This window comes from Myotis yumanensis, unplaced genomic scaffold (assembly GCF_028538775.1).
Source record: "Myotis yumanensis isolate MYYU_CA2020_CCGP unplaced genomic scaffold, mMyoYum1.0.hap1 SCAF_1, whole genome shotgun sequence".
Classification (NCBI taxonomy): domain Eukaryota; kingdom Metazoa; phylum Chordata; class Mammalia; order Chiroptera; family Vespertilionidae; genus Myotis; species Myotis yumanensis.
The window spans coordinates 37,107,289-37,383,380 of NW_027223752.1; the positions used below are offsets into that span (position 1 = coordinate 37,107,289).

The 276,092-nt window shown below is 49.5% G+C and overlaps 2 protein-coding genes across 6 annotated transcripts; one reads left to right on the forward strand and one right to left on the reverse strand.

Moving 5' to 3' along the window:
* The first annotated feature begins 25,296 nt into the window (after positions 1-25,296).
* Positions 25,297-148,247, forward strand: SPTB (spectrin beta, erythrocytic). 2 transcript variants are annotated; one of them, XM_070418413.1, is made up of 36 exons: positions 25,297-25,503; positions 83,464-83,662; positions 100,087-100,238; positions 101,462-101,635; positions 102,853-102,947; positions 103,330-103,410; positions 103,794-103,909; positions 104,309-104,421; positions 105,220-105,407; positions 107,066-107,183; positions 107,818-107,976; positions 108,826-109,128; positions 110,039-110,189; positions 110,892-111,762; positions 112,818-112,955; positions 115,332-116,088; positions 116,536-116,738; positions 116,848-116,938; positions 118,018-118,164; positions 119,368-119,631; positions 120,003-120,209; positions 120,665-120,754; positions 123,936-124,214; positions 124,789-124,919; positions 125,828-126,032; positions 126,527-126,901; positions 128,244-128,488; positions 130,194-130,332; positions 130,746-130,830; positions 131,528-131,724; positions 132,010-132,059; positions 132,706-132,784; positions 142,274-142,533; positions 144,631-144,804; positions 145,061-145,103; positions 145,237-148,247. In XM_070418413.1, exons 2-36 carry the CDS (start codon positions 83,515-83,517, stop codon positions 145,402-145,404), a joined length of 6,996 nt encoding a protein of 2,331 aa, XP_070274514.1. In that variant the 5' UTR covers positions 25,297-25,503; positions 83,464-83,514; the 3' UTR covers positions 145,405-148,247. The 2 variants fall into 2 exon arrangements, with proteins under 2 accessions (XP_070274514.1, XP_070274523.1); XM_070418422.1 differs by lacking the exons at positions 132,010-132,059; positions 132,706-132,784; positions 142,274-142,533; ... (1 more) ...; positions 145,061-145,103; positions 145,237-148,247 and having other exon boundaries at positions 128,228-128,488; positions 131,528-131,617.
* A 2,363-nt stretch (positions 148,248-150,610) lies between these two features.
* Positions 150,611-189,938, reverse strand: PLEKHG3 (pleckstrin homology and RhoGEF domain containing G3). 4 transcript variants are annotated; one of them, XM_070418443.1, is made up of 19 exons: positions 189,754-189,938; positions 166,207-166,593; positions 165,087-165,184; positions 163,444-163,513; positions 163,094-163,140; positions 162,836-162,986; positions 162,616-162,747; positions 162,211-162,393; positions 161,918-162,010; positions 161,646-161,732; positions 161,364-161,397; positions 160,925-161,023; positions 158,819-158,908; positions 158,336-158,374; positions 157,880-157,911; positions 156,943-157,326; positions 156,346-156,459; positions 153,057-154,476; positions 150,611-151,895 (listed from the first exon to the last, which is right to left on the reverse strand). In XM_070418443.1, exons 2-19 carry the CDS (start codon positions 166,552-166,554, stop codon positions 151,192-151,194), a joined length of 4,125 nt encoding a protein of 1,374 aa, XP_070274544.1. In that variant the 5' UTR covers positions 166,555-166,593; positions 189,754-189,938; the 3' UTR covers positions 150,611-151,191. The 4 variants fall into 4 exon arrangements, with proteins under 4 accessions (XP_070274544.1, XP_070274535.1, XP_070274553.1 ...); XM_070418434.1 differs by lacking the exons at positions 158,819-158,908; positions 189,754-189,938 and adding an exon at positions 178,414-178,474; XM_070418452.1 differs by lacking the exons at positions 156,943-157,326; positions 158,819-158,908; positions 189,754-189,938 and adding an exon at positions 178,414-178,472.
* Between the last annotated feature and the right edge of the window lie 86,154 nt (positions 189,939-276,092).

Genomic DNA, 276,092 nt, shown 5'->3' on the forward strand with positions numbered 1-276,092 from the left:
GGGGGATTGCAAAAGAGGGATTTGGGTCTTGAAGAATGTATAGGGTTTCAAAAAGCAGAGAGTTTCATATAGGAATCTCAGGTGGACCATACCAACGAGTTTGGATTTTATCATGTAGGTGATAGGGAGCCACTGGAAGTTTGAGCAGGAGAGAGATATCAGAGTTGTGGTTTAGGGAGATTATCTTAGCAGCATTTTATTGGGACTGATGGAAACTGGAAGTAATTGGATATGCAAAAGGCAAACACAAACATGAACCACAAGGGGGAGATGTATAGCTTCCTGCCTCATCCCTAATAGAGAATGTTCATGATTTTTTTAAAAAATTAAAAATCACCCTGCAAAGATGGCAATGTTTAAGTTCTTTGGTATGAACTGATTTTAGGTTCTGAGGCATGAAAATCAGTCTACAGATTTACTAACGTGTTTACCTTTCAGAGCGATATGGTATCTTGTTATTAAAATGAGCAAGTGAATAAAAAGGTCATCTTATTCAGAGGCACAAAATTTCAAGAGCTAATGGCTATCCACCCAATGAAGTTCCCTATTCAAATATAACCATGCTCAGGGAAGAGAGTCAGCAAATGAGACTGGCAAGAGGAGGTCGACAGGACCAGAAATTAAAGTGAGATTATGGTAATAGGCATATGAAAGTCTGTGAGGTTGACAGGTGGAAGACAGGAAAACAGACTACAACGCAGAAGGAAATTAGCACTAGAAAGGAATGATCAAGTAGTGGTGTAAAATAAGTTTGAAAAAGTTTACCCCAAAAATCTATTTTCTCTTCTAGGTAATTATGTTAAAGCAAAATTTATAGGAAATATTTAAGGATTACCTTCTAATAAAATGTTCTCTTTAATAAACATGTGATGTCAATAATACTCACGAATTGCAGTTACTGCATGAAATTACCTCTTGGTAAATGAATCCATTTAGGTAGCTCTGAATGTTAAAATTATTCAATTACATATGCTAAACTTTCCCCCGGGACAAGATTAAAATTTCCCCTAAGAGTTCAGTTTGAATCTCCCAACACCCTCTTTCTAGCACTTCTTTCCTTTTGCCTTTTATGATGCCTGAAGCCAAGAGGCTGGAAGGATGAGGTACTGAGTATACCTATCCTCTTCACCTTCCATGTAAAGGGGTGCCCCACAGCTTTTATGGTACCACTGTCAGACCAGTTTCAGAGATGGAAGGAAGCTCATCCCTCAGCAGGAGTTCAACTGGTGAAGGTATGTGTCATTCTTTCCATTGTCTCAAGGGAGGTGTGAAATAGGAGCGGTTGTCTTTATCCAGTATCATCTGCCGGGCATGAATGAATTAGCAGCCATTCCAGGCCAACACTGTGAACACAGGGGAGCCTGGCCGAAAGAGTCAAAACCAGCCTTTTTTCTTTTTAGTTTAGTGGCCAAGTTGGACTTTTTTTCTTCCTTTTGTGGTTCTCATAGCTATTCAGGTTATAAGCTCCAGCTTTCAAGCACATGGCATTTAAAAGCAAGGGAGCCCTCGACAGTTTGGCTCAGTGGATAGAGCATCTGCCTGCGGACTGAAGGGCCCCACAAGGAATATTTGGGGAATAGCCTGGTAATTTAAAGCTAAGATTTTAGATTCTGGTCTTAAGTTTTATCTTAATAATAGTAGGACCTTAAGCAAGTTGCTTATTGGCTGGACTTCAATGTTCTCATCTGTAAAATAGTGACAGTAATTAACATATCCACTTCACATGGTTGTTTTATAAAATGATACACAAGATTCAAGCATGTTAAGAAAAATAACTTCCACCATAGCACGAGGGCTGAAGTAGAAGGGAGGATCATGAATGAGGAAAGGGGGATTGGTAATGCTTTTTTAAAAAAAATATATTTTATTGATTTTTTACAGAGAGGAAGGGAGAGGGATAGAAAGCCAGAAACATCAATGAGAGAGAAACATTGATCAGCTGCCTCCTGCACTCCCCCCACTGGGGATGTGCCCGCAACCAAGGTACATGCCCTCGACCGGAATCGAACCTGGGACCGTTGAGTCCGAAGGCTGACGCTCTATCCACTGAGTCAAACTGGTTCTGGTGGGATTGGTAATGAATGACTAACAGCCTGCTCAGTGCGTGAATGTGTCTAGCTGCATTGGGTAATATGAGACTGTGTACTTTAAATTTGTACAAGGCGGTTTGTGTGCACTAGAAAAGACTGAGTGTGCATGTTGTGTTGGAGAGGACACTGGGAAGGAGTTGTGTTAGGGAGGGAAACCACAGCTGATAGAGAGAAAGCGACAAGCCAGGCTCCTCCGGGAAGCAGACTTGGAAAGTTACCCAAAGATCCAAAGAGGCAGGGCACCCTAATCACAGATTTCCAACCCCACTTCTGGTTCCTTGTACTTCTTGCTCTTCACAAAATCTTCTTTGGGAGCTACTGTGAAAGTACATACCAAGGTTTGAGAGAGCTGAGGCATGTTATTAAGCATCTACAGAAGACAGTGCCTGGAATGCAAGTTATACTAAATCTTATTATGCTACTGCTTTAAAAGCTCCTTGATTCCCCACTGCATTCAAAACTGTAAAATTTGGCCCCAGTCTACTACTCTCTCCTCATGTCCTGCTGCTCCCCACCTCTCCTGCTCTCCTATCCTTGTCCTCACACATTACCTATTTGTAGTCTCACCAAACTTCTCATGGCCTTAACCACAACAAAGTCTTTCAAGTATTTCTTTCTAGCTTCTTGTGTGCTTTCCCTCTGCCCAGAATGGTCCTTTCTCTCCCTGTTGAAGTCCTATTTAGTCTCCCAGACATAATTCAACCTTCACCTCTTCCATGAAGGCCGGATATTAGTTTCCTATTCTAAATTCCTATAACCACACTTTATTCACTCCCCTGTTATGGAATGCATCACTTGACTGGGACTCCTTGGGAATGATGCATGTTTCCCAGCTTTTAGCATTTTATGCCTGACACATAATGGGCTCTCAGTAATGTTTATTGATTGATTTAAAAAGCTGAACACACAGTTTCACCCAGGCCACCACCTTATCCCAAATTCCATGGCCAAAAGCAGCCATCATTCTGCCCATCTCATTTAGACTTCATTCTATTAACTCCAGGTCATTGCTTTCAAAGCTTTTAACATTTGAAAAAGGAAACAAACATTTTTTTTAGGAGAAGGAGTTTGGGTTTAAAAAATTGTTTTAAGCCCAATATCCTCCAATTACTCACCAAGAATATATTGCTAAGTCATGTCTTCATGCTGTGCCCACCAGCATGATTCTGCCGAGGGCCTGGATGACTCAACAGGAGAACAATGTACCCTAATATTATTCCATTTAACACCTCATTGCTCTCTAGGAAATGATCTGTAAACTTAGAGTTCAGTTTGTCACCTCATTCCTGGAAGTTTAGCAACATCTTCCTAATTTTAATTGGCTCTATACATGATTTTGTCTTTTTCTTTTATAGATAACGAGAGGCCCAGTGCACAAACTTTGTGCACTGGGGTTGGGGGTGTCCCTCAGCCCAGCCTGCATCCTCTCCAATCTGGAACTGCTGGCTCCCAACCGCTCGCCTGCCTGCCTGCCTGCCTGATTGCCCCTAACTGCTTCTGCCTGCCAGCCTGATCATCCCCTAACCACTCCCCTGCCAGCCTGATCAATGTCTAACTGCTCCCCTGATGGCCCGGTCACCCCTAACTGCCCTCCCCTGCCAGCCTGGTCGGCCCCAACTGCCCTTCCCTCCAGGCCTGGTCCCCCCCCAACTGCCCTCCCCTGCAGGCCTGGTTTCCCCCAACTGCCCTCTCCTGCAGGCCCGATCCTCCCCAACTGCCCTTCCCTGCCGGCCCGGTCACCTCCAACTGCCCTAACTGCCCTCCCCTGCTGGCCATCTTGTGGTGGCCATCTTTGACCACATGGGGGTGGCCATCTTGTGTGAGGGTGTGATGGTCAATTTGCATATTACCTCTTTATTATATAGGATTACATTTATAATGGTTTATTGATTTCAGTTGAAGGAGGGTATGCCACTCTTCTACCAGTGTGGTTTCTTAGTCTTCTCTCACCAATTCAGTTAATACTTGAGATGCCTACATCAGAGAGCCTTTCATTACAAAATTTAAAATAGTGCTCAGAGTGTTAATATGCCTGGAAGAAGTAATATGATAATGTTAAAGCTCAGGAATTCAACCTGATTCAATTCATGCAATGTTTGGAATACCTACTTTATGCCTGCCTTCAAGTAGCTTATGGAGGGGGTGCTGGGGAGGGAGAAAAAACAAACCAGTGATCACAATATAGTGTAATAACTGCTCTTAGGGATGCTAGTGGGGCCCAGAGAAAGGGCAGGCATCTCAGCCTGGGAGAGGTTGGGCAGAGGAAGCACACGGTGTCAGTAAAGATTTTTCAAAAGAGTCGATATTTCAGCCCTAGGTGGTTTGGCTCAGTGGATAGAGCGTCGGTCTGCAGACTCAAGGGTCCTGGGTTTGATTCCGGTCAAGGGCATATGCCCAGGTTGCGGGTTTGATCCCCAGTAGGGGGCGTGCAGAAGGCAGCCAATCAATGATTCCCTTTCATCATTGATGTTTCTATCTCTCTCTTCCTCTCCCTTCCTCTCTGAAATCAATAAAAATATAATTTTTAAAAAGAGTTGATATTTCAGCAGACTTTGGGACATTAGAGGATGTTGGACAGGGTATTCCCTAGACAGGGGGAACAGCATGTGCAAAAGTACAGAGGCATGGGAAAGCAACAAGTTTGGAAGGCTGGAGCATAGAGTAGGTGGCTTAGATCTAAGTAGCATTCAATCTTTTCATGTGAAGGATAATGTTTCGACCCTAAGTCAAGAGTGACTTCATAATTATGCCTAACACAACCCTGATGGATGTTATCATGTAATGAATTTTAAAATTGCTCAGGCTTCTTCCTAATATATATCAGCATCACATTTTCTGCCAAGTGGTTTTGTGGAGACATACTGATGTGCGTTCACATCCCAGCTCCATCACTTAGCTGTGACATATTGGGCAAGGTACTCCTCTGTGCCTTTTTCCTCATTTGCAAAATGGGAGTACACCTACCTCATCAAGTTGCTGTGAGAATTACACAGGATCTGATATATGTATTAAGTATTTCATAAATGTTAGCTGTGTTGATGAACAGGAGTCCAGAGAATCTAATAAAGATATAAAGAGTGGTTGATAATCAAGGGATGGTTATTAACTGTAGCCCCAGAGAATCCCAGAGGTGGGAGAACTCTCAAGAAGTTTTCTAATATACTCCTCTGCATCTAAGAAGATCAATGCTTAAATCTACAGTATTAACAGACTGACATACCTCAATGTGGGGTTGGGGGGATGAGAAGAGATAAACTAAATAACTTATATACTTATATGCATAGCCCATGGACATGGGCAATAGGGCAGTGAAGACCTGAGGGGTGGGATAGAGGCTGGGAGGAGGGGTGCTGATGGCGAGGGATGGGAGATATCTGTAATACTATCAAAAAAATATATTTAAAAAATCTATAGTATTGGCCCTGCCCTCAACCAAGGGCCCTAAATGTATCTGAGGAAAGATGGGGTGAGGGAGAGAATGAAATAAAATAAAGCAGAAGGAAAGGAATGAAAAATAAGAAGAACAGGCAACAGAATGATCAAAGGGGATAGGAAATACATTACAGCCCTAACTGGTTTTGCTCAGTGGATAGAACATTGGCCTGTGGACCAAAGGATCCCGGGTTCGACTCCAGTCGGGGGCATGTACCTTTTTTGCAGGCTTCTCCCAGGCCTGGGCCCTGGTCAGGTGCATGCAGGAGGCAACCAATCGATGGGTTTCTCTCACAACGATGTTTCTCTCTGTCTTTCCCTCTCTCTTCCACTCTACCTAAAAGATCAATGGAGAAATATCCTTGGGTGAGGATTTAAGAAAAAGGAAATATACTATAGCAGCACATTTGCTATTATTAATTGTTTATTCTGGGCTTAAAACTTCCAAAGCAGACTATGACCTTATTTGAGATAAAGAACCAAATGAAAGGTTTGGAAACTCCAAGAGGTCAAATATTCAATATTTCCAGAGAGGTCTAGGTATAGAAAATCCTACATAGCCCTGGCCAGTTTTCTCAGTGGTTAGAGCGTTGGCCCGCAGACCAAAGGATCGAGGGTTTGATTCCCGGTCAAGGGCACAAACCTCAGTTTCAGGTTTGATCTCTGGCCCAGGTTGGGGAGAGGGCAGAAGGCAACTAATTGATGTGTCTCTCTCACATCAATGTTTCTCTCTCTCTCTCCCTCTTTCCTCCTCCCTCCCTTTCATTCTTTCTAAAATATGTCAGTGGAAAGAATATCCTCAGTGAAGATAAAAAAAAATCCTGCCCTAGCTGGTTTGACTCAGTGGATAGAGCATTGGCCTGCAGACTAAAGGGTCCAGGTTCGATTCCAGTCAAGGACACATGCCCAGGGTTGTGGGCTCAATCCCCAGTAGGGGGTGTGCAGGAGGCAGCCGATCAATGATTCTCTCCGTTGATATTTCCATCTCCTCTCCCTCTCCCTCTCTAAAATCAATAAAAAGTTATATTTTTTAAAAATCCTGAGTAGAAGGAAGAAGGACATCTCTGGGAATGTTTGGGAGCTCTTCATCAAATTCTGGAGAATATGAGAATCTCTGGAGGGGCTCAGAGATTGCTGCTTGTTAGAAGCCAAAAGCGTAGGCCAAAGCTTTACAGGTGAAATCTCTGTGAGAACCCACTTTTAGGAGTAATCAAAGGCAAACTTCCTGATACGATTCCGCGTGAAAAATAGATGAGTGCTGCCTACTGCGAGTCGCCTGCTTGGCAGGAGGGGTTTTTCGTAAGGTCTCAACCATCAGAGTTTGAACAAAATGGTTTGCCTCCCAGGATCTTTTCCACTTCCACTCACACCCCATTGGATTTTGACTTGATGCTCTTTGGTAACATTGCTCTGTTCAGTATTTACTCGGAGATGATTCTGTCCTAATTCTCTCTTTCCCGCGTGTCTTTCATTCTTCAGTTCCTGTTCTGGTTTGCTTTTGGAGCCTGAGCCGCCATGAGTGCGTGCTGTCTTTTTCTGTTGTTAGGTCTGCTTCCTTCTCGTCCTTTGATACTGGTAGGTTAGCAGAGACAATGCTGAACTGGGGCCAGGTGTTAATTAAGCAAAATGAGTCAGGCAGATCAAAACTTCCGAATATTTGGTTTCAGGTCAGTCAGCCACAGCAGCGTTTTCTTAGATGCAGTTTTATTCTGATGTGTTACGTAAGCCTCTGGTTGGGGCTGTCAGCTTTCCTCTGTGAGGCGTCATGACAGAGCAATGGAAAGGGAATGCTGTCTGGATAGAGTGTGGCTGTTACTAGGGAGCAAGGCAGAACCATGTCCCAGAGTCCACAATCCAGCCCTCACCTAAAACTTGAGGACATTTTTTGATGTCCATATCTAGGGACACAGAAAATTTGTCTTCCTGCCAGAATGATAATTAGGTTAATTTACTGCTTTTGAACATTTATTCCGAGCCCAAGTTTCATTCCTAAATAACAGTAAAGATACCATCATGATAAACAAAACTTTTTAGTGTATATTATATGTAAGATGCTAGCAGGCATAAGGCAAACAAAGAGGTAGTACATATGACTTGTACTCAGAGGGCTTGTTGTGTTGAGGTTAAAAGGAATGTACATTTAAATGAATACATAAATTGCCCTAGCTGGTTTGACTCAGTGGATAGAGCATCAGCCTACAGACTGAGAGTCCTGGGTTCAACTCTGGTCAAGGGCACATGCCAGGGTTGTGGGCTCCATCCCCAGTGTGTGTTGGGGCGGGTATGCAGGAAGCAGCCAATCAATGATTCTCTCTCATCACTGATGTTTCCCTCTCTCTCTCCCTCTCTCTCTTCCTCTCTGAAAACATATTTAAAAATATATATACATACATTTAGCCCTGGCCGGTATGGCTCAGTTAGTTGGGCATTGTCCTGTGCACTGAAAGGTTGCCAGTTCGATTCCCAGTCAGGGCACATGGCCAGGTTTGGGCTTGATCCCTGGTGGGGGGCGTGCAGGAGGCAGTCAATGGATGATGCACTCATGTTGATGTTTCTCTCTCTTCCTCTCCTTACCTCTATCTCTAAAAATCAATTTTAAATCTTTTAAAAAGTAAAAATAAATACATACATCTAAACAAACAGACAAACAAAAACCTAGAACTGCCAGATAAAACATACTGATGCCAAATGAGTAATATATAAGTAGCTGATCCTAAGCCCCAATTTGTCCTGCGTAGTCCCAGTTTATGCCTGCTGTTCCAGAGTGACTGTGCCCCTTTAATTCTCAAACATCACAGTGTGGATGATCAATTATATGGTCATTTTATTTACAGGTCAGGGGTCTAGGAATTAAGGGGCGGGAGTGAGTATCAATAGCTAGGGCAGTCGGTGGGGCTGTAGAACTTGTGTTGGGCCTGGAAGGGAGTTAGGGCAGAGGCAAGAGGAGCGCATTCTACAGGAGAATATCAAGAACAAAGGTACCCAAACGGATGTGAAAATAAAGGCAGCCATGCTACAGCGTCAGGGGACACTGTTCACATTATGTTCTCTGAATGGTGCCCTCTGGATTGTACAATTGTTGGCTCTAAGGATATGACATATTTGGGGAGCAATTGGAAGACCACTTTAGCTGGAGAAGATACTTTGTGCAGAGGGTTTGTGTGAGATAAGACTAGAAGCATGCAAAGAACAGGTAATGGAGGATATTAATTGCCAGATTAAGAAATTTAAATTTTATCCTGTCGTTGGATAATTTAACTGAAGAGTTTTGAGCAGGGAATCATACCTACAACAAAATGGTTTTGGAAGACTAATATCCCCAACTAAAGTGTTCAATGTAGTGAAAGGAGAAGAAAGAAAAACTAGTGTTGGAAATGCCTGAGAGAGAGACGATGAGAGTCTACAGTAGTGGCAGGAGAAAGGGATAGGAGGAGATAGACTCGAGAGGGTTTTCAAAAGCAGGATTGATGGAGTAGAGTAACTGGTTAACTATGTAAGGGGAGGGAACAATCAAGAATGACTCAAGATTTAGAACCCAAGTGTTGAGAAAATGATGGTATCGTTGGTAAATGTGGGGGAGTTAAGAGAAGTTAGTTTTTTGGGGGGAATCAATGAGCTCCCCTTCAGACATAATGAGTATGAGACATCCATGTGGAAATGTCCACCTGGAGCTGAGCAAATATTAACCTGGAGCTGAGACAGGCGGTGATGGCTAGAGGTGTAGATTTAGGAATTCTGTAGAGTGTTGAAATTGAATGAAAAAGTTTTCTTCTTCAAGATCATAAATAGTAGACAGTCTAAGATTACCCCTTGGGTTGCAATTATATTTTGTAGAGTAGGAAGGAATGCAGTGTGCAAAGAAAGCAGGAGAGAGATCCCAGAGGTGGAGGGAAACAGGATGGTGTGTCGTCCAGAGGCCCAAAGGAAAAGAAAGTTTCAAGCTTGAGAGGATCTGCAGAACCAAATGTTGGAAAGAGGCAAGGAGGACTAAGACTGAGAACATTCATAGCGTTTGGTGGTGAGGACCCCATGGGTCTTTGGAGGGGGTGCTGTCATACTGTAGTTGTAGAGGTGGACCCCATTGTTTTATGGGTTAAAGGAAGAATGATGGTGATTCAAGAAATATGTGAAGGAAGGCTGACCTTGTGGTAAATTTGGTAGTAAAGGGAGAAAAAAATATAGTGAAAGTTCAAGAAATAGCCAGGATTAAGGAAGGACTTTTAAAATGATATGATATGGAATTTATGTTCTGCGTTGGATTATAGATAGCATTTTATTTGCTTAGAATGACTTCTGATTTTTGAAATTGCTCACAATGCCTTTCTTCCTCTGAATTCGAAGCAAGAAGCTTACTAGAGCAAGGGAGGCAGAAAATGCAGATAGGAAAAGAACTGATAAAGAATTCAACAGTTAGCCATCCACAGGTGATTAAAGTGGACTTAATCTTCTCCATATAGCTGGGCCCCTTTCTATTCAGACAGAAGCCATATGTGTCTATAGCAGGAGCAGACATTTAGGTTAGGAGAGGACATCTCTAAAATGCTAAGGAATTTTTTGAAGGGTTCTCTAAATCCCTCAATCAACCGCCCAGTTTAAAAACCCCTCAGTGGCTCACACATTTCCCAGCCTGGCATCCACCCTGCTTTTCACTTCCTCAGCCCCCATCCTGGTTCAGGCCCCCGTTACTTCCCACACCTTGCCTACTGTAATAGCCTGTCTTCTGTCTTTCCCCACTCCAGCTCTCCTACACACTGCTGCCGGGGTAATTTTCCTAAAGCACAGTTCTGATCCTATCTGTGCCTTGCTTAAAAGCCTTCAACAAATTCCCATTGTCACCTGAATTAGGGTCAGGCTCCTCACCCCGGCTTTTAAAGCCAGTCATAATACGGCTTATAGTCACACTGATCTATAGGCATGAAAAAGAGCCGGTCACTTGGTCTTTCTCTCTCAAGTGGTCAGTGTGAAATTCCCCCATGAAAACAGCAAGGGATTCACCCAGAAAGAAAGTAGAAGATGGTGTGGAGGTCATGTTTCACGTCCTGTAAAATGTGATCTTGCGGTCTGAACCCTCCCCCAAGATATTTTGCTTATAAATTTTATGTGGCATTTAGTAAATTCTACCTTCTACCAGAGTACTGTGTGTGCTTTTCCTATCTCTGCCTTGTAGAGTAAATGCAGCTTGAAGACAAGACCATAGGATCCTCATCTTTGATCCCCTCCATGGTCTAGCCCTATACCTTGCACTGGGGACATTCAATACTTTTTTTTTTCTTTAAATTACCTGATTATATTAAAAAGAAGTTATGGACCCTTAGGTAACTCTGCTGTTGCCCATCACCTCTCAACATGTCACTTCCACTTCTTAGGAAGATGCAAATGTTTTTCTTTTTCAGTGTAACAACTGCATGTCCTTTATGTGGCTGTATGGCATTATATGTTGGATTATAAGTAGGTAGAGGACAAGGACTTTTTATGGTGTAACCTAGTGTGTATGGAATGTTCAGTTTAAACATTTGTGTATAAGCTCTTAATAAATATTTTATTATAATAATTTTTTTAGAGATAGAGATAGAAACATCAATATGTGAGCAAGACACCCATTGGCTGCTCCTTGCATGCCCCCTATTGGGATCAAGCCCACAACCCGGGCATGTGCCCTGACCGGGAATCGAACCAGCAACTCTTTTGTGCACAGGATGACCAATGCCCAACTAACTGAGCTACACTGGCCAGGGCTATAATAATTTTAATAAATCCATTTGCAGAAAGTTATTTCACAAATCAAGGATTCTTAAAGTAAAATGAACCTATATGTAGAATTATGTATGAAAAACGTCAAATTTTCTCAGTAGAGAAGGTCCATAGCTTTAATCAGATACTCAGAGGGCTCTGTGACTCAGAAAAGAGTAAGAGCTATTCTTACGAATCAATACATCTGTGGAAACATTTTTACTTTGTCTCCACTTCTTGCAAAAGAATTTTTAAAATTATCCTTTTAAAAGTAGTTATTCCATAGACATAGAACCAGCACAGTGAGAATCATTTAGACTAACTCCTGATGCCGCTTTCAGACCTCTGCTCTGTCCCCACTAAAGCTAAGTCTTGCCTTCGGCAGGATGGAAGAACTGAATAATGCAATCTCATGCGCAGTGTGGAAGAACCTCACCATCTGTCATGTACATCTTCCTCTGCCATCCTTTATTTTTATTTTTTTAATTGATTTTAGAGAAAGAGGAAAGGAGGAGGGGGAGGGGAGAGAGAGAATGAGAAACATCGATTTGTTGTTCCGCTTATTTATGCATTCATGCATTCATTGGTTGCTTCTTGAATTGCCTTGACCAGGGATCGAACCCAAAACCTTGGCATATTGGGACAATGCTCTAACCAACTGAACTACTCAGCCAAGGCCCATCCTTTTAGTATTAGGAGGTCCCTGCTATTTCATAGGGGATTTTTACCCTGATGCTCACTATCAAAATTCCCAACTGACCCCTTCTGTCTTATGCCTACACTCTGGCTGAGTCCACTTTTTTGGTTAAGAGTTTCTTTTAAGAGGAAAAAAAAAAATCTCTTCTAACAGGGTCAGTCTCAGACACTAGATCCATTAGCTTTTTCTAGTGAACTTTAGAAAAGTAAAGTAAATTTGGGGCTTATAATTAAAAACCTACATATTGGTTAATTTTTTGCAAAAGCTGCCTCCCTCTTGCTGATCATTGAAGATTTTTCTGCATCTTTCTCTTTCTTCTCTTATTTCCCTTGGGATTCCCTTCCCCCCAGAGACTTAATTTAGGTAATGCTCTCATTAGTGCAACTTCTACTCCGGCAGATTTCCTGGGCTTTCACATCAGTGCTTTCCCTTATGATGAGCTCCATTAACAAGTCTCTGAACATTCAAGGGAAAGGAAGCAGTCTCTAATGCAATGGGCTCTACCTCATTTGACCCTGTCTTCTGGCCCAACTTTCCTGGCTCTCCTGGAACTTCTTCAGCAGATAATTCCATCAACATAGAATTAAGGCTGATTGTGGCGTCAAAGCTGATGGCTCAACAACATATTCACTTCCAAGTAGGTACTATCTATATCATCACTATGAATTAAAAAATATATATACCCAAGGAAGATACTATTCCTTAGAATGTTTTTAAATGCCATCCGCCCTCCCCCTGGTAGTGATGTAGATTTGTCCTGTTGCATTCATTTTTTTCTTCCAATATCTAAGGCTTCTCCAGATATTATTAGGAGTATGGATGTATAGTCTGGGCTATGAATCAAAAACTACATGAACCACAACAGATTATTGGATCAGACACTCTAAGCCAGGGGTGGGGGAACACCTGGTCCTACCAAGGCCTTCGGGGCGAGTTAATTAAGTGTTTGACCAAATATAGCAGACTAATTTTTAACTTGATAATTTTGTATGACCCGCAAATAATGTTATAAATATCCAAATGGCCTTTGGCAGAAAAAAAAGGTTCCCCACCCCTGCTCTAAGCAATGGTTCTCAGCCTTTACTGTACATTGGTAGCAACTGGGGAGCTTTAACAAAAATTGACACTTCGGTCTCATTCCCAGAGACTCTGATTTAATTGGTTGGGGGTGTGGCACAGGTAGTGGGAGTTTTTAAAAGCTACGAGAGCAGTAGGCAATGATTGAGGACCAGCCCTCTTAAAGTAATCAACAGGACTTAATGCAACCTGCTTCAATGCAGCCCAACAGGGCGATCTTCATGCTGCCATAATACTGTCATAAGACAGTAGAGGGCAGAGTTGACTTAAATTTATATAGAGATAACTGTCTTAGGAAATAGCAAGTAGTTAATGTAATCTTAACGTTGTACTTTGTGGTCGTCTTTTGCCACAAAATTTTCATTTACTTTGTATTTACTGGAATTTACTGGGAAGCCCCTTAGTGATGCCTGGACAATAGGGTCATTTCATAATTCGTACACTTTTGAGAGCACAAGGGAACACTATCAATGATTCTGCCAGGATGAAAGGTGTATACCAGGGGATTGTCTAAAGTAAACTGGGACATAAGGTCACCCTGTGGTCACCACATCTTCTGTGGGGTCCAGGAGGAGAGCCAGGCTCTGTAACATGGCTTTGCTAATTAAAGCAACCAGTGGCTACTATGTACATGTGCTGATTACTAAAGTCTTCAGTATATTTTTATGTAAGTCCACCTATCACTGTTCAGCATTATTGGATAATAGAAGAGAAACTAAAGATGTGCTTTTAAGTATACAACCTAGTTGGGAAGAAAAGACCAATACAATGAAGCTACTCTGGTCAGGTAGCTCAGACAGTTAGAGCATCATCCTGATACGCCAAGGTTGCAGGTTGGATCACCAGTCAGGACACATACAAGAAGCAACCAGTGCATGTGTAAATAAGTGGGACGACAAATTGATGTTTCTCTCTGTGTCTCTAAAAATTAATCAATAAAATATTTTTTAAAAAATCCTTTCAGGAAGCAGAATATGATCAAATAAGTAATAAGTACATTCATAAAATAATACTACCTTCATTATATACAGGCTGCCCTTGACTTAAAGTGATTCCACCATGGTCCTTTCAAACTGCCAGCACTTCCAGCAGCCAAAGATCAGTTGACTCCCTGCGCTGCTCCAGATCTGAAACAGAAATTCTCTTCGTTGTGGGCATAGCTCCTCTCGCAGTGGCCCTCTCTAGCTCCTGGACTGTCAACCTATATACTAGCCATTGACCCCCGACTTAATGCAAGGAATTTAATTTTAGCATCAAAGGCCTGATATAATGGGTGACAAGCAATTGCCCTTGAACAAAGCAAGGGTTCGGAGTGACAAGCCCCTCCACAGTGGAAAACCCATGTATAACTTTTGACTCCCCAAAACTTAACTGTAGCCGTCCCTCGGTATCTGGTATCCATAGGGGGACTGGTTCCAGGGTCCTCCTGCTGGGGGTTGTAGCCACGCCCCACACTGTTTGAATGATAACTATAGTATTGAACTGTATTTAATTTATGATCTTCCACAAGATTTTGTTTTCCTATCAATTTTCAACTTGAGTCAAAACTATCATTCACCATTTTGTATTTAGGAAGCGTATTCTTCCTCCTTTGCTAACTTATCATGCGTGAATCTCTCTCTATTTGATCTAATGGATCTTCTAATAATTAGTTCTGGTGGGTTTTCTTCTTTCAAATTTGTTTTGACTGATAAGTATAATTATCAAGATTGACTAGGCAATCCTAGGAAACTCTAAAATAATTAAAGCACAGAAATAAGGAACCATGTGATGGGGTTAATCTTGTCATAAGATGGTTAGCCTTGGATTGGATCCAATGGCCAGTCTGACAGATGTTCCCATGGTGCAGGGGATGGACTGGTGAGACAGTGAGCACCGGTCAGGCTGGTCCATCTCCCATCACTGGTGGTGACTGAGGAAAACAGATCAGCTCTGCCCAGTTTGTGTAACAAGAAAGTTCTTTACCTTCTTGGTACATATTTACTTCCTATCTGAGTTATTAATGAAAATATTCAGAACTTGTTTTGCTTTAGTTCACTGCTGTTTTGTTCTTGCCCTGGCCTTCTTCTCTATCCAAACTGGCTCATAGGAAAGGATCTAATATTTGTTATGTACATTTTACTATATTTTCCCCAAATTAAAAATAACTTTCTTGTTTATTATGAAAATATACCATGCCTATAAAATACTCAAACATTGTAGAAAAATAGACAAGAAGTAAGAAATACTTTTAATCCTATCATCTAGAAATAACAAGATTTTTAGGAGTATATTCCCTGATATAAAATACTGTATTTCTTTGTCAAATAGAAATTATTTGAAGCCTACTTTAAAAAATTCCACAGTATATCATGACATCTTTTTCCAGCAATAAATATAAAACGCCATTATCACTTAACTAGCTACATAGAATTTATATGTGTGTGTGTGTACACATTATAGTTAGTTTAAGCAATTCCATTTTGATGGACAGTGAAGTGATTTCCAATTTCCATTTTAATGAACATTATAATGTACTAGAGGCCCAGTGCACAGTTTCATGCACTGGTGAGGTCCCTCGGCCTGGCCTGCAGGGATCGGGCTGGAACCAGCTCTCTGACATCTCCTGAGGGATCCTGGATTGCGAGAGAGCAGTTCTCAGGTGATGCACCCTGGAATCGGGCTCCCTCCTCTCTGGTTCCGTATGCGTCACCTGAGAACTGCAGCTGCCAAGTCACCACAGCTCTGCAGCTCCTGTGTTGAGCATCTGCCCGCCCCCCCTCCCCGCAGCGGTCAGTGTGCATCATTGCTACTCGTCAGAGTGTCTTCCCCTGGTGGTCATTGCATGTCATAGCTACAAGCCAGTTGGCCAGTCAGCCGGTCACTTCGGCTTTTATATATATAGATAGATATCTACTTGTCCTTACTATAAATGTAAAATATAGATAGGTAGAGCTAAAAGAATCCTTAGAGCAGTGGTTCTCAACCTTCCTAATGCTGCGACCCTTTAATATAGTTCCTCATGTTGTGGTGACCCCCAACCATAAAATTATTTTCATTGCTACTTCATAACTGTAATTTTGCTACTGTTATGAATCGTAATGTAAATATCTGATATGCAGGATGTATTTTCATTGTTACAAATTGAACGTAATTAAAGCATAGTGATTAATCACAAAAACAATATGTAATTATATATGTGTTTTCTGATGGTCTTAGGCGACCCCTGTGAAAGGGTCGTTCGATCCCCAAAGGGGTCGCGACCCACAGGTTGAGAACCGCTACCTTAGAGACTGGCTAGTTCAATGCCATCATTTTGTAGAAGGAAAACTGAGGCACAGAGAGGTTTAAGGGGGGTTAGGATCCAGTTATTTTGACTGCATGTTGACTGATCTTTCCAATCCACCTTGCTACCCTCTTTTTAAAAAATGGCTTGATTATTAAAATGACACTAAGTGGCACTGACTTTTTGTTAACTCTAATAGTCAGAGGCCTTACCTTAAGAGCTCTTAGGCCATGCCCAGGTAGCACAGTTGGTTAGAGCGTTGTCCCGATACCCTAAAGTTGTGGATTTGGTCCCTGGTCAGGGCAAATACAAGAATCAACCAGTGAATACAAAAATAAGTGGGAAACAAATCATTATTTCTCTCTCTCTAAAAATCAATCAATAAATTTAAAAAAATTTTAAAGCTAACTCTTCCTAGGGTCATTTGGATTTTAATGCTTTCAGTTTCTACTGTGGCAGGTCCAGAGCTGGATGCTTAATTAAGTGTATTTTGAAGCTTAAGATGATGGGTAATAGAACAATTAGCATAGAGTTGTTACTTCTCCATGCTCAATATAATTTGGGGCTAAATTCTTAATTATTGACTTAAAACCGGGGTGGGGAAACTTTTTTCTGCCAAGGGCCATTTGAATATTTATAACATCATCAGGGGCCATACAAAATTATCAAGTTAAAAAGTAGCCTGCTATATTTGATCAAACATTTAATTAACTCACCCCTCATGCGTTGACATACTGGCCAGATTAAATGATTTTTCGGGCCTTATACTAGTACAGTCTGCAGGCTGTACATTCCCCACCTCTGACTTAAAATATTAGGCTATAATATAAATTATCTACATTAAATATCATGTGAATCTTTTAGTTAATTTAAAAACCATGGGACTCTGCTTCCTAGATAAAGAACTCTTTAATAAGCAAAGGATTTGGAATTTTATGTGATTTTTGGAAAATTACTTAAACTCTGAGTTTCTTGGTTTCTTTATCTAGCAATAAGGATAATGATAGCAATTTACTTCATGAAATTGAATAGAAATAATTATATTGCATTTGGCAAAAAGAAATGGATAAATAATCGTTTAAAAATAGAATTAGCCATACACAAAGAAAACCAAGAAAAAGTTATGTGTTTTATAAGAACCAGTTATTCTACAAAATAAATCATGTTTGAGTTGAACCATAGTTTCCTGTAGACTTTAAAGCACTGAAGAGATATTCAAACAGAAGTTGAGCAGCTGCAGAAATACCCCGTAGAATAGAAAATGAGATGAATTTATGGAGGTAGTGGAATTTTTTATTGCAGTATCTTTCCAAACTTTATTGAAATTTACCCAAAGAGCTTGGTTGACATTATTTTAAAAAAAATTGTGCCAGGCCAGCATAGTTCAGTGGTTGAGCATCAACCTATCAACCAGGAGGTCATAATTCAATTCCCGATCAGGGTACAAGTCCTGGGTTGCAGGCTCGATCCTCAGTGGGGGCCGAGCAGGAGCTAGCCAATCACATAATTCTCTCTCATCATTGATGTTTCTAACTCTTTCTCCCTCTCCCTTCCTCTCTGAAATCAATAAAGATATATATTTTTTTAAATTTGTGGTCCTAGCTGGTTTGGCTCAGTGGAAAGAGCATTGGCCCACCGGTTGAAGGGTTCTGGGTTCCAGTCAAGGGCACGTAACTCAGTTGCAGGCTCAATCCCTGGCCCTGGTTCGGGCATGTGAAGGAGGTAACCAACTGATGTGTCTCTATCACATCACTTTTTCTCTCTCTGTCTCTCCCCCTCTCTTTCCACTCTCTCTAAAAATCAATGGATAAATATCCTTGACAACAACAACAGGATTGAAAACAACAACAAAATATTTGTGAATTTGGAAACTGCTTATGAATAAATAAAGACAACAAGACTATTTATGCTGGCAATAATGATCATTCTAAAAAACAAAATTGTTTAATTGGTTGAATTGTTAGAACTCTAGCTGTCATTCCTTATTAATAAACTTGATTCTGAAACTTTATTTTCTCCTCTTAATTTGACTTCCTGGCTTGATAAGTACTCAAAAAGCAAGGGACCAAAGTCTTCAGGTTTAGGTACTCTCGATTATTCACATACAGATTCTCCACTTTGTGGAATACTCAAGATAGAGTGTAATGTCAAACCGCATCAACTTGCTGCTTATACTGCTTTTTTATTCACTTTCTATGTTCTTAATCCTGTGTGTCAAGACTTTGGCATATTGGAGTATGGGGATTGCAGCAGGGTCACTGCCCGAGGACGAGGTCTGAAATGGCACTGAGAGGGTGACAAACGTCCACATAGCTGAGCCATCACTATTGTATTTGCTATACCGCATTATAAATGGGAGGCACGAGGCTCCTGCTCCCATAGGTGAACTTGGTGGTAGGTGTGAATATAAAATCTAATTACTCCATTCCTCACCCACAGACAGTAAGTTAGGTATGAATGTGCCACGGTGGCTAAGGAATTGGTGAAATTCAGGCACAAATATGTCTGAGGGAATGTGAATGTCAATTATGTCTCAGAGAATGTGAATTCATTTAAATAACTTAAACAAAAATAGGAAAGTGAATTTCATGGAAAAAATCACAAATATATATTTTTTAAGCTAATAGAAATGACTTTGGATTACTTACTTCTTTGTTATTGTTGTTTTAGATATGTTTTTATTGATTTCAGAGAGAGGAAGGGAGAGGCAGAGAGAGATGGAAACATTGATGAGAGAGAAACATCCATCAGCTGCCTCCTGCACGCTTCCTATTAGGGACCTAGCCCACAACCCTGGGCATGTTCCCTGACTGGGAATTGAACCGTGACCTCCTTGTTCATGGGATGATACTCAATCAATTGGGCCACATTGGCCGGACCTTCTTTGTTGATCTCCAAGATTGCAACCCTCTTTTAGCTTCCATTATTTGTTCATTAATTCATTTATCCACTCATTCACTTATCAGGCCTTTCTGCCTTTATTAAAGTACATCTTCTGTGTTAGGACTGTGCTAAGTGCTGGGAAACTTAAATCTATATCGTGAAAGCAATGGGAAGCCACTGGCTGACTTAAGGCAGAGAGTGCCATGATCAAATTTCCTTTCAATTAACTGTACTTTGGCTACTATGTGGAAAAGGAATGGAAGGAGGATGGCAGAGCAGTCAGGAGGCTAACAGAAGCAATGCACGTGAGAAAAGATGAGGCCTAGGTGTGGGCTGAATTGTACACCCCCCAAACAAATTCATATGTTGAAATCCTAACCCCCCCACCCTTGCTTCAGAAAGTGACAATATATAGGGCCTTTAAGGTAATTAAAGTAAAACGAGGTCACGTAGATGGGCCTAACCCACTAGGACTGGTGTCTTTACAAGAAGAGAGGAAATTGGGACACAGACACACAGAGGAAAGACACACAGGGAGAAGACAGCCATCTACAAGTCAAGGAGGGAGGCCTCAGAAGCAACAATCCTGCCGACACCTTGACCTCAGACTTCTAGCCTCCAGAAATGTGTGAAAATAAGTTTCCATTGTTTAAGCCACCCAGTCTGTGGTATTTGTCATCATGGTCCTCACAAATGAAAACAGCCTGAACAAGGCAACTGCAGGAGTTCAGCACCTTCAGGCACAGTTCCTCAGCACACCCACCAGCCTGCTACTACACCTGCACAAGCTCGCATCCCTCAGGTAACGGAAACTCTAGGCCTGCAAAGGGAGGAAGAGCTCAGGAAGAGCTATCTAAGGAAAGATGCTCATCCATTCCCAAACCTGGCCAGTGCTCCCTGGAGTGGTGGATGACAGGTGTAAGCCTCGTTCCGCCTCTTTCCATTACTGATGGAGGGAAGTTTAGAAATTGGTGTCACCTGCTCCTTCAGAGGGTGTCAGTTTGGTACCTGCACACTTGGGCAGGCTTTCAGTTCATTCCAGTGACCATTCTGTTTGAGGCATCTGAAGGGAAGGTTTGGTCCTTCATCCTTGGCTCCTCTATATTGTAAATGGTGGGCTATTCTGATTGGTGGTTCTTCTTCTCCTTCTCCTTGTCCTTGTCTTTCTACTTCTCCTCTTCCACCTCTTCTTCCTCCTCCTTCTCCTTCTCCTCCTTCATTTTTACTGTTGAAAGTATTACATATGTCCCTCTTTTTCCCCCACTGACCTCTTCTAGCCTGTCCCCACCCTCCACCCCAGGCCTTCACCACCCTATTGTCTGTGTCCATGGGTTATACATATATGGGTACAACTTCATTGGTTAATCTCTTCCCACCCACCCACCCTCCCCTGCCTTCCCTCTGAGGTTCCATGCTTCTGTGTCTCTGGATCTATTTTTGTTCATCAGTTTATTTTGTTCATTAGGTTCCACATATGAGTGAGATCATGTGATACTTATCTTTCTCTGACTGGTCCTGCTGCTTCTTTGTCTTCATATAGAGGACGTAGTTCCTTAAATATTTCCAGAAAGGGAATGGACATTTCAGCTTAGTTTCATGAAAAGCATCTCTTGATGTTTGAAAGGGTAAAGAAGAGGGAACTAATGTGTTTTAAGCTCTAGGCACTATTTTTCTGCACATTACCCTAAGTTCTTGATTTCTCCATTGTTGTTAGCAGGGGGTTGAATGAGTCAAAAATCAGGTAAGTTCAGGTTCATTTTGTTTTGCATTTCTGTTTTAAGGAGCTTTCTGATATATATGTTCATTTCTAAAGTGAAAGTTGTTTTTAAATTTATTTCAAACAAATTTGGTTCTGTGATTCAGTAAAAATAGCTTTTTAGAATTAATTCAAGTCACAAAAAGTTAATCTAGTTTATTATAGTTTTGGTTTATAATTTAATTTTATTTGAGTCCTTAGATTTTACAAATAAAATAATAAACCTTAAGCTTTATATAAAATTGTCAACTGTATATTAAAATCTTCATCTTGCTCTAAACCCAGGATTTTATAATCTAAAAATTTATATTTTTCTTCAACTCTGAGTAATTTTATTCTAGTTTCTCCTTATTATCCCCTTCTACTCTCCCTCCTTTCCCTTTGTAACTTTTATAAGATAGATATTGGACCTTGTGGATCTTGCCTCCATGGCTTTCAATCATGAAAACATTCTCATGAACTTTCCATCTCCTGGCCTTTTGCTCTCTGTTTGGGGAGAATGTCTGCTTCTTCTAATCTGCTCTTCAACTTGGTCTGTTCTGCTTATCAGCTAATGAAATTCCAATTTTAGAAAATTGCTTTTTAGTTTCTATGATCTCTCACTGATTATTTGTTGTAGATTGAATATCCTTTCAAGTCTTGCTGAATAACATTCAAATTCCTTTTATCTTCTGTTTCCTTTATTAACTTAGTTTCCTCTGATATTACTTCTGTTAGTTGAGTTTGGTGTTTCTTTTTCATGGTACTGGTTCCCCTCCCCCGACAAAATCTTTGCTGATTTTAATTGTTCACTCATCTCTTATTTGAGAATGCTTTTGCCTGGCCATTCTGTTTAATTATAGCCTCTCTTCAGGGGCTGAAAGGAAGGGCATGGCATGCTTTGCAGGAAGAGTGAGGGTTCCCTCTCATTTTTAGGGGTTAGGAGACACATGGGCTCTGCCCTTCTGGTCCTAGGATCCCCACTAACTTATTCCCAGAGGCAAAGTTCTGGTACTTAATGCCCACAGGGGAGAGGAGGCTTCAGTGAATCATTCCAGGGCCCTTTTCTCCTCTTGATCATTGGACTCTTTTTTTTTTTCTTTTTAAAAAAAATGTATTTTATTGATTTTTACAGAGAGGAAGGGAGAGGGATAGAGAGTTAGAAACATCAATCAGCTGCCTCCTGCACACTCCCCATTGGGGATGTGCCCGCAACCAAGGTACATGCCCTTGACCAGAATCGAACCTGGGACCCTTGAGTCCACAGGCTAACGCTCTATCCACTGAGCCAAACAGGTCAGGGCAATCATTGGACTCTTTCTTGGAACTTGCCTAAAACTTTTCCTTCTGAACCTGTTCTGGTTCCCCTGATTTTGTTTCTCTTTGGATCAGATCCTGCCTCTCCTATTTTGGGGGATTTTTCTAGAAATTCTTGGAAAATTGATCACCCTTTTTCTCAATTCTGAGCTTTTTAAAGAGAGGGAGAGAGAAGCATAGATGTGAAGGGGGACTATCCATCCATCGGCTGCCTCCTGCACGCCCCCTATTGGGGATCAAGCCCCAACCCCGGGCAACAAGCAACAGGCAACCTTTTGGGTGCATGGGATGACACACAACCAACTGAGAAGAGAAGGTAAAACCATGTGTTCAATCCACCATCTTATCCAATCTGTACCTATTATTTTCCTTATTATCTCTATGATCAAATAATATAAGCTCAATGTGAAAAATTCAGAGAATATAGAAATAGATAAAAAGTGAATGTTCCTTCTTGTATCAATTCCTCTAGTGACTTGACTTACATCTTGTTGGCCTCACCTATTGATTTTAGCTGGAGCTGGGTAGACTTCCTGGCTGACAGCATCTATTTTCAGAACACGCCTTCTTTCTGGCTCAGAGCTCTTCCAAAGCTGCAAATTGCCTGTTAGCAATCCGGGGTGGTGGTCAGAGGAGGCAGCCCTTTGACAATCTCCCACACTCCAGAAGGTATTCTATACTCTTCTCAGGAAGTTTCTGCAGAATCAATTCCTGTTGCCCACAACAATGACCTCAGTTATCAACTCTTACATCAGCTTTTCCTTCCTTTCTAGTTGACTGTTCCCAATTTCTAATTCCCACTTCCTGGGATCTAACATCCCCCTCCCCAACCCCCATTTGACAATGCCCTTTTCCTCTGTACAGGCACACCTCGGAGATATTGTATGTTCGGTTCCAGACCACCATAAAAAGCAAGTATCAAAATAAAGAGAGTTGTAATCATTTTGCTGGTGGAGGGTACTGCCTTCAGTTTGTAAAACACACAATATCTGTGAAGCACAATAAAACAAGGTATGCATGGACACCTAAACTCTCAGTTCAGATTTATCATTTCACTGTAACTCTATTAGCTGTAAAGCATTTGGGGATGCTGTCAGGGTAACAGGCTCTGTAGTAAATGAGGTTGTATTGAATTATTTAGCTTTTAGCTGAAGTGGAGATAACGAAAGCAGCTGAGCTGGTTTGTAAAATCCTGGAGTAATCTGTCCACTGAATTGTTACTTTTATCATACTGTTTTTTTCTCATAGTTAAAAATTATAAATTTGAGGCTATGAAGAAATCTTTTCAGTTCAGTGCCACAAATCTATAGCTACGGAATGATCTGTTTCACAAGGTATATGATTATGTAGCTGCGGAGTTGCAAACCTAGGGAATCATGAATTTATTTAATGTTGTTTCACACAAGGCTTCTAAACACATAAACATTTTTTCGAAAGAAAAAATTTCAAAAGTAGATCAAGGATTTCTACTTGAGATATACGATCATCTGAGCTTTTGAAGTTGGCTGTTTTTCTTGAGTTTTTCTTGGTTCTTTGTTTTTTAAATGAAAAAGACCTTTCTGTTTCTAACTCAGTAATCAACAAATGTGTTTTTAAATGTTATCAGAAATGGGGGAATCACTGCTAATCTAATGGGTGACCACAAGTACTCTTTTATCTTCCCTACATTACTAGCGTCTCTTGGGAAATCGAGCTTAATAAAGACCCAGACAACAGGGAGTGCGGTGCAGAGTTCTGTGGCTTTGCAATAACTGTGGAGTTTACTCCACTTAGCACGTCTGTGTCTAAATGCCCACTCTCAAGAAGTGTGGCTGCAGCCGGAAGTGAAATATCTTTGCTCATGCTCAATATATCATCTAAGCATGTACATCTGGCAATTAAACACCCTTTTCCTGGTGAATCCTGGAAAACAGCATAATTATACTCCCAAGCAAACAACTCGGGAGTAAGACTGTTCGGCTGTCAAGAATACCAGGCAGGATCAGTCAAAGTTAAAACTCTTCTCTGCATCTATGCCCTTTAACCTCCACTGCCATCTCCATCATACCTGGGCTGAGGACCCGTGAGAAGCCTCCCAGGCGCAGGGGGTGGAGAAGGAGGACCACCAACCCTTATTGGTCAATGACTTGGTATCGCCAGAAAGTCACGAAGATGGACTGCCTTACAAGCTGCCCACGTTCTTCCGTGAGTTTCTCCAGAGGTGACTCGGCCGTGCCTTGTCTTTCCTCTGGCACCATTGGTTCTAGTGTTTCCTTGGCCTGCTGCATCCCACACCACCCAGGCGTACAGTGAGGAAGACCTGGAGTCTCGCCTGGAGCCTGGGGGCCGGCCAGGAGGTGCGGGTGGGTCTGTGTGGCAGCTTGCCTGTTGATTTCAGTCCCTGCAATGTACAAGCGCCATGGGACTGCGGGCAGCGCCCCGCCAGCTTTGCCGGGTCCGCCCCGACCTCACCAGGTTGGCAGACAGGAACAGGCTGGGAGTGGGGGCTTCTGGCCCAGCGCCCACCCCTGTCCTCCCAGCGTCTGCTCTGAACACCGGGGAAGAAGCCCGCCGCGTAGCGAGCAAACACGCCAGCCCCCAGAACGACCTGTTCCTCCCAAACCCGCCGCAACGGGGGCGCACTGCCCCGGCGCCCGCCTCGCCCACCCTACGGCCTAAGCGTGTCTTTTGGCAAATAACACCTGACTGTATACCGTGGGGACGCAGGGCGGGAAAGGCTGGAGAGCTCATCTTCGGGGCCGGGCTAGCCACCCCGGGCTCCCGGCGCACGAATTAGGCCGGAGCTGCAGAGTCAAACCCTTTTCCCCACCGCCGGGGGCTCGGGTGGCGCGCGGTTTGGGGAGGTGAGCGACTAAGGGGCGCTGCGGCGGCTCGGACGACTGGCGTCTTGGGCCCGGGCGACCCGCCGGGAGGCAGAGGCCCGCCCCGGGAGCCGGGCGGAGGCAGGGCAGGTGCCCCGGGGCGCGGCGGCTGATTGGCAGGTGCGGGAGTGGGTGGGGAACTGGGGGCTGGGCCTGGCGCTGCGGGAGGCTGCGGCCCCGCCTCGCCGCCCCCGCCGCGGGACTATCTGGTCCCGGCAGCAGCGATGTCCCCCGGCAGGAATGTCCCTCCTCAGATAATGTTATTTATATCTCTGGGCGGGTCCACGGCTCGGCAGCACCAGGCGCCCGGCGGCCGCTGTGCCAGGAGCCCCGCGCTGCCCTCCTCCCCCTGCGCCGCCGCCGCCGCCGCTGCCGCCCCCGGGCTCGGTCTGGCCGCAGCTACAGCCCCGACGCAGGTGAGTCCCGGGAGGGCCCGGCAGCTCGAGGGGGTTGGGTGCGGATGCGCGAGGCTGGGGCGCGCGGCGCGAGCGCAGAGGAGGCGCTGGGCCCAGGGGGCGCTTGACGCGCGGGGCTCTGGAGACCGGGCGGGGGCCCAGCCCTGGGTGCCGGGCTTGGGGGCGGCACGGGGCCCGAGAGGCCCTGACGGCTGCGGCAGCGAACTCCCCGGGGCGCGGGAATCCGCGTGGGCTTCGGGAGGCGCTTGGCGAGCTGGGCGCTTGCTTTGGAGAAGCAGATCCTGGAGCGTCGCCCGGGGGCACTGGGAGGGCGGTGAGGGGGGTGCACGTTCTGGTCCCTGGCTGCCTCCCCCAGGACTCCGGCTTGGGGGCAAAGAGAGTTCTGTCCCTAGCCTGTCCGACCTTCCCGCTGCCCTCTCTGCCTCCGCAGTCGGATTTCTCAGCCCTGGGGCTGCTCGGATTCTCTTCTGGGGAACTTGGCTTTGCGCTCCCCGGGCAGCCCAGCTACCAGGCAGGGAGGACAGGACTGGGCGGCGGAGGGGGGCGGCTCCCAGGCGCGGGGAACGGCGCGGAGAGAGTGGCCAGGTTACCCTTCCTCCCACAGAGAGTTGGGCTCCTGCGAGCTGCTATGGTCCAGTCTACTCTCGCCGCCTCCCCAGTCCCTCTTTCTCCAACAACTTGGCCCTGAGAAATAGCAGAAAGTGGGGGAAATAACAGGAGTTTTAAAACACTCCCGACTCCCACCAACTCGCCCAGACTTCCAAGGGTAGGGAAGTAGCCGTGGGCTTGAGTACCGTTTCCGTGACAACAAGCGCCAGGTGGGGCCTTGATTTACAGCCTATTAATATCCAAACCACTGTTTTCAGTGAGCAGTTAGCGGGCCAGGAGTTAATAAGAAGAAGCTTAACTCGCTGAAGGAAAATGGAAGAGAAGCCACTGTTTTGTTGTTGTTGTTTATGTTAGATGCATCAGGTGTGTGTGTGTGTGTGTGTGTGTGTGTGTAATCTGGTGACAGTATTTTGTACGGAGAACTCCTGTGACAAGAGGCTAGGGCGGCTGTCATCTCCCGGTAAGAGGCAGCCGTGCAAAATCCACAGCCTTGAGATAGGCATGATCTATACTTAAGTTTCTGAGGAAAGTGATTCAGGTGGCTCCTGAATGAATGGCGTCTGCAAATCAAAATTGTAGGCACCTCTAAATGATCCCCTCACCCGCCCTTAGCTTCACAGATGGTTCCGAATTTTACTCAAAAATTCCCTCTTTGACCACCTCCCACCCCCATGCCCTGGGGCAGGTCATTTCCTATTCCAGGTCTTGACTTTTACTCTTTTGCTAGGAGCCCTGAGTTCCAGAATATCTTAAACTCTTTTTCTGTAAGTGCAAAAAATTAAGTGTACTGAACACCCAGCACGCAACATGGCTAGGGTTGTCCTTGCCCGGAGGCTGTGGGCCTGTTAGGGAAAGGAATAGCAGGCTCACATGGAAGAAGAGCCCACCAGCCCTGAAGCCAGGTGGCTCCTCAGAGGTGGGTCGTGTACACAGAACTTGGTCAAACTCGAGTAAAGCACAGCTGAAAGCCGTAAACCCTACATCAGGAAAAGGGAGCCTTTAGACCCCTTAGCTGTTGCTCTTAGCTTTATCAGGGGCTCAGTCACAATGATTGGGGAGGAGCCAGTTCTCTTAATCCCCAGTTCTCGGAGGACTCGGGAGTCTGCTAGTGGAACTGAAAGCACCTGAGAACTCCCAGGCATCCAGGGCGGGCTTTGTGGCACAGGCATATCAGGTTTTCCTGAGTGGCTTGCCCAGCCGAGAGCTGAGATACCGCCTTTTGCTCTGGTTGTTGCTTCTTCCAAGTGTTCTGGTGGTGTCCTCCAGCACAACACCTGCTAGATGATTGGCCTTGGGGTAAAGATATGGCAGGAGGCAGACTCCCACCTGGGATCATATCTGACAAACTAAAAAAGGACTGTTTTAGGCAAACCAGGTGTGAATGAAAGCTTTGAATTAAAGTCAACATCTGACGGTTCTGCCACAGTTATGGAAGCAAACTGTTTTTGGTCAATAAAAAGAATAACAGCTTCCCCCACCCCTACCCCCCATCTTTTATGTACCAATGCTTAGCCTGGTTCCTGGACACTGGGTTAGCTTTGCTGAGTGAGTGAGAGAATGAATAAATGGTAAATGAATGCTTAGAGTTTTCTTTCTATTATCCCATTTCATTGTCACAGTAACTCTGCAAGGTAGTTCATAGTACAGTATCAGCATTTTACAAGTGAGGAAACAGGTTGAAGGAGATTAAATAATTTGCTTCACATCACACAGCTGAGGAGGGGTGGGGCCAGGATTCAAACTCAGCTGTTTGGTTCCACCCTCTTTTTAAAGTTAGACATTCGGCAGAGGACACAGAAGTACAAGTTGGAGAGATTTGGTAGTAGGATCGGTTGTTAGCTTCACAAGCATTCACTCTCGAGACCTCGGCTAATAATTCCGCTGATATCAGAAGCTTTTTTAGAATATTACCTGAAGATGGTATTGGACACTTATTTGCTCAGAGGTGTTTCACCTTGCCCGTTACATTCAGGTCATTGTTTCAAGGACAGAACTGTAATTTTGGCAGTAGTCAAAGCATGGATTTTTTTGAAAACAGATTTTCCTTTCAGCCCTGGAAGTGGCCAGGAGGGCTTGATGATGCATGAGGACAGTGTGATAGGACAGAGGATGATTATAAAAAATTCATGAGACAAACGCTATTGGAGTGGGAAGGGACTTGGAGGTCACTGAGTCCAGCCTTCTACTCGTGTAGTCACTTGCTTAAAGGCGAGAGGTTTACCTGGTTATTTATGTGCAGTTATGGTACATGCCTTCTATACTTTCCATTCTTCCCATTTCTTCTCTGTCTCTCTTTCTCTCTCTCAAGGCCAAAATTGAGTTTATTTCCTGAAGTTCTGCCTTGTCAACCCACTGGAAGTGTTGTTGTTTTTCCTTTGGGGGAGATTGTGAGAGAATACATTGTAAAATTCAGTGCTTTCATCTTAGTGAAATTTTTAAAAACTGTGTTGGAGCCCTAGCTGGTTTGGCTCAGTGGATGGAGGTCTGCAGACTGAAGGGTCCCAGGTTTCATTCCGGTGCAGGGCACATGCCTGGATTGTGGGCTTAGTCCCCAGTAGGGGGCATGCAGGAGGCAGCAGATTAATGATTCTCTCATCATTGATGTTTCTATCTCTCTTTCCCTCTCCCTTCCTCTCTGAAATCAATAAAAATATTTTTTTTAAATAATAAAAATAAGAACCGTGTTGGAGATAGGTGGGCATTAAATTCTAAACTGTCCCACAATCTCCCCATTGCCTATTAGGTTCACAGAGGTCTGTATTTTTACACAAGATGTATGCACATTACTATCTTGAGATGGTACAAATCTCAAGACCAATAATTATGTAGCATTTCTGGGGCTGCGGGGGAAAGAAAGGACTTTAGGGAATTATTGGGACTATCAAATACCTGTTTAATCTAAACTCAGTCAATTAAATCAAACTCAAACACAAAATTTTACCCTCTATCCAATATCCGAGAAGGTAGGAAATATGAGCAGTGGGAGGTTTAAAGTGATTAAAAGTATATCTCTTCATTATCCATAATCTTTTTTATCATCTCAGACCTGCAGAGGTTAATATTTATACATTGACTTGCGAAGATCAAGAGTGAAAAAGACTGTGCTGTGTGGGTTGATGAGAAATTTGATTTTATAATGAGGACTGGCAGGGAAGTTCATGGATGTGGCTTTCGAAACCATATGGATATTACCAGCTACATATTGCTGTAAAAAAGAAGTATTTTGTCTTAAAAATAGATTGCATTGACTCAGTTTTTTACGGACAGCTCTCTGGTTACTCCTAGATCAGAAATCTGGGGAAGAAGAGTAAAGGCAGTGGTCTGTGTGCCAAAAATCACTGGGTAACATTGGCTGAGTTTATCAAATGAAAAGAAGAAAGGAAGCCCTGCAAGAGTGGGCTCTAAATGTAGCAAATGCTTTGCTCTGACAACCCCAAAAGGCAACGGTCACATGGTTTTGGAGATGGAAATGGTGATGGAGAGAAGGTGTAGGAGGCAGTCAGGAGAATTCAGTCAGATCTGGTTCCACTCATTGAATTGTCAACTCCCCTTGGTAAATATTTAGAAAATGTCATAGCATGTTTCCTTTTGTAGCTGTGCTTATTTCTTAATTCACATCCAAAAGAGCCAATTCTTCCATTTTCAGCCAGCCTTAGCTGAATATCAAACCACCAGGGGATCCCAGCCTTACAGCTCACAGTGTTAGAGGCAGTCGTAGACAGAAAATGCTTCCTCAGTGGATTGTCTGGCTAGCTTATGACATTTCCAGACCACCTTTGCTTTTTCTCTTCTTCCGGTGGCCGGAAATCTTATGAAGCTGTCTTTTTCCTACCTCATGAGGCCTTTTCAGGCTTTGCCATAATGTTTAATTTCCATACCATACCTGTGCAGACCTGGCCAGGGATATAATTACAAGGGCAATTAGAACCCAGACAGATATCGTGTTAGCAGTGGGGGCAAAAGTGGGCCTTCCTTTCTTCTTTTCATTTGAATGCTATAAATTTAGCCAGTGAAAAGGCACAGGGCTAGAGAAAGTAGACTTTCCATTGAACTTGGCTCAGATCATCCAGGATATTTATGAAAAGAATCACAGGGCACCTTGACAGCTAAGGAACAATAATTGCTTTGAATTATAGTCAGTTTAGAAGTTTCCACAATCATAAAAAGGAGCAGAAACTTGGATAACCCTGAAAGGAAATATGTTGAAAATAATTTCCATTTGTACCAGACTTAAATATGGGTGTGTCTCGTTTGAGAATTCATAATACTTCAAATAAAACAAAGGATATTTGAAAGACATAGCTTATGAGGACTGGAAAGCCGTCCCTAGCCTCATTCTGTCCTTCTGCTCAGTTCCTAACTGTGTCCAGAAGCCCCCTAGGAGTGGTCAGTTAATTTTGCCTTCCATCATATTTTCTCAGGGTGAAAGAGTAAGAAGAGGCCTTTTATAATACTGACTCTGAGTTATAAGTCACCAGACCAGCGGGTCTCCATCTGATCCCTTTCTGTGTCCTCAGCACAGAACAGCTTACTACACACAGTAGGTGCCCAACGTTTGCTCTTTTTGAATGTTTCTCAAAAGACTCTCTCAGGCCTTTCCAGTTCTATTAGGGTTTTCTAATGGAAGAAGGGAGGATGGGCGGGGATGAGGTCTGAGGCATTTAGCCCCGAACAGACATGCATTAGAGCATGATTAGATTAGGGAGTGAGGAGTAGGCCCATGTGTCTATGAAGGGTTTAGCCTAGGAAGGGGCTGGAGATATGACTGGAAAGATCATTTGGGTTCAGTCTGTGAAGAACATTGAAGGTTCAAGTTTAAATCAATGAAGGCTGAGCAGAGGCAAGACCTTGTTAGACCCTTGTTTAAACAAACTTCACCAGTGGCAGTGGAGGACATGTGAACTAGAAATTGGCTAGTACAAGGTGATGTATAGTCCACTCAGTTTTCATGATGCCTTTGTATATGCATATCTTATTTTACTTTATAATGCCCACATGAAAAAGCAAGAAAGATCTCATCATTCCTACTTTATAGTCTAGGAAACAGGATTGGAAATGTATAATGATTATCCCAAGGTCCCTCTGGTAGATGAGGGCAGAACCTGACTTTGACCCAGTTTCCTAATTCCAGGGCTGGGGCTTTGTCCAGATCTCCTCAATAGAGTAACTGAATATTCTAGGCTTTCTGGTTGGGACAGTGCTTGCTTGCTTGCTTCAGCAGAACTTTCAGTCTGAGTTCATTGGTTCTGGAAAGAGGGAGGAGAACATGTTACAGTATTTACTCTTTAGCCTCAAAACTTTAAGAATGGCTCTCCAGAATGTACACAGATGATGTCTCAAAGCAGTGAATTAATGGCAAGCATGCACATGAATTCCCAGAGTACCATAGACAAATGATTGGTGTATACCTATCAATGATGTTTCAGCTTTTCATGACCTTATCCCAAATTTACTGGGCATTGTTATGCTCATGTCTCATTATGGGCTTTAAAAATCTCTTTTTGTCTCGTGATCTTGATTACCTTGATTTGTACTTACTTTAGTCTTCAACAACTATTTATTAAACTCATTTATTTGCCAGACATAGCCTGGGCCCAGTGTACACGACAAAAAAGCAAGTCTGACATCATGGAGCTCATGTTCTAGTTGGGGAGACAGATACTAAACAACAACAAATACATGCATATGTAACATAATTTCAGGTGATATAAAGAAAAATAAAGCAGTGTGAAGTGAAGGAGAGGTAGTTCTACTATTTTAGGTAATAGGATTGATGGGAAGAGCCTCTCTGATGAATTTTCACACAAGCAGAGACCCACATGAAGCAAGGGGCATGGGGGAGAGGGATGTTTGGAGAAGAGATTCAGGTTGAGTTCCTAGGCCCTGAGGTTGGGCCACTGCTCAGTCCCAGGAGTGGTCAGGAAGCCAGTGTGACTCAAGTGAGGGGAGAAGTGGGGAGTGCAGGAGTTGATGTTGGAGAGGAAATAGGGTCTGGATCATGCAGCCTTGCAGCCTTGCAAGGACTTTGGGTTTTAGCCATGCAATAGGAAGCCACTGGAAGTTGTGGGCAAGGGAGTGACTTGTTCAGATTTGTATTTTATGAGCATCTTTCTGACTGTCCTGTGGAAGATTGACCGTAGGGGACAAGGGTAGAAGCAGGGAGTGGAATGAAAGCTACTTTAGTGGTCCAGGTTAGAGACGATGGATCAGGCTGCTGGTGGTGGGGTGGTGAGATGCAGCTGGCTTCTGGATAGATTTTTTAAGGTAGAGTTGATGGGATAAGGATATAGAGCATGAGAGAAAAAGTATAAATCAAAGATCACCCAATTGGTTTTGGTCTGCGCGACTAAAAGAATGAAAAAGCCATTTAACTGAGCCAGGAATATGTCTTGTCAAAGGTACTGTGGGATATTATTTCTGATTTTTTTTTCATTGAGGGGTCAATTTGGAATAGACTCAGGTAGATTTTTCATTTAAATACACCCGAAAGGAGGCATTTCATTGTGGGTGACTCATAACATCTGTTTGTTTTGAAGTAAAGTCTTAGATGTGCAGTTAGTTCTCTGTGCTCTGTACTGTTACTTTTAGGTCATTCTCACAACATCTCACTACGTGACAGAGATTAAGATATATTGCAAATAAGGTTGGACTATATTTCACTTATAATTAGAAATGTTTTGAATTTGCTGGTTAGAGCCCAAACACTATTTAACACTTTCAGTTGTCATATTTTTAAAAACTTTTTAAATTATAAAATGAATTCATGCACATGGTTAAGCGTATCCATGTACAAGGATATAAAATGAAAAGTAAGTCTTCCTTCCCCCACCTCCACCCTACTCCTAAGAAGTTACCAATGTCCACAGTTTCCTGCATGTCCTTCAAGAAAAATTCAACGCAGATGTCAGCATATGGCCTGACACATTTCAAAGTCATAGTTTCAACCTCGCCAAAGCACATGTTTGTTTTCATTTTTGAGACTTAGTAGCCCTCAGCTATAAACTTAGGTGGCCTTTTTATCCATGAAGGGTTTTCTTCTCCAAAGCCATCCTGTACTGGAACACTGTGTATATTATATAACATCCCTTCTCAACCTCTGTTGGTTTCCCTCTGGGTAGAGATGGAAATCCAAAGTCATAAAGTTGACTTTTAAGAGCCATCATAATCTGGCTCCTATCTCGTTTTCTACCCTGTCTCTTCCTCCTTTCCATCATAAACCCTCTACTTGAACCAGGTTTGTCTGCTTCCACTTACTGAGTCCTGAACATTTCTTTCAGATTTGGAGTGGTTTCTGTCAGTCTTCCTGGAACACTCCAGCCCCAGTAACCTCTCCCTTCTCCAAATGTGTTAAAGGGCTAATTACATGTTCTACTTAATTGAACATTATCATAGACTTCTTTTATGATTATTTAACTTGTGTTCATCTATTATTTGCTCAACCAGATGGCTCTCAAAGGCACAAACTGATTTATGAATATTAGTTGTGAGTCTTACATAAAGCTCTGCCTAATGCTTTTACAAATAGAAGTTCAAGTAGTAATTTTTGGAATGTGTACTTTGACAGTCATCCCCTAATGGGGTGGTGCTGGTACATGGGGATTATCTTCATTAAAAATTGTCAGATGATGGTTGCCAACAAAGCCACCTTCTTAGTGGGTTATGTAGGTGTCCATTTCCAGAGAATGGTACCTGGACGCTGCTCTTTTGGATTAAGAACTTTCTAATGTGCCTGGTCTCATGCTCACATCCACTCTTCATATGGCATTGCATTTAATGTCAGAAACAAGGTATTTTCATTTGCCCCTAAATGACCAAGAACAGTTATTTAATGGGCATGGCAACCATGAAGTTTAAAAATTTTTATTGTTTTAAATTATGATAAACATATAACAAAAATTTGCCATATTCATTATTTTTAAGTGTTCAGTGGCATAAATTCATGAACATTGTTGTATAGCCATCATCATCATCCATCTCTGGAACCTCTTCCAAAACTCAAATTCTGTACCCATTAGACACTATCTCTCCCCACCCCCCAGCACCTGGCAATCACCACTTTACTTTCTGTCTCTATGAATTTGATTACTGGTTGTCGTCTTTTGTCACTGGCTTATTTCACTTAGCATAATATTCTCAAGGTTCATTCGTATTGTAGCATTTCCTTCCTTTTTAAGGCTGAATAATATTCCATTTTATGTATTTTTTTACATGTTGTTTATCCATTCATCCATTGGCAGACACTTGGGTTGCTTCCACACCGTGGCTATTATAAATAATGCTGCTATAAAGATGGGTGTACCAATATCTCTTTAATACCCTGCTTTCACTTCTTTGGAGTATATACTCCAGTATATTGCTGGATCGTATGGTAATTCTATTTTTAATTTTTTGAGAACCCAATCCATGCAGTTTTAATATTCCTCCCTGGTGTTTGACATCTCCAAAAAGAAGGGCAAAATCTATTAACATCCTCACCTTGGGGACCAAACTGAACTTCAGAATTGTTGAGAACACTACCATCTGGGGATAGTTTGTCATCAAAGTTCTTATGTTAGTTTGCCTATTTTGAAATTTTAGACTTTTAGAGGACAGGCAGGAGATGTTTAATTTGCTTTGTAGAGCATGTAGCCCACACTCAGGTGGGGAAAGGTGTAAATATTATGTGATGATATATTTCAGCCAAACTATCTCCTTGAGCTGAATGACAAGAGCCTGGGTTGCTTCCAGCTTCTTTTTTCTTGCTGTTTGCCCTTGGGCAAAGAATTTCCTCCTTCTCTGACACTTTTTCAGAGGGTGTGTGTGTGTGTGTGTGTGTGTGTGTGTGTGTGATGGTACGGTACCTTAATGTAAGTGTTGCCTCATGTTTGTAGCCTTGCCTGACAGCCCCTCTCCCTCGCCAGGACTGGGGGAGCTCTGAATGCTTCCCCCTATGTATGTTTGCAGCACTTTTCTCATTTTTTTAAAAGGGAAGTTTTTGGTTTTTTTAAATTCTTGCCCAAGGATATGTTTTTATTGATTTTAGAGAGGAAGGTGGAGAGAGAGAAACATCTATTGGTTGCCTGCCTCCTGTACATGCCCCAACTGGGAATCAAACCCGCAACCTAGATCTATGTGCCCTGACCGGGAATCAAACCGGCAACCTTTTGGTGTATGGGATGATGCTCCAATAAACTGAGCCACCCGGGTAGGGTACCCTTCTCATTACTTTGTTCAGCATAGATCCTATTGTTTTCTAATTGTCAACTTGCCTTCTACAGCGTTAGACCATGCTTCTTGTGATAGGGAACTGGGTCTCTCTCTCTGTCTCTGTTTCTCTCTCTCTCATGCCCTGCATCTAGAGCCATGGTTGGTTCATAGAAGGGAGTGGCTTAAAAGTAGTTATTGACTAAAAAAATAAATAGAATATATGTAATTTAGTTTATATATCTTGGAGATGAAGCATTATAATAAGTTGTTACTATAATAAGTCAACATTTATTGTGGGCTAGGCACTATGTTGAGAGCTTTTATATGTCTTTATTATTTCTATTATTATGCTAATTTGACAGATGAAAAAAGCAGGGATTAGAGAAGTTTATTTACTCAAGATTACACAGCTAGAAGATCAAAGCTGGACTTGAACCCTGGTGTATTTATTCTAGAGTGCTTGCTTAGAATCACCGCACCCACCATATTTGGGTGGAGGTCAACAATTATGGCTCTTAATTCTAAGAGGTTTTTTTTTCTTTGATCTTGCATCTTTAATGATCTGAAATTGTAAGGGCAATTAGTTGTATACTTGTTTATGTTGTTTTTTCTTTGCAATGATTTAACCTAATAGACTCAAATCCCCTCATTAGTTGTTAATAAATAATTAATGTTCTGAACTTGACTTCCGACATAGTTCTTTGACATCTGAGGATGAAGGTGCTAATTAGCACTGCACAGTATACTCACTGTCCTAAGGCAGCTCTCCGTGCTGCTGTACATACTGCTTCAGAAGGGGCTGGAATTGCCAAATGCGATGGCCTCCCTCCAGACCCAACTCCTACCTTCTCTGAAATATTTGACTTCGTTAACCGTTCTCTTACTTTGAAACTATGCCCTCCTTTGGCTTCTGGGACCTGCGCTCTCCTTTTTCTCTCCTAGCTTTCTTACCATTGCTTCTTTTTTGTGTGTTTCTTTTTTGTTAATCCTCACTGGAGGATATTTTTTCTATTGATTTATAGAGAGAGTGGAAGGGAGCGGAAGAGACAGAGAGAAACATCAATGTGAGAGAGACATTATCGATTGGTTACCTCCTGCACATGGACGGATGCTCTATTCACTGAGCCACACTGGCTAGGACACCATTGCTTCCTTTCTTTTTTTTTTTCTTTTTTTTTAAATTAAATCTTTATTGTTCAGATTATTACATTTGTTCCTCTTTTTTCCCCCCATAACTCTCCTCCTTCCAGCTCCCACCCCACCCTCCGCCCTCACTCCCCACCCACTCTGTTCATCCATAGGTGCACGATTTTTGTCCAGTCTCTTCCCGCATCTCCCACACCCCTTTTCCCCCCAAGAATAGTCAGTCCATTCCCTTTCTATGTCCCTGATTCTATTATAATCACCAGTTCATTCTGTTCATCAGATTATTTATTCACTTGATTCTTAGATTCATTTGTTGATAGATGCATATTTGTTGTTCATAGTTTGTATCTTTACCTTTTTCTTCTTCTTCCTCTTCTTAAAGGATACCTTTCAGTATTTCATATAATACTGGTTTGGTGGTGATGAACTCCTTTAGCTTTTCCTTATCTGTGAAGCTCTTTATCTGACCTTCAATTCTGAATGATAGCTCTTCTAGATAAAGTAATCTTGGTTGTAGGTTCTTGCTATTCATCACTTTGAATATTTCTTGCCACTCCCTTCTGGCCTGCAAAGTTTCTGTTGAGAAATCAGCTGACAGTCGTATGGGTATTCCCTTGTAAGTAACTGAGTTTCTTTCTCTTGCTGCTTTTAAGATTCTCTCTTTGTCTTTTGCTCTTGGCATTTTAATGATGATGTGTCTTGGTGTGTTCCTCTTTGGATTCCTTTTGTTTGGGGTTCTCTGTGCTTCCTGGACTTGGAAGTCCATTTCTTTCACCAGGTGGGGGAAGTTTTCTGCCATTATTTCTTCAAATATGTTTTCAATATCTTGCTCTCTCTCATCTTCTGGTACCCCTATAATTCTGATGTTGGTACGTTTGAAGCTGTCCCAGAGGCTCCTTACACTATCTTCGTATTTTTGGGTTCTTTTTTCATTTTGCTTTTCCGGTTGGGTGTTTCTCACTTCTTCGCATTTCAAATCTTTGACTTGATTCTTGCGCTCCTCTGGTTTGCTGTTGGGAGTCTGTATAATATTCTTTATTTCAGTCAGTGTATGCTTACTTTCTAGATGGTCCTTTATCACACCGTCGAGGGTCTCATTAGATTTCCTGTACATCTCATCAAGTTTATCGACAGACTCTAGAAGCCTCTTGAGAGACCTCAAAAGTGTGGTTCTGAACTCAATATCCTCCCTTGATAGTTTTGTCCTGTTTCTTTGTCTCCGCATTTTTTACGCTTTCTTGGTACACCCCCTAGTGGTCTTTGTGCGCAGTCTTGTTGTAGTTAAGCCTTGATTGTCATAGTTAATACTAGAGGGATTTGACCTCCAGGCCGACTGGCTGTGATAATCAGCTGTGTTTGCAGTGGAAGAACTTGTGTCCTCTAGGGAGGTGCTAATCTAGCCTTTGCCTGAGGCTATCTGGCAAATGCCTCTGTGCAGGGCTTGGGCGGGGCGGATCCCACGGGATCAACAGGGCGGAGGAGGGAGCAGTTATGGCTGCTCTCAGTCCGTCCCCAGGGGCCCTGTCTCTCTGTCCCAGCAACAGCTGCAAACCTCGGAGGGACCGTAGCCAGACAGTCCCACTTCTCCCGTTTGAGTCTGGGTCCCTAGAGACTCTCCCGGATCTGGAGCTCAGAGTCTGAGGCTCCCTCCGGATTGAAACAGACAACCGCGCCCTCAGCCACCAGCCCGCGCCGCGCGCACTCCGCAACTTAGTATTTTACTTCAGCCCTGCGCCTCCTCTGATTCTCAGTTCCTCCTAGTTGTAGAACTTCCACTCAGCCAGCCCTCCTGTGGTTCTGGATGATGTCCGTTCCGTCTTTTAGTTGTATTTTTGAAGTGGTTGTTCGAGGCAGCAAACTCCAGCGTTAACCTATGCCACCATCTTGGTTTCTCCCCCTGTTTTTTTTCTTCATTTGTTGGGGTTGCCAATGCATCTAAATTCTTATGTTCAGCTCCAATCTCCCCCTCAGTTCCAGGTCTGCTTTATAGCTGTCTGTCAGCTGCTTTCATTTGGTTGTAGCAAGAGGTCTCAAACTCACCATGTAGCAATAGTAAGGACCTCCTGGCTCCTTCCTTTACCCCTAAACCTGCTCCTCTGCTTGTTTTCAAGCTTGGTTCATCTTGTCCCCATCCTCCCAAGTAAGAACCTCAGCAACCTTTTTGGTTTTCCTTCTTTTCACACTTCCACACCCAGTTGGCTGCCAACTCTTGTTCATTTTTTTCTCTAAACTTTTCGCATTAGTTCCTTCCTTTCAATGTCCACTTTTCCTCTTCTTATGTTTGAATAATTGGCCTTCAGTCTCTACCTTCCTAACCTATCACACACCCTGACCTCAGAAGTATTTTTGGAAACATGAGCCTGACTGAGTCATTCAACTGCTTTAAAACCCTTAATGGTTCCCCATTTCCCCAAAATAAAGTTTAAACAGGCAGACAGTGACCTTCACAGTTGGTTTCAACCTCCCTCCCCAGTTTCATCCCCTCTCCACCTGCCCTGTGACTATTGGAGGCCTGTTTGGGGTACATTTCCATGCCTGCATGACGTTGCCTGTACTCCTTTCTAGGCCCGGAATATCTTGCTCCCTTTCCTCGTCCATGAACTCATACGTGTGTCCCAAAGGCCCTGCTCAAACAGAAGCCCCTGGTGCTTTCCCTCTTCTCTGTCCCAGGGAGGTGCCCGCTCTCTCCTCTGAGTTCTTAAGCTGGCACTTGCCCATTGTCCCCTTGTTGGTCGTGTTCAGGTCTGACTCTCGAGCAGTGATGGCGAACCTTCTGAGCTCGGCGTGTCAACGTTTTGAAAAACCCTAACTTAACTCTGGTGCCGTGTCACATATAGAAATGTTTTGATATTTGCAACCATAGCAAAACAAAGACTTATATTTTTGATATTTATTTTATATATGTAAATGCCACTTAACAAAGAAAAATCAACCAAAAAAATGAGTTCGCGTGTCACCTCTGACACGCGTGTCATAGGTTCGCCATCACTGCTCTAGAGTATGAGTTCCTTGAAGAAAGGACATGGGTGTCTAACTCAGTGTTTGGCTAATGTGCGGTGCTCAGGAAATGCCAGCTGAACTGGGCGACAGGGGAAGTTTCCAGCATATTCAGCGCTGAGAACAGTCCCCCCAGTTTTGACGATAGGAGATTATGAAGAAGGGTTGAGGAAGGCTCTCACTGTTGACGGGGCGTGGCCAGGAGTGAAGAGGAATGCTTTCCACCCGAGTGGCGGTTATCTCCCCATCTCGATATTCCCCCATTGCTTTCCATTTATCGAAGGGAAAAGTAACAGCTGATTTTAACTACTTCATCAGAGTATGTCTATCGCTGGAAACATTTGGTTATTCATCCAGAATACAGTCCCTCCCACCTCATTTTTCAGTGACTGTCTGAGGCTGACCCTCAGAATGCAGCTGTGAAAGGCTCTTGGCGTGCGTGTTTCAGACCATAGATCTGTATTATAATGGTAAAGAATTAAGAAGGGACACCAAAAATCCCTCTATAGAGGTGTCTTTCTTTCTTGATTTTTTTTTTTTTTTGAGCCCTTTTAGTCTGTGCTTACGGCATATCAAAGTAGACAGTACCTTGGGAACCATTACAGCGCTTATTAGTTGGTTTGTCCTGCCCTCATTTTTGCCTCACCCGGACAAAAAGTTTCTCACCAGTGGCTGGACTCACCAGAATATTGCTTGCTCAGGCCTTTGGGCATGTTTTGTTTCTTTCAACAAAACTCTCTGTCAGGGATACACTCCCACTGCAATCTAACTGCTCTCTCCTGCTGCTGTGTTCTGCGCGTGGTGATTGATGGGAGCTGGTATTTCGCTCCGAAGGCGCGGAGTGGAGCTGCTAGGCCTTTGTAAACATGTGGAAGGGTCTGCGATGAACTATGGACGGAAGGCACTCAGAAGGTCTTGGCAAGATGTGCTCGGGATAAAGAGGGCAGAGAACAGTGTTAGGCCTTGTGCAGAGGGACTCAGCCAGGACAACTGAAGGCCCCAGTGAGTCCTCAGGGGTACAACAAGGCCAGTGGTAAGCAGACAACAGACAGCAAACTTGATACAGGGCTGGCGGTGAGAGTGGAGTCTGGGAGCAGCTTCTGGAATAGTGGTTCTCAACCTTCTGGCCCTTTAAATACAGTTCCTCATGTTGGGACCCAACCATAAAATTATTTTCGTTGCTACTTCATAACTGTAATGTTGCTACTGTTATGAATCGTCATGTAAATATCTGATATGCAGGATGGTCTTAGGCGACCCCTGTGAAAGGGTCGTTCGACCGCCAAAGGGGTCGCGACCCACAGGTTGAGAACTGCTGTTCTGGAAGGTCTAGGATGCAACAGATGCCAGTGATGGTTTTGCCACATCGAGGATGCCTAGGGACCATAGCAGAGAGTGCAGCACTGGCTCGCTCGTGGTCTGGCTGCACACTCTCTGAGTTAACAGTCCTTTTTATTTTCAGGGTTGGTTTACTTTGCAGTATTTAGCTGTGCTCTGATCTGGGATTTTCTTTTTTTTTTTTTTTTAATATCTTTTTATTGGTTTCAGAGAGGGAGGGAGAAATAGAAACATAAATGACAAGAGAGAATCATTCATCAACTGCCTCCTGCATGCCCCCTACTGGGGATCGAGCCCAAAACTGGGGCATGTGCCCCTGACTGGACTTGAACCTGGGACCCTTCAGTCCACAGGCCGACGCACTATCCACTGAGCCAAACTGGCTAGGGCTGGGATTTTTTTATTTAAAAGCTAGGCTATTCTTAGGGTCAGTGGTCAGGCTCTGCCTCTCTCTACAAGGTGGGTATGTGCATCCTATACATGCTTCTGCCACTGTTGGGAAATCTTAATGTCCAGACACTCAACTTAAAGTCTGAAGCAGGAGGGTCCCTCAGTGTGGGAAGCTAGCAGAGGGTTGGAGTTGTTTACAGGCATAGAGAGTGAGATGCTATGGTAGAACCAAAGCAAACTGTTCATGGGTAGGCAGTCAGGACCCTCTGCAAGGAGGAGACTCACACCTATGAGGACAAATGAGGTTGTCTGCACTCAAAGCTGTGTGAAGCCACTTTGCCCAGGAGACTGGAAAAATACCCTACTGGCCAGTCGCTGGGTGAGCTGGGTGAGTGTGTAGTGGAGCGGGTAACTTGGTACCGTGCCCTCAATGTAGCAACTCCATCGGCAGCCTCGGTTTAGCTCCTCTCCCTGCTTCTGACCCAGAAAAGGCTCAGAAAACGACTGCAGTGAAATGCATCTTCAAGGTGAAGCTTTCAGTCCAGGTGGGGAGAGGAATTCGGAGTCGATCCCAAGGGTTCAGTGCTCACTTCCTCAATGCACTGGGAGTGAGCTTTGTTTATGCTCTGGCCCGGAGGAAGTCACTTTACATCTCGCCCTGTTTCCAGCAACGAGTGCCTTCTGCTTGTTTTGCATAAGCCTTGTACCTCCTCTGCAGAAGAGGCACGGAATGAACTGGGAGCCATAAAACTCCTGGCATCATAATTCTTTGCAAACGGCAGTCTGGTGAGCAGGGTGTATCTGGTGAGCAAGTGATCATTACAGTCCCTGCTTGGTTTCTCTGCCAGTAAGATGGTGGGAGTGCTTTCTCCTTGAAATGTGAAGGTCAAAATGAAATAGCGTATATATTTTCCTGTTAAAAACCTGATGCTTAAAGCATCAAAACAGAGAGAAAAAGAGAGAGAGAGAGAGAGAAAGAGAGAGAGAGAGAGAGAGAGGTGTTCTATGGATAAAATGTACTCAGAGCACCTTGCAGACATCATCTAATAACCTAGAAATCTTGGAAGGGTGTCTGGTTCAACGCCCCCAATTTACAGTAAGAGAGACCCACGGGGGGAGGTGATTTGCCTGAGGTTACAGTTAGTTGCTGGACTCTAAGTAGAACCCAGGCCTCTGGATCTATGACCCTGTCCTTTCTCCCTCCTTCTCCCACTCCTCTTCCTTCTCCTACAACTTTTAAAAACAGGTTTTAAAAAATTATAACATGAACACATACCCATGGCAAAAATAATTCAAGCCATACAGAAGAATGTAAATGATACTCCTAGACCTAGATCATTATCGTTGGTAACCACCATTAACAATTCCCATGTGTCCCTCTAGAGATTTTCTGAGTACATGTAAACATATACATATAGATATAGGTATGTAAGTATTTGTTGGTATATGTGTGTGTGTGTGTGTGTATGTATATATCATACATATGTTTGTGCATGTATGTTGTGGCTATTTATTTCTGACACTGTACTACAACTTGCCCTTTTCGCTTGATGATGAAACACTTCGACATCTTTCTATATCAGGACAAAGAGCTTGACCTCTTTCATTCTTAACAGCTGCGTGGGACATATAAGCAGCACCAAGGAGTTTGAGTCCTGAAATCACGACGCCAGTGTAAGAATTCCTGCTTTAATGAGCATCTAGGGAGGGGAATGACTTCTGACAAGGTCACATGGCTTGAGAAATCTGAGCCTCTCCTTCTGTTTCCTGCCGCTCCTTCCGGCCTGTCATATGCCAGATGCCAAGCTTGGGACTTGAAGTGCCTAAACTCATTTACCTCTCACAGCAGTCCATTGAGTTAGATATAATTCCCATTTCACTGAGGAGGAGGTTGAGGCTTGTCAAGCGAACTTTGCTTAAAGTCACAGTCAATGAAATGCCAGACTCCAGGTTTGAACCCAGACCTGCTTGACCCTGAAGCCTATGCTCTTTCTCACCATCTGAAACCTAGGACATCGGAGGAATAGTTATGGTGGGTCTGAAGCGAAGCATTTTTCAGAGCTTTCAAGTTTTCTTGGTTTAGGCCTGGCTAAGGGGTCCACTGTACACACAGCAATGGTATGGAGGACCGATTAACAGTGAGCAGAGACAGACTGATGTGGGGAGGAGGGGCAAGAGGTGGCTGCCCTTCAGGCTGCAGTCTTTTTTTTTTTTTGGTGGTGGTGTCTTGTTTTGTTTTTTTAAATATATTTTTATTGATTTCAGAGTGGAGGGGAGAGGGAGAGAGAGAGAGAGAGAGAAACATCAATGATGAGAGAGAATCATTGATCGGTTGCCTCCTGCATGCCCCACACTGGGGATTGAGCCTGCAACCCGGGCATGTGTCCAGTTTGGGAATCAAACCTGGAGCATTCATAGGTCAGTGCTCACCCACTGAGCCATGCCGACCAGGCCAGGACGCATTATTGTCTGTTCTGTGCTGGCTGTGTGGGAAACGCACAGGCGATTGACTAAGATACCGCTCTTAAGAGGCTTTGTGGTTTTGTAATGGGGACAGCCACACGTGAGTCTGAGTGTAGCACAAGGCAGTCAAGGCAAGTGCATTTGTGGAAACTGCTCCACGGTCTCCAGGAAGCGAAGACTGGTTTGGGCTGGGCATCCTGGGAAGGTAGCTTTCCCTGAGGAATGGCCTTTTAAACTGACCCTTGAGACAGGTACAAGTTCCACTGGCTGATTAGGGAAAGGGCATCCCATGGGCACATGGGGGCCTGTGGGACATGATGAGTCCGGTGTGGCTGCAGCAGAGGAAGAGCAGGAGCATGTATTGATGAGGGGCCCAAGAAGCAGTTGGCGCTAGACTGTGGCAGGCCCGAATGCCGCATAAAAAGGGTGTAGTTTAATTGCAGGTCCTAGGGGCATTATCAACATTTTTGAACAGGAGAGTGATATGCTATCAGCTGTGTTTTAGGACATCCTGCAGGAATATGATGAAGGGCTGAACGGGGTTTAAACCAGGCAGTGGGGATGGAAGGGAGGAGGTGAATCTAATAGATTCTGAGAAGTCAAATTATCTGGACTTTCTGTGTGAGGTCGTTGGCCTGTGAGGGCCCTGTTACATAAAGGACCAAATGTATTAAAATTTACCAGTATCCTACTTTAAATATAATGTTTTTCTGTCAAAGGTATTTGAAGGGATTTTGGAGATATATATATATATATATATATATATATATATATATATATGGTTAATCCTCACCCGAGGATATTTTTTCCTTCGCTTTTCAGAGAGAGTGGAAGGGTGACGTAGGAGGGGGCGGTGAGGGGTGGAAGATATATATATATATATATATATATAGAGAGAGAGAGAGAGAGAGAGAGAGAGAAACATCAATGTGAGAGAGACACATAGATTGGTTGCCTCCCAAACTCTTTCTCTGCTGCAACCCAGGTACATGCCCTTGACCAGGAATCAAACTAGAGACCCTTCAGTGCGTGGGCTGATGCTTTAACCACTTAGCCACACTGACCAGAGCTTGGAATTATTTTAAAACTAGAGGCCCAGTGCATGAATTTGTGCATGGGTGGGGTCCAGCTGGCCAGGGGGAGGGGCCTCGGGCAGTTGGCGGGCTGTCCCCACCCCCTGGTCGAACTCCTGGTCAAACTCCTGGTTGAACTCCTGGTTGAGGGGACAATTTGCACATTAGTCTTTTATTGTATAGGATTTGATTCTACAGTCTTAATTTTATACTTTGGTGCCAATAAATTTTGTTCACATCTTTAAATATTTGTGCAGGTCCTTAAAATTCACTTGTAGGTGCACTGTGCCCAGTGGCACAGAGGGGAAGGGGATAGAACTGTTGAATATGACTTAGAGATTTATAGCTCGGGTATCTGGGAGGTTGGTGTTGCTAATTCACTGAGATTTAAGTCTTAAAAGAAGGAGCAGTTTTGAGAGTGGGGGGAGGTGTAAAGAAAGAGCTCGGCATTGACCATGTTCAGTAGGAAGTTTCTGTGGAGTTGCTGTAGCAAATCTGGGGCATCATTGACGGTCCTCAGTCAGCACAGAAAGGGGAGAGGATCCCATGAGGGAAGAGAACAGACTTTCACTTTGAGTAATGCCTACACTTAAGGGGTGGGTGGAGGAAGAGGACCTAGAGAATGAGAGTGCAATGTAACATCTTACATGATGGATGGATGGTGGATGAAGAACCAGGAATCCAAGGCCATGGAAATCAGCTTCGAGAAAAGGGTGCTTAATAGTATCTAATGCTGGAGAGGGAAGAGAGTAATGGCTGGGAGGAGGCCATTTGCTTTGTAAGAGGCTCAAGTGACCCCCAAGAAAGCAGTTTTAGTGCAGTGTCAAAACTCAGTGATCAGGAATTAGAGTGGCTCTGTGGTAAGGAGAAGGCAGTGAATACAGACTGCTTTTCTGAGATCTAGATGGGAAAAGGATGGTTTGAGACAGGTCAAGGCAAGTTTTGTGTGGTGGAGAATGTGAGTTATGGGCTGAAAGGGTGGGGAACTCTTGGAAAGGAAGTTGGGACGAGAAGGTAAGAAGAGATGAGAAAGGATTGTGGCTGGGGGAAGTCTCTGGGAGGCTGGAAAGTGACAGGTACTCGGGTAACCAATCAACACCGTCACACCTGTGCCCTGACATAGATGAACAGTGTAAGTCTCTACTGCATACAGGCCTCTACTGCATACAGGCCCCATGATGGGTGTCACACAGTGGCATCCCACATGTCTCCGAGGCTTGAAGCGATTCTGCGTTCCTGAAGGACAGGGACTTTATTATGTTGACTCTTTGAGTAGCACCTGGCGTAGAGAATGATGGTCAGTGTGTATTTGTCAACACACTGATGGACTCACCGCTCCTGTCCCACAACATCCTGAAGCAGGCTCCATCCTTCCTCTTTCCTTCTTTACTGATCTGTTGTGGGACATGTGATGCATGTGGCACACACAAGTAAGTTGGAAAGCCTCGCTATAAAGTAAACCTTCTTGCGCTCACACTCCTGCACCTACCTGCCTGCCCCTCCCCTTTCTCAGTGCCCTGCCATCTCTGCGCCTGTTCCTCTCGAAAACGTGGACGAGGAAGTTTGTCTTGGGACTCCTCCTCTGCCTCTCAGTGCCGAATTCTGGGGCACCTGGGCTTTCTGTAGCAGCGGGGAAAGAATATATGATGATCCTTTAGGGGAAACAAAGGGGCTCATTCAATGAGTTGGTGAAAGATGAGTCTCCTTGTTGATGGAGATAAGACAGGATCTTGTTTCCTGAAAGCTCTCTGGGTGTGAATGCACTTTCTTTGCTTGGTTCGTGTCACTGGGGGATTTCCTTCATACCCAATGAACAAGCAGGTCCTTTGCTAGGAAGTCTAGCTCCTGCCATCCCCAACTCTATTTTAGGGAAGGACAGAAGCCCAAGGGTCAGGCCACATTTGCTATAATTCTCTTGACTCTAGGAGTATGACGTATTTTATTCAGTGGGATGTATCTGGCTTATGTTTTTAACAATTTTACCTTTTGTCATTGAGATGAGGTGCGAGACAACTTTTTACTCACAGTCTTTTTAGGGACACTTAATATTTTTTCTTTTTCTTTTCCTTTTTATTTACAAATGTAGTACAAAGCTTTACTAACATAAAATATTGCTGAAATAAAGACCACAGGAAATTAAAATTCTCATCCTCCTCCTTTCAATCCCCAAGATCAGTGATTTTCAACCTTTTTCATATCATGGCACACATAAACTAATTACTGTAAGTTCTGCAGCACACCACAAAGGATACACTTTGTGCCAAACTGACAAAAAAAAAATAGGTGTAATTTTGACTCATTCACAGTAGACCAGTGATGGCGAACCTATGACACGCGTGTCAGAGGTGACACGCGAACTCATTTTTTTGGTTGATTTTTCTTTGTTAAATGGTATTTAAATACATAAAATAAATATCAAAAATATAAATCTTTGTTTTACTATGGTTGCAAATATCAAAAAATTTCTATGTGTGACATGGCACCAGAGTTAAGTTAGGGTTTTTCAAAATGCTGACACGCCGAGCTCAAAAGGTTCGCCATCACTGCACTAGACAGTTAACGTGTTGGCTGTTGTCATTTTTTAAAATTGATTTTTAGAGAGAGAGGAAGGGAGCGGGAGAGAGAGTGAAACATTGATGTGAGAATGGAACATCAATTCTCTGCCTCCTGCATGATCCCTACCAGGAATCAAACCAGCAACCTTTTGGTGCATGGGAGGACACCCAACCAGCTGAGCCACACTGGCCAGGGCAACTCTTATCATTTTTTAAATTTGACAATCTAAGGAAAAAGAGGTCAGTGCCCCTCACTAAATAGTCAGATACTGCATGTTTTAAAAATTCTTGTGGCACACCATTTGAAAATCGCTGCCCTAGCTATTCATTCACTATAATTCGATGCATTTTCTTCCAAATTATTATTTTTTTTACTATATATTTTTTTATTTCAGAGAAGAAGGGAGAGGGAGAGAGACATAGAAACATCAGTGATGAGAGAGAATCATCGACCAGGGATCAAGCCCGCAACCTGGGTATGTGCCCTGACCAGGAATCAAACTGTGACCTCCTGGTTCATAGGTCAATGCTCAACCACTGAGCTATGCCAGCTGGGCTTCTTCTAAATTATTAAAAACACATATAGTACTAATAAAATATATGGTTGCTATTTACTTTTACATAATACTTATATTATGAATGTGATTTAACAGTTTACATTGTTCTACTCATCGATACACAAGGTCATCTTTCCACACATACCTACCTGTAGATTGTCTTCATTCAAAATTCTTCCATTGTTTGGAAGAAACCATACTTTATTTAACTAATTTTTTTTTTTTTTTTTAAAGGCATGGGTGTGCTCCTGGGAGGGAGACCACACCAATTCTTTTTTTTTTTTTTTAATATATTTTTATTGATTTTTTACAGAGAGGAAGGGGGAGAAATAGAGAGTTAGAAACATCGATGAGAGAGAAACATCGATCAGCTGCCTCCTGCACACCTCCAACTGGGGATGTGCCCGCAACCCAGGTACATGCCCTTGACCGGAATCGAACCTGGGACCTTTCAGTCTGCAGGCCGACGCTCTATCCACTGAGCCAAACCAGTTTCGGCTATTTAACTAATTTTTAAGTGAAGCTAAAGTAGGTCGTTTTTATTTTTGTGTGTTTTTGTTTTCTTTTTCTCTAACCAGTAATATGGAGTTAGTGTTAAGCTACCAGGGGCGGTGGTCTGTTCAAGCTCAGGGGGCTAGTAAAACAAGGTCATGTTCAATGGGGGAGTGGAAGTCTGATCTCCACCACTCTTCCCATTCTCTCCTAACAGCAAGAATAGGGAGAGACCTCTCCTGCCTCCCAGAGGGGCCCCCTGTCCTTTCTCCCAGGTAGGGCCTGGCACTGACCTTTTATTATGAAGTACACTCAGACTGAATTATATTGCCATTTTGTTTTGCTTTTTACCTTCCCTTGCTTCCTCTCTCCCCCCTCCTTCCTTCCTCTTGCTAACGTGGTGTCCAGTTGCAGCTTCCGCTCTAATTCCCCTCTCTTCTAGTCACCCCTGAGTGTCCAGGCTCCATCGGCCTTCCCCTCCCCCAGGAGGGCCTCCCACTGCTCCTGACTTTGATCTCGTTTTATCCCCTGCTCAAGTTTCCAGTTTCTCTAGATGGTGCCCTCGTTAGTATCTGCAGGCTTCTGCTGCAGCCTCATCTGCAAACAGATTAGAACTATTGCTTCCCAAGTCACTTGCCCTCCCCTTGCAAGGACTTAAATTCACATCAAGCCTGACACAGCTGCTCCTTCGCCCGGCTTCACCTGGTACGGATCCTCACCCTCTGTTCACTGTCCTGTGATAGTAAATTTCCATTCCTTGCGAGGCCACTTCGTTTCTAGTGGAAACTCCTGCCCTGTGCTGTGGCAGAGAGCGCCATGCTTTGGCTACCGTCTGACCTGGCTTCGAATTCATAGTCCAACACTTACTACCTGTGTGACCTCAGCAGGTAACTTAATCTTTTCGATCTTCGTTCTCTTCTTCAGTAAAATGGGGAATAAGGATACCTACCTTGCAGATAGGACTATGCTATGGACTGGATAAAAATGTGTCAGATGACACATGGTAGGTGACCAAAAATGATAGCTACTTCCTGTCATTATTGCTTGGTTTTTTGTTAGCAAATTTGTTCATTTTTAGCCAGTCTCATTAGGTCTTATAAGGGGGTCAGAGAATCAATGCATTTAAGGTTCTGTTAGAAATGGATCCTGTATTAATGTAAAATTTTGAACATAAATATTTTTGCCAACTAATGGTTCTCCTGTTCCTGGCAGCGGTAAATAAAATAATTAATAAAACAAAAATTTAGGACAAGAATTTCAATGTCTCCGTGAAGTCCCCTGTGCTAGAAATAATTTGTATTTTCCAAAAAAAATAGCTGTTCCCATTTATCCCAGATGGTTCTCCGAGTCTGGCTTCTTTTGCTCTCTGAGGTCCAGCAGCTGAGTTGAGGGATGCTCTTTGTGGTTTGAGTATTGACACAAATATGCACCAAAGGGTTTCTCAGCAAAGACTTTCCCAGTTCGTCTGAGGATTTCTCCCAGGTTATGGTGGTGATGATGCTGCCTTTTGGGGTTTCATACTCTGCATCTTGGAGTTACTTATTTCTGGTGCTAATTCCTCCTGGTGATGCACGGGACCACATGGACAAATGATAAGGAAATTATCACACGAACTCAAATTCTTCCAAAGGAAAACTAAGAACTTTGTTCCTTGCACACAGAGGTGGTGAACTTGTCCAGGGTCCCAGAGCATATCAGCAACCACTACAGCCTGCTCTCTTCTGGTGCCAGCGATCGTGCGGCCTCCCAGCAGTGGCTTTGCCACCCTCGGGGGCAGTTGTCCCTCCGCTGATACCCACCAGGGGATGCATTCTTGAGGACTCCTGCCCTTTAGGCAGAGCCCCTTTCTTTTGTGATGGTTTGAACTAAACCCTGGAAACCTTTCATTGCCCAGGATGAAAGGATTAGAAAACCCAAGACATTCTCTGGGCAGCATTTGCTCCTGCTCATCCTCTTGGGGGCAGGTGGGCTAGTAGGGTCTCTTCCTTTTCAAGTGACAGCAGGCTTTGTGAGTAAGAGAAATGACTTGCCTAGAGTCCCTCAAAGTCATTACCTCAACTGAATTTCCTTTTCAAAACCCAGCAGCTCTTGCTCCCTCGCTGAACTTGGCAGAACCTCTTGCGGGTGTCATGCTGAGCTCCCTTAGCAGGCGGCTCAGAGGCAGGTCAGCTGGGCTGAGAAAGCTGGATAGTCTGATGCTGAGGGGACGGACTTGGCTGGGCGCCCCTCCTTCCCACCGGGTCCTCCCTCTTAGGTGGCAGCCCTGGCTGGTCCCGGTGAGGAGGTTCAGGAAGGGCTCTTGGCAGGACCTTGTAAGGTGAACATCAGGAAGCCCTTCTCTTGGGGATGAGCCGCCTTCTAAGACAACAACATCCTGGGAGACAGTTTTCTGGGCTTTACTATATTTGCCTCCTTACGCCCATGGGAGCTCCAGACCCCAGCCTTAGCACATTGCTTCCCTTTTCTTCCCTCCCCTAAACCAGGCACGGAGGCTCCGAGGCCAGCTGGGCTGTGTGTGTCCTTGCCATCTGCCAGGCCTCACTCTCAGGCCAGAGCCTGGGCCTCAGCCAGTGCTTCCGCAGCTCTGCCCAGCACCCCAGCCTCAGCGTCACCGCCCAGGTGCCCTACCAGGGTCCTGTTCCACTCCTGCATGGCCGCGTTGCTGAAAGGAGGCAGGAGAGTGGCCACACAGTCCCCTCCAAGGAGGCCGTCAAGGCCAGAGTGGTGGTGAGAGAGCTATCCCTCCCTTCCCTGTGGCTCTCAGACACTCACCACAGTCCTCTGGTTTCTCTCTCTGGTGTGTGTGTGTGTGTGTGTGTGTGTGTGTGTGTGTGTGTTTGTTTTGTGGTCCCAGTGGCTGCAGGAAAAATTGTGTGGAAAATTCACGTTTGGAGACCACTTATTAAGAAGAGCTCACGTTTCTCTTCAGCCAATTACATAGTGTTAGAATACAAGGGATGTGTGTGTCGAGCTCAGCACGGCCAGGGGTGGACCTGAGGGGGTGGGGGCGGTGAAGGATTAAAGAAGACAGACAAGAGAATAAAGCTGGGGCTAGGTGAGACACTGCTCTCGGATGGAGACAGTGCCACAGCCTGTAAGCTGAGTCTTTATTTTATAGTCAGATCCCAGGAGGCAAAGCAAGGGCGTGGTCAAGATGTTTATAATGTTCTCGCGGGTTTCCAATCTACTCAATTACATGCACCTGAACTCTATCAGGCTTTGTTTTGGCAGCACTTTCTGCACCTCCCGCAGCCTACATCACTTAGCCACCTGGGGCCACTGGTTCAGACCATAAGGTCAAGCTTACAACCATAGCCTTTGGCTATAATTGTGCTGGGAGGGCTTTGCCTTCCAAGCTGGGACTTACATGTGGCTTTGTCACGAGAGGACCGTGCCCTCTCATTAGTCTGAGGCTTGAACCTGTTCAAATGCTGTAGCCGCTCTCCACAGATGTCAAATAGAAATATTTTATCTAATACAATCCATCTCTTTGTCTCCCCAGACCATAAAGAATAACTTTTCAGAGTGTTATTTTCGTATTTCTTAAGGCAGAGTGTTTAATATGCATTTCCAGGGTCTCTATGTGGGTGACCCCTATTGCGCCAGGGTCTCTATAAGGGTGACCCCCTGTTGAACTATCCAGACTTTTCTTATTCTAGGCACTTGTTCTCTCTCTCTCTTTCTCTGTCCCCCACTTCTTTCCTTCTCTCTTCCCCCCTCGTCCTCCCCCCCACCCAAGCTGTTGCTGCTTTTTGTTTTGTTCATCACTCCTCCAAGCGTCTGCTGGTTGGGAAGCGCTTGGCTGGCTACTGAAGCATCAGGGCTGCTCTTCTTTTCCACGGAGCTAACTGGTTCCAGGCGTCCCTGCTGTCATTTGACCACAGAGTTGTGAGCGACGCCTGCTCTCTGGCGAGTTGCCGTAAAGTAAGGGCAAGGGCCCCAAGGATGATCTCATTCAGGCGCCACTTCCTGAAAGGGGTGGTCAGGGAGCCAGGCCCATCAGAGGGGCATCAGCCGCCCTCTGCCAGCCTCTCCCGTGCACAGAGAGCTCATTTGTAGGGAAGTTTCTGGCTGAGGTAGTGCCATTATTTTGTTCACCAGGAAATAATACCAAGTTTCTCAGTTTTCCCACTAATGAAGGGCCAGGCCTTGGCCTGGAGCAGGGATTGAGTCTCCCAGCATCCTGGAGGATGGGCTGGGGGGTAATCTGAGGAGGCTTCCTCTCACCCATGTGGCTTTCTGGGCCTGGCCCAGCTGGTAGAAATTCTACTATACCAGCGGAGCCATAACTGACGTAGACTCCTGGACTTCTCTGGGGAAGGGGGAAAGAGCCGTATTCAGTCCAGGGCAGTGGTTGGCAAACTCAGTCAACAGAGCCAAATATCAACAGTACAACGATTGAAATTTCTTTTGAGAGCCAAATTTTTTAAACTTAAACTATATAGGTAGGTACATTGTTATTAACTTAATTAGGGTACTCCTAAGGCTTAGGAAGAGCCACACTCAAGGGGCCAAAGAGCTGCAGTTTGCCGACCACGGGTCCAGGGTCTCTGACATTTCTGGGGGAAGTAGGTTATTGCCAGGGAAGTGTGCCAGGTTCATGAAGAATAGGACAGGTAGAACAGAGTGGGGCCAGCTTAGTCCCGTGTTTAATATGTCTTCTAGCTCCAATGTCTCAAAGGCCACATTTCATCATCCGGTCCTCTGACTCTCACCCTGTTGAACGAGGGGAGGAACACATTAAACTCTGGCCATCACCCATCCCTCAGAACAGAGTTTGACCGGAGGACAGGAAAAGGGGAGCGAGAGCAGAAAGAACTGTGCCATCGTTGAGGAAGTCAGCCATCGAGAAGAAGGAAGGCGGGGGTCCCCATAAAACAGCTTCGTTTCCTTCCATGTCCACACAGGTAACATAAAGAATGAGAAGACAGGATGAAGGGCTCCTGGTCCACCTGTTTGGTGTCTCCCGACAATGGGGATCTTTACTGGGGAGGGGGCCTGAGTGCTTCAGCTCAGGCTGCTGGGCTCTGAAGGCAGCGTGGCTTGTGAGTGGGCCCTGCGAAGAGACCTGAAACCTGATCACGTTTGCTGACGTGTCTGCATTGGTGTGATGGGGGAAATGTACTGTGAGGAAAAGTGGGCTTTTAAAAAAATAAATCTAAGGTTGAATCCATTCGTTCTAAAATCCTGCTGGAAAGTCCCAAGGTGGGATCCCAAAGAGCCTTCCACAGGTGTGAGTGGATGTGGGCTGGGCAGGCCCTTATCCTGCCACCATGTGCGGTCAGACGTGGTGTCTGATGTTTGATGGGCATTCAGACAGTAAATCCTTCTCCCCCTACTTCTTTGCCAGTGAGAAAGTGGGGATAGGCAGCCTTTTTCTGTAAATAGCAAAAATTGGCCGTAAATATTCTTGACATTGTGGATCACATACAATCGCTGTCACATATTCTTGTTTGTTTGTTTTACAATCCTTACAAATGTTGAATCTACTCCTAGCTCTTGTGCTGTATAAAAACAGGCTGGGAGTTGTCTTTGATTTCTCCTGGTCTAGAGTAATAACCCAACTGTAGCTTCAGGCCCTGCCATGAGCAGCAGGAATGCTCCCAAGACCCCAGGCTATGCTAAACTTTGTCTTTGAGTGCAAGAGCCCTGTGGCCTGAGATGGATTAATAGCCCCTCTTCCAGGCCTCCTGATTGCAATAGTAACAACAGTGAATTTCAGGTAACGAAGACAGCAAATGTCCTACTTTACTCCGAGGGTGACTTTAACGCGGATTGGCCCTAATCTTAGTGACTAAGATGGGAATCCCTGACATTGGAGCTGGAGAATGACCGGCGCAAGATTCCATCCTGTAGGTGAAAATGCAAAGTTCTGCTCTTAAAGAGAAGATGCACAAATATTGCTTTGTCTGGATTGAGTTTGGTTCATATGTCTAAGTTTTAATAAAATGGGGCCAACATTTCCAAATCTATTGTTGCCATTGCCCCTGTCTTTTTTCAAGAGACTAAGTTACTTTAAATATTGCTGTGACACCCATTTATCACTTACAGAGTCGATTTTTAGAGGTATTGAAAACAGAGAGTAACGGGGTAATCCACTCTTCGCCTAATTCTTCACTCAATGGATGGAGTAACTTTGAGTTGTGTTGTTTCTTTTTTTGTGTCAATTTTCAAGTTCATGGCCAGTTTATTTTGAAGCCATTAGGAAATTGTGTGTTTATAATTTTTTAGATTTAGAAACATAAAGTGTTTGGAGCAGCATCCTATAATCGAACATGTTATTATTTTTGCAGCAAAACTTATATTTAAACGAAGGAGGACTATAAATTTAGCCTAACCTCAGTTCAGGGCAGACTTCGCCACCAAATGAATTACAAATATCTTTATGCTTTCAGAACTTTTTGAATCTCAGAATTATTGTAGATAAGGATTTATGATCCATAGATTGTCTTTTAAACTAGATTGGAAGCAATGTAGGGATTTATCCTTCACAGTGCCAGCATGGTGCATGTACATAGTAGGTGCTCATTAAAAGTTCATTGATTTTTTAAAATCAACATGATGACATGTCATGAGTATTATGAGGCTATTTTACGACTAGCCCCTCCTTATTTATTTTTTAATTTTTCTAATTTCCAAAATGTATTTTCAAAAGTGTTGAATTACCCTGTCAGCTATAATTAAACCCAAAGCTGCCTTGATGCCTCATAGGTTGGAAAGTAGTAAATAAAGTAAAGGCAGTTAGATTCTGTGCGTGTTGGTGGGCGAGTGGCTAATTTGTGAGAGGGACTGGCTAATTTTTTGACGTGTCTTGCAGTTATAATTCATAACTGTAATACACATGATTGACTTGTTAACAATAGTGATGTATCAGAGTAGGTTTATTGTGCCGTAGTCTTAACTACCTATTTAAACCATGAACTACAAATGACTAAGTGATGTACTAACAATATTGAAAATGTTGCCATCAGCAGGAGAGGAGCAAGGAGGTCATCGCTCAACATCTGGCCAGCTCGTTGAACAGGACTGAGTCTCTTTGAGATCGCCTAGAGCGGTGGTTCTCAACCTTCTGGCCCTTTAAATACCGTTCCTCCTGTCGGGACCCAACCATAAAATTATTTTCGTTGCTACTTCATAACTGTAATGTTGCTACTGTTATGAATCGTAATGTAAATATCTGATATGCAGGATGGTCTTAGGTGACCCCCGTGAAAGGGTCGTTCGACCGCCGAAAGGGTCGCGACCCACAGGTTGAGAACCGCTGGCCTAGAGAAATGAGGGAAATTGGGAGAGGTGTTAATCAGAGCAAAGAAAATTCTTGTGACTTTAAAATGGGATCCACAATAAAAGGCTGAAGGTATTTGGATTGTGATATTAAAGAGCAAGAGGGAGTGTGACTTCTTTAAGTGTGTGCCCATAATCAGATTTCTATCTTTGAATCGAAGGCAAAATAGAAGGAACCATTGTTTAGCTGTGTGTGGGTCTTTTTTAAAGTAGATTTGAGTGCAGTAAAAGAATAAAGGCAAAACATAAAACTTATAAATGTGCTGTAATGAGTTACCAGAAGAGATTATCAAAGAAGGTCATGGACACCTCTATTCTCAGAAGATATTTAGGGGTGGTCTTAAATATCAAGATCAGTGTAAATAAGAGAACACAGATGAGAGGACTGAAAGCACTTCCACAGTAAAGGATGGTGTGATCACCTGGCCGTGACTGTGGAGGAAGTGGAGATGTGCCTCCCTCTGCTCCTGTTTCAGGAGCTGGTCTGTGCTGGCTGGCGTGACAGCAGAGGGTGGGATGGCCTGTAATGAGCTTCATGTGGCTTATTTAGAATCTGGCCAGAAAAAGAAGGGAATATAACAGGTCAGCATTTTCCCCCAGCTGGCTCCTCGTCTCAGGGAAGTAAATGCTCTGTCACAAACTCTCTTGAGCCCTCTGCCTGCTGTTTTGACTTAAGGGTTTGGTGGTTTCTCCCAGACCCGGATTTCCACTTCTGAGTTAATGTTCTGATCCAAAGCCAGTGTGGCTTGATGGAGCTGTAGCCAACCTGGCAAGGTATCTGAAGGAGAGATGAATGGGCTTTTGCCTGTGCTCATCCACCCACCCCCAGTGCCCACTGAACACAGGTTGGGAGTCTTCCCTCGATGCCCACGTTAGGGTCCTCTTAGCGAGACTCTGTACTGTACTTGGGAGAGGGCTGTCTGCACATATGATCTCCTTCATATGGATGGAACACACACACCTTCTCAGGTGGCCAGGATCTTGGGCTTTGGTGTTTTTTAGGAGAGAAGACCAGCGGCCAAGTCAGGCTCTCTTTGCAGGCCTGTTGGATCACTGTTTCCCAGTGAAATTCTGTTTTCATTTTCTGGAGCCTTGAGGACTGGATGCCTGTCCAAACACTGGCTGTGGTTGAGACTGCAAAGCTTGTGAAAGAGTTAGGAAATCACACCCCGAGGTGATTCTACACATTGACAAGTGGCTTTTAGGGTGATTAAGAAACATGAGGATGGAGGCGCTACGGGTGGTTGATGGGTTCCCGATATCTTAGTGGGCTGGCTGCAGACCACCCTGGACTTTGACATCCATGCTTTGGGCCAGTGCTTCTCTCTCCAAACACACCGTTTCTCTGCTCAGGCCACGGCCAGAGCTCTTGGTGCTCCTTTTCACCTTATCAGCAAAACCCTAGAGCAGATTGGAATCTGACTGTTGAGTTGACTTCTTTCTTGCTGTAAGCATCCAAGAATGTGGAGGATCAGAGAGATAAAGGCCATTTCTGACATATGTTTAGACCAAATTTAAACAAGCCGTGCCTGTATATGGTTCATATGTGCCTGAGTACACTCAGGTATATCATCTCCCTGTCACTGTCTTATTGTAACGAGATCGTGAGTTCCTTGAAGGCAAGAGATACTGCCTTTCTTTCCCCATGGTATTCGGCCATGCGCCCTGCAGGTGGACAATAAATATTAATTGAATGAATCAGCTGCCACAACACAGGTGCACACAATTATCTGCCTTGTGCTTTCATCCAGCTACAAGTACAACCTGTGCATTCAGCTGCCCTTGCAAGGTCCCCACCCCCTCTGTCCCTGCACAGGCTTTCTGCAGCTGTTCATTGTCTAGACCAGTGGTTCTCAACCTTGGCTGCACATTAGAATCACCTGGGAATCTTTTTAAAATCCTGATTTCTGGGCCTCATCCTCCGGAAATTCTGTTTCTTTGTTATGGGGTGGGGCCACAACATTAGTAACAAAGAAACAGAATTTCCGGAGGATGAGGCCCGGAAATCAGGATTTTAAAAAGATTCCCAGGTGATTCTAATGTGCAGCCAAGGTTGAGAACCACTGGTCTAGACCAGGGGTGGGCAAACTTTTTGACTCGAGGGCCACAATGGGTTCTTAAACTGGACCGGAGGGCCGGAACAAAAGCACGGATGGAGTGTTTGTGTGAACTAATATAAATTCAAACTAAACATCATTACATAAAAGGGTACAGTCTTTTTTCTTTTTAGTTTTATTCATTTCAAACGGGCCGGATCCGGCCAACGGGCCGTAGTTTGCCCACAGCTGGTCTAGACAGACCCCCTTGAGCCAAGCGTGGTCTGCAAAGTGTGATGCCCGCTAGCCCTTGTACACATAGCCTTTGTGATACAGCTTTAAGGGGCTTTACAGCTCCCTCTCCCCCATCCCTAATGTTTCCTGACCCTTCCATGGGTTTAGGGAGAAGGAGGTCCACTCCCCACTCCACTCCTAGGGCAGGGTTTTTATTACCAGGTAGGCTTTGTTCTGTTGTTGAGATCCGGCTTCTCTGTGTAGGGAGAAGGGAATTCCAGCCATCCTGGTGCATTATAATCAGGTTACTCACCACAAGTCAGGAGTAACAGTTCTCTGCTTTCATTCCGATCACAGCAGGCGATACAGGAGCGTGGCAGCTAGTGTTTCCCTCGGTGCTTTAGGCTGTGGCTGCAACAGTGCTTTACAGCGTGGTTTCAATCTTTTAAGCACCATGAAGCCATTACCATTTTTTCTCGGCTCCTTGATCTACTTTATGCATGGAATTCAGAGTATATATTTTTTTTAAAAATCAATATTGGTCCAAAATGCCTGACCACAAAATATACTTAACAAACAAACACAGACACATTAAAAACCCAAGTGGTAAACTTTAAGAAGAGTCAAAATAATTTGACTCAAAGATAAAGAGAGTAGATGAGCTTCTTGCAGAGGTCATTTCACGATGTTGGCTGCACACTCGGGGAAGCGCTGATCCCTTAAAAAATGATGAGTTCATACTGTCAAGGACGGTTGTATTTTGGCAAGTCTGTAAACCAGGTAATCCTGCTGTCACCTAATACTAGTGCCACACAGGGGACTACAGGACAACCTTTCCATCTTCATCTCTAGAATCTGAAGTTTGGTAAAAACTTAAATTTGAGAGCACAGTGCTCAGAAAATACCTGTGGAAGGGATGCCTTTTCATTCACAGGGCAGCGAGTTGTGTTCTCCTCCCTTTCTAGTTGGCAGGGAGGAGAGGGGAGTGGCAGGTATGTTAGTCGAAGGGCCAAGACTACAGCTTGTAAATAGGTTGGCTGTTCCCAAAGGCACTCACGCCTCCTGCCCTGCCCTCGGTGCCCGCTCTGTGTGGTGAGCTGTATGTATGTGTTCGTAATTGGTGTACCAATAGGCATGCGCAGACTTATCGACATTTGGCGGGCTAAAGTGCTGCTTCTGTTCGAAGGCAGACGCTTGTTCAGTGGCTATTTTCTGATAAGGATGTCCACATGCAGTGGGTGTAGCAAACTGTGGAGGGCACAAAGAGAGATAAGAGCGGAGAGCGGGCCGGTTCTGCCAGGCCCAGATAATGGGTGGGGGCTTAGGAGGAGTCTGTTTCATACACACGGTCTGGGCTGGTTTGGTTACAGGTTACTTTGGATCTTTCATTTCCCAGGCTTTTGCTTGTGTTCTAGATCTATCTATCTGTCTTTCTCTTTAACAAGGGAGTATCTTATGTAGAGTATTATATGGGTCTTTTGTCTGGTTGGGTTAGTGCCCTGCAATGCTCAGGCCCATTGGGGACAGCAACTTCCCCTCCATCTGAAGGAATATGCTGTGATCACAAGGGAACAGCAGCCCACTTTCTAATCACCAAAGAGAGGTCTTCCATCAGGCGGGGCCCCTGGGATGTGGTTTAGATGGATCTTGGAAATGTTTGGCTATTTTGGGTAGAAATGGGAGAGAAGAATCGTAAATCTGACTTTTACAAATAGTAGAAGTTTGTGGGGAGCCCTAGCATCTTCGAGTTTCTTTTCAGTTGAAGCCCTGCTGAATTTTAATGTGAATTACTGGACTGTTCGTACATGGAAATTTATCATCAGCGGCAATTCATCCAAAAGTCCTGCTGTCAGGCCGGTGCCAGGCTGGCACATGTCACACTCCACCCCAGCCTCTCTTAACTTCTGTAAGCCTGTGTCTTCCTTCATAAAATGGAGAAAGTAGGAAGCATTCCTAGGACTGTATTGATAACGAAAGGAGCTATGCACGCCCCTTACATAGAGCCTCCCAGGGTCTCGGGTCTTGCTAGCCATGGTTGTTCTATAGTTGTTTTCTGGGATGGTCCACAAATGTCTGCCGTTGGAGATACTAATTCCTGTTGAGTGTTGGGACCTGACCCTTTCACCGAGGAGTAGCCAGCAGTCTGGCTGCCGGGAGAGCGGGGAGGAGGTGTGGACCGCAATCGTGTGGACAGTTCACAACGGAGGGCCTTTATTCACTCATAATCAAGGGCAGCTGTAAGAGGAAGGCTGGCTTTTCTGGCCCATCAGTTCATCCTGGGACTCCTGCTCAGCATCTCTTGGCGAGCGTAGCGGCCACATATTCCCCTGAGGATTCCCCCGCTCAGCGTGGCTGTGCCGTTCTGAGGGCGAGCACGCTCTGCTTTTGTTGGATTTCAACTGCAGCCGTTTTGGGGGGGATTTTCTTTTTTGTCGTTATTGGGATTTTCTAAAGGCCTGGCCTATGTCACTATTATAATTGAAAACAATCAAAGTATATTAGGTGGAAAGGAAACACACCAGATTAATAATGGTCATTGTTCCGGGAGGGAGGCTGCTGGTGGTGGAGGTGGCGGAGGTGGAAGAATAGTTCCGGTCAGGGACACGAGCGAGGGGATGCTAAGGGAAGATGAACGTCGGTGTTCTCCGAGCTCGCTGGCGGGCCCTGGCGGGAGAGCTGCTGAGGTGAGCCAGGCAGTGCTCCCTGCTCTGCAGCCCGCAGAGCCCGCTCCTCAGGTTGCTTAACAGCTGGGGGCCTTTATCCCGAGAAGGCAGCCAGTGGAGGAAGCCTGGCGCCCGTACTAACTCTCAATGGACTGTCCCTGCCGTCCCTTTTCTTCCATCATGAGAAGCTAGGGATTGTGATGGGCTGTGGCCAAGTAGAAGTGAGAAAGCAAGGAAGTCACTGCTTTGTTTGTTGTGGAGAATTGTGGCAAACGCTCAGACACTGATTTGTTTTCTCGCCCCAGTGGGGTAAAACCTCCTTTCTCCCTCCTTTGGAGGGAAGGAAGAGGGAGTCGCGTGACAAATCTCGGGCAGCAACAGCGCAACCGCTCTGCATCCTCCCCCCGAGCATCTCTCCTGGAGATGCACTTGGCGCCAGGGGAGATGTTGCTTCCTCAGGTCTGCTCCAGGCAGCGTGGGAGCCTTGAGAAGTGCAGACGTATAGGCTGCTTGTTCCAATAAAACGCCTGTCATTCAACGTATAGAGGACCCACACAGATACGCAACAGGGGCAAGATGCCCGGCATCCGTGTGGATGCCGTGGAAACACTGGATAACATTTCTGACGAGTAAAAAGCCCCTCAGCTTCTACTTTTAAGTGCCACAAGCAGAGGGGGGGAATAGTTGCTGTTTAATTACTGAAGAAACTAAGGCACAGAGAGGCTAACGGTTCACTCTGAGTTGTGGAGGCAGCAGCTGACTGTGCGGTGTGAGTGACCCACACATTCAGGGCCCTACTCCGTGCCAGGCACTCTGCTGAGGACTCTAAATATATAATCTCATTTGATCCAAACAGCAGTGCTGTGAGGTGATGACTATTATTAACTCTGCTTTATAGATGAAGAAATGGAGGCTTGAAGAGATGAAGTAAATGGCCCAAGGCCACACAGCTAAGTGAATGGCTAAGTCTGAACACATTCCAGGGCAGTTTAACACTTGATGCCCCTAACCACTGGGCCGTACTGCCTGGTTCACTTCCCCAGATCAAAGCCACCTCAGTCTGTTTCTGGCACTAAACCCCCTGCGTGCTTCCCTCCTGTTCTTTCTGGAGGTTGGCTCGAGCCCTTGCTGAATGGAGGGGTGTTGCCCCCACGAACCCGGGAACGTTGAGGCGTGACAAGCTTTTTGCTTACAGGCGATTTTAGCAATGCCCACTCACTTCTCCATACCTTTCAGATGACCTACCCTGGCTGATGTGTCCACCACCCCGGCCACGCACGCACACCTCCCTGGGAACGACAGGCCCTTGGCAGCTCCTGCTGCCCCTTGTCCTCGCCAAGCTATTTGGAGTCAGGTCGCGTCAAGAGAGGAATGTGGTGGCAGTCACTTAGCCAGCGGCTCAGCCTGATCGCGGGGTGAGGCGCTGACGTGCTGTCCAGGGGGAGCTTCTGGGTAGCCCATTTACAGTGCTCAGAACTGGGGGTACCCTGGCCCGGGTGCTTTCAGATGATAACATTTGCCGCGCTCTCGGACAGATAGGAGGAGAGTGTTATCGAACGGCAGCACCTTGGGAAAGCTTCGGCACGAAACCCTCTTCCAGTTCCACAGGTTGGGGTTTCCCTTCTCCTGTAAATAGACCGGTGTGTGCCGTGTTAAAGAGGAACCTTAAAAATAGAGTGGGGCTTGAGGAGGGGAGCTGGGGGTTGACAGAAACATTTCCCTTCTGGCTCTGCCCCTTGTGCGTAGTGGGAAAGCGACTCCTCCTGGCTTTCCTGTCTTCTCTATCTATGTCTGTGACGATTTGTGGGGAAAAGGAGCTTGGAGAACTCACAGGAAACCTGGGTCTGCTGCGCGCTGGAGACCCGGTGTGCTTGTGTTCTGCAATCTCGGGGCTGGATTAACTGCGAGCCAAAAGGGCCTCTTTGGCCTCGCAGCATAGATCATCTTTCTTTCCTGTTGCCTTTCTTGATGTTCTTGTTGCCTGGATGTGGCGGAATCTGTCTCAGATGATTTACAAGCTGTTTATAAGCATCCTGTTCCTTTGATCTCCGCGTTCCTTCCTGCAGAGGGCTTGGGTCAGGCAGGCGGGACTGTGATCACAGTGGTCAAGGGCAGGGCCTCGCAGGCAGACCGCCTGGGTTTGAATCCTGGCTCTGTCAGTGACTGGCTGACGGACTGTGGGCCTCGGTTTCCCCACCAATAAAATGGGGATAATGAGAGCGGCTGCCTCACGGGGTTGTTCTGAGGATTCCATGCGATGGTGTTTGTAAAGGCTGTTTCCTGGCGCAAGGTAAGCTCTCAATAAATGTGTGATGACAACCTCTTAATAGCTGGAGAAATTCCCTCTCTCTGATCCAGGTGAGAAACCTGGGACGCAGAAAGGAGAAAGCGGTTTCTCCAGTGGTGCCGATGAGGAACATTTAAATTACCTGCCTGACTGTGAGCGCCTGAGGAAAGGACCATCTCATTCTGAGCACATTCATAGTATCCACTCGGGAAATATTTGGTTGATTAAATCGGTGTTCATAACGGCATCATCTTATTTAAGTTAGCAGTGAACAAAAAGTATGGCGTTTGCCTGGCCAGCGTAGCTCAGTGATTGAGCGTCAACCTATGAACCAGGAGGTCATGGTTCGATTCCAGGTCAGGGCACATGTCTGGGATGCAGGCTCCATCCCCAGTGGAGGGTGTGCAGGAGGCAGCCAGTCAGTGATTCTCTCTCATCACTGATGTTTCTATCTCTCTCTCTCTCTCCCTTCTCTGAAATCAATAAAAAATATTTTTTTTTTTTAAAAAGAGGGAGAAAAAAAGGATGGAGATTGCAGCAAAATGTAGAGGTCCTATCATCTCCTAGGTAATACGTTTCTTCCCCACAGAAGGTGATCTTTAGCCTGGTGGTTAGCACGGAGTTCCGTGTGTGTCAGATGAACTCCCATGTGCCTGAAGGAGTGAAGAGGAAAGGGCTCTGTGGGGCCAGCTCAGCCAAGTGAGGTGTGTGAACAGGTGTTTTCCTGCAGGTCACAAGGAGGCTTCTTGAAATAGCCTTGGAGTTCTTTTGGGGAGCTGATCCCCTCCAAGAGTGAGTACAGCTTTCTTAATTTGCCCTCCAAGGTCAAGGGTACAATTTTAAACAATTTCAGGGTTATATACATTTGAAGCAGTCAATATTATCCTTGTAACTTTCATGTCTTTTGCTTTTTAGAGTATTTATAAAAGATACCTTGAGACCTTTACACTGTGAATTTAAACAAATGCTATAAAAAAAATGCCCACTCTGCTGGCTCTCATTTCCATCTGCAGGAAATATTTAAAAATTTCAAATTCATGGCCAGACCGGCAAGAAGTAGCCCATTCTCTTGGAAAGATCCTGAGGTAGAAATGGGCTGTTAGCAGTCTCTCTCTCTCTATGTTATATAAGGAGAACTTTCCTTCTGGGTGGGTGTACCATGGAGCAGAGGATGAACTGCCCTTTCAGAAGACCTGAGTTCAACTTTGGCTTTGCTGCCCAAATGTTGAGCAAGGAACTTGATCTCTTAAGTTCTTAGTCGAATTGAAGCTGAGATCAATAGTACCTCCCTCACCTGTCTCACAGGGTTATTAGATTTTTTTAAAAGTGCATGAGAAAACTTGCTGATAAAACATTGTTTATATGGACAATGAAATCATAACTCACATGCCATCTCTTCCATGAAGATTTCTCTGGTTTCTCCAGCTTTCAGTATTCTCTCTGCCTCTGAAATCCCATGGCATTTTCTTTATGCCTCTTCTTCGACACTTACACAATTGTATCTTATTGTATCATACTTATATCCATGGCTTAGGCAACCTGAGTGCAGAATCCCTGCTTATATCATCCTTATATATACGGCATTAAAGTACCTTTGTTGAGAAAACTCTCTCATTATTTTAAAATAAGTTGTAGTGCCCAGCTAGTGTGGGTCAGAGGTTGAGTGTTGACCTATGAATCAGGAGGTCAGGGCTCAATTCTTGGTCAGAGCATGTGCCCGGGTTGTGGGCTTGATCCCCAGTGTGTGTATGTGTGTGTGGGGGGGGAGGGGGCGGGACAGGGGTGCAGGAGGCAGCCCATCAATGATTCTCTCTTATCATTAATGTTTCTCTCCCTCTTCCTTCCTCTCTGATATCAATAAAAATATATTAAAAAATAAAATAAGCCAAAACCGGTTTGGCTCAGTGGATAGAGCGTCGGCCTGCGGACTGAGAGGTCCCAGGTTCAATTCCGGTCAAGGGCATGTACCTGGGTTGCGGGCACATCCCCAGTAGGAGATGTGCAGGAGGCGGCTGGTCGATGTTTCTCTCTCATCGATGTTTCTAACTCTCTATCTCTCTATCCCTTCCTCTCTGTAAAAAAATCAATAAAATATATTTAAAAATAAAAATAAAAATAAAATAAAATAAAAAAGTCGTAGTAATTATTCTACGTCATTATTATCAGAGCAGTTAATAACAATAAGTCTGTCTCATAGTAGGTGCTCAAGAAATACATGCTTTTAGTCTTTTTATTTGTTTTTAGTTTTGATATTTTATTTCAGATCTATTGAGGTAAAATTTACTCACCGGTCAATATTTCTATAGGTTTTGACAAATGCATACAGAGAGAGAATCACCACCACCACAATCACCCCCCAAAAATTTCCTCATACACCTTTGTTGTCAGCCCCTTCCCGCAACTCTAGCACCTACAACCATTGATTTATTTTCTGTTCTTATATTTTTGCCTTTTCCAGGATGTCACATAAATTGAAGCATATGGTATATAGCCTTTTGAGTTTAGCTTCTTTAGCTTAGCATAATGCATTTTGTGATTCATTCATGTTGTATGTATATAAATTCTTTTTTATCACTGAGTATTTCCCTGTGTGGCTATACCACAGTTAGTTTATCTGTTCATCAGTAAATGAGCACTTAGGTTGTTTCCAATTTTTGGTCATACGAATAAAGCTGCTATAAACATTTGCATTGAGGTTTTTGTGTTACCCTAAGTTTTTATTTCTCTAGGGAAAAAAAAATCTAGGAGTAGGATTATTGGGTCATATGGTAAGTTTGTGTTTAATTTTATAAGAAACTGTGTTCCAAAGTGGTTGTACAATTTTTGCATTTCAACCAGCAATGCTTGAGAGTTCTAGTTGTTCTGTAACCTGATCAGCACTTGTTGTTGTTAGTTTTTTTAAGCCATTCTAATAGGTGTGTAGTTGTATCTTATTATGGTTTTAATTTGCATTTCTCTAATGACAAATGAAATTGAGCATCTTTTCATGTGCTTATTTGCCATCCATATATTTTTAAATTGAATTTTGACATATAACATGTTAGTTTCAGGCATAAAACATAATGATTCAGTATTTTACATATTGCAAAATGATCACCACCATAAGTCTACTTAACATTGGTCACCATACATAATTACAGACTGTTTTCTTGTGATAAGAACTTTTAAGGTTTACTCTCTCTTGCCCTGGCTGGTGTAACTCACTTGGTTGGAGCATCATCCCATACACTGAAAGATTGTGGATTCAATCCCCAGTTGGGGTGTGTATGGGATGCAATTGATTGATGTTTCTCTCTCTCTTCCTCTCCCTTCCTCTCTCTCTAAAATCAATCCTATATAATAAAAACTTAATATACAAATTGACAGAATGCTAGAACGACTGGTCGCTATGATGCGTACTGACCACCAGGGGGCAGACGCTCAATTCAGGAGCTGTCCCCTGGTGGTCAGTGCACTCCCACAGGGGGAGTGCTGCTCAGCCACAAGCTGGGCTCATGGCTGACGAGCACAGCAGCGGTGCCAGGAGCCTCTCCCACCTCCACTGGAGGCGGGCTGTAAGGAGTGAGGGGTCCCAGACTGCAAGAGCCCTGGACTGCGAGAGGGATGTCCGCCTAGGGGTCCCAGACTGCAAGAGGGCGCAGGCCAGGCTGAGGGAACACCCCCCCCCCCCCACCCAGGTGCACAAATTTCATGCACCAGGCCTCTAATAATCCTATCTAATAGAGAGGGAATATGCTAATTGACCCTCACACCATCGCAAAGATGGCGGCGCCCACAGCCAATAAGGAGGGAATATGCTAATTGCTGCCCCACCCTCAAAGATGGTGGCGCCCACAGCCACAAGATGGCAGTGCCCAGTCCCCTCAGCCCTGCTGGGGCAGCAGGCATGCAGCTGCCTCCAGAGTCCCCCAGTCCCCTCAGACCCCCAGTCGCCAGGGCCGGCCCGAGGCGCAGGCAAGCCTTGGCTGTCAGCTGCCCAGGGCTGGCCCAAGGTGCAGACAAGCCTCAGATGGTGGCTGCCCAGCTGCCCAGGGCCAGCCCGAGGTGCAGGCAAGCCTCAGATGATGGCTGCCCAGCGGCCCAGGGCCGCTCAAGGCTCAGGTAACCAGGGCCAGCCAAGGCTTGTGCTGCCGGCAGTGGCAGCAGCAGAGGTGTGAAGGGGAGTCACCTTCCCCTGATCACCGGGTTGCCTCCCACCCCTGAGGGCTCCTAGGCTGTGAGTGGGGGCAGGCCGGGCTGAGGGACTCCCCACTCCAGTTCATGAATTTTCATGCACCGGGCCTCTAGTAATAATAAACCAACCACATATCCTCAGGTGAGGATTAAAAAGATTTTCTCTCTTAGCAACTTTCAAATATGCAGTACAGCATTAACTATAGTCACCATGCTGTACATTACATCCCCATGACTTATTTATTTTATAACTGGAAGTTTGTACCTTTTGTCTCCCTTCACCCAGTTTGCCCCTCCTCCTCCTGCCTCTGTCAACTACCAATCTGTCCTCTATATCTATGAGCTTGTTTTTTGTTTTGTTTTAGATTTCACATATAAATGAGGTAATACCTTATTTGTCTTTCTCTGACTTATTTCACTTATCCTAATGCCCTCAAGGTCCACCCATATTGGTGCATATGTAAAGATTTTGTTCTTTTTATAGTTGAACTAGAGGCCGGATGCATAAAATTTGTGCAAGAGTAGGCCTTTGCAGCCGCGGCAGCTGCCTGGATCCCTCGATCCCGTGGCTGCAGCCCTGGCTTCGTCTGGAAGGTCATCTAATTAGCATATTATGCTTTTATTATTATAGATAATATTCCATTATATATCTATATATCTCACATTTTCATTATCCTTTCATTTATTGTTGCACACTTAAGTAGTTTCCATATCTTGGATTTTGTAAATAAGGCTGCAATGAGCATGAGGGTGTATATATGTTTCCAAGTTAGTGTTTTCTTTGGATAAATACCCAAAAATGGAATTGCTGGATCATATGGTAATTCTTTTTTAAATTTTTTGAGGAGCCTCCATATTGTTTTCCAGAGTGGCTGCACCAATTTACATCCCCACCATCATTGCACAAGGGTTCCTTTTTCTCGACATCCAACACTTACTGGTATATCTTGTCTTTTTTGTAATAGCCATTCTAAGGGGTGTGAAGTGATATATCATTGTGGTTTTGATTTGGGTTTCCCAGATGATTAGTGATGCTGAGTACCCTTTCATGTACCTGTTTTCATGTACCTGTATATTTTCTTTGGAAAAATGTGAATTTAGATCTTCTGTCCATTTTTTAGTCATATTATTTGTTATTGAGGGGTTTTTTTGCTACTGAGTTTTATTAGTTTTTTATATGTTTTAGATACTGACCCCTTATCAGATATGTGATTTACAAATATTTTCTCCTTTTCAGTAGGCTGCCTTTTCATTTTCTTGATGGTTTTCTTTGCTATGCAGAAACTTTATAGTTTGATGTATGTATTTTTTGCCTTTGTTGCCTTTGCTTTTGATGCCTTTGCTTTTGATGTCAAATCCACAAAATTATCACTAAGACTGATGTTAAGGAGTCTACCGTTTATGTTTTCTTCTAGGAGTTTTATGGTTTCAGGTCTTATATTTATGTCTTTAACCTATTTTGAGTTAATTTTTGTGTGTGGTGTAAGATCGTGGTGTAGTTTCATTCTTTTGCATATAGCTGTCTAATACCATTCATTGATTAGACTGTCCTTTTCCCATTGTATATTCTTGGCTCCTTTGTTGTAAATTAGTTGGCCATATATGCTTGGATTTATTCCTGGGATCGCTATTCTGTTCCACTGATCCATATGTCTGTTTTTATGCTAACAGCAGACTGTTTTGCTTACTATATCTTTGAATATAGTTTGAAATCAGGGAGTGTGATGCCTCTGGCTTTGTTCTTCTTTCTCAAGATTACTTTGGCTGTGCAGGGTCTTTTGTGGTTCCATATAAATTGTAGGATTGTTTGTTCTATTTCTGTGAAAAATGCCATTGGAATTTTGGTAGAAAGTACATTGAATCTGTAGATTGCATTGGATAGTATGGACAGTTTAACAATATTAATTCTTTTATTCCATGAGCATGGAATATCTTTCTATTTATTTGTGTTATCTTCAATTTTTTTCATTAATAGTTTTTGTCTTATAGTTTTCAGTGTATAGGTCTTTCAACCTCGTTGGTTAAATTTATTCCTAGATAATTTTTTTCTTTTTGTTGAAATGGTAAATGGGATTGTTTTCTTAATTTCTCTTCTGATAGTTTGTTATCTATAATAATAAAAGCATAATATGCTAATTAGACTGGACATCCTTCCGGACAACCTTCCGGACGAAGCCAGGGCTGTGAGGGTCCCCAGTGCCTGCCAGGGGAATCCTGGGTCTCAGGTGCCTGCTGGTGACTGGAGGCAAGCCCAGGTCCCGGGTGCCAGAGGGAAGCTGGTGTTGGCAGCTGGGGGAAGGAAGGCCTAATCTTGCACGAATTTCATGCATTGGGCCTCTAGCTAGTATATATAAATGCAAAAGATTTATGTATCTTGATTTTGTATCTTATAACTCATACAGCTTTTTAAAATGAAATATTTGTATAAATCTTTTGCTCATTTTAATTTGAGGTCTTGTTATCTGGTCAGTGAGTTTTTTGTTTGTTTGTTTTTACATATATTTTATTGATTTTTTACAGAGAGGAAGGGAGAGGGATAGAGAGTTAGAAACATCAATGAGAGAGAAACATTGATCAGCTGCCTCCTGCACACTCCCCACTGGGGATGTGCCCGCAACCCAGGTACATGCCCTTGACCGGAATTGAACCTGGGGACCTTTCAGTCCGCACGCCAGCACTCTATCCACTAAGCCAAACCGGTCAGGGCTGATCAGTGAGTTTTGAGAGTACTTTATATAGTCAGGATCCAAGTTCTTTATCAGATACATGTTTTGCAAATATTTTCTTCCAGTTTGTCTATTTTTATTCTCTCAACAATGTCTTTTGAAGAGCAGACATCTTTACTTTAGGTGGCCAAATTTATCAAATTTTTCTTTTATGCTACCTGATCTTTTATGGATCACATTTTTGGTGTACTATCTAAAATATTTTGCTTAACATCACTAAGATTTTTCTCCTGTTTTATTTTTTCTAGAAGCTTTATAATTGCAGGTTTTACATTTATTTTGAGTTAATTTCTGTATATAGTGTGAAATATGGGTCAAGGTTTATTTTCTTTTTTATATTATATCCAGTTGTTCAGCACCATTTGTTGAAAAGGCTATTCTTCATTAAATTGGTTTTGCACCTTGGTTGAAAGTCATTTGTTTATATTAGTCTATTTGTGTGTGTGTACAGTCTATTTCTGGACTTTATTCTATTCCTTTTATCTATATATCTGTCCTTTTCCCATACTATACTATCTTGATGACTGTAGCTTTATGGTAAGTCTTGATATCAGGTAATGTAAGCCTTCCAGTTTTGTTCTTTTTTTTTTTTTTCCAAAATAGTTTTACTATTCTATTTGCTTTGACATACAAATTTTAGAATCAGCTTGTGGATTTATATTTTTAAATCTTGTGGGGATTTTTATTGGCATTGCACTGAATTTGTAGATTGGTTTGGGGAAAATTGACATCTTTTTTTTTGTTGTTGTTAATCCTCACCTGAGGATATTTTCCCATTGAATTTTAGAGAGAATGGAAGAGAGAGGGAAAGACAGAGAGAAACATTGATGTGAGAGAAACACATCAATTGGTTGCCTCCTTCATGAGCCCTGACCAGGACCAGGGTCAGGGAAGAGCCTGCAACCAAGGTATGTGCCCTTGACCGGAATCAAACCTGGGACCCTTTGGTCTGCAAGCCGATGCTCTATCCACTGAGCCAAACCAGCTAGGGCAACATCTTAATAATATTTAATTTTCCAATCCATGGGCATGATATAGCTCTCTATTTAGATTTTTCATTTCTTTCATCAAAGTTTTGTAGTTTCCAGCCTATAGATTTTACATATATTTTATTATATTTATACATAAGTATTTCATGGGTTTTTGGGATGCTATTATTCAATAAAATGTTGTTGAATTAATGAATAAATAGTGGCAACCTACTTGTGAATGCATGTCTTGATTCTGTACTCAAATTTTACAAGATGCTAGCAAATTTTACAAGGGCCCTAGAGGTTGGCAAACTCATCAAAGCCCTTGGGGATGGCCAGGTCAGCAGTGAGGCTAAGAGGTCTAAGTATAACTCTAGAAGGCAGGAAATACGGGTTTCATTCTGACATCCTTGTCACCACGTTCTTTAACCTTGGATAGCTCCTTCTCCCTGCCCAGGGTCAGCCTCCTAGCACAAGTTGTATATTGAATTAAGTCTATACTTTTCAGGGACTTTAGGTACAACTGGCTTTCCCTGGAGGTGCAATAGACAGTTGCCTTCCTTGCATGATTTGAATGTGCTGAGTAGCCTGGTTGACTAACCATTTCTCACCCATTGGCCTGGTTTGGCTCCTAAACTGCCTCTTTTATATCCTTCTTTTGAGTAAGGTATTCTATTTTCATAAAGCCCTTATTAATATGTTTCCTGGAAGGGATACTCTGGCCCCTTGGAAAGGTAAATACTCACATTTGTTCTACCCAATTATTATTATGTACTAATTGAGCACCTACCATATGCAAGGACCTCCAAGGTGAAAATGGCATGCATTCCTTTAAGGGGCTTACAGTGAGAAGGAATTAGGTTATCAAAGTCAAATTTATTTAAAGAAGGGATTGGCCCGGCTGATGTGGCTCAGTAGTTGAGCATCGACCCATGAACCAAGAAGTTGCTGGTACGATTCCCGGTCAGGCACAAGCCTGGGTTGCAGCTCGATCCTTACTGGGAGACATACAGGAGGCAGCCAGTAGATGTTTCTCTCTCTCTATCCCTCCCCCTTCCTCTCTCTCTTTAAAATCAATAAAAACATATTTTTTAAAAAATAAAAAAGGGCCCTAGCCAGTTTGGCTCAGTGGATAGAGCATTGGCCTGCAGACTGAAGGGTCCCAGGTTCGATTCCGGTCAAGGGCACATGCCTGGTTTGCAGGCTCAATCCACAGTAGGGGGCATGCAGGAGGCAGCTGATCAATGATTCTCTCATCATTGATGTTTCTATCTCTCTCCCTCTCTCTTTCTCTCTGAAATCAATAAAAAATATTTTTTTAAAAAAAAATAATAATAATAAAAAAGGGATTGCAGAGTAGATCTGAAGGAGTGTCTCTTGGATCATTCAACTCAGCGGAGGAGCCTGGCATCAAGGGAGGTTGGGAGAGCATAGAGGCTTAATGCAGGAGTGAAAGGGAAAGTTTCAGAAGGGGCACCAGGGCAATGCCAATAGACTCCACCCACTGTACACTTTTCTTTTTACTATGGGAGTGTGCTTATTAAACAGACCCTCAAGCCTAATACTAAGAGATACTGTCTATTATTTGAAGACTAGTAGCCCATTGTGCGATATTGCACGCAGTAGGCCGCCCGCCGCTTCTGCAGGAGCCGGCGGGAACCGCAGCGCACCGCTGGGAGCCGCACTGCTTCCACGGGGGCTGTGTGGCTTCCAAGGGAGGCGGAAGCGAGCTGCCGGTGCCCACGGGAACCAGGAGGGACCCGCGCTGATTCCGCGGGAGGGGGGCCTGCCGTCTCCGGCTCCGGTGGGCCAGCCCGAGCTGGGGTGTGGTGGCTCGCCGGACCCCCTGTCTCTGTCTCCGTCTCCGCTCCGGGCCTCACCTGCGTGCGCAACCTCCTCCTGTCTGGTCGTGACCCGTTATGGTGTCCCAGTCTAATTTGCATGTTTCCTCCTTATATTTATAGATAACAGTACCTTAGGACTATATGTTTTTATACAGATTATACATCACTTTCACATAACTTTATTTAATCTCCACCACAGCTTTATGTGGTAAGTGGTGGGTATTTAATTAGGATACCCTAACTACTCTAATAAAGAATTTTAAAAAATTTTATTTCTTGCTCACATCATATATGAGTAAATGGGTATAAATTGAGACTTTGCTCCCCACAGTTATCCAGAAAGTCAGGTTTGTTCCATCTTGGCCCCATAATGTAGATTCTAGGAATTTAGGAAAAAGGGTAAGAGAATTATGGGGAATAGTTTTATGGCTAAGACCTTAGGTGATGCACATTAATCTGCTCATTTAGTCACACAGCCATACCTAAACTACAAGGGTGACTGGAAGATGCCTCCAGGCTGTGTGCAGAAAGGGTAGAATTCAGACATTGGTGGGCCCAAACAGTCTCTGCTACAGAAGTATAGGGTGTTTCCCTCATTTTCATCTGGGGAAACTGAGGTACAGAGGGGTTAAGTGACTTATAGTGGAACAAAAAGCTACTAAGTACAGGAGTTAGGATTTCAACCCAGCTCTTCTGTTTTGATAGAACAGGAATAATAATAGCAGCAAATAACAATAATAATAATATCTAGCAGTTTGTGAATGTGAGTGTTTATTAATGGGACAATATACATAAAGGTCTTAGTAAATTCCAGACTCTGCTACACAGTCCTATAGGAGCCAGGTATTTTTCCGGGGACTGTGGCCAGCAGAGTGACTGCCTGCACCAGCACCCGGTGCTTCCCCATCAGCAGAGCCCAGGGAAAGGGGCTGAAGGGACTCTGGTGGCCCAGAGGAGCTCTCTCTGCAGGCCTGGGGAGCTGTGCATGGCAGAAACGAGCTCTTCCAGGCCTTTGTATGTGTCCAGGATGGTCCCTCTGCATCAGGCATGTGCTCTGCCCAGGCATGGGGAATCCTCTAGCTGGCACCTGCTCCCTCAGGAGTCCTTGTGGGCCAGAGCAACTTTGAAAAGATTAACACTAATCTAATTATTTTAAAAGCTCTAGCATGAATGACTAAATTGGCACCCATAATTTATATATTATGTATAGGTTCGACTTTTAAAATAGCTCTTTTCGGTTGTGTGGCAGAGATATATGTGTGGAAACCACTCTATGACTGACATTTCCATGACACAAGAATTATAAGATGTAAAAAGATCCTCCGCTGAGTGGGGTAGGGCTTCCCTGTCTAGAAGAGGGCTGAGTGAGAAGCTGCTGCTTTCTTCGATGTTTTGGGTGAGGAAATTGAGGCATGGGCTGAATCAGAGCTGCTCTGAGTGGCTTCAAGATTTGCAGACATTTATAGGAGCTTGGGCCCTGTGGCCTCTGCCCATCCCTGCTGCCAGTCTAGCCAAAGGAAAGAGGTGGCAGGAACATGTGGTTGAAGCTTCAGGGGCAGCAATTGGCAATGTCAAGGCATCGATGCCCAGCCTTGATCCACAGCACTGCTGCTGTATGCCACGCCTTTAGCCCCCTGGCCACCCTGACCTCCAAACTGGCCTTCACATAGGGTGTTCTCTGCAGGAGCCACTGTTAGCCTCTTAAGGGCTGTGCATTTCTCAGTTCTTCTCCATTTGTTCAACATTTTTTAGTCTCATTTCACATACACAGTATTATGCTGGGTAATTAGGACAAAAAGAATGAATTAGGATGTCCCTGGCTTCACATATCTTACAGTCAATTGGAAAAGATAGAGAAATAGATTATTATCCTACAAGGTGGTTAAACGCTTTGATGAAAATGAGCACTGAGTGTGATGGGAACCTAAAAGAAGCACCCCCACTGCCCCAGGGGATGGTGGTGGAGATGGGGGAAGGGTTTGAAGGAGTGCAGACTAAGATGAGTTCTAAAGGACAAGAAATTATTCTGAAAAGGAGAGAGGGTTTTCTGGGTTTAAGAGACAGCATGTGCGAAGAGCATGACCGGAGAGAGCCAGGGAACTGAATAGAGTTCTTTATGGCGGGAGGAAGGGGTGGGTTGAAAAGTGTTCAGGTAGGCGGTAGATCATGAAGAGCTTTGACTGATTTATTAGGGTTTTAAACTTTCTTCTGCGATAGAGAAGAGCTATTAAAGTATGGAAGTGACAGTATCATATTTGTATTCTAAGATGATCTTTCTGGAGCATGGGTATGGATACAAAGAAATCAGCAGGAAATCACTAGACTTAAAATGATGGTGGCTAGAAGTGAGGGAGCAGTGGAGACGGAGACTAGAGATTTGAGAGACATGGAGGGGGATGAGTTGTGAGATACTGTGAGAGAAGGAGAGGGGTAGGCATGACCTCAGGTTTGGGTTTAGGCCATTGGGATATTGGTGGACAGTGATCATGGCAGGAAGGAGTGGGACAGGGATGGTGATAGATTCAGTTGGGGGTCATATTGAATATGAGGGGCCTGTGGCTCTGCCAGGTGGATGTTCAGAGGCAGTCAGATATGATGGATGGTAGTTGAGGAGACAGATTTGGAAGCCATTATCATGAGGTGGTATTCAGGTCATGGGAGTGAAGTAGAGAGCCTAAGGACGGTGTGTAGACAGGAAGAAGTAGAGAGGGTCCAGGATAGGACTCTGGAGAAACTTACCATTCAAGGGACAGTAGAGGAAAAGTAGCCCACAGGGCAGGCCAAGGAGGAAGAGAGAGTTGAAAGAACAAGGAGCATGTCCTGGAAGACAAAGGAAGTGATTTCAGGAAATGTTGGAATGGCCAACAGAGCTTAATGCTGCTGAGAAGTCAAGCTAGGACCTGAAAACCATCTGTTGTTTTCAGTAACAAGGACAGGAAGTGTCAGTAGTAGCCTTTGGAGAGAATCATTTTATGAGGAAATGGGGGAAGTCAGGTTTCAATAAATTGAGGAGTTTGGTATGGAATGAGGAAGCTCTTATGAATGTACATAAATTTTTACTTAGCAGCAGAGGTAAGCCATCATACCTCTCAGTTCATTGACATTTTCTAGTCAAGGCCCCTCTCCTGGTTGGTTGGTTGGTTGATTTCCTTTTATTTCCATTTACCTTTCTAGTCCTCTCTCTCCTATCTAGAGGCAACCATTTTCATGTTTTTAAGAGTTATTTTTGTTTGTATATGTTTTATAATATATGTTGTTTTGTATGCATGTATTTTTAAATTATGTCAGTGGTGTGTTATGGATCTCGTTCTGTTTCTTATTCTATGTTTTTAAGGTCCTCCAATGCTGCCTAGTGTCCTCCATGTGTACATTCACCACATTTTACTCCCCATCCCCCAGTGATGGACACCCAGGTTACTAGTATACCCACCTTCCTCCACCACAATCAGTGCTGCAGTGAACATCCTTGCATATGTCTCCTTTTAGACCCAAGTGAGAATTTCTTTGGCCTGTGTGCCTGGAAACAGAGTTGTAGGTATGTAACCTGCCTGAGAACTGGCAGGCTGCCCTCCAGAATGGCTAGGCCAGTCCACACTCGCATCTGCATGTCATCATCTACACCTTGGCATCATCCAGCTGGATGATGTTTGCCTGGGTGTCTCCTTGTTTAATTCTGAGTTTCTTGGGTACCAACCTGACTATCTCTTCCTTTTTTGTAAATCACCTGTTTTTATCTTGGTAATTTTGTCAAGAAGTTTGACTCTGAATGGGAGGAGAGGGAGGATGACAAGGAGGAGTTTTACGTAAGAAAGGAAAGACGTGAGCATATGAAGACGAAGATGAAAGGGAGAAGAGCTCAAGACTCACCTTCCTGCCAGGATTGGAAGGATGGGCAGAGGGGAGGCCTCTCTCAGCACAGCAATGAGACTGGGGGAGGTTGGGACTGAGGAGGGGAGTGAGTGCACAGATCACCATCACAAGCTTTCCCTGGGCCCATCTTGATTGACTGCCCCCTTCACTAGGCCACAGAGGCAATGAAGGATCCGTGAGGTTGGATAGGAGAGGAGAGGCAACCTCACTCAGATTCTAGGAAAATGTTCAATAGTGTGTTTCTAAATGTTTGCAAATTGTATTTATTTTTAAATGCAAGGAAAGAGGAGAGGTACCTACATTTCAGAATATGGGATGTGACACAAAGTTGTAGAAGCACATGACACAACAGTGGGGATGGGGGACACTTGGACCCTCCTGGTTGGAGCAGAGTTAGCATAAGAGAGAACATGAGCTCAGCGCCGAATGGTGCAGGGCCTTGGACTGTGCGACACTGTTGCTGAAAGCTCATGGAGCAGAAGTGTGTCACTCTGAGAAGGGCTGTGCAGGATGGATCAAAGAGACTGAGCATGTACAGAGATGGGCCATTACACAAGTCCAGGTGGGGAACCGTAAGAACCTGGAGTGAAGTGGAAGCTTTAGAACATAAAGGAATGATGAGTGGAAGACACTTTATAGAGCCATGGTGGCTGGCCTTAGTGATGAGTAAATATTAAATAAGTGCTTACTACACATAAGTGAGAAAACTGGGCAGTGCATGGATCAAGATGTGTGGTGGGACAGAGGGGTTTAAAGAGAATCCAGAATTTGAGCTCAGGTCTCTAGGAGGAGGAGAATATTTGAGCACCTATATGTCCCAAGCCCAGTGCTTGGCACTGGCATACAAAAATGAATAAGACACACATGGCTGCTGCCTACAAGGAACCTATAGTCTAGGCAGGAGGAGGCCCAGCATTCCACCTGTGGGTGACTTTCCAGCAAGTGGACATCACCAGCAGTGCCTAGAAGACCAAGCTGTATTCACATTTACCTGTTTGTCTCACAAGTGTTTCTTGATAGTTATTTTTGATTCAAGATCCAAACAGGATACACAAAGCATTCAGCTATTACATTTTCTAAATCTCTTTTGATCTACAGCAGTCCCTACTATTTGCTGCTTCTGTGTGTGTGTGTGTGTGTGTGTGTGTGTGTGTTTTAATGCCACTGACTTGTCAAAGAAATGGAGTCAGTTGTCTGCAGAATGTCCCACATTCTGGATTTGTTTGCTTCCTTATGTTGTCATTTAAGTTGTCTCTTGATCTCCTATAATTCCTATAAATGGGAAGTTAGCTCTAAAGACTTGATCAGATTGAGGTTCACCTTTTTTGGCAAGAATGTCATTGATCTCAGCGTCCTTTGTATTGCATCATATTAGGAGACGCACAGTATCTAGCTGTTCTACTCTTAGTGATACTAAGATTCATCAATGAATTCAAGTGTTGGGAACTTGGTTCTATTGTTTAGTTCCCATCAACCTCTTATCTAATAGTTGTTGTTTTTCATGATCTTTTCTGAATCAGTTACTTCATGAAAAATATCTCAGTGATTATTTTTATCTATTCTTGATCACTTCCAATGTTAAGATGTCACTGGCCCCCTGTGCAGTTTTCATCAGAGAAGAGAGAGGTCACAGTGGGCATTCTGGAAAAGTCTTCATGGAAGATGAGAAATTGGACATCAATTTTCACTTCAACTACCATAGACTGTTACTTACTTGGAGAGTGGAGTCAGTGTCTATCTTTGAAAGAAGTGAGTTGGGAGAGAGAAGAAAAGTTACGGGGTTGTAGTAGCTTTCTGTGAATGGAGATATTGAGCCCAGTAGAGGTTGGTCTTTGAAAACTATGTACGTATGTTAAGAATATCACCTCTCCGGTCTCCTCTGATCATTCCCAGCGGACATTTGCCTCTGTGTAGAACGTGAGGCACTGATAGGTGCTGTTAAGATAGGGGGCTAATGGGACAATCCCTGTATCAGAGCTGAGCTGCACCTGTTCCCCAGCCAAATCTCTGTAAGAACTGTTGGGGCCATGATCCCACCCTTCACCCCCATCCCAGCAGCTGCAGCATAACCAGAGCCAGTTCTTAGTAAGAGATTTTTCCATGAGGAGGGGACAAGTTGTGACATGTGTGCCTGAAGTCCCTGCCTGGTGACAGAAACTGGAGCAGAAGGGCCAGGGTAAGGCCTTACCAAATGGCAGTGGGCTAGGATGACCAGACCTTGCAAATTCATGGGGATCCTTCATGGTGGCAACCGTGGATAGGAATCTTGAGACTTTAAGAAACCCAAACCACATCCTGCCACTGGTGACCTGGGAGCCAGGCAGGTCGGGATGGGAACTACGGAGTAGAAAAGCAGAGTGTGCTCTGGGCAGGAAGGGAAGCAGCTTAGTCCAGGCACTGGAGGTAATGTCCATCTGCTGGAAAGGTCACCCACAGGGGGTGTGCTTACCTGGCTGCTCTGTCACCCATGGTCTTGAAACCCCCTTATTCTCCTGTCCTGGGAGCCGTGTGCTCAGTCTTAGCCATATTGAGACTGAGCTGTAATCTCTAGGTAGAGATGTCTGGTAGCCTGGGGGAGGTGCCAGACTAGAGCTTGGGGTAGGGAGGAGGGTAAGGCTGGAGGTAGGTTTAGAGTACTCTGAAAATCTACTGGGCATCTCACTGGCTCTCTTGCTGGTTTTATTTATTTATTCAATATTCATTGTTTCATTCTCTCATGCCGTTTTAGTGAGTGCTTATATATTTGACTATTTGAGGTGTCTGTGAATGTGCATTATAAAGGCATTGGCAGAAAAGTTACTGGAGAAACTTCAGGGTTTAATCTCCTGACCTGGGTTGTCATAGTACCAAAATATATTTAAAAAGCAGGTTTGGGGGCAGTACAAAATAGACAGCAGGTAAGGGGTCAAACCTCACAGCTAGAGAGAAAACACAGGTAGAATGGGTCTAAATTCTCTATTTAAGAAAGATGGTGTCCAAGCTATTGCAACAGCCTCCACCTGTGACCCTGATAAGGCAGAACGGCATCACCCTGTATCCCTCCCCCCCCCCCCCGCCCCGCCCCCGCCCCGTTTCCCACGCCTCAAGTAGACTGGGCTTTGTTGCTTCACACATTTGTGTGGCCCAGAGAAGAGGAGATGGGACAGGGAGGAGAAACACATCCATCCCCTTGTGCTCAGCACTGTGGGGAGGGCCGAGGTGAGTTCTAGCTAGGGCTGCGGCAGCACCCTGCCGGCCGAGAGCAGCTGCCACTGCAGCCGCTTCTTGGGTTCCAGCCGCCCGGGGATTAACTGGGCATAGCACAGGAGGTTGAGATTCTGAGGCCTAACACCTGATCTCAGAAGCGGATGGGTTCCTGGGCACACGTGGGAAGGGTGGAGCTGTGGGTTTCGTCAGTGATGTTGTGAAATCTACTGACCAAGCAGGCGCTCCTGCCAGTGAGTGCCCCGTGCAGTCAGATGAGCTTTTCAGTACTGAGCTGTGGGCAGGTCTTCTAGGGACCTGTCCTGCCCACGATATAACCAGGGCTCAGGCTGGCAGAGCTCACCGGGTGAGGGACTCAGCATTTAGAGACAGGCTTGCCCAGCTGCTAGACAGGCAGGTAGATGGGCGGGAAAGGTGGGCTTTCGTGGACACAGGCCAGATGCTGACCCGATGCTGACAGGTTATGAGGACTTCTTGGAAGCTTGGGGGTGAAGTGGGAAGTTATTGAACAAGGAACTACTCCTTAGGCCTTTTGTTCCTGGGTTTCATGGCAGGGGAGTGAGGCACAGCGGGGGGTCTACTGTTGGCCATGTGCTTGCTGCCCTTCATACTCAGACGGCCACTCTAGATGCCCAGATGACTGACAGCCTTCCAGACGTGACCAGCTCAGCTCGTCTCCATGTTCCCCTCAGATATCAATTTAGATGTCATTTCCCGTTTGGTTAGTTATCCCCACTGTGAGCCCCCAACATATGCTATTCTTTCCCATCCTGATGGCTCCTTTATTGCTAGGCCTTCAAAGGAACATTTTGATAGTAATGGAAATAGACATGAGTGACACTGGGTTAAATTTGGTTTCAGGCATTGAGGTTTTGTGTGTGTGTGTGTGTGTGTGTGTGTGTGTGTGTGTGTGTGTATGTGTGTTTTGTTTGTTTTTTTGTATGGTTTTGGTTTGGTTTTCTAGAATAACCATCTGTAGTTTTGTTATTTTCTTATTTTCTGCTGCTCACACGTAAATTCTCCAAGATTCTCCCATTGCCACTATGGCGCCCCCCCCCCCCCCACCTTCTTGGCTCTGATGGAATGCCATCTGGGCAGGCCGCTGGGGTGGGTACGGCGGGTGGGGGGTGGGGGGTGGGGTGCAGGAAGAAGAGGGCCTCCCTTTAGTTTCTGAATCTTCTTTCCTTGGTGTTTGTCTTCAGGGACCTGACCCTGCTAGAAAATGCGAAAGCAAAGAAAGAAAACTCTAGGCTTGTATATTTAGACACACGTGTGTTTTTTCACGTTCCGGGCAGAGCGTTGCCTGGCTGCTGCCTTCCCTGAGCCGCAGTCGCAGGAGGCATGGCGATTTTAAGCAGGATGAATTGCTGTCTAGTGGCTGCTCTTCTGCACTGGGGCCATCAATCTTGTCTCGAATGCTGGGCCGCTGGGCTGCCTGCTCAGGCTCATCTTTCTGGGGCAGACTTATTTACGGAGCCACGGCGAAGGTAATCTCACTCCCCCAGCCCCGTGGCCTGGGCCTCTCACGGCCACTCTTAAAAATAGCCCAAGACAAGGAGAGCCAGGGTCCGGTTACCTCCTGCACGCAGGATCCGATCTCACCTTGCCTCTTGCATCTGGCAGCTCAGCCTTCTCGGTACTGGGTCTCTGGGCCTGTCAGTCCCTCTCCCACTCAAAGCCAGCTGTAGTGCCCCTGCCGGAAAGTGGGGAAAGGCATGTGGAGTTGGCCCAGCCAGTTGGGTGGGAAATGCCAGCCATGGAAGTAGCGTGTGCATCTGAAAAAGGTGGTAGGTTTTCCGAAAGGACAGGGCTGTTCTTGGGTACAGGCCTGGCATCGTAGGGCATGTGTGTTTGGGGTAATGACTGGCTTTTCCACCTTCCACCTTCCCTTCCCTGAGTAGCAAACACCTTTGTCAAGTCCTGGACACTGGGGCCTGCCCTCTGTCCCCATGTACCATGTTCTTTTCCTACTTGTTTCCTTAGGACCCGCCTGGCCGAGGGGGTGAACTGGCTGCAGCTTGGCCTGTGGTCCCAGCCACAGCAGTCATTCCCTAGATGACCTTGGGGCGGCCTCATTGCAGTAGGCGTGGTTTTCTCCCTTGTGCAATTAGAGTGGATAATTCTGGCTCATGTCTCACCTCAAAGGGATGTGGTGGGATTGATTAATCAGAGTGGGGAAAAGGGTATGAAGTGATTCTGTCAGAAAAACAAGGGTTCTAGCCCTGCAGTTATGATTGGATTGGTGAGCTTGCTTCACTTCTTCTTCAAATGCGTGCCTGCTTGGGTGGGTGAGTGTATATGTTGGAGTGTGTGTCTGTGTTTGTAATATGAGTGCATGTGTGTGTATTTGTGTGGTGCATATATTCGTGGAGGGAGTGGTTTACCTGACAGCTCACTAGTTGTAGACACGTGTCATCTGTCCGCCTTGCAGCCTCCCCACCCGCCTCCCTTTGCTCTCTTGGACTCGAAGGCTCTGGGCTCCCTGTCCTCTCTTACAGACTTGACCTTGGAGTCCTTTAAGGTCCCTGGGGAGATGACCGAATGGCAAGTACAGGGGAGGAAATTAAGGCGAAAGGAAAGCTAGTCGTTTTCCAAAGGCCTCAGACATTCAGGACCTAGCCTAGTGCCTCTAGCTTCCTGTCCCACTTTCTCCCTGACCCGGCCCTCACCCTCTAGTCTAGTTATATGGCACGGCTTCTAATTTTGCCATGTTCTTCCTCACTTTCAGAACTATGCTCCTGCTCCTTCTTCCCTTCGTGGAGACTCGTCCCTTTCCATATACCCCTTCACGGGGTGCCTCCAAGCTTCCTTAGGAATCGGCTTAAACTTCCCCTCCCCTGACACCCAGTGCTTCCATGAGTCCCCCACCTTTCCCGTTCTTCCCAATCAGTGGCTGGCACCCATCACACTCATTGTAATTGCTTATTTAGTCGTCTGTCTTGCTGCCTGAATATAAGGTCCATGAGGACAGGGCCCTTTCTGTCTTGCTCATAATTGTCTAGTATAGTGCCTGCCACCTCATATTTGGTACATATTTGAATTCATGAATGAATGAATGAATACCCAGGGCTCTGATGACCATGCTGATTGCATAGATGAACACACACAGCTCCATTGTCCATGGGATCCCCTCACCACCACCACCCCACCATCATGCTGATGGCTTTGATGGAACAGCACGCTCATCTGGGGTCCTTGTTCTGTCCTGGGATTCAACAGGAGACCTTGTCTGAGCACCTGGTTGCACTTCAGAGAAGGCAAAACCAGAGCTCAGCTTTCCGAATATTTGCAGCTGGGAAAGAACTCTTGGGCAGCCTCTGGGAGGAGTAAACCTCCCCCAGCACAGCTGCCAGGGCTGCTGACACCAATGGCATCCTGAAGCTCACATTCATCCCTCTTCCCACTGGTTCGTGTTTGAGTCAGCTTCAGGCAACTTCCAGTTTCTCCCCTCTTCTCCTCTCCCCCCACCCCAGGTTGGGTCCTGGCCCCAGTCCCAGCCTGTCCCGCTAGCCTCAGGCTCCCAGGAGAGCTGCCCTCTCAGGCTCCGCAGCAGTGGCGGTGGGTTTGGAGGAAGCGGGCTTGCTGCGACTGATGTCTCCACCTGCTGGCCATCCTGACCCTTGCTGCATCAGCTCTCTGTCCCCGCCGCCGCTGCCGCTGTTACTGTTGCTGCTGCTGCTGCTGCTGCAATATTTTATATCCAAGGAGCCAGAGACCCGGGTAGGAAGCATGGCCAGGCAGATGGCACTGTGTGCTGCTCCCACAAGGATCTACTCCTGTTGGATGCTCCAAATAAGTTTCCCCTGAGAAAAAGTCCAAGGGGGTGAGAGCTAACCCCTGCCTGTGTTGTTGTCCCCCCCAGGGACTCTTCCATGAAGACTGAGGCAGGTGTAGCTGCTGAGAGCCTGCTGACATGACATCAGCCACGGAGTTTGAAAACGTGGCCAACCAGCCACCGTACAGCCGGATCAATGCCCGCTGGGATGCCCCGGACGATGAGCTGGATAATGACAACAGCTCAGCCAGGCTCTTCGAGAGGTCCCGGATCAAGGCCTTGGCAGGTACCGTTTGGGGCTGTGGGGGGTAGGGGAGGTTCACTCGCCTCCTTGTCTGTGGTGAATCCTCTGTGTGCATTGACGTGAGCCCTGGCAGGGTGGTGATGGAGACGTGGTTGCGTGGCTCAGAGAGGCTGGGCCTCCTGGGGAGAGAGCGCAGGCTCAGGCAGCCTCTGTTCCACGTGTCCTGCACTTCCTCCCAGGCGGGAGAGGGTGCCAGCGGGGCCCTGCCCTCTGCCTGTGTCTTGCATGTCCTGTGGCCACAGTCAGAAGTAACAGAAAGTCTGGGCAAAGAAGTGTCCGAGGGAATGGACAGCCGGGCAGAGGTGTGTGGGGCCTCCGTACGCACCTCAGACTCCTGCCTGGGCCTGGATGGAGGAACTACCTCATCCTCTCTGTGGTCCCGAAGGGAAAGAGCGATTTGATAGAAAATTGAGAACAGATAACATCCTCCCACACTGCCTTGGAAAGGAGGATTTTCTGGACTAAACCTCTTATCCTGAAACTGGAATTAAATTAGATTTTTACTTAGCAGGTTCAGAATAGATTTCCTCCCCTTGCTGGCTGAGTTCTGATTCTTAAGATTCCTTCCCCTCCCCCGCCCCACCCCCTCAGCCCCCAATAACCCCTGTGCACACTGCCTCCCTGGAGCCTGGCCCAGGGGAGCTATATTCTGACCCTCGGTCCTTGGCCAGTGAAGAGAGCTTGAGTTATATGGGGTAGTGTAGGGGTGGACTGTTTCACCTGCTCTACCAGTGATGGGCCCAAATCTGACTTGTTCCCTCCCTCATTGCTGGTTGCCATCTTCTGCCTTGTAAGACGGATAAGACTTTCCCACAGGCACTTTCTGGATGGAATCTCCCACTGCCCCTACTGCTCATGGCTTTATCTGACTTTCATGCTAGTACTCTTCCAACTTCCCTCCCTCTGCTCCCACAGCCCTTGGGGCATAAGCTGACCTTGAGGCATAAGCAGGGCCCTAGGCCCCTCTGAGACCATAATGACCTTTCCCCTCAGGAGTGTCTGGGTGTCCCCATAAAAGGAATGGGGTGGTGTCTCATTCTCTTGTCCTGGTGGGGAATCCATTCAGGTCTCAGCTATCCCCCTTTGTGTCCTTGTTCTTGGCAGGAAACTCCCTTTCTTTTTCCTTCACTGCCTCTTCACCACCCCTCCCTCACAGAATCCTTCCTTGGTTTTCCTTGCGGACATATAAGAGCACCAGCCCCTTGCTTTTGCTTATGTAATTTTAACCTCTTTATATAACCCAACTCAGAACCCTTGCCTTTGCCGGTCTGGTTGTGCCTTCTTTATATCTTGTGCTGGCTGATCTGGCTGCAGGGACCCTGGTGGTGTGGCTGGGGGGAGAGGGGTACCATATTCCATAAGGTTGACATAGGACCTTTGAGGAGTGGGACTGTCTTTTGTGCAGGGATCATTTTATCCATTTCACATACACCCTGTTTTTTAAGAAACTAAGGCAAATTCCATTTTAACAACTATCTATTGAACTCCTACTACATGCAGAGCTAAGCCCCTGGCCAGACATGAGAGTGGAGGGGGAAGCACAGAGATGAATTCTACATAGTATCTGTCTCTAAGGAGTTTCTGATCTATTAGGGAAAATGAATGATGATCATAATTAATTAGCACGAGTAGAATTAGAGAAGAACCGTAGGAAAGACACCTAATTAAATAGCAATGAAAGAGCAAAGGAAGAGCTGCAGAAAGAATCAAGGACTTGTTTGTGGAGGAGGTGGCTTGGGCTGGGACTGAAGGGTGCACATGACTCTGACAGGCGGATAGGCTATGAGTTTGTCCACTTGGCCTATAGGTATAACCAGGTCTGATGAGCAGCCCGGGAAACTAGTGGAAGTGGGTTGATCAGGAAAGAGTCTCCGCCAGCCTGGCCTGTTCCTCACCTATCTCCCATGGAACCTGAATGTCCTACCCGGGAGAGAGGAACCACGGTGTGCAGAGTTGCATGGACCTTAACAATTCAGCTGGCTGGCGTGGCTCAGTCAACCTATGAACCAGGTTATGGTTCGATTCCTGGTCAGGGCACATGCCCGGGTTGTGGGCTCGACCCCCAGTAGGGTGCGTGCCGGAGGCAGCCAATCAATGATTCTTTCTCATCATTGATATTTCTCTCTCTCTCTCTCCCTCTCCCTTCCTCTCTGAAATCAATAAAAATATATTTTTTTTTAAAAAGAGAAAAGAAGCCGAAACCGGTTTGGCTCAGTGGATAGAGCGTCGGCCTGCGGACTGAAAGGTCCCAGGTTCGATTCCGGTCAAGGGCATGTACCTGGGTTGCGGGCACATCCCCAGTAGGAGATGTGCAGGAGGCAGCTGATCGATGTTTCTCTCTCATCGATGTTTCTGACTCTCTATCTCTCTCCCTTCCTCTCTGTAAAAAATCAATAAAATATATTTTTAAAAAAAATCCTGAATGGACCCCAAACTTCCATGATTACTTGTTAGCCAGCTGTTCTCTTCTTTTCTCTTTTTTTAAAAATATATTTTATTGATTTTTTACAGAGAGGAAGGGAGAGAGATAGAGAGTCAGAAACATCGATGAGAGAGAAACATCAATCAGCTGCCTCCTGCACATCTCCCACTGGGGATGTGCCCGCAACCCAGGTACATGCCCTTGATCGGAATCGAACCTGGGACCTTTCAGTCCGCAGGCCGACGCTCTATCCACTGAGCCAAACTGGTTTCGGCCATTCAGGATTTTTTAAAACAAACAAAAACCTAAGAGTCCACTCTGAGTGAATTTGGGAGAAGCTAAAGCTTTGAGAAGGTCCAAAGTAGAATGGCCAATGGACCCATTCAGGTGGGTAGGCAGAGCAAGGAAAAGAAATGTCGGTCTCCCCAATTTTAACTTGTTGACATCTTTCTCTTCAGTACTGTCTTTGGAGCTGCCTGGGCAGAATAGGCAGGGGTCAGTCTTTCCAAAGAGGCTCAGGCAGCAGAAGCTACCTGTGGTTCCCATCATTTCAGCATGCTGCTCGGCCACCTCCATGCCTAAGAGTCATACGGCAAGGAAGGCGCTTGGTTCTGTGTTTCTTATAAGATGGTGGTGATCTGCTTTGTGGGTATATGTGGCAAGGTTGGCCTGGCCTTTTCTTTCTGAAATTGAAGGTCCTGGGTAAATGTCACAAGTCCCAGATCCAAGTCCTGGTTCCACCTCTAATGCTACTGCTACGGAGGATGGCTGGATCCATTTCCTGTTTCATAAGGTCAGGACAGCAGTACTTTGCCAAGGCTGTGAATATCAAATAAGAGGAAGTTTATGAAAGCTTCTTATTAATAATAAAATACTAGGCAAATGAATGTTTGTATTTATAGGAAATCTTAGTATCTTTCTGTCCTTTCTCTTCTACCAACTTCAGACATTCAAGATCATTAATTCATTCATTGGCCCAGTGACCTTGGCCTGCTCCAGGGTCAGTTTCTTCCCTCTTAACCCTCTTTTTTCTTAGAAGGCCTGGGTTGGAGAACAGAACCAGGGACTGGGGAAATGAGGCTGAAGCTTGTGTTTGGAGCGCTCGGCTTCGTCCCCAGAGACCCAGTGCCCATGAGGATGAAGCCCCGTGCTGTGAGAGCTTTCTCCGCAAGGCCAGCCAGCCAGGATCCCAGCTGTGTGTCTCTTCCATCGGCCCAAGGAACCAAAGGATGAGCTTGTTAAGTGCTCTTCCTGGTATAGCACCTCCTGTGAGTCCGTTTCTACTTAGTGACCTGTAGCTAGAAGACTTGCATTTGGTTAACCGGACCATCTTTTCTGCCTCTCAGTTAACTTCCTCTCAGCCCCAAAGGAAGCAGCCCCTATTCTGCCTCCCTGATCATCCCCAGCTCTCCCTCCCTGGGCCAGAATTAATGAGCCATCTGGTTACTCGGCGTGGAAACCACCACATTGACCTCTCCAGAATGAATTACTCTGGATTTGAAACTGCGGATCAGCCTGGCTAAAGTGAAAGTGAGATGGGATCAGGGAAAGTGGGATGGAACAGGCTGCAGAAGGGTCCTAGGAGAAGATGGATTTGACCTTGGCAATGCCAAGGGGAGGCCTGGGAGCCCAGCAGGAATATTTGCCCAGTAGGTTAGCTCTCAATGTCAGCTTCTAAAGCTGGCAGCACTTTTTGAGGTTCTGTGGTGAGTGGCCATGAGGTTTCTTCCTGAACAGGGAGCTGTCCTCTGCTTTGATGGTTGTGGCACCTTCCCAGACAGGCCACTCTTTGGATCTGCTTTGAAAGGTTAAGAGGAAGGGAGCAGCTGAACAGGCCAAATTCCTTTCCCTCCAAAAGGTTCCAGCCTTAGTGCTACAGTAGAAAAGCTCTCAGTGCCTCCGAGAGTCATCTCATTGTCACACCCCCTGCCTGTCCTTCCCCTTTTCATACTGGCAGCCATTCGGTAAACATTTGTGGCACCTGGAGGAGGGAAGGAGCACTGCAGGCTGCAAGGGAATTTCCCAGCCAGAATGCCCGCCCTCTGTGCGCTCTCTCCTCATCCCAGGGGAGGCCTCCGCCTGCCTGCACACCTCCTCACACCTGGTTGTGTACCCCAGTGGCTCAGGGCAGATGTGGCCCAGCTAGGAGCAATGCCACAGAAAGGCCCCCGAAAAGAGAAACCCTGTGCACCAGCCTCCCTCTCCTCCCTCCCTCCTGCGCCCCCTGCCTCACACTTGCACACAGCTTGGCACCCCAGCTCCATGGTGCACAGAGGCCTCTGGAAGGTTGCAGCCCAGGGCCGCCTGAGAAGGCCTGTAAGAAGGCGGGCCAGATACGCCCTTCCTCCTCTTCAGCCTGTTGAACAATTACTGAGGGACAAACGACACAGAGCTCCCCTTTTCCAGCAAAGTGCACCAGCTTGTGTGGCCCACTCAAAATTGGAATCCAAGTGATGCTTCAAACTAGAGATGTGCTTCCTTGCTGCATCCTCGCTTTGTGGCCTTTTTACTAGGAATGAGATGAGGCCGAGTGGCGAGGTTGATCGAGGGCAATTCAGAGAACGCAGAAGGACAGCAGGTGCACTGCAAGCTGCGTCCCGTGCTCTGAGTCACGGAGTTGCTGCCACTTTGAACCTTGAACACCTTCCAGACCCATTGTGCCCAGACCCCAAGGTCAAGTTCTGTGATTGACAGGTGTTCCCTCAGAGCCTTAGGACCATGGTTCTCAGACCCTGCTGCTCCCTGCCCACCCACTGTGGCTCCCCAGGAACTTTCTGGAGAGCGTTGTTGGGTTCATTCCTGACTTTGGTGGCAAAAGGTGATGCTTAGCCTCTCCCTGAACTCCTTTCCCCACTTGTACCAGGATGACATGAGCCCAGGTTGCCTGAGGATGGTTTCATGTCCAGAGGGTGAATGACTTATTTTAGAGGGCAGGGTTTGCCCACACTGTAGTGACATGTGGTGGGGACCAGCAGCTTCTTGGCAGCCTATGAAGTCGATAAATTTGGATGCAGCTGCTGGCGACCAAGGCATCCAGTGTTTCTGGTCCTTATGTCTCTCTTACGCTACGTGTGAGAACAGAGAGAGTGTCATTAGTGAGAGGTCTTTAAAGTGTTTTCTTGTCAGATTTCAAAACGTGAAATGGAGTTTCATTTAGAGACTATATTTTGAGAAAATATACTATTCGCAGAAATATCTAAAATTATTAACCATCATTTCAGTGTACTACTGTCAGAAGGAAGAAAATTGGCTCAGCACCTTCCTCTTGGAGGTCAGCCATTGTGAGTTCCCCTAGATAGGCCACCGTGCAGATAAACCTCCAGGTATCTGTGCAGACAACCCTGCAAGCGAGGCCTGTGCGCCACCTGCACTGTGTGGTCCTGCCCAGCACATGACACCTCTCCCGTGGCCCCTCTCCCCTCTTGATAAGAGCTGTCAGAACAAAGGCTCCCTTTCTCTGGATGACTATCATCATGGAGACGCTTGATCAAATATTAATACACCGAGGTTAATAATAAGACTCTCTTCCCTCCCCATGCGGTGCAGTGAGTGAGCCATGCTAATAGCCTCCTCCATCTTTGGGACATTCCTGTGGGCTGTCGGCTCTGTTCCCAAGGGCAGGCTCTGGCCCCAGGCCTTGGCTGTGCTCACGGCTCCTGGGAGCAGCCAGCACCCACTCCCTTCACCCCCTGCTATGGGCCCCGTGCATGCTGCTTGGCCAAAGAGGTGGTGTTTTCAGAGCATCTGTAGCAATTGCTCATTTTCCCTTTTCATCGTGTCACTGAGAGAGAATGACAGGGAGGCTTGGTAGCAGCCAAATCTCTGGAGCATTTTGCCTCCAAACCCTTGGGCCTTCAGACTCTGGAAACTAGATCAACCAAGGAATCTCATTGTACAGTCTAATGAGAAGGAAGTAGATAAAATAATCACATGTGTTTATAGACCTACAGACATGTGCATAATGACAAGTCATGATAATGCAATGAACGTTTACTGAGAACTGAGTTTATAGCATAACCTTTAGCTGATAAGTCATCCAAGGATGAGTAGGGGCTTGTTTGAACCTGAGGGGAATAGTGGGTGGAGATGGGAAGGGCAGGCAGGAGCCACACTGCAGGGGCCCTTATAGGCTATGGCTGTCTTCAGGGACCGGGCAGGAAGTAGCAGGAAACTCAAAAGGAGTGGCTGGCCCGACTGGCATGGCTCAGTGTTTGAGCGTCAACCATGGTTCAATTCCTAGCTGGGCCACAACCTTTGCGGCAGGGGTTTAGGATCTGAAGGAGGGGCCGATGCACAAATGAAAATACTATACAAGTATAAATACTATGAATTTAGAAGGCATGGAGGGCCAGGTGGAAACCTCTCTCCTGGAGAGGCACACTGAAACATGGCCTTATCCGCTTTTCATCCAATTTTAGATACACATCTTGCCCTCAGTAAAGCATAGCAAACAGGTAGCAGACAGACCATCTCTACGGTCAATAAAGATCAGTAAGGTTCAGTAAACATTTACTTTGAGGCTATTAGGTCAGGAAATTGCTTCGAGTCACCACTATCTCAACAGAACAATGGTGCTTGGTGTTAGCCCTGCTAACGCCCAAGGTCCATCAGCCTTCCGTGTTCCTTGGTGCACTCTCATGGGCAATGGGTGGCTTCCCGCACGGTCGGGGCACATGCCCGGGTTGTGGGCTTGATCCCCCTTGTGGGGTGTGCAGGAGAATCAGTGATTCTCTCTCATCATTGATGTTTCTATCTCTCTCCCTCTCTGAAATCAATTATATATATACAAGAGACCCAATGCACGAAAATTCGTGCAACAGTCCCTTCCTTCCCCCAACTGCCAGCACTGGCTTCCCTTTGGCACCCAGGACCCGGGCTTCCCTCTGGCCCCAGTTTTGTCCAGAATGATGTCCGGAAGGATGTCTGGTCTAATTAGCATATTACCCGTTTATTAGTTTAGATATATATATAGATAGATATATAGATAGATATATTCAAAAAGGAGTGGCTGAGGAATTTAAAGTGGGGATCATTTGCAAAGGAATGGCAGGGTTGCAGGATCACAGGGCGGGAGCCATTAGCAGGGAGAGCTCTGGGCTCTCAGGACTGGAGCCCTGGCCTTCAGGGGAGCTTGGAGGGATGGAGCTGCTCGAAGCCCATCAACCTGCTTTCACAGGGATTGACATGGTTACGTTAGGGCAGTGGTTCTCAACCTTGGCTGCACATTAGAATCACCTGGGAATCTTTTTAAAATCCTGATTTCTGGGCCTCATCCTCCGGAAATTCTCTTTCTTTGTTACTAATGTTGTGGCCCCACCCCATAACAAAGAAACAATTTCCAGAGGATGAGGCCCAGAAATCAGGATTTTTAAAAAGATTCCCAGGTGACTCTAATGTGCAGCTAAGGTTGAGAACCACTGTATTGGGGGTTTTAAAGGTCACTCTGACCTCAGTGGGAGAACAGGGTGCGGGGAGGAGGCACAGTGGTACAGGAAGAAGGTGGCAGTGTGAGCCAGCTTGGTGGCCGTGTGGAAGAGAAAATGGTCCGTCCCAGCAAAGTGCTTCTTCTGTCCTCCTGCTGCTGTCATGGGCTTCCCCTCACTCAGTGACCTTGGCTCCTCGGTGCCTCTGTTTCCTCACTGGAAAGTGAGAGGCTGGAACCAGATGATGCTCAGGCCTTTCCAACTCTGGCGGCCTGTGGAGAAGTCACCTGCGGAGCAGCACTGACCTGCTGACCGCATGCCTCTTCACCCTGAACTGTGGAGCTCTGCTTCCTGGCCTGGGAAAGTGAATCGATCCTTTCTAGCAAATCAGTGGGTTCTCCAGAAATTCTCTCTATTCACTAAAGGCTGGGCTGAGGCTGAGGCTGAGTCCTGGGCATCTCGGACTCTGTGCCCCGCAGTCCCAGCGAGTGCGGTGTTCCCATGCAGCTGCCACCTGCGCACCCAATAGCAGTGCTCGGTGTTTGCTCAGCTGCTCCGTGTTCTCGGTGCCTGTTACCCAGATGATCTGGCTGACCCTCAGGCACTCTGAAGGAGGCCGCAGGAACTGTTACTGTGCCCCTTCATCGATGAGGGAGGTCACACAGCGGGAAGTGGCAGGACAGGACGAAAATCACAGGATTTTAAAATCATCACAGTGCTGCTTGGGCTGCAGCACCCGGGCCTCTTCAATGACCTTCAGACCTGCATTCTCCCCTCCTTGGTGCCTTACCTGAGATCCAGCTTCCCATTTTTCCTCCCACCACCAGCTTTTTGAGCCTCTTTGATCAAAACCCTAAACTCATTTTTAATTCTGTCTTACAGTCTCTGAATTCTGTCACCTGCTGGGCCAGTTGACCCGTGTTCTGTGTTATTGTTCAAATCAGCTCCTGTCATTTCATTTCCACAGTTCATTTGTCAGTGGGCCATGTCACCTCACAAGAGACTTCTGCAGCCACCTGAGAGCTGGTTTCCCTGGCTCTGGCCTCTCCCCTGTCCGATCCCATTTACACAGGGCAGTTAGAATCGTCCTCCAATAACTTTTTAAAAAATATGTTTTTACTGATTTTATAAAAAGAGGAAAGGAGAGGAATAGAAAGATGGAAACATCGATGCGAGAGAAACATCAATGAAAGAGAAACATTGATCAGCTGCCTCCTACACACCCACAACTGGGGATTGAGCCCGCAACCTGGGCATGTGCCCTGACTGGAAACTGAACCATTAACTCCTGGTTCATTGGTCGATGCTCAACCACTGAGCCATGCTGGCTGGGCTCCACCCAATATATCTTGAAGATTGTTTTATATTAATAGATAAATAGCCTCCTCATTCTTTTTTATAGCTATATAGTATTCCATTGTATGGACATATAATTTGTTTGTTTTTATAAGGGGGGAGAGAGAGAAACATTGATGTGAGAAAGAAACATCGATCAGTTGCCTCCCGAATGTGCCCTGACCAAGAATCGAACCTGAAACCTTTCAGTGTATAGAATGATGCTCCAACCAACTGAGCCACAATGGCCAGGGGTGGACATAGAGTTTTAAGTTAACCAGCCCCCTTTGGTGGACATTTAGGTTGTTTTCAATCTTGTTCTATTTCAAAAAATGCAATGAATATCCTTGTTACGTATGTAAGTTCCTAGAAGTGGAATTACTGGGTTCAAAACTATGTGCATGTGTAATCCTGATCAGTCTTGCCAAATTGCCTTTTCTGCCCTCTCCAGCAACATATGAATACTTTCCACCCACACCCCTCCTTGCCAAACTGGTATTTTTTCAGACCTTTTGATCTTTGCCCATCTGATAAGTGAAACATGGTATCTTGGTATACTTTCACTTTACTTTTTGACTTTTAGTATGAAAAAATTCAAACATACAAAAAAATAGAGCCCTAGCCAGTTTAGCTCAGTGGATAGAGTGTCGGCCTGTGGACAAAAGGGTCCCAGGTTCGATTCAGGTCAAGGGCACATGCCTGGTTGCAGGCTCCTCCCCAGCCCAGGCCCTGGTCGGAGCTCATACAAGAGACAACCAATCAATGTGTTTCTCTCTGTCTTTCCCTCTCTCTTCCACTCTCCCTAAAAATCAATGGGAAAATATCCTCAGGTGAGGATTATTAACAACAACAAAAAGAGATAAAAGTAGAATGAATTATCACCTAGATTTAACAACTGATAATATTTTTCCATATTTGCTATTCATTTGGGGGATTGAAGTATTTTTAAAGTAAATTGAAGATCATCATGACATTTTACCACTAATACTCTAGTGTGTATCTCTGAAAAACAAGAACATTTTTCAACTAACCAGAACACCATTATTATACCTAATAAAATTAACAATAATTCCCCAAGATAATCTAATACCCACTTAATATTCAAATTTTCCCAGTTATCTCAAAATATCTTTTATGATTCATTTGTTCAAACTAGTTAAGGACCATGTATTAGACATGTGTGTGTGTGTGTATGTATGTGTATATATATATATATACTTTTAATTTGCACATCTATTATAAGTAGTTTGGATAACTTTCTACACAATTAAGAGACTTTTGTGGTTTTTCTCTATTAATTCTTTGTTCACATCCCTATGTACATTTTGCTATTGGATTATTGGTCTTTTCCCTTATTAATTTGTAGGTGCTGTTTACATAGTAGGTCATTAGCCCTTTGTGACATCTTTCCTCCTTTGTTTGATTTTGCTATGGTATGTTATCCCACACAAAAGTGTTTTTAACATAGTTGAATTGTAGGTCTTTTACTTTTTGGCTTTTGGATTTTGTGTCATATTCCCTAAACAAAGGTTATTTAAAAAAAACAAAAACATTAAGTTTGGTAGTTTTATGGTTTCATTTTATACATTTAAATTTTTTACCCAAATGAAATGTATCCTGAAGTATGAGGTATAAATTTAATTTTTCTGCCCAAACCGGTTTGGCTCAGTGGATAGAGCTTCGGCCTACGGACTGAAGGGTCCCAGGTTCAATTCCGGTCAAGGGCATGCACCTTGGTTGCGGGCACATCCCTAGTAGGGAGTGTGCAGGAGACAGCTGATCGATGTTTCTCTCTCATTGATGTTTCTGACTCTCTATCCCTCTCGCCTCCTCTCTGTAAAAAATCAATAAGATATATATTTTTTTTTTAATTTAATTTTTCTTGGATGGCTGTCTCGTTTTGCCAACACTCTTTGCCCGGTGACCTATCTTTCTCCTTATTTGAAATGCCACCTTTATCAGATAGGAACTGCATATGTGTACTTGGGAGTATTTCTATGTGTCTATATCTATTCATACACTAGCACTACAGTTTTATTATTATAACTTCATACTGTGATTTAATATTTGATAGCAAAGACACCTGAGAAAATTGTTCACCCTTTATTACCTTTCTTTTTTTAAAAAATTTTTGTAGCTATTTTTAGTTGCTTTTCCCAATGAATTTTCTTACAGTTTCTCTAGTTGGCCTAAATTTAAATTACATAATTTAAATAGATTTAAAATAATATTAAGCATATATGTTAAGTTAGGGTAAACTGATATTTTGGTGATATTGGGTTTTCCTATTTGAGAACTGGGCATGCTTTCAAACCTTTTGTGTGCCTCAGAATCCTTTTTTTTTAATTTATTTATTGTTGACAATATTATAGCTATTCCCCATTTTCTTCCGCTTTGTACCCCCTCCACCCAGGCCCCGGCCTTCCCCACTCTATGGTCTGTGTCCATGAGCTATGCATATATGCATATATGTTCTTTGGTTAATTTCGTCCCATCCCCTCTACCCCCTTCCCTCTGAGATCTGTCATTCTGTACACTTCTTTTTAAATTTAAGCCGAAACACTTTGTTTACTATCATTGGGAAGCCCTACAAATTAATATTTCAGGAAATAATCCTGCCGCGTCTTCAGTGGTTCCTTTGGCCTCTAGAATGAAATCTAAACTACTTAGCCTTTTATTCAAGGCTTTCCACATCTAGTTTTCGACATGCTTTCTTCTTGCCTGTAGCTACTCAGTAGTCCCCTCGAGTGAGCGCTGTCCTTTCCTGCCTCTGCGCGGGCACATCCCGCCTCCCTGCTCCCCTCCTCCTCCGCCTGTCCAAAGTGGTTTTCTTCCTGAGCTCCTCCCCACCCCTTGATGACTCCAATTAGAAATGACCTCTCTCCTCTTTGACCCAGCCATTTATTGTCTGTGCCATTTATCTGGTAACTAATCCAATATTACCTGGTGGCAGCTTCTGTGTTATTAAAATGAACTGCCCTTTATCTCTTGTGTGGTTGCAAAATTAACTTTTGTGGATTTGTGTCTTATTTCCTCAGCTAGCCTGTGAGGCCCTTGGAGAGAGTGAGCCTGCCTCATGCTCCCCGCAGCATTTAGGATGGGCCTGCATGTAGTAATAGTAATTAATAGTAATAGTAATAGTAATTAATAGTAATAGTAATAGTAGTGATGCTGACGATGATAGTTAACATGACAGCAAGCTTTCTGTGGGCCAGGTACTGTTCTAAGCACTTTCCATATATGAACTCACATATTAGTGGATAAGTATTTGAGCTTTGGTCTCAGACTAAACCTTTTTATTTTTTAATATATTTTTATTGATTTCAGAGAGGAAGGGAGAGGGAGAGAGAGAGATAAGAAACATCAGTGATGAGAGAGAATCATTGATTGGCTGTCTCCTGCACTCCCCCTACTGGGGAGCAAGCCCACAATCTGGGCATGTGCCCTGACTGGGAATCGAACTGTGATCTCCTGGTTCATAGGTCGATGCTCAACCACTGAGCCACACCAGCCATGCAGACCTTTTTTTTTTTTTTTTAATTAAATGTTTTATTGATTTTTAGAGAGAGAAGAAGGGAGAGGGAAAGAGAGAGGAAAACATCCTGCACACCCCTGCCAGAGATCGAGCCTGCAACCTGGACGTGTGCCCTGACTGGGAATTGAACTGGCAACCTTTCGGTGCATGGGATGATGCCCAACCAATTGAACCACCCTGGCCAGGGCTCAAACTAAACCTTTGAAGGGGGGTATAAAGGAAAGACCACCCAGTCACAATGCCCAGACAGTAATTCTAGCTCCTTGGTCAGAGTTTTCTGGGGAAGGCCTGACATGTAGGCAGGAATGAGGATGGCCACAGCCTGGGAAAGAAAGGGAGAGACACAAATGGGAATGGAGAGGCCCTGGACTGGATGGCAGCAGAGGCACGAGTGGCTCCGAGTCAGGCCATGCTGGCGGACTTGTCTCCTTTCCTGTGCTGGCAGGGCCTGGCTGAGGCCTCCTTTCCACAGCAGGTCCCTGCAGAGCAGCCCACGCCCCCTGGGGACGGCAGGCCCAATGCACGGCTGCCTCCTGGGCCTTTCCGAACCACCCGGGTTCCCAGCCCAGCTGGCTCCCAGCCACCACCTCTCCTGCACTTAGAAGGCTCCTGCTGGGCCTGGACCACGCTGGGAGAATGTGCTGAGTGTGCCGATGTGGAGCAGCCGAAGCCAACGAGCTAATGGAAATGAATCCCCACCCCTGGGCCGTTTCTCTCCTGTGGCCAACATGGCTTCTCGGAATCGCTCCCATGTCTCCACACCGCTGTTTCAGGTGCTGGGGATTCCGGGCAGCTTCATCCCAGCCTTCAAGGAAACGGAGGCCTGGACGCCGGGTGCCTGCCTGAGCTCTAAACCTGCACCTCCCATATTTGGGGGGCCAGGAGGCATCGTTCGTGTGAAGACTGGGGGCATTGCACTGATTTATGGGCCAACCCAGCAGCCTAGAATTAAAGCCCATGCACCCAGCTAGGCATACTTTGTTGCACTTTGCTAGGCACAGGTGAATGGGTCTCAGGAACCATGTAGTGAAATTTTGGATTCTTAAAGTCAGAGAAAGTGAGAGAAGAAAGGACTTCAGTGTTTTTATTTCTTATTGATTTTTAGAGAGAGAGGAAGTGAGAGAGAGAAACATTGATGTGAGAGTGGAACATCGATCGGCTGCCTCCTGCGCACCCGCTTCCCAGGATTGAGCCCACAACCCAGGCATGTGCTCTGACTGGGAATCGAACCAGCAACCTTTTTGGTACCCAGGAGGAAGCCCAACCACTGAGCAACACCGGCCAGGGCTAGGACTTTAGTGTTTTTAGACACTCATCTCTAAAGGGGCTAAAAATTTCAGCCCCTTGGTCAAAAACTCCACAACTGATTGGAAGGGCTGGCCTCTTAAAGGACAGATCTGGGTTGTCCGGCCAGTGTGGCTCAGTGGTTGAGCACCAACCTATGCACCAGGAGGTCGCTGGTTCCATTCCCCATCAAGTCACATGCCCGGGTTGCAGGCTCGATCCCCAGCAGGGGACATGCAGGAGGTAGCTGATCGATGTTGATGTTTCCTTCTCATCGATGTTTCTATCTCTCTCTCCTTTTCCTCTCTCTTTAAAATCAATAAAAACCCATTTTTAAAATAAAGAACAGATACGGGTTTGGGGGAACAGCTCCCGTGGGACTGCGGCAGACTCTGTTGGATCCGGACATGTCCCAGAATAAATGCAACTGCTTTCCGTTAATTACGTCATCAAAACTTTAGTTGTATTTTACTGAAGCAGTCCTTGAAATCAGGATAGTGGTTTAATTTGCTGCCAACAAAAGAGTAAGGGGTCTTTTCCCTCTGAAACTTTGCCCAATGTCCTAGAATGAATGAACGCCACTTCAATGTTTTATTTACATAAGATTTGTGTATTTAGCTGTAGTATTTTCTTTTCTTGGAAGTCTTATTTAGATGGCTGCCGTTGAATTCTCTATATACGATTCCAGCGCTCGTCATATTTATAATAGAATATGTCTGACTCAAGAATAGGAGCCGCCCTTCCTGTCCTTGAATTCCCCACCTCCACCCAGAGCCTGGCACCTGATGGGTATACAGTAAGCATCTGCTGGGTGAATGAATAAAGGGCCTGAGCTCCTAACACTAACATAGCCGCACAGGGGGAAGGAATTTGATGCCGTGAGCCTCGGGAACCGCCAGGATTATACCCTCGAGGCGGTGCTGACTGGACTTCTCTTTTTGTTGTTAAATAGATATTTAATAATTTAAGAAGCCAGCCCTCCCACAGTAGGGGCTCAGGTGAGCAGACGACAGTGAGCCTGCTCCTGAGGCGCTGACATTCCCTCCTGGCTGTGACTGACCCTGGGGATCCTCCAGGGCCCCGGGCCCAGCCACACTGCCAGGTCAGCCCCCGCCTGGAGTCTCCGGCCAAAGTGCCCAGAAGCCGGTTACCGCAAACAGTTCACTAAAGCAAACAGGTGGAGGTTCACTCCTCTTCCTCTCTTCTCTCCCTTTGTTTCTATTTTTCTACCACTCTTCTCTCTCTCTCAGCCTCCCCCAGTCTTTCTCCTAGCCCAGCCTTTGCCCTCCTCCAGCATCTTGGTCAAGCTTCCAGCCCTAACTGGACAGCTCGCCAGGCTTTGCAGAGGTGCTGAGAGGCATCCGCCTGCACTGCTACGGTGTGGGCCAGAAGCCTGGTTTGGCTGATGCTGACTCAGGATTGGGAGTGTCATGTCAGCTCCTGGGTCTGAAGGTGGAGAACCCCTGCCTGCCATTCTGGGTGTGAGAGAGAGAGTCATGGGGAGCCCCCCGGCCACGCCTCTATTATCCCCAACCCCACTTGGATCATAGATTGCACATGGTCTCCCTGTCTCCTTGTTCACCATTCTTTCCTCCCTCCCCGGAGCTCCTCGAAGACAGGCAGTTTGTCTTCCCTTCACGTGTGATCAGGCTGGCACAGGCCTGCAGCAGCAGGAGCTGAATCCGTGTCCGTACATTCGGCCACAATACAGCCATGGGGTAGCCACTGTGTTGGGCGTCAAGCCTTGGGGAGATAGAGATGAGCAAGACAGACTTCCCTGGGCTCAAGGAGCCTGCAAGACAGACTTTGAATTAGTACAATTTAAAGCAAAATTAGTACAATTTGTGAAGCAAAACATAAATAAGAAATGCAAATGCGAGGGTCAAGGCACACAAGGGGAGGCCTGACCTAGGTGAAGGGTCAGAAGAAACTTTAAGGAGAAAAATCTTATACCGCCAGGGTGATTCCTAAAGGATGAATAGGATTTAGGGGAAAGAGGGGGGTGAGGGAGAGGTCAAGAGACGATTCCAGCAGAGGGAATATTTGCTGAATTGTTGGATTGGTGAAGCTGGCATTGAAGTCTGAGCTCACTGGCACGGTGGCACAGAACATTCTGACTGGCACAGGAAAACAGATGGATGAAGGACGGGTGTCTTGATACTGTGAGTGGAATAGGGTAGTGGGAGTTATCTCTTCATTGGCCCCGTCACAGCACGTGGGCCTGTGTTACCAAAAGGCTATGCTCTGATCACAAATGCTTCCAGGAAGGGTATGGAATAGATACATCAGCCTCCTTTGCCAGAGATGGGGGACTCCGGGCTTCAGAGAAAACCCTTTGACTCCATGCCATTGCCCCTTGACCTTGCCCACCTCGGGAACCTAACCTAGGACTCTTCTCCCCACACAGATGAGCGAGAAGTTGTTCAGAAGAAGACCTTCACGAAATGGGTGAACTCGCACCTAGCCCGAAAGTCCTGTCGCATCACCGACCTCTACAAGGACCTGCGGGATGGACAGATGCTCATCAAGCTGCTGGAGGTGCTCTCTGGAGAGATGCTGGTAATGCTCCTTGCTGTGCCAGGGGCCTGTGGCTGGGGCCATCCCCCTTCAGGAAAGATATGGTCTGGGGGCCTCTCCAGTTCTCCTGGCCTTTCAGGCTTCTCCCTATTCTTTTGGGAGGCTTTCATACTTAATGAGGTGCAGTGTCCCCGTGGCTGGCTAGGTTCTCTGACCTGTTCTCAGAATTTCTGGCCTCCTCTGGCCTCTGCCAGCCTTCAGGCTTTTCCAGGAAGCCGTGTGGAGCTCTTGACTTTCTCCACTTGGGATCTGGGCATCTGTGGCTGGTCTGCAATGGCCACCCTCAACCTCCGTGCACAGGGGGAGATGCATGGACTGATGGCTTCCCATTACCCAGCTGGAGAATTGTGCATCCTTCCTGGAACCAAGGGAAAGTGTGGAAGATGCTGTCTTGTGTGTTCCATTGCTCTTATGCATGGAAGTCTATTACGGGCCCTCTCGGTTGTAACCCACCAGCAATAATGTTGCCCCCGAGGGAGAACCAGATTTAGGTCCATGTTTTCCTCAGTTACTTTCATTGTGACCTTGGGCCTATCACGCAAGACCTTCTTTGCTTCGTTTCCCCCGAGTGTAAAACTAGGGACATAACACCTGTGCCTAATGAAGTGTCTACCATCCTCAGGTGAAAAGGTAGCATATTCTTCTGCTGCCTTTTCAACTCCAGGCTAAGTTCCGCCTCTTACCCTGCATTAAAAGCCCACTAGTGAGAATTACCCCTGGGAACCCTTCAGATGATGAGGTTACCCATCAATGGTGGTCCCCTTGAATTTTGGCTGGGGCCATTGGGGGTTGAGGAGGGAGGAGGTTGTGTGGTGGGATAGGCCCATTATCAGTCACCAAACTGAAAGCCACTCTTATCACCAACTGGCAGTAAACAGTCCTCATCTCTGTGCTTGGCACATACTAAGTGCTCAACTACCGGTTACTTACTGGGTTTGAATACCATTTATCACCCACCCAGAAGGCTTGGTTTAGTCCCAGGCTCAGTACTGATGCAGCCTGATTGCAGGGTGCTTGAGGGAGGGAACCTCTGAACTTTGCCGAAAGAATGGGGTTGGAAAGTGTCAGGGCGTGAGTGTGGGAGTTGGAGTTGAGCCAGGAGGGTGGAGGGTGGCTGCTGAAGATAGGAGCTGGTCCAGGCTGCGGCCACCTCTGCGGTCACTGTGAGGTCCCTCCATGCCCACGGGGCCACTGCTGTCCCCCAGCCAAAGCCCACGAAGGGGAAGATGCGCATCCACTGCCTGGAGAACGTGGACAAGGCGCTGCAGTTCCTCAAGGAGCAGCGTGTGCACCTGGAGAACATGGGCTCCCACGACATCGTGGACGGCAACCACCGCCTGGTCCTGGGCCTCATCTGGACCATCATCCTTCGCTTCCAGGTGGGTTCCCAGAGGGCAGAGGAAGTGGAGGGAGCCTCTCCGAGCCAGGCAGATCTGGGAATCTTATAAAATGGTGAATAAAGAGGGAGTGTGTGTGTGTGTGTACACTCTGAAGAGGCTAGAAACCTGTCCTGTGGGAAAGTGCCGGTGGGAAGGAGTGTCCCTTCTCTGCATCACTGTTGAAGCTCCGGGCAGGCTGTCAGTCAGCAGCCTGGCCCTGTAAGGGAGGAGGGAGAATTAGTGGCTGGGCTGAGGTCTGTCTACAGTGGTTCTCAACCTTCCTAATGCCGCGACCCTTTAATACAGTTCCTCGTGTTGTGGTGACCCCCAATTTCATTGTTACAAATTGAACATAATTAAAGCATAGTGATTAATCACAAAGACAATATGTAATTATATATGTGTTTTCCGATGGTCTTAGGCGACCCCTGTGAAAGGGTCGTTCGACCCCCAAAGGGGTCGCGACCCACAGGTTGAGAACCGCTGGTCTAGAAGATCTGCTTTTTGTCCCCTTCCCCCTATATGTGTAACTTTATGGGTTTTGACATAGTTTGATTCAGAAACTGCAAAAACAGTGCAGAAGATCTGCTTTTATGTGTTTCAATCAGAAACTTCTCTCTTCCCACCCTGAACTTCAAGGTTTGTTATTTATAAGGAAATGTAGAAAGCTCGAGGGAAGGAAGCAGGACCGTCCACCTGCTGGTTTGGGGACAGAAAGAGCCTAGTCAGAGGAGGGAAGGGAGGGAAGAGGAAGGTACAGCACACGGCTCTCGGACTGAAGAGCCCGGCCAAGTGCTCTCCGGTGTCCCATCTCACCACGCAGCGGGGGAGGGGGGTGCGATTAAACAGTAACAACGACAGGACTGGGCAGAACGAAAAGGCAAGAGAAGCTCCTGATCCAAATCCAATAACTTCAGCGTTAGTGCTGCTCCCGGCCTTGCAGGGCATGTTCCTCCTGGGGAGGAACCCGGTGTCGTGTTTATTCTCAGCATCCCATCAGAGTTATCAAGTTAGAGCCATCTCGTCACTGCCCCTGTGTTGTTGACGCTGACTGAGGCAGGGAGACAGGCCACTGGGAGCCAGGCCTCAGGCTCTGGTGTTGCTGCCAGATGGATGGCTAGGGAGGAGGAAAGAGGAAAGGAGCCCCCCATGGAGAGCAGGGAGGCATGAGCCAGTTGCAAATCTAATTCCTCTCCCTCTGGTTCCTTCATCCCCAGATTCAGGACATTGTTGTTCCGGAAGGTCCGGAAGGTCGTGAGACGCGCTCGGCCAAGGATGCGTTGCTGTTATGGTGTCAGATGAAGACGGCAGGGTATGCCCTGGGAGCCAGCTGCCGCCACATTCCCCACCCACCCACTCCCCTGAGCACTGCCGTCCCCAAGGGATATGACACCATCACCCAGAACTATAGCAGCTTCGGAGTAGTGGATGCACAGGCTATCCTGACCTGATTCTTTGGGGCCGGGAACACAGGGTTCCTTTCCACAGCTGTATGGGCCAGACTGGGGGGGTCTGTTGGGTGTATGAGTCTTTGGGGCCCACATTATGGGAGAGCCTCTGTGAGGCTTCACGGCTGCCCTCATGTTGAAGCGGCTTGAGGAGAGACAGGTCCATTCCTCTCCTGTGCATTGGCCCCTAAGTCCATACATTTGTCTGGGACCCGAAAAGAATCTTAATGTTTCTTTTGGATGCAGCTACCCCCACGTCAATGTCACCAACTTCACCTCCAGCTGGAAGGATGGCCTGGCCTTTAATGCCCTGATACACAAGCACCGGTAAGAGGGCAGAGGGGCTGTGGGGAGGGGCAGTTCCCCTGCAGGTGTTGGGACACATTGCACTCAGCATGTCGGTTGCTGTTCAAGCTTCACGGGAACGTCACCCCTGCTGGTCCTCCTCTCACCCTCCGCAGCCCTGCCTCCCTTAACTTCCCTCTGCTGCCTTCCCATGTGCCGGTGCTCACAGCTGCCCCCTGCCTCACTCCCAAATCCTCCTCCCACTTTTCCTGCCCGTCCCCCTCCCTCCATCTGCCAGGGTCTTTGCATCACCTCCCAGCATCACCTCCCTCCACCTGCCAGCATCTTTGCACCCTGCCAGGGCTGCCCTGTTGGTGGGGATGCCGTGGCCACCACTCCCTCTGACGGTCTGGCTTCGTCCTCAGGCCTGACCTGATCGACTTTGATAAACTGAAAGACTCCAACGCCCGACACAACCTGGAGCACGCATTTGATGTGGCCGAACGTCAGCTGGGCATTATACCGCTCCTCGACCCTGAAGGTGAGCAGCTCCCACTCCAGTCGTAACTGTACGGGTGGGAGACGGTGCTTCTTATGCCGGAGGGAGTGCCAGGCTGACAGGGCACCTGGAGGGGTCTAGGCCAGGTGCTGAGCAAGCCATGGGCACAGCAAGGGGAGGGCAGCCAGTCCAGGACTCTGTTGGGGGCCTGCCCTTCAGCTCCAATTGGTTCCTGGCACCTCATCTGGCCTTTGGGTCCTTCTTTCTTTCATAACTTATGGTCCATCCTCTCGCTAAAATCTCCGGACCATTACTCTTCCTGCTGCTTGCCACTCGGTGCCTGTAGTTGAACTTCATGCTGGAGAAACACGGAGATAAACGCTCTCAGCCTGACCTTTCCGGCTTCCGGGTCAGCCCTGAGAGCACCCTTTCCCCTTGCAGATGTCTTCACAGAAAACCCTGATGAGAAATCCATTATCACCTACGTGGTGGCATTTTACCACTACTTCTCCAAGATGAAGGTGCTGGCGGTGGAGGGCAAGCGCATCGGCAAGGTACCGAGTGTCTCGTGACCAGTGTCACCGCATTTGCCATCCAGGCCTTGACTGGGATGCTGCCTTCCCATCCCAAGAGCTTTGTTCCTGGGCTCCAGCTGCAGTAGGAGAGGGGAGTGGGAGGCAGGTCACCCCCACCAACTTCCTCTGAAGCCAAAGTAATGGCTCCCATGCTGAATTCCAACGCAGGTTGGCAGTCTGACCTGAAAGGTGTCCTAGCCTGCAACTCTGAACCCATCTTCCACCTGCAGACCCACATCTCATGAATATTCCCACAGGAACAAAACGGGCTTTTATTTGTTGGTTTCTCGTAGGTTCAGGCCTCTTAGGCTCCATGGTATACCAGGAAGCCACCCCACGGTGCAGACCCTCATGCCAGATTCCTCTCCCCTGCTGGGTCCTCAGCTGCTTGAGGGTGGACACCATTTTTCATTCATCTGTGTGTGCCTGGTGTTTAGCAAAGACAGTGCCTGGAAGCCCTCCATTCCTAATATGCATTGAAAACGAACAAGATTTTGGCCCCTCTAGTGGCTGGTGTCCTAGCACAGGGAGCTGACCACTCTTTTATAGGGTTAGGGGAAGAGGTGGGAACTCCTGAACCCCAGCAGGGCCAGCTGCCTGCTGAGGTTGCCAGTGCACGTCCAGGCCACTCCTCTGCCTCAGCCACAGCCCTGGGCCCGGAGAATAGCCCAACATGGGATGCTCCAGGGCGGAGAGAAGGAGGACCACCTCGCCTGTGGTCCTCACTGAAGCACCATTGCTCTTCTGATGAGGAGGAGTAATAAGGCGATTCCCTAGGTGATCGACCATGCCATTGAGACAGAGAAGATGATTGAAAAGTACAGCGGACTGGCCTCGGACCTGCTCACCTGGATCGAGCAGACCATCACAGTCCTGAACAGCCGCAAATTTGCCAACTCCCTGACCGGCGTCCAGCAGCAGCTACAGGCCTTCAGCACCTACCGCACTGTGGAGAAGCCGCCCAAGTAAGGCCCTGGCACTTGGGAGGGAGGGTGGGCATCAGGGGCTGAGAACCAGCTGCCTAAAGGCAGAGCCAGGCTCTGGGCCTTGAGATGTGTCCATGGGAGGCGTATTCTAGAGAGCTGCATCTCTGTCGCCTCCTTCATCCCCTCCTGGCCTCCCTGCTCCCAAGCCATCAGCCTGTAGGAAATTGGCATTGAGGAGTGACCCCTGACTCGTAGCCAAAGAAAGTAGTTTCCCAGATCCCCACGGGGAGCAGCAGTGAAATCTCAGGCTTCCCGGTCTCTTCAAAGAGCCTGCGCTGGAGAGTGCCTTTCTCGTCTGTGCACTGAGCTTCGTGTTTATTTTGAGGTGATGACCTCTGCATTCCGAGCCTCAGAGCCCTCTTTGTGGGGCCTTGTTGATCACCAAGTACATTCTTCCTGTTCTCTCCCCTCTGTCACTGCCCATCAGCAGAGCTCTGAGCCCGCCTCTCGGGACTTCCGTTTCTCCCCTGCATGTTCAGGGCCTGGGTGGGTGCACGTATGCACAGATACACACAATCATACAGGCTCACGTGCATACGTGCACACACATGAAAGCAGGCACGCACAGACACAAGGCATTCCTGCTCCCCTTCCGTTAGCTTGCCCAGCTCTCTGGAAACAGATTCTAGCTCCTCAGGGGTACCCTCTGCCGGTTCCTCCTCCTCTCATCTTCCACGCTCTTCATTCATGACTCTCAAACAGGGAAAGGTGAGACACGGAGTCTAGAATGTACTATAAACAAGTATCTGATTTCTGGTTTGACACTAAGCCACTCTGAAAGTCCTGAACTCAATACAAATAACATCCCCTGTGGGTCTACCCGGCTCTGCACACAGGGGTGATATCTCTGGGCTTTGTAGATGGCGCTCAGGGCCACGGCCCTCCAGAAGTGCCTGTGAGCAGTCAGACCTATGAGGCTGGCCTCAGCGAGGGGACCCTGCGTACAGCTGATCCTCCACTGCCAGGTGGAGGGTGTAGAAGTGGGTAGGTGCTTGCATACATGCAGACATAGGAAAGTACCCAGTTACCTGGAGCCTGGACCTTAGTTCCAGACCTCATCCTGCTGCCAGGTCTCATCTCCGACACCTAAAATCCTCCCAGAACCCAGCCTGTCCTCCCCGCTCGGGAGCAGCTGGCCTCTGGGACTTGTCAGGAGAGCCAGCTCAGTAGGACTCAGGTGAACGCTGCTTTCAATGCAATATGTTCTTCTGTGGATGCCGCTGCCTCTGAGGACCTACTGACTCAGTAAAAACTGACTAAAGAGCTAGTCAGAAGCCTTCCTCATTTATGAATAGGGGGGAGTTTCTTTGTATCGATTGGTGAAACTCCATAGCTATAGGAACTCCCAGGCTACGCCAGGTAGCCATTCCCCCGGGGGAGCAAATACTAAGCAAACGCTGTGGTAGCTCTTGTGTTTTCTCCGGTTTGTGTTGTAACCGTTAGATCTCAATTGGTGAATATGATAGATGTTTTAACAAATAAGTGCACCTATAGATCCTTTCCACTTTTTGTGTTTTTTTTTTTAAGGAAATATGCTTTGCTAGCCCAGCTCCAGTTTACCAGGGTTCCATGCTAACTTCACACAGGTTGGTTGTGGGATCTCCACATGCATCTCTCTACCTCTGTTTTCTCGGCAGGTTTCAGGAGAAGGGGAATCTGGAAGTCTTACTTTTTACCATCCAGTCCCGGATGAGAGCCAACAATCAGAAAGTGTACACGCCCCACGACGGGAAGCTAGTGTCTGACATCAACCGGGTACAGTAGTGATTCCCATTACATGTTACTAGTGAGTGACTGAGTTCTCGGGGAGGGGTCACTGGGGCTAAGCCAAGCCACTTTCCATGGTGTTAATAACTACATATGCTGGCTCTTTGGGTGATGTGAACCTAATTCTAAGAGGTCAGCTCCACCCATGGTCCATCCATCAATTCAACCCCTGATCAGATGCTCAGAAGCCATTTTTTGGAGTCAGTTATTATAATCTCATCTCTGTTGAACATTGGATTTCTTTAAATATGGAATATTAACTACTTTTAACAGAAGGGAAACACCTTCTAATATCTCCAAGGTTTAGATGCTTAATACCCCCTGGAAATTCTAATAGAACGGAGGTAGCCATTTGCTAGTAGCCATCTACAGCGCAGCCACAGAGACAAATAACATTATACTGGGTCAAGTCCAAGGCAGGTTTAGGGGAAGGGGGATCTGAGAGCTCATACCCAGGGCTCCCTGATCTTCAATGGGCCCAGACATTCCTGAGTTCAGTACAGAGAACGTCCCCTGGGAGCCTATATTCCTGAAACCACTCAGTGTTGGGCAAAAGAGATGGAACCCCCAAATCCAGGTGTTCCTCTTGTGCCCCAAGAATCTTGCTCTGTCCCTCCTGCAGGCCTGGGAGAGCCTGGAGGAAGCCGAGTACCGGCGGGAGCTGGCCCTGAGAAACGAGCTCATCCGGCAGGAAAAGCTGGAGCAGCTGGCCCGGCGCTTTGACCGAAAGGCCGCCATGAGAGAGACGTGGCTCAATGAAAACCAGCGCCTCGTGGCCCAGGTAACGGAGGACTCACTTCCAGAGCCCCCCACAGTCAGCGGGGCTGGAGCCCAAGCTGGCGCCTCCGTGGTCATGGGTAAACCTCTCCGTGGCCACAGATAAGCCTCTCCGAGGCCTGGCAGCCCTGCTCCCCAGGACTGGGTGGATCAAGATTCACCTCTGAGGAAGGAGTCTGCAGGACTTAAAGTCTCATTTTTAGGGAAAGAGCCTCACACTCCAAAATGGCCCCTGAACCTGTCATCAACTAAAGCCAGGGCTCGAGTGGACGTTAGGCAGCGGTCCTCTGGGGGTGGGATAAAAACAGCGCATCTTGTGTGTGGCGGACGTCCCTTTGGGCTCTGGCTTCTAGGGCCGGGCCCTATTTCACTGGCTAAAAAATGACCCCAGGCTGACTGTCCGTGACAGTCTCTGTCCCTGCTCACTCGGAGCTTGGAAACAAATTAAATTCCACCCAGAAAGGGGAAAGCAGGTGTCCCGAGAGAACTGGAGAGTGTGCGCACCCCGAAACTAGCTGTTCACAGCTGCATGGTTCTGAGTCGGAGCCCCTTCCTGCCAGAATGGGGCAGGTGGTGAGAGCGGCGGGCCGAGAAGGGCTGTTCGTAATGTACGCTACGCACAGCACACCCACAGGTATGGCGCAGGGAGTGAAATCTCGAGTTTCTTGTAAAGGTTCTTGTGAGACAGTTAGTCACTGGGACTTGGCTCTGATAAGGTGGCTGGGAAAGATGGCAGAACCCAGCCTTGGGACTGCTCTTTCCCACCCAGCACTTGTTCCACAGGGACCGGTGGTTTTCTCTGCATTTGGGGAGGAGCCCGACTGAGCGGCCTGTGTTTCTCTCTGTGGGGCAGGATAACTTTGGGTATGACCTGGCAGCCGTGGAGGCTGCCAAGAAGAAGCACGAGGCCATCGAGACTGACACGGCTGCCTACGAGGAGCGGGTGCGGGCTCTGGAAGACCTGGCCCAGGAGCTGGAGAAGGAGAACTACCACGACCAGAAGCGCATCACGGCCCGTAAGGACAACATCCTGCGCCTGTGGAGCTACCTGCAGGAGCTGCTGGCGTCCCGGCGCCAGAGACTTGAGACGACCCTGGCGCTGCAGAAGCTCTTCCAGGACATGCTGCACAGCATCGACTGGATGGACGAGATCAAGGTGGGCCCGGCGCTGCCCATCCCCCACCTCCAGCACCCCCCTTGGGCCTCAGTGCCCGCCCTGCAGTTAGCACATGCTTCCCTAGACACCTCGCAACCAATCACATCCCAGAATCAGAATGGAGAAACAGATGCAACACAGTGTCTGGCTGCATCTGCCTGTCCACTGCTTGGCCCACTCTGCTCCAGAAAGTCAGCCCAGGTCCACTCCGTCCCCATGATCGAGAAATCTTGGGTTCATAATAGCACAGGCACCAACCTGCAGGGTCTAGAGAGACAGGGGTTGATGAGGAGCCTGGAGCATCCAGACCTGCCCGCAGAGGGGCGACCAGGAAGTCTGAATCTCCCCTCCCTCCACCACAGTGCCCATAACCCACACACACCTCAGAGTGGCCATAGAACTTTCTAAAATACACATGCCTCACCCTCGCTGGTTTCACTCAGTGGATACAGCATCGGCCTGTGGACTGAGGGTCCCGGGTTCGATTCCAGTCAAGGGCACATGCCCGGGTTGTGAGCTCGAACCCCAGTAGGGAGCATGCAGTAGGCAGCTGATCCATGATTCTCTCTCATCATCGATGTTTCTCTCTCTCTCCCTCTCCCTTCCTCTCTGAAAACAATAAAAATACATTTTAAAAAAATAAATAAAAATACACATGTTCAGGCCTCAAACCTGGGCAAATGCATGAGATCTAGTGAGGGGTTCATGGAAGGCGGTCCAGGAATGACTCCGATGGGCACCCCCAGTAGGAACCCCTGCCCTGGAGCCCCTTCCATGCCAAGCAGCAGCTGTTTCCCAACTGCACAGACCCCCCCCAGCCCATGGGCCCCCGCCCCTCGGGAGGGGTCTCTGCTCCTGGCGTGTAGATCTCTGCACTCTCCTCATTCCCTCCGCCCGTCCTCTCTGCCAGGCTCACCTCTTATCCGCTGAGTTCGGGAAGCACTTGTTGGAAGTTGAGGACTTGCTACAGAAGCACAAGCTGATGGAGGCTGACATCGCCATCCAAGGAGACAAAGTGAAGGCCATCAACACGGCCACCCTGCAGTTCACCGAGGGGAAAGGTAAGAATCTGGACGTCTCCCTCGAAGCCAGGGCCCCCCACCCTGGCTCAGCTCTCTGGCGCCCCAGCTTGGATAAATCTCGTTAGCTTTAGAATTCCACCTCCTTCGTTAGCTAACGGTGCAAGAAAGAAGCCTGAGGGATAGCAAAACTCTCCAGACCGGGCAACCGCTTCGGTAATCCGTGATTAGAAGGTGTTTGTCAGCCCCAGTGAGACATCATCCGTCCTTCATCCTCTCTGCTGGTTCACGTTACAGCAGAGACCATTTAGGTTTATAGCTTCCGGTCTTAAATAGGAGACCCTGTTGTGTCCTTGAAGAATCATCTTGAAATTTGTATCTAAGCTTTTTTTCTTTCTTTTAATTTTTATAAGAGTGTATTTAAGCCCAAACTGACCTGATGGGGAGCAAAATCTCAAATGCTTTTCTCTGTGTCTAAGCTTTTTAAAAAATAATTTCACGTAGTACATTTCTACTGAGAGTTGACCCAACTTTTAACCTCCCTTATCCCTGAAAGTTTACTGGGAACTAATTATTAAGAACATGCCCTGCCCTCTGAACAACCGAGACCCCCTGCATCCAACCCCAAAGCTCAGTGAAACGGCAGGTTCCAGATCGTGGGGTTCTAGCCTGGCAACTGATCTGGAGCTCGCCCATGAATGAAGCCCTCACCCCTCTCATCTGTCCTCCTCCCTTGCCTCCCAGGGTACCAGCCTTGTGATCCCCAGGTGATCCAGGACCGCGTCAGCCACCTGGAGCAGTGCTTCGAGGAGCTGAGCAACATGGCAGCCGGGCGGAAGGCCCAGCTGGAGCAGTCCAAGCGGCTCTGGAAGTTCTTCTGGGAGATGGACGAGGCCGAGAGCTGGATCAAGGAGAAGGAGCAGATCTACTCCTCCCTGGACTACGGCAAGGACCTGACCAGTGTGCTCATCCTGCAGCGCAAGCACAAGGCCTTCGAGGACGAGCTCCGAGGGCTGGACGCCCACCTGGACCAGATCTTCCAGGAGGCGGAAGGCATGGTCGCGCGCAAGCAGTTCGGGCACCCGCAGATCGAGGCCCGCATCAAGGAGGTGTCCGCCCAGTGGGACCAGCTGAAGGAGCTGGCCGCCTTCCGCAAGAAGAACCTGCAGGATGCCGAGAACTTCTTCCAGTTCCAGGGCGACGCGGACGACCTGAAGGCCTGGCTGCAGGATGCTCACAAGCTGCTCTCCGGAGAAGACGTGGGGCAGGATGAAGGGGCCACGCGGGCCCTGGGGAAGAAGCACAAGGACTTCCTGGAGGAGCTGGAGGAGAGCCGGGCCGTGATGGAGCATCTGGAACGGCAGGCCCAGGGCTTCCCCCAAGAGTTTCGGGATTCCCCGGACGTGACCAATCGGCTGCAGGCCCTCCGGGACCTCTACCAGCAAGTGGTGGCTCAGGCGGACCTGCGCCGGCAGAAGCTGCAGGAGGCCCTGGACCTGTACACGGTGTTTGGGGAGACGGATGCCTGTGAGCTGTGGATGGGCGAGAAGGAGAAGTGGCTGGCCCAGATGGAGATCCCAGACACGCTGGAGGACCTGGAGGTCGTGCAGCACAGGTCAGGGCCGGGCCTCTCTTCCTGCCTTTCCGCCTCCTCACCCCGGGGCATGAACTCCCCCTCTGCCGGGAGGGGGCGGGGGGAGACAGCCTCTAATCAGCCAACGTCTGTCTGTGAGGCCAGGGTTCCGATCGATCGGTCTCTGTGGCTTTGGGTACTTCACCCCTGCGGCCTTCCTCAAAATAAACAAAGGGGCTCATTCTAGTCCAGTTATTCAAGTACTGTTTAGCTATAGCAGCCTGTGTTCAAATGAATTATGTACTGAACCCCTGACATGCAACGCAGAGGAAAGTAGAGCTGACTGGTTAAGGGGGGTGAGAGGCTGGGGCCCACCAGCTCTGGCTCTCTGTGGTTGTTCCTCGGCCACAGAACCCAGAGAAGTCACAGAGACCAGCTGGCAAACCACTGGTCTGCACGGCCACTGCCACTCCCGGTGTTCCGATTCCGTGGCACGCCAGCCTGGAGGTCTGCCCGTGTGCATCCACACATCCTAGTACAGAATCCAGGGAGTGGAGGAGGGGGAGGTGCCTCCCTGGAATACGCTGAGGCTGGAGGGACCTGGGCTCTTGCCCCGGAGGGTCAGCTTTCATACTACACGACTCCCCTCCCCCCAGCAGCTGTCCCTTCTCCTACTCAGGGCCAGGGCATCTGGCTGGTGAGTACCTTTCAGGTCAAGGTGTCAAGGCAGTGGAATTGGGGTCCAAGAGCAGCGACTGGGGCAGTTGAGGGGGGTGGTCTCTGGGGGTATTAACCGCCCATCACTTTGTTTTTGCCCTATGCCTCTCTGCTGAGCTGGTAGCCGGTGTAGCAAGGAACCAGCTCTCTCCTAGGTTGGTCCAAGAAATGCTAACCCACGAAACTGGACCCATGAACCCCCAAATAGGGTGTGTCAGCATGTCTTTCTCCTCTCTCCCCTGCCCCACCCCTTACCTGCTCAAATGTATTTAGGAGGTGGAAGGAAAAAACAAGAGCTACACGTGTGGAGACTGGGTGGCCACCGGCAATGCAGTGCCTGCTGCTGCCTCACCAGTCCTCGCTGTCTCTGTCCATATCAGGTTTGACATCCTGGACCAGGAGATGAAGACGTTGATGACGCAGATTGATGGCGTGAACCTCGCTGCCAACAGCCTGGTAGAGAGTGGTCACCCACGCAGTGGGGAAGTGAAGCAGTACCAGGACCACCTGAACACCAGGTGAGGTGTGGGTGGAGCTGGGGGCATCACCCTGCACCTGACACACCCCTGGGGGTGTGGCCCAAAGGGCAGGTCGCCTGCTCTGCATTGCCAGGCTTGTGCCCTGGGTTTAGCAGCAGGGAGGGGCTGTTTGGTGATCGGCCCAGGGAGGGAGAGAGACGTGTCCACGCGGCTGCACATACTGTGCCTGAGGGTCGGGGTGGTGATCCTGTGTGAGGGGGGACATTCTGAGTGGCCGTGGCTAGAATCAGGCCATGTGTACTCATGCCACATCCCCCGGACATTTCGTAGGCAGGGAAAATGCTTTCTGAGAGCTCTTACGTACTGCCCATAAAGGAAAGCCGCTGCCTGTACCGAAGTGCCGTCTTCATCTTGCGGCTGGCTTGAACGAATTAGCAGGAAGCCTTGAGCACACTTCACGCTCAGAACAAAACACGGGCCCTGAGGAGCCCTTGGAGAGGGGTGCTTTCCATGCAGGTGCAATGGCCCAGGAGTCCTCGAGGATCTCCAAGGCAGCGCACAGGCCCGTGTCCTGCTGGTCACCCCGGGCCCTGCACACACAGTGCCGCGTGGTCCCCGCCTTCCCATGGCCCCTGTCCCTTTCCCACACTTGTTTCTGAGCTTTGTTCTGCCCGAGGCAATTGGGGAGGTGCAGTTAGGGAAGGAAAGGATCAGCACAGTGGGGATACCTGGGGGCCCAAAGGGAGGCAGGGGAGACAGGGGAGGGGGGACTTAGGAGCCACTACAACAGGCCGACTGCCTCAGCATCCGAAGAGGCAGACTGTAGCTCAGGAGATGTCTCTGTAATCTGAGGTTTATGTAGAGGAAGAGGATGACTCTTTGCTCTTCTTTTTTGTTGTTGTTGTTGTTATTATTGTTGTTGTTGTTAATCTTCACCTGGGGATATTTTTCCATTGATTTTTAGAGAAAGTGGAAGGGAAGGGGAGAGACAGAGAGAGAGAAACATCAACGTGAGAGAGAGAAACATCAACGTGAGAGAGACACTTCGATTGGTTGCCTCCTATATGCACCCCCAACCAGGGCCAGAGATTGAGCTGGAACCTGTGATCAAAAGTGAAGTGGCTGGCCCAGCCAGTGTGGCTCAGTAGTTGAGCATCAACCTGTGAACCAGGAGGTCAAGGTTCGATTGCCATTCAGGGCACATGCCTGGATTGCGGGCTCGATCCCCAGTAGCCGGTATGCAGGAAGCAGCTGATCAATGATTCTCTCTCTCCTTCTTCCTTCTTCTCTGGAATCAGGAAAAATATATTTTTTATTTTTATTTATTTATTTATTTTTAAATATATTTTATTGATTTTTTACAGAGAGGAAGGGAGAGAGATAGAGAGAGTTAGAAACATCGATGAGAGAGAAACATCGATCAGCTGCCTCCTGCACATCTCCCACTGGGGATGTGCCTGCAACCCAGGTACATGCCCTTGACCGGAATCGAACCTGGGACCTTTCAGTCCGCAGGCTGACGCTCTATCCACTGAGCCAAACCGGTTTCGGCAGGAAAAATATATTTTTTTTAAAAAGGCTTATTAGGAGCTGCAGACCCACCCCAGCCCCAGGCCATCTGCCAGATCTTTGCACATTTCCCAGTTTCACTCCAGCACTGCACCTGAAGATTAAGATTATGTTATTCATTTTCATTATAATCCCAGTTTATCCCCTCCTTCCTCCTCCTTCTTCTTCACCCCTTTGCTTTTAGAGCCAAGGGGGCCTTCAGGCCCTGGGCACTTTGAACAGGGTCAGGCCTCTTCATGGTTCCTCTAGAGCAGTGGTCGGCAAACTCAGTCAACAGAGCCAAATATCAACAGTACAATGATTGAAATTTCTTTTGAGAGCCAAATTTTTTAAATTAAACTATATAGGTAGGTGCATTGTTATTAACTTAATTAGGGTACTCCTTAGGCTTAGGAAGAGCCACACTCAAGGGGCCAAAAAGCCGCATGTGGCTCGCGAGCTGCAGTTTGCCAACCATGGCTCTAGGGCAGCTGGGACCCTACTCCCCGAAGCACTCTTCAGGTTGATAATGTGGGCTTCCTAGTCATTTTCAGTATTTCAGTGCATCTGGGAAATTGTATGTTAGCCTGAAATCCAGCTGCACACAGAGCCCAGCTAAGTGCCATGTTCCTCCACTTATGGCTGGAATCACGTCACTGCTTTGCCTCCTGCCGATGGACAGACCTGATTGGCGTTGTGTTGTCTTGGGTAAAATTGGATAAATGCACCTCATGCACTGCAGTTTGGTGGGTAGATGACTTTCTCAGTGTGCAAGGTCTCTGGGGAGAGACTCTGGTGGGAAATCTGGGACGGGATGTCCCGTGGGAAGAGTCACCGAAGAGGGTGTCTTCGTGTCCCCCTCGGCAGGTGGCAGGCCTTCCAGACCATGGTGTCCGACCGGCGGGAGGCAGTGGGCTCGGCCCTCCGGGTGCACAACTACTGCGTGGACTGTGAGGAGACCAGCAAGTGGATCCTGGACAAGACGAAGGTAGTGGAGTCCACCAAGGACCTGGGCCGGGACCTGACGGGCGTCATCGCCATCCAGCGGAAGTTGTCGGGGCTGGAGCGCGACGTGGCTGCCATCCAGACCCGTGTGGGTGCCCTGGAGCGCGAGTCGCAGTGGCTGATGGAGTCACACCCTGAACTGAAGGAGGACATTGGCCGACGGCAGGCCTACGTGGAAGAGCTGTGGCAGGGCTTGCAGCAAGCCCTGCAGGGCCAGGAGGCCTCGCTGGGTGAAGCCAGCCAGCTGCAGGCCTTCCTGCAGGATCTGGACGACTTTCAGGGCTGGCTGTCCATGGCCCAGAAGGCCGTGGCCTCGGAGGACACGCCCGAGTCCCTCCCCGAGGCCGAGCAGCTCCTGCAGCAGCATGCGGCCATCAAAGACGAGATCGATGGGCACCAAGACAGCTTCGAGCGCGTCAAGGCGTCTGGGGAGAAGGTGCTCCAGGGCCAGACGGACCCGGAGTACCTGCTCCTGGGCCAGCGGCTGGAGGGCCTGGGGACCGGCTGGGACGCCCTGCGCCGGATGTGGGAGAGCCGCGGCCACTTCCTCGCCCAGTGCCTTGGCTTCCAGGAGTTCCAGAAAGATGCCAAGCAGGCTGAAGCCATCCTCAGCAACCAGGTAGGGAAAGGTATTCAGGAGCAGGGCGTGGTCTCTCAGGGCAACAGCACTGGTGAGTCTCCAAATGTGCTACAGGTGCTCAGCGACCAAATTATGCTTTTCTGGGCCTCTCTTTAGCCACTAATTAGGGAGACAATCCTCTTTGTTGCATATGTGCCCCTTTCAGCCCTTGTCCCAAACTATGCCTATTCTTGGGTCAGTGGCTAGGGAAATGCATTTCCCCCTGGGCGGTTACCCTTCCAAATGGCTTTAGGCACAGTGGGTACCCCAGGGTGAGGATAGGGGCGGGGAGCAAGGCCTAGGGAACCTCTCCCTTGCACAGCTCCAGGGGGCATCATTCACGCTTTATATAACCCGCATGGCTGCACATGGCGCCCCAGCCTGGCAGGTTCCCTCACCACCTCCTCAGGTTGTCTTCATGCCACGTCTGGAAACTTGCTTCAACAGGAATACACGCTGGCTCACTTGGAAACCCCAGACTCCCTAGAAGCTGCAGAGGCTGGGATCCGGAAGTTCGAGGATTTCCTGGTGTCTATGGAGAATAACCAGGATAAGGTCTTGAGTCCTGTGGACTCTGGAAACAAGCTGGTGGCCGAGGGGAACCTCTACGCAGACAAGATCAAGGAGAAGGTGCAGTCGATTGAGGACAGGTACTCTCCGCCCCCAGGGTGATGGGCTGAATCGGGTGGGGCTGGCGGTGTTCCAGGAGGACCCCAGACTCAGCCCTGTTGTGACTGCAGCTTCTGGCTTCCCTTCCAGGCACAGGAAGAACAACGAGAAGGCTCAGGAGGCCTCCATTCTTCTGAAAGACAACCTGGAGCTCCAGAACTTCCTCCAGAACTGCCAGGAGGTGAGGCCCAGCGAGGCCGGCTGCTTTGCAGGAGAGCCCTTTCTGGGAGCAAAGAGCCCAGAGGTCCACAGGGATCTTCTCTCACACAGAGTCAGGTTCCTCGGGGGGAACTCGGTACTTGACAGTGTAGGTCATCCTCGGGAATCTGGTTCCACAATACTTTCATTTCTCAAAGTATCTGCGAAGATGTGTGTGTTTTTTAATCCTCACCCAAGGATATGTTTTTTTAAATAGATTTTCAGAGAGAGAGGAAGGGGGAGAGAAACATCGATGTAAGAACATCGTTCGGTTGCCTCCTGCACACACCCCAACCCACAACCTAGGTATGTGCCCTGACCAGGAATCGAAATCTTTTGGTGTATGGGATGATGCTTCAATCCACTGAGCCACCCGGCCAGGGCTGTAAAGATGGTGTGTGTGTGTGTGTGTGTGTGTGTGTGTGTGTTTATGTGTTTTTATTTATTTTTAGAGAAGGAGGAAGGGAGAGAGAGAGAGAAAGAAACATCAATGATGAAATAGAATCATTGATCGGCTGCCTCCTGCACACCCCCTACTGGGGATTGAGCTCACAACCTGGGCATAAGCCCTGATCAGAATCGAACTCATGACCTCTTGGTTCATGAGTCCACACTCAACCACTGAACCACACCAGCCGGGCTTCCCTCATTGTTAATCTGCACTTGGCTTCTTCCTCTGATAACGTGTCCTCTATGTTTGTTAATGATTCTCACCGTACTGCTAAAGGGTGGGTTTATCCATCCAGTAAATACTCCTGCAACAGGCCAGGCCCTGTCCTAGGTCCTGGATATATGGAGAGAAGCATACATATCCCTGGTGTCAGCCTGCACACACTGGGGTAGAAGACCCTCCAGAGTCCATATTTTATCCCCGAGACAATGTGGGTCAAGTTGTCTGTGCTGGGAGTTAGGGATCCAGAGATGGAGAGTGGTACTCTGCTATGTCCGCACTTCACTGCGCGGCCTTCTTCTGCAGCCAGAGGGGGGCAGCAGGTCCTGCCCTGAGCCCCTGGCTAAAGAGGTACACTCGGGGATGATTGGACCCTCTTTTTCTGCCCACAGCTCACTCTCTGGATCAATGACAAGCTGCTGACATCTCAGGATGTCTCCTATGATGAAGCACGAAACCTTCACAACAAATGGCTGAAGCACCAGGCGTTCATGGCAGAGCTGGCCTCCCACGAGGGGTGGCTGGAGAGCCTCGATGCGGTAAGTAACGCGAGTGCTCGGACGTGCCTACGGAATGGGCTTTACCCAGGCGTAGGCACCGTCCTGAAGCTTGCTGGACACCAGAGGACCTGGGAGTGAAAAAACTTCTCTGAATAGTACTTAACCTTCAGATACACCCAGTCTTGTTAAAGCTGGTCAGGATGGGTGCCTCCTCTGGGTCGCCTGCGTCTGGGGACAGTCCAGGACACTGAAGACACCGGCATCAGAGCTGCAGCATCCAGCACCAAAATAACGGTTATCTCTGTTTGTCTCCTGTGCTCCTCCCCAGGGCCCAGCACAGGGGACTGTGTGACATGAGCAGGGCAGTCCTCTGACCCTCACCGTTTGGACAGGCAGAACCATGGGGAGTGGTCATTCGCACCCCTTGTAGATGGGGAAGCAAGGGGCCCTCTGTAATGAGTTTTCCCAGGGGCCTAAGGGGGAAGTGTGGCTGGAGTTAGATCTTGGAAGCAGGCACCTTTGCTCTTTCCTGCGGTGGCGACCAGGGGGAAGCAGGCCTAGGGGCCACACCAGGCCGTGTCCACAGTAGTTAAGGTGCAGGCTCCAAGCCAGACTGTCTGACTCAATCTCCTTGCACCTCCATTTCTTCCTCTGTAAAATGAGGGTAATAACAGCTCCCTGCCTGAGGGAGTTGTGAGCATTAAAGCACTTAGAATAGTCCTTGGCGATTGTTAAACACTTAATAAATATTGACTGTTATGAGTGGTCTGTATTCCTAGGCCCAAGTCGTATCATACTGTGCCCACCCAGAAAAGATACATTTATGCAGGTGAAAACCTGGTGAGACAAAGTCAATAACTAAAAGATCCCACCGAAGGTTAGTGCACAGCCTCAGGGGAGACAGTCACAAGAGGGTAGAACTCACAGGCTGCTTGTACCTGGATGGATCCTGAATCTTTTTATTTCTTTAATTAAAACAAAAATTTTTAGTACATACCAGCTGACCCTTGTCTGCAGCTCTCCCTACTGCAATCTCCTGAGTCATTTGCCCAAAACACGGCTCCCCCTGTCCCGCCTTCAACTGCAAATAACGCAGGGGGTGCAGTGTTTCATTTGGGCCTCACCAAGTTCTAGCCAGATCCCTTGCTTCACTGGTGCCCCCCCCTCCCCCCTTACCTTTGTAACCATCTGGAGCAGGGCTGCTCCAAGGCTGGAGGGTAAGCTCACCTCCCTCCCACACAGGAAGGAAAGCAGCTGATGGAGGAGAAGCCCCAGTTTGCAGCCCTGGTGTCCCAGAGGCTAGAGGCTTTGCACCGACTCTGGGATGAGCTTCAGGCCACCACGAAGGAGAAGGCCCAGCAGCTCTCCGCCGCCAGGAGCTCCGACCTGCGCTCGAAGACCCAGGCCGACCTCAACAAGTGGATCAGCGCCATGGAGGACCAGCTGCGGTCAGACGACCCAGGCAAGGACCTGACCAGTGTCAACCGGATGTTGGCTAAGCTGAAGGCACGTGTGCGGGTTGTAGACTGGGAGTGTTGGAAGAGAAGGGATCTTGGGGAGCAAATCCGAAACCTGAAAGCCAGTCCCTCTTAGCCGGGCTTGCCTTTATCATGCAAAATGCCTCCTGGTCATCACCCGTCTGCTACCCCTTTGCAGTGGGTAAGACAAGGACCCAAAACGGGTTAGTAAAAGCAGGCCTGAGAAGTCAAGTACAGGTGTCCGAGGAGGGGAAGAAGAGTGGGCGTCCAGGGAGACTTGCTGGGAGAGGCTGAGCTCAGACTGGGCCCCTAAGGATGGGTGGGATATGCATGATGGAGAAGAGGGAGTGGCTGCCCAGGTGCCAGGGCTGGTGCCAACGCTGTCCCCTTGTGTCCCAGCGCGTGGAGGACCAAGTGAATGTGCGGAAGGAGGAGCTGGGAGAGCTGTTTGCCCAGATGCCCTCACTGGACGAGGAAGAGGGGGGTGCTGACATGAGCATCGAGAAGCGGTTCCTGGACCTCCTGGAGCCCCTGGGGAAGAGGAAGAAGCAGCTGGAATCATCCAGAGCCAAGCTGCAGATCAGCCGCGACTTAGAGGACGAGACGGTGCGTGGGCCGCAACCTCCAACCCCCAACCCCCAGCCGCTGAGGCAGCCGCTGCCGCCAGGTCAGCTGGCTGCTGCCCAGGGCAGTTCTCAGAGGCAGCCGTCCGGTCATCTCACCGCCTTCTCTCAGGATTGCTGTGGTGATTGCATTAGATGTAAAAGGAAAGCCAGTGCTTTTGAATGGTAGCTCACCCATGGACTTGGGGGCCAAACAAACTTGGGTTCCCGACCCAGCTACATTACCTTCCCTCCGTGTGACCAGGATAAAGTTATTTGGAACCTCAATTCAAAACGTCAGAATGTCCCCGTCTGTAAAATGGGGGCAAAAGTGGTTCCTGATACGGGGTTGGGAAGAACCGGGGAGACATGCAGCAGAGCCCTTTCTGATCGCGGCGAGTGCTCGGGAAAGGGTGGCGGGATTGTCATCAGCCATCCCTCTGCCTTTGGTCTCCGCAGCTCTGGGTGGAAGAGAGGTTGCCTCTGGCCCAGTCGTCTGACTACGGCATTAATCTGCAAACTGTGCAGCTGTTCATGAAGAAGAACCAGGTGAGTACCACCTTACCTTGTCAGTCCCACCCGGCCTGCCCCATCCTGCCCTGCAGAAGGCCAGCTACAGCAGATTATTATTCTTGTTAGTAGCTGTGAGGTCCCCAGACCCCTAAAAAGAACAACTTTGGTGATGGCAGAGAGAATTCTGGGAGGACCACAGGCAGGTGGGGGAGTATTTAGATGCTTCAAGATTTGGGGCCATTCAGACCCATAAGGGCACGGTGAATGCAGGGCCCAGATGCTCTGGCCTGGGGGTTAATGTGCTTTACAGCTTCTGTAGCCCATGGCCTCCCTGAGAGGAGGCCCATGGCTCCTGGTTGCTCTCCCTCTTCCAGGGCTGAGCTCGGCCTGTTGGGTGTCCTCGGGGTAAGAAGGCTCCACTTCTCTGGACACAAGAGGACTTAAGGAGCTCAAATCCCATTAGGAAGCCTCTAAATGGAGGCTCTTTCGTACTGTAGTCAGACTCCTGGAAGTGAGAGGTGCCTCACTTCCTCTTGTATCAGAGTCGTCATGTACTTCCAAGGCCAGCTGCCCTGGCTCTGGTGCCTCTGTCTGGCGAGGGTGGCGTAATTGTCATCAGCCCTCCCCCTGCCTTTGGGTGGAGGAGAGGTTGCCTCTGGCCCAGTCGTCTGACTACAGAGAGTCCTTCCTCCTGCCTGGTCTGCTCTTTGAGTGGAGAAGTGGGGGCAGCAAGGCCCTAAGCAAGGAGAGCCTGGGGACTCGGTGTCCCAGAGGGCCAGTCGGCACTGCAGCTCCTTGGGAAAGAGGCTCACAGCAGACAGTACTTCTTTCCCCAGAGTAACAGCCGCCGGCATCGACTCGCAGAGCCCAGCAGCTGTGCCCAGGCCTGACTGATTCTCAGAGGAGGTCCTTAACAGCTCCCTCAGGCCCTTTGCTTCTAGGTGACATGCTCTGACCACCAAGGCTCCAGTGGCCGCACGAGGGGACCTGGGCCGGAAGGCGGCAGGGTGGGGGCCAACCTCCTCTTACAGGAAGGAGGCTGGTAGAGGACAGGATCCTTGGGGCCTCAGTCTCCTCAACTGTAAAATGAGCTGGTGTTAGTCCTCCTCACACTGAAGACTTTTGACCCTGTCCAGTAAGTGTTGTTGCCAGAAGATGGTCATCTCGCCTGGCTGAAGGTTACTATTTTAGGAAAAGGGCAAGTATAAATAGAGTTCTCTGAGCCAGAGGGCGAGCATGGCCGCCCAGTGCAGTCTGTTTTAGGCTAAGCCTGGCGAAGGCTCCAATCCCATGTCATCGTCCCCTCTATTGCAGCGGTTCTCAAACCTCAGTGTGCACCAGACTCGCCCGGAGGGTTGGTTTGCACACAGCTGACCAGGCTCCAGGCCAGCTCTACTCAATCACACTGGGAGTAGAGCCTGGTAATTTCCATCTCTGTCAAGATTCTGGGTTCTGCTGCTGCTCTGGGACCCCACTTTGAGAACCGCTGCTCCCGTGGCTATCCGCTACAACTGAACAAATCCCACAAGGTGCCACATGAATGGCTTCCAACTCTGGCTGCACATTGGAGTCGCCTGGAGAATTTTTAAACCTGCGAAGGCAAAGGTCCCACCTCAGAGCAATGAATTAGGCTCTCTGGGGTTGGGGCCCTGGCTATGTCTGTTTTCCCAGATTATTCAATGTGCAACCAGGATCAACAACCACCGTTCCGTCTGATCGGGCTCCTACCTGCCTCTCATCTCTCATCACTTCCTCCCTCCTTCACGGTGTTCTAGCTTTCCCGGCCTCTCTCTGGCCTTCGGACAGCCCCGGCCCGCCTCCACCCCCGGGGCTTAGCACGCGCTCCCCCTCTTGCCAGCAGCATTCATCCCCCGGGTCTCTATGTGGGGGCCTCCCACTCACCACTCATGTCTCACTCAGCTGTCACCTCAGAAAGGCCCTGCCAGACTCCCCCAGCTCCAGTACCAACCACCACACCTCATGTATTTTCCTCATAGCACCATTATCTGCATTTACTCATTCATTTACCTGCTTACCATCTATTCCTCTATAGGGTGTAAGCTTAATGAGGACAGGGGTTTTGTGTCCACATTGTCCCTAAAACAGGGTCTGGTACATAGGAAATAACTTAATAAATATGTCTTCAATGAATGAAGTCAGGGAAGAAAACATCGCAAGTCAGCACACTGCACAGGAGCCTAGAAAACAATTGCGAGAGAGAGAGAGAGAGAGAGAGAGAGAGACAGACTGGCTGAGAGACCTGCTGGGGTCCCTTGCCGAGGTCATAGGATCTCGGGGCAAGTAGAGGCAAACGGAGCTTACCCCATGGGTAGTTTGAATACAATTGCACAGACCACGGGAGAATGTAAAAAATGCATTTCAGAGAGTTAGGTGACATGTGGATGTTGCTGGTTCTATGTAGTTGACATGCTGACAGTCACTGTACTGCCCGCACGTCCTACTTTTGCCCCCGCCCTCTACATGGTTTTAAAGGCCATGGGCAGTTGTAGAAAGCGAGGAGATGAGGTGGAAGGGGCTGAGAGGCACCCAGGCTCAGGCCTCTAGGACCAGAACGTGAGTGGCACCTGGGTCATGGCCCCCTGAAGAAAAAGGTGACCCAATGCCCAGAGTAGGGGGAAAATGCCATTCTGGTGATGAAAGATTCAGACATGAAATTAATACAGAGCTCATAAGAGATTTGAGAAATAGAAATGGGGAAAAAACAAAAGAAAACCCTGAACTCTTAAAAGGAACACCTGTCAACTGTAGTTTTATAGGCGTGAAAGCTCTTAGAATAAGATATCAAAAGGCCATTTAAAAATGGTGTTTCTTTCCTCTGTCCCGTACAACTAAGAAACCAAGCTCCGCTAAAACAGAGGGAGAAGAGGGGGCGGTCAAGAGCACTCGTGGGGTCAGGGAGAGCCATGTTCAAATCCCAGCTCTGCCATTTGCTGCGCACAAGTCACTCCTCTGCTCTGGGCCAGTTTCTGCGCGCTTATCTCCAAAGACTGAGGGTGAAGGGAGAATGATGTGAAGTGCCTCGCACTGAGCCTGGCTTGTGGGCACGGGCAGCTTTATGGCACCACCCATCTGCTCTGGCTTCCCCGAGCGGGAGGGGGTGAGAGGTGCCAGTGTCACCTGGGCAGCCTGCTGCAGGCTGGCCCTCACCTGCACGGTGGGAGGGCCCCTGCGCTGAGCCCTTCCCCTCTGACCACAGACGCTGCAGAACGAGATCCTGGGCCACGCGCCCCGGGTGGAGGATGTGCTGCAGCGAGGCCAGCGGCTGGTGGAGGAGGCCGAGATTGACTGCGGGGACATTGAGGAGCGCCTGGGCCACCTGCAGAGCTCGTGGGACACGCTGCGGGAGGCGGCGGCCGGGCGGCTGCAGCGCCTGCGGGATGCCAGCGAGGCCCAGCAGTACTACCTGGACGCGGGCGAGGCTGAGGCCTGGATCAGCGAGCAGGAGCTCTATGTCATCTCAGATGAGACCCCGAAGGTGGGCTCAGGCTAGGGGTGCCAGGCTGGGTGTAAGGCCGAGAGGAAGAGAGAAGGGGAGCGGGACTGGGGGGCTAGGCGGGGGAGAGGGCAGTCAGTGGGGAACTTGTAAATCAAGTATGTGAGGCGTGAAGGCAGGGGAAGGCTGTATGAGGAGCCCTCATACAGGATGCCCGGCCTCTACAGAGCACATATGGCAGCCGGGCACCCCGTCTGCCAACTTAGATTTGCTCCAACCCAAGGGTCCTTCACCTTTTGGGTACCATGGGTTCTGTGCTGGTGAACAGCTGTAGGAGGGGTGAGAGGTGAGGTGGGGGGGCTCTAAACGCTGGAGGGAAGAGGAAGTTCTCACGGAACAGAAAGGTGGAGCTGGGCCTGGAAGGGTAGCAATCAGACTGGGGAGCCGGGAGGCAGGTGGGGGGTGGGCATTGCCGGAACATGAATAGCAGGAAAGGAGGACGCAGTTCCCCGTGGGTGTCCCGTGAGCCTGGCTCTCCCCCACCTGGGGCACCTGCAGGAGCTGGGCTGTGACCCGGGCCGCCCGCTCCCTGTGCTCATGCTGTCCCGCCTCCTAGGACGAAGAGGGCGCCATCGTGATGCTGAAGCGGCACTTGCGGCAGCAGCGCGCGGTGGAGGAGTACGGGCGGAACATCAAGCAGCTGGCCGGCCGGGCCCAGGGCCTGCTCGCTGCGGGCCACCCCGAGGGGTGCGTGCAGCAACTGGGGTGTCAGGCCCGGGCTCCCACCCACCAGGATCCCTTCAGATCCAGTGGGAAAACGGGAACCGTTTTCCTGAAAAGTGCGGGTTTGAGAAAACTGCTTTCTGGACCTCCGATTGGCCCAGTTCCATTCCATGCCTTGGTTTTGTGTGGGTAACTTCAAACCGGGCTGACTGAGGTCTGGTTTGCAAAGAGATCAGAAAACAGGACAGCAAAGCCACCCGCTGGGGGAACTGAGAGCGCCAGCCTTGTGACGAGTTAGACTATGCCAGGAGGCACTGAAGACTAGCCTTGCTCTTGTCTTTATGGTCCACAAGGCACTTCAGGATGTCAGTCTCTCAGCAAGACTGTCATAGCGGGGTGAAGGTAGAAGACCTGTCCCCACCTCGGGGTTCTACATAAATGGGAGCCCATAGGGCCTCACACAGCTGCCCCCGTCATGGCCCTGTCCTCAGCTGCCTTAGGGCATCCACAGCTGTGGGTCCTCAGCAGCCCCCTCAGCATCTCCCAGGGAGCCTGAGGATGGGGCCACTGGTACTGCACGCCGCTCTCCTGCTGCGACTGCAGCCGCTCAGGCGGCCTCACCCACCAGCCTCCCTGGAGGAATAATGGCAACGGCCCCATTTGCACTGGTCTCTCTGGACTTCCCTGAGGGCAGGGCAGTGGGGGAAGCATCCACCTCGAGGGGGACACCGTTCTGTCATCCCCGGGAGCATCACGGCTGAGGGATGGTTCCTTCCCTCCCCAGCTCCTCCCAGAAGTCGCTGCCATTGCTCCTCAGCCGCGTTTCCCCGAGTGTCCCTGTCGCCGGGCTGGGGGAGTAGGTCATGCCCCCTGAAATGGCTGCTCTGGGCTTTCTGTCGCTGTCTCTGAGCACTTTCTGTTTTGAATTCCAGGGAGCAGATCATCAGGCTTCAGGGGCAAGTGGACAAGCAGTACGCGGGGCTGAAGGACATGGCCGAGGCGCGCAAGCGGAAGCTGGAGAACATGTACCACCTGTTCCAGCTGAAGAGGGAGGCCGACGACTTGGAGCAGTGGATCGCCGAGAAGGAGCTGGTGGCCTCGTCCCCAGAAATGGGGCAAGACTTTGACCACGTGACTGTGAGTGCTCACGGGACCGCTTTCTTCGTCTTCCTCTAATTCAGGAGCCCTCGTTCCAGACACACCCGCACACCCGCCCGTTGCAAAGTGCTGCCCGGGCGTGCAGGCCCAGCAGTGGGCTCTGGGCGCTCGGGGGCAGGTGTGAGAGCGGCACCAGGTGGCCCAAGTCCCCACCTGGGAAAGTCTGCCACAGTGTGAGGACACCACCCATCCCTGAGCCCTGACAACCACATTTCTTTTTAAAAAATATATTTTTTAAATATATTTTTATTGATTTCAGAGAGGAAGGGAGAAGGGGGGAGAGAAACATCACTGATGAGAGAGAATCACTGATCAGCTGCTTCCTGCATACTCTCTACTGGGGATTGAGCCTGCAACCTGGGCATGTGCCCTGACCAGGAATTGAACCCTGACCTCCTGGTTCAGAGGTTGATACTCGACCACTGAGCCACACCGGCTGGGCAATAACCACATTTCTCTCTACCCCTGCCCAGCTGCTCCGGGACAAATTCCGGGACTTTGCCCGGGAGACTGGGGCCATCGGACAGGAGCGTGTGGACAACGTGAATGCCATTATCGAGCGGCTCATCGACGCGGGCCACGGAGAGGCGGCCACCATCGCCGAGTGGAAGGACGGGCTGAACGAGATGTGGGCGGACCTGCTGGAGCTCATCGACACGCGCATGCAGCTGCTGGCCGCCTCCTACGACCTGCACCGCTACTTCTACACGGGCACCGAGATCCTGGGCCTCATCGACGAGAAGCACCGCGAGCTGCCCGAGGACGTGGGGCTGGACGCAAGCACCGCCGAGTCCTTCCACCGGGTGCACACGGCCTTCGAGCGGGAGCTCCACCTCCTGGGCGTGCAGGTGCCTCTGTCCCTTACTGTCTCCCGCAGGTTCCAGGACCTACCTTCCCGTCTTCCCCATGGCCAGTTCCTGGGGCCCCGGGGTCAGTTCCTCTCCTGCTTCCACAGGGGACTTCCCCTCCTGAGAGAGCAGCCGCTCAGGGCAGGGAGGCAGGAGCCGTGGCTTTCAGATGTTCAGCTTCTAGTCTTCAAACTGAATCTTTACAAAAAACCCAGTGCACAAAATACCTTAGAATACGATTTCTCTGGTTGTGCAGAGTATTAAGCATCATTAGCAGACACATACCTAACGCTCTCCTAGCACCAGGCGCTGTTCTACGTTATACGTGGGTTGGCTGGGTCCCCAGAGCCACCCTCTGAGGATGGTATGCTGCTCCCTGCATTCTATAGATGAGGACCAGGCTTAGCAAGGGCAGGCGCGGTGCCGGAACATGCGATTGGCGGTGGAGCCAGGATGCAGACCCTGCAGTCTGACTACAGACTGCCCTCGGCCCCGGGCTGTTTGGCCTTTCCACATGGGACCTGGAGGAGCCCCCAAATCTGTCTAGACCCCCCTCCTCCCATCATTGGGGTACCCCCCGAGGCACTGCCAAGGTCTGTGGGTTCTATAGAGTTCAGTGCAATAGAACGTGCAGGGCGAGGGCCCGGCTGTTGGGGACTTGCTGGGCCTCCCGTGGCAGGAGAGATGAGCTGCCGTGCAGTCCTGCACCGACCCAGCAGGCTCAGGCCCCTGGTTCACCCAGAGCGGGCGTCCTAGGCGTTTGTCCTCCAGCTGGAGGGGCGCCGGAGCCCCTGAGGCAGGTAGAGTCCCGCTGACTTCTGAGGGTGAGGCTGCACTGCCTGGCCGGCCTCGCACAGGGGCCTGGTGAGGCAGCGTGCAGGTTGTGAACAGGGACGTGGGAGCTCACCCCCACCCCCAGCTGCCCTGTCTGCTCCTGTGAGTGACTCAGGCCCATCACTTAGCCCCGCCCCTCCCCCCCCCCCGTACCTCAGTTTCCTCATCTCCAGAACAGGGATGACAGGCCTGTTCCCTAGTCCTCTTTCATGGGGCTGTTGTAAAAATGAAGGGAGCAATAAAGTGTTTAGAAGCTCCTGGCACATAGTTATTCTTATGATCATATCTCTGAGGAGATCAAAGGGCATAGAGTCCCTCTCGCTCCCCTTGGATGAGGAGCACCCGTGGGGAGTGGGAGGGGCATTGCCTCAGCAGAGGTGCCAAAGCAAGAGCTGCTCCTGCACGCAGTGGGTGCTGCCTCCCAGCGGAGCCTGGGGTGGGGGGAGGCAGGGAGGAGGCAGGGGATGCATCTTTCTGGGGAACAATGTCCAGGTTTGCCCGATCTCAGGTACAGCAGTTCCAGGACGTGGCCACCCGCCTGCAGCTGGCGTACGCTGGGGAAAAGGCGGACGCCATCCAGGACAAGGAGCGCGAGGTGTCTGCTGCGTGGCAGGCGCTGCTCGATGCCTGTGCCGGGCGCCGCACCCAGCTGGTGGACACGGCGGACAAGTTCCGCTTCTTCAGCATGGCCCGCGACCTGCTCTCCTGGATGGAGAGCATCATCCGGCAGATCGAGACGCAGGAGAGGCCCAGGTGAGGGGGCGTCCTCAAGGCAGCCCGCTCCGGGCTTTGTTGTCTCAGAGGCTGGCAGCCGGGGAGCTGCGCTGAGGCTCTGCCCTGGAGACACAGTCCTGCCCTGGGAGGGACATGCTGCCCTGGAGACACAGTGATGCCCTGGGAGGGACAGAGATGCCCTGGGAGGGACATGCTGCCCTGGGAGGGACAGTGATGCCCTGGGAGGGACAGTGATGCCCTGGGAGACACAGTGATGCCCTGGGAGGGACAGAGATGCCCTGGGAGGGACAGTGATGCCCTGGGAGGGACATGCTGCCCTGGGAGGGACAGTGATGCCCTGGGAGGGACAGTGATGCCCTGGGAGGGACAGTCCTGCCCTGGGAGGGACAGTGATGCCCTGGGAGGGACAGTGATGCCCTGGGAGGGACAGTCCTGCCCTGGGAGGGACAGTGATGCCCTGGGAGGGACAGTGATGCCCTGGGAGGGACAGTCCTGCCCTGAGAGGGACAGTCCTGCCCTGAGAGGGACAGTCCTGCCCTGTGGGTGCATAGGAGCCCCAGGCACCCCTAGGGCTGCATCCAGGCTGAAACTGAGGGGCTCGGCTTCTTCTGAAGGACCAGCCATTTCTGAGGAAAGGGAGCCCTGAGTGTGGCATGAAAGGCATCTGTTAGTGAGGTTCTACGCGAAGCAGTGAGAATACGGGGTTCACTGTTTGTTCTTCCCAGCTCTGGGTTGTGGGGGCCATTCCCCTAAAGCTCAGGAAGGAGCTCGTTGCTGTGGGAGGCGGGACAGGCGCTGGGGCAGCGAGAGCTCAGCGGGGCCGGGCTCTGGGTCACGGCACAGTCATTTCTGGCCCAGGTCTGCCCCTCTGGTGCTGGTCCTGATGGTCAAGCTTTAATATTTAACATCTTTATTGAGATACAACTCACATACCATGCAATTCCATATTTAAATTCAGTGGTTTTTCATATATTCAGTGTACGCCCATTGCAATATAAGTTTATTTATTTATTTGTAAATTTTTTTATTGATTTCAGAGAGAGGAAGGAGGAGGGAGAAAGAGATAGAAACAACAATGATGAGAGAGAATCATTGATCGGCTGCCTCCTGCACACCCCCTAATGGGGATCGAGCCCACAACCCCGGGCATGTGCCCTTGACCAGAATCGAACCTGAGACCCTTCAAGTCCGCAGGCCGATGCTCTATCCACTGAGCCAAACCAGCCAGGGCATAAGTTTAGATTTTCATCATCCCAAAAGGAAACCATGTGCCCCCAGCCGTCATCACTCCCCATCCCCCCTCTTTGAGCCCCTGGCAGCCCCTAACCTGTTTTCTGTCTCTAGACTTTTTTGATGAATGGAATTATATAATATGTGGTCTTTCCTGCCTGGCTGCTGTCACCGAGCACACTGTTCAGGATGCCTTCGTGGTAGCCTGCATCAGAGCTTCCTACCTTGTTATTGTCAAATAGCACTCCCAGGCTTCCTCCAGGGGCCCTGCAGCCCTGCCCCGGCCCTGGCCACTGGCCAGTGGAGACACCAGGGCATCAGTCAGCACCAGTGTTCCTGTGGGGGGAGGAGGGGTGGGCTCAGACCCCAGGCAGGTGAGGGTGGCCCCTCTGAGCAGGACTTGGCATCAGGCTGACCAGAGTCACCACCATTTCCTCCTTCCTCGACTCTCTTCCCTGACCCTGTCCTCCTCCTCCTCCCCCCTGCCCTCCAGGGACGTCTCCTCAGTGGAACTGCTCATGAAGTATCACCAGGGCATCAGGGCGGAGATCGAAACCCGGAGCAAGAACTTCAACGCCTGCCTGGAGCTTGGCGAGTCCCTGCTGCAGCGGGAGCACCAGGCCTCCGAGGAGGTGAGGGGGACAGGGGGACAGCCAGCCTTCTCCGTCCTTGCCCCCACTCTCGCTGGACCAGACAGCTTCCTGGGGGGGGGCTCATCTTCCTTTCCTCCCTGGAGCATTGGTGAGGAGAGCCCACCACACCCACTCAGGGGCTGGCTGCTTGGTAGAGAGAGCAGGTTAATAACCCACCTGTCGCCGACATGTGTGCAGGCTTTGCAGTTGGCAACACCCACTTCCTAGGTGAGGTGCCTCAGAGAGGTTAAGTAACTTGCCCAGGGCTGCACAGCTAGCAAGTGGCTGGGCCAAGACTCGAAGCCAGGTCTGTGTGACCAAGCCCGGCGGTCTCTGCAGGATGTCTCTGTGCACCGACTCACACAGGGGGCAGGGTTACCAGAGCCTGAGCTGTTCTCTCTCCCTCCCCGCAGATCAGGGAGAAACTGCAGCAGGTGATGTCCAGGAGGAAAGAGATGAATGAGAAGTGGGAGGCCCGCTGGGAGCGGCTCAGCATGTGTGAGTGCTGCCCGGGAGCCAGGGGACCTGGAGGGGAGGGGCCAGGCCTGCTGGGCGGGGCAGGAGGGTGATGTCACCACTGCTGAGAGCAGCCCCCCCACACAACACACCCATCCTCAAAGCTCCATTACCCAGGCCTCTGGGAGCCTCTCAGAGGGCCCCGCTGCTGGAGCCAGCAGCTGGGATCCTTAGAGAGTTTAAGTAACTGGCCCGAGTGCATCCCAGATGTTTGATCTGAGGCGTGTTGGGCACAGAAGGAACTGTGGATACTAGGAAGGTGGAGAAATCCCGCCACTCAGGCGGGCGCCATGAGCCAGGAAGCCCTGGACGGGTCCCCTGGCTCTTCATGCACGATTCTGAGGGACAGCCGAGGGCTGGGGAGAGGCTGTTCAGGGCAGAACACAGCTCCTCAAAGGGAGATGTCTAGACTGCATTTTGTTTTCAAAGTGGAGTTTGTTCTCACTGATGGGTTTTTAAAGCATCACTACTGATGGAAACGAGGTAGGGGCCTGGCGTGGGGAAGGAGTGGTCTCGGCAGAAGGTCATCCCTGCACAGGGTGTCCGTAGTCACGGGCACGCGTGCGGGCCTCATGGCTGACTGCCAACTCCGTGCGGGTCCCCGAGGTCCCCGGGAGCAGCCACTGGTGCTGACGGCCCCCTGGGCCCCGTGGGGCCTGTGTCTCGCTCTCCGTGGCAGTGCTGGAAGTGTGCCAGTTCTCTCGGGACGCCTCCGTGGCTGAGGCGTGGCTGATCGCCCAGGAGCCCTACCTGGCCAGCCGGGACTTCGGGCACACGGTGGACAGTGTGGAGAAGCTCATCAAGAGGCACGAGGCATTCGAGAAGTCCACGGCCAGCTGGGCAGAGCGCTTCGCGGCCCTGGAGAAGCCCACCACGGTGAGCCGGGCTGGGTGTGGGCAGCCACGCCTGGAGGGTACCTCAGGTCAAGAGCTCTTAGCTGTTGTTGGACACTAAGGACAGGGTGAAAGGCTGGCAAGGCAGGGAGTGGGAAGGAAGCAGGGGTGGTAGAGAGGACTGACTTTTGAACCCAAAGACAAGAGGGGGTAACCCAGAAGGAACATATGCCAGGGTGTGGTGGGTACAGGGAGCCCATTAGAGAAAGGGGTCTGAGAGTAGTCTCTCCTTGGCTGCTCTGACCCCCTTGGCCTTTTCCTCCCCCAGCTTGAGCTAAAAGAACGCCAGATCCCAGAGCCCCCCGTGGAGGAGACTGGGTAAGTATGGGGAGGGCTGGGCGGTGGGCTTCGCTGGAGCACTCTGAGAGGGGGAGGAGGAGGGAGAGTATTTTTTTCATCAGAAACAGCCCCCTGATCTTTTTAAATATATTTTCATTCATTTCAGAGAGGAAGGGAGAGGGGGAGAGAGAGAGAGAGATAGAAACATCAATGATGAGAATCATTGAACAGCTGCCTCTTGCACGCCCTACACTGGGGATCGAGCCCACAATCCAGGCATGTACCCTGACCTTGAATTGAACCGTGACCTCCTGGTTCATAATTCGATGCTCAACCACTGAGCTTCATCAGCTGGGCCCCCCTGACGTTTAAAAAACACACCTGTGACCTCTCACACCTGGGCCACTAGTTAGAGAAATCGGGAGTGTCTGGAGCTTGTGGGCAGAGAGGAGCTGTGGCTAACCCCAAGTCATGGGTGGCCGGAGACCTGCTGCAGGCAGAGCCGGTGGGAGCAGGGAGTTAAGGCAGATGAAGCAGCAACTTGCTAAGCACCTGCCAGGCTGCCAGGAGGCCTGGATGGGGAGGTACTTGGCATGAGCTCCGGGAGGAGGGCCGGAGAGCCAGGCCTGGGGTAGGCGCTGGCCTCAGAGGTGCTTGTTTCTGAAGAGGGGCTGTGTCTTCGTAGGCCTCAAGAGGAGGAAGGCGAGACAGCAGGGGAGGGTCCCCGAGGTCCCCATCGAGCAGCCACGGAGAGAACGTCCCCGGTCAGTTTCCTGTCCCACTTGTCTAGTTCCTGGGAGTCGTTGCTGCCAGAACCTGCTCACCCCTACTAGGCTCGGCCGGGGCCGGGGCCGGGGCGGAAGTCGAGGGCAGGCACGGCCACCGCACCCCCAGACTCCTCCTTCAGACCAGTCTGCATTTCCACTTAGGTTTTCTCAATTCCTAGACTGACTCCCCTCCTCCCCTCGACCCAGAAGAAACTGACATGTGAGCCCACTGACATGACTCCATTAGTTTGGTTTTACCTAGTCTAATAAATGTTCTTGTATAAATACATCACCATCTACATCAGGGGAAGGAGTGTATACAGGGATGACTCATTTCCATACACCGTCCTTTTTCCCTCTCACTCCATCCTTAACACAGTGTCTCACCACACACATCCACACACATCCACAAATAGACAGCCCAGGGGTGCCCGCTACAGCCACGCATTTCAGGGCGCCCGCCCCTCTAGCAATCCCCTCCGTCCCCAGGGACAGCCCCCTCCCCCATTGCACCTTCCTGGTCTGAGGCCTGTTGGTCAATGAGTTTGGATGTGGAGCTGGTTCTGGGGCAGGAACAGACTTGAAGGAGCCCTGTGAGCATGGGGAGAGCCCCAGGGCTTCTGGGTCACAGGGCCAGTCCCCCCACTTGTGGAAAAGGAGCGTGTGTGGCTGAGGGGAGGAGTGGGAGGGGACTAAGACCCACCAGCTGCCAGTCGCCTGGGCATATGGCTCAGGACCTTGCCTGGAAGAGGTCCCTTAGCTAAAAGGACCCAGGGGGTCGGTGCAGGAGACCTGTGAGTCTGTAACCCAGGTTTGGGGAAAACGCCCTGGGGAGCGGCTGAAAAGAAAGCAAAAATCTCAGCATGTGCCTTGCATGGCTTCTCTCTGCATGAACCCTGCCTCTACAGGTGCCCCGGTGAGCTTGCCTGAACCTTTGGGGGTTTAGGGAAATTGGTATTCTAGGTGAAAATTTCTGGCACACCAACCACCCCAGAAAAAAATGCACACACAGTGATTATTTCCTGTGCAGAATCCCTGTCAGGTCCAGACTTCAGCCCTTCAGCACACACTTCTGTCACCCACACCACACACACACACACACACAGCTCCCTCTCCTGGTCGAGGCCTCTCTTCCTGAGCTGCACCAGCCCTTTGTGTCCAGCAGAGGACACTGCTGGGCTCCCGCTGCCCGGTCTCTCCCAGAAGTTCCCTCTCAAGCTCCCATCGCGGCCTATGGGGGTCTCCGGTGGACTGCGCCCCAGCCCCTTTCTCCCAGTGACAGCCCCCACCGGAAGGAGCGCAAATGCTGGGGGCTGGCACGGACTGTGGACACAGGGGCTGGGGCTGCCCCCGCCTCCACCTCCTGCACCACCCGCGCTTCGGCTGTGCATCCCCTGTGTCTGTGTGCAGTGGTGTCCCAGGTCTGCGGGCTCCTTGTGACCTCCTGAATGACTCCACCCGTTGTCTGTGTCACGTACGTCTGTGCAAATGTAATTACATGTGTGTCAGCCGCCTCCATCCAGCATCGGGAGGTCATTGGGTTCGGGGGAATAAAACCTGCTTGGACCTGAGTCTCTCTGGAAGGAAGAGTGGGCCCACCCTTGAGACCTTCTCAGAGAGCCCGCCCTCCAGCCGGGAAAACGGGCCTGTGCCCGGCACCAGGAAGAAACCATTGGCGACTCCGTAAAAGCCAGGCCCGAGGCCTCCTGGGAACACTTCCTGCTGCCGTCCTGTCTCAGCCTGCGTTGAGTTTTCATGAGGATCCACGAAACTCCGAGGGAGGTGTGCTCCCCCATTGGTCTCGGATACGAGAAGAAAGCCTAACGGGTCTCACGCAGGCTGGGAGCCCTTTGCAGACACGAAGGCCTTTCCCAGGAAGGCCGGCTGTCTGCTGGGCCTTCTCTCGGTGGGCCTGGGCGCGGTGGCTGGCTGCTGTCCCGTGTGTGTGGTCTGGTGTCGGTGCCCTATAGAATAGACCCACGCGTGTCGCTTCCTGTGAGACCCATCACTGGTGCATGCGGCTTCCTGCTTGGGGGAACAGACGGGAGCGGACCAGGCACCTGAGCCCGTCTAGACTGCTGCACCCCACAGGCGGCCACCCTGCCGGCCCCACCCGGCCCTCCCCTCCCCTCCCCTTCCTGTGTGCACACACACGCACGTACACGCAGGCACCGAGTGCCATTCCCTGCATCACCTCCCTCGCCCCTCACCTTTCCCCATTAGAGCATATTCTGGTAAAAACGGATTCATTCATAAGGTAAGTAGATAAGTAAGTGTGTGTGAGGCCAAGCAGAAGAAGCAGGTATGACAACAGGCCAACTCCCGGGTGGAGGTCAGGACGCTGGGCTCTCGCCCCGAGTTCTTCGGGAACCTCCCGGCATGATTTAGACAAGCCGCCTCGTCTTCCCGGGGCTCCTCGCCCTTATAAAGCCCTCCGCAGGATTACAGAGAGTCCAGAGCGTTCCTGAGTGTCATCAGTGTGCTGAATAAAGGGAGGGCGGGAGAGTGGTTTTCCCCACTCGCCTGCCTCCTCCGGAGCTAGGGAACCTGGTTCGTGTTTGTCAGGTGCCGCTGGGTGTGAGGCTGGAGATGGGAAGGACAAGGCAGAGGGCTGGGGTGTTTGCCTCTGTCCCTGTTTGGGGAAGAGGCAGAACTGGATCTCAGTTCCTGACACGGCCAGTACCTCTGCCTCCCTCCTGGGTGCTAGAGGGGGCCCCTTCCTCTCTGTGCCTGGGGTGCACTCACCCCAATACCCTCCCCTTACATGTTTCCCTTGCACCTGCGTGTGGCCCTGGGAAGGGCTGGGGTCCTGCTAAGGTCCTCATCTCCTGGGGTCTGGGGCCTCGGAATCTCCTATGACATCCGGGTGAGATGCTGACGTTGTGATGTTGCGTTGGTTTCACGGGACAGAAGCGATATTGCAGAGAATCTGAGTTACTCCAGGCCCCGGCCCCAGCCAGCAGCCCTGGATGTCTCCTGGCTGCGCCCTGGGCTTGTTCCTGGCCTGGTGGGAAGGGGGCTGCTCTGGGATCTCCCAGCCGGGCTGCTGCGACAGGTCACATGCCTGAAAGGTGCTCCTAGGGGCTGTGACAAGAAACAGTGTGTCCTCGAGTTCATGGTTTGGGACAGTCAGTCCTGTCTGCCTCAGGCCCGGACAGATGTGGTCTGTGGTTCAGGACTCGAGGGCGCCAGGCCCGCAGGAGAGCAGCTGCCCGGGTGCGAGTCATTACCAGGCCCCATAGGAGGTAGTCACAGAAAACCCCCTCCCCCAAGCACTCACACGGCACTCTCACCGGGACCCCAGGCTGCCTGCAGCTGGCTTCCCGAGGACTGGGATGAGCATGGGCATTGAGACTAGGACCCTGGCTCTCCTTCCGTGATCGCTGTGGCTTCAGGAGAGTAGCCAGCACGAGAATGCGAGCGCCGGTGCCCGGGGCTGGATGGGCACTGGGTTGCAGCCCTCCCCACACTTCTGGGAGACAGGACACCTTTCAGCCAGTGCCTGGCTGGCTCCAGCGGCTGCCACCCCCTTGGCAACCTGTGCAACTCCCCCAGGCAGCCTGGCGCTTTCATCAGCAGCCAGAGCCCACGCTCTGACGTCCTTGGATGGGAGGGATGTGGGTGTGGAGGCAGCAGCTGTTTCTTCTTGCCTGAGCAAGCTTCCCCATCCCTCCTCCCCTCCCCCTGCGAGGCCCAACTGAGCTGCTGCTTCACATTTTGCAGTGAATGCAAATCTTGTGTTTGCTCATAATGAGCAGACCGGCCTGGAAAGAACCCCGTTTCCCCTAAACTTGGGCGTGTCCTTGCCTCCCCAGGATGCCTGAGTCAGCGAGGCAGGGGTGTGTCTGCCTGCTCTCTGGCCCCGGGCCCTGCTACTCCAGGCTCCCCAGAGAAGCTCGCTCTGGGCTCTTGCTGGACAGCTGCTCACTGCTGGGTGTGCCCAGCTTTTTGCTGTGGTCAGATGGGATCTTTCTGGCCACACTGTTCCAAAGGCCCCTCCCGAGTTCTTTCTTCCAAGCTGTGTCTCAGAGCATCCCAGATACTGGTGGTCTCTGGGCGGCCTCAGCTCTGAGTCAGGTTGGAAGCTGCCCGCTCGACAGTGGGTGGTGGAGCTGGATGGGCGAGTCATCTGTTTAGTCTTTTTTTTTTTTCTGGACCTCAGTTGTAGTTCTCACTCATTGTTTAGTCTTTCTAATGCTGACCCAGCAAGCCCTGCTCTCCAGGGCAGGGCCCGAAGAGCCCACACCCCGGTGGGAATGATGAAGACAGCTCCCCAGGAAGCCTCGTTCTCCTCTGGCCCAAATGCCGCCAGTGGACCAGGTCTTCCCCACCCCACCCCCCATCCGTCCAAGGGGACCCTGCACACTCCCCTCTCCATCGCCCTCACTTTATCTGGGGCCTTCTGCTCTCGTTCTCTCCTGTTGTCTTCCCTGGTCCCCCAGTTGGCATCTTAGACAGCTGGCCCCAAAAGCACATGTTGATCCGCTTTGCTCCCGGCCCACGCCCACCCCCCCACTTCTCATGGGAGCCCCTCACCATTCCCACCACCAACCAGGGGACCCTCACCGCCTGGCCCAGCCTCCGCTCCTCACCCTCTTCCCCTATTCAACAACTTCTTTCTCTTTAGACTTTTGTCTCTGATCACTCTAAGTGGCCATCTCTTCATCTCTGACTGCTCTCAACTCAACAGACCATCCCTTTTTCTTTCCTTGTGAACAACTGTCTTGTGGACAGCCTTCCCAGCCTGCCTGCCAACAGCCCCTCACCCAGAGGAGAGCCTCAATGTCAGGTGCCGGTGGAGGGTAAAACTCAGGTGTAAGTGGCCAGCCCCCTCCCTCCCCACACACACCTGCAGTTCCCCAGGGCTATGTGGTTGCCTACCACATCAGTAATAAGTCCTGTCTGGCTCCAAGCCCCACTTCTGGCCCCTTCCAGTGTGGTTCTGATGTGATCCGCTGCCTCAGCTGGCCAGCCACGTGTCTTACAGAACCGAGCTGCCCATGTGGGCTGTGACCCATCAGACAGGTACTTCACTCTAGCAATAGTACACCGCCCCCCCCCCCGCGCCCCCCCCCCCCCCCCCCCCCCCGGCAGCAGGTCTGCATCTCAACCTTCTGCTCACTAGATGTGAGGCTGTGGACAAGTTATTCATTCCCCACCCCGGGTCTGGTTCCCTCCTCTGAAATCGGTGTGGTGAGGATACCTGCCTTGCAGAGAGGGTGTGAGGATGGGAAGAGAGAGTACAGGTAGAACATCTGGCATCTGGTAGGTGATTAGTTAAGTCTTCATTTTTTTCCTCCATCCCTCACTGTAGCCTTTCATCTCTCTTTTTTAAAAATATATTTTATTGATTTTTTACAGAGAGGAAGGGATAGGGATAGAGAGTTAGAAACATCGATGAGAGAGAAACATCAATCAGCTGCCTCTTGCACACCTCCCACTGGGTATATGCCCACAACCAAGGTACATGCCCTTGACTGGAATCGAACCTGGGACCCTTGAGTCTGCAGGCCGATGCTCTATCCGCTGAGCCAAACCAGTTAGGGCAGCCTTTCATCTCTTAAAAGAAACTCCCTCCCTATGAATTCTAACATCCATTGCCTAAGCCCTCCCGAACCTTCCTGGAGTGCCCCTCCCTCGAGGCCCACTACACACACACTCTGAGCCCAGTCCTTGCGGTGACATAGCAGGACCATCGGACGGCTAAGGTGGAGCATTCGCTTTCTGTGCCGCACCCTTATGCCCTGGCCCTTGCTTATCAGCATCTCCTCTCGAGAGAAGCTCCTCACTTGTGTTTCTTTGCTTGTTAGTGTACCTGGGTTCACTGAGCATCTTCTAGAACCTCCAAAATTTCCTGTGTTCACAAACCAGGTTATTTTCCTCCTGGGAGCTAGAGTAGTCTGTGTGCTGTCCTCCCGCCACCTGCTGGCTGAGCCTGGAAGGACACCTTCAACTCTTGAGAAGAAATGTGCCCATAACCTCCCTTTCTTGAACCTCCTTTGTGGAGGAGACTCTCAACCCTCTGCCTGCACCCCCGCCAAGCCAGCTTCCTAGCAAGGCAGGACCCTAAAAAGTTGAGCTTACAAGATTCTGAGGTGGCCATCCCCCCTCACCCACCTCCATCAGTGGCCGGGGCCTCCCCCTGTTTACGATCCTATAAAAGGTTCCTGTCTGTGCCTTTCTATCCCCTCATGTCCCCCAACCAGCAGCCAATAGCAGATGTCCCCAGTCCTACCCTGGCATCATGACCCCAGCAGCCAGTGTGCATGCCCGCCTCTCACACATCTCCCCCACCCCTACCCACCAGTCACCAGAGAACCGGGCTCCATGCTGCAGGCAGCACCTCCCTTATTCCCTTATTCCAGCCCTCACCCCCAGGCCACTCTCCCTCATGCTCTCACTCCCAGGTATGGCCTAAGACTCACCAGCCACCCAGCCTGACCCCCAGAAACTCCAAGCAGCTGGCCCTTCCCCCTCCGTGTCCCCAGCTCCTCTGGGTGCCGTCTCTAGGCTGGTACCGCTTAGCAGTGTAGGTCTAATCCATGCACCCTCCCAATGGCCTGAGGGCTAGCACAGCAGGCCTTCTGCCTATAGAATGGAGGACAGACGGGAACCAGACCACCTCACCAAAGCAGGGCCTTCTGGCAGAACCTGCCTGTCTCTATAGCCAAGGAGCCCCCAGCTCTGGGCCCCGCTCCTCAGCCAGCACCCCCTTTTGGTGCTCTGCTGTCCTCAGACGCCTCTGCCTATTGGGCAAGGCAGGATCTCCATGGCCTGGTTCCAGAGGCCGCAGAACTGTCACCTCCTCCCCTCTCTCCCGACTTCCTCTTATAAGATGGCACAAAGCATAGTCACCCCTGGAACCTGGGACAGGAAGGCCCGTCTGCCCAAACCATGCCACCATCTTTCTCAGCGGTGTCCCCTCCCCCAGCCCAGGGGAAGAGAAGCCATCAGCCCTGGGCCTTCTCCTCAGGCCTTGGCGGTGGGGACAGAGAGGACAGGGTGCACTTTAAATCTCTCCATGGGGACAGTCCAGAGCACTTAAGAAATCGTTGGAAACGCCCCTTTTCCAAAGCCAACCCATGACCCAGCCAGTTAACTTTTGATCACAGTGGCCTTGGCCTCTGGATCCCCCTGCAGGGAATGGGCCAGGCGCCCACTGGGAGGAAGCAGAGAGAGGTGGTTACAGTGGGAAGCAGTCCTGGGGAAATGCGTCTTTATTTTCAGAGGACAGTTCCCAAAAGGAAGGAGAATGGAAGTGAAAGTGTGGGAAGAAAATGTGGGCCCACGGGCCTCCAGTAAGACCAGTCCCAGGAGGGGAAGGCTGGGCGAGGGTCAGGCATGGCTGTGAGGGTCTGCGGGCTCCCCACCCAGCGTCTGCCATGCCATCTTCCCGAGACCCCAGGGCAGGTGCGGGGAGGAGCAGCGCGGCCAGGTGGAGAGGGAAGGGATGAAAAGGCTTCACCCTGCAATACTGTCCATCTCCCAAACCTTGCACCAGCTCAGAGGGTTGGCCTGATGGGGTTCCCAGAAGGACCCCAAACCCAGGCTCCAGCCCTACTCCTGCTACTCTTGCCTTTCCTCTGTGCTAGAGGACATCCAGGCTTTGGGCCTCCAGATCCTTGTGGGCAATGCTGGCTCATTGTGCTCTTGAAGATGCAAATTGTGCAAATGCATGAAAATGAGGGTGGCCTGGCCACAACTCTCAGGGGGTTCTAAGACAGCAAAGGATGAGAGCCCTATAGATGTGATAAAAACTCAGGTCCATCCAGTTCTGGAATGCACGTTTTTAATTGCCTCTAATACCTGTAAGCTGTGTGACCTTGGATAAGTCACTTAACCACTCTGAGCAAAGATTTTCTCATAAATTGAAGGTATTTGACTAGGGTAGTGGTTTTCGATCTTTTCCAGTCATGTTATCCTTTCTTTAAGTAAGATCTTAGTGGAACCCCAACTTATACCTGTTTATTGAACAGCCCTCGCTTTATGGAATAGAAACATGACCAGCTTTATCTTTCTTCCAAGCACTGCCTTCGAACATCGCCATTGAGCCTCCCTTTCTATTCCTTGGTGACATCTCAGACAGACCTTGGGCACTTTTCATCTACCAAACCTATTTCAGTTTAAAGCTTCAATCCGGTGCCTAATCCGGTGCCCACATCCTCCCATCCTCCATCTCTCTCTTTCGCATTTGACCGTGTCTTTTGTAGGAGCCACAGTGAGGAGCAGGGGTCTGCTCTTCTGGGCCTTGCCTCATCTTCAGTGGTTGGAGTAAGGAGTAGAAAAGGGACCCATCTCATCACTGCCTCCTGGGGCATCTCCTGGGCTGTCGATGCCCTTGGTCCTTCGGGTGTCCAGACGCAGCTGCGTGGGGGCCTTCAAGGCCTTCCCACCTGGCGCTGCAGGTCTCCGCAGTCAGGCCTTTGAGACAAGGTTCTGGCCGGATGGCTTTGAGCTGGGCTGCCTTCCTTGGTGCTCATTGGACATGTAGGAGAGCCACCCATCTGGCGTGCCCGCTTTCCCCTCCTATAGCAGGCCCAAGGCAGAGCAGCAAGGCTTCTGCATAAGGAGGTGCCCAACTGGGGAACGGGAGGGCTACTTCCCCTCTCATGGGCACCTGACACAGCGCGTGGCTCCACTGGAGGCCCTTCACTCAGCGTGGGCAGCCGGGAGCACCCGCCCTCCACAGGGAGGTGCAGGGAGGCAAAGCCAGTCCTCCCCCAGGGCAGGGCCTCCTTACAGGCGACAGTCGGCCCTCCGACATTAGCATGCAGGAAAGGCTTGTGAAGGAAGCCGGATGCGCTGACCCCGCTCCAGGCTAAAGCAGCAGCGTAAAGGCAGGGTCCGGGCCTCTTGCATTCGAGTTCTCAAGGTGAGTTTTACGTCAAAGGCATCCAGGCTTGGGAACCGCTGCCCCATCAAATGGCAGGAGCAGGGCCAACTAGGCCGGGTTCTCCCTTTTTAAGGGCGTGGGGGACACATAGGGCCTGGCACCCTCACTTTGAGGTTTTAGACACAAGTGGAAGGTAACAGAAGAGTTCCCATTCAACATCTTACGCACGTGTTTTTCAACCCTGCCTAACAGCAGCCCTTCCTAGGAAACCTTGCCAGAGCCCACGTAGAACTCGGCTGGAGTTAGAGCACGTGACAGGGCAGGGTAGGGCCTGGGGCAGGTGGTGAGCCGGGCTTGGCCAGCAGGGTCGCAACCCCCCGGATGAGATAACCATGCGGGCCCCTTCGGCTCACTCTAAGAACCTCCTGTTGATGTCAGATTGGGGGTGGGAATGGAGCCAGAGATGTGGGCAGAGACTAGGGAAGCAGGCCAGCTGGTACCGACAGCAGGTGCAGAGCCAGGGAGGGCCGGGAGGGGCACAGCAGAAGGGAACCGGGCTCTGCTGGGGGCCTGCTGGCTTCCCAGTTCTGCTGAGCAGCCGTCCCCGGGCAGAACCCCAGCAAGGTGTGCTCCCCCCATGTGCCCCTGAGCAGGGGGAAGAAGAGAGACAGTGGCCCCAGGACCTGCAGCCGCCACCCCCACCGGGGCCGCAGAAGGAAGGGCAGGAGGAGAAATCCGGCGGGGATGAGAGGCCCGCCACAGAGCCTCTCAAGGTCCTGGACACACCTCTGAGCGAGGGCGACGAGCCTATCACGCTGCCGGCCCAGCAGGACCACGGGCACAGCGTGCAGATGGAGGGCTACCTGGGCCGCAAGCACGACCTGGAGGGGCCCAACAAGAAGGCATCCAACAGGTGGGTGGAGAGGAGGCTGCGGTGGGAGGGGAGCCTGGGCAACATAGTCCTGTGCTGGGGGAGAGGGTGCCCTCTACCTCCTGTCTTGAGTGCTCCTGGGTGCCCCTCTGACACCTGGCATGATGGGGAAAGCCTCTCTTCAGCTCTGGTCCCAAGTTCAAATCCTGTGACCTTGTGCAAGTTACTCAGCCTAAGGTAATTTCCCCCTTTGTAAGATGACGATAGCATGCCTCTTTGATGCGGAGACCAGGCCTGGAGCAGCGTAGAGACCACCAGTGCCGTTACTCTGATCCCAGGGCGGGGTAGGTCAGTCTTGGCACTGACAACAAATCCTTGACCAAGTCCCACTTGTTACCAATCGGGGCTTGTTTCCCCGGCTATAATACAGGAGAGAGTGGGGTCGGCGTAGATGCAGCGACTCCATGACCTTGAGGAATTCCTTCAAAAGCTGTGTCCTTTCCTGACCTGGAGGCAGTCATGCCCTTGGGTTTGTTCTACCCAGAGATGCCTCTTTAAGGACTCTGGGCCTCCATCTTCAGGCCGCTGTCCAGGGTCCCAGGGACTCGGTGGCAAGGAGGTCGAAGCCAGCCATGTCCCAGAACCAGCTGGCAGCACAGAGCCTGTCCTGGGGACGCCAAAGCTAATGCAAATTCCAGAAATGAATTTGGGGACTCCACTGCGCTGAAGAGGTGTACTGCCTATGTGGAGAGTCCACCAGGAACGAGGAAAGTGGCATTTATTGAGCACCTACTGTGTACCAGGCATGATGTTAGGACTGATGGAATCTTCCTGACCGCCCTGTGATATTGAGGTTTCCATCTTCCAGATGGGGAAACAGAAGCTCAGATTAAACCATTTGTTCCAGGCAGGATTTTATTCCCAGACCCAGACCCTTCTTAGCAGCTGCCTTACTTGGGCTACAACTCAAAGGTGGTGGTGAGGGGCTGGAGGAGAGCCCCAAGCTGGGCGTCAGGAAGCTGGGCTCGGTGAACTGGCTCTGCAGCCAGCCTTGTGCAGGTCCCGTTCTCTCTCCGACCTCCCTGCCCTTCCTCCCTGCGTGCCCTACTAGTGTTCCACCTTCCTGCCCTCCAGGGGGAGGGAGGGAGAAGCAAGAATGAGGAGGAGGGGAAGGAGGAGGGGGAAGAAGGAAGAGGAGCTTAAGGTTTCTCAGAGTTCATCTCTGAAATGGCAACATGTTCCCCCTTTCTCATGGGGGAGCTCGGGTTAGCCCACGGCAGCTACAAGCTCACTGCTGTCACCCAGCACACCAGCTTAGACGAGCCTTGATTTGCACAAATACGTTTCTTGTACAAGTGCTAGTACAGTTTGCTGGGCATATATCAACAAAACAAAAAGTAACAGCAAACAAAACAAAAAAAATAACAGCAACCACCAAACAAAACCCCGCTCTGAGCACGTCACGGCTCTGTACTGAGAACCCAGTGTGCTCGTGGACGGGGAGGTGCTGTGCAAAGTGTACACTGTTGGTCTCAGACTCAACGATTCTACTAAAAACGTATCTCAAGGTAAGATCAACGTTATCGGCAAAGGTTTATGCACAAGAATGTTTACCCCCTGGTCCACCAATAAAGGGATTATTTATATACATGTGACGGGATATCATACAGCTATTCAAAATTACTTTCCAGAGATATTTAAGGATTTGAGGATGTCCTCATGATATAACGTTAAGCATAAATGCAGGACATAAAACTGGATATATAGTGTAATCCAATTTTAGCTATGGGGGGGGGGGGCAAAAGTAGGTTTAGAGTTATAATACAAATAAATAATACAATTAGTAAATAATGCAAGAATATACTCTGTTGCATATACTCACAACTGTAAACTTACTTTTGTCCACCCGGGTATGTGAGTAGAAAAACATGTGAATAGAAAAAAAGACTAGAAATACATGAAATGTTAACAATAGGTAACTCTTGGCAATGAAATTACATGGAGATGACTTTTACTTCCAAGAAAATGTATTACTACTTATCAGGGCAAAAATGGTGTCGTCAAAACCAGGGGCAGCTCTAGGACCTGTCGAGCCGTGGACCAGGACGGGGGGTGACCTGGCTGTCTGCATCATTGCAGGTCCTGGAACCACCTGTACTGTGTGCTCAGGAACAGCGAGCTGACCTTCTATAAGGACGCCAAGAACCTGGCCCTGGGGGTGCCCTACCACGGGGAGGAGCCCCTGGCCCTGAGGCATGCCATCTGCGAGATTGCTGCCAACTACAAGAAGAAGAAGCACGTCTTCAAACTGAGGTGAGGCCCCTCCTGCCCACCGCCCTCCCCTGGTGGTGTGACTGGCACGAGTGGCTGGACAGGGGCCTCTACATGGGGCCAGCTCCATGCCCGAGTTGCCCCACAGGGATTTTTCAAATCAAAAAGGCTGAGGGCCCGGATTCTTACCTCTCTCGGGTGCTGTACGCCTGAGAGGGGCTGTGGCATCAGAGCCAGCCCTCTGCCCGGGCAGGGGCTCCAGAGGTGGCCCAGGACAGGAAACCCTTTGTCCTCCTAGGTTGAGCAATGGCAGCGAGTGGCTCTTCCATGGCAAGGATGAGGTAAGTGCAGGGCAGCCCAGCCCAGCCCCTGGGACACAGGGGCAGATGGAGAAGGCTCCCTCAGAAGGGGCAGTCCTAGGGCCTCCCTCCCGTCCTTTGGGGAGGTGTGAGGCCTGACCCTCCCGCCCTACAGGAGGAGATGCTGTCCTGGCTGCAGGGCGTGAGCACCGCCATCAACGAGTCCCAGAGTATCCGCGTCAAGGCCCAGAGCCTGCCCCTGCCCTCCATCACCGGCCCTGACACCAGCCTGGGCAAGAAAGACAAGGAAAAGAGATTCAGCTTCTTCCCCAAAAAGAAGTAGCCTCTTGTGGCGCCCCACAGGTGGGGCCGGGCTGCGGGTGCCGCAGTGCCTCCCTCGACGGCCCAGGACAGGCTGGGGCGTCCTCGGCCTTGACCTTGGCCCCGGCCCTCCTCCCGCCCGGCTGCTCGCTGCCTGCTGCCCGCCTGCTCCGAGTGGCAGGGCGGGGCTCCCAGGCCCACGCTGCACTGCAATAGCTGCCTTCACCCGCCCGACGCCTGCTCCCCCACCATCTGCAGAGCGGCTCCAGGGACACAGGCTCCCGGCGCCGGGCCTCGGGGCCTGGGGGTAGGATAGGGTTTCCCAGGCACACGCCCTCCTCCCACCTTTGTTGAGGATGCACCAGCCCCCAAGCCCCGTACAAGCTAGAACAGGAGGCTGGTGGGTCCTCAGATGCTGCCCACTCCCAAAGCAGATCTTGCATGGGCTCACCCCCCACTTGGTCCAAACCAGAGAAAGGGAAGAGGACACTGGGAATACCTGACCCACCCCGGGCACGAGGAAGGAGCCTCCAGGGAGGCCCGCAGGGAAAAGGGCTGCTGGGGCCTGAGGGACATGATGGCCCTGCTCCCCACTGGGCTTCCTCAGAACTGGGACTCTCACCTCAGGGGCCACCACATCCCTTCCCCCCTCCAAGGTCTGTGGGTCCCAAGGGCAAGGGGCCTCCCGCTGCCTCCAGCACTCTTTGCCGCCACCACGGGTGGCAGAAGGGCCAGGAAGCTCTGCAGCGGTCCTTCTAGAGTCCAGAATCTAGACCTTCCGTTGAAGCTTAGGGCTAGCGCTCAGACCTGAGGGAGGTAGACACGTCCTGACACTGCCTAAGGCGCTGCCTCTCCACGCTGGGACCCCTCCCAGTAGCAGCTGAACCAGCAATATCAACTCAGACCCAGGCCCCCTTCGAGACAGTACAGTCCCCAGATACCAGATGGACAGCCCAGCACCTGGAGTCAAGCAGCCCAAAGCCAAATGCCCAATGTGTACCGTCTACAGCTGGTCCCACCCGAGGTTACCGGCTGACAGACAGCCAAGTTCGTGTATGACCTACCGCCCTGGGATGGCAAACCTGGCCTCACCTGGGGGTTACCACCCTCACCACACAACCCATGGACAGCTGGACAAATGCTGGGGCCAGAGCCATGGAGGTGGGGCACCCCTTGCTCAGCTTCTCTGAAGGTCCTGGCCTTGGGTCTTGGGGGAGTCACATGGGTGGTTACCAAATGTCACCCCATCCCCAAGCACAGCTACAGGGGCCCTGTAACCTAGATGCACAGGGACGGCCTTCCCAGGCTGCCGAGGTTGACTTCCAGAGGGAAGGGGGCTGGGTCCACAGGGATGTCCCTGCCGCTCTGCTCTTCGAAAGCAATGCAGCTCCAGCCCAGTGTCTTAACTGGGGCTCAGTCCCGCAGAGGGTGGAGCTGGTGGCAGTGCCCACTTCCCCTGGGGAGACCATCAGAGGCCCTACGGCCGCCGCTGCTGTTTCCATCACCCTCCCCACAAGAAGGAGCCTTAGATTCCTCCGGCGGTGGGTGAGGCCTGGTAGAAACCCCGGGAATGGGCATCCGGCCTTCCCAGGAACACTTAGCCCGAGTCTTCCGGGACAGCTCTGCACACCTCGGGGATCAAGGCCACTACGTCAAGGTGAAGTTGACCTCAGTGGACAAGAACCGTGGGAGGGAGGTTCTCCGATGGAGCCTGACATCCCTGGATCAGGTGGTCCCACCCTGCAGCCAGGGCCTTCATTTGGCCTCTGTACACTTAACCCTGCAGCCCTCTTTGTACCTACAGGGAGCGTAGTATGAACCACTCACTAGCATCTTTCTACACCTGGGGAAACCGAGGCAGGAGGCAGTGAGGTACCTACACTCACCTGGCAAGAAAGAAGGCCTCTGGTACATCTGAGGGCGTGTCCTGCTCCGGGCAGGGCGAGTTCCTTGCTGAAGAGCAGGTGGTGGCAAGTCTCCCTCCACTGCTTCCCAGGCCAGTCCTGAGGAAGCCCAGGGACAAGGGCCCCCCTTTCCCCCACGCGTGCCAAAGGAGCACCTGAGCGAGGAATCTCAGCCCCAAGAAGGAAAAGGCCCCAAAGGAAGCACGAGGACCCAACCAGCCAGGTCCCCGAAGGTCAAGGGTAGCCAGCTGCATGCGACCCGCCGCCTAGAGCCAGCTCCCACACCCCTCCACACCACACAGGCCCCAAGACCCTCCACCAACTGGGAGTGCAGGCACCCAGCTGTGGGAGACTGTGCCACATGGGGGCGAAGCCCCTGGTGCCCTGGCAAGGCAATTGTGGTGTTTTGTGTGTTTTTTTTGTCCTCCTTCCATTTTCTACTCTGCAGACTTTTAACAGAATCCCCAAACTAGGTCGACACAGCTCCAGTCCACACCAGCACACCAGGCTTCCTCCCAGGGCAGTTGAGGAAGCTCCCTCTGGGCATGGCCGGGTGGTCCTCCTGCCCCTTCACCCCCTGGTCTCCACGGACTCTGGCTGAGGGGGGATGGATGATTCTTAGGCTTCCCTCCCCCACTAGCACCCGTCGGAGCTCCCGTCCACAGCACTTCCTTCCTGCCTATTGGAGGGCAACAAGGGTCCCGGAGGCTGGTCCTGGATCCCCTCCTCCCTTCAGTGGGAGGGGCAGAGAGCCCAAGGGCCACGCGGCTTGGTCCCTTGGACACGCAAGCTCAGGGAGGACATAGCGGAGGAGGCAGCTACAGAGGACTTTGTAACCCTGTTGGGCACAGACCATGCAACCTGGGGCCAACTGGGCCTAGTCCTCTACCTGCTCAAACGTGCTTCCACCAAACAGAGGAAACCCATTTACTAGTTTTTCTAATAAATCAATAATGCTCCACATTTCTCTCCATGTCGTATTTGACAAGCCTTGCCTCCCCTTGCCCTGGGCCAAGGAAGGCTGGTTGAGCAAGCAAGTTAGGAGAGAGCCGTTTCCAAGCCAGACTCTCTGGCTTGTCGCTGAGTCTTACGGGCCAACTCTGCCAGCACCCACGTCCTGCCTCACCCGAGACCCTGATTCAAGCTCAGTTGGCCATGCATCCAACCATCTGAGGGCCTGCTGCAGGCCTTTCCCCAGAGCTCAGGACAGAGGTCCTGGCTGGACATCAGAATCGCCAGAATCGCCACGCCTCATCTGCCCTGGGTGGGGGTGGAATGTAGGTGTGCCGTGCCAGCACAGCCAAGGGTTCGGTGAGCCTGAGGGGGAGCAGCAAAGGATTTAGAACAGACAAGCCTTAACCGGTTTGGCTCAGTGGATAGAGCGACGGCCTGCGGACTAAAGGGTCCCAGGTTCGATTCCGGTCAAGGGCATGTACCTTGGTTGCGGGCACATCCCCAGTAGGGGGTGTGCAGGAGGCAGCTGATCGATGTTTCTCTCTCATCGATGTTTCTAACCCTCTATCCCTCTCCCTTCCTCTGTAAAAAATCAATAAAATATATATTTTAAAAAAAGAAAAAAGACAAGAGAATAAGCTGGGTCTAGGTGGATCTCCTGTGCCTGGCTGAGGCCACAGAGATCCAGATGGCAAGCTGAGCCTTTATTTTATAGCCAGAGGTAAGCAAGGTAGTGGTCACCATAGTTACAGTGTCCTTGTGAGTTTCACTTGTTTTGGCAACACTTGCTGCACCTCCCCCAGCCCATTAGCTACCCAGATAGGATCTAGGGAGAGTCATAAGGTCAAGCCTAATTATGCTGAGAGAGCTGTGCCCTCTAAGCTGGGACTTGTTTGTGGCTTTGCCAACAGGTCAGTCGGAGGCTTAACCCTATAGCCGCTCCCTACATGCAGGCATAGCCATTTTTTCAAAAGGCTCCACTGATAATTCTAATGGGCAGCCGGTGAGAACCACTGAGCTGGCCCAAGGTTCCCAGACGCATCCAGATGCTTGTGTGAGAATCTCCCGGGGAAAGTACTCACTACAACTTCCCAGGCCCCACCCGCTGAAGAGTCTGAGGCAGGGAGTTTGAGAAGCAGCGAATCATCCTTCTCCTTCAATTTACAGATGAGGGAAAAGCAAGAGTTGAGGTGGCCCGGCTAAGTGAACGGCAGGGCTAGGACCAATACCTGGGTGCCCTGGCTCTCATTCCGTTAGGTTTGTGGCTACACAATGTCACGACCCAAGGCTTGCCTGGTAGAAGCCGGCCCTCTCCTCAGTGGCAGGAAGTGGCCGCAGAACACGGGCATCTCTGGCCTGTCGGCTCTGCCAGCCTCAGCTTTCTCTGACCTCAGCAGATTCTGCGCATCCACCTGAGATTGAGTTTGTCCCCCGAAGGCAGACGACTCGTGAGGCCCTGAACAAGACCTGTGGGGACCCTCAGGACATTCTACCACCTAGGCCCCGCAACCCCCTACAGTGGGGCCTTGACTTACGAGTTTAATTCGTTCCGTGATGGAGCTCGTAACTCAAATTACTCGTATGTCAAATCTTAAAGTGAACAAGTGAGACACATGACGCTGGGCTGATGTTGTGGCGTTCACTGTGACGTTCGCTGCGCCAACTAGCGGTGGGGTATCTGAAGCTGCTCGTAACCCGAATTTCAGTTCGCAACTCAAAGCAAAAAATCGTATCTCGAAAAACTCATTAGTCGGGACACTCGTAAGTCAAGGCCCCACTGTACTCCCAGGCCCCAGGCAGAAGGAACAGGGCAGAACAAGGCAGGTCCACCATGGACCAAGGGCAGAAAACCCAACTAGAAAGAGGGAGGCATTCGTAGCCTTTCTGAATCAGAGACACTTTGAGGAGAGATGAAGACTGAGGATGCATCCCATAAAAATGCACCTGCACTCCTCACCCATGTTCCAAGACACCTGGAGACATGTCTAGGCTCCAGGTTCAGAATCCCCGCCTCCTAGGATGTCTCCTGGGAAGGAGGGGGAGAGAGAGTAAAGGGCACCAGACACTGGAAACTCCTGCCTACTAGAAAAATGTTCCGTTCACCACCCTCCCCCTCGCCCCAGCCCTTACTTCCTTTAGTCCAGCTTTGGTCCTTGAGATAAAGAGCTCAAGGCTGGCATGATGCCCCTGCCCCCAAGACAGGTTGCCAAGCTGGGGCTGGACAGAGGAGTCTGTGGGAGCAGACTCCGCCAGATCAACTCTCCCACCCCAGCAGGCCCAGTAAGTCACCCCCACACCCCACCTCCCCTAAGACACCCCGCCAGACCAACTCTCCCACCCCAGCCAGGCCCAGGAAAGAGGCCACACAGGTCGGTTGGTCAGCAGTGGTTATTGCACCATTGGCAGATAATGAAATGTGTATACATTAGCGACATCCACGGGGTCAGCAAGACAACCCACAAAAGTACCTGAACTGATTCCGTTACATTCTTCGTGGGAGGGGAACCAACAACGGAGAAAACACGCACTCACACAAACACACCACAGAATGGAAAGCAATAAATTATGGACCTCGTTCCGCCCTGGATGCCAAGGAAAGGCACAGCCCAAGAGCAGAGCCTCTCTAGCCACCTGTGCCCGTCTCCTCTGTCTGGCCGTGGCCAGCCCATGCTGGGGGCCTGAGCAGGGCGTGCTCTCCCGGGGAAGAGGGGAGCTTAAATATTTGGCTTCTTATCAGAGAAGAACTATATACAAGGGAAGTGGCCACACGGGCCTGAGGGAAGAGGGGCTCGGAGAAGGTCACTGTGAGCCCGGGCAGTGCAGGGCGGTCACCGCAGGGGAAGGCGCTGGCTGAGTGCGCTGCACGGTCTTCCCGGCAGGCCTTTCGGGAGGCCTGGGGCGAGTCTCCTGGAAGGAGCCATCCCCCAGCTCCTCCCTCCCCAACTCAAGAGTCAACCTATGGAGTTCAAGGCCTGGAATCTCTCCCTCAGGTTTCTCACTCGGCCTTGCTGGCCCGGGTCCGCTGGGTCCCCGGGATCCTCTTCCTTCGGCCAGTTCTCTGCAGACGCCTGCAGATCCTGGCCCGGCCCCCCCACGGCTGCTGGTGAGACTGGTCCCGCAGCGGGGCCAGGCCGGGGCCCCTTCTCCAGGACGATCACCCGCCGGTTGTTCTCCAGGGCGACGTCCGCGGTGACGTGCAGGGCCTCCTCTCCGTCCGGCCAGCTGCTGGGCAGCCCCCCGGGAGGCTGGGGCTGGGCGGCTGCGGGGCCGCCCCGGCCCGTCCTGGCCCTCAGGCTGCGGCAGCGGCCCAGCCTGCCCGCCGGCGGGGGCTCCACCATGTTGGGCACGGAGCAGCTCCGGCTGACGGGGAGGCCTCGGGGCCGGCTGCCCTGGGCCTGGGCCGCCTCGTCCTGGGAGGCGTACTTGGAGCAGAGCTCGCGGACGTCGGGCCAGTTGAAAGTCTCAGTATCCAAGGGGCTGAGGGGGCTGCGGCTGGAGGGCCGGGCCCCCGGGGAAGTGGTCCTCGAGGTGGCAGCCGGGGGGCTGAAGGAGGAGCACCGCGGCGACATCTCCCCGGCAGAGCCAGGCCGGGACAGGCTGTGCTCCTGGACCAGCAGCTGCTCCTGGTCGAGGGACAACACCGGCCTCCTCCTGCCTGTGAGGAGAGAGAGGTGCCTGAACGCCGGGCGGAGGGGGCGGGAAGGGCGGCCCCTGAACTGCCCTCGGCACACTCTGGGCAAGGCTGGTTGTTGGGGTTTGGGTGTGATGATGGAAGAGAAATCTCACTTACCATGTGCGGCCCCTTTATCAAAGGGAAATAGGAAGAATAAAGAAAAGGCAGCGGACAAGGATCAAGAGTCAAAGGAAGAAAGATGAGAGCTCCTGCTCTCCTGGAAAAAGGGGGCGCTGAGAGGGGCACGGCCATATTTCCTCCAGAGGCCCTGCTCCATGGGAAGGCTAGGGAGGGCAGAGGGAGGGCTGGGGAGGGCAGAGGAAGGGCTGGGGAGGGCAGAGGGAGGGCTGGGGGGGCAGAGGAAGGGCTGGGGGGGGCAGAGGAAGGGCTGGGGAGGGCTGAGGAAGGGCTGGGGGGGGCAGAGGAAGGGCTGGGGGAAGGTAGAGGAAGGGCTGGGGGATTGCAGAGGAAGGGTCTGGGGAGGGCAGAGGAAGGGCTGGGGGGGGCGGCAGTGAAAGGATGGGGAGCAGAGGAAGGACTGGGGGCAATGGAAAGGCTGGGGGAGGGCAGAGGGAAGGCTGGGGGAGGGCAGAGGGAGGGCTGGGGAGGCAGTGGAAGGGCTGGGGGGCAGAGGAAGGGCTGGGGGAGAGCAGAGGGAGGGCTGGGGGGCTGAGGAAGGGCTAGAGGGCAGAGGAAGGGCTGGGGGAGAGCAGAGGGAGGGCTGGGGGAGGGCTGGGGAGGCAGAGGAAGGGCTGGGGGGCTGAGGAAGGGCTAGAGGGCAGAGAAAGGGCTGGGGGAGAGCAGAGGGAGGGCTGGGGAGGCAGTGGGAGGGCTGGGGGGCAGAGGAAGGGCTAGAGGGCAGAGGAAGGGCTGGGGGAGAGCAGAGGGAGGGCTGGGGAGGCAGTGGGAGGGCTGGGGGGCAGAGGAAGGGCTAGAGGGCAGAGGGAGGGCTCCACCAGGGTAGCACGCAGGCCTCGGGGCGTTAGACCAGGTGCCAGGGCTCCCCCGGCCCTCAGTGTGAGGTCCAGCCCTCTCTTTGGTAGAGGTCCTTTAGGGGTCACTTTCTCCCAAAAGCCAAGTGGCTCCTAAAAGGTTCTTCTGCCCCAAACTTGTAGAAGGGGCCCACCTCCAACCCCCTCATACCTTTGCCACCCGAGGGCCCTCCAGCCTCCTCCTGCAGGTGGGGAATGGTGCGTGCTGCATCTTCCCACGGCAGCGGTGGCCTGGCTGTCCCCATTTTGCTCTTAATGCGGAGGCTGTACTGGCGGGCCAGCTGGTAGACCTTGTTCTTGACCTTTTCGCTCATGTGGCCGTCCATCATGTGGGAGAGCTGCACTATGCAGGGGTGCAGCGGGGCCACCAGCTCTCCCTGGGAGCCACTGCTCAGCTCCTTCACCAGCTCCTTCAGCTCTCGGGCCAGGTGGGCCGGGCTGGGCCGCCCGGTGGGGGAGGCGCTCTCCGGGGAGGCAGTGACCGACTCTTCGGTGATGGCTCCCAGCTCGTGCTCCTCCAGGATGAAGAGCGGCTCATGCAGGTCAAAGCCATTGGCCTGGCCCGGCCCCTTCCGAGGACTCCCCCCAGAAGACTCCATCCCCTCCCAGATCTTCAGGATTTCCGAAGACGGGCGGAACTCAGCGTCTGTGATAGGAGCTGGGTCCCCAGCACCTGAACCCGCCTGGCCTGGTCCCGGGAGGTCAAACAGGGCCCAGGAAGCCGGCCTGGAGCCCGCCTGTCTCTTGTGCCCCAATGGGGCCACCGGCTCCGGGTCCTGCTTGGGAAGGTTGTTGAACCTGGAGACCGAGTTTCTCACCAGGCCCTTGGGGATGTAGGAGAGGCTCTCCCGGCGCCGGACGCTGAAGCCTGCATCATGGTGCTCTGCGTTCTCGTAGTAGCTCTTGATTTTGTCCAGCAGCAGCCGGTCCCGGGTGGAGAGCATGGGTTCCTTCTTCTTGCAGGAGGACCTGTCGGTCTCCGCCGAGCAGCCTGGGCCTGGGGGCTCCGTCCCGTTGACAGAAGGGCCACTCTCTGTGGCCACCCCTACACTGAGGTCCACTTCGGGGGGGAGCTGAGCACTGAGGGCGTCCGTGGTGCTGCCACAGCGGGCCAGGCCCTTCTCGCTGCCCTCCAGGCTGAGCACACTGCTACTCCGGCTGGTCAGCCTCGGGGTTGTGAAGCCAGTAGACTTGCCGTCCTCCAGGGCCAGGCTGCTCCGCCGGGAGAAGCTGCTGACGAACCGCTCGGCAATGACACTGGCCTGGTCCAGCACAGAGGGCGGCAGGAGGCTCTCGGGCTCCTGGGCAACCCCTGTTTCCTCCTCCTCCTCCTCCTCCTCTTCCTCTACCTCCTCCTCCTCTTCCTCCTCGCTGCTCAAGGCCTTCATGTCCTCGGTGCTCTCGGCCACCTCGAAGTCCACCACGTCGCTCGGGTGGCCCAGCCCCAGCGGCTCCTGATGGGCACCCAGGACTTCCGGAGACTCTGTGTCCGAGGGCATCTCCTCGGTGCTGGGACCCTCCTCAGCAGCAAACACCTCCAGCTCTGCCCCAGGCTCGGGGTCCGGCTCAACCTGGGACAGCACAGAGAGCTCACATGAGACGGGGATGAGGGACAGTGCGACTGCTCAACGCCTAGTGACAGGGGCTGCGGGTTTAGGACCGAAGGGGCAACAGGTCCTGAGGGAGAGGCACGTGGGGCTGTTCCTTGGTGACCCTGCAGCTGGGTGCTGGGCCCATGTCCTCAAAGCCAAGGAAAAGTCTAGGAGCGCAGGCGGGGAGAGCGGTGAGCCTGTGCAGCCTGTCTGGGAGCTACAGGGACTGAAGGAGCACACACACAGGGCCAGCACGCCCTGCCCAGTGAAGCAGCTCCCTGAACCCTGGAGCTCCCCACACGGGAGTGGTCCTGGGTGCAAACCCCAGGCCTGAGCAACAAGAGGCCACTCCTACTTCCCTGAGGGGCCAGGGCCTCCCGTGCGGCTCAGGGTCCAGCGGGCAACAGGACCACCTGCTGGAATCCTGCCAGAGGGCGAGACGGGAATGTGGCTCCTGTGGATGACTCTGCATATGCCCGGCAGATGGGCAAGGAAGGAAGCAAATTTGATAAACCTATAGGTCATCTGAACCACAAAACTGGCCAGAACAGGCAGCTTTCCAGAGAGGTCTGTAGGGAGAAGTTAAGAGCAAACACTCTACAGCCTGAGGAACTGATCCAGTCCAGAATCTGCAGAGCAGAACCCGAGACCTAGGCCTGCATTGTCCAGCGAGAACAGCCACCAGCCCCACGTGCCTTCAAGCACCTGAGACGGGGCCAATCCAAACTGAAAACAGCTGTAAAGGTTAAACACACCCCAGACTGCCAACACCTCATACAAAAAAAACAAAGCGTCTCGATGACTTTTTATATTGATTACATATTGAAATGATAGTAGTTGGGACGTGCTGGATTAAATGATTTTTTTAAATTGATTTTAGAGGGGGGAGGGGGGAGACACAACTGAGCTACCCAGCCAGGGCAGTTAAATGACTTTTTAATGTGATTACCAGACCGTTTTAAATTACACGCGGCCCTGGCCGGTGTGGCTCCGTTGGTTGAGCATTGTCCTGTGCACCAAAAAGTTGCCAGTTCAATTCCCAGCCTGGGCACATGCCCGGGTTGCAGGTTCAGTCCCTGGTCAGGGTCTGTGCGGGAGGCAGCCAATTGATGTTTCTCTCTCTCTCTCTCGCCCCTAAAATCAATAAAAACATATTTAAAAAAAATAAAATGGTGTGTGGCTAGCATCGTATTATCATTGGATAGTACCACTCTAGGCTCTCATCCCATGTCATCCAGGTGAGGCCCACCCCGGGGTCTAGGCCTCATGAACAAATCTTTATAACTTAGGGGAAGCAAAGGACTCCGTTCTAGACAAGCCCCAGACGGCATGGGGTGGTGGGAGAAAGAGCGTGGGCTTCTGAGTCACAGACCCCCGTCTGGTCTCAGCATGGCCCCTCGGTGCCAGGCACATGACCCAACCTTTCTTAGCTGTCGCGGGGAATAGACAGAGGAAATAAACATCAGACATGTAGGAAGCACCGAGTGGACGTCAATATGCTACCCTGTCGCCCATGTGGGCACAGGTAGGATTTAAATGTCTGGACCCCTGGCAGGGGCAGGGCCTTATGCCCTACACAAGGAGGCCTGGCCAAGGGGATCTAAAATTTGGTCACTTCTGCTGACTGTGCCCCTCTGGGCAAGGGATCACATCTGCCCAAAGGCACAGGCACCTTTTCTGATTCATGGAAAGGGGCAGTCTGCTCACCAAGCCAGGCACCCACAGACTAGGCAGGTTTCCTGAAGGGGCTGGAGTCCTGTCCCATGGGCCCTATGGGAGAGCCCATGCCTGGAAGCCCCGCCTGCAGACACCTCTGCATTACCCCGCTCCCGCCTGCCGGCCCCTCACCTCAGGCAGGGAAGAAATGGACTCGAAGCTCATTCGCTTCTCGGCACAGGTGGGAGACCGGCCGCTGGGCCGCCTGCAGCTCTTGGGGCCTTCAGACTCCCTGCGCCCCTTCCCCTGCAGCAAGAGGGCAGTCGTCAGGCCCCGGGACAATTGGGAGCCGGTCCCTTCTGCATCCCAACTCGGGCAGCACCTCCTGAGCCTAGGGGGCTGGGCTTTGCTGAGAGCCAGCCCTGGACCGGAGCCACTCCACAGTCAACGTGAACTGGTCCCCGCCAGGCATGCGGCCTCAGAGAAGCCCCACCCTCCTGACCCTTCCAGCCCTGCTGTGTGCTGCCTTCCCCCCTCCCCCCTCCCCACCTCTCACCCCGTTAGTCATGCGCATTGGGTGGTATGCTAGTCCACGCCCAGGATTGGAACAGTGCATGCCAGGGGCTCACCAGGGTGTGACAGTGAGTGAGGGGTTAAGAAGTGCTGAGGGCAGAAGTAAAGGAAGGACAGAGGGGTGGAGAGGGCAGGGCAGGGGACTCCAGGATGGGCATGGGCTTGCACATGCCAGGGAACATGCAAGGAGGAGGGGAGATCAAAGAGACACCTCACCATAGCACCCCGGGAGAAAAGTAAAGCGTTGGCCCGATAGTGCCAGCAGTGGAGGGCGGCCAGCAGGGAGCTGGCAAAGTCGGCTACCTGCTCCGCCACTGCCAGGCTCTCCTCCTCCTCCTCCTCCTCCTCCTCTTCCTCTGAGCCTGGGGGCTCTGGCCCAGACCCCTTCTTGCTGCCTTCATGCCCTGCCAGGTCCTCCAGAGTGACCTGAAATGCCTGCTCCTCCTCCTCGTCCTCCTCCACCACCTCCTCCTCCTCCTCCTCCTCCTCCTCCTCCTCCTGTTCCTCCCGGGCAGCCCCTTCAGGCTCCGGCTGCAGGCCCCGAGTACGAGTACGGGAGGGCTGCCCGCAGTCCAGGAGAGCGCCAGCGCTGCCCGCATGCTGTTCAGAGCAAAGACTCCTCGTGACCAGCCCTGGGCAACACCCCTCCTCCTACCAGTGGCTGGGGGTGAGGAGACTTTATACATAAATCCACATCTAGATACCAACCCCTGGTCTCCACTGGAGCCCAGAGAGGACCAGAGCGGGAGCGGGGGTAGGGGTGGGGGGTGAACAGATGGGGTGGGGAAGAGGAGGGGGCAGGTTTCTCATGGTAGGAAGCTGGGACCTGGGAAAGCCAGGAATGGGGCCTGGTTAGGAACTCAAAGCCCCAGAGAGGCCTGCCTGGCCCGGAGAGAAGAAAGAATGAGAGAGGATCCAGGCTGGGCAGGCCACCACCAGGGTGTCTTTCCAGGAAAGGGTACAGAAGGGTCCCTGGGGCACAGGCCATGGCTCATTCATCTCTGTGGCCCTCATGACAGAGCCTGGTACGTAGGAGGTACTTGGTAAGTATTTGTCAAGTGAACGGAGACGATGAGAGCTGAAGGGGCCAGGGGCTGACCTGGGCGGTCCCACCCCTCTCCACCCAGCCAGGCCCCTCTGCCCACAGCCTTACCTTCATTCCTGCTGCTCTGGCCGCTCTGGTTGCTGCCACCACCACAGAGTCCCAGCACATGGCGAGGGGAGGGAGAGGGGATGGGTGGACAGGAGAAAGAGCCTCTTTATAGGGCCAGAGGCTGAGCAGACCTCTCTGGGGCTCCTATTCCCCAAACCCTCACCTTCCAAAGGAATGACTGACAGAACAAGGGCGGGGGTGGGGTGGTGCACAGCAGTGCAGGTCTGTGAGAGTCACTTGCTCCTGCTGTTACCCGAGGACAGTGAAAGGAATGAGGGGGCGGGGGGCTCAACCCCCCTCCATAGAGGGCAACTGGCAAAAGGCCCACTTCCAGGGAGGAACAGAGACAGCGTCCCCTCTAAACTGTCCTCAACACCCCCACCCAGACGGTTACCGACGCCCCTTCCTGCCCCTGCCCTACAGCTCACCTGAATGGCTGCTCAGCCTCACACTCACCTTTCTCGCTGAGCTGCCGGAGCAGGTGTTTGGTGGGCTCTGCAGAGGAAAGCGAATGGGCAGTCAGCGCAGCCTGGAAACAGCTGTGCCTGGCCCTGCTCCCAAGCCACAGCGCCACCAGCCCATCACCAGCTCAAAGTCCACTCAGGCTTGCCCCCAACCCCCAGCCCTAGGGCCTAAAGGAGGCGGCCCTCACACCTGTCCCTCGGGGAGGCAGGGCCACTTCCATCAGCCCTGGGACCTCTGCCATGACCGCCAGCCCCCAAGAGCAGCACCGCCCCAACCCCCTGAATGAGCACAGCTTACCCAAGGAGCCACAGCCCCACACCGCCCCTTCAGACCAACGAGGCGTATCTCCAGCCAGATCTCTGGAGGCCCAGGCTCCACTCAAGCCCCACCTTCCCCGCAACGAGCACGTCAGCACCTTAGCTGCAGCCCAGGCCGAGCCCTCTCCTAGCACCCACTGGAAAGCAGAGGTCGCACCCGACTGTCTACGGCCCATGAGGCCTGGCACCATGAAGCCTCGCGGCTGGCTGGGGAGTGTTGCCCGGCTGTGCTGGGGCTGACCGGGCTCTGGGGACAGGATACAAAACACAGGCATTAGGCTGGTGGGGCACCACCTTGTACTCCAGCCTTTCTGGGGACAGACCTGAGACAGGCAGGCACAAGGGACCTCCCGAGAGAGCCTTGGCGGGAGCCCACACTGTCCTTGCCCAGCTGGCATTGCATGAGAGGCCCACAGTAAACTTGCAACCAGAAGGAAAGTCTCCTGAGAGGTGTGTGTGCGCAGGTGCACACACCATCTGCACAACAGCAGCCAACATCCAGTTGTTTTCATCAAACACTCAACTTCTTCATTTTAGAGCTTATAATCAAGAATATCTAATAAGCGACCAACAATGGCGGTAGCACCTGACTTATCCATCAATGTTATTTATCTGCCCATCTCGGCTCCCTCGAAGGAGGAAGCAGAAAGGGCCCAGCGGCAGGCGGAGCGGCTGGCCGAGAGCAGGCCCTCCCGTCCTCCCTCCTCAGCTACTGCCTAGCCTGCTTCACACACTCCTCCTCACAAGTTCAAAAGACTGATTTCGAACAGACTGAAGGGGAAGTAATACTGTAGGCAAGCACACTAAGACAGATCAGAGCAAACACTCGTCAGTGTAAAGATGGACACAACAGAGGCTGTCTCTATGGCAACCACGGCCTCTCCCCCCCGCCCCCCCACCCCACCCCCACCCCACCCCCACCCCTCTGGGGGCCCTGGAGAATCTAGCAGTCCACACACCACAGTGATGCCATTGCACAACTCAGAAAGGGAGAAGTTCAACTCTGGCCAGTATCCTCTACTTTAAAGGCTCCGGAGTATGAAGCGTGTTTTTAGAAAGATGCCTCTCTCATAATGGTCAAAGCTAAAGCCCCAAAACAAGCACACAAACAATACCCAGCTCTTCTCGAGTTTCCAAGCGAAACTCTCAGCCACGTGGAAACTTAGGCTCTAAAATGGCTCATTTCCTGCTGCCTTGACAGCTGCCGTGTGGATGCGACAGGTGGACTTCCTACTGCCACCACCACCACCGTCACTCACCGAACACGCCGTGTGCCAGAGCTCCCAATGCAAAGCTGTGGCAGGTTACGGGGGAAAGCTAGAGCGACAGGAAGAGGACGACAGAAGGAAGGTGAGGAATCAGAGAGGGCCAGAGACTGACGAAGTTAACACGGCCGATGTGGGGCTTTCAACATATGGCGCCGTCAAATTCTGCAACCGTAACAGGTTTGCCTAGGGTTCAAGGTCCACTGGGAGCAAACAAAACGAAACCACAACAGCTTCTCGAGATCACACGGTTCACGCATCAATCCACAGTTGTTCAAGGAGCTCGTGGGCCATGGCCAATCAAAGCCCAATGCGCCGCGGGGCTCCAAGCCAGTCACACCGAATCTCTCTCCCCAGGGATCTCTCCCCACGCGAGTAAGTCTGGCAGTGCCGACCGAAGCCGATCGGTCCCTCGGCCTCAAACGGAAGGGCGAGTGGAAACAGACGTGGAAAACACCGGGCGAGCTAAGGATAACAGCAAGGTCTTCTCTTTCTCAGTAGACGATTCACTCCAGAAACCCCAAGTACACAGCAGCGAGCCCCGTCACGGAAAACCCGGGAGAGGGAAATGGAACTTTCCCCCGAGACCCAAAGCAAATATTTCCTGTCTGGATTTGATGCCACTTGAAGTCTGCCTTGCTTTCCCCACGCCCTGCCTCTGCTCTGTTCCGAGGCTGGGCCGGGGCCCATCCGTGATGTCGCGAGTTACTCCTGGCCGACTCCCAGGAGTGATGAAGGGGAGGTTTCCATTGCAGGGGAGCTAAGAAGGCTGCCAAGGCCTGAGGGAACAGCATGCCTAGGGCCGTGGAAAAGGTGGGCTGCCCAAAGGTGCCCGGTGGAGGCAGAACAGGGAGAGGATTTACACACACACACACACACACACACACACACACACACACACACACCCTTCCCAGGATTTCTGGCGGTGAGAGCCAGCCCCAAATGCTGCTGCAAACAGCCCCATGAAGATGCCTCTGCCCACACAGCCTTCCCCTTACCAGACTGCCGGCGGCCCTGGCGCACGTGGGTGGACACCTCATCCTGGGAGGACCAGGCTTTCTTCAGGCGCTCTGGGCTGTAGCGGTACCGGTTGGGATCTGCAGCCAGGAGAGACAATCAGGCCTCTGGGACACTCTCAGCCTTGGCCTTGACTCTGACCGTACCCGACCACCCCTCTGCTGCCACCCTAACTCCAGGAGCTTTCAAAGCTCTCCCTCTCGCATCTTCCATCCACTTCCACCCGGGGCATCGGCACGGAGTCTGCCGTCAGCGGTGCCGTGTGCCTCGGCTCATAGGAGACCCCCGGGCCCTGACAAAGGGAGCCGCCCAGTCCTCCCTGCCCCCTGGAATCTCAGTGTCGGGCCAAGCTTCCCCGGGACGCAGCCTGACCGAGAAAGGTGTGCGATTAGGGGCAGAGCAGCAGAGAGGGTCACTCACAATAGGAGTCCATTTCCAAGATCGCTTCCTTGGCCTGGAGAGGAGAAACCCACCTGGTTATGACCCTGCCAGGTGCCGTGCATCCCCTGACGCACACCCCGCTCTGTGAGCTCGGACCCCCCACAGTGCTCTGTGAGGCCCCGGGCATCCGCTGAACTGACCCCCGCTGTTCAGTGATGCCAGTGTCCAGAGGGTGGGCCCTTATGAACCCGCAGCTGGCTCTGAAGGACAGCCGCTCCCCGCACCCCCTCAGGAGCTGGGGTGGGCACCCCAGGAGCGCACCTTCTGGGGGATGGTGGTGTGGTGGTTCTCCAGGATGAGCCTCTTGATGTGGTGTGTCCAGTTCCGCTTCTCCTGAACGGTTTTGGCCTGGGCGGAGGCAAGAGAGGGAGCCAGAGGTCACCGCGGGCCGAAGGCACATGACCTGGGCGTGCTCCAGCCGAGGTGGAAAGAGGGCCTCTGCTCGGGCCTGAGAGATGCCCACAGTGACCCCTGCAGCTAAGCGAGCAGAGGAGGCGGGCCTGCCCCCACCCGCCCCCCGGCCCACCCCTCACCTGGATGCTGTACTGCTGCTTGCTGTGCTTGTAGTGGGTGACGGTGAAGCACAGGGAGTCTCTGGTGCTTTCGATCAGCATCAAGGAGGAGCACTAGAGAGGAGGGGGAGGGCAGTCAAGGACGAGGAAGGGGGAAGGAGAGCTGACCGGGGGCCCCCGTCCCTCGAGGTCCTCTGGGGAGGGAGGGTAATCGCAGAAGGATGGAGCTGCGCCCACGCTGACTGGGGGCCGATGAAGAGGGTGAAGACGGCGAGGAGGAAAGGGGACAGAGGAGGTGGTGGCAGCCTGGTTACCGGGATGTGACCCTTGTAGACAAAGTGGTCGCCCCGCTTCTTGGTGATGAGCAGCGCTTTGTCGAAGAGGAAGAAGGTCTTCTCGTTCCGCACGCGGTGCAGGCGGAATGTGCCCTCCAGGACCAGCTCCCCATAGATGGTCAGGTCGGGCCCCTTCCAGTTGATGAGCAGTGACTGAATCTCCTGCAGCCCAGAAGCCCCCACCCAAAGGGTCAGGCTTCTCATGACCTTCCTGGGGACCCCCTGGGACTCCAAGGAGCTCCTGAAAACCCAACCAGTGCTGGGTCCCCTAGAGGAGCCTGCCCCACACGGACACCACCCCTCGGCTCACCCCAGCAGGGCGGCCCCACGACCCCCCACCCCCGACCACCCTGGCATGTTCCTGCTGTCACCAGCCCGGAGCACCTGGAGCCGGACCGCGTGCTCATGCCTCCTCTTCATATCGTTGATGTACCAGGCCACGCAGGTCATGGTGTCAATGGCGTCCTCCACCACCTCGAAGCCGTCCTCTTCCTCATCAAAATGTTTGGCAATTTCCTGCGTGGGACACAGGGGCTTAGGCAGCCCACAGACTCAAGGGTCCTGCCCCTCCCCCAGCCACCCCGCCCTCAGGGCCCTGGGTTACCTGGAGCAGCAGGTGGTACTTGAGGATGCGCTGGACGGGCTTCAGCAGGTAGGAGCCCAAGGGCAGCGAGTGCTGCAGCAGCGCCTGCCGGTCCCGGAAGAACTTGGCCTGCTGCTTGTCCCGCATGCACTCGGTCAGGGCGGCCACTGAGCTGGAGTGGGGAAGGGGCGGTCACCACCTGGGAAGGCCTGGATGGGAGGTGGGGTGCCCCAGACTCACCAAAGGGGTCAGCCACCCCTCCCCACCCCAATGACTCACTTGGGGTAGTTGTTGCAATACTGGGTGTAGATATCAAACTCTTGACTCTATGGAGAAACCAGAAAGAGTGACTTCAGGGAAACCCCCATTGGACTGTAAACCAGGTGTGCCCAACACATGCCCCTGCTCCCTGAGCCCTTTGCCTGAGCCTCTGCAGGCCCATCGTTGTACCCACCTGTCTGGGACATGCCATCCACCCCGCAACCCTTGGCTCCACCCAAGAACACCCTCCCCATTCCAGACAGGACACCTGGCACTTCCCCTGGAGAGGGGCACCCAGGAAGGCGGGCATCCCTGTCCCACTGAGCCCCCCGGAAGAGGACAAGAGGCAAGCAGCCAGCCCTTCTCACCCTTTCCACAAAGCAGCTGGCCACAGCCACAGGGTCACTATTGCAGTTGTCCAGGTCTCTGAGGAGCTGGCTGGGTGGGGGAGAGTGGTCATCAGATCCCGGACCACGCGCAGCCTCCACGTCCATGCCCAACACACCATGCCCCTCCCCAACCTCCTGCCCAGATACACAGCCAGCCCGGAGCCATGCCGGAGTCAGGGCTTCCGCCCTCGAAGTGAGCCCTGCCCAGGGCAGCAACCAAGAAAGCACCCAGCAACACTGCAGAGATGGGGAGCAAGGGACACCCACATGCTCGGCAAGAGGAAGAAGGGACAACAGTACCCACCTCGGGAGAGGACACGGCTCCTCTGCAGGCAGGAGGAGTCAAATACACAAAAGCAGAGATTAAAGGAGAAAGAAGGGCGGGGGGGCTCATAAAAGAACCGAGGCCCCCGGCTCAAAAGGAGAGAACAGAGTGAGACCCCAGCACGCCTTGTTCTAGAGGAAACCCTAGAGAGGGTGCTCCCCCCGCCTCTTCCCCCTGGGCTCTCCCCTCTTCCCAATCCCCCACAACCCGGCCTCGGTCTCCCTCCCAGACTTCTCCGGCTGGCACAGCAGGAAGTCTCCCTGCCCATCTTAAAGGGCCTGGGGCAAGGTGCCTCCTGAACTGCCGACACTGACCCGCCAGCTCTGCTCCTCCTGACCAGTGCCCTTCCCTGGGGCATCTGTGGGCCCAGGCGGCACACTCTGGATCCTCAAGGAGCCCCTCTGCCCTGAAGCAGCCCTCACCAGGCCTTGTTCAGCCTCCCCCACCACATCTTGCCTGACCTGTGCATTCCCCGAAAGCAGGGGTGGCGAACCTTTTTTCTGCCCAGGACCATTTGGATATTTATAACATCATTCGTGGGTCATACAAATTTATCAACTTTAAAATGAGCCTGCTATGCCCTATCCGGTATGGCTCAGTGGATGGAGTGTGGGTCTTCAGACTGAAGGGTCCCGGGTTTGATTCTGGTCAAGGGCACATGCCCGGGTTGTGGGCTCCATCCCCAGTAGGGGGCATGCAGGAGGCAGCCGATCAATGATTCTCTCTCATCACTGATGTTTCTCTCTCTCTCTCTCCCTCTCCCTTTCTCTCTGAAATCAATAAAAATATATTAAAATAAATAAAATTATCCTGCTATACTTGGTCAAACATTTAATTAGCTCACCCCTAATGCCTTGGCAGGGCCAGACCAAATGATTTCTCGAGCCTTATACGGACCACGGGCCGGGCGTCCCCACCCCTGCAAAGGGTCAGATCACCTCCGGGAGCCCGGACTTCCCATGGGGTAAGAAGATGGAGAAGAAACTAAGAGATGTGCAAGTGGGAGACAAAAATGAGAGGGATAAAGGGGCCAGAGAGAGCTAGAGGGGAGCGTATCAGGGAAAGGGTCTAGCAGTCCCCTGAGGGGCAAGCACAAGGCCCCAGGGCACATGGTCCCACGGGTCCTCTCCCCTGCAGGGAGCAGCTATACTTCTGTATAGGGATGGACCATCCTCCCCCATCCTCAGAGATCAGGCCCTGGGCCCACATGCCACTGCCCAGGACACCCAGGATTCCTCTCTAGGCCCCAAAACGGGCCTCACAGGCAGGACCGGGTGTACGTCGGACCCACTCATACCTGTTCAGTGCATAGATGCTTTCTATGTTCCCAAAGAGGGCGCTGACTTGTTCTGGCTGCAGCAGCCCGGGGGTGTCGATGATCTTCAGGAGGTAGTCCTGCAGGGAGAGAGGCATCAGAACGCAGCCCCTCCCGCACAATCCCGTGCCCCCAGCCACACCTCACTTCCGTGCCTCATTTTACAGCTATAGCACGATTTCACAGGCATCACCTACTATACTGGGTTGGATAGTTCCACCCAAAAATTAATATCCACATGGAACTTCAGAACGTGAACTTATTTGGAAACAGGGTTTTTGTAGATGCGACTAAGGATCTCAAGATGCCATCACTCTGGATTTAGGGTGGGTCCTAAGTCCAATGACCAGTGTCCTTATAGGAGAGAACCACAGAGGTGGAGAAGAAGGCAACGTGAAGATGAGGCAGAGATGGTGGTGATGCAGCCACAGGCCACGGCACAGGAGGAAGGCCAGCAACCACCAGGAGCAGGAAGGAGGCATCCCCCTCAGAGCCACCAGAAGGAACGACCCTACCAACATCTGGGTTTCTAACTTCTGGCCTCCTGCTCCGAAAGAGACAGAAGAAATGGCTGCGTCTTAAGCCGCTGGGTCTGTGGTAATTTGTTACAGCAGCCGTGGGAAACCAATACACCTCCCTCCGCAGGCGGCTTCCACAGCGGCAGCCACCTCCTCCTGTGTGCCCGGCACAGTGTGCACACTTCACCTGCACAGGTGCATCCATCTTCATTTACAAATGAGGAACCTCAGGGGCTACCCAGTGCCTGAGACCCCACAGCTAGGGAACAACAGAGCGGGATCCAGGAGCAGACAGGCGGGGTCCAGAGTCCGTCTCCACGGAGCACCGGAGTCCCTTCCCTCCTCGCCAAGGGTGTCTACTCCCTGGGGACCCACAGTAAGTTCTGCTGGCGGAGCCACTGGTCTGACCCCGAGTCACATGGCAGTGTGAGCTGTCAGCAGCTTCCCCACCTGTCCCGGGGAAGCAGACCTCCAGGATACATGAGTCGGGGAGAACTGTCCTTCCGGGCAGCGGTAGGTTTATGCGCCAGAGCTGGGCTGCAAGGCCACCCGGAGAGGAGGAGGCCGGCGCCCCCGCCCCTTACCTCCACGATGCTGCGCAGGTCCTGCACGTACATGCGCTCCGTTTCCACGATTTCCCGCACCACCCGGCCCAAGTAGCTGAGCTTGTGCGCAGGTGCCGCGGCTGCCCGGCTGTTGAATGGGGACAGGGGTCCCTTCTTGTTAGGCCGGGTGCTGGAGTTGTTGTTGCTGTTGGGGGCGTGCCTGCCACGCGGGGAGCCGGCCCCGTTCTTGGTGAAGGCCTCAGGGCCGCTGGGCTCCTCCATGGCGCCTCGGCTGTCCCGGGAGGAGCCTGACGAGGACGCGGTGGAGGTCAGGCTCACGGGCCGCTCCTGGCTGCCGTCCTGGTGGAGGGAGGTAGAGACGGGCATCCTGGCATCGCTGCCTGGCGAGGGCACTCCGGGGAGATTCTGGGCAGGGCAGACAAAGTGTCAAACTCTGAGTCCTCACAGAAACAGAAAGTAGCAGGGTGGCTGCCAGGGAGGGAGGGGGCGGGCCGGGGTAGTTGTTGTTTAATGGATACAGAGTTTCAGTTTTGCAAGATAATAAAAAGTCCTGTGGGTGGACTGGTGGTGATGGACACAACAATATGAATGGACTTAACGCCACTTGAAAGTGGTTAAAATGCAAATATTATCTTATTTTAAGAACAGTTTTACCACAATTTTAAAAACAGCAACTAGCCCTAGCCAGATAGAGTGTCGGCCTGCGGACTGAAGGGTCCTGGGTTCGATTCCGGTCAAGGGCACATGCCCAGGTTGCGGGCTTGATCCCCAATAGGGGGTGTGCAGGAGGCAATCGATGATTTCCTCTCATCATTGATGTTTCTATCTCTCTCTCTCCCTTCATCTCTGAAATAAAAACATTAAAAAAAACAGCAACTTGGAATCCCCAGGAAGTCCCTTCCCCCAGACCCTATGAGCATCTATAGCAGCGGTTTCTCAACCTGTGGGTCGCGACCCCTTGGCGGTCGAACAACCCTTTCACAGGGGTCGCCTAAGACCATCCTGCATATCAGATATTTACATTATGATTCATAACAGTAGCAACGTTACAGTTATGAAGTAGCAACAAAAATAATTTTATGGTTGGGTCACAACATGAGGAACTGTATTTAAAGGGCCAGAAGGTTGAGAACTACTGATAGGGATGCCCCATAACATTCCCTCCCGACTCCAACAGCTCCACCTCCACCTTTCCAGGGTAGAAGACAGGTGGACCACACCCGGACAATAAGGGCTCGGAAACCCCAGGCCCCAGAAGAGCAGAGACGACACCTCGGCCAGCGCCATGGCGGGGGGTGCCCTCTGAGGGAATCCCAGCACCTGGCCTCTCAGGCCCTCGGCTCCTCACCATCTGCCCAAGTGTTGTGTCCTCCAGGCTCTGAGCACCTGGCACAGGGCAAGAGCTCCATAAACTGTCAAAACAGTGATGCTAATGGTAGTTGCCAAAAAGCACTTCCCAAGCGCGCACCTGTCAGGGCCTGTGCTGGGGTCACTGGACAAAGGCAGGCAAAGATCTGGCTCTTAAAATCTAAGAGGACATGCACGCCAGAGGGGAACAGTCTCCCCAAGGTTCCAAAATCTTGGGGCACCAGTGACTACACCATGAACCTGGAAACTTCCAGATACTGACAGAGAAGGCAGAGGAGATGGCACAAAGGCTGAGCCCACATGACCCCTGACCCCACGCCCAGAACCTGGTACAAGCCCCTGAGTCACCCTGGCTCCCAGGGACAGGAAATTCCCCAGGGCTGAGCCACCGGTGAGTCTCCCACGCTCCCCCAGCTCAGCTCACCTCAGCTCAGCCAGGGCAGCACAGCAAGCAGGAAGCTGCTCCCAGATGAGGCAAACACAGCCTCAGGTGGACTTTATTCCCTGAGCGGATGGTGGTAGACTCACAGGTAGGCCTGCCCGAAGCAGCAAATCAGGGGAGAGGCTGTGGCCTTGGAGAAGGACAGACACTCCAACTCCACCCCAGAGGACCAGCGCTCACTCACACCCCTTCCCAGAAAGTACCCCTGATTGCTGTTTCCGCAGGAAAAGGTTCCAGAGCATCCCTCCCACCTCCACTGGCCCACAGCCTTCCGCCCCCAGTTCTAGGTCTCAGAAGCTACCAGATCACAGACCACAGCTATGAGGAGAAGGATCTAGAAGTTGCCATCACTCCGATAACTATGATTTTGCCCCCTGGTTTTCTGTGCCTCTGCCCCAACCTATGCCAACACCCCAGGCTCGGGCTTTTGTAAATGTTCTCTATGCTTGGATATTATTTCCTCCCCATCCATCCCACGACATACTGGCTCCAACCACTTCACTTAGATCCGACCCTCAGGTTCAGATCAGAAGCCACCACCGCCTGCCCCTAGAAACCTCCCCAGAAGGCAAGCCTGGGGCTCCTAGAAACCTCCCCAGAAGGCAAGCCTGGGGCACCTCCTGCATAATCCTTCGGCACCCAGAGTTACACCTACTCTAGCACTCACTGCACAGGACTGTGAGTAGCTTCAGACCCTCTATCCTAGACTGTAGGTGACCTAAGGGCAGGGACCTTAAGGGCGATCTGGCAAATGATGATGAACAAACGGTGCGCCTACTGAGCTACGTCAGGAGCATCGAGACCTCCCTGCCATCCATGCTAGCCCAGCAAGGAGCACGGACCTTCAAGCACAGGGCTCTGTCCCTGCACCTCAGCTGGGGTGCTTTGCTCCATGGGAGCCTCCCATTTTGCAGATGACGCGGTGGCAGCACTGGGGCTAACCCTGCATCCTCCCTCCCTCGGGGCGCAACAAAAGGTTAATTAACAGGATCACCCGGTGGAACTGAGCATCAGGAGGAAAGCCCCTTGGGAATGCAGCTCGGCTGCCTCTGGCTGCCTCTTCCTCCCTCTTCAAAGAGCCTTCAGAATGAACCGGCCAGGCCTTCCTACAGAACCAGCCGTAGGGCGATACCACGTTATCTCAGCACAAAGAGGAAGACCCATGCTCCGCCCAGCCCTAACCCCCAGTCCTGCGGGCCTCTGCTGTCCTCAAAGCACACTGCAGGATGCACAGGCCTGCACACCCCGCTCCTCCCTCCCTCCACCCCCCCATCAGTCCCAGCTGGAACCATGGGGCAGGGACTTATGGCCTAAGACCTTTCCCAGATCAGACCTGGGGTCAGTCAGCCCCTAGGGGGATGCTAAATGGAAAAGGCCCAAGTCCCAAATGGATTTCACAGCTGGCCAGGTCACAGCCCCCACTAACGCCCCCTCCCGCCAACCGCCCCCCCCCCCACACACACACACACACACACTCTCAGGGACATTTATCTCTAAAGGGTGCCTTCTGAGGACACCCTTTCAGGACCCCATGCACACTTGGAGCTCAGAAACTAAAGTGCCTTTCCTACCTGAAGCAACTTTCTCTGATTAAACGTAGCCATCTGTTTGCAAGCCCAGCTCACATTTTCAAAGTCGTGCCCCTGCCCAAATCCTCCTGGGACTAAAACCAAGCCTAACAGCTAAAACGTTCTAAGCGCTATAGACATAACAAGCCAATGACATCTCGTAAAAACTCTAGAGGTAGATACAGCTATTATCCCCATTTTACAGATGCAGAAACTGAGGCCACAGAAGTAGCAAGTGGTAGAGCCTGGATTTGAACTCAGCTCCAGTGTTCATGCTCTATCTCCCTAATGGATTTCATACCAGCCAGGACCACAGGCAAGGATCAGTCACAGCCCTGGGCGCCATGGCTTTACCTCAGCATAAGCCATGGGGGCTTTTAACCTGACATTCATTTACCCCACAAAGGCCCCATGGAGGTTAAGATTCCTTATGGCTATTCCTAGACCTGCTACTATCTGACCATTCACCCTCCTGTTAGAACACAGTAAACTACAGATTCCAGGGCAAAGGATGGCAGGTCACGGAGAAGGGAAAACACTTGTGGTCGTGAGGTCAGACGGTAAATTCCTTGGATGATGAGGAAAGCTGGGCAGTGACCAGGAGACCCAGGATCACAAGGCTCTCGCTCTCCTGCGTAGGGAGGACTGGAAAAGAATGTAGAGACGCAGCAAGGGAGAGATGAAGAGTGAAGGGGGCAATGAGAGCAAACAAGGCACAGTCCCATGTGAACTGTGAGTAGACACCACTTGATAGTGACCTGAAAGAGACATCACACTCAATTTGACTGCAATCTGGTCCTAAATGCCTGTTCCCAACCAGCACTGTGTGTCGTTCAGGCTCACAGAGAGTAGCTGCCCACATGCACCTGGGCAGAGCCCACCTTTTCTCCTTCTTCACTGAGCATCACCTCATATTGTAAGATTCACCCCAAAGCCAAGATTAGAACTCAGGTCTGCTCATTCATCTTGAAGACCCTGTCTGAGCCGAGAGGAGGCGACAGGCAGACGGCAGCCAGATGCCCGCGGCCACTGCATCCCATGGCACCAGGTCCCCAATTCCTCCACCTGTTTCCCAGCCGTGACCGCTGTCATCTCTCAACATGATTCAATCCACTCAGTCATCAATCAGCAAATCAGTCTCCTAGAAAACTGATATTTCAAACCCCAGGCCTGTGATGCCCTCTCTGACAAGGTCACCAAAGACCTTTCTTTTTTTGGTGCCCTGACCAGGAATCGAACCTGCAACCTTTTGGTGCACAAGACAATGCTCAGCCAACGGAGCCACTCTGATGGGCAGACCTTTCCTTCGCAAGGGCCCAAGGAGCTGCTCAGACACACACCGTCAAGGGCCTGGGGGCAAGAGAGGACGGGAGATCTGGTTTGTGTTTTTTTCCCCGTTTGTTTAAACTTTCTCTAAATCTAAATATAAGCTACACCTGTAAGGTCATCTGCCTCCAGACGACCTTCCCTGAACACCCCCAGCCAGGAGGCAGGCAGCAGGCCGGCCCCCAGGATTCCCACGCAGCTGAAAGTGCAAGTGCCCATCCTCCTCCCCTCGGAGCCTCGGCGCCATGCCCCGCATCCGACCCACACCCCTGCCTCCCAGAAGAAAATGACATCACCCAAAATCCACAACAGCCCCCTCCCCCCATATTCTGTCCTTAGGGCTCTTGCCACTGAAGCAACAGGACACAGCTCCCCCCAACCAACTTCAGAAAAAAACGGTCTCATAGGGGCACCCACCTTCCGGAGAACCTCTGCTTAATCTCCAGGACTCGGCAACACTCCCTGCTGGCCCTGTCTCCCCGCCAGTCGGCTGAGAAGGCAGGAGAGGGAAGAAGGGGCGCCTGCTAGTGAACCCTCCGAGCAGGCCGGCGCTCTGGAGGTGCCCCAGAACACTTTCCCGATCAGGGAGGCTGGGTCCAGGTGCGGAGGAAGCTGATGTCATCCTCTCACCCCACACCCAAGAAGTGGAAGCAGGACACACCACGCCCGCTCTGGAGGCAAGAAAGGAGCGAGGGGGTTCCCCCAAAAGGCAACCGCTCCAAAGTCCCCGGGCCAAAGTGGGGGAAAGGGAAGGAGGTCACACGGGCCGAGTCCTTCCTCCGGGACTGCGGCTGCCTGTGTCTTCCACGACATTCTAAAGCTCCTCCCAGCCCAGGCAGCCTCTGACCTCCCGGGACCACCCCCCACTCCACTGTCAGGATCTCCTCAGAGAAGGTGCCAGAAGGAACCAGGAGAGAAAAGTCACACCTTTTCCAAACACCGTTTCCAGGGCAGAAGCAATGTGAGCCTCCACAGAGGCCTCCGCTGGGCTCCCGCGTCACTCTCCCGCTCCTGCCCACAGCTTGGCACAGCCAGCGCCACGCTGCTCCCCAACTCTGGCCCCCGAGAAGCCTGGCTCTTGCCTGTGTGTTCCCACTGCCCCCCACTCAGGCACTTCTCCCTGGGCAGAGCTGAGTGAGGTCACCCCGGCAGGAGCCACCCGGCAGACACCCCAGACTTTCCCCAGGAGAACCCCGGAGAGGGGCTGGCTCTGGGCCCCTTTCACCAGCAGTTTCCTCACGCTGGCCCCTCCTGCCTCCCCGGAGACTCAGGGGCCCTCCGCACCTAAGAACAGACAAGGGAAGGCTCCCAGGGGAGTGAATGTGCCCGAGGCAACTGTTGGAGGCTGTGCGACCAGTGTGACCAGCGTTTCTGGGCCACCCAAACCCTGGCCAGCTGGCTCAGGTTCGTTTTCCCTCGTGAATTCCGTTTCCCACCGCCCAGCACAGCAGCGGGCCACCAAGTGTGGCTGGGTCTTGTAAGCAGGACTGCAGCTGCGGGAGGGAAAGGATCGTGACTCCCAAAGGGCCCTCTCCCACGGATCCGGGAGGAAGTCTGGGCCTAAACAAAGTCCAGAAAACTCCCTCGGCCTGGCCTTGGGAGGAGAGGAAAGCGCCGTTTCTGTGGGAGGCTCGCTGGCCCACACCTCACCGTTCCCACCAGCCCACAGCCCCATTCACTCACGGCTCCTGTTCTTCCTCAGACCTGGACTGCCTCCCAGACCCTCCTCTACACAGACCTGGTCAAACCACCTCCTCAGAAAGGCCTCCTCAACCATTTCCAACCCCTCCAGCACACGTCCGATTGTAGACTGAATAATGCCTCCCCCCAGGAATATCACATCCTAATCTCCAGATCTAAGGAACCTGGGTGCTAGCTTACACGGCAAAAGAGACTGCAGATGGGCTCAGGTTAAGGACCTGGGGATGGGAGGTTATCCTAGGTCAGTGGTCGGCAAACCGAGGCTCGCGAGCCACATGCGGCTCTTTGGCCCCTTGAGTGTGGCTCTTCCACAAAATACCACATGCGGGCGCGCACGTATAGTGCAATTGAAACTTCATGGCCCATGCGCAGAAGTCGGTTTTCGGCCTGGGCGAGTCTATTTTGAAGAAGTGGCGTTAGAAGAAGTGGGGGGTGTCGGTCAGGGTGATGGCAGATGCGGCGCAGGCGGGCCGCGGGATACGCAGCTGGGGGGGGGGGGGGGCGGGGGCGGGGGATACGCAGCTCGGGGGAGGTACATTGTTTTGAGGTGCGTTCGCTGAGGTCGACCCCTTCCAACTCTCCCATCCACACTTGTCTATCTGAAACAAGTATACGAGACAAGTGTGGATGGGAGAGTTGGAAGGGGTCAACCTCAGCGAACATACCTCAATCAGATTGAGGACGTTTTTAGCAAAGGCCAGCTTAGGAGTACCCTAATTAAGTTAATAACAATGTACCTACCTATATAGTTTAAGTTTAAAAATTTGGCTCTCAAAATAAATTTCAATCGTTGTACTGTTGATATTTGGCTCTGTTGACTAATGAGTTTGCCGACCACTGTCCTAGGTGATCTGGGTGGGCCCCCTGTAATCCCAAGGGTGCCTATGGGAGGGAGGCAGCGGGACTCACACTGATGTGACAACAAAAGCAGAGGGGCATAGAGACAAGTGGGAAGACGCTTCTGGCTTTGCACAGGGAGGAAAGGGACCACAAGTCAAAGGACCTAGGCAGCCTCCGGAAGCTGGAAAGGACAAGGAGACATTCTCCCCCGGAGCCTCCAGAAGGAGCACAGGCTAACCTCTGAACCCCAGAACTGCAACCAAGTAAATGTTTTAAGCCGCTGAGTTTGTGGAGCTCTGACAGCAACCAGAGGACACGGTCACCAAACACTTCCTTCCATTCTAATGGCCTGAGTATCGCTGAAAACACTGGTCCTTCTGGTCTCATATATGTAAGCTTTTCTTCTGGACTAAATAGTAAAAAACCTCGTGGGCTGGGCCTTCTCTCCCTTATTCTCCCCTCACCCCCAGCAGGCAGTGCACACACGAGGTGCTCAATACATGCCCGCTGGAAGGACTGCGGGAGCGTGCCTGGAGCACCTCTCACCACTCCCTCAGTCAGGTGAGCAATAAACAGTGGTCAACGTCAAGATCTGAGCCAGTTCCTCCTTGACTAATGGGTTTCCACGTTAGTCACTGCCAGCGAGTTTCCAATCAGCCAAGAGGAACCCAGGAGTGGTGACTGCCCATTCAACCCGCCAGTCCCGGCCTACTTGCCCCAGGCAAAGGTCTAGAGCAGGACAGCTGCCCTGCCGTGCCACACACTAAGGGACCAGCCACAAGAAACTGGGTGGAGGGGGAAGTCCCCATGGGACCTTTGGAGTTTGGAGAAGGAACTGCAATAAGGTCCCTCTAGGCCAGCGGGAGGTTTCCCGTAGACGTGTGCTAAAGGCAATTGAGAGCAATTACTGTTGATTAGAACTTGATCTTGCTCACAGCCAGGGTAGGTCAACTTGGCTGCCAGCACTACTTGTCATCAAGCAGGGAAATGACACCACATCCCAGAAGATGGAGTAGCCCAATCCGGTGCTAGAAATCACAGAGCCAATGTGCCCAGAGGCCCCATCCCTCTCATCTCGAGGTGAAAAAGGCTCAAAGGAACACCGCTCCTTATCAGCAAAATTCAGGGACCCAGCCCTGCCAATTAGCCATCTTGCTGCCCCTTTCCCCACGTAGGGGCTGCCAGATTCGAGGCCTCTAGGCTGGGGTGGGGTTGAAGAGGAAACAGGAGCCACACCTTCAAGAGCTGCAGCATTTACTACTGCATCTGGAGAATCTCAGCATCTCAGCGGGAACCAGTGGGAACAGAGGGGCCCCGCTGGGTCCCCAGAGTTCTCAGCAGAGGAAGAGAGAATACACAAGTATGTGTGCACCCAGAAGCCCACAGAGCCCAGAGGTTCAACGCACTAAATGGATCTACAGGCTTTGGAGTCAGGCAGACCTGGCTTTAGCCCCAGCTCCTCCGCTTCACGGGCTGTGTGTGGCCTTGGGCAAGTCACCTGATCTTGCCAAGCTTCAAGCGCCTCCTCTGCAAAATGAGCAGTAACACCAACCTGGCCCTACCTGGTTTGGCTCAGTGGATAGAGCGTCGGCCTGCGGTCTGAAGGGTCCTGGGTTCGATTCTGGTCAAGGGCACATGCCCGGTTGCGGGCTCGATCCCCAGTAGGGGATGTGCAGGAGGCAACCAATCAATGATTCTTTCTCATCATTGATGTTTCTATCTCTCTCTTCCTCCCTTCCTCTCTGAAATCAATAAAAGTATATTTAAAATAATAATAATAATAATAATAATACCACCAACCTGGCTGATCTCCAAGATTGAGATGATACAAGCAAAGCTATCTGTACGACATCTGACAGAGAAAGACCACCATAAATGATAGCAATGATGATGATAGCTAAATTATTATTTGTTCCACAAGCAACCAGGACAAGATTTTTCTGATTTGTACCTAAAATGTTGAACCACATCTCAAATCAATAACAACGATATTTGTTAAACTTGGTGAGCCAACATGACCTAACCCTCCCCACTGACCATCCATCATCTATGATCCCAGCATTGATCTGGCCCAAGCTCTTAAAAGGGCAAATATAAAGCAATTCAGCTGGAAAGGAAAACAGTCTAACATCCATGCCCAACAGAAGGTCAAACCAGAAGATGAAGTATAAATAATTCCGAGTCCTCACTGTGGCGGGCAAGACGCATTCCTCAGGGTTCCACCGGGAGAGACGGCATGTCCTGCTCAGAGCTGAAGAGGAACAGAGCCATGGAGAACAGGCCTGAGTAGGAGCAGAATTTAAGGTAATGGGAGGTAGCAAGATCACAAATAAGTGGTCTTTGACACTGATCCTTGGGTTTTAAAGAAAAGACAAAAACCAGCTTCATGGTGGACATGTGGAGAGAGCCAGGACGGAAGACAAAGATGCAAAGCCCTGGTGTTCACCCATATTCTAAGTCCCAGGGAATACAAATAGGGGGAAGCAGCAGGATGTGTATGAATGAGCCCAGGGGCTCCAGCCAGCGGTTCTGCCCCAGTGCCCGCCCTCTTTCTGGATGACACGACTGCCCTTCCTACCGAAGCAGCTTCAGAAGTCACCGGACAAGTATTGTCAAGCACCCACTTTGCACAAAGACATCGTGGCAGCCTTGTGGGAGGAACAAAAATAAACCACACACAGAGCCCGCTCCCCAGAGCTGATTTTTATCAGAGAAACAAGACACGTGCATCAATAACAGGAGGAAGAGGGTGGTGTCGTGGGCAGTATGGGAATCCCAGATTGCCTCCAGTTTGGGGCCACACTCCTGAGTATGATGCCTGCAGGGCCCTGGGGACACTGAAATAAATAAGATGTTGTCCCTGTCTCTGAGGAACCGAATTCCAGAAGGAAAAACAGCCACGTAATAGATGATCCACAAAGCAGTGCGATGAATGCTGGTACAGAAGTACCACTTGAGGGGCGGGGCCAACTTAAAGGAGGAGGGGGCATTTAGCTGAGTCTTGAATGGTGAGTAAGCTTTTGCCAGGTGAAGGGCTCTGAGGGCATGTGGTGCAAGACAGCAGCCTGGGACAGTTGAGTCCCTAAAGAACCCGACCACCCATGGACCTGGGCAGCTGGCAGCAAGAGGCCAGGCTGAAAGGCGGGCCCAGGACAGGCGGAAGGAATGGGCAATGGCTTTAGGAAAAGGACACACGTGAGCCAGGCCTGGAGAACAACTACTGAGACAGGTGGAGATGGAGCTCTATGAGACGAGGGTGAGAAACCGCCATGTGGGGCTATGGCAGCAGGAGATCAGATAACCGGAGGGTTCAAGAACCCGCAGGCCCGAAAAGGGGCTGACTCTTTGACAGCTTAGAGGAGGAGAAAGAGCCCCGGAAGCACCTGCAAGAAAGAATGAGACACGTTCCAATCCCCGTGAAGAGGAAAGGGACAAGCCCCAAATGCATGTGAAGCCATGAGGCGACCTGGGAATTAAGTGCCTCTAAAAGCAGGATGAGAACACCTCCTCTAAAGGCAGGGCTTACCCGGGAGGGAATTTCCCGTGGAAATTTCAGGCCAGGGGCTCCCCCCACGGCTGGGGGTGGGGCCAGGGTACACCTTGCCCGTGAGGGATTCCCTTGCCCAAATTCTCATGTTCCCTCCCCAAGCATGTTAGATTCAGGGGGCAAGGCCGCCAGCAGGACGCTTCCTCTCCATTTCCAAGCATCAGCATCCAGAAAAGTGTATAAATGTGCGCAGCCCCCTTTTGTGGCTTCGATCCGTCAAACCAGCCCTGCCCTTCCCCGTCCCTCAGACACTTCAGCAAGAGAAGAGCCCCAAGGAACACCCCTTCTTGTCCTGGACGCTGACCTTGGGCCTGGTGCCTGACCCAGAAAACATAGGAACATGGATTTCCCAGGCAGACCTGACAGACTCACGTACAACGGTCAATTCTCAATGGCAGCCAGCCCTTCAGACAGCAGGCCCACGCACTTCCCCTCAGGGATCCCTGTCCCAGAGCCCAGGGGGGCCCCTCTCCCCCATCAGCACCTGCCCCACCCCCACCCCCACCCCCAGGTCCCTGCCTTTCCTTCTAAGGGGCCTCACCAGGGAGGCCCAGAAAACTCATCCAACCAGTTCCCAAGTGGGAGGAGAGGAGCTTTCTCCCTCAGCTGAGAGGTTACACAGCTGGACAGGCGGGCAGCTGTCCCCAAACCCCGGTTCTGGGGCGAGGGGTGCACACGGCACGGAGTGGCTTGGCCCAGAGTCCTGCTTCTGGAAAAGCAAGGCCTTGATTCAAGGTTGAAAGGCACAGCCAAGTCAGGATCTGCCTCCAACCCCCCTGCTCCCGCAGCCCAGAGCTCCAGAAGTGGGGGGCACTGGCATGGCCACCTGCCCTGGAGTGGCGAGGACTGCCCCTGCCTGGTGGCGTCTGCCCATCAAGGACAAGACAGGGCGGGGGAGAATTGCCTTTCACCTGCTCCACCTGCCACTGCTTGATTTTCTAATAACCATGCTGTGTGGATTCTGGGAAAAGGAAACTCCAGGAAGAAGAGGGAGATTAACTCTGCTTTTCCCCGTGCGTGAGTGCCTGCGTGCGAGCGCTGGGTCACTCTAGGAAGGCCCCCTCCTCCAACCACCCAACTCTGAGTGCTCAGAGATCAGCAGGCCTCCAAAGGCCCCTAACAGAATCATCCGCAGTCACCTCCAAAGGACACAGGCCTGCCATGCCTACCCAGCCAGGATGGACAAATCCACGAGAAGCAGCCAGGCAGGATGAAAAGGACCAGCTGTCTGTCCTCCCCCTGTACCTGTGAGGGCCTCAGTTTCTGAGCCCCCAAAGGAAAAACCTACCTTCTGCCCCAAAGCCTGTGGCTGGCCGGGTTTCACGGGGTGAGGGGGGGGTGGGGGGGCCTGGCAAGGCTTGGAAGCTTGGCGTTGACAGAGTCCTGACCACACCCCACTCGCCCCCCTGGCCTGGCCCCAGCTGGGTACCTACTGCTTTTCTCAAAAGGGCTCCCATCTGAGCACCGGAAGGGCCTCGTGGGACCAGGCAGCGGCATTCTCCCACCGGCAGAGGAGCAGTTAACAGGCTTGGGGCGAGCGGAGAGCTGCCACCAACAGCCTGGGGAATTAAAGCGCCTGCGCCTCCCGCAAAACCTCTCCAATAAATGTTCTATTCAGAACCAGTTCTGCGTGTGGGTCATACTTTCTGCATTTCTCTCATTCCTGATGCCTGGGAGGCCCCTCACAGAGGAAATGCAGCTTCCCACTCCAATTCAGCAGGCCCCACTGGCTGGGGACCTGGGCCAGCGCCAGGCAGGTGAGCACCACACTGTGGAGGACATGCAAATATCTCCAGCAATTTAAACTCGGGGACACTAACTGCAGGAAGTCAAGTACAGAGGGCGGCCAAACAAAGCCAGTTCATTCACCAGCACAATAATACTCCATTTATGCGGCTCCTCCCCCACCCCAGCCCTCAAAGCCTGAGGATATTAACCCTTCCGTCTTTATCAACAGCCAGGGCAGAGGGGAGGGGCAGGTGAGCATCAGGTTTACAGATCAAGAAACTGAGGCACAAGTGGCTTCCAAGATGCCAGACTGGAATAATATCAACTAGTATTTTGTTTGGGTGTACCAGGCATTGCGCTAAACACATTCTCTATACAACCTCCTCACAGCAGCCCTGTGAACCAGGCTACCTGCTCCCTTACCCAGGACTGGACAGCGAGGTCAGAGGGAAATTCACTCCCCAACACCAGGTCCCTTAGGATGGAATAGGAAGGTGCCATCCCACAGCCCCCTTGTGGGAATGCCCTGGGGCACTTTTGCTCTGTTACTCATAACACTGCTCAGAACACGGTCCTACACTGCGAGGCAACCTTAGAAAGACGCCAAAACGGAATCACCCAGGATGTCACCCACAGATGCCTCCGCAAACCACTTATGCCACCACGTAAGATGACCTGGGACAATGGTCAGCCATCATGGCCCCCTTTCTGTCCCCCAACTTGAGCTGTATGAAGACTTTTGGTCTCCTGGGAGTGGGTTGAGGTTTACAGGCAGCCAGGGCTTACCTGTACACTGACTTGAGACCAGTTCAGTAAAGTGTACACCTTCAAGAAAAAAAAGATGACCGGGAGCAGGCACAAGACCACCTTTCTCCACCTGTAAGCTCTCACAGGGGGAGCACTAATCTGTACAGCGGCTCAGTGAGCGGCGGGTATCTTGTTTTCCGTGAGTGCCCTGTCTACTTAACTCAATTACAGCCTCTTAAAGGTAAGGAGGACCAGATCTCCCTGGGCTACTGTACCCCGTTTTCCCCCAGGCCTTCCAGCATTCAAATTCCTAGTACATACTGATTTTGGCGGCTGTGGAAACACATGCCAGATGAATGGTATTTTCTGGGTTCCTATGATGGGAGAAAAAGACATTCCCAGTGGAGACTGAGAAAGGTTTGGGAATGAGAGCCAAACTATTCACCTCTTCTCTGCTGCCTGCAGCTGCAGAACTTGGACTAAGCTGACTTCCTGTCTGAAACAGGACTGCTCACACTCTCTCATGTTCATTGGCACTCTAAACCACATGCCAGGTGCTGAGCACATAGCAATGAATAAGGCAAATCCTTGCTATCACGGAGCTAATGCTCCAGTTGGGAAGGCCACAAAGAAATAGACAAATAGCTCCATCAGCATTCTCACTCCATCCTCCTGTTACCAGAAAGGGGACCTGGCTCTAGTGGGTCTGCCCAGGGCCAGCCGGTAGTGTGTAGGTTCTTGACTTCGTGCAGGAAAAATGTCACAACATCAGTCCAGGTGAATTTTATTTTATTTTTATTGATTTCAGAGAGGAAGGGAACTTTAGACTATTCAATAACTAGTACTGGGAAAATTGGCCATTCCTCTGAAAAAAAATAAAATCAGTTCTATCTTATAAGGCTGAGTGGTTCTCACCCTTGGCTGACCATAAAAATCACCTCAGACGTGTTTCATAATCCTGCTTGGATCCCACCCCAAAATATTTTTATTTTATTGGTCAGACCTGAGGTGAGGCATCAGTACATTTTTTAAAAGCTCCTCATGAGGTTTAATGTGTAACCAAGGTTGAGAACCCGTGTCATATTTAAAAAAAAAAAAAAAAAAAAAAAAAGGCCCTGGCTGGTGTGGCTCCATGGGTTGAGTGTCGCCCTGTCCACCAAAAGGTTTCCAGGTTCAATTCCCGGTCAGGGCACACACCCAGGTTGCACGTTTGATCCCACTCAGGATGCGTGCAGGAGGCAGCCAATCAAGGCGTCTCTTTCTCTCTCTTCCTCTAAAAAATCAATAAGAACATATAAATATATATATCCACACACATACATTCCAGGTGAATTTAGAATCTAAGTGTGGGCCCGGCCCTGTGGCTCAGTTGGTTGAGGGTGTTGTGCCATGCACCTGGAGGTCACAGGTTCGATTCCTGGTCAGGGAGCTCAATTCCCAGTAGGGGGCATGCCATGCCCATCAATGTTTCTCATAGATGTTTCTATCTCTATCCCTCTCCCTTTCTCTCTCTGAAATCAATAAAAACATTTTTAAAAAATTTAAGTATGGAAAGCAAAACTTCAATTTATAAAACAAAACATTAAAATATAGATTAGATTTATAAAATCAGAGTACAAACAAAAAAAATTTTATTTAAGAAAAAACATTTCTTAGAAATCAAAGAGGGCATAGAGGGGATAAATAGTGATGGAAAAATAAAACAAAAAAAATTTTTAAATCAGAGTAGGATTTCTTTTTTTTTCAGAGTAGAATTTCTTGAACAAGAAAGAGAAAGTACAAACAAAAGATTAGCAAATCCGACATTAAAACTTCCCTATGAAAAATGACATTAATAAAGTTAAGACACTCCATAACTATATGTAATGAATACCATCAGCAAAAGATAGTTATTTAACATATATTTTTTAACTCCTAAAAATCAACAAAAGATGATGGCAATTAAAAGTGAAAAAGCACACAAGAACCTCTAACGGGGTGCGGAGATGGTAAGCTAGGGGGTAGGGATGGGAAATTTTTCACTGTATTCCCTTTGGGGTTTTGAATCATGTGGATGTATTAACTGATTTTTTTAAAAAAAATTTTAATGTGAAGTGCAAAGATTCACAGAATAATAAACATGCTTGGCCAATAAACAGGAAAAGTGACCATCCCTTCCTGTAATCAAAGTGCTTACCTTAAAGACCAATTTATAAAATAATTTTAAAATACCATTTCATGTCTACTAGGTTAAAAGATGCAATCCAAATGTTAGTGAAACAGGAGCTCTCATCTTTCTGGTAAGAATATAAATTGGTTAGGAATCATTTGGGGGCATTATGTGGTCAGCAGGATCTTAAAAAGCACAACTTTGACCCCGTAATCCCACTGCTGATACACACAGCAGAGAAGACGGGCAGGTGAATGTTCAATACAGTATTATTTATGGTGCTGTGAAGATGGAAACCACCTAAATGTCGGTTAATAAGGGAACTGTGATGTACTTATACAAACAAGTACAATACATACCAACAGATAGTTAGATGAATAACCTAGATTTAAATATGTCAACATGGATAAATCCAGACAATAAATCCAGAAAATGCAAATTCAAGAAGAATGCATTCAATATGGTATAGATCAAATTTCAAGCAACACAAAATATTAATTACTTACAGATTACAGTAAAGAGTATAAAAATATGCATAGGAATGATAAACACCATATTCAGGAGAATGCTACTTCTGGGGAGGGAGGGAAGAGAATGGGATTAGAGAGAAAAACAAAGGAAGCCTCAAATGTATGTCAAATTCTATCTCAATAATAAATGAGAGCAGTGGACCTGATAAAATTACCATTTGCCAGATTTGGATGGTGGGAACATGGGGGTAGGGGTTCCCATATGGGGCAGCTCCCGTCACCCTAGATACTGACTAGAACAAGACTGCACAGCACAGCATCTTTCAGCAGCATCCAGAACCGAAACAAAGGAACAGAGCTCCTGATGGAGAGAAGCCTGGGATTTTTGAAAGGGATGCCTGTCAAAAATGAAGCCCTGTCATTCTCTGGCCTCAGAAAGGGCTGTGGCACCCAGGCAGGTGCTTCAAGGGTAAGTGTATTGAAAACATTCTTGTTTTCACCCCGGCAAGTGCCCTTTGGGGCTAACTGGCAGTCTGCCTGGGTAGAGTTGAATTAAGGTGGACCCTGCCTGGCTCTACTGTTAACACAGTGAGACCTTGACTCCCTGCGGAGAGAGCTGTCCAAAAAGCCACATTTTTAAGAAAGTCAGGAGTTTCAAAAGTCTAGGGTCCTAAAGCTAAGAGCATGCACTCGAGTCTCTCAGAAGGTCATCTCATCCCCAAGTCTTAGCTGAGTGAACCTTCTGAGTTTCTGAGTTTCCTATCTGTGGATGGGGTAACACCACTCATTTCACCTTGTTGAGAGGATTAGTGATATTATTACCTAAGTATCAACATTTTTTTAATTTTTTGTTAATCCTCAGCCGAGAGAGAGTGGAAAGGACAGGGAGAGACAAAGAGAAAGAAACATCGATGTGAGAGGGACACATTGCTTGGTTGCCTCCCACATGCGCCCTGACCAGAGCTGGGGATGGAGCCTGCAACCGTGGTACGTGCCCTTGACCAGGAAACGAACTTGAGACCCTTTAGTCTGCAGGCAGATGCTCTAACCACTAAACCAAATCAGCTAGGGTTCAACTTTTTTAAAATATTTTTTTTATTGATTTCAGAGAGGAAGGGAGAGGGAGAGAGAAAAACATCAATGATGAGAGAGAATCATTGATCAGCTGTCTCCTACTGGGGACTGAGCCTGAAACTGGGACATATGCCCAGGAATCGAACCGTGACTTCCTGGTTCATAGCTCAATGCTCAACCACTGAGCCACACAGGCCGGGTAATATCAACATTTTTAAAAATTTTAGTCAATCTGATTGGGACTCTTTTAAAAACATGCACTCCACCTCCTTCCTAAACAGGACCAAGGAATATAATTTAACCTTTTCTTGATGACTCAGGGTCACAATTACCAGCAAAGCATCAATTGCCTTTTTTTAAAAATTAAACTTATTGGGTGACATTGGTTAATAAGATTATATAGGTTTCAAGTGTACATGACACACGATCTGTACATGGCATTGTGTGCTCACCACCCAGTCAAATCATCTCCCATCACCAGATATTTGACCCCCTTTACCTTTACTACTCCCTCACCCTCTTCCCCTCTGGTAACCGCCATACTGTGTCTGTGTCTGAGATTCAGTTTTATATCTCCCATATGAGTGAAATCCTATGGTTCTTAGCTCTTTCTGACTGATTTATTTCACTTAGCATGATACGCTCAAGGTCCATCCACATCATCGCATCAATTATCAAAATGAGGATTTCCCACCAGGGCCCAGGAGTGCCAAGCCATTCCTCCTAAATAAAGGACTCCCAACTCCGACATTATTAGGACTGCCTTTTTATAGCCTTTGATCTCCATCCACACTTACTCTCAACGCTTAGTTGCACTGTGGTCATTTCTCCTCTCTTTACACTCTTCTTTGCTGCTTCCTTTCAGCTGTGGGCTTGGAAATAGGATGACACAGCTTATGTACAAAAGTTAAACAGGTTCTGCGGGGGCTGATGTGGAAAGAAATGTAGTAACTTGAGTACTGACTGATCTGAGACCTACTTGGCTTTATGCGGATAAGTATGGCTGCTGGGTGGCCAAGTCCTGAATAAGGTAGGAGAGATGTTATGCATTTTATGGGACATGTGATGGGATGAACTATATTCAAAACTATTAAGCATACCCTGCAGTCCGCTTGGGGGCAAAATGCAGCAGGAGTGGGAGGGCTGGTCCCCTTTCGCTTTTCCAGGCTGACCACAGGTTACCTTCTTAGAATCTTCTATCCTGGGCACTTTCAGACAGGAATAGAACATTTGTGAAGACTGTGAAAATGTCTTTCATTCCTAAGGTTTTATCACACAGTAAGGTTTTAGTTATTCGACAAACCATCTATTAGAATCCAGCAAGCACAGGGGATGTAGCAATGTGCAGGATGCATAGAGGCTGCTTGAATACTGGTTCCCTTTTCCTTTCAATAAACACTTGCCATCTATTGCTCAAGAACCTCTGATTCACACACACACACACACACACACACACACACACACACACACACACGAGTCTCAAAGCCTGGTAGTACCTGCAGAACCCACCTCTCCTGTTGGGATACTATTACCACAGTAAAACTGACTTCCCTACTCTTGCATCCGCTCACTCTCCACCAGACCCTAACAATAATCAAAGCCAACCTCCTCAAACTGTTTCCCAAAGGCTCATGCACAGCCACGATCGTGTCCTGTATTCAGCCCCACAGTCAGCTCAGCACGGAACAGAAAATCCATTCCTTGAGCTTAAACCAAAGCTCCCTCCCCAGAGGCCAGCAAAAGGGCTCCAAAAGCCCCTCTCTCCCTTAGCTTGCATTTCCAGATAGCAACAGCCCATGGGGGCTGGGCTTGACATCCCCCCTTCTTCTTCCCCCCCAACTTCCTGGAGCAAAAGCTGGCTTAGTTGAGACCACTAAGCCCGGATCCCTCAGGGCAGGACCCCAGGGCAAGCTCAGCTGCCCAGATTCCTTTCTATTGTTCTACAGTCTGTGAGAACAAAGATGAGTCAAGCAGCGTTCCTGCCCTCAGAGAGCTTCTAACCAAAATAAGGCAAACACAGCAGAGACCGATTCCCAAGACCAGCCTTTATCCAGACAGCTAACCCCCAGAGAGGCTGCCAGCATCTCCACACGCACCTCCGTACCATCACAGGTTAACTGACCCTGCCCACTTCTCTCTCTCCTATGACAAAACTGTCTGGGGCTGTTCAGGGCCCTCTTTGCAACTTCCTCCGAGGCCAGATCTTATCTAGCTTTAGCTGGTCTCCAGGCACAAGTTCCTTCACCATAGGGCCCGCCTGGCTGGCCTGAGAGCTCAGCGGGCTCTCCAGGGGAGTGGTCTGGCCCATGACCATTTCCTTGGGCCCCACCCTCCACCACTTCGCTTCCGGAGCCGGCAGGGCCCCCAGGAAACAGCTCACCGCAGCCCGTGAGCCCGTGACAGCAGTCTTTTCAATGGGCCCCTCCCTTTGAGGTCCTGGTTCCAGTTGGGAGGGGTAGAGCCTCCTCAGGCTGGCGGGTGGGGGTGGAAGCGGGGTGGGAGCTGGGCAGCGCTGAGCAGTCAGGGGGCAGCTAGACGCTGAGATCTCACAGTGTCTGTCCATTCCGTGACTCTACATTCTGGCCCCTGTGGACCCTTCTTAAAACATTTTTCGAGGCTGCCTCTGAGCCTCCATCCCAATCCTCTAGCCACCGCCACAGGCTCCCTAGAACAGCTCCGCCCTCCCCCTGCCCAGCTCTTCCGCAGCCCTCCCTCATTTCCCCACCCCCTTCACCCCCAACCCCCAACCCCCACGCCATCACACTTATCTACAAGACACCGGGAGAGGGGCTGCGAGCCTTTCCAGCCTGAGGCAGAGTAGAGAAGCCAGAAAACACGGGGAATTCCAGAGCAAGAGAGGATCAGAGCTGCCCCCAACCCAGCCAGTAGCCAGGGCAGGCAGCATCCACCCTCCCCCGCACATCTTCAACCACCCAGAGCCTAGGGTCCTGTAGAAAAAGCTGCACTAACTAGGATTTCTATTTTCATCTCCCTCGAATTCCCCATTCCCACCTAATAATTGAAATAAAAAACTCCTCATCTACAGTCTTTAGCATTAAATATCTTAGGCTACCCCTGCAGGATTCTGTTGAGAAATAACAAGACTGTCATTTATTGAACACCTGGATAGGCTTTGCTAAGCACTTAACATCCATCATCTCTTGTTCATTCTCACAATACCGTACGTGGTAAGTATGATGACTAACTCCATTTTACATGTGAGAAACACAGGCACAAAGAAGTTCAGCGCCACAGGGCTAACAGGCTGCCAAGCTGGGATCTGCACACAGGTGCGTCCGAGTTCGCAGTGTGTTGCTTGAAGGTTTTCAAGAAAAGGAAGTCAGAGATGAAGGGAAATACCGCCTTCAGGCATTCTCTCAAACATCCCTCCTCCAGTTGCTTCCCAGGCCACTCCAACTTAGACATCATCTAAATTCACATCCACCTTCCCGATCACATTTTTCTGCTTATCACTGAAATGCTTTTTTTTTTAATCCTCACCCAAGGATATGTTTTTGTTGACTTTAGAGAGAAAGGAAGGGGGAGAGAGAGAAACACTGATGTAAGAGAAACATCAATTGGTTGCCTCCCTTACACACGGCTGCCTGGGGTTGGTGATGGACTCCAACCAACTGAGCCACACTGGCCAGGGCTACAATGCTTTCTAGTTTAATGATTTACCTTGCTTACTGTGAGCTTCCCCCACTAGAAGTCCACTGCATAGGTCAATGATAGTCGTATATTTTGTTCAGCACTGTGTCTCCTGCATCTAGCATCCATATATAGTAGGTGCCAAATAAATAACTGTTGAATGAATACATGAATGCTTTAAAACAGAACTAAGAGGCAAGAGTACGGAAGAAAAAGAGAACGATCCAACTATTCAGGGGAAGAAAGGGGATGAGAAAAGATAGTGCGAGAATCTGGCCAGGGGCCAGTTGGGGGCCCCAACATGAGCCTCCCTGGAGGAAATGAGGGTCCGCCAGGCCCTCTGCGACTCCAGTAGAGGCTTCCTGCTGGCAGGAGTGAGTTCCAGCTGCCAGGCCCCAGCCTGAGGGCTTCTGCCGGGGAGGGCGGGCCAGGAACAAAGGCCTACGGACCTGCAGCTGGCCAGAGAGGCAGGCCAGAGCAGCCGCCTGGGCCAGAGGGGCAGCCTGGGATGGGGGGAGGGGTGCAAACGAGGAGCTGAAAACAGCCCTCAGTGCAGCTGGAAAGGCAACACATTCCCAAAGTGCAGAGTCCCCTGCACCCCCAACACAACAGAAAATAGCTAGATGGCTCCACAGTTAACCCTGCTAGGTCAGCTCCAGCCTGGGCTTGTAGCAACACTCCAGGCTTGAAGCCAGAGCCTTCACAAGGTTCTGATTGGGGGGGCGGGGGGGGGGGGGCGGGAAAGAGGCACAGTCCTTTTCCCCTCCAACCCTGGTCATCTCCCAGGCCATGGCCTTTGGCCTCCTCCAGTGTAAACAGTGACCCTGAGATTTGGTGAAGCAAATGTTTACTCTGGAGATGAGATACTACAGGCCAGGGGTGTAAACTTTCACCGTTGGCTTCTGGTGTCTACCCTTCCTTGTGGCACATGTGGGACGATCCCAGGAAATTATAAAGCTCTAGAGAGAGCCCCGTTTAGCCACAGTGGAGCCCTTCATTTTGTACAGGAATTTATGGAGCACTCTCCACGTGTGTGGCTTCACTGGATTCTCACCCCAGCCTCTATGAGGAAGAGCAGGCAAGCACCCCAGGTGGAAACTGAGTAAAAAAGACAAGTGACTTGTCCGAGTCATGTGGGGGGAAGCACGATTCGACAGAGTGAGGAAACCTGAGTGCTGGTCCCTATTTGGCCAACAGGGATCAGGCTCAAATCACCTCCCAACTCTGGGCTCTGCTGCCTTCATGTCAATGGAACAGGCCAATCAGAGATGCCTTCCAGCCCAACAGACTATCAGTCTTTGATGGGATGCAGTAGAGACAGGACTAAATCTCGAGCAAAATCCTGTGCTGGACTCCCAGGCTAGAGCTCTTTCCATCCTCCTGCTATACCACTTCTTTTTAGCTAAGAATTCCTGCTGTGGGGCTCTGGATATATGTGTGTGTGTGTGTGTGTGTGTGTGTGTGTGTGTGTGTGTGTGTGAGAGAGAGAGAGAGAGAGAGAGAGAGAGGCCACTTCTAATAAAAGGCAGTAGAAAGGCTCAGAGAGAGAAAGAAAGAGAGAGATGCCACTTCTAATAAAAGGCAGTAGAAAGGCCCCCAAGCTCTTACACAAACCCCTCCCTCTGCTTCTTGGTTTGCCCCATACCCAGAACCAGATACCCAGGGAGCCAAGGGATTGCCCAACCCTCCCGAAAAGGGGTGGGGGGGGGGGGCAGCAAAAGTGTTACCAGCTCGTGTGGAAGGAGATGTGGTGTCCCAGGACCGAAGAGAAGGGGTGAATAACAGAGGGAAGGGGTACACCTTCCTCTGGTTCTTACTCCCCGGTTTTCTGCTAGGGATGGTGGAGGTGAGGTACCCCAGTTAAGACACTCAGCAGTCCACTCCCCGTCCAGCAGAGTGATTTGCTCAGCAGGGAGCCACTGAGGCTGTCACCACTCTCCCTGCTTATTATTTCTTGAGCAAGGTCAGTGTGATTGGGCTGCGTGCAGAGGCAGGACCGGGGAGACTCTGGGAACCCCAGTCCAGGGTTCCCTGTAGGGTGTTGCAGCCTGGGTCCCCTCCTGGGGGCCCCAGAGCAGGGGACAGGCTTCTTCATCTGCCAACCGTTCAGAGTGACCTCAGAGATGAAACTCTAACAACTGCCAGTAACACCGTCCCCGCCAGGCCACACCTCTCCAGCCTCCCACCATTTCATTTCCCACTTCGTTCTTCCTTTTGTTTTCAAAAGCAGCTCCAAAGAGTGAACGCAGCTACTGAAAAACGTCTTGAAATTTTCAAGTGTGCACGCCTTATCCTAGCTTTCCAACCCAAAGGGCTGCGATTATGGAGCAAATGAGCCAACCCGATTTCAGGGGTGGGCGAGGTCGAGGTAGACGGTGGTTTCCGCTCCGAACACCCCACTCCTGGCACCTCCTCTCACTCCTCCAGGACATGAGCTGATTCCCAAGAGCCAGCACCGTGTGGTGGCACTATCCGGAGCGCCAGCCTGGGAGTCAGGAACCGGCCGCCGGTGCCTCTCGGGCTCCCAGGACCGGAGGCTCGGGTCCCTCCCGGGAGAGTACGCTCCGCCGGGCCCCCCGTCCGGGGCAAAGACCACACCTCGGGCGACCGAGCGCGCAGGGGGGCGGGGAGGGGGGGCGCAGCCTCGCGGGCTTCCCGGGCTTCATCCGGAGCCTCTCGGAGCCGCCCCGCGCGTTCGCTCCTTTTGTTTCCGGGGTGGGGGCTGGAGGACGGAAAACGTCTCCTTGCAAGAGCCTCCCGCGCTCCAGCCCTGAGCCGGGAGGGTCGCCCTGGAAAGAGCCAAGGCAGCCCGGGATTCCGATCGAGTCCGCGTCCTCACCCGCGTGGGGCTGGGCGGGTGTCCCGGGAAGGTGGGGACCTCGGAGAGACTCCGGGCACTGCCACTCCACCGGCTGCAGCGGCAGAGGGAGAGGGGGCGACCGAAGGACACTCACCAATTGACGGCCGTCCGCCGGGTCCCGCACGCCCGGTGCGCGAGGCTGCCCAGTGCGGCGACGACGCGGGCGCGAGTTTGAACGCCGCTCGCGGAAGGAACCGAGGCTGCCGGCCGCGCCCGCCCACTGCCAGCCCCTGGCGGCCCCCGGGGACTCCGGCCTGCGCGGCTCCCAGCGCCCGGCAGGAAGTCGGGGCCGAGCGGGCTGCAGCGGGAGGGAGGGGAGAGGGAGGGGCGGCCCAGGAATTTTTCCAGTGGGTGGAGCTCGGCCGCTGCAGGAATCCAGCAACTGGCGGCTCGGCGGGGGCCCGGGGAGCTTCGCGGCGCTGCGAGCGGGAGCCGGGGGTGCAGGCTGCGGCGGAGCGCGCGCGGCGGCGGGTGATCACCGCCTGCAGGTGGGCGAGCGCGCGGGCCGCTCCCGGGCAGCCTCAAGGCTCCAAGATGCAAACACGCACGTGGTGGGGTCACCCTGGTGTCACATACCCGATATCACCGCCTCGCGAGAGGGCTCCGACCCCCCAGACGTCCCCCGTGGCACGCACAGGAAAGGGGGCTTCCGGTTGCGGTCCGATTTGGGGGTCCTGAACCCACCAGAGCTGGTCCGCTCGGCTCTTCTGAGTCCGAGAGGCACGACTTGAATTCCTCCCCGAAACTCGGTTCCCGTGACCCTTTCCTGATGTAAATCCGAGCCTGTGAGGAGCTGACGAGAGATGAAGCCGATTACTTGGAGGGAGTCCACCACGAGACTGGGGGCGAGGAGGGGGGGGGGGGGGCGGAGGGGGAGATGCAGAACCTACGGCAATAGAGGACCCCGTTTTTGTAGAACCAAGGCAGATCATCTGACTTTATGTCTGTGTGCAATCGTATAGTCATGGGAAGATACACACCGGAGAGGGGGGAGGGGACAGGGGCAGGCTGGGTTTTGAGCAAGAGCGTACATTTGAAAACCCGAAATAATTCAGCAATAAAGGTCCTGGATAACAGATGCGGTCCCAGCACACGGCTAGAGGGGCGAAGCCCGGCTGGGAGCCTGGAGGAGGTCCTACTGGTTAGGCGTTCAAACCTGTTCCTAAGAAGGAGGGAAGGGACGCTGGTATCAGAACCACTGGATATAGTTGAGCTCCGGGTGTAGACAAGTGTGTATAGTAAACGGTGCTTAGAGAATTCTTAAAAACAAAACAAGCCCCCCACCCCCACCCCAAAGGGAAAAAAAAGCTGCTCCAGGTACAAGCAAGCTCCAGCAGATTTACTGGGCGGGGAGGGGCGGACGCGGAAGGAAATGGCTTTCAGGTGACTTTGAAACAGGATCCGGGCGGAGGGTGAGGTGAAGACAGCGGGGCTCCTGACTGCGGGGGAGGAGGTATGCGCTGGGCCTCGCGGGCCCGGGCCGCGGACCCACATTCCTCAGGGAGGAGGGTCTGCGCCTGCCCTGCTGAGCCTGCACCGGCCGACTGGGAAGGTGAGAGCCGAGAACGTGGAAGGGGATTCGGAGGTAAACGGCCGCCACGGCTGGACCAGATGCAGCCGGCCAGGCTCGGGGCTGCAGGACAATTGGAGAAGGCCCGGTCCTTTCCTGCCTTCCAGACGGCAGTCCGTCCTCAGGCCTCCGTCTTCTTGGATCCCGTTTTCTTCTCTGCTCACCGGAATCCTACCATTACCTTCCTGCCCATCTCATATTCCAGCTTCCTGAGAAAGCTGGTGATTCAACTAATCGTTGAGCGCACCCCTTACTCCTCCACCGGGGCGGGAAATAGTGTTAATGACTGTAATAATAACTCACTTAGCGAATGCTTACCATTTGTAGGTATTATGCGATTTACATTGTCTCCCGTCGTCCACACAGCGTCCTAGGGAGCCAGTAATTATCTGTATGCCCATTTTACAGATTGGATAACTGAGGATGGGAGGGATCTAGCAACTTGGCCAAGATTATGTAACCAACAAAAGGAGTGCAAGACGAAATCCCAGGTAGATCCCACATTGAGTGCTTCCTATGTGCTAGCCATTATTCTAAGCCTTTTAAATGAACAGTTGCAGTCACAGAGAAAGAAGAAACTGAGGAGCCAAGATCACACACTAGTGTGATAGACCTGGGATGCATAATGGGACCACTGCTCTTTACCATCTAGTCTTTCTTTTTGATACTTATTATATTCAATTCAGCATTTGATTATAATGTCTTGCATTGTTTCTAATGATTTTAATGTACATATACATCTAGTTTATTTCCAAAAAAGAGTGTCATGTTTTCTTACAGAAGCACTCAGTAAAGCAATGCTGAATCAGATGAAATAACCCAAACCATTTGGGAGAAACCTACAGTCTCACCTCTAAGAATAAAAACCTGTCCCTGGGCCCAGGAGCTGTAGGCTGCAGCTCCTCCATCCACAACTCACAGCCTCTCTCCTTCCTGCCCCTATCCATTCTTGCTTTAGTAGCTTCACTCTCCCTGCTATTAAATAATTTATTGTTATAATAATACCTTGTGCCTCAGTGATGCCTTTAATCCAAGATCTCAAAGTGTTCTTCTTCATCGTACCCCCACTGACATGGGGAGATGGAGGTATTTCCCCCACTTTATGGGTGAGAAAAACCAAGACAGCATAGAGTAGAAATGACTCACTATGGGAATCAATGGCGTGGTTTCTTCTCTGGGCCCTTCCCCTCCTCCTTCCAAACTCTTGGCTGCCAACATGTGCATCAAAATTTCAAATTCCAGAGACAAAGGCCATTGAGTTTTCACAATAAAGGACATTTGCAAACTGTCATTTCAGCTGCTCTATTGTGGTAGACCTCAGGAGTGGGAGGGGATGAAAACATGGTGAAGGTCCCTTGGGACTCTGTGCATCCAGCCCAGAGAAGGAGCCTCAGCTGGCTGGGGTGGGGAAACAAAGTCCCACACTTGGAGATTTCCTGTCAATTGTGACTTCGCAATGTTTCTCAAAGTGTGAGCCCAAGCAACAAAACTGAACATCATCAGCATTTAAAACGTTTATGCCTCAAAGGACATATCAGGATAGCAACGAATGGAAAAATTTCTTTTGCAAATCATATCCTAATATATAAAAAACCAGAGGCCGTCATGACCGAAACAGGACGGACAAGGCTGTGTGGGGCAATGGGGGGCGGGGGGGGGGGGAGGCGGGTCAGTGATGGATGACCAAACAACCGAACAGCAGACTGTGTGGGGTGACCAGGCCGACAGGGGGGCAGTGAGGGGCGATCAGGCAAGCAGGGATCGGGCCTAAACTGGCAGTCGGAATCCCCCAAGGGGTCCCGGATAGGAGAGGCTGCAGGCTGGGCTGAGGGGACTCCCCCTGTGCATGAATTTTGTGCACTGGGACTCTAATATCTAATAAGAGACTTTATTTAGAATATGTCAAGAATTCCTACAACTCAATAATAAAAAGGCAAATAACCCAATTTTAAGATGGGCACAGGATCTAAATAGACATTTCTCCAAAGAAGATATACAAATGGCCAATAAGTACGTGAAAACATGTTCATCATTAGCCTCTATGAAAATGCATATTTTTTAAAAAATGAAATATTTCAAGTCCTTTAGGATGGCTAAAATCAAAAACATAATAATAAAGGTTAATGAGAACATGAGGAAATTAGAACTCTCATACACTGATGATGAATGAACTTTGGAAAACAGTTTGGCAATCCCTGAAAAGGTTAAATATAGAGTTACCATACAACCCAGCAATTCCACTCCTAGGTATCTGCACAAGAGAAATGAAAACATCTGTCCAGGCCCTAGCCGGTTTGGATCAGTGGATAGAGCATCTGCCTGCAGACTGAAGGGTCCCAGGTTCGATTCCAGTCAAAGGCACATGCCCGGGTTTCGGGCTCAATCCCCAACTAAGGAGGCAGCTGATCAATGATTCTCATCATTGATGTTTCTATCTCTCCCTCTTCCTCTCTGAAATCAATAAAAATATATTAAAAGAAGCAAAATAAAACATCTGCCCACATAAAACCTTGTACATGAATGTTCATAGTAGCATTATTCATAATAGCCAAAAGGTAGAAACAAGCCAAATGTCCAGTCAGCTGATAAACAGAATGTATATTCATACAATGGGATATTATTCAGTCATTCGAGGAATGAAGTGCTGATTCCTACTACAACATAGGTGAACTTTAAAGAGATTATGCTAAGTGAAAGAAGCCAGTCACAAAGGACTGCACATGTCTGACTGATCCCATTTATGAACTGTCCAGAACAGGCAAATCTTAACAAACAAAAAGATTACAGCTGGGGAGTTTGAAGGAAAAGGGGAATGACTGCTAACAGGTTTGGGGTTTCTTTTAGTGCCGGGAGCCGGTCCACCCTTGCTGCTTGACGCAGTCGCTGCAGGGAAGAAACATCTACACAGCTTATGTTTCAAGGGACCTGGCGTATATGACATATGTTTGCTCCCCCTCTTAAGCGCTATGTGTTTTAACCAGGACCACCTCCCCGAGAAAGGTTGTTTCCCCAGGCTAGGGGTTAACAGGACTAAGGAAGAGAATAAACCAGTAAATCCCCCTAGTGTTACAGAAATACCATGTACTACTTATGAAGAACTTGGACTAAGACTGTTGGCAATAAATTTGGGACTTGTTGGGCCCACATCCCCAGGGGTCTGCCCACCAGGGAAAGCACCAAAGCCTATATCCCTGGAGACCCACTGACACAGGGCAGTCCCAGGGAAGGCAAGCAGCGAGGCTGGGAGGACATAACCTTTACTGGTTGGGATAAACTCCTTCAGTCGCTTTCTTGTAGCCTATCTGTAGAGCAGTGACCTTGGAATAGCCCTTGTAATGGAAACAGATTAACCTAGACAAGATTAAAATCAACAGAACTAGACAGAGACAGGATTTTTAGCTAAGGTCAGATAAGAAACAAGGAATTGTAGAACGTGATCTAAAACATACCATGATGTAATTATAGAGGCATGCTTATGGGATCAAATAGTATAAATATAGATGTAATAGAACAATAAAGAGAGAACTCAACCATGCTGATCAACTGAACGCTGCCTCCGTGTCATTCATTCTTCGCCGACTCCATCCACACCTTTGGGAACCCCTGGACCTGCTGGGGCTGGACCCCAACATTTTAGGAGTAATACAATACTAAAAATATTGCCCTGACTGGCTTGGTTCAGTGGATAGAGCATCAGTCTGCAGACTGAAAGTTTCCAGGTTCGATACCAGTCAAGGGCATGTACCTTGGTTGCGGGCACATCCCTAGTAGGAGGTGTGCAGGAAGCAGCTAATTGATGTTTCTCCCTTATCGATGTTTCTAACTATCTATCCCTCTCCCTTCCTCTCTGTAAAAAATCAATAAAATATATTTTTTAAAAAATACTAAAAATATTGACTATGCTAATGGATAAATTGTGGTATGTGAAATATATCTCAATAAATCTCTTTTCTTTTTTTTTTTTTTTTTAAAGTGTGGCTCAGTTGGTTGGAGCATCATCCTGTACATGAAAAGGCTATGGGTTCAATTCCTGGTCAGAGCACATACCCAGGTTTCAGGTTTGATGCCCCAGGGGCACCTGTGGGAGGCAACTGATTGATGTTTCTCTCGCATCTATGTTTCTATTTCTCATTCTCTCCCTCTCTCATTCTCTCTCTCCCTTCCTCTCTCTAAAAAAAAATACCAATTAAAAAAAAAAGATTATTTCTTAAAAAAAAAAAAAAGTAAAAATGTGTGGGTCACTCCCACCTGTTCCAGAGTTACCCAGGCTACTTGTAAACAGAATCCTATCAGAACCCAAGTCTGCATTTCCCCGGAGCACCCTGAACGAAGTTCAGTGTAATGTATGCCTTACAAGACATTGATTCAGAGCCTTGTGGCCCCCGGGCTTTCTGAAATGAATAAAATGAAATGACTGTAACCAACTCTGAGAGGGCAGTGACCTCAGAGGTGGGGTGAGGGTGGGAGTCCCATTCCTTATCAATAGCTTCTTTCCCCCAGTTTGGACTCCATAGTGTCAGAAAAATCTTACATCAGAAAGGGGAAGAAGATGTGGGGTAGGGGGAGGAAGACTTCCCTCCTTACTGCATTCAGGCTGCCAGCCACTGCCCTGAGGAGCCCTTGAAGGAAATGAGCTGTTTGTTTGAGTTTTTGTCTGTAACAGAAAACTTTGCCAATCACTTGTGGTTTTTCAAGAACCTGGGAACCACGTGTGAACCATTTCTGGAGATCACTTATGTTCACCTTCGTTATCAGAAGATAAAGAGACTGTGTATCAGCATTTACAACACCTGAGAGCAGGAAGTTGAAACTAAGACGTCAGCCTTTGATGATCTAGACGATGAAACGAGCTTTTTCATCTCTGACTTCTAGCCTTTGGGCCAGACATCTTTTCTATTTGCACCACCGGCTGTACTAGTAGATGGATGAAGTGTAACATGAAACAGTCCAGCTTTGCCCAGCTTAATGCTAACGTGAAAGATCTTCTGGGGTGGGTTTAGAAATTATGGGCTCAAATGATGTTGCCTGTGTACCTCATTTATCACTGTCAGTAATATCCCAATGTCAGAAGGCTTTCCACTTCTACCTGAGATTTTCAGACCCGAGTATTTGTAAGAATCACCTGGAAAGTTTCTGACTCAGGACTCTGCCTGTTTAATAGTAAGTGATTCATAGGCAAGAGAGATCCAGCCACAGACCACACTTTGAAAAACACTGGCCTGAATTCTGCCTTGTGTCTCTTTTCCCCTCCTGGTGCTTCCTCTTCCTCCCCTGAAACAGGACTCAAAATAAAAACCCTGCAATCCCTCCCACGGCTCCAAAGATAAAAGGGCCTGGTTCATACTGCTGGATAAGTACGGCTATTATAGTTAACCAGATGGAAGAGTTCCACCATGATTCATTTGAAAGACTTAATCTTCTTCAACACCTCGGTGATCAGCAGGGTGGGTACACCCACCCAGGACTGTACTGTAACCCTCAGAAAACAAATTAACGAGAGCTTAATGGGAGGTAATTGCCCAGTTACTTGCAGACGGAGGCAGTTCTTCCAGGCTGTAATTTCGATTGTTGATGTTTTCTTCCTAACTGGGGCCCACGGGTTCCCAGCCCTGACTTCTCTATCTCGTCGGGGAAGAGGACAGAGCAGCTGTGCCAAGGAACCAGCGGGGCCCAGATCTGCAGACCCTTCCTTTGGTTTCTGTGCCAGACCCTAGAGGAAACATGGGTTGGCTGTAACCAGATTAGGGCAACTGGGACCAAGTCCGTCTAGTTTCTGAAGTCACCAGCATCCCCTCCAGGGAGAATGAGGAATTGACCCAAGGTGAATGGGATTAACTTTTTACCTGAGCAGTGAGCAGGCTCACACACCCCACCCCGTCCCCTCCTATTCTTGGCTGCCAGGCACTCCCATCAAAACCTCACATCTCCCCATGTGTGGTGCTTTGTGGAGGTCGCCGGGTTCATTCCATTTACACTCTCCTGCTACGTAACTGCCTTCCTCTCCGTCTTAGAGGAATCCTAGAAATCTTGGATTCTACCATCTTAAGAAACCCCAAACTGGACCTTTCAGCTACAGCAAGCTCTCTTTTCATCTCCAAGCTTGCCTAGCGAGGAAAGCCTGTGTTCATAACCCTGATGCTATGATCCAAGTACCCTTATCCCAGGCCTGCGGTTGTCCTGCCAGGCAGATTATGGGGACAGCTAAGTGCTCCATCAGCGTTCTCACTCCATCCTCCTGTTACCAGAAAGGGGACCTGGCCCTAGTGGGTCTGCTTAGGGCCAGCCGGGTAGTGTGTGGATTCTTGACTTCGTGCAGAAAAAATTTCACATGAGTCCAGGTGAGTTTTATTTTATTTTTGTTTTATTTTTATTGATTTTAGAGAGGGAGAGAGAGAAACATCAATAATGAGAATCATTGATAGGCTGCCTCTCACACACCTCCTACTGGGGATCAAGGCTGCAACCCGGGCATCTGCCCAGACGGGGAATTGAACTGTGACCTCCTGGTTCATAGGTTCACACTCAACTATTGAGCCACACTGGCCAGACAAGTCCAGGTGAATTTTAGAGGACATTTATTAAAGCTGGGGACAGTGAGTCCTAACCAGTTTGGCTCAGTAGTTAGAGCATCAGCCCATGGACCGAAGGGTCAAAGGCATGTGCCTCAGTTGCAGGCTCAACCCCAGCCTGGGTGAGTGGAGGAGACAAACAATCCTTGTGTCTCTCACATCAATGTTCTCTCTCTCTCATCCTCCTCCTCCACCCTCCCTCCCTCCCTCCCTTCCTCCCTTCAACTCTTTCTAAAATCAATGGAAAAATATCCTCCAATGAGGATTTAAAAAAAAACAACTTTTTTTTTTAAAGCTGGAGACAGTGAAACAAGGAAGGCCTACAGAAGAACTAGGTGAGGAAATGGGCCTAGGCTGCTCTGCTTTAGGTCACTAAGAAGTCACAGAAGGCCCTGGCCGGGCAGCTCAGTTGGTTAGAGCATTGTCCCGATACACCAAGGTGGTTGGTTCGATTCCCAGTCAGGGCACATACAAGAAGCAACCAATGAATGCATAAATAAGTGAAACAAACAAACAAAAGTCAAAGGAAAGGGGGCCTTGGGGACTGGGTCAGGGGACTTGCCCGGGACAAACTGCCCAGGCCCATCGCTGCCCTGGTAGCAAGCCTGGTGGGGCCCCTTAGAGTTTAGGACAGTGATGGTGAACCTTTTGAGCTTGGCGTGTCAGCATTTTGAAAAACCCTAACTTAACTCTGGTGCCGTGTCACATATAGAAATTTTTTGATATTTGCAACCATATTAAAACAAAGACATATTTTTGATATTTATTTTATATATTTAAATGCCATTTAACAAAGAAAAATCAACCAAAAAAATGAGTTTGCATGTCACCTCTGACACCCGTGTCATAGGTTAGCCATCACTGGTTTAGGAGATGCATGCCTGTGAGGGAAGGAGAGAGGGATGGGAAGGAGAAAGGTGAGGGTGTGCTGGAGGGAGAGCAGAGAGAGTGCACCTTGACCTTCCTTGTCAGGGTGTTTAAAGGCTGGGCATTTAAGGGAGGTCTTAGGGGAGGATCAACAGGAAATTCATCAGCTTTATGCTGATGTACCAATGCAATTCTTTTAACTTCCTCTGTGCTTGGGTGTGGTTGGCAAATAGCATTAATTGGATTTCTGTTATCTGTCTCCCTGCATAGGGTGATTTACGCTATTTACCCTCTGGTTGGGGAGAAGTGCAAACCATTTACTCTTAAGTGCCCCTAGTTTAGGGGAGATAGGATTTACTAGATGGCTGCAAATTGCTGTTTAACTGTCTCAGTGTCCCTATTCTGCTTGTCCTGGCTTACTAGCCTGGCTCACCCTCACCAATCCTTTGAAGCAGGTAACAGTTCTCTCCCATTTTACAGATGAGAACGACAAGTCTCAGAGAGGCCAAGTCACATGTCCCAGGTCATGGGGCTCTTTAATGGCAAACTCGAGACATGTGCAGGCCCTCTGCAGCCTGAACTCGTGCTCTTACCCAGCGTCCGGCCACCAAAATTCCCCATCCCAGATTCTTAGAAGCAGATAGACCTGAGCAGAGGAAGTGAGAGCAACTTAACCAAATCAAACCCAAGAAATATTCCCACCCCACTCTGCCCAACCAAGCCAGTGTGAATTGTTTTGCAACTCACCAGAAAGTCTTATGGGCTCACAAGTTTGTTCCTGGGGCTGGTAAATAGAATAATAGAAAGAAAAGTGTTGTAGGCAGCCTGAATGGTACCAGGTGTTAGACCCCTGGGGTCAGAACCGAACCTGGGGTTCAGTAATCTCGGTACTTGAGTTCCGGCTAGGAAAAAATTCAGAGCCAAGACTCAATCTATAAGAGCACATTTATTTGGAAAACCATTATGGACGAAAGGGAGTCTTTCAAACTCAAAGACCTAAAGTGACCACAGAGGATGGTCTGAAATTAAACTTCAACTAAAGCAGTTATGGTGGGCAGGTATGGTGGGAAGATACCTAGGCCGGTATCTTTAATGACAAGGTCAACCTTTACCTTAACTGAGCTTATCTGTCTTTTTGCATCTATGATAACATATCCTTGAAATGTCTGGGTAACTTGTAACTTCCCTGTTTCTGGACCCCTTGGGGCACAACCAAATGTGCCTGGGCACCAGGACAGATACCACAAATTCCTCCATTATCATGTTAATTGTTCCTGCACCCACCTAAGTATGTGTCTATCATTTTACTTCTTATCCAGTCCCAGAGGTTTCCTGGCTTTGCTTTCTCCCACCTCTGTAGTCTATCACCAATGGATTTCATGTAACCCACCCAAACCCCCTCCTTTGATTGCAACGTATACAAATAGATGAGAAACTGCCATTCTCTGGAGCACTATCCCAATCCCAATGTTGCTTCCCGGCAATTGTGGACAGTTTGGCTCAAATAAACTCACAAAAATTCTTTATAGGTTTGAATGTTTTTTACGTTAAGACCACAGAGGAAGAAGTAATTTGTTGAAGAAATGGGTTTAGAAAACAAGTTATAGAGGTAAAGGAAGGGTCCTCGGAGCTTGGGGGTGAGGAAGGTAATAAGGAAACTGGAGGAGGGGGAAGGGAGGGGAGAGAAAAGGGAAGGGGAGGGGAGAGGAGGAGAGGGAGAAGAGGAAAGGGAAAGGCTTGGGTGTGTTCCCAGGAGGGAGATTGCCTTGGGTCCAAATCCTAAGGATTTTAAGGGTGAGATTTTAGGAGAAGTCCCAGGGGAAGGTCGCAATAGAACATTCAGCAGCTTTCCTGGTGTGTCCAGGTCTCCACTGATTGGTTGGTCAGCACCAGGTCAGGGGTCATTATTCAATGCAGCGGGTCCCAAGGTCAGTGTTGGTGTCACTGGTGGTATCGCTTGTCTGGTTTTGCTGCTTTTCTGGGTCTGGAGCTGAAATGTAACTGAGGCCTAGATGTTATCTCTAGGAAAGGTCAGAGGGTCCAAACCGCATGACCAGTCACATGCTAAGGGGGGGCGAGGTGCCACCCTACCATTGTCCTTGGCTAGACACCTGGAGCTTTTCCGCCTGGTGACCTCTGTACCTGGCCCATCATCCTAGCTCTGCTCCTGCCTAATTGCCTACCACACAGGGAGAATGTGTTCAGGGTCACAAAGCTGATGAGAGAGGAAAAAAGCAAGTCTGTAAATATTTGTGACATTTCAGCCAGACAGCTATAAAAGGTAAGGCAGGGCCTTTGCCTAGCAACCACAGATTTTTGAGTCCGAATCATAGTTCCCAAGAAATAGTCCTGCTGCTAGAACTCAGAACATCCTGTCCCGCCTGCCCCTGGGAGACACGGAGGGAGCAAAGCTGCGGTTTACCAAGTGCTGCTAAAAGGAGTGGGCGTTGGCCTCCTGCTGGCTCAGAGACTCCTGTAGAGTTGCCTCCAGAACCTTCCTCAGCCCCAGATGCCAGGGGTGCCACCCCTCCTCACAGCCGCTGTTTCTCTGGCAATGCTCCCTTCCCCGCCCTCCCCCAGCTCGCCTGCACCCCTATGGAAAGGCAAGGCCCTCCATCCTGGCCGGAGGGCTTTGCAGTGCCCCTGGAGGCAGGGAGCCGCTAAGAGCACAGGCTTTTGAGTCAACACACCTGAATGCTAGAGAAGCCATTTAATCGCTCTGTGCCTCAGTTTCCTCATTTGAAATGGGGTAAGTAGTAGTACCTATCTCATAGGGTATTACTCAGGAATACGTGAGAAAATATTTGAAAGGTACTTAGCACAGTTCCTAGTCCACAGAAAGAGGTAGCGATTAACAAAAGTTTTTATTTCTGCTTCCAAGTGTTAAGTTCCCAAGCCCCACCTCAACACCCTAGTTTCGCTAATGCCTCACCATGCCAATGAGTCTTATAACTGGAGGAGGCCCTAGAAGTCACCTAGTATTAGAATATTTCTCTCTATGTAATTTTCACACACACACATTTGCTGAGATAATATCAGTAAGGCAGCACGTGCCTGGGATATAGTCAATGCTTAGTAAGTGTTAGGGTTTGTGATAGTTACTTTCATGTGTCAACTTGACTGGATCACCGGATGCCCAGATATCTAGTTAAATTTGGGGTGTGTCTGTGAGGGTGTCTCCAGGAAAGATTAGCATTTAATTGGTATACTGAGTGAAGCCAATGGCCCTCCCCAATCCATCAAGGGCCTGCACAGAACCAAAAGGTGGAGGGAAAATTGGTCTGACCGAGCTGTGATGTCAGTTTTCTGCTGCTCTTAGCATCCTGGGTTGTAGGCCTCAGACTCAGCCTGGAATCTGCCACATGGCTCTGTGGCTCTCCGGCCCTCGAACTGCACCCCAAGCTCTCCTGGGTCTCCAGCTTACATATGGCAGATCATGGGACTGCTCAGCCTCCATAACCATATGTGTCAATACCTCATAATAATAAATATAAAATAACATTAAATAGATAGGTAGGCATACAGATATCCTATTGGTTCTGTTGCTCTGCAGAACCCTAATACAGGGTTTTGTTGTTATTTGTCTAAGTAGGAATTTACTGAGTATTTATCCATCCATCCATCTGTTCACCCAGTCACTTATTGAGTGTCCTGGTTTTTGGACGACATGAGAGGTGGCCTTGCCCCCATGAAGGAAATGTATAACCAAATGAAAAAGAGAGAAGCCAGAAAACAAGCAGAGAACAGCTGAGGACCTAACTGAATAGTTTTCTTTATGCTCTCAGATGTGACAATGATCACACCTGAAGGGAGGAAAGAGATTCTCTCCCTCACGATGCATATATTCAAATAATGTTGGCTTTCAAAGAATGAGGACATGTGCTTATGTCAAATATCTTCTCATCACCCGAAAGGCCTTTAAATTATTATAACAGCTTCAATGCTGGCAAATCCTGGGCTTTCAAGGCTGGGGCAGTATGTTTGGCAAATAGCCGAATACCATTCAGACCCAAGTCTGGAGGAAAATATAACTACAGCTGCATTGAAATGGACTGAGAGTGAGGTGTGACCGTGGCGTGAGGACACTAGTTTCTCCCACGTGGCTCTTGAGCCAGCGCTGAAGGTATTTCCAAAGAGGAGCTGGTTCAGACCTGTGCCTGTACTCACCCCACGCCCACTCTTCCCCTGGGGAGTTGAGAGAAGCCTGGGACACAGCACCACTTCTCTCCTCCACTCTCCCGGGTGACCTAGGAAAGCTTCCTGTGGGCCTCAGCCAACAAGCAGAGATCCACACTCACACCTCTTCTCCACGCTCTTCCCCTGTCCCTTCTCTTCCTCCCTCCTCCCTCCCCATGTGAAACAGAGTCCTTTGGTCAGAGACCAGATGCTTGACTAGAGGAATGCATCCCCGACACTGACATTGAGTGCTCACTTCCCACTGAGAAGAGCTGCAGGGGGACCTGAGTCTCACACTGGTTTCCACCGGTTTCTAACCCACACACATCCACTGAGGTTCTATTTTGTGCCAGGCATTATGCTGGCTCCTGTCAGGGACACAAAAGCATCAGATCCCATTCCAACTGCAAATATATAACGAGCCATTCCAAACAATGAAAGCAGACATGATGTTAGACGTTTTTCGTCCTTGGGTAATATAATGAGTACTGAAAGCCAGAGGGTAGAGCAGTGATGGCGAACCTTTTGAGCTCGGCGTGTCAGCATTTTGAAAAACCCTAACTTAACTCTGGTGCCGTGTCACATATAGAAATTTTTTTATATTTGCAACCATAGTAAAACAAAGACTTATATTTTTGATATTTATTTTATATATTTAAATGCCATTTAACAAAGAAAAATCAACCAAAAAAATGAGTTCGCGTGTCACCTCTGACACGCGTGTCATAGGTTCGCCATCACTGGGGTAGAGGCTGGGGTGGTCAGGGAAGACTACTTGGAGGAAGTAGGATCTAACAGGGTCTTTTATTTTTAATTAAAATTTTTAATTTTGACATTATTGTAGGTATCTCTCTCCCCCCCCCCCCCCTCTTTTCCCACCTCCACCTGCCCCCATCTAACAGGGTCTTGAGAGAGTGGGAGAATTTGGGAGAGCTGAAGAGGAGGGGAACTATCAGAAGCAGAAAAAAGTGCTGGGACGGTGCGTCTCTGGTGTATGTGAACCTCTGGTTCGTGTCTCTTTCCAGGCTTGTCATTCCTTGGAGGTATCTTAGCATGATTTGAACTTGGCCTTCAAACAGAGGCTTTCTCCTCCCAAACATTCAGACCTAATGGCTCGATATTAGTTAAGATTCTGTTGGTTGCACGTGACAGAGAGAGTCAATACAAACCAGTTTAAGCAGTGAAGGCTTTAAATGCCCCAGGGAAGGCGGGATGGCTGTGCTGCCCTATTCTAGAAGCCTCATCCTCTGTTTCAGTCTTCCCAGATAGACACGTCCCCACTTCCTCCCACCCCTAACGGCCAGCCTCTTTTCACAGGCAAACTAATGGCCAAGAGAGCCTGTGTACAGGCAACAGCTCTCTCTCCAGGACCCTGCAGCAGGGTTCGTAACCAGAGAAACATCCAAGGAGATGTGGTGTTTTAGGAGAGGGATCTGGATCGGAAGACCAGATGAGGCTGGGACCCCCTGAAAAATGTGTGCAGTGGATTTGGTGGTGAGCAGAACAGAACCCCTGCTGCAGGCTCAGCTCCCTGAAAGGGTAGGGTGGCGGCTTCAGGACGGTGGGTGTCACACTCAGGAAGAGCAAGACTTCCCAGCCCAAGGCCGTCCTGGACTCAGCATTGAGTGAGGACTGAAGGCGTTTATTTCCACTTTGCTCAGTCTCTGCTTTTGAATTCTCAGTCGGCAGCACAGTCTGGGGTCCCAGACTAGGGAGCAGCAGCTTCCAGTCTCTCCAGATAGGAATCATAAAGGCGAAGAGAGAGGGGGGCTGAGGGCATTGCCATCCGACTGACCTTCCTGTGATGGTGGGACTCTTCTAGACCCGCAGTGTCCATTGCAGGAGCCACTGGCCACCTGCGGCTCCTGGGCACCTGCGATGTGGCTAGTGCAACGGAGGAAATGAATTTTTAATTTTATTTCATTGGAATGAATTTCCATTCCAATAGCCATGTGTGGTTGGTGGCTCTGTATTAGACACCGAGCCTTAGAGAACATCCTTCCTCCACCATCTCCGGGCTGGGGGGGGGGGGGGGGGGGGGCGCGGGCAGGATAAATTGGAACGGAGCATCCCCATCAACCGTCTACATCAGGAAAGGCAGATGGTGTAGAATGGGAAGCAGGGAAGACCCCTGGGGTCAACCTCCTTCCTAAACACAGACATCAGCTGCCTGAACGCTGGCAACTGTCAGCACCCAGCCTCTCCCTCTGAGAGCCGCGGCCTCTGAAGAGGACCTCACACAGGGGCATCTGAGGCTACCAGGTGTCCCCAAAGCCACAGTACAGTGAGGAAGGAAGTAACTTCCACGCCTCCCCGTAGCCCAATGGGGAGCACCTCCTCCGCCCCCGCCAACCCCGTGATTTTGGAGATCCCATATCCCACACTCCTCCCCCACTGTGGGAAGTATCTCACGCTGTGCCTGAGGACCCCAGCTCAAAGGTCCGTGAGTGACCAGGTCCCGTGGGATTTCAGTTCCACATGTGTTGACTGAGTGCCTCCCGGATCATCAGAGGAAAAGCTGAACTTAAATGATTTCCTGTCCAAGAACAATCTGTCACCTAACACAATGGGAAGCCATCCAGGCCAGCCAGCAGGAGTGACAGGGCTCCACCCACAGCCTGGAGCCTGAAAGGGATCTGCTGGGCTGGGGGAGCTCAGTTGGTTAGAGCGTCATCCCAATACACCAAGGTTGCAGATTAACCAATGAATGCATAAGTACGTGGAACAGCAAAGTGATCTCTCTCTCTCTCTCTCTCTCTCTCTCTCAAATAAAAATAAATAAAATCAGGGCAGATTTGGGAAAATACCTTCCTAAATAAAGTAAAACTGTTGCTAATACGGGAAGGCCCCCTGTGATCCACCCAAATAAAATCTTCCCACCTGGGCAGCCTCTCCAATTGGGAATTCACTCCTTTGCATTAAGCAAAACCCTCCCCATGTGTCATCTGCTATGCAAGTAGTCCTGGGAGGGCCACCCATTAAGTGGCTGACACCTGGGTGCAACCCAGTGCTATCAGATCGCTGCTTTCCCGTGTGGCAGGAAGGGTGAGCCAGCTTTGGTTCTCATAAGGAGGGGCCCAAGGCAGCTGCTGTGGCCCAGGCCAGCCCTGCCTGGAAGGGGAGTGGGTGGCAGCTAAGCTTTCCTCACTGTATGACTCCCACAGTCACCCGTGACCAAAGCACTTCTCCAAGGCCGTGAGGCTGATGGTCGGCAACAGCAGCATCCGCCACCCCAACCCAGCCCCCAGGCCCTCACCTGCCCAGAGTGTGTGAGGAAAGGAGGCGACAGGTAGAAAGATAACCATTTGTGCATTATTTGCTCTGTGTCCGTCTCCACCATATGACTGCAGGCTCCATGAGGGCCGGGCCTGCCCTGGCTTGACTGCACTGCGTCCTCCTCCCAGCGCAGTGCGTGGCAGGTCCCGTGTGTCCGGTGACTGTTGACTACATGAAGCAACAGGCAAACGCACGAGCACTGTGCTCTTTGGTTTGCAAACGCCCTTCTCCTCAGCAGGTCTCCAACTTATTCGTCACTGTCCTTCCACATGCAGGCAGTGTGGGCTCATCCCACGTGGACTGAATCCAATGGAAGCGCAAAGGGCTGTCTCTTCAGCCACAGCCCGGGTCTCTTGGGTTGGTGTAGGGCACTGGTGCCCTCTAGTAGGTGTGGCCTTGCCCATTGGACTTCTCGCAGCCTGAGGTTGCAGAAGTGGGTGCCTATGGAAGAGGAAGGGTGGCCCATGTGCCAGGAAAAGCAGCTTTTGGTGTCCATTTTGCAACCTTTACAGTATTAATGGCCATGTTCACACCCATGGGAAATATGTCTGTACAAGATTTTCCACTGCGTCTTTGTTTGAAATAGCAGAAGACTGGAAGCAACCTGCATGCACCATCCATGTGGGTGCCTCCGTATAATGGAATTGAAAGCAGCTCTAGAGGAACGAGGAAGCCCTTAATGTATGGATTTGGAACATCCTCCAAGTTACATTAAGTGAGAAACGCAAAGCACAGAGCAGCGTGGACAGTACATAGTACCTGTGGCAAAAAGGGAGAAAAATAGTACATGCACATATAGTTATTCATGTATGTAAAAATCTCTCTGAAAAAAATGTAAGACTCTGGTAGCCCTGGTGGTGGGAAGGAGGGTAGTGGTGGGCATAGGGAGGAGGGAGACCTCACTGTATACCCTTTTCTGCCTTTTGAGTTATGAGTCATGTGACTGTTACTTAATTTAACAATTCAATTTTGAAATAAATAATAACTGCCTCTTTGATGCCAGGCTATATCTTCCAAATCTATTATCTAGTGTTAGCACAACTCCGTGAAGTGGGTAATAAGAAAATGAGGTTGGGAGAAATAAGGCAAGTACCTCAGCTCACACAACCATGAAGTGGTCAGGCTTCCAGTCCCCCCGCCCCTGCAGCTCTCTCTGAGGCTCCTCTCTGTCTCAGTTTTCATTCTCCCAGCAAGACCAATGGGTGCTTTATCCCAGGGGCCCGATTTATAAGCCCAGCAAGGAGCCAATTCAAGGAAGTCCCTGTTAGGCACAGCAGTGCCCTGGTCAGGGAGGTTCTGGGAGCTTGTATGAGGCCGTGTGTGTGTGTGTGTGTGTGTGTGTGTGTGTGTGTGTGAGTATTATCATTATGAGTGTATAAGCCTGTGTGAAAGTGTGTGAGCATGTGACTATGACTTATAAAGGGTGTGGGTATATGTGAATATGTGTGTAAAGCGTGTGGTCATGTGAATATTTGTGAGTCTGTAAAGTGTATGTGAACATGTGTATGTGTGTGGGCATGTGTATGTGTCTGTGGTTGTGTGTGAGCATGTGTGTGTGTAACTGTAACATGTGTATGAGTGTATGCACTGAGGCCTGGGAGGCCTGACTTGGAGAAAACCAATCATAGAGGTGAGCAAGAAGCTAAGGAGACAGAAAGTTGACCAGGAGCCCCTGGGGTGGGGTACAGGAGAGGGCAGAGGAGGCTGGAACAGGTAGGGGTGGAGCTGGAAGGGGAAGCCAGGACAGAAGACCTGGGGCTGTGGCTGGCCATGCAGGTAGAAGACCATGGTGCCTGGGGGCTGAAAGTCCTCAGACCCTTATTCCTCAGGCCAGGGGCTTAGGAAGCAACATTCCTAACCCCGCACCACACACACACATTCCCTTTCCCTGGCCCTGCCTACACCAGGTGAGTGGGGAAATTGCTAAGTGAGACCCAGCAGAAGCGGTAACTAACCAGGCAGGATAACCTGGGTGTTGATGCAGGTACAGATGGAAGAGTCCACATTGCAGCTGGCAAGCTGCTCCCCTCCCTCCCATGCTCCATAAATAGTCCCCCTGCACCAAATGCCAGAGATACACCCACAGGCCCCTGCCCCCACCTCACTCAGACTGCAGGGAGGATTGGGCTGAAAGGGCGGTGGAGAAGGATGCATCTGGGAAGGACACAGGGACGGCAAGGGAAATGGGGTGTTTTAAGAACAGTCGATGTGGCTGTGTGCAAACTGCTGTGCTCGGAGGGCTGTGTCTGCACTGCGGGCTGTTCCTCCTCTTCCTGGTGGGGCGCCTGGCACCCTCCATGCCTCACCTGGACCAGATGTGCCACTGTCTCCATGGGGTCCAGATGTTAATGGGGCAGTCCAGCCTCTGTCCTGACCATAGCTATGTGTGCACGCACGTGTGTGTGTGTGTGTGTGTGTGTGTGTGTGTATCATGTGAGCAAATGAAAGAGGTCCTGAAAAGAGATTTTCTTGACCTTGGAGCTGAAGGAAGCGTTATCTCCTCTCAATACTCCTAAGAAATCCTGGGCCACCAGAATGCTAAGCAGGGACGGGTGTTTTTGTGGGATGAATTGTGCGCCCCCCACCCCCACCCCCCAAAAAAGAGTTGTTGAAGTCCTAACCCTCAGAACCTGTAAATGTGACTTTATTTGGAAATAAGACCTTTGCAGATGATCAAATTCAAATAAGGTCATTAGAGTTGACGGGATGGAAACACAGCCCAGGGAATATAGTCAATACTGTTGTCATAACTATGTGTGGTGCCAGATGGGTACTGGAAATATCGGGGGGCGGGGGAGGGTACACTTTGTAAAGTATATGATTATCTAACACTATGCTATACACCTGAAACTAATATAAAATAATATTGAACATAAACATGTTTTAAACAAACAAAAATAACAATAATAAAAAGTGACATGAAAAAAAAAAAGAAAGAAAAAGGACTGAGTTTGACTCCCAGCTGCACCGCGTACTAGCTTCGCCATCCCGGGTGAGACACTCAAATCCTTATGACCTAATTCAACACAATGGGTGTCCTAATAATCAGGGGAAATTCGGACACAGAGGCAGACACGCACACAGGAAGGACCACATGAAGATTGCCAGCAAACTACCAGAAGCCGGGCGAGAGGCCTGGGCGGATCCTGCCCTCACGGCCCTCAAGAGGAACCAGCCCTATCGATGCCTTGATCTTGGACTCCAAGCCTCCAGAACCGTGAAACAGTAGATGCCTGTTGTTCTAGGCCACCCAGTTTTGGGTACTTTGTTGCGGCAGCCCTGGGAAACTAACCAGGCGCTGGGACACAACAGTCAAGCACGAGAACTTGAACTCAGTCAGGACTGAGTTTGCACGGGGATGGAAACACAGCCCAGGGAATATAGTCAATACTGTTGTCATAACTATGTGTGGGGCCAGATGGGTACTGGAAATATCGGGGGGGGGGGGGGGGCGGGGGAGGGTACACTTTGTAAAGTATATGATTATCTAACACTAGGCTATACACCTGAAACTAATATAAAATAATATTGAACATAAAAATGTTTTAAACAAACAAAAAATAACAATAATAAAAAGTGACATGCCCTAACCGGTTTGGCTCAGTGGATAGAGCGTCAGCCTGCGGACTCAAGGGTCCCAGGTTCGATTCCGGTCAAGGGCATGTACCTTGGTTGCAGGCACATCCCCAGTAGGGAGTGTGCAGGAGGCAGCTGATCGATGTTTCTCTCTCATTGATGTTTCTAACTCTCTATCCCTCTCCCTTCCTCTCTGTAAAAAATCAATAAAATATATATATTTTTTAAAAGTGACATGAAAAAAAAAGAAAAAGGACGGAGTTTGATGCCCAGCTGCACCTCATACTATCTTCGCCATCCCTGGTGAGACACTCAAATCCTCTGAGCCTCCATTTCTTACATTTCACATGGGACTAGAAAGAGCACCCCCTCCCGGGGCTGCTGTGAGGATCTGGGTTTGGCCAGGTGCCTGGCACATGCTCGGGCTTAGTAAACTGTGGCTGTTACTGCTGCTAAGAACATACTTGTGCCCTCGCTGGTTTGGCTCACTGGATAGAGTGTCAGCCTGCAGACTGAGGGTCCCAGGTTAGATTCCAGTCAAGGGCATATGCCCAGGTTTCGGGATCGATCCCCAATAGGAGGTGTGCAGGAGGCAGCCAATCAATGATTCTCTCTCATCATTGATGTTTCAATCTCTCTCTCCCTCTCCCTTCCTCTCTGAAATCAATAAAAATATATTTTAAAAAAAGAGAACACACTTGTTTTCGGGGTCTCTGTCAAAATTTCTGATAACAGAATTATCTCCAACTTACAAAAATCCAAACATGAAAAACCAGAAAAGGAAAACGGAAGAGAAAGTCACACATGGGGAGAGCCCGATGTATCAGGCACAGTACCGTGTGCTTTCCAGAATAATTTAAATGAGAGCTTTCGAAGGCTCAGCAGTGTGAGGTGTGGGTCCAGGGAGAGACCTAAGGGGGGACGGGAGGTGAGGGGACAAGTCTGATATGCGAGGCAAGGCAGGTGCCTCCAAGGAAGGGACTCCCAGGCCCTAGTGCCCCGCACCCGTCCCACCCAGCCTCTGGGCAGCACCCTGTGGGGGACGTGCAGGCCGCAAACATCACCCCAGCAGGGCGAGTCACCCGACCACAATAATGCGCCTTTCTGCCCTGGCAGAGACAGAGGGCATTGTGTGCGCAGGCCTTGGCCTGTGGCTGGAGGCTCAGCTCGCCTCTCAGAAAGGCAGGATTGTCTTGGGCAACCTCCTGGCCTGGGGCTGCCACCCCACACGTCACAACAAACTCAGAGCCGGCGAAGGGACAGCCACTCTCGAGGACAGAGCTCCTCTGAGACCACAGGATCCGAGACCCCGGGGGAGCCAGGGTAGAGACAGGAAGCGGGAGCTTTGGGGAAATTTGAATAATTCAGAGCTGAGGGTCCATTTCCCAGGCCCTGGGGGAAGAGCCTCAGAAAACCTACAGCCAGGACATCTGTCTGAACTTCAATGGTTAAGAGCAGGGAGTGTGGGGTCAGAATTCGGGTTCAAATTCTGTCTAGACCATTTCCTGGCTGGGTGCCTTGGGGCAAAATTATCCATGAAGCATAGTTCCTTCACCCCATAGACAGGGGGTGGGCGGGGAGGCGGGTGATAAGAATTAAACGGACTGATGTCTAGTCCCTTGGTAGACACTCAAGAACTGTTTGCTATTACAATGATTATCAATCTGTATTGTTCCAAATGAGATGAAACGTGCAAAACGCTTGGCACAGAGCCTGGTGCCTAGTAGTTGATGAATAAGTATTAGCCTGTGCTCTGCATTCCTGGCTTCCACCTGCCGAGCCCCAGGAGGACATGGCACAGGATCACAGGCCCAGGGTGACTCTAGGCAGGTTCCCTGAGTACCTTTCTCTGCTGGCCAAGTGGCATCTTTTCCTTAGAGACATCCTTTCTCCAGCGAACGAGCCTGCTCCATTTCCTCCTGGAGCCGGGGCCCCAGCCAGCCTGAGGCAGCTTCTGTTTCGCAGGTGGGAGCTGGTGGCCAAGCGCAGACAAGGAGGCCCTCCTTGGCCCACAGTGGCTTTGCCTCCCGGTGAATCTGCATCCTGTGCTCTCTGCGCCTCGCTCGCCCCGCCCCGGCCCAGTTCTTCCTCTACCTCAGTCCAGGCTTCTGGAAGAGCCCACACCCTCACCCCAATCAGCCACCAAATGAGCTCCCAAAGGCTGGGCCAGCCAGGCACGCCCTGCCCTCCCGTCCTCACCTCACGGCCCAGGACCCTGCAGGAATCCGGAGGGAATGTGCCTCCTGGGCCCGTGCCCAGTTCTGACTGAGGCCAGGACCAGGGCCTCTCCTTGTCCCTCCCTCCCAGACACACAGGGCTTTATAGCCAGATGATGCCATGGAAACTATGTGCACGGCCTGCCCGTTCACATGGCCTCGGCAGAAAAAATAACCGGCCTTCTCCCTCCGCCAAGACCCGCAGGCCTGAGCTACCAAAGCAAGCCTCCTGTGTGAAACCCGGCCCCTCCGATACCTCAGGAGGACTGGTTTGGGGTGCCCTCCAGTCACTCCCCCTCCCCCACTCCCCCAACCCCAGCCATCTGCCTCTCCCTCCTCCGGGATCTGGAGAGCTCAGCTCGGCTGGACAGGAACGTGCGGCCTTATATGGCAGTTTCCCTCTGAGAACAAACCTCATTTCCCTTTCCAGGATCTTCCTGAGACCTGGGAGCCCCACTTGATCCTCCTCTGACTTACCCCCTCCTCCTGGGACGAAGTCGACAAAGTCACCAGGACACGTCCAGTCAGACCCTCCCCTCCACTTTCTAGACCCATGCTGTCTGCTAGGGTAGTCACTAGCCACATGTGGCAATTTGAATTTAAATGTTACTTAATCAAAAAATTCAGTTCCTCAGGTGCCAAAGCCACATTCCAAGTGCTCAGTGCCATAGGAGGCTTGCAACCACCCTTTTTCCAGCTTCTCGGATGTTCTGTGGGAGAGCGCTGCCCCGGCCGGCCCACGCTCCGGAGTTCCCTGGCTGAGGCTCCTCCTCCACCAGGGCCTGGGATGGTGTCTCCTCCGAGCCTGACCATCCAAGGGTAGACCCCCTACCAGTGTGCACCCCCTCGCCGTCAGGGTGCTGGCGGGGGCTGTGGATGGAGCTGGAACCTGTGAGGCGTGCTCCCAAGGCTTCTCGGGGTGCAGGACAGAGCTGGGGTGGGAGCGTGGGTGTGGGGAGCTGTGAGGGCCAGACCAGCTCTCCCTGCACGGCCACATTCCCGTGCAGAACTCCAAGGACTCTGAGCACTTCACACCTGGCCCTGCAGGTTCCTTATGAAGGGATACTTTTCAAGGTAGGAGATGGACTGTCTTCTAACACTTAAACTTTTCAAATCTTAAACAACGTGGTTGAGACGTAAGTCGCCTACCATGCAGTTCATCCATTTAAAGTGCACAATTCGGTGTGTTCACAGATTACATGCAGCCTTCCCCCTACCCATTTTTAGGACATTTTCATCACCCCTAAAAGAACCTTTGTGTCCGTTAGCTATTATCTCTCTAACTCTGACACTTGTAATACTTAGGCATATGGCAGGGGCCGCCATCGGCTGCGGACGTGAGGGTAAGTTGTCTCCCTCTCACCTCTGTGGTCAGCTTCCTGAGGACAGAGACCAGGTGTGATAGCCGTGTGCCCCTCCCCCTCCTGTACCTGGTGAGGTGCCAACCCCACAATAGATCCCTAAATATTTGCTGGCATCATTGTTATGGTTACAGTTGCTTCTCTGTGGACAGAAAAGAAATCCAGTGATAGCGGGCAGAATGGGGAGGGGGCCTGGAAATCATGTTTATGAGGAACCATGAGGGCGTTTAGCCTGGAGAAGCGGAGTGTGTGTGTGTGTGTGTGTGTGTGTGTGTGTGTGGAGGGGGTGGGATGACTGCTCGAACCCCCTAGTACCTGGAAGAGGGACCAGGAGCACTGGGTCAAAGTCTCAGAGGCCACATTTGCAGCCAGTGGAGGGGCTTAGTGCCGTGGGAGCAGGTGGAAAGGGAGTGAGCATCTGACAGAGCGCATTCATTCACCGATGCAGGGCCTGGGGGACCAGCCGTCTGGGATGCCCGAGTGTGGCCACTTGCTCAGGCCGAGGCAAGAGAGGGCCTGGAGGAGTTCTCGGGTCTCCTCAGTCTCTGGGATCCTGGGCCCAGAGCTGTCACGGGGCCGAGGGCTTTCTAAGAGACTCAGTCGCAGGACCTGCTGACCTTTGCTGTCTTTGCTTTACCTTCCCAGCAGCAGCAGGAGTCAGGCTCCTGCTCTTCTCAGGGTCTGGCCCTGCCCCACCCGCTTCCTTCCACCTGCTCCCAGAATACGGCCAGGGCTGGGGCCGAGCTTTCTTCTCAGAACCTGGGGATGTGTCTGAATGGGGACGGTCACAGGGGGTTGGCATGCAGCGCTGAGAGACTAGCAAGTGAGCCGGGACTAATAAACCCAAGAACAACAGGTCCTAACAGGCCGCAGGGAGGTTTCGGTGACCAGGGCCCAGGCCGCAGTGCTGAATAAAGCACCTGAGACCAGCCCAGCAGGAGACGCACGCCCTGGCCCTGGAGCAGAGGGGCCACCCGAGGCTGGGCTTGCCCTTGTTATTGCTGGTGTGCAAAGCCTGGGGGTGGGAGACAGGCTCCAAACGTAGGGTGACTCCAGTGACCAACAGATAGAGTCCACTTGTCACTGGCTCAACAGAGGAAAGTGGGGGGGCCTGGTCCCTCCAGATTCATCCTGAGCTGATTCAGGTGGGCGGTAGGTCATGGGCGTCCACCACACAGATGCGCAGGCTGGGCTCCCTCAGGGACGGAGAGGAGACAGGAACGCTGTGTATTAACTGCCTGGCACAGTGCTCCGCGTTTCACTAGCTTACACTTAGGTGGTGCCTCCTACGTGCCAGGCCCTGTCCAAGAGCGGTTTAGTGACTTGTCCTAGGTCATGCCGTAAGTAAGCCGCAGACCCCATTCAATCTGGGTCAGGCGCCCCAAAGCCCACGCTCCTCCATCACCCCACACTGAGACTCCAGGAGGAAACAAGGTGGCTTAGTAAGGATGGCTGCTTTTTAAAAATCATAAAATACCAATTCTGTTTTTAAGAAAATAAAGCCGTACAAGGCCTGTGGTGATGGTGGCGTAATCGGGCTAGGTAAATTGCGCCTCAAACAAATTGGTAGTGAACAAGCAAGCCTTCTGCTTAAGTCTCCACAGCATCGTGATTGTAACTGCAGGTGCCAGCTGCTCACGCTGACACTGTGTGCATCTCTCCAATTGCACAGGTGAGAGGGTTTTACAAAAACCCTTTGTGGGGCTGACCCATTTTCCTGCTTGAGAATAAGTTATCCCAGGCCCTGAGTTAAGTTTTTTTTTCCCCTCTGGTGTTTTCTCACCGACCACTGGCCACGGCCTGGGCCCCCCCTCTCCCCTCCCCTCCCCTGTGTCCAGAGGCCCTGCAGAGCGGTGGAAAGAGCCCTGAACCTGAGGCAGGTCTAAGCTGTGGGAGGTAAGCCTAGGGACTTAACTTCTCTGAGACTCTTCCGGAAATGCAAACATTTAACCCGATGACCTTCAAGATTTCTTCCCACGTTAGGGCTGATGCTCATCATCGACCGGCGTGGGCCAGGCACCGTGCTACATGCTGGGGAAACAGTATTATGGTGGTATCACTGGTCCCAAGGAGCTCTCAGCCCAGCATTGTTATACAATTCTGGTGGTCAGTGTCCTAAGAGAGGCAAGCCGGCACCATGATGACTTCAGCATAGAGTTCTCGCTTGGAGGGACAAGAAAGGCTTCAGGGAGGGAGGAAATGTTGGAGCTGAATGTTACATAAGAAGGAGAGTGGGGATATCCCAGCCATAGGGAACAGAATGTGCAAAGGCACACAGGAGGAGACGAGATGTGAGAAATGGTCGGGGGCCAGGTCATCGAGGCCTGGGGACCCCACAGAAGGGTTTTAAGCCGAGGAATACACAGTACGATATGTGTTTGGGAAGATCGTGCCAGTGGCAAGGAGGATGGTAGAGGAAAGCCAGTAACAAGTGTGGGGGTAGAAAGACCGATCAGAACCATTCCAACAACCCAGGGGAGAAATGCAAGGGCCTGAACTAAGGCGGCAGCAGCCGTGGGGATGGGAGCGGGGAGAGAGACCAGAATTCTTCCAGTTTTAAGGAAAAAGGGTGTACAGACTGGATATTTTATATCCAGCCTAGAAGTCTCCACTTCTGACTTGGGTGCCTGGGTAGATGAGAAACACAAGAGGAAGAAGCTTGGGGAAAAAGATAACGAGGCAAACAGGAAAGATAATGGAGTGCGTGTTGTGTATCTGAGTGGATGGGCATTCCATCATTTTGAGAAAACTTGTATCATTTGAAAGACAGTCCCTTAATACGCCAGCAAAACACTCCCTGGGAAATGACTGCCTTCTTCTAAAATCCTGCTGTAATGACAATACTGTTTTGAAACACTTTCCAAGGTATTTTCATTCTCAGTGAGCTATCTCCTCTCACTGCAGGCACCACGGGGCTTGTTGTCCTAGGGAAGGAGAGAGATGGATACCATCTAGAACAAAACCGATAGGGTGGGGAGGAAGGAAAACAGGGCAGAAAGGCAGTCTCTGAAACAGAAAGAGGAAGTACAAACCCTCTGGTATCTGGAGGGAGACAGGGAGGGGCTGGGGAGCCCCAGCCAGTGCTCTTCCACCACGCCCCACCTTAATGGCGCTGCGAGCAGGTGACAGCTGGCACAGAGGTTGAGAGCACGCCAGAAACAGGAAGAGCTGCGCCCCACTCCTCACTTGCAGCTCTGGGACAGTCCCCAGGTGGTGTGTCCATAAGACCACCTGGGGCAGCTGCAGCGAAGTGGACACCAGCATGGCATGTTTAGCCTGGGAGAGGGACTGCAGAGGTCCCCTGGCCTTCACCCCACCCACCCCCATTCTCTTTGGCTTGAGTGTGGCCCAGGAACAACCTGGAAGTCACAGAGCCACCAGGAAAGGCAGAAGGAGGTTGCGGGTTAAGAGCCTGTGGACTGACCTTAGAGAACAGAAGATATATGGAAACATCGAACAGGTGCACATTTGCATCTACAGAACCCGCAGGGCTGAGACAGGACAAATGAACCCGGTGAACCATTGGCCCCACCAGCCAGGACTTCAACCACGATGCCAGCAGAGCGGGCGGGTAAAGAACATCGCTGAGAGGCCACCTCGGACCAGAGGACAGCACAGGGTCCAGCAACCAGGCCAACCTCCCTCTCCCATTGCCCCAGACTTGTACATGGCGGGGGGGGGGGGGGGGGGGAGCGGGGGGGCGGGGAGACCAAGAGGAGGTACACCCAGAGAGCAGGTAATAGTCCAGGCAGGACTTGGACTGAATATTTATTCAAAAGAGGCTGAACAACTTTAATAAAACTATATTAAAGTGGAAAACACTAGTTTTCCTTTAATTGGCAAGTTTAAAGTCTTCCTCTTAATATTAATGGGAATGAGAATTATGAAGAAGTTTATATTTGTTCTAAAATATTCAGAGGCTGAATTTTTTTAAGTTATTTATTGATTTTTTTTTTTTTTTTAAGAAAGAGAGGGATATATATATAAAGAGAAACATTGATTTGTTGTTCCCCGTATCTATGCCTCAATGGTTGATTCTGGCACGTGCCCTGACCGGAGATCGCACCCACAGCTTTGGCCCATTGGGACGATGCTCCAACCGACTGAGCTGCCTGGCAGGGCAGGAGGCGGAGTTTTTGTCTTTTCTTTGTCGTCGGCAGTGAAGCTGTAGTATGTAATTTTGGCACTTCCACCAACTTATTTTTAAGTCGGGCTAATGAGGCACAACTTATCGACAGTAAAATCCAACCTTCTAAAGTGTACATCTCAGCACGTTCTGACAAGTGGGTACGGGTTTGTGATCGTCACCTTCACGAAAATACAGGCCAGGGCCAGGCCTCATGCCTCTCTGCAGTTCCTGGCAACTACTGGCCTGATTTCTTCCTCAGCGGTTTTGCCTTTTCCAGAATGTAGCCTTTTGTACTAAACCTTTAAACATCTCTCCTTAACTGTCTCCGCTCCCTGCGCCTCCCCCACGCCTCCTCTTCTGCAAATGGCTTCATATGGACAAATCCGGGTCACGCAGCCCCGGCCGCCTCCCCACCGCTCCACTCCTGTGAGGGACAGGGGCCCAGGCGAGCCTCCCCCGGGGTCAGCGGGTCTGGATATGTAACATCCTAATCTCCTGGGTTCTCTGGAACATTTGCTTTTCTTTCCAAATTGTTTCTTTCCGCCTCTTGGGACCCAGAAGCCCTCTCTTCACATCCTCCCTCCTCCATTCCCTCTGTCCTCCTCATCTCCTGGCCCTGCCAGGCCCAGCAGCCTGGGACCCTGGGAGCCCACGCACACGGGCCTCATGCCCTTTGAGCGCCAAGCACCCCTCTTCCCAGGCTTCTTCCTGTCTTTCTCATCCTCTGCTCCTGTCACCTCGGTTTCTGGGCCCAGGCTGTCGTGTGACCTCATTAGCCACAGAGGCCGACCGGCTGCCGAGCAGCCTCCCAGCATCATCTGGTTGATGGGTTTGGGGTTTGTGGACAGTTGGGGTTTTCCTCTCTCACGGAGGAACAAGCCAGGAACCTCAGCACTGAGTTTCCCTCTCACCTCACTGCCATGGCCAGATTCTGAGTCTCCAGGGCAGGGACGGTGTCTTCACATGCCCATGGGTGGTGCCTTCGCACTAGTGCAGAAATAAGGAGGTGAAAAGGTGAGACAAGAGAGAACAGCCCTGGTGCTGAGGGCAGGGCTCGGAGGTGTCTCTCTTCCCACCTGTGCCAGCCAGGGGCAAGCTGACTGCACCTCCAGGAGCAGCCCCCGCCTTCTTCCTCTGCCTGAGCCTTTGCAAAGGACTGTGCCCGGGAACTGAGTATCTCCCTGTGTCTCAAACAGGGAGGAGACTGCTGTGGGCGAGGAGGGCGGAAGCGTGTGGGAGAGAGTTAAGGGCCAGGCTGTGGGAGGCTAGCTCTCTCCCCGCTTAAGACTCCTCCCTGTGTCACTGACATCTTGACCCGCCTCGGGGGCCAGCCGGAGGGAGCCTGCAGTCAATCTTTTTGATGAAACTGGTATTATCAGAGACCTTAGGCTTTATCACTGCAACGGAAAGGAGGGGTGGGAAGGCCGCGTCTGTGTTTACTCAACTCCTTTCACAGCCAAGTGATTTGGAGTTCAGCTCTGGAGGCCGACTGCCGGGTTTTCGTCCCCAGCTCCTTCGCTGACCACCCATGAGGCTTTGAGCTGGTGACCTGACCGCCCAGTGCTTCAGTTTCTCCATCTGTAAAATGAAGGTGGTCATGGGAACTAACCCACTGGGTTATAGATGGAATGAGAGAATTCATAGGTACTTGGCCCATGGGAAGGGCTCAGAAAACATGGAGCTGCTATGATGATGATGACTAGTTAGGATCTAAGGATCCTGAAATCTCACGCTACTCCAGGTAAAGCTAAAGAGAAGGGAGCCCCCAAGTCTCAAGGGAAAGAAACTTACTGATACCCTCAGTAAAATCAAACCCAGGTCCTCCAAGGTTGGCAGTGACGGCGAAATTCTCCCTGGGGTGGGGAAGGGGTGCAGCCTTCCTTAGCCTTGATGGCACCAGTGAGATGAGGGAGAAATCTCCCAGGGAAGGTGACTCCTGGTGGACGGGAGCCAGGAGATCAGCCCCCCTTCCCATGCTGCACATCTCCCGGCAGCCAGCCGGGGTCGGCCTTGGAGGAAGTGGGGTTAATGTTGTTACGGAAGCCAACACGTTTCCTTCCATCCAACGTGGCCTCTGTGTTGTTCATATTATTGGTCTCCAGGATGTGAAATGTCATCCTAGGACAGAGCCTGGAAAAGGATGGGCTGACGCCTCTTTAGAGCTTTCGCCAACCATTGAAGAACGTAGAGCCCACCTTCCCTGCAGACTTGATATTCTTGTGCTGTTTGGAGAGCCCAGCAAACGCTGAGGTAATAATAACAGCAAGCATGTTTTCGCAATTATGATGTAAGGCCCACAACAATCCTGTTAAGCAGGTATTATTATTATTTTTATTTCCATTTTACAGAACAGGAAACTGAGGCTTGATGAATTGAACGAGCCTGCTGGGGTCTCAAAGACGGACTCTGGGTGTAAACTTGGGTCTGTTATTTTGTCCCCAGCCCCCCCCTCCCCCCCCAGCTTTATTAAGACATAATTGAGAAATAACGTTGTGGAAATTTAAGGCATACACATGATACTTCGATAGACATATATATTATAAAAATATTCCCACAATAAGGTTAGTTAATACATCCATCACCTCACAGAGTTACCACTGTGTGTGTGTGTGTGTGTGTGTGTGTGCGTGTGGTGAGAACATTGCAGATCTACTCTCTAAGCAAATTTCCAATATACAACACAGTATTGTGAACTACAGTCACCATGCTGTGCATTAGACCTGGGTCTGCTTGAACCAGTATTCTGTCTCTTAGAGGATTCTAGATCACATTTCAGCCTAGTGAGAAAGGCATGTGTGTTTAAGATCTGCTTCCTTTCCAGCTACCTTTGGGTGTTTTCTCCTTCAAGTCCTGGAGAAGTCTGATGCCTCAGCCCAAATACAGAACAAGTGGCTCATTCCTGCCCCCTAGAGGACGCCGTCTACATTGCTGAGAATACAGGGAGGGAGGCAGTGGTTAAAAAGTGCTCAAAATCTGGGCAGGTCCAGGCCTGCAAGAAACAAAACTAAAAAGGAACACCCTTTAGTTCGTGGAAAGTTGGTGATACCTGGTGGGGTCTTTTTTTGTGTTTTGTTTTGCACCAGCAGTGAGAACAGTATCAAGGGCAGGATTGGAGCGCTCACATGCCCCAGATGATTCTTACAATCAGGCAAGTCTGGGAAACACAGATGCACATGACTCATTCATCCTACAAGTGTGTGCAGAATGCCTGCCACCCACAGCCCACTGCCACTTCAGCAGGTGGCGGACCCATGCGAGTCGAGGATGGGTCCCTGTCCATGGTCAATTACATCACCTCTCAGGGCCTTGGGCTCCTAATTTAGAAAGTGGCCCATTTTCTAAAAGGTGTGGAAGCCAGGAGATCCAGGTTGTGCTTGCAGACAGGGCATGCTTCCCTTAATCTCCCAGGCCTCAGTTTCCCCGTCTGGAACGAGAGGGTGAATACTCTTCAAGTTTCCCTCCTGCTCCAAGATTCCTGGGTCCCTTTCTGTCTCTGCCACACCCCAACCTCCTGTCAAGAGGCTACAGGGAAGCCTTAGGCGACCTGCTTAGAGGCACAGACCCCCCTCCTGCCACCCTGCTCACCACACTGCCAGGAGCGGCCCGGGGTCCCTCCTCCCACGTGTCCCTGTCGTCTGCATTCACAGCCTCCCGGTAGGACCCTTCTTTTCACTGTAGTGTGGAGTGTGAAGTCCACTTCCTGTTCACACAACGGCCCTGGGAAAGTGAAGCTGGTTTAGAAAAGGAAAGCTCTCAAGAAACCAGAATGAGGGCTTCTGAAATCCTGAACTCACTCTGGAACCAGATAGACCAGTCTTCAAACCCTAGCTCTGTTGCTCATTAGCTGTGCAACTTTGGGCAGGTCACCCATTCTCTGCTTGGTTTCCTCGTCTGCCACCGGAGGGTGTGGCCCCTGGGCTTGAGGCTACAGGATGAGGGGCCCAGAGCAGATCAAGGCCTCACAGACGCCCTGGGCTTGAGGCTACAGGATGAGGGGCCCAGAGCAGACCAAGGCCTCACAGACGCCCTGGGCTTGAGGCTACAGGATGAGGGGCCCAGAGCAGACCAAGGCCTCACAGACGCCCTCACAGGAACCAGCCCGACCGCGGGGCCTAGGAGGGCGGAAGTGTGGCCCTGCTGGACACTTCGGTTGATTGCAGTAGGACAGTGAATAATTACTGCCCTTGTAATGAGCTCCTGTTTCTACTAAAAGGAAACAAAAACAAAATCCACAAAAACACCCAGGCACTGCAGGGCAGCAGCAAACAAGCTGCCGGAAAGATTGGCCAGGAAGAGAGACATGTCTATTACTGGAAAGAACAGTCAGGGAGCTCAGTTGGTTAGAGCGCCGTCCCAGTACGCCAAGGTTGGGGGTTTGATCCCCAGTCAGGGCACATACAAGAATCAGCCAACGACTGCACAAATGGGAACAACAAATCTCTCTCTCTCTCTCTCCCTCAAATCAATAAAACAAAAACAACCTGTGTAACTGTGGGTCTGTCTTGACCTTCAAGAGCCAGGATCTGATGGTGAGAGCAAAGCATCAGAGCAGCCCTGGTTGTAGCCACGTCTCTCCTGCAAGCACGGTTTCTCCCTTTTCCAAATCAGCATTTCTCTGCATCTCTTTGGTTCTCAAGATAACCTGGTAAAGGGCCCGTCCTCCCCTTCTCATTCCGAGGACAAACGTCTGCAAGGACAAACCCTGAAAATGCCCCGCTGTTCAACCAGACTGACGAGGGCCCCCTATGTACTTATTTGAGGAGTGTGTCACCCCTCCTGACGCCCGTCCCGCCAGGGTCTCAACTACAGACAGAGCACATTTCTCTGGATTCGGGACAGCTCTAAACCACGGCCCAGATAACACCGGCTGGTTTGCTTTCACCTCTGCATAACCTTCCAAAGCCTGTGATAAAATTCCAGCTCGAGTACTTGCCACCTGCCCCTGTTCTCTTAACGATTAGGATGGTGGACTGGGCCTCGCTACCCAGGACACTGGGATGAATCTAACACACCTCAGAAATCAGTTCCAAGTGCAAAGGGTGGAAGCCTCCCTCTCCAACATCCTCTCCTGAAGTTAATTAAAATGTCAGCAACTGACCGTACCCAGCACGAGAGCCGGGAGCGGGGCACAGTCACAGATGAGAAGTCACCGCCACGCCCCTTTCTCACACACACAGCCAGCTCCGCAGTCTCTAGAGGCCTACTTTTCTCACAAACCAGAGCCAGCAGGAAAATCCAGAAAGACCTGGAGTTGATCCAGAGTCCTCTGAACCTGCACCTTTTTCAGGGATGAATAGGTCACTCAGTATATATATTTTTTAAGGCAGTGCAGTATTTTTAAAAAATTGAGATATAATTTACATAACAAAATTGACCAGTTTCCAACTCAATGTTTTAAAGTATATTCCTATGTGCTGCAACCATCACCACTTGCTGCTAATTGCAAAGCATTTCCATTGTGACAAAAAGAAATCCCATTAGAAGTCACTCCCCATTACTTCCCCCTCCTCCCCGCCCCCCGAAACCCTGGGCCTCTAGCAACCTCTAACCTACCTTCTGTTTTTATATGGAGTTGCCTGCTCTGGACATCTATACTAATAAAAGGATAATATGCTAATTAGACCAGGAGACCGGACATCTTCCGACCATCTGACTTCCTTCCAGACAAAGCCACGGTGTTGGGGGCCGAGGCAGAGGCGGTTAGGGGCCATGAGCTGGCAGGGGAGGACAGTTGGGGGCCATGATGCCAGCAGGAGAGTGGTTAAGAAATGATCAAGCCAGTAGGCAGACAAGTGGTTAGGAGCCAGCGGTCCCAGATTGCAAGAGGGATGGGGCCTAAACCAGCAGTCGGACATCCCCCGAGGGGTCCCAGATTGGAGAAGGTGCATGCTGGGCTGAGGGACTCCTCCCCCTCGTGCATGAATTTCATGCACCGGGTCTCTAGTTTCATATAAGAGAAATCATGCAATATCTACTATTTTGTATCTGGCTTATTTCACTTAGCCTAATGTCTTCACGGTTCTTCCGTATTGTAGCATGTGTCAGTACTTCATTCCTTCTTATTGCTGAGTAATATTCCATTGTATGGATGTCCTACATTTTATTCATCTGTGCATAAGTGGCTGGACATCTGGGTTGTTTCTATTTTTTGGCTCTAATGAATAATACTGCTATTAACATTTGTGTACAAGTTTCCATGTCCATATTCTCATGAGCTAATTCCTAAAAATAAATCTCTTTGCAGCTCTACATACATATGTAGTTACACTAGGTCATCAAAGGCAGTACAGCCTTCACTCTGCTCTCTCTTTTTCATTAGGTACTTGCCTTTGGAAAGAAGCCACCATGTTTTGAGGAAGCCCAAGCCACATGGAGAAGCCACGTGGGATGTTCCCACCAGTGAAGCCCCTCGTGGGTGGCCTGGGTTAATCACCAGACATGTGAGTGAAGGAGCCTTTGAATGACTCCAACCTTCAACATCAGCAACATCTGCCATCTAAAGCCTCAGACGTCCTCACTGGGTTTGGTCTGAATTCCTAACCAACAGAGACCTGGAGATAATAAATGATTATGTAATTTTGCTGCAAGATTCTTTCACATTTTTTTTAATGGAAATGATTCTGTATTTGAAAGACCAAGATGGAGGGGGTCGATAAAGATGGTGAAGGACGGCGAAGATTTAAATTGCAATGAAGGCATTGCTGTCAAATCTGTGGAACATGAACACACCCTCCCTAATCGAGTGATACACCCATCCTCAGTGATTTCCTGAACAGGCGCTTTAGGCAATGAGGCAGAGGAGGGCCCAAACGACACCCTCTAAGATGCCACGTCCCCTTCCCGTGGTTACACACCTGGGCCCTCAGGGCCTGGCCTCACACCTGCACCTCCAATCCACGCTGCCCACATGTAAGAGAAACTGGTGGCTAGCTTTGACGAAGAAGCCGCTGGCCAGGAGGAACTGGCAGCTTTCCAAGTCTTCTGAAAGGAGGAGGTGTAGATGGGCCCCTCCGGATGCAGAGTCAAGCCCTCTGGAGGCCAAGAGGAAACCCAATCAAGCCCCAGGCTGTCCAGGAAGAGATAGAAGCTAGTCCCCAGCACTCTGCCACAGGAACAGGAAGCCTGGGTCGTCACCGAGCAAGGTTCCTGCTGGGAGCTTTCCTTCAGACTTGGACACTTGAACTTGGGTATCTGAATTCAGGCCAAAGAAAATTCTGACCGGGGGCTAGTCCCAAAGACAGCCATGCCCACGATGATGGTGACCTATTCCCAAAGCAGAGCCGCCAGGAGAGACTCTGGGAGGGTCCCAGTCATGCAGGCAGTGTTTAGTACAATGAAAGCTGACCCCCTCTTGAAACACGTGTGGGCAACAAAGGTAGTTAGCATTCACAGAGGGCTTGCCAGTGCCAGGCACCAGGCTAAGCTCTTGAAAACACTATCTCATCAAAGTCTTTAAAAAATTGTCTCAATTACAGTTAACATTCAATATTAATTAGTTTCACATGTACAGCATAGTGATTCAGCATTTATACAAGGTACAGTGTTCCCTCTGATAAGTCTAGGACCCACGTGACACCGTACATGGTTATTATAATACTAGAGGCCCAGTGCACGAAAATTTTGTGCACAGGTAGGGTCCCTAGGCCTGGCCTGTGATCAGGGCTGATCGGGGCCTTCCAGCTGCTGGCCGGAGCCTGCCTTTGTTCCACACCACCCCCTAGTGGTCAGTGCACATCATAGCGAGCAGTAGAACTCCCAGTTTCCTGGTCAAACTCCCAAGGGGACAATTTGCATATTAGCCTTTTATTAGATAGGATTATTGACTATATTCCTTATGCTGTCATCAATTTCTTAAAATGCCCTTTGTAGTGGGCAGTTTAGCTTCACTTTACAGATAAGAAAACTGAGACTTGGCCTGGGCTGCAAGGCAGGTATATTGGGTTCCAAAGCTCATCCTCTTACCCTCTTTACTGATATCCTGCGTTTAAAGGCAGAGGGACTGTTCTCCACTTCACATTTGAGTGCGTATTTTTCAAGTCATAGGGTATGCTCCTATACAACTGTGTATGACCATGACAATCTGGAAGCTGACACTCATTCGATAATATCATCTATTCCACAGACCCCAAATTTCACTGATTGTCCCAATTACGTCACTTATAGGTCCAGCATCCAAGCCAGGATCACGACTGCATTCAGTTATCATGTCCCTGTAGTCTCTTTCCATCTAGATAGTTTCTCTTTTAGGACACTAACATTTACAAAAATTATTTATTAATTTTAGAGAGGGAGAGAGACATCGATTTATTGTTCCACTTATTTATGCATTCATTGGTTGATTCTTGTATGTGCCCTGACTGGGGATCAAACCCGAAACCTTGGCTTCTGGGGGTGACGCTCTAACCAATTGAACGGCATGATGCATGCCCGGCCAGGGCATGGCGTTGATGTTTTTAAAGAGCACAGGCCAGATGCATGATGGCATGCCCCTCAATTTGGGCTTGTCTCATGTTTCTTCATGATTTATGTGTTGTGGGCAGGCATACCACAAAAATGACGTGTGCTCTTTTCAGGGCATCATATTAGAAGGCACACGACATCAATTAGTCTCATGACTGGTAAACAGAGAGGGACTTTTAACCAAGGACTTGGAGTCATGTTCAGAGCCTGGAATTCTGTCCAGACCAACAAACCCCACTCTGACCAGTGGGCCAGCTGGGCAGGGCCTCGCCTGGTCTGAGGGGAGCAATACCTCTGGAAACGTAATTAGGACAGAACAGGCTGTGTTTGTAGGACCCCCCTAAGGAGAGAAGCTGAGTGGCTGGAAGGAATTATTCAACAAGCCATTTGAAGAGGAGGGTAAGACCCCAAAGGTATATTCTCAAATAGCGGAAGACCAAAGAGCTGGATGTTGGGTAAGAAAAAAAACCGAAGCTGATATAAGAGAGGAAAGGAAAATTGGAGGCAAGAAAAAAATGGTTGGGAAAACAAAAGAATAATGGGAGAAAATATCATCATCCAAAGGGCTCAAAGTATTTTATACCCCACTTCAATCCATGAAAGGATTTAAGGTGTTTAGAAAAATACACACAATAAAGAGGAATAAAGGGCTCATGGAATTGGGGCAAAGGGAAACCTGGTCAGTGCTGGGGCAGGTGGATCCGCCCATCAGAGACAAGCTCCCGTCTCCCCCGCCCCCCACCCCACCCCCATTTCTACCCGCTGCGAGCACGTTCGTTCGTTCGGAGGAGGCTTCCTTTGCAGATGATTCCACGTCTGCGAGGGTGCGAGCTGCCTCTGCAAGCCGAAACTGCACGTGGGGTTCACTGTGTGTTAACCCTGTGGGCGTTGGCACCATAACCTTCACCGCACCCACCGCGGTCCTGTGGCTTCGGACCTCCCCCTGGGCGGGTCCTTAAGGATTGATTATCTAGGGCAACCCTCTCACCTTCCAGAGGAGAAAAGTAAGACTCAGAGAGGTTAAGTGCCCCGTGGAAAGACAGAGTGTGTCCATGGCAGAACTGAAATTCAAACCCACGCCTCTCGACACCAGCCTGGATCCTCCCGGTGCCACCCGCCTCCCTTCCCCATAGCTCTGCTTGCCTTTGCCTCAGCCATGCACACTCTTTACTTGTTCGGGAAGTCATTATGGTCTCATTCCTTTCAACTTCTCCAACTGTTATGTAGTTGCAAAATCCTGAAGGCAAAAAGTATGCTTATGTGGTGCTGAACGACGTGGACATTAACTGCCTAACCTGGGAGAGATGCTGCAAGCCCTTTCTCTGACTTTATACAACTTTCCATTAGTGGGTGCCCCAAATAGAAGTGTTGCTTCCTGGTTTCCATGGTGATTTTTTCAATGTCCCTCAAACATTGACATCCAGATGAGAATAAACACAATCCGACATCCCAGAGCTTTGTGGTGACCGGGGCTATTGCACCTTTGATGGACCCACTCAGTCAGTCACCCAGCCACGGTCACAGCAGGTGGGGGACAGGTGGAAAGGCCCACTCCGGCCGGGTTTCTGTTTTGCTGTTAATGTGAACAAAGCTGCTTGGCATTCTCTGTGTTCATGATTTTTGCTTTTCCCTGCTGATAATTATTTTCTTAGAGCAGTTTTAGGTTCACAGCAAAAGTAAGAGAAAGGTATTGAGATTTGCTATAGATCCCCCGCCCAGCACATGCCCAGCCTCCCGCTACCGTCACTCCCTACCAGAGCGGCGCTTTTGTTACAAGCGATGAGCCTGCGTTGACATATCATTAGCACCCAAAGTCCATTCTGTGGTTTAGATAAAGGTATCATGACAGGTAGCCATCATTATAGTATACGGCAATGTATTTTCACTGCCCTAATAAATCCTCTGTGTGTTCATTGATGTTTCAGATACATGTCATCCTTCTCTAAACCAACTTCCTCTCTTCCCTCCATGAGTCACCTTAGAGCACACTGGTGGTTTCCAAGACTTCCTCCGTGTTTCTCTAGATGTGCCTGGTATAAATTTACAGGCTTTCCGTGCAAAAGATCCGTTAGATCTCCTCTCTAGACTTTAATTAAATTCCACCAAGTCTGTGGATGTGGTAGAGAAGGTGGTCGCGGACTCACAAGACCACCCTGGTCCAAATCCCAGCTCTTGCTTTGTGCCCTCCGGTAAGTTGAATCCTTTGCGCCTCATTTTCTCATCCGAAAAATGGGAAGGATAATGCTATAACCTGCCTCGTTAAGTTTCCATGAGAATCAAGTGAGTTAATACACATATCGGCCCTAGAGAAGTGCCTGGCATACGTTGTAAGTGTTCAATAAATTACTGACAAAACTCTTTCCTTCCCCAACCCAGGCATTGTCAGTCTTTGAAGACATGGTGATGAATAAAACACAGACCCCACTTTCAAGAGGCTCATTCAGAAGAGCACACACCAAGAATACATACATAGAAAAGTGGCAAGATCACGTCCTTATCATGAACCTTTTAAAACAAGATAGTAGGTATCGTCTCACTTTTGTTTCCCATATGGAAACTTGTTGCTATAGTATTACCACCGAACACCAGCGTTTTCCTTTAGAATCTGTTAAATGCCTCCATCTGCTAATTCATCAATGTTTATTGAACACCTACTATGTTCTAGACCAGGGGTCCTCAAACTTTTTAAACAGGGGGCCAGTTATAAACCCCTGGCTTAGGAACCCTCTTCCCCTCTAGGGGCTCTCAGAACATCTCTACCATCTTAGGGGGCCGCAGAGTACTTAAACCACTAGTCTGGAAGATGGATTGTTAGAAGGGATGGGTGGAGGGAGCAATGGGATCTCTACTAAGCCAGTGACTTTCAAACCACGGATCCGGGACTTTCAGCTTTGGAATGGTCTGGAGTGTTCATAATCACAGACTTGTGCCCCACCCCAAGCTGAGTTCACTGTCCCTCAGACCGTTGGAGGGCCCGACTATAGTTTAAAAAAAAAAAACTAGTCGGCTGCTAAGCAACAGGCAGCGGCGGCAAAAACACCCGGCGGGCCGGATAAATGTTTTCGGCGGGCTGCATGTGGCCCGCGGGCCGTAGTTTGAGGACCCCTGCTCTAGACACTGGTGCTCAGGACATAAATGTGATACAGACATGCCGAAACCGGTTTGGCTCAGTGGATAGAGCGTCGGCCTGCGGACTGAAAGGTCCCGGGTTCGATTCCGGTCAAGGGCATGTACCTGGGTTGCGGGCACATCCCCAGTGGGAGATGTGCAGGAGGCAGCTGATCGATGTTTCTCTCTCATCGATGTTTCTAACTCTCTATCTCTCTCCCTTCCTCTCTGTAAAAAATCAATGAAATATATTAAAAAAAAATGTTATACAGACACAAAATGTTAATATATTCGTCCCTCCTCCCCTCTTCCTCCATTCTCTGTGTCCCACTCAAAGTGTCTATGCCTGCCTTCCTGGTGCCTGGGGCTCCAAGGTAAACAGGAGAGATTTTTTTTTTTTAATTGATTTCAGAGAGGAAGGGAGAGAGAGATAGAAACATCAATGATGAGAGAGAATCATTTGATCAGCTGCCCCCTGCACACCCCATACTGAGGATCGAACCCGGGACCCTTCAGTCCGCAGGCCGACACTCTATCCACTGAGCCCAATTGGCCAGGGCAAGAGGAGAGACTTGATCTATGTACCCGAAGTTGTGACGGGATGACAGGAGAGATGGGGAGATTCGAGTAAGTTTAGAAGAAGAGAGATTTTGGAGAGCAGTTGCTGTGATGAGTGTGACTTTGGGGAAATAGACGAGTGGAGAGGAACTTTAGAACCTTCGCTGGGCACCCTGCAATGTAATTTCTTCTCCCTGGCCTCTTCCAGAGACGTCGGTATAGACTCCAATTGCTTTTTGGAGCTTTTGGATGTGAAACGTGCTTCCTCTGGATATAGCCATGCTGAGACTGGTGTAGTAGCCAGTTTCCGTGAAGGCCCGGAATGAGCCTTGCTTCCCGGCATGCATGCCGTGCCGGCCCCTCCCACACTGAGCAGAATGAACGGTGTAACAGTAGGATAACTCGGAAAGGAAAGAGTAGACCATCTGAGCCTATAACCTGAAAGACAGTGCAGCTCTACCTCGCTCCGTGGGATCATCCGCTCTCAAGTCAGCAGCTGCCATGTTGAGAGCACACTCAGCAGCCCTCCAGAGAAGTCCGTGTGGGCGAGCACCAAGGCCCCAGGCAGCAGCCAACACGATTTGCCCCACGTGAGTGAGCCTCCTCCGAAGCGGACCCTGCAGCCCGGCTGACCTCTTGCCGCAACCTCATGAGAGATCCCCAGGCCAGAACCCTCAGCTCAGCCACTCCCCAGTTCTGCCCCGTGTGTTATAACAAACATCTACTATACTTTTTCAATCTCTGCGTTTTAGGGGTGATTTGTTATGTCCCAGCAGATAATGAAAACACTGGCTCCGAGGTGGCCCAGCTTCCCTGCGGTTACTCAGGTGCCTGAGCTTCCCAGGCCACCTCAGCCCAGGAGCACAGACGGGGACACAGCACGAGCAGCGCTGGATTTCACTGCTCGAGTCTCTTCTGCTGAAGCAAGGCCTGGGCCTGCGATCTGTAAGTTTAGCTATTCCTCCCGCCTCTGCGGGGAAAGAAAACCTGTGTTTGTGAGCTGGGAGGAGGGGCCTGGGGCTCACATGTGTCTGTGATCTCCCTGGTGCTGTTCTGCTGCCTCTCCCTGGGCACTGCTCATGGTTTTTGAGATACCGCAGCTTCCTGTTTCCACCCGGGGCTATGCCTCTGGCCAAGCAGACTGCCTGGTCTGTCTTCCTCCGGCTGCCAAGATGTGGTCTTCTGTGGACGGTCCGGGGGTTCATCTAAGAGGAGGACGCCATGGGAGGACCAGAGGGTCTAACTGTACACGTTGTCACCCCCTCAAGTAACACAAGGAAAGTGTTGCTGGGGTAGTTTCCTAGAGCTGTGGTCACAAAGCGCCACAAACTGGGTGGCTTAGAACAGCAGACATTTCTCGTGTCACAAGTTTGGAGGCTAGAAGTCCGAGATCAAGGTGTCAGCAGGACCTTTGCTCCCCCAAAAGGCTCTAGGGAACGGTCTGTTCCAGGCTTTTCTCTTAGTGGCTTGGCCTTTGGCAATACGACAAATTTCACATGGTGTTCTCCCTGTGAATGTCTCTAATTTCCTCTTTTCATAAGGACACTAGGCACTGGGGATTCGGGCCCTTCCCAGTGACCTTATATTAACTTGCTTACCTCTGTAAAGGCCCTATCTCCAAATCAGGTCATATTCTGAGGTACGAGGGGTTAGGACTCCAATAGATCTTTTTGGGGGGGGGGGGGGAGGGATTCTCAATTCAATCCATAACAGTTGCAGACCTAGGCTTTCAAGAGAAGGTTGTCCTGTGGGGTTGCTTTCTCTCCCAACTGCTGTCTTTGTAGTCCAAACTCCCCTCTTTCCAGGTAGCTGCCTCTTCCGCATCCCCTGGTCCAGAGCTCCTATCCCTCCCCTGGAAACTGTGCCCTGCCCGTTGTGTTACTGAGGTCTCTTCCAAGGTCTTGCTCCCTGCTAGGGAAGGCCACTCTGCCGAGCCATTGTCACTCTAGAGCAGCGGTTCTCAACCTTCCTAATGTCGCGACCCCTTTGGCGGTCGAACGACCCTTTCACAGGGGTCGCCTAAGACCATCCTGCATATCAGATATTTACATTACAATTCATAACAGTAGCAACATTACAGTTATGAAGTAGCAACGAAAATAATTTTAAGGTTGGGTCACAACATGAGGAACTGTATTGAAAGGGCCAGGAGGTTGAGAACCACTGCTCTAGAGGGACAGGGTGTCCACACAGCGGGGGGTCCATTTCAGTTCACTCTCCTCACCAGCTAGAGGGGTGACAGATCTGCTCACCACTTAAAAACAACCCTGGCAAATCACCCCCAAAACGAGCACTTGGCTTTTCTTGGCAATCACACAGTCTAGTCTCTCTTAAGGACAAGAGTCCCTCCTGGTCGGTTGATTGGTGCAGAGCTGAGTTAACCATTCTCTCCAGTTCAGGGCGATCCGCCACAAGGCTCAGTGCCCTGCCTACTGTCTGGGGCGTGGCCTTTCCCTTCTTCATCAGTGGCCTCTTCCGTCCCTGCCTCCTTGGGTTCGCTCTAGGTCCTGGGAAGGCCTGGGCCCTCGTCCAGTAGGCGGAGTCGTTTTTATTTGTTTTGTACTTTGAATTTGTATAAATGGTGAATCACTCTAGGTAGCATTCTGTTTCTTACTTTTATCACTCTACTGATGGTCCAACTAGCTATATGATTTTCTCTCACCCCTTGTGCAACATAAGCTTCCACGGAGTTAAGAGGACTTACAAGAGCCTTAAATGTAGCTAAAACGGACATTCCTCCTCGCCCCAGAGTGGCAGCACCGGGTCTGGTAGACCGACTGCTCAGCCACAGCTCTCCACACACCTTCGCGGGAGGGCAGAAGTCCCACGTCACCTCATGCGGCCAGACTAACAAATGCTCCGTGGCCATGTTAAACGGCACTGTGAGGCTGCAAACAGCCATGTCCAGAAGGTGGGGATTCTACAGGACAAATTATCTGGTTTCTTCAACAAATAAATGTCATCAAAAGATAGTAGGGGAGGATGGGAGGGAGGCGGCAAGGGAACACTTAAGAGACATACTAAGCAAATGCAATGTGTGAACCTTATTTAGATCGTGATATGAGAACACCAACTGTAAAAAAAGTCTTTTTTTTTTTTTTTTTTTTTTTTTAGAGAGAGAGAGCGGGAGAGGGAGAGACAGAGAGATACATCAATTGGTTGCTCCTACACGCACCTGACCAGGGCGGGGGAACCTGCAACCACGGTACATGCCCTTGACCAGAATCGAACCTGGGACCCTTCAGTCCGCAGGCCGATGCTCTATCCACTGAGTCAAGTTGGCTAGGGCAAGAGTTCTTTTTTTTTGATAGTAGAGGAATTTTAAACACAGATTGGGAGATAGATGAAATTAAGATGTTATTAATTTTGTTAGATACAATCATTCTGTGATGAATATGGCTTTAATAGAGCTCTTATCTGTTAGAGATTCATATTGAAGCATTTACAGATGAAATTATATGATGTCTAGCTTTAAAATACTCTAGTGTTGGGACTGGCAACTTTTTCTGTAAAAGGCCACATAGCAAATATTTTAGGCTTGCTCTGGCTATAAAATTTTAGTCACAACTACTCAGCTTTGTATGGAACCAGGTATAGATAATACGTAAGTGAATGAGTGTGGCTGTGTCCCAATGAAACTTTATTTACAAAAACAGGAGGCAAGCTGGATTTAGCTCATGGGGCGTATAATGCCAATCCCAGCTCCAGAGCAAACAAAGAAGAACAGATAGGTGAAAAAGACTGGCAAAATGTTGACAATTGTTGACGTTGGATGGCAGGTATGTGATGGTTCATGACACTATTGCCTCTATTTTTTATGTTTGAATACTTTCTTAATAAAAAATCCAATTACATTGAAGAGATCTTTTTGCAAGTAAAGAGAACTATTTGCCCTTAACCTCTCTCCTTTTCTCCCTCACTTCCTTTATTTTTCTCTGTCTTTTTATCAGATCTGTTCCATACACTTTCACTTTGATATATTTTACAATCAAAATGAACTTCCTAAACAGCCCGCACTGCTGAGGAATGCAGCAGAAATCTGTAGCAAATCCTTAGGGTAGGCTCTCATAGTCTTTATCCGGGATTTTCAGGAGACTCACAGGCCCATTTCCTTTCAGAGCTTCAGAGCCTTGTAAACACTTTCCTAAAATGGAGATTCCAGCCTCAGGGCTCACGCATACCATCCTTTGGGACACACTGTTGTTTTCTTGTTTCTCAGCAGGAAATAGGAATGTACCGTGGAGGGTTAGAAAATTACCAGACAGCTCTGGTGAAGGTCTGGGAATGTCAACTACAAGCTGGAAGCGGGTCTGAACATCTGGGAGCTCAAACAAAAAAAAAATGTTAAGCTATTCATCAGGCTCCATAAATTCTCTTAAACATAGATAATTATGAGACAGAGAGAAGATAATGGAACATGCTGTTAGAGGAAAGGAATTACATACATCTCCCTGGAAAAACTGCCCTGAATGTGAAGGCTGAGCACATATGTCATTTCAAATTGAGGGCAGCAGATCTACAGAGGAGAGAAAAGCCCTCGACCCTTGTTTTCCAAGACCCTTCAGCAGATGACAAAGGCACCTGCAAAAGCTGGCGCCTTTCTAAAGGCTCAATGGACACCTGGGTATTTATTCTCTTTTGAGAATTTCCTGTTCGTCTTCAGCCTACTTCTCTTTTGGGTAGTCTGTCTTTTTCTTATTTCAGATATGAATTCTTTATCAGTCATATGGACTGCAATTGTATTCTCACACACTGTGGCTTGTCTTTTCACTGCCTTCATGGTGCTATTTTATAAAAAATTAGTGGCCGGGTGCACGAAATTCATGCACATTAAAAGGGGATTAATTAGAGAAAATATTTTAATATTGCTATTTGTCCTTTCTCTATAATAGAAGTGTCAGAGATGAAAGAAAATTGGTAAAATGTATATGAAAATCTTCCTCCTGTCAGAGTCTGGGGTGCACTGTGGGACCCAGAGTTAAGTCCCCGCACACCCATGGCGCCTCAAAATCACTCGAGACCCAGACCCAGCCAGCCCCACCCCCATTGGGCGAGATCCAGACCCAGCCGGCCCCACCCTTGTCAAGCCCTGCTGGGTGGGGGGCGTGCCTCAGGTCCCCCAGTGTACCCTCAGGTCCCCTGGCCCAGCGCCGGGGCAGGGGCATGGCCTGAGGTCCCCTGTTAAGCCCCACAGGGGTGGGGGAGGGGGCACAGCCTCAGGTCCCTGCTGATTGCTCATTAAGGCTCCTTACAGGAACTTGGCCTCCACTATGGGTGCCGCCATCTTGGTGGCAGAGTGACAGTCAATTTGCATATTCCCTCTTTATTGTATCGGATAGTTTTACATTTTAATAAAATGTGGAGTACCAATCTTTTTTATTATAGGGTAGTGCTTTTTGTTAAAGACATCTTTATCCCCAAATCATGGAGACAGTCTATGTTTCTTTTGCTATCTTTTGGAAGCTTGATTGTTTTCCCTTTCACATGGAGGCCTGTGGTTTTGCTGTAATTTTTGTGTTTGGCGTGATGTAGGTGTCAAGGTTTTTCCATTTGAATATCCAATGGGTCAGCATCATTTACTGAAAAGACCCCCCTTTCCCTGCTGTATTGCGTTATACCTTTGTTGTAATTGAGGCGATTATATACGTGTGGGTCTATTTGAGAACTCTATTTTATTATTTTGGTCTATTTGTCTACCCATTCATGGAGACCACATAATTTTAATTATGATAGCTTAAAAATTAGTAATTTACATCTTCTAACTTTATTCTTACTCAAGATTGGTTTTTCTTTTTTCTTTTTTCAATCCTCACCTAAGGATATTTTTTTCCCATTGCTTTTCAGAGAGTAGAAGGGAGGGAGAGAGAGAAGAGGAGGAGGGAGAGAGAGAGAAAGGAACGTAGATGTGAGAGAGCAACAGGGATCAGCTGCCTCCCAAACACTCCCTGAAAAACCCCCAGCCTGGGCATGAGCCCTGACAGAACTGAACCTGAAACCTTTCGGTGTGCAGGATGACACTGAACCACTGAGCCCCGCCGGCCTGTTTTCCTACAGAGGAGCCACATCTGGTCATGCTGCACACCCCCAGCCCAAGTCTAGCAGAGAGGGGGAGGGTAGGAAGGCTTTGTGGAAGGAGGACTGGGTTCAAGAAGTCATTTGTCACCTCTAGGAACTTTATTCTCTCTTTCCCCTCCTCTGTTCTCTCTCAGTGTCTTAGCGATGTTTAGCTAAGAGTTTCCTAACGGAAGACCTTCTCACTTCTCACAGCCCCTTTTCCCACTCCTCACCCCTACCCACAATCTAAGGACTTTTCCTTAGATGGCCTTTCTATTTTTGTTCTGTTTTACTTTGCTTCAGCATATTTCTAAGCCTCCCCCACCCCCCATAATGTTCTGCTGAATCACATCAGAACTTTCATCAGTGATTTCAGTTAAAATTCTAAGGCCAGAAATAGGGGATGGAAGTGCCAAAGGCGAAGCAGACGGCAAGGGCCCAAGAGAAAAAATTACTTACTGCCTTTTCCCCCCTCCACTGTGTCAACTGTAGTTCTGGGCACATTCTGGTAGAATTCCTAGTGTGCATGTGTGTTGGGGAGTGTTTTGTTTTGTGGTTGTTGTTTTTTTGTTTGTTTTTCCAGGAAAACCAGGTTGGTGCAGCAGGGTAACCTTGAAATAACAGAGCGGGTAGGGAATATTCCCATGACCTGTGTTTCACTTAGGACTGGACCTTAGCCGAAGAGAACAAAGTTCATCTGAAAAACATTCTCTGACAAAAGTACTGGGTTAATATGTTACCACTTTTCTAGGTTTCATAGAATTTTAGAACCAAATTAAAAATAGTAAGACCCGCCCAGCTGGCGTGGCTCAGCGGTTGAGCGGCGACCTATGAACCAGGATTCCTGGCGTGGGGCATGCTGATTCTCTCTCATCACTGATGTTTCTATCTCTCTCCCTCTCCCTTCCTCTCTGAAATCAATAAAAATACATGTTTAAAAAATAGTAAGCTCTACTATTTATTGAGCACCTACTATGTGCCAGATTTTTAAATCCTTATAACAAAACTATGGGATAGATAACTATTAAATTGAGGCTCCCCTCCCTCCACCCTATGTGCCACAGCTGGTAAGGGTAAAGCTAGGAAAAGGATCATTTTTCTGATCTAATTCAGTGCTATTTGGTCGTGGAGGTAATATATATGTAGGACAAATTAGGTCACTTCAGGAAGCAAGTATTGGAATTTTAATTTAATACAGTTCTCTTAAAGGTTTTAAAAAAAAAAGCCTAGCTGATTTTCTCTATATTCTGGCCAGTTGAGTAATTCCTCCCGGGAGCCACTGGAAAAGCCAGCTCTAGGGGCTGAGGTGCTGACAGACATGGGGGGCACCGGGCTGGATTTGACCGGCAGGGTCTGCTAACATTCTCAAAGGCCCAGCAGGTGGCAGTGTTTCCCACACAGCCGGAGCCCACCAGGGTCTGCACGGAGAGCCCTGGAGGAGACCTGAAGACAAATCTGTGGGGGCAGAAAGACCATGTCACTTGCTTGTGTCATACTTCTTAAACATGTGCCCTTTTCTGCATTTTACTTTTGAAACCTTTTACTAAAAATAAGCAGGAGAGGCTTTTGTAAAAATGGCAGTGGTGAGAGGAGGTGCCTGCCTTCTCCTCAGGTCACCAGTTGCCCTTCGCTCCCCAAGCCACTGTCTGTGATGCTCCCCATGGATCTGTCCTTTCAGAAACACCCAGGGAAGATGATTTCCAATCCTCAGCTTCACCGCCTGTCCCAGCGTCCCCTCCCTCACCCGCCTGCCTGCTGCCAGCTCTGTGAGCCAGTGCCAGCCACCTGGCTGTCATTTTCAGCTGTGATTCTCCTGGGAGAACCAAGCACATTTCCTGGAGGAGACTGTGAGGGAGGGAGGCTGGCTGAGAAGCACCCTGGTGCCCACACTAGTAACCGAAGGTGGCGGCTGTCTGCTGTGAGGGGGACCTGGCAGGGCTCACAGAGCCTTCCCAGGTTTGTGCCTGCAGGTCCGATAGGCAGCAACTGCAGGCTCAACTCCAAGCAACAGTGAGAAGTGTCTTCCCTCCCACTCAACAGACTTCATATAAATATTTCTTTCTACCATCTGTTACACAGCCTGAAGTCTCTGGATTGGGGAGGCACTTCTGATTTTTAAAATGGTCGGGTTTTCTTTTTTTTTTTTTAATATATTTTATTGATTTTTTACAGAGAGGAAGGGAGAGGGATAGAGAGTTAGAAACATCGATGAGAGAGAAACATCGATCAGCTGCCTCCTGCACACCCCCCACTGGGGATGTGCCCGCAACCAAGGTACATGCCCTTGACAGGAATCGAACCCAGGACCCTTCAGTCTGCAGGCCGAGGCTCTATCCACTGAGCCAAACCGGTTAGAGCAAAAATGGTCAGGTTTTCAAGAGCTTCCTACTACACATATAAATGTAGTGCGAGGTACATGGAGGTATAAATACTATGGAAGTGGAGAGTGGCCACTTCAGGGGCGCTAGTGCTGTGACAGTATAGCTAGACACAGTAAGAAACTCTTCGGTCATTTCCCTAATGATGATGTTAAACATTTTTACATACAAAAGCTAAATTAAGTTTAAGGTTAATTAGATAGCTCAACAGTCCTCGAAGTTTTGTTTTTATTTCTCATTTTATTATTATCTTGTTAATCCTCACCAGAGAATATTTTTCCATTGATTTTTAGAGAGTGGAAGGGAGAGGGAGAGACAGAGAGAAACATCAATGTGAGAGCGACACACCGGTTGGTTGCCTCCCACTCTAACCACTGAGCCAAGTCGGCCAGGGCTGCCTACCTACGTCTTCACTGAAAGGCAGGACAGCACTTGTACAATCTATCCCCCTGACTTCCTGGGTTCTCAATGTGCCCATGTGAGAAATGCTAGCCTTAGGAGGAGTTTCTATTTCTGCCTCTACAATCAGACTGGCATCCTGACTCGGGGACTTCCATGCAATTGGATACTCTATGCAAAAGGAGGATTTGGTCAGCCTCTGGGACAGAGTCATCCCAGCGAAGCCCTGCGTCGATTCCCTGTCCTTGTCATTCCCAGCACATCGGGCTTGGTCTTTCTCACCTTGCTCCACGTCCACCTCCTGGCGGCTCCCACCCCGACATATAGACGCAGTTTGGTGCTCACATGCTCCTGCTGACAGATGCCCTAGCTGTCCCGTAGCCCCAGGGAGGGTAGGGGACAACCTTAACCCCTCGGTCTTCAAGGGATGACACAGGGAATGTTGTGGGCCGACAAGAGGCAGCTTGTTTTGGCCCTCCGGCCTTGGAGATCAGAGCAGCCCATGGCACAGTTCTCACGTACTTTTGAATGTACAGTAGGTCCTCGGGTTACGTCAGAGATCCGTTCCTACGGCCCAACGTAACACGATTTTCACCGTAAGTCGGAACCCACCTACATAAGCACCTTCGTCACTCACATGGAGCACGTGCACAGCAGTAATGAAGTGAAACAGTAAAAAATATTTAAAAGAAAGTTAACAATTCCTGACCTTTACTTGTGGCAAATAAATAATAAAAAACATAAAGCACATATGTACATATGTCAAAATGATAGAACTTTTTATTTTTATAAATAAATGGGAGATGGCGACTAACCACGAAACGACGTACGGTCGAGTCCGACGTAACCCGAGGACTGCCTGTATATTAAACTGGTGCGTCTTTCTTTCCACTTAAATCATCATAGTCTGTGGCTCTCCACCCACCTAACAGGTTTCCATGCTGCAGGGAAAGGAAGACTCCAATGAGAGCAACCAGGTCATTGCTCAACTCTGGCTGCCAAATTCTTTTTTTTTTTTTTTAATTCCTTGCAAGACAACAGAAGTGAATAGTGGCCTCCAAAGTAGGGTGTGCTAGGCAAGCCCTCCCTCTCGGGAGCACCTTTCCCTTCCTCCTTTCCTTCCCCCCAGATGCGTTAATTCGCCTTTCTCTCTTTCTCCTAAGCTCCAAGGACCCTTCTATTGCCTCGGTAACCTGTTTCCTTATCCACGCCCAGCTGGCTCATTTTCCTACCTCTGTAACTTTCTAAATAAACTCTCTCTTAGAGCTTGAAAAAAAGAAAACAAAGTGGGGTGCTCCCAAGACAACTCTCTGGGGTGCAGGAAGAAAATATTAGCACTTCTATTTTCATTTTTATCTTAGCCTTTAAATGTCTATTTTTTTAAAGGTCATTCCAAACAGAGGGAACAGCCTTTTTATTTATTTTTTAAAATATATTTTATTGATTTTTTACAGAGAGGAAGGGAGAGGGATAGAGAGTTAGAAACATTGATGAGAGAGAAACATCGATCAGCTGCCTCCCACACACCTCCTACTGGGGATGTGCCCACTACCAAGGTACATGGCCTTGACTGGAATCAAACCTGGGACCCTTCAGTCCATAGGTCGACGCTCTATCCACTGAGCTGAACCGGCTAGGCTAAATGTCTATTTTTTTATGTATGTTTGATAAAGCATGTATTGCATTATATAGTATTAAATGTATATAATTCTAAGACTATATATACAGGAGTGGGGCAAAAGTAGGTATACAGTTGTTTGTATGGAAAATGATATGATAATTAATAATTAATAATACATGGGTAAACTGTTTCATATACTCACAACTGTACACCTACTTTTGCCCCACCCTGTACATAATGTTCTTGTATATCAAGTATCCATGTATATTCAATTTTTTTTTACTTCTAGGGATGCATGATTCAAAAATTGAGACCACAGATTTTGAAAGCCACGTTGTGTTTTAGGAGAGATTCCCGCCCACCCCTAAATTCCAAAAACTCCCTTTAACTATCAAAAGTATTGCTTAGAGTTCCCTTGGTTGACTTTTACTACAAATTGCAGGGAGAGATAACAAGTAAACACTCATGCAGCGGTCGGCAAACTCATTAGTCAACAGAGCCAAATTATCAACAGTACAACGATTGAAATTTCTTTTGAGAGCCAATTTTTAAAAAAATATATATCTTATTGATTTTTTACAGAGAGGAAGGGAGAGGGATAGAGAGTCAGAAACATTGATCAGCTGCCTCCTGCACATCCCCCACTGGGGATGTGCCTGCAACTAAGGTACATGCCCTTGACCGGAATCGAACCCGGGACCTTTCAGTCCGCAGGCTGACACTCTATCCACTGAGCCAAACCAGAGAGCCAAATTTTTTAAACTTAAACTATATAGGTATAGTTTTATTAACTTAATTAGGGTACTCCTAAGGCTTAGGAAGAGCCACACTCAAGGGGCCAAAGAGCCGCATGTGGCTCTCGAGCCGCAGTTTGCCGACCATGGAATAGCACCTCTAGTGGGCAAGCGAGGGAGAGAAAAGACAGAGGCTACTCCTTTCCCCGGCACCCGAGGGAGGGTCCATATCCAACAAGGGCTGCCCAGGCTGAAGATGGTTGGAGACTGGTGGGCTACATGGTGGTCTCACAGCGCCCCAGGAGGGCAGCCAGGGGAGGGCAGCAGCCACCAAGGGAACCAGTCCTCCAAGGGGGCTGAGTACATACTCAGAACCAGGAGGTTACACAAAGTTGAAGAAGGATGAGAGGCCACAAATGTGAGAACCAAATGACCAGAGGGGCTACCAAGGCAGGAGCCAAAAGAGCCAGGTGAGACTAGCCTCAGCTGAGTGAGCCCTTGGCGGGCACTGGACGTTCAGAACCCAGCTGCTCTCCAGTGAGGGCCAGGACAGCTCGCAGGCTCCCACCCTCATGAGGACACACGCATATCCCTTTCCACTCGGTGCTTCTACAACCTCGTACTATTTATTATAGGTTTCATTGTGTCCCTCCAGGATTCATGTTGAATTCCTTGCCCCTTAATAAGACTTCTGCACCCAATTTCAATGTGGGAAGAGAGGTTTTTCACACACCATCAAGCAATTCTCTGACACCAGTTGGGTATCCTACCATTTAACTCAGTGGTTCTCAACCTTGGCTGCACATTAGAATCACCTGGGAATCTTTTTAAAATCCCGATTTCTGGGCCTCATCATTAGTAACAAAGAAACAGAATTTCCGGAGGATGAGGCCCAGAAATCAGGATTTTAAAAAGATTCCCAGGTGATTCTAATGTGCAGCCAAGATTGAGAACCACTGGGTTAAGGGCTCAGTCCTACAAAACTGCTCCCCACTCCCCTCCAGATGCTAATTGCAAGCCCAGGTTATCAGCTGTGCTTCTGACTCGCCTGCTATAGATCTGCGGGTCCAATACTTTGTTCTTGAGTTCCATTAATTTGCCAGAGTAGCACACAGAACCCAGAGAAACATTTTACTCACTAGATCACCCATTGATTATGAAAAGATATAACTCAGAACTACTTGCAACAGATGGAAGAGATGCATGGACCAAGATATGGGGAAAGGGCACGGAGCTTCCAGGCCCTGAGATACCACTGTCCCCAGATGTCACCAACCAGGAAGCCCTGCGAGCCTGGTCTTTTGGGGTTTCCTGGAGGCTTCATTACTTAGGTGTGGTTGGTTGGGACTGAAAGTTCCAACCCTTTTATCACATGGTTGGCTCTGCGGGCAACCAACCCCTATCCTTAGGTTAGGGGTCCAAGTCACCTCATTAACATGACAAAAGACACCCTATAGCTGTTACCATTCAGGAAATTCCAACGGTTTTAGAAGCTTTGTGCCAGAAACAGGATAAAGACTAAATATATTATTTTTTATTATAAATCACAATATCACACCCCTAAGGACCTCAGAATGTGACCTTTTTTGGAAATAGATGGCTGCCCATATAATTAGTTACAAAATGAGGCCATACTGTAGTGGGCAGTTAGACATGAGTAGAACAGGTACAGAAGGCCACCAGGGTAGAAAGCCCCAGGTGCTTTGCAAGGGGCAAAACTTGGAAAACAAGGACCCCCCCCCCCCCGCCCCCGCATTACCTTTCCTCTCCGAGCAGCATATCGCTGGTCTTGAGGTTTGGGCCCCCTGACCTTTCCTCCCTAGAGATAACAGCTAGGCCTCAGTTGCATTTCAGCTCCAGGCACAGACAAGTAATACCATGGCTGCCTCAGGACCAGTTGCATTGACTAATGACCAATCAGGGCAGACCAAGACCCTGGAAGAGCACACTTGGAAAACCAATAAATATTCTATTAAGACCCTCCCCTAAGACCTCCCCTAAGATTCCTACCTGCAAGAGAGAGATAAATACACTCAATTTCATACCTTAGACTAGAGCAGTGATGGTGAACCTATGACACGCGTGTCAGAGGTGACACGCGAACTCATTTTTTTGGTTGATTTTTCTTTGTTAAATGGCATTTAAATATATAAAATAAATACCAAAAATATAAATCTTTGTTTTACTATGGTTGCAAATATCAAAAAATTTCTATATGTGACACGGCACCAGAGTTAAGTTAGGGTTTTTCAAAATGCTGACATGCCGAGCTCAAAAGGTTCACCATCACTGGACTGGAGGAAGATTAAAGAAAGAAAGGTTACGAAGAGCACTGCCCTATTTTGCACAGCTGAGTGTAATAAAAAAGGTTTCAGTTTAGCCCAGCTCTACTCAAACCTCCCACATTTTAGCCTTCCCAGGCCTGTTCTGTGTGTGACCAGAGCCCACCCTCCTGGATATGGCTTATGATTTCATGGGACACTTATGATGATATCATAGTGTTATAATAGAGCCCAGCCTTCTCACTCCTCACTTTAGTCAAGGTCGTGGGTTCCTGTAGCCTCGTAGAAATTATTTTATTTTATGTTATTTTATTTTATTTTATTACATCGATGTGAGAGAGAAGCATTGGTTGGTTGCTTCCCTCACGGGCCTGACCAGGGATCAAACCCGCAACCTGGGTATGTGTCCTGGCTGGGAATCTAACCCTCCACCTTTTGGTTTATGGGACAACGCTCCAACCAACTGAGCCACACTGGCCAGGGAATACTTTTCTTTAATATGACCTTTTTTCTTTTTGATTCAAACTGGCCTCATCCAGCACCCTGATTCGCCTGCCTCCTTCTCCCTGGCATGGCCACTCCCTCAATCATTAAGCCCTCAGGACAGTGAGATTCTGATCAGCACCAAATAATCTTAGGAACAAAGCCTCAGGTCTGTCAACCTCAGAGACAGAGTTTCAGTCAAACCAGAGATTAACATCCAGGCCTCAGTTGTGTTTCAGCTCCAGGCCCAGAAAAGCAGTGAATTCAGACCGATGCTACGCCATGGCTGCCTCAGGACCAGCTGCAATGACCAATGATCCCTGCCCAGTGCTGACCAATCAGTAGAGACCATGGCCCTGACCACGACTCTCCCTCCCTCAGTCTCCATAATTAATGATCTTCCCCTATATAGCTCATCCTGGAAGCCTTCAGGGAGTCATGTCTTTGAGCATTAGCTAACCCCTCTTTGGGCATGGGCCACTTCCTAAAAATAAACCCTTACTCTCTTTGCTGCAAGCTCCTGCCCGTGTCCTACTGGGCTTTGACGCACTCAGGCAAACGGACCCTTCAGTCCGGTAACATTCCTACACTGTCCGAGGGGCAGTGGCACGCTTGAGCTGGTTTATACATGTTCCCAAGTCCTGGCTGTTGAATCTTCAGGAATTTTGTGAGCCTGTCATTAAACACGGCTATCTATACTAATAATAGAGGAATACGCAAATTGTCTGTCAGAGTAACGACCGAACAGCAGGCTGCATGGGGAGACCAGGCTGGCAGGGGGGTTAGTGAAGGACAACCAAACGACTGAACAGCAGGCTGTGTGGGGCAACCAGGCTGGCAGGGGAGGGCAGTTGGGGGTGACCAGGTCAGTGGGGGGTGGAAGGTAGGCAGTTGGGGGCAATCAGGCAGGCAGGCAGGCAAGTAAGCAATTAGGAGCCAGCAGCCCCAGATTGTGAGAGGAATGTCCAACTGCCGATTTAGGGATCATGCCTAAACTGGCAGACGGACATCCCCCAAAGGGTCCCAGATTGGAGAGGGTGCAGGCTGGGCTGAGGGGACCCCCCTCCCATGCACGAATTACGTGCACCGGGCCTCTATTAAATATTAAATATTAAATGATAAAAATGTATGATCCGACCAATTAAATATTTTTTAAAAAGTAATAAAAAAACTCAAGAATAATCACTTCCTAATGATTTTACTATTATCTGTGCTTTTGAGATTATTTACATATACTAAAACTGTAGGGTGGAAATACTTTATAACCAATTGCTACTCTGCATCTCTTCCCAATTCTATGTTCAGTGAAGTCAGCTGGTAGCTTGGAATCTACTCGGGTGGGAAGATTTACAGCCTGCAAATTGGCAAAGGCTACACATCAGCGCCCCACCCCCACCCCAAGAAGAACCAGTTGTTAAGTATTTACCAACACACCATTACGTGCAGGCGTGAGCCTTGGGTTCTTCGTTCTGATAGAGGTGGGTCAACTGAAAAGGCTTGAGAAACAGCTTGTATTGGGTGTGCCCATGTTTGATATGGAATTTAAACCATCAAGGAGCAATGAAAACTAATTCATTCCTCCACAGTCCACAGAAGAGGGAGCCACCCAAGAAGAGTGGGACCAGTAAAACCACCACCCATTCCCAGACCTGGGGTGGGACACTAAGCAAATAGCTACTGACCTCAATACGCTTGTTCTCTTTTGCCAATACTCAATAACAGTGCTGAGCAGGGAACCTCCCGGCTGGCTTCTACCTAACAATCCCTATTACCATCAAATACCCTGACTAGCTCTTCTAATCCTGCTTTCCTGCAGCCAGAGAACGAGGGAACTCGAAGGGGCCCGGACCTCCAGGACCAATCACAGCGTGCCGTCCACCCTGTAAACACCCCTCCTCCATGAGCTAACACGGTATTTCAACCAGCCACAGGGCTGAGTCCTATGACACACGGCTCCCTTTGCATAGGAACAGGTGTAAAAATAGCAGGTGACCCCACTTGGGTGATAGGTGCCGGAGAAAAGTATTTCCGGGACCACAGCAATCATAGCCAGGCTTGGGGGCTGACCTGGGTTTGTTCCCGACTCCACTACTTACCATCTGTGTGGTCTTGGGCAAGCGAAGATCTTCTCAGGCCTCCGTTTTCTCATCTGTAAAGTAGGGAACCAAGAGAGATGGTCAGAAGTTGAATGAGCAAGACAGAGGGATTTATGTATATATTTTTCAATGTTACAATGTTAACCAGTGCAACAGAGTGGAAAACTGTAATTTAACTAGAAAGAAATGAGAGAGGATGTCATCAGGGTGGTGACATAATCTAAATCCTTGCTAGGAGAGAAGAACAACAGAAGTCAAGCATATTCAGAGGTAAGGCGGTAGCTCCAAGAGCGGTGAAAACAGAACCTTTAGAGTTTGGGACTCAAGGTGGGGAGAAATGCAGCTATTCCTTTTCATTGCTGGATTTTCCTAATTTTTTACTTTTTATTTTTTAATAATACATTTGTGGGGTTTTGTTTTTGTTTTTTAAATATATTTTTATTGATTTCAGAGAGGAAGGAAGAGGGAGAGAGAGATAGAAACATCCACGATGAGAGAGAATCATGGATCGGCTGCCTCCTGCAAGTCCCCCACTAGGGATCAAGCTCACAACCCAGGCATGTGCCCTTGACCGGAATCGAACCCAGGACCTTTCAGTTCGCAGGCCAACGCTCTATCCACTGAGCCAAACCGGCTAGGGCCAAATCTTTTACTTTTTAATCCTGTTCATATATTGCCTTGGTTCAATGTTTAGAGAAAATAGCTGGGCATTATCTTAGCTAGATCTGTAACCTCTTGAAAAGTGAATTGATTTCATTTATTCTCTTCTCTGGAGTTGAGTTTACATGCCTGGTGTGGGAACATTGGAAATCATTTATTTTTATGGCTCCTGGGTCTCCGTAAGTTTCTTAGCCTTTTAAGTCCGTTTTGTATGCCTCTTGATTTATAATGTCTCTTGATTTATAATATGTTGGCAAATCATTCCAAGTAAAGCCTTCTCTTCTTGTAAAAATATGTAAAGAAATAGCCAGGGATGATTCAGAGTTTGAAGGAGTGCTCTAGTCTCTGAAGCTCTGTGCTGGGCGGCAAGCAGTCGGCGTCCTGAGCAGCACGGCGCCCTGGCTCAGCTGAACCTGGTTCTGACTCAAAACCTGTCTGCCTCCTGCTTGCTCCTCTCCAGCAAACCCACCTCCCGCCTCTGCCCCATCTCCACCCCAAATTGGAAATCCTGGACCCATTAACTTCAAGTTTACAGGCCTGTAATGGGTCTGTGGATAGGCTTCAAAGGACTCACAAATCCCCAGATTTGCGTTTGCAATCGTGTGTTTTCTGGGGAGTGTCCAGACAGCCTTCAGATTTTCAGTCTCCAGGGCCCTAGAAGTGAAAAGGCTCAGCTGTTTGTAGGTCTCCAGTATTCCCGACAAAGCACACTTCACTGGTTTTTACACCTATATAAACTGTAAAGACTGTGACTCATCATGCTTCCAACAGTGGTGCCTAAGAGCTCCCACTTGGGACCAGCCTGCGAGGTTTGAAGCCTGCCTCCGCCACTTCCAGCTGGATGGCCTCAGGCACATTACTTAACCTCTCTACGCCCCTGTTTTCCACTTGTTAAACGGGGCAAATGAAGCACCTACTTCATTGGCCTGTTGGGAGGGTGAATCCAGTTAATGACGTGCTTAGAGCAGAGCCTGGCACCAGGGCAGTGTTAGGTGGTCTTTGGCCCTTCCTTCCCGCAGACTGACAGCTCACAATGGTCACCCGCAACTGAACTGTGTGGGTGTCGTCTGTGTGCTTGGGCTTGCAGCTGGAGCACATCCTGGAGGTCAGCGCAGTGCCTTGGAGGGCCCTACGTGCATAGATGACACTACAGAGACTCCGTGGAGAAGAGCAGGCCCCTCCAGTGGTCGAATGTGATGTGTGATCCCTGCTCTTGCTTTAAGCGCTCTCTCAATGTCCTCCTCAGGCCCTTCCTCAGCTGGACCTAGAAGGACTGTGTCTCATTCTTATCATCATCCCATCTAACTCAACCCTCCTCTCTGCTCACTTGGCCAACATGCACTCATCCTGGACGACGTAGCCTGAGCCCCACCTCCCACGTGAAACTCATGCTCTTCTTTCGGGACCCGCCTGTGCTCTGTGTTACCACATGCCCTGTGCCCAGCAACTTCATGCTTTAGCTCGTTTGATCCTCCCAACAACCATATAGTAAATAGAAACAATAGTGTCCTCCAGTTACAGATGCGGACATTGAAATGGAGAGGAAATTTGAAAACCCTCTCTCTGAAGCCAGGCCCCACGCTTTTATTCCCTTCTCTAGACCTCCTCTCTGATCCTGCCCAACTGGAGTGGTGCTTCTTGGCTTTTAATTTGTTTAGTCTCCTGTGACCCTCTTGAAGACAGAGATTGTATCTTATTCGTTTTTGTATCTCAAACATATATCACTGTGCCTGGCATGGAGTAGGTGCTCCGTAAATGTATGGATAGATGGATGGATTGTGAATTCAGGGTCTGCAAAGTTTTTGCCCCGGCTTTCCCCAGATTGCAAATTTGGCGGGAGCAGGCGGGCGGGGGGGGGGGGGGGGGTTGGGGGCGGGGGAGGCGTTAATCTTCATCCAAGGATATTTTGCCCCAACCTGGGCCGGGGATTGAGCCTGCAACCCAGGTGCAACTAGAGTATGTGCCCTTGACTGGAATCGACCCCCCCGGGCCCTCAGTCCATAGGCTGACACTCTATCCACTGAACCAAACCGGCTAGGGCCATATTGCAATTTTTAAAAAAGCTTCCAGCCTTGATCAAGTAATTTTTAAATGCTTCATTGATTCACTCAATGAACACATATTTATTTAGTGCCTATGATGTGGCAAGCACTGAGATACAGCAGCAAGCAAAACAACAGACCCTCCTGCCCTCCTGCCCTCCTACCCTCCTGCCCTCCTGGAGCTTAAGTTCTCTTTTCATTGACAAAACCTTCATGGACCTCCTCCTGGCAGTGCTGTTCCGATGCCTCTTACTAGGAAAATAGTGGTGAAGAGCAGACATGCACTCTTAGAGTGCAATCCTGACGAATGAGTACATGGATACCAATAAAAAGCTACTCCCACACTCAGACTCAAAAACTCCCAGCTCCCAGGCAGGTGGACAGCCCCAGGCCCCTATCTCAGGCACAGTTCCATCCTGGCATCCTCCTCTGGGTTCACTGTTCCCAGATGCTGGGCTTCCTCCTCCTCCCTGGTTCTGACCAGGGGAAGAGCCTGGGCAGGCCCAGGACACTCCCTGGGCTGTTGTTAGCACAGGAATCAAGGGGAGAAAGTGCTGCAGGGGAATGCAGGGTGGGGAAGCCAGGAGCTGAGGCAAGAGCTGTCTCCAGTTGGCAGTGACTGGGGTACCTCAGGTAAAGTGCAGGGAAATACTTTGAGACTCTCCAGGTACCCAAGGTCACAGAGCTCACCATACATGTCTTTCCTGGTATTTTCCTTATGAAGATAAAATTCACCGTGGCTGTGGAAGGGAGGGAAGATGGTAAGAGTCTGTTACTTCAACTAAAATCTTGTAATTGGATTATGAAGACTCCATACAGAACCCAGAGTGTGGGTCAGATCAGCCCTCAGCTCTTTCCTTCCAGTTGCCTCTGCCCACACCTACAAGACAAACAGCTGTCTGGCTGTCCGACCTCTTCACCTGACACAAGCCTTGGCACTGATCTTCAGCCTTCTTCAGCTGCTTTATCTGGGGTCTCTCACCTTTCATCCCCACTAGCCTTGGGCACCCTGTGGTGTTTCCCTCAACTCCCTCTTCCCCACACCCTTCTGCTTCTTTTTTTTTTTTTTTTAATATTTTTATTGATTTCAGAGAGGAAGGGAGAGGGAGAGAGAGATAGAAACATCAATGATGAGAGAGAATCATTGATCGGCTGCCCTCTGCACGGGGATCGAGCCCGAAACCCAGGCATGTGCCCTGACTGGGAATCGAACCATGATCTCCTGGTTCATAGGTCGATGCTCAACTGCTGAGCCACACCAGTCGGGCAAGCTTCTTAATTAGTGATTTTTACTTCAATGACTATATATATATACACACACACACACACACACATACACATTGGGCAACTTGAGGTGGGCATGGGGAAGCTGAATTTTGGAGCTTCACCTTCAGGGATCTTGATGATTTCTTTATTAAGGGGTAGGCCTGCAGCCGACCAGAATTCTCTTACTTGGTTAAAGCAGCTGAAGGAAAAAGTCTGGAAGAAGTTCAAAGGAAAAGGGGACCACAGCATGGGTCCCTGCAGGTGCTGGGTTCACTCTAACTTCTATGCAGAGTAGAGTACTGTTTTCTTCTTTACTCCCCTTACTCTTCCTTGATTTTAAGATTCAGTTCAAATAGCTCCTCTTCTAGGCCCCTTTCCCTGAGTCCTCTAGTCCACAGTGACCTCAAGCTGCTCTGTGATGAACAGTCACTGAATATGCAACAAATTCACCCCGCGTTGCCTTTGTGTCTGCTCGTGGGTTGAGAACGGACCTGCTCATTACTGGCCACGTGGGTCTGCGTGGAGAATGTGTGTGAGTGCACAGTCCACCGGGCAAGCTCCTTGGGGCAGAGGGTGTGCTTCTACCTTTGGGAACTCCCTCGGCCCCTGTGTCTTGACATGTGATGTGTGAGAAGTTTGTACTTCCTTGCTGATTAATTGCTGATTAAAGACAGAAACTTGCTCCCTCATTTGATTTCACTCCTGATAAGACAGGGAGGTAGCTGGAACTTTGGGGAGGGACCCATACCTTGTCTAGTCTTTGCCGTATGTGCTGTTTCAGCAAAACCCAAGGCTGAGCAGAAAGGAGTGGAAATTACAGGGAACATTGTGCTTTTCTAGGCCTGTGTTCCAAAGCGATGATAAAACATCCAAGTACACTTCCATTCCTAGCTCAGAAACCACAACAGATGGCAGCAAGTGTGGGCAGTAATTGGAGGCCAAGGAGAGGGAACAGAGTCATCCATCAGTCACTGGGAAACCTCATCAAAGAAATCAGCGCAGAGAATAAAGGCTCCCTGGTTTGTTTTGGAAGAGAGGATGGGGGATTATGTCCTGGCTCCTACAAGTACAAGAGCTTTGGCTCTGGCTTGGACCGTCCCAATAGTAAACCCAGGAATTATGTGTTGTGGGCAGTGCCAGCCTGGTTTCTCAGGACCACATCCATTTCCTGTGGTGGGTGGCAGGTCTAGAAGGCACAGGGATGCCAAGCTTTTTCAGCTCTCTTCTTGGTGTGGGGAAGTTAGATTAAGGCTAAAGAGCATGGTCTGCAAACATAAAGTGAGTCATTGTGAAGATCATTTGAGCCAGATGGGCAAGGTCTTAACCAGAATGGCTAGTTCTCTATGAACAGAATCCAAGCCATGGACGTGCTGCGGTGGCAGAACCAGCCGAAGAGAGAGTGGATCCCCTGGATATATAGGCACCAAGGGCAGGAAGGTGAGGAAGCAGGTGCTCCAACTGGACCAGCCAGCGGTTTGGCCAGTTACGCTCTCTCTCCAAGGACTACACAGGAGCATGCAGAGGTTTCTGAGCCTGTGAGACGTTTGGGGCCATGGTCCCTGCCCCCTCTCTTGGCGCTGACATCAAGACATGGCTCTTTTCCCTTTGCCCAACTAAATCAACTGAATAAAAATGACCTGATTCAGTAAACATAGTCACTGGTTGGCTTCACGTAGAGGAGCTATGGGAGTGGGAGGTACACAAGAGGAAGAAGTTGTGATCCCACCATTTTGGATCTCAAAATGGAAGATGGCCATTGGGATGCCAGCTGTGGGAGTGTCCTCCAAAAAAGAGTCCTTCCTGGTACTATACACTCCATGAAGCAATAGGCCAGGTGTTTGGAGTCCTAAGCCTCTCTAGCAGAAACTGAACATACAACACCAGGAAGCAAAAAGCAATCTTCTTTCAGGCATCCTTGTTCCCTCTGCTAAATAAATGAGTGTGTGTGTGTGTGTGTGTGTGTGTGTGTGTGTGTGTGTGTTCTACAAAGCATTCTCTTTTTTAAAAGAATCTTTCTTGATTTCAGAGAGGAAAGGAGAGGGAAAGAGAGAAACATCAATGATAAGAGGGAATCATTGATCGGCTGCATCCTGCATGCCCCACACTGGGGATCAAGACCACAACCTAGGCATGTGCCCTGACCGGGAATTGAACTGTGACTCCTGGTTCATAGATCGACGCTCAACCACCGAGCCACGCCAGCTGGGCCTACAAAGCATTCTGATGGAATCCTCCCATTTCTGAACTTCGGAAAAAATGCACGCTTAGACACACCCTCTCTGGATCCAGGGAGGAATTTCCTAAATGCTAGGTGTGTGCTAAAAACAAAGAGAAGCTCTGACCTGGACTATGAGGCAGGTGCTGACAGGCAACTGTCTCAAAGTTCCAGGCAGGTGAGCACCTGGGGAAGACAGGGTAGAAACCATCATTCTCAAGTGAGCAAAGAAGGGAAGAGAAAAACATGACTTGGTTTCTTTTTTCATCCAGAAGTTATAGCTATAGGAGTATACACTCAAGGAATTACTTCCTAAGCAGACTCAAGGAGCAATACTTAGGAAATGTGTGCCAACACTGCCTTGGCATTTCCAATGTACCAGGCACTGCCTTAGGTGCTTTAGTGTCTCTAATATTTAGTATTTACAGTGACTCCATGAGGTTGTTAGCATTATTAACCCAATTTTTTAGATAAGGAAATAGAGGCTCAGAGAAGTTAAGTAACTTGCTTAAGGTCACACAGCTCATATGTGTTAACTGGGCCTCCATGAACAGAGCCATATTATATGGGCCCACACAGGTCAGTAATTCCCAGTCCCTTCCCTCTCCCTGATGCCACACAGCTCTTGGAACTGTGCACCAGAAATACTACCTCTGCTCTGTTCATTATATTCATACCTGCATCTACAGCTGGTCATACTGGTGCTTTGGAAAGTAAAAAACATGAGTGGTTTCCTTGGGGCACCAGGTAAGGGAGCGGCATTGTGTGGAGCAAAGGGCAGTGGCCTGTGGGTTAGACGGTCTGAGTCCGAGCTTGAGATCTGCCACCAACAGCTTAATGACCAGGGGCTGGGTCATTTAACCTCTCTGGGCCTGTGAGATCCTCTGCCCAGGCACTGGCATGCCTCCAGCATCCATTTCCCCATTTGATTATAAGGCCTCCCTCAGGGGTCCTTGTGGGGACTAATTGAGACCATGCACTTCAATATGAAGCCTTTAGAGCCATCCAGTTGACAGAGCAGACAGCCTGGATGGAATCCCAGGTCTGTCACTTGCTGTTTGTGGGACCCTAAGCAATTTATTTAACTTGCTTCACCTCAATCTCTTCTCTGCAGAAGGGACCGCTCATGGGATTCCTGCAAGGTTTAAAGAGTTAATGCCCGGGACAGAGTAAGCAGTACGTAAATGTTATAATTACTAGTGATAACATGTAATCTATAAATTCCCATACCTCAGTTGGCTTTTCCTGTTTTCTAGCTGTCTCACCCATGATGATGGAATGAATTTCACGCAGGCCTCTGACTTTCTTCAGAAGTTCGCAACAGGGCAAGTCATGTGGTTGGTGCTATATTTGAAGGTGTTTAAACCCAGTAAGACAGCTAACTCCTGGTCACTGAAGAGAGAACCTCCCAGCTCTTGGTTCATTGCTGTCGAGGTAGGAACATCCAAACCTGCAGAGAATTTTTATAAAATTTTATTTGAGCCAAACAGGATAGACCTGGAAGCAAGATCTCAGCAGACTGAGAAAAATACTTCCTAGAATGGCAGTTTGCAGCTTCTATATTGCATCTGGAATTAAGGAGGGATCATAGGAATATTGCATGGAGGTGGAAGAAAGCAAGTCAGGGATTGGATTACAGGATAGTTAACAAGATTACATGCTCTCTTGAGGGTCATTTTGATTGAGGGGTCTTTTGGAAAAAATATATATATATATATTTATTATTGATTTCAGAGAAGACGGGAGAGGGAAAGACAGAAACATCAATGGTGCAATAGAATCATCAATTGGCTGCCTCCTGCATGCCCCCGACTGGGCATGTGCCTTGACTGAGAATGGAACCATGACCTCCTGGTTCATAGGTTGATGCTCAACCACTGAGCCACACCATCCAGGTGATTGAGGAGGGGAGGTCTTCATAGAGACATTAAAAAGGTGTGTTAACCTAGATGCACAGAAACAATGGACATGGCAAAGATAAACCTCTTACTAAAGAAATTATATGCCTGGTGCATGACGACCCACCAAGACCTGCCCAGTTAGGAATCCATGATCAAATCGCCCTGTGAGGTTAGTTTCTGTAGAACCCCTTTGTCATCCACACTGCATAGTGGCTGTATCATGGGCAAGATGTTCTCCCGGAAATACTCAACACAAGTATGGAGTTTGGAGTAAAGACACTTGTGTACGTGTCTACTGTGTGATTTGAAACGCAGGCAGAGCCTGGGCAGCAGGGAGAGGGGAGAAGGAGAGGAAGGTGCTCCCCACACAGTACACATCTGCTCTTCATTTCAGAGACTGGTGCGAGCGCAGTGTGCTTGCTCCTGTATTGCAATAAAGTTGCCCCAGTGGCAGGTTGCCTTATAACCTGCAGGCAAACCACACTAATTCAGACCAGCTGGACTTAGTAAAATGTCAGCATTTTAGACTATTTCATTCAATTCAAAATATTTTCTAATTTCCCTTGTGATTTCTACTTTGACCCATAGGCTATTTAGAAATGTGTTGTTTAATTTCCAAACATGAAGGGATTTCCAAATATCTTTGCGTTTCATTCATATGGATTTTCAGTTTAATTCCATTGTGTCTAGAAAACGTAATTTCATTTCAATTCTTTTAAGTTTGCTAAGGTTTATTTTATGGTCCAGATTATAGTGGGGCATATTTTGTGTGTCTTTGAAAAGAATGGGTATCGACTGGTGAGTCAATTAGGTAAAGTTAGTTAATAGTGCTATTTGGGTCTTCTCTGTTGTTACTATTTTCCTGACTGCTTTGTCTATGTGTTTTATCTTGCTACAGCTAGATGAATGTTGAAATTTCCAACTGTAATAATGGATTTCTCTTTCAGTTCTTATTTCTCCTTACATTTCTATCAGTTTTTATCTTAGATATTTTGAAGCTCTGTTATTAGGTATATATACATTTAGAATTGCTATGTCTTGTTAATAAAAATTTTTCTTTTATTATTATGTAATGTATCTCTTTATCCCTAATATTGCTTGATTTTTAATTCTATTCTGACATTATTTTTATTATTATTAGCACAATTTATGCTTCTAGTTTTATTTATCTCCATGATTTATCTCCATCCTCTTATTTTTAATTTTTATTTATTAACTTTTTTTAGAGAGACAGAGCAAGGGAGGCAGGGGGGATGGGGAGAGAGAGATAGAAACATTGACTTGTTCACTTATTTATGCATTCATTTGTTGATTCTTGTATGTGTCCTGACTGGGGATCAAACTCGTAACCTTGACTTAACAAGTCAACACTCTAACCAACTGAGCTACTAGGGCAGGGCTCTATCCTTTTACTCTTAATCTATTTATGTCTTTATATTTAAAGTGTTCTTTAATAGGCAGTATATAGTTGGGTCTAGCTTTTTTATTAAATCTGATCACCTCTGCCTTTTACTACTAGGAGCAGTTTAGACTATTTAAATTTAACATAATTATTGATATGTTGCATTTAAATCTAGATTGTTGCTAGTTGTTTTCCATTTGTCACATCTTTTCTTTGTTCATTTTTTCTCTTTTCCTGTATTCTATTGAATTAATTTAGTATTTTTTTATTATTCCATTTTAACTTTACTTAAATGCTTTAATTGAAAGTATTCTGATACACACTGAAACCTTCTAACATACTGATTCTTTTAATGTATTGTCAACTAGAGATTTTTTTAATTTATTTTTTTAGAGAAGAGAGGAAGGGAGAGAGAGAGAGAGAAAGAAGCATCGATGTGAGAGCAAACATCGATTGGCTGTCTCCTGTAGGCCTCCTAGTAGGGATTGAGCCCAAAACCTGGTCATGTGCCCTGACCAGGGTAAAGTGCATGATCTTTAAAATATAAAAGACCTCACCCTGGCCGGTGTGGCTCAGTTGGCTGGGTGTAGTCCCATGCACCGAAAGGTTGCCGGTTCGATTCCTGATCAGGGCACATGCTCGATCCCCAGTAGGGAGCATGCAGGACGCAGCAAATTGATGTTTCAGTCTCACATCGATGTTTCTCTCTCTCCCTCTCCCTTCCTCTCTCTCTAAAATTCAATTTAAAAAAATCTTTAAAAAATAAAAATAAAGAGCATGGACTTTGGAGTCAACCAAACCTGCATTTGAAATTAGGTTCTGCCACTAACTGTGACCTTTGTTCATTAATCTCTACAGGATTCAATTTCCCCCATTTGTAACATTGGGATGATCATTACTACTTTTGAGAGTGCAATGAGAAGCAAATGAAAAAATTATTACAGTATCTAGAATAGGTCCAGAACATAACTGTTTCTTTAATGTTATGTCTTTTCATTTTACTTGCTTGCTTTCTACATAGCTCTGTTTCTAAAAGAGATTTGTGCACTACCAAGGAAGCAAGTGGCTGGCCTATTTACCACCAGTCTGTACCTATCTTCCTTTCAGAGCCTGGCAGGCTGTTTAAATTAACTTAGAATAAAAACAAAACATTAACTTAGATAAACTCTTTTTTTCCTTCCTTCCTTCTTTTTTTTTTTTTTAATGTATAATCTTTCTCAGTGGAGATGGGCCAAAATATAAAATCTAGGGGGCAATAAAATCACCAGGGACTAACACATCAACCCTACTTAAAGTCTTTTTAATACAGTTATTATTTTAATGGGGTTAAATGACCCCCTTCCTCTAGCAACTTCTTACTTGTTCATTTATTTATCATACTTTCCCTGAAGGTACTGCAGAGGCAAACTTCAGTTTGTTCAGCTCTGATGATCCCACTCGCTGAATCAATGAGGTGTAGTTTTTTTTTGGCATCTGTGAAACCAGACACCAAAGAAGAGAAGGTGGGGAGAGTAGTTGTTGGCCAGAGGTCAGGGGCAGGGCCGCTGGGCCAGCTCGTCGGGGCTCATTTTAGAGACTGACACAAGCATGTGATGAGGGTGCGGTGTCTCGTGATGGGCACCAACGATTTCTGCTGGGGCCTCGGGTGGCACTGAGCGAGAACGGACAAAGGATGATCTGTTGGTTGCTTTGAAAAAAGCCTTGACCTAGTGCCATAGGAAAGCACTGAACACTCCTCATTCAGCTGCTTCTCCCCAGCTCGGCCCTGAAAGTCGAGACGTCCCATCAGGGGTGCCGAGGCCGTTTGCTATGCCCAGAGTTGGTGCCCAGGAACACACACGCAACTCTGTCCCCTCGGGATCCTGAGCCTGCTGGGCAGGGAGTGCTTGGTCAATGGTGCCAGCGCTGCCTTCCCTGTAAACCCGGGGGTGGGGGTGATTTATAACAGAATTCTGCTTCTTATTATTTAGAAAAACAGAACAGTCCTGCTGCCTAGAGAGAGATTAAAAGAGAGCCCTTAACCGCCGCTGGGCCGGAATCTGCAGGGACACTGTGTCCTCCCGGCCGCCCTTGTTCTCTCCGCTCACTGTTTCTCCTCCTTGTTCCTGTCGTGGAAACCGTCACGGCAGCATTCAGGGGGTGGGATCCCTTGAACTCTCCCACAGCACTTGTAGAGTATTGCACACTTCCAGCATTTTGGAACAGAGACATAAAGTGGGATGAGTGCCTCCTTCTCACATATGTCTGATTTGGGCGGATAAGACCAGAATCCCTAGACACAGGATGGGAGGAAAGAGTCCTTTCTATTCCATTGCTCACAGATAGGACATCTTGCTCTGGCGTTTACTGTTTTACTATTTAGATGATGTTTAAGAATTGTTAAAAATAGACAGCTACCCCCCCCCCCCCCACACACACACACACACATACATAGGATTCATACTGAGTTGTCAGTGGTGCTTTTGAAATCTCTCTGTAAGTCAGAGGTGCAGTTCAAACCCACGGCTTCTGACTTCTTCTTGCCTCCAATATTGCTTCATGTTCGTGTTCGCCTAGCGATGTCACAGCTCCATGCCAACACGCCTAGGCAAAATCATAATGGTAACAATAACATAAACCCCTCAAACATTATTGGAGCCTCTACTCTAAGCTAGCTGCTTTCGTATGCAATCTCTCATTTCATCCTTACCAGGGTCCTCTGAACTTGGCCTATGAAGCCCTTGGCCAGAAAAACTGAGTGCCAGTGAGCAGCCACCCAGAGTAATATAGGTCATAAGCGGCAGAACTGGAATTGGAACCCAGGCCTAGAACGTGACTCTAAATCCAGTGCCCGTTCAACCCTTCCTGCTACATAAGGAGGTGCGTTACTTCCCTAAGACAACTATGAAGTGTGGAATTTTTCCTCTTGGGGAAGATGGAGTCCCTATAGCTGACACGACTCTCTTGCCGACACGGAGGGCAGGAGAGGAGCTGGGAGAGACCACCTCGTTCCTTCCCACAACTGCCTACAATAGACATCGAGCTGGGGTAGGGCTCTGGCAGCGCCAGGAAGTCAGCCAACACTGTCAGCCCCTGGAATCAATGGCCCCATCCCTCACTGTGCCCTTCCCTTCCCTATACCACCATGCTCCTCACTCCGCCACACTGACGGCAGGCCCTGGACCCGGCAGAGTCACTCCCTACTCTCAGCTTTGCCTCAAGGAACGCTCTGCCTTCCCCACTTTCTTCCAGGGTGCTGTACGCGTCTAGGCTTCTGTGAGCTCTTGGTGATTCCCAGGCAAAAATCACCAATCAGGCTCTATGCTTCCATGTCAAATTGCACCTGAAATGTGTCATCTGTCACATGATAGTAAAATGAGCTATTTTTGTTTCTTCTTTTTCTTGTTATACCTTGAGGCCACTAAAGGCAGGGGACAAGAGTTATTTGTCTTTCTAAGGGCCTAGCAGGAGTACTCAATAACTGTCAGTTGAATTGAGTGGAATTTATTTGAATCCAATGAAATGAGCACACTGACACAAAATTCAGGAATGAATCTATTCCATGGTGAGTCATGAAAATTGTTTTGACAATATCTCCGTAATATCAAATGGCGAAGGAGCAAATATTATCATCAGCCACATCCAGGCTCACAATCCATGTGATTGCATGTACATACTGTGTGCAGGGCAGCCACAGCTGGGCGCACAAGATTTATAATTTTCCGACATATGAATGTGATAGGATGAGGCAATTTTGAAATTATGACTACCATGTTGTGTGAGATAGTTATAGCATACACATCATGTGTTATTGAAAGAGTTGACTCCAATTAGAACTACAAATTGAACCATAAATTTGAGAGTCTTTTAAATGTCTAGGAATAGACTCAAGATCCCACCCAGGAACCCATTCCAGAAGTTTTACCATCTTTAGTGATCAGCCAGTAACCACACACTTCTTGGGGCTTTGCACACGTCATCACATACTCTCCTCCCCATAACCTTATGAGGCAGACACCATGGACCTCTCACTTATATGGGGAAAGGGGAATCAGCTTGAGGGTAAGTAAGCCACACAAGGCCTCACAGGGCGTAAGTGGGGGAGCTGGGATTGACCCGAAGCAATCTGCTCCGGAGTCCACGCTCTATACTCCAGGCACTGCACACGAAGTGCCTGGGACACGAGCCTGCCGCAAGCAAACACATCATTAGACCTAGCTTAATCTGAACTATTACCCACTTACCTCTTGATTTCCAGTTGTGTCCTCTACGGAAGTGAAAAAAAAGATATTCAGCACTCTGTCATCACACCATGAATCTTTGAAGACAGTTGTTTCTGAGGTGTTTTTTTTTTTCTCTGCAGTTTAAATAATCCCAATTAGGGCCCTGACCAGGTAGCTCAGTTTGTTAGAGCATCGTCCCAATACACCAAGGCTGAGGGTTTGATCCCCAGTCAGAATCAATTAGTACATAAATAAGTGAAGCAAGAAATCTCTCTCTCGCTCTCTCTCTCTCTCTCTCTCTCCTCCTCCTCCTCCTCATCCTCCCTTTGTCTCTCTCTAAAGTCAATTAAAAAATAATAATTCCAATTAGTTAAAATTTTCCCCCCAGATATTCCTCTCATCTCATAAGCCACCCACATTTTTGGGGGCACAGTTTATTTTTTCAGATAGAGTTCCCAAATGATGACGGCCCATTCTGGACAGGCATGTTCTCCAGTGAAGGCCTGCCCAACACCATATGTGGGAAAAGTATTCAGGAGTTTTATTTATCTTTCCCTCATTAACGTTCCAGCATCGTGTTCTTGTGTTTTCCCAATCACTTCTCTATTGCTGACTAATTTTGTACTGTCACACAGTTGCTCTTATGAGTCATTTCTCATCTTGTATTTGTGGTGTAAATCATCTTTTAAAAATTTGTCAAGGCCAATCTAAAAGGGTCACATTGAGTTTAGTTCTCACAGAGGGGGCTGTTAGCAACTCAACCTAATCTAGTATCATCCATCAAACACAAGATGCTTATTTTCAACTCTAGCATGTGGGTCACTGAGGAGAGCATTAATATAAACCTCTTTACCTGTAAATACAGTTTTCTGGCTTCCAGATAGCCCGGGAGTGGTGAGCTCAGTTCACATTTTAATCCCCCCCAAGAACTGCAGTTGACTATCTGAGCTCTCTGGAGACTTATGAAGAAACAATCAAGATTCGTTTCCAAATCTAAAGAAATACTGATGTTTGGCCACTGCCCAGTTCCTGGAGAACAACCAAAATGGAATTGATTCTAAATATAGGAGGAACAGCAATGTTCTTTGGAAGCAAAAGCTTGGCCTGGATATTTGGAATCTACTGAGAGGACTGGCGTGCCTTTCAGTTATTGCTAAACAGAGAAAATTTGCAATCTGGTAGCAAGCCAGGGCAACTATAAACTGAAGTATTGGAAGTCCTTAAGCACAGGTTTGTATATCGTTTATTTTATATCTGGTGTCCTAGAAAGGAGAAGATGGGCCTTTTTAAAAAACAGGAGTTCTGTGGCTTTTTGTTTGCTTTTATATTTGGAGGGTGAACCAACGCATTGCTTGCGCCAATAAATTCCAGACCTGGCCAATGATCAGAACCACCTGGAGGGTTTGGAAAATCCATATGGTCAAACTCTCCCTAAACTCCTGCATCTTCATCTTGTAGGTGGTGTTGACACATGGGGGCAAGGCATCTCTATTTTTTAAAACCTCCCTAAATTGGTTACATCATTTATGGTTAAGTCCATGGAAGGGGACACCATGCAGCCACTTGTCAGGGGAAGTAAATCTACATGTGCTAACATGGGAGGATCTCACATTAGCCATACAGAATGTGTAGCAAGTTCCCCTTTGTGAAGAAGTTGTCATAAATACAGTGGAACCTTGGTTCTTGGACTTAATTCATTCCAGAAGGCTGTTTGAGAAGTGATTTGTTTGAAAACCAAAACACTTTCTCCCGTTAGAAATAATGTAAATTGAATTAATCCATTCCAGACCACAAAATGATTCCTTGTTTTAACCTTTCTTATATACAGTACATGTCTAATGCACTATTTAATCTATAAATAAGCACTTTAAAACATATATTTTTTAAAATTGATTTCATGAACATAGGGGTGCATATATCCTTTCTGATTGGTGTTTCTAGTTTCTTGGGAAATATTCCTAGAAGTGGGTCCTTGGGTCAAATGGGAGTTCCATTTTTGTTTTTGTTTGTTTTTTTAAAATATATTTTATTGATTTTTTACAGAGAGGAAGGGAGAGGGATAGAGAGTTAGAAACATCAATGAGAGAAACATTGATCAGCTGCCTCCTGCACACTCCCCACTGGGGATGTGCCCGCAACCAAGGTACATGCCCTTGATCGGAATCGAACCTGGGACCCTTCAGTCTGCAGGCCGACGCTCTATCCACTGAGCCAAACCGGTCAGGGCCCATTTTTGTTTTTTTGAGGAAACTCCATACTGTTCTCCACATTGGCTGCACCAGTCTGCATTCCCACCAGCAGTGCACGAGGGTTCCTTTTTCTCTGCATCCTTGCCAGCACCTGTCGTTTGTTGATAATAGTCATTCTGACAGATGTGAGATGGTACCTCATTGTCATTTTGATTGCACCTCTGAGATGATTAGTGACTTTGAACATGTTTTCATATGTCTCTTGGCCTTCCTTATGTCCTTTTTCAAAAAGTATCTTTTTAGGTCTGTTGACCATTTTTTGATTGGGTTGTTTATCTTCCTTTTGTTAAGTTGTATGAGTTCCCTGTAAATGTTGGAGATTAAACCCTTATCAGTGATAACATTGGCAAATATGTTCTCCCATGCAATGGGCTTTCTTGTTGTTTTATTGATGGTTTCTTTTGCTGTACAGAAGCTTTTTAAAAATATATATATTTTATTGATTTTTTACAGAGAGGAAGGCAGAAGGATAGAGAGTTAGAAACATCGATCAGCTGCCTCCTGCACACACCCCACTGGGGATGTGCCCACAACCAAGGTGCATGCCCTTGACTGGAATCGAACCCGGGACCCTTCAGTCCACAGGCCGACGCTCTATCCACTAAGCCAAACCAGTCAGGGCTGTGCAGAAGTATTTATTTTGGTGTAGTCCCATTTGTTTATTTTCTCTTTAGTTTCCAATGCCCTAGGAGCTGTATTGGTGAAGAAATTGCTTCGGCATATGTCAGGGATTTTGCTGCCTATGGATTCCTCTAATATTTTTATGGTTTCCCATCTTACATTCAAGTCCTTTATCCATTTTGAGTTTATTTTTGTGTATGGTGTAAGTTGGTGGTCTAGTTTCATTTTTTTGCACGTATCTGTCCAATTTTCCCAACACCATTTATTGAAGAGACTATCTTCTCTCCATTGTATGATCTTGCCTCCTTTGTCAAATATTAATTGAGCATAATGGTTTGGGTCAATTTCTGGGTTCTCTATTCTATTTCATTGGTCTATATGTCTGTTCTTGTGCCAGTACCAAGCAGTTTTGAGAACAGTGGCTTTGTAATACAGCTTGATATCTGGTATTGAGATCCCTCTTATTTTGTTCTTCTTTCTCAGGATTGCTGTGGCTATTTGGGTTTTTTTTTATTCCAGATGAATTTTTGGAGAGTTTGTTCTAGGTCTGTGAAATATGCCGTTGCTATTTTAATGGGAAGTGCATTGAATTATAGATTGCTTTGGGTAGTATGGACATTTTAATGATGTTGATTCTACCAATCATGAACACGGTATGTTCTTCCATCTGTTTATGTCTTCCTCTATCTCTTTTTTCAGTGTCCTGTAGTTTTCCGAGTACAGATCTTTTATGTCCTTAGTTAAGTTTATTCCTAGGTATTTTATTTTTTTGGTGCAATGGTAAATGGGATTGTTTTCTTTTTTTAATCTCCCTTTCTCTTACCTCCACTTATATATGTATACTGTATACATTTAGATGCATCATGAGAGGCACCCGACAATCAGAAAGAATGTCACCTTTAGTACCAGAGCACCTGTGCCTAATCCCTCAAGATGACAGATTATAGGGGAGAGGGTCTGAGGGGAGGGACTAGAAAGGATGGGCAGTGTCTAATTGCCAACTGACATGAAGTATTTCAACATTTTTACAACTGAGTGAGGCTTAGCCCCACATTCTCATGCATCAAACTATTCTGGAATGTTTCCTAAGAACCTGACACTAGTGGCCTATCAATAAACATTCAGTGATTTAAGCAGAAAGAGAGTTTACTGAGAGTATACGGGGTAGAGACGCCAGGAAGGCTTAGGAAATAGATAAGAATAAAGGGAGAAATGGACAACCAGCCATAACCAAAGGCTAGGCCACACTACTGACCCCATCCTGTGCAACCCCTGCTGCCACCACCTCTGGTCACTGGAGGTTGATGCTGGCACCACTGACATGAGCAGATTTGGAATGGCATCTAGTGCATTGTCTCATGCCTATTTAGACATTCATATGCCTCTCCCACTGGACTGTGAGCCACTTGGGCACAGGAACAGCATCTTATTAATGTAGTGGTTTTCGTAAGAGCCGCATAAAAGCAAGGAATTGAAAACATATATCAGAATTCAGGCTCCTCCGGACCCACAAACAAATGGTGTTCATCTGCATTTCCCCTAGGATCCCTTGATCACGTCGTGGATCATCAAGCATTAAAATTAATAGCACCTGATCTCCGAGCCCGCTTCCCCTCTGTAGAACTTTTGTGCCCAGTTCATCTGCTCCCCCCCCAGGGCCCCCCCCCCCTCCGCCCCAGGCCACAAGAGGCATTAGAGACTGGGAAGCTGTGAAGATGAAGGATAATAGCATGCTAACAATAATCACAATACAAAGAAAGTAGATTGTCTTTGTTTTTTTAGGGATTATATACTATCCACTCACAGAAAAAGATCTAATATAATCTATACCAATAATAGAAAAATACACAAATTATCTGTTACAGTGTCATGTCATGACCAGATCAGCATGCTGCATCCCCGCCCTCTGCTCAGGCAGCTGCAAGGCCTGGGGTAGGATAGAATATGATAGGAGGGGATAAGAAAGGAGAGGGAGAGGAAGGCAGGCCTGCATGCAGACAGGCCAAGAGGAGAAACAGAAATACAGAAAGGGAACAAGAAAAAGACACAGGAATGGAAAAGGGAAGGAAATGTGGGGCTGCACATGGGAGGGGGTGGTGACCGCAGGTGGTTGGCGGGGGAGCAGGTGTGCCCAGCGAGGAAAGAAAAATTTATAAATGATGAGTCAGTAGGAAAAAGTGTTACATAAAGGAGAGAGAAAAATTGTGTGAGAGAGAGAAGCCAATAAGGAAGTCAAATACAATTGTGTGTGAAGGGGATAAGATTAAAAAAAAAAAATAGGCACAACCAGGCTGGCAGGGGAGGGCAGTTAGGGGGATCAGGCAGGCAGGCAGAGTGGTTAGGGCAGGTAGGCAGGTGAGCAGTTGGGAGCCAGAGGTCCCAGATTGTGAGAGGGATGTCCAACTGCCAGTTCAGGGGATCAGGCCTAAACTGGCAGTTGGACATCCCCTGAAGGCTCCCGGATTGGAGAGGGTGCAGGTTGGGCTGAGAGACACCCCCCCCCCCACACACACACACACAAATTTTGTGCACCAGGTTGTGGGAAACCGCCTATTCTCTTCACTAGCAGAGAGGTGTGGACAAGGAACCCGGAAGGCTGGTGACCCTTGAAGCCCTAGCAAAGGTCAGAGCTGTGTACCCACTGTTAGTCCAGACAATGGTAGCTGAAGCAACTTCCCCACCAGATAGTCATGTAAATCCTTATTGATAAGATAGTCTGTGTGTTACTGGAACTTGCCTGCCTAAGGGCTATGGGTGTATCCCAAACCAATAAAATGTTGGTGAGGCCTGAGCACCAGTGGAAGTCCTTCCCCTTGAGTTGGACTTACCCGCCTGGCCTCCCAATATTTCCAAATTATCTCTTGTCTCTTCTCTTTCATTTGTGTGCGGCTCCTCTTCCAGATCCTGAACCCTGAACCACATGGGACATGGAGGAAAACATTTACAACACCTCTAGTTCACTATAAAAGGAAAGAAGTATCTATCTACATATATATATGGCTAATATGCAAATTATCCCCTCAGGAGTTCAACTGGAAGACAGGGAGTTTGATCGCTCACTATGACACATGCTGACCACTAGGGGGTGGCACGGAATGAAGGAAGGCCCTGCTGGCAGCCGGAAGGCTCCAATAGGCCCTGATCGCAGGCCAGGCCTAGGGACCCTACCCGTGCACAAATTTCATGCACTGGGCCTCTAGTGTGGCTATAAAAGTGCAACATGAGGGATTCTTGTGGGAATGAAATTATTGTGGCTGACTCATCCCTACTTGGATGACTATTGGCATTTCTAACTTAACAGTCTAAAACAACTCAGCTAGAGATGTTGACTGGATTAATATAAAATCCTGGTTGTGAAACTGTGCTATAATTTTGCAAGATGTTACCACTGGAAGAAAATTGGTAAAGGGTTTGCAGGATTTCTCTGTGTTCTTTCTTTCCACTGCATGCCAATCTGCCATTGTTTCAAAAAAATAATAATAATAATTTTAAAAAGTATAAAAAAACACAAAGCTGTAAAAATAGAAAATGAAGACCTGAGAGATCAAAGCTCCAAGTTCTCATGATAGGGCATTAAATGTATTTCTGTGCTTCCTTGCAGCAAACGAAAAAGAGGACCATGATAGGTCATATATTCGTGTTCTGTGATTAAAGTAATTACAGTAAATTTTAGGAGAGTCAGTATTTCCCATGGAAGTCAATTCTAAAAGAGAAAATACCTTCATCTTAAAATGTAACCCATAGGGCACAAAACTTCTACAGAGGAAAAGTGAGCTCAAAGATCAGGTGCTATTAATTTTAATGCTTGATGATCCACGACTTGGTTGAGGGATCCTAGGGGGAAAAAACAATACAACTTTCATGGCTATATTTATAAGTGGAGCAGATGACCACCCCCAAAAATGTGGTTTCCAGAAAACCAAAAAACACAACACAGCTGTGTCTTTCCCATGTGGTGTCTGAGGGCCCACCATTAGAAATGCACTTGTTTGGGCTATGCATTTTGCTATCTGGAGTTCTACTGAAAATTCAGAGACTGAGCCTGGTTCAAATGATTCACACAGAGGGGGCCTCTTGGTATCTAAGAGACGCAGAAGAACATCTAAGAGAACATGGAAAAACTATGACACTCAGGAGAGAAAGAGTGTCATACCCTCTGCTTTCCCTCCGGTAACTGCAGATGCCTTTCCCCATTAAGGGCAACCCCCAACCTGTGCTTCTGGTCCCAGCCCTCAAGCTCTCAGCTCCTACAAGTATCCCTGTTCACCCTACCCACTCACTCCTAGATCCCTGCATACAAACTCTATTCTAGTAACTCCTGTCTCTAAAAAGCCCAAAACCAAAACAACCCAACCTAGTAGACCCTTAACCCTAAATCACCCCCTAGCTACTGCCTTGGACTGATCTCCCAGCCTCCATTCTCCAGTCCCCCAGCCCCACTTTCCACATAGTAGCCAGAGTAATCCTTTCAAACATAAATTAGATCATGTCACACCTAAAACCCTCCATCTGAATCCAGTCACAATTAGATAAAATCTCAACATTTTGCCACCACCTACAAAGCACAAACCATCTGGCCTTCTTTTAAAAATGTTTATTTTATTTATTTATTTTTCTTTTATTTCAGAGAGAAAGAGAGAGGGAGCGAGAGATAGAAATATCAGTGATGAGAGAGAATCTTTGATTGGCTGCTTCTGCATGCCCCACACTGGGGATCAAGCCCACAGCCTGAGCAACTGGGAATCCAACCGTGACCTACTGGCTCATAGGTTGATACTTAACCACCAAGCCACGCCAGCCAGGCATCTGGCCCCTCTTAATTCCCTCTCATTCCCCACGCCACAAGGAGGGGCTCCAGCCATGTGTCTGGCTGCATTGCCATGGGGTATTCTCAGGACCCAGTGGAGCAGGTACACAATAAATATTAGTTTGTGAATCAATAAACCAATGATTTAGTAAGACAAACTTACAATTCTGGACTGGTAACCACAGCTCTGTACCTCAGGGTTCTGACTTGAAAAGCCAGCAACTATAACCACCACTCTTCCTGGTTTGCTGTGAGAACTAGTAGAAAAAAGTTTTCCTAGTTCTGAAAACCCACCCAATTGTTCTTTAATGGGTACATGTTGTAGTGTGAGTCTTGTGATGACATTTAGGGCTCCTCCTCGCTTTATTCTTTGTGGGCAATGACTTAGACTCGTGTCCTCAAGCAAACGCTCGTTTTGGGCCTTGGAGGGCTGCATCACTGTGTAATTATCAGCTCAGGATAAAGGGTTTGTGTGCAGGGAGATGGGCATGTGGGGGGAGAGAAGATAATTATTCCCAAATTAAGCAACAGTGTTTGGGGAGGAACCAGCATATTATTCATAGTCAGTGGGCCCAGAGAAGCCACACAAAAGCACACACTCCCCTGAAGCAGGAATTGTGCCGTAAATCCTCTGCAGGATCCATCTGAGGCCAGACTGCCCTGCTGCTGGCACAGCTGACGTTGAGTCCAGCTGTCTCAGCATGCAGTGGATTTACTGCATTTTGTAATTGTTTTCTTTCTCTTGTGGGCATGTCCTGTTTGTTTGACATTCTCACGCATGCTCTGGTCTGTGCTTGTTGCAAAGCAAAAGGGTTAGAGAAGAGGGTGTGATACTCACCAGTCAACCTGCAGCCATATCTGATAGTTTATGGAGTTGATAGCTGCTCATTTTTTCTCATCTTCCTTTCGATTGCCTGCCGTTTATTCCCCCTTTTGTAAATATTTACGTTTGTGCCTCTAAAGGGGTGGGGGTACAAAACAATAACATTATTACATCTAACAAATTTACCAATAATTCTTTATTATCAAACTAGAGGCCTGTTGCTGAAGAGATTCATGCAATAGGCCTTCCCTTCTCCTGGCTGCCAGCACAGGTTTTCCTCTGGCACCGGGGACCCAGGCCTTCGCTCTGGCCGAAGCCACCTTCAATCTTCCGTCTTCGCTGCTCCGGCCAGAGCCGCCTTCAGTCTTCCATCTTTGCTGCTCTGGCCGGAGCCACCATCAGTCTTCCTTCCGCCACTTGAAGCCTACATATGCAAATTAACCGCCATCTTTGTTGGCGGTTAATTTGCATATCATGCTGATTAGCCAATGAGAGGCATAGCGAAGGTATGGTCAATTACCATGTTTGTCTATTATTAGATAGGATATCCACTTAGTAGTAAATTTTCCTGATATTACCTATGTACATGCTATCCTATCTAATAAAAGAGAAACATGGTAATTAGCCGTACCTCCGCTACCCTTCCCATTGGCTAACATCAGGGCGATATGCAAATTAACTGCCAGCCAAGATGGCAGCCGGCAGCCAGGCAGCTTGAAGCGAACATGAGGCTTGCTTGCTTCAGTGACGGAGGAAGCCAACGTTCCCCACCTGCCGCTGCCGGCCTCTGAGCTTGCAGTTTGAAACATTGTTACAAATATAGAAGCTAAACAAAACCCCAGAAACCTGCTTTCAGCCAGCCGGGATCTCAGAGCTGGAGTTAAAACAGTGTTTCGATTATAGAACCCAAACAAACCAGATACCTGCTTTCAGCAGCTGAGGCCTCAGAGCTGGAGCCAAGCCTCAGAGCTAAAGCTGGCCCAGAATAAAAAAAAAGAAAAAAAGGAGCGGTTGGGAGCTTCAGTCACCCGCCAGCCTGAAAACAGCCCTCAGCCCCTCACCCAGACTGGCCAGGCACCCCAGTGGGGACCCCCACCCTGAAGGGGGTGTGACCAGCTGCAAACAGCCATCAGCCCCTCACCCAGGCTGGCCAGGCACCCAAGCGGGACCCCCACCCTGATCCAGGACACCCGTCAGGGCAAACCAGCCGGCCCCCACCCGTGCACCAGGCCTCTATCCTATATAGTAAAAGGGTAATATGCCTCCCAGCACCGGGATCAGCGTGACAGGGGGCAGCTCCCAAACCCCCGATCGCCCTGAGGCTCTGTGTGTGACAGGGGGCGGCGCCCCAACCTCCTGATCGGCCCTGCTCTGTGTGTGACAGGGGGCGGCGCCCCAACCCCCTGATCGGCCCTGCTCTGTGTGTGACAGGGTGCGGCGCCCCAACCCCCCCCCCCCCCCCCCGCCACGGGCCCTGCTCTGTGTGTGACGGAGTAGAGCCATAACCTCCCCATTGGCCCTGCCCTGAGTGTGACAGTGGCAGCGCCCAACCCCCTGATCGGCCCTGCTCTGTGTGTGACAGGGCAAACTACGGCCCGAGGGCCGGATCCAGCCCGTTTGAAATGAATAAAACTAAAAAAAAAAAAAAAAAAGACCATACCCTTTTATGTAATGATGTTTACTTTGAATTTATATTAGTTCACACAAACACTCCATCCATGCTTTTGTTCCGTCCCTCGGGTCCAGTTTAAGAACCCATTGTGGCCCTCGAGTCAAAAAGTTTGCCCACCCCTGGGTAGAGCCATAACCTCCCCATTGGCCCTGCCCTGAGTGTGACAGGGTGCGGCGCCCCAACCCCCTGATCCGCCCTGCTCTGTGTGTGACAGGGGGCGGTGCCCCAACTCCCCTATCAGCCCTACTCTGTGAGTGACAGGGAGGAGCTGCCCAACCCCCTGATGGGCCCTGCTCTGTGAGTGACAGGGGGCAGCGCCCCAACCCCCTGATTGGCCCTGCTCTGTGCGTGACAGGGGGTGGCGCCGCAACCTCCCTATCGACCCTGCCTTGAGTGTGACAGGGGGCGGTGCCCCAACCCCCCAATTGGCCCTACCCTGAGCATGACTGAGGGTGGCATCGCAACCTCCCGATCCACCCTGCTCTGTGCATGACAGGGGGCGGTGCCCCAACTCCCCAGTCAGCCCTGCTCTGAGCACGACCAGGGGCTGCACCTAGGGATTGGGCCTGCCCTCTGCCTCTGCCACCTGGGAGCGGGCCTAAGCCAGCAGGTCGTTATCTCCCGAGAGGTCCCAGACTGTGAGAGGGCACAGGCCGGGCTGAGGGATCCCCTCTCCCTCCCCCCCCCCCCCCCCCCGTGCACAAATTTTTGTGCACCAGGCCTCTAGTTATATATATATATAAAACTATATATATATATATTTAACTCTTGAACACAGGATTGAACTGCATGGGTACACTTATACCTGTATTTTTCTCAATAAATATATAGTCAGCCTTCGATATTCCTGGGTTTCGCATTAGTGGATCCAACAGACCTCAAATCAAAAACAGTATTTTCTATCCATAGTTGGGATTTTGGATGCAGAATTATACGGGGATTTTTGACTGCAAGGAGATCAGTGCTGTTCAAGGGTCAAATGTATATATCGGGATCCAAGTAAGGTCCATACATTGCATTTGACTGATACGTCTTTTAAGTTTCTTTCTTAACCTGAAGGTTTCCCTTCCCTATTCCCACCCCCTTATTTTTTGAAGAGTAGGATAATTTTTTTCTTCAGAGTTCTCCCCATCTTGAAATTTCTGATTGAATCCCTGTAGTATTATGTAACATGTTCCTTCTTCCCTGAATTTCCTACAAATCCAATGTTAGATTTAGAATCTCAATCTGATTTGGGTGTCATTGTTTTTTCCAGGAACACATCATTGATGTATATTTCCATTGGAGGCACATTATGACTAGATGTCTCTCGCTGCCACCAATGAGCAATACCTAGACCCATTATTCCATTAAGGTTTTGCTAGATGGTAATATCCTAACTCTATTATTCCTTCTCCATTTATTTATTTTTTAGTATAAAGATAATAAAAATATAATTTCCCTGAGGAAACCATGTCTGAATTTGTACACACATACTTGTGACTCAGAATGTATAATGATTAAATGGAAAAAATGACAAATTGATTTGAAAATACATAATTACTATGGGATAATTAAATACATCCTCAGGAAATGACAAAACACCATAACATTTCTTGGCATAAGAGTGGTTGGGACCTTCTACATTTATTACCTGGCATATTTCTACATAGAGAGATTTTCCTTCATCAACTATTTGGGTTCCCCCGAGATACACTTTGAAGGAGAAATCACTGCCTGCCAGGAAAAAGAGGCAAACTCAGATGCACCAGCTGTGCTGCGCAGTAGGTGTTCATCAGAGCGTTGGTGCAGGAGGATGGAGTGACCACTGGAAATGAGATGTGAGCTCCTCCTCTCTGGGGAGCTCATTACTTCTGCCTCGATAATTCTGAGCTGGTTGATTGCTGAGCCCTTAGACTCTACTTCACGGAACAGTCTTACCTGCTTGCTCCCTCATTCTGTTACTGAGCTTTTTTTAAAAAAATATATTTTATTGATTTTTCACAGAGAAGAGGGAGAGGGTCTCTATAGAGAGTTAGAAACATCGATGAGAGAGATCGATCAGCTGCCTCCTGCACACCCCCCACTGGGGATGTGCCCGCAACCAAGGTACATGCCCTTGACCGGAATCGAACCTGGGACCCTTCAGTCCGCAGGCGGACGCTCTATCCACTGAGCCAAACCGGTTCGGCCTGTTACTGAGCTTTGTCCTGACTCCGTAGTTCAGCTCTAAGGGCAGGAACTCCACCTTATACTTCTTGAGTCCGGCATAGACCTAGCAAGGCACTGAGCACGGAGCAGACTATCAATAAATGACTGATGGCTACTTACAAATTCAAGATGATGCATATATATTATTTATTTATCACTCTCATCCTCCTCCTCCAAAGCACTTCTGAAATGTCTAGCAGGTCGCAGAGCTGGGTGGAATGACAGTTTCACCCAATTAGTCTTAAATAATGGATAACACCCTTACAGATCGGCATCAAAGAGCCAGATATTTGAACCAGCCCTAAATGAATACACAAATAAGTTCAAAAGGTCATGTGTCACTGCCAAATTGCCTTCCACAAGACTCAAACCAGACCCACACTCTCCCATCAGTGTATGAGAATGCCTACTTCTCACCCACTTGCCCACATTAGACATCATTGTTTCTTGGAATCTTTGCAACTCCATAGGTAAAAATGGAATTGTATGTTCTCATTTATACTTCCAACTAGTAATGACAATGAAAACCTCTTCACATGAGCCATCTGTGTTTCTCCTGTTGTGGCTAATTACCTATTTGCATCTTTTGTTCATAGGCATGAGGTACCTGTGTACTGCTGGGTGGGAGTGGGTACTAGATGTCACCACTATGCAGGAAATCAGGGACACTTAAAACATATGTATATTGTAAAAAAAAAAATGTAGGCAAATAAATGTTTTTAAAAATCATTCATAATCCTACTTCTCAGAAAGAATCATTGTTAATAATTTAGTTATTTCCTTCCAGACTTATTACCCATATATGTGTTTTTTACACACATGGGATTTTATTATATTCAACTTTTCTGTAACCTGTTTTTCTCATAGAAACCTTTGCAATTTCTTCAAAGAATGACAAAGCAATAAAAGAAGATAATTATATAGAGTATATTACTTGGAAAATAAACAAAGGGTATGAATAAGTTATGTCATTCACAAAAGAAGAACACAAATGGCCAATATAAAGAAGTATTCATCCTTACTGTTAATTGGAAGTATACAGTAGAACAAGCATTCGATTCCATTTTTCACTACCATAGAATTGGCAAAGATTCAAAGAAATGATAACACCCAGATGGGAAGCAAGCATTCTCACACACAGATGGAGGTGGTGTGCCTTGGGCCAGCCTTCTGGGAGGAAACTGGGCAATAGTAAGCTCTTGAGAATGAGTGTGCTCTGTGACCCAGGCATATTACTTGCAGGGCTTTATCCTAAGAAAATAACCAGTAGTATGAGTGACAATATGTGTGTGACAAGAAAGTAGAGATTGGGCAAGGACACTGTGATATATTCATACCCTAAATACCACAGAGTAGTTAAAATCATGTTTCAGATGAAGGAGAATGTTCACAACATATTAATTACTATGTGAAGGAGAGAGGTTGCAAACAAGGATACGCGCATGACCCCATTTTTGTTTGGATGAATATGCACACGAATGACTGAAAGAAGGCTCACAAACATCAACAATTATAAGTTAGCCTGGTGGTGAGATTGAGCTTTTTCTTCTTCTTCTTTGTACTTTCCTAAGGTTTTTTTTTTTTACACTGAACAAGGATTACTATAGTCAACTTTTCTGTAACCTGTTTTTCTCATAGACACCTTTGCAATTTCTTCAAAGAATGACAAAGCAATAAAAGAAAAAGAAATATAGAGTATATTAACAGGAAAATAAGCAAAGGATGTGAATAAGAAACATAAATTGAGAAACTTCGAAACTGTCTTCTAAGGTGGCTGCATCGTTTTGATTCTCACCAGTAATGAGTTCCTGTTGCTCAGCATCCTCACCAGCATTTCGTATTGTCAGTTGTTGTTGTTGTTTAAAATAAGTATGTAATATTATCTCATGCTTTTAAAACTTGCACTCCCTGATTACAAAGAATGTTGAGCATCTCTTCATATGCATATTTGTCATGTGTGTATCTTCTTTGGTAAGGTGTCTGTTCATATCTTTTGCCCATTTTCCATTGGATTGTTTATTTTCTTATTGTTGCATGTTAAGAGTACTTTCTATATTTTGCATACAAGTTTTCTATCAGCTATGTTTTGCAAATATTTTCTCCAGCCTGTAGCTTGTCTTTTCATTCTCTTAATTGCTGAATATTCTAAATAAAAAGAGAACCCCCCTGGTAAGCTTTAATGATGCACCTACTTAAAAACCATCAAAGGGTTCCCATTTAAGGCTGTTGATTTGGGAGTTACAAATAGGGACTCCCTCTGAAGAGAACTAGAATCAGGCCGAGATATGTGTTTGGATTTCACCCCATCCATGCCCTTCGCTGATGCCTTTGTGCAAGGCACGAACCGAACAATCAAATTGCAGCAAGTCTCATGGATCAATAAATCCTTACTGCATTTATAGAACCTTCCAGGACAGGGCTCTTGCCTATTCTCCAGCCACATCTCCTCCTTCCATCCTTCCTCTCTGCATCACAAAAGCCTTATCTGCAACCTGAAGGAGCTTTGCTTCCAGCCTCAAGATTGCCATGTTTCCTCTGCCAGTGTGGCAGGCTGGCTTTTAGGATGGACCCCAATGATCCTCACTTCCTGCTATTCTCAGCCTTGTGTGGTCCCCTCCCCTGGAGGTATGCTTGTGACTTGCTTCTAATGAATAGAACAGAGCAGAAGTGATGGCATCAGTTCTAACATTAGGTTGTGACTGTAACTTCTGTCTTGCTTGCACTCTCTCTCTCCCTCTCGTATTCCTTCACTCTAATGAAACCAACTGACATGTTATAAGCTCCTTATGGAGAGGCTCCTATGGCAAGGAACTGAGGGAGGCCTTGGGCCAATAGCTTATGAGGAGCCGAGGCCTCAGGCCAACAGCCTGCAAGGAACTTAATCCTGCCAACAGCCACTTCAGTCATGTTGGAAGCAGATCAACCCCAATTGAGCCTTTAGATGACTTCAGACTGAGTTGACACTTTGAAAGCTTTTGAGAGATGATGAGTCAGAGGATTCAGCTAAGATGTACCCAGATACCTGATCCCTAGAAACTGTGAGATAACAAATAAATGTTACTGTTTTAAACCACTGTGTTTTGGGGTTATTTGTTATGCAGCAATAGATAGCTAATGCAGTCAGGAATATTCCCCTACTCACTTTCCACCTCTTTAATTGCTGTGTGTCTTCAAGTCTCAGATTTCAATGTCACTTCCTCAGGGATGACTTTCCCTTTTTCTGACAATCCCCCACATACGAGCAAGTCTTTGGTTATATACTCTCACAGCATTCTCTTCTCTTTTGCCACACTCATCACCACTACAATTAATTCATTATCTGAATATTTGTTTCTTGTTTGTCTTCCCCCAAGACTTGTCAGTTCCAAGTCAGAGCTGACTATATTTTTTCCACACTGAGTTCCCAGCACCAAACATGGTGTATAGCACAGAGTGGGGATATAGTAATTGTAGAGTGAAATAATGAATAAACAAATGAAGGCATTAATAAATGAGGTACACCAAAGTTTTTCAGTTTAGAAAGGAGTCAGAGAAAGCCCAGTGCCCTAGTAAAGACAGCATAAAAGTCTCACAATTTCCAGGCTCTATTTGTTAAAATAGCAAAGACAAGAAACAAAAATGAAACAAACCATGTCAACATGTTGTAGATAAAAATGTGTTATGACAGAGTGCCTTATAACCAAATTCTCTACATAAATAAAAACTCCAGCAAGGGTTAACTTATAATCCAGGATTTTGATTAAAACTTTGCAGTTTTAACAGGAGTAACAGAAACTAACCTGGATAATAAAGGATGAGAGAGTGAAGACTGAGTAGGTTTAACAGAAGCTGCCCCACATGACCAATAGGCTGGAGCTGGTGCTCCTCTGCTCCAGGTATTAAATCTGGGAAAGGTATCCAGTTTTTTCTATGAAATGAATGAATTTTTAGCTAAATGCTAAAAGGATTTTAAAGTTGTGGCACAGAAAGGTAAATTTAGTCCAGTTGTTTTACTTGGCTAAACTCCTACAGGACTTTTAAAAGGATAACATTATATAATCAGCAGCTCTGTATTCCACCTAGTGAACTGGTTTCACTAGAGATGCCTAATCTTTACTGCCTACCCAACAGCACCCCTCCTCTCCCTAGTTGGACACTCAGCTGAACCTCCAGCCTGTTCTTCCACCACACCCTTTCACATACATCATGCCCGTGCCATTCCTCGGCCACAGGGCACACTCGTTCATCTCTGCTTTTGCATGCATTCTTCCTCTGAGTGGAAGCCCCTCTTTAGTGCCATCTGCTCCTTGCAACACCAAATTCCAACCAGAACACTCGTGGTCCCCCCAGAAGTGATTGCTCTTCTGCTCTGTCCTCTCAGGGCACCAGTGTTGACCTCTTTTCTGGCCTCTGTCATCTTCAATATTGTTTTGTGAACAGGTACGGATTTTACTCATCCTTTCTACTACCCAGACCTAGAGGATATGGTCT

Excerpts from the sequence above, each read along its gene's own strand:
- SPTB (XM_070418413.1), top strand. The coding sequence starts at position 83,515 with ATGACATCAGCCACGGAGTTTGAAAACGTGGCCAACCAGCCACCGTAC. Across the intron at positions 118,165-119,367 it reads GGCTGGAGAGCCTCGATGCG|GAAGGAAAGCAGCTGATGGA; the intron begins GTAAGTAACGCG and ends CCTCCCACACAG. Across the intron at positions 124,215-124,788 it reads TCTCAGATGAGACCCCGAAG|GACGAAGAGGGCGCCATCGT; the intron begins GTGGGCTCAGGC and ends CCCGCCTCCTAG.
- PLEKHG3 (XM_070418443.1), bottom strand. The coding sequence starts at position 166,554 with ATGCCCGTCTCTACCTCCCTCCACCAGGACGGCAGCCAGGAGCGGCCC. Across the intron at positions 162,748-162,835 it reads AGTACCACCTGCTGCTCCAG|GAAATTGCCAAACATTTTGA; the intron begins GTAACCCAGGGC and ends TGTCCCACGCAG. Across the intron at positions 154,477-156,345 it reads CCATTTCTTCCCTGCCTGAG|GTTGAGCCGGACCCCGAGCC; the intron begins GTGAGGGGCCGG and ends GTGCTGTCCCAG.